General features: G+C 37.0%; 6 protein-coding genes across 13 annotated transcripts; 2 read left to right on the top strand and 4 right to left on the bottom strand.

Annotated features, from left to right (window-relative positions):
* Nucleotides 1-11,867: 11,867 nt before the first annotated feature.
* LOC149410782 (uncharacterized) lies at nucleotides 11,868-26,717 on the top strand. 3 transcript variants are annotated; one of them, XM_089647895.1, is made up of 7 exons: nucleotides 11,868-12,062; nucleotides 15,162-15,297; nucleotides 18,574-18,789; nucleotides 20,096-20,510; nucleotides 22,671-22,762; nucleotides 25,001-25,086; nucleotides 25,847-26,717. In XM_089647895.1, the coding sequence occupies exons 1-7, from the start codon at nucleotides 11,928-11,930 to the stop codon at nucleotides 26,153-26,155; spliced, it is 1,389 nt and encodes a 462-aa protein (XP_089504021.1). In that variant the 5' UTR covers nucleotides 11,868-11,927; the 3' UTR covers nucleotides 26,156-26,717. The 3 variants fall into 3 exon arrangements, with proteins under 3 accessions (XP_089504021.1, XP_089504020.1, XP_089504022.1); XM_089647894.1 differs by having other exon boundaries at nucleotides 24,998-25,086; XM_089647896.1 differs by lacking the exon at nucleotides 18,574-18,789 and having other exon boundaries at nucleotides 24,998-25,086.
* Nucleotides 26,718-27,656: 939 nt separating this feature from the next.
* LOC149410781 (tsukushi-like) lies at nucleotides 27,657-50,936 on the bottom strand. Of its 2 annotated transcripts, none has more exons than XM_089647864.1 (10): nucleotides 50,720-50,936; nucleotides 46,435-46,555; nucleotides 45,387-45,545; nucleotides 42,413-42,630; nucleotides 39,671-39,868; nucleotides 39,310-39,509; nucleotides 30,889-31,096; nucleotides 30,471-30,652; nucleotides 30,038-30,171; nucleotides 27,657-29,221 (listed from the first exon to the last, which is right to left on the bottom strand). In XM_089647864.1, exons 2-10 carry the CDS (start codon nucleotides 46,532-46,534, stop codon nucleotides 29,085-29,087), a joined length of 1,536 nt encoding a protein of 511 aa, XP_089503990.1. In that variant the 5' UTR covers nucleotides 46,535-46,555; nucleotides 50,720-50,936; the 3' UTR covers nucleotides 27,657-29,084. The 2 variants fall into 2 exon arrangements, with proteins under 2 accessions (XP_089503990.1, XP_089503992.1); XM_089647866.1 differs by lacking the exon at nucleotides 50,720-50,936 and adding an exon at nucleotides 48,583-48,711.
* A 7,554-nt stretch (nucleotides 50,937-58,490) lies between these two features.
* Nucleotides 58,491-171,399, bottom strand: LOC149410780 (uncharacterized). 5 transcript variants are annotated; one of them, XM_089648124.1, is made up of 34 exons: nucleotides 171,260-171,399; nucleotides 125,067-126,049; nucleotides 120,927-121,067; nucleotides 119,140-119,762; nucleotides 117,952-118,070; nucleotides 115,848-115,968; nucleotides 114,827-114,966; nucleotides 113,283-114,672; nucleotides 111,993-112,297; nucleotides 111,195-111,328; nucleotides 110,875-111,099; nucleotides 109,964-110,124; nucleotides 109,373-109,536; nucleotides 103,855-104,022; nucleotides 102,701-102,904; nucleotides 99,645-99,715; nucleotides 94,432-94,613; nucleotides 93,669-93,828; nucleotides 92,528-92,718; nucleotides 90,949-91,047; nucleotides 88,410-88,518; nucleotides 86,496-86,570; nucleotides 85,352-85,535; nucleotides 83,546-83,615; nucleotides 83,280-83,444; nucleotides 81,948-82,031; nucleotides 80,610-80,732; nucleotides 80,423-80,530; nucleotides 78,299-78,468; nucleotides 72,376-72,520; nucleotides 71,589-71,763; nucleotides 65,166-65,288; nucleotides 64,421-64,500; nucleotides 58,491-62,623 (listed from the first exon to the last, which is right to left on the bottom strand). In XM_089648124.1, the coding sequence occupies exons 2-34, from the start codon at nucleotides 125,363-125,365 to the stop codon at nucleotides 62,508-62,510; spliced, it is 6,624 nt and encodes a 2,207-aa protein (XP_089504250.1). In that variant the 5' UTR covers nucleotides 125,366-126,049; nucleotides 171,260-171,399; the 3' UTR covers nucleotides 58,491-62,507. The 5 variants fall into 5 exon arrangements, with proteins under 5 accessions (XP_089504250.1, XP_089504252.1, XP_089504251.1 ...); XM_089648126.1 differs by having other exon boundaries at nucleotides 80,423-80,506; XM_089648125.1 differs by having other exon boundaries at nucleotides 83,280-83,426.
* A 1,466-nt stretch (nucleotides 171,400-172,865) lies between these two features.
* On the top strand, nucleotides 172,866-186,480 carry LOC149410779 (uncharacterized). Its single transcript, XM_089648377.1, has 3 exons — nucleotides 172,866-173,200; nucleotides 175,241-175,496; nucleotides 180,512-186,480. Exons 1-3 carry the CDS (start codon nucleotides 173,126-173,128, stop codon nucleotides 182,392-182,394), a joined length of 2,214 nt encoding a protein of 737 aa, XP_089504503.1. The 5' UTR covers nucleotides 172,866-173,125; the 3' UTR covers nucleotides 182,395-186,480.
* A 4,581-nt stretch (nucleotides 186,481-191,061) lies between these two features.
* Nucleotides 191,062-195,342, bottom strand: LOC149410778 (uncharacterized). The gene has a single exon (XM_089648337.1). The coding sequence runs from the start codon at nucleotides 195,340-195,342 to the stop codon at nucleotides 191,062-191,064; it is 4,281 nt and encodes a 1,426-aa protein (XP_089504463.1).
* Nucleotides 195,343-202,667: 7,325 nt separating this feature from the next.
* Nucleotides 202,668-243,042, bottom strand: LOC149410777 (uncharacterized). Its single transcript, XM_089647830.1, has 10 exons — nucleotides 242,779-243,042; nucleotides 213,754-213,923; nucleotides 212,878-213,032; nucleotides 212,226-212,358; nucleotides 209,893-210,075; nucleotides 209,003-209,108; nucleotides 208,663-208,803; nucleotides 207,158-207,249; nucleotides 205,770-205,925; nucleotides 202,668-205,498 (listed from the first exon to the last, which is right to left on the bottom strand). Exons 2-10 carry the CDS (start codon nucleotides 213,862-213,864, stop codon nucleotides 205,178-205,180), a joined length of 1,398 nt encoding a protein of 465 aa, XP_089503956.1. The 5' UTR covers nucleotides 213,865-213,923; nucleotides 242,779-243,042; the 3' UTR covers nucleotides 202,668-205,177.
* Nucleotides 243,043-255,378: the final 12,336 nt, after the last annotated feature.

Genomic DNA, 255,378 nt, shown 5'->3' with positions numbered 1-255,378 from the left:
TTAAATAAATTAAACTATTTTCTCCTATACTTTTGGCAGCTACTTTTTTAAATGATTACAAAGTGTCTAATGAAATTGGTCACCTAGATAAATGGTACATGTCTAAAAATTTAAATATTTTATTTTATTTTTAATATGTTTATCTGAGATACCTACTATTTGAAATTTTGTAATCATTTAAAAAAGGTAGTTGCCAAAAATATGTGAAAAATTAGTTGCAAGATAATATTATCAATTCTGATTTTGATATATGATATCGACAAATATGATTTTTTTATGTTAAACTAATGTTTATAAGACAAGGTTTTATGCAAAGCACAAAGGATAACAAATTATTATAAGCAATAATTAGTCGCCTGAAATATCCATACAAATTGAAAATATCTCCCGAGTAAAAATAAATGCCGCCGAAGGGAATTGAACCCGCAGCTTCTGATGTCCGCTCAGGTGCTCTGGACCACTGAGCCACGCCGGTTTATTTCCAAAACGCCAAATAATTCAATATGTACTAGTACATCAATCAACAATTACTGCTGATTATATTTTTTTTATTAGAAATGAGCTGTCGTGGCTTAGAAAATATTTTCAATTTGTATTAATATTTCAGGCGACTAATTAATGCCTATAATAATTTGACAAATATGACGTTTAATAAATAGGTTTCAATGGCAGAGTGGTTAAGACAAGAGATCCAGGGTTCGGTTCTTAGTTATTAGTATTATTACTGGATCACACTGATGAATGGGTCGGCCTACTCACTGCGGGGCGGGCCGGGCTGGGAGAGGCCGGTTGAGGGAGATCCAGTAAACCGGTTATCGCTGTCCGGGCCGCTGGATAGTACAGGGGCCCGACCCTTGGGCTCACGACCAAGGGTGGGCTGCCCCATCAGCCAGCGAAAAAACCCTGCCGCTGATGTTGTGCCGGTTCGTGACCGGTGAGGACCCAGCATCTAGCGTTTGGGGCGCACTGGGCGACCTCCACAGCCGGACTCTCCTGCCCATTGCCTAGAACCGCAGTCAGAAGAACGTACCTTACATTTGGTGTATCCAGTTGCTCCACTCTCCAACTCCCCACCCAACCTTTTTAACCTAATCCTTCCCAACCCATCCTAAATCCCACAAACAAATAAAACAAACTTAAAAACTATGAACTCACAACAAATTAATATAAACTCAGCGACAGCGAACAGTAGGAGTCCTCAGTGTGGACCGAGGATGAAGGTGAATTTCGCTAACATTCGCGGTCTGCACACCAACCTAACTCCCATCCACCACCACCTTCTCTCACAAAATCCCCATCTCCTCTTCCTTACGGAAACACAGATTGCCGAGCCCCCAGATACCTCCTATCTGAACTGCCCAGGATATCATCTGGAAAGCCTTTTCAGGCCCAAAGGAGGTGTCTGCCTTTACAGCCGTGCTGACATCAGCTGCGCTCGTCTCGCAAATATCGAGAGCGCAAAACACGAAGTGTTATGGGTACGTGTGGATCTCACCGGTATGATGAGAATTTATGCGTGCCTATATCGCTCACCAAACCTTGCCGAATCAGACACTGTTGAGTTGTTTAAATACTTGAGTGACACTGTAGATATTCTCTTGCCCCGTTACCCATCGGCCGAGTTTGTAATCCTGGGGGACTTCAATGTTCATAATGAACAATGGCTGAAGTTCTCGGGCCCAACAAACTCTGCCGGTAGATCAGCGGAATCCTTTGCCCTTATCCATGGACTAAGCCAACTCGTAGAATCTCCGACCAGAATACCAGACATCCCATCACATCGAGCCAACCTACTCGATTTGTTTCTCACTAGTGAGCCACTCGGGTACAGAGTGGAGGTGACAGCGCCCTTAGGATCCTCTGACCACTGCCTGATTACCACCTCTGTCCCATCCTCCATGAACCGTCAACCCGACAAACATGTAAAGAGGAAGGTATGGCACTACAGGGCAGCAAAATGGGACGGCATGAGGTCTTTCTTCGGCGCCTTTCCTTGGAGTACTGTATGCTTTAGCTCCGAGGACCCATCAATTTGTGCACGCGAGGTAGAAGAAGTAATCACATCAGCAATGGATTGCTACATTCCCTTCTCCGTCAAATCCTCTGGAGCGGGCACAAAACCGTGGTTTGACCATCGCTGTGCTGAAGCTGTCAGACTCAAAAATACGGCTTTTAATGCACTCCGGAAGATTAGCTCCATGAATAACCTTTCGGAATACCGAAAACGGGCAAGGGATTGTAAGAGAGTTCTAAATAGAGCTAAAAGCGATCACGACCAGAGAATTGCGAAAAAGCTGGCTGACTGCCCCACTGGTAGCCGTGCTTTCTGGTCACTCGCTGGCTCGATCGGAAGAAATTTCTGCAGAACCACTTTCCCACCTCTGACCAAGCCTGATGGTCGGCTGGCTAACTCGGCCCGCGAGAAAGCTGAATTATTAGGCAAAATTTTCGCGGAAAACTCAACTCTTCAAGATAACGGAGAGACTCCCCCTTCCATTCCGCACTGTGGTTTTCAAATGGAGGAACCGAAGATCCGGAACAGAGAGGTTCTCCGAGTCTTGAACGAGCTGAAAGTCGACAAAGCCAGTGGGCCGGACGGAATACCTGCCTTGGTCCTCAAGAGGTGTTCTGCAGAAATGACTCCAGTGCTCGCGAAATTATTTAGGCTCTCTCTCAAAGGTGGAAAGGTGCCAGATCTTTGGAAAAAGGCAATCGTCCACCCAATCCCAAAAAAGGGGGACCGTTCCGACCCTTCTAACTACCGCCCCATAGCCATCACTTCCATACTCTCGAAGGTATTAGAAAGGGTGGTTAACAACAAATTGCTCACATATCTCGAGAATAACAATATCCTAAGCGATCGGCAATATGGATTTCGTCGAAACCGATCGTGTGGCGATCTACTCGGATATGTAACGCATATTTGGGGGCGGTACATGGAACGTTTTGGTGAAACCCAAACCGTTGGGTTGGATATCTCCAAAGCCTTTGACAGAGTCTGGCACCGGGCGCTTATCGGGAAATTACCATCGTATGGGATCCACCCAACCCTGCATAGTTGGATTGCGGACTTTCTGAGGGGAAGAACAATTCAAACCGTGGTTGACGGCTCTTCTTCCTCACCGCACCAAATCAATGCGGGGGTGCCACAAGGATCTGTGCTGTCTCCGACGCTGTTTTTATTGCACATCAACGATCTCGTTGAATGTGCACCAATTCACTGCTACGCTGATGACAGCACCGTTCACGAGGGTTATCTTTTTGACAGGCCCCCTTCCATCTATGATGTCCGAACAGCTCGGGAAGTTTTGAAGCGAAAAATTGACCACCACCTAGAGATGGTTCGTGCCTGGGGTAAGGCCAACTTGGTCAGTTTCAACGTCTCAAAAACCCAAGCGTGTCTGATTTCGGCAAAGAGGGAGATCAATGACTGTCTGGTGCAATTTGATGGGAGCACTCTCCCCAATAAAGACTCCATTGAAATGCTTGGAGTTACTATATCAGACCAGCTCAAGTATCGGGGATCCATAGAAGCCCGAGTAAATCAGGCCTCCAAAAAGTTGGGCGTCTTGTACAGGGCTAGGAGATTCTTCAACCAGCTGCTGACCCTGTACAAGTCTCAAGTCCGCCCAACTATTGAATTTGGGAGCCACCTTTGGGCTGGTGCCCCAAAATACTTGATAAACCTGCTTGAGTCTGTGCAAAGGAGAGCGATCCGTCTGATTGACAATCCATTGTTAACAGACCGATTGCCTTCTCTGATGCATAGACGCAATGTAGGCATGCTGTGTCTGTTCTACAGGTATTTCAATGGAGCCTGCTCCAAGGAGCTAGCAGCATTGATTCCTGATGCACCGGTGCACGTGCGCGAAACTCGACGGACACGAACTGAACACCCGTTCACGGTTGACGTTGGCTTCATGAGAACGGGCCGTTTTTACGACTCGTTTTTGTGTAAGTCGGCTCGTATGTGGAACGAGCTACCGGCATCTGTTTTTCCTCCCTCCTATAATCCGAGCCTCTTCAAGGCCCGCATTAACAAATCTCTTCCTACAGCCCCTACCTTACTCCGCCTCACAACGCCACCCAACCGGGTGGTGACATAGTTCCCCTGTCTGTGCACTGCACAGGCAGGGACACTCTTGTGAGGTGTCACATAAAAAAAAAAAAAAAAAAAAAAAAAAAATTATCTTCTTCTTCAATAATATATTACATTAATGGGTATAAGCTTCAGAATAAGTTTAATAAAAAGTTGTTCCTTAAACTAATTTATTTACTTGCGCCTTTGGTAACCCTTGTTTTACCTTTTCTGATAATGTAGTATCTTTCTCGTGTACCATCATATTGTTTATGATGCGAGCAGTTTTCCTGGCCTAAAACAACAATAACAATACATATACTTTTAGAAATTGTGTACATTACAAAATTAATTATGTACAGGGTTTTCCAATAAGAGGTGTTATTTTAAATAGCCCGCTATTTTGGTAGATGTTACTTTTGAAGCTGTCATTTTTTGACATTTGACAAGTAGAAACTACGTCATTAATAAAAATGGAACGATACACGCTTCAACAATGCATTTAAATTATTAAAATTCACTTGAGTGAATCAAATGCAAATCATCTTGAGTGATGAGGCCCATTTCCACCTCGGTGGCTTCGTCAACAAGCAAAATTTTCGCATCTGGGGCTCGGAAAACCCAAGAGTTCTTGTTGAAAAGCCTTTCTATCCTCAACGTGTGACTGTTTGGTGCGGTTTATGGTCCGGCGGAGTCATTGGACCTTACTTTTTCGAAAATGAGGCTGGAGCAACAGTTACGGTGAATGGATTGCGCTATCGAGAGATGATTAATGATTTTTTTATGGCCGGAATTGGATGGTATTGATCTGGACAACGTTTGCTTTCAACAAAACGACGCTACGTGCCACACAAGCAACGAAACCATTGATCTTTTAAGATTGAATATCAAAATAACACCTCTTATTGGAAAACCTATATTTTAAAGATTTTGATGACAAAAAATTCCTCTAACTTACCAATTCTTCACACGCCTCGCAAGAAGATATGACTATTATTAAATCAACTGCATGGACAAGGCACCTCGAGGAAAAGTAAATTAGAATTGGAACATTCGTTGCGGTATGACGAAGCAAATGAATCAACTCAGTTAAAAAGAAAAACAGATTGAACAATGCACTCAAAAATGACAGAGCAATCGTAACCATAATTTTCCGAGAGAAATAGTGGTTAACCAGAAGAGAAGTGTGGCAAATTTTTGTATAGGCTTGCCAAAGCACCGAAATCTTCTCAGGCAATATGCTTTTGATAACATTTGTTTTAGATCCTGTTGATTTTTTCATGGTTCCAATGTTATCTGTTGTAGCGAAGTAGTGACTTAAAATAATTGGTTCATTCGCAAAGCAAATTTTTTCGAATTCTCTGTTCAGAATCAGCAAGTCGAGGGAGATCATGTAGACAAATGCAGAGAAGAAAGTAATAACTACGCTGATTATGTATGTCGGAAAATGCATCGCCATTGTCAAGGGATCGAAAGAATAATTTGCACCATCAGCTCTAAGAACCGCTCCGATATGGCTAGAAAAGTAATGAAGTAAGTAGAAAAGTACCGCTAAGATTGTAACACGAAATCTCAGATGATCATAACGTCGTTTTCGACCGACTGACTCAAAGATAACATCGACTTCAAAGAGATTATCAAAGGCCTTTGCAAGATCAAATCTATTCACAAAGGTATCTAGCAACAGAAACAAAACCGCAGCAAAGCCAGTACAGATTTCCACTTGTTCGCGAAACGCGTCGAGTCCAGAACGTTTCAATAACACAGGCGAAGAATCCTTGGTGATTATTACGATGGCTGCGCTTGTGAAATATGTTGCATGTATTAAACCCGAAAATAATAGAAAAGGGAAACTGAAGAACGTTTTGGTCGGACTTTTTTCCACGTTAAATTTGAAAGGACATGCTAAAAAGAGAGCTGGCTTTAAAACTTCTAAAATATTTTTTGATTTGAAAAATCTCGCAATGAAATTATGATAAACGTTCATTTTATGAACACGAGTTATGGACGCGTTCTTAAAATGTGTTTTGATCCAACTGGCATTTCCATTAACGGTCAAAAGCTCTTAGCAAGTAATAATTTATTCAGAGAAGAGAGGTACTTCATTAAAAGATAATTGATTTGGTCTCGCACCAATTATTATTATTGCTAGACGTACCTAATCAATATATATTTTTAAATTTGGTTATTGATAAAATACAGTAGGCGTAACTAATACGACATTTATTTTATCTATAAGTTAATATCTCCAATTAATGAAACGATAATACTTGGTTTTAATCACTTTGTTGATATATTTTCACTGTTTACCGGGTTCGGTACCTCCGTACCATCATCAGGACTGTTACAAAAATGATGCTATTAAATACAAAAGAACACATATTATCAAGAAAGAAAAGGACAGTATCCTAGAGTGGGATAGTGCGTCAGTTGTGGGAGAGAGGTGGGGCAGGGGAGTGTGGGATAAGTGAAGTAAAGGGGAACATACTTAGAATTGGACTGACAGTTGAATTTAATTGGTTATTAATGATTTCAACCTTTGAATTTACCTTTTTTTTATTTCCAAAGCTTCTAAATTGTTAAGTCTTAAACCTATTCCATTTTTGTGTAGGACTTTAACTAAAAATTCGTTATCATTTTCCAAACCAATTTTTTTGTTGGATATTGTCTCTCCCATTCTCGTCTTTGGACGTCTTTCTGGAATTTCTCCTTTTGATTTTAACATTATTCCTGGCAAATCAAAAGCAGTTGTGATAACTGTTGCAGTGTTTTCCTATAATTTCATTTATAACAGTGATGTGTTCATTTTTCGTCATTGTTAGTGCGAATATGAAATATATGGAAACTGATTATCCGGTAAGTTTTATTTGAATTGATTTGGTTCAGCATCATTGTAGTAAACATATATCTGAAACGTCATAAACCTTCAGTTTGTTTTTAGTATTTATATGACTTAGATAAGCTTTAAATAATTGAACTATAAAATAAACTACTCGACATCGAAATGGGATTTTATCGTTGTCATTATAATACACCGAATTCAATGCTTTCTTTTTTATAGAGTTCATAAAATATATAAATCCATATGTTTCAGCGTATATAGATATACGGTTTTTACTATGAAATATGTTCCTATTTACAGTGCAATAATGACGCAATTCATCCGGTCATTAATTGTAAACCTCATATATCAAGAACTCAATATTTGAAACAAAAAATCTAGATAGTCTCATTGAGGTATATAGATAGAGCCAACATTGGCGTTCGAAGTATGGACCACTTACATCGGTTCATTGTCCGCTGTGAGATACAAAGGTCCTCAGTCGGTTACAATAATGAGTCTGATGATTTAATGGACTTTGGTCCATTGTCAGACATGCACTAGACCAGAGGTTCCCAAACTTTTTTGTGTCGTAGACCCCTTGCCATGTTTTTCTGTTTTTGGTAGACCCCTACTTACCTGATATTGATTTTTTGTAAATTTCTAACTGTAGTGAAGTTTAGTGTTAAAAACTTAAAGTAAAAACACATGTTCAGTTTTATACATTTATTAATTGAATTTATATTAAAACTACTCAAAATAAAATTTTGTATCTGTTATATAAAATAAACGTAACATAAAATAAACTAAGCAATAAGTAAATGTTTTTAGTGGGAAGGATGAACCTGATGCTTTAATAATAAATTATCAACATTTGGCGTTAATTTTGTAAGGTTTAATCTTAAGTCTCCTCGGCTAATGATGTCCAGTCTATTTCTTTTTTTCGTTAGGAGATTGGTAACAGCGCTGAACCCCCTTTCCACTAGGTATGACGATGGAAAGGAAATTAAAAATTTCCTGGCTATATTCCATAATACGGGATAAGTAACGGGTATGTTTTTTTGCAGCCAGAAGTGCTGATATCCGTGCTTAAACTGAACCTTAAGTTCTTCGTTTGTACTTATTTCAGTCAGTTCCTCTTGTTTTATGACATTCGTTTCTTCAAAACATCCTCAAACCTAGTTTCAAAATCTAAATAGAGGGCATTTAAATGTTGAACGTAGGTTGAAACGTCGTCTTCCTGGCAGTTTGTCTGTGGCAAATTGGGGAACTGGGAAAATTCGCCCCGTCCAATATTTTGCTTCATTAGTTTAACTCTGGCAAGAAACGCTGATAAGATGGACTTTGTTTTAATCAAATTTAGACTGTCGCCTTGCAACTGCAAATTAACCATATATTAAATTTTGTAAACAAATCTGTTAAATAGGCGATGTCTGTTTTCCACTTCATTAAATTGTCTTTTAAAATTTTATCTTTAGTATCCAGAAATTCTAAAATAGTCTCAAAAAGTGCGAAAAATCTTGTCAAACATAAGCCTTTCGACAGCCAGTGTACTTCAGTGTGAAGGAGTAATTGATGAAAGTGTTCGTCATTTTCTTCACACAACTGCGTATTCAACGCGTTGCTTCGGATTCGGTTTACTGCATCAATGACTAATTGAAGAGATTCATGTAATCTAACACTCAAATTTTTAGCAACTAAATGTTATCGATGGATGACACAATGTATTGCTAACACCCCTGGCACATTTTGTTTTAAATAGCTTATAAATCCACGATAGCGTCCAACCATGGCAGGTGCTCCATCTGTAGCTACTGACATTATATTTGATAAAGGGATTGCTTTTTCAATGAAGTAATCCATCAAAACATGAAATATTGATTCACCTTTAGTGTCGGTTGTCAAAGTTCTTCGTAGATTTCTTGATTCATAATAAAACGAACATATGCCAATAATAATGCTTCATTACCAGGTAAAGTTGACTCGTCCAGTTGTATAGAGAAATGGGTCGTTTGCAAATAATTACACAAGAAACTTTCAATATCAGAACTCATTTCATCAATACGTCTTTCAACAGTATTGTTGCTTAAGGGAATTCTTTTAATGATATCAGATGCAGGTTTGTGTAAAACAGTTTTTAAAACCTCTTCAACGGCTGGTAAAATTAACTTCTCTCCGATAGTATGCGGTTTTCCGGATTTTGCCATTAGTAGCGAGATATTGTAAGACGCCCGCAAACCATCATCGTTTCTTTGCGACGTCGAAGCGAACATTCTGTCCAGCGTAGGTCTCTTCTGAAGTTTATCTTTGAGTGTTTGAAAGTATTTCAAATCTTTATCTGTTTTATCAGGGTGACAGCTTCTCAAATGATCCTGCAGCTTAGATGGTTTCATAGCGTCATTGCCCAAAACTTTGTTGCATAAAAGGCACATAGGCAATTGTTTGTCCGACAATGATGGAATAAAGCCAAGCTTCAAATAATCAACACTGTAGGTACTGTCTACATTTCTTTTTAGATTCGAACATGGCATAAATCATCTGTGGGCAAAATTAATCTATTTAAATAAGACATAAATTCCAGCAGCTGTATATTAAAAAATCAAAGTCAAATTTTAATTGTATGGTCTTAGATTTTATGGCAGGCATAGGCGTACAGCCATTATAAATTAATGTGAGAAGGGGAATGTTATGAATGTTACCTAAGGTTTTGGTATGATGGAACTTGAAGGAAATTTGAAAGTAACATGACAAAAAATGTTAAAATAAAATATTATACAACGAATAATAATAACAAATTTGTATGCGATTTATCTCCACGTACATTCGACTGTCATGTGTAAAAGTTCACTGGTTCCACTTTAGCAACAATACAAAATTTAAATTTTAGTATAGAGAAGTATGTACAGTGCAATATCCATAATCCGAACCTCCGTAATCCGAAATGGCCCACAGTGTAACGACCAATGGACAAAAGTACTTTTTTTTTTTACTTTTTTGTGAAGTTATTTGGTAAGATATATGTATTTATAAAAGAATAATAAATACCTAGCAAGGTCATAAACAAGTAAATATTGACACACATACGTATTTATTTATGTGACCGGCCAAAATATGTAGTTTAATTCCAAAATAATTTTTTTTAATATGTTTCCTATATATAAACATTTAAATTCTATGAAAAAAAAACAAAGAAATGAGAGTGTGCATTGGAAATTCTTCAAAAAACACGCAGCTGTACAGTTTTGGATTTCTTATTTTCTTAATTTATCTTTCAAAGTGGTAACCTGTCATATTGTGTGTTAATAATAAAATACATACGTAATATGTAAGTACAGTTGTCTTTTTTTAGATTTTTCCGAAAACATTCCATAATCCGAACTTTTCGGTAATTAGTTCAGATTACGGAGATTACACTGTAATTATAATACCGATTGCTAAAACTTTGAAAAGAAACTATTGAGGAGTACTCGTATAATTTTGCATTATTTGAACATTAAACTACTAATAACTGAAGTCTTGATCGGCGTAATTTATCTATCTTTGCTAAGTACGAGTACTAAACTAAAATTTAATAAAAAATAATGTACTTACTTTTCTCCGGCACTCTCAAACAAAATAACACTGATTCACTATAATTTGTGTGATAAACTACCAGTTTACATTTTTTAAATATTTTCTTACACTTTCCTTTTCAAGATTCAGGAAACGAATACACGTATTTGTCTCACATTCGTATTCATAGAGTGACGAATTGAACAAGTCAGTGCAAGTTCGCGAAGCTCTGAGACAAAAATTAACAAGAATTTTTAGTGCGCGTATGCCTGTAACAAGATGATACTGGTATTAAATCATTATGTGCAGGTTTTTACAAGTTCAAAATGTATTGCAACCACAAAGCGAATGCCTACATCCTACAACTTACACAATTTTATAAACATATATAATAATTTTTTTACTTCATAGGTACTTTTATAAATAATGTATATGTCTTAATATTATAAGATAGTATAATGTAAGTAAATAGGTACTATCAGTGTATGTTGCGATCCACTATCGTGGACCCCCATTTTCATTTCATGGACCCCCAATTTTTTTTCTCTGACGTAGACCCCTTGCAGATTGTCATAGACCCTTGGGGGTCAATATAGACCAACTTTAATTCCCCTGATTTTTTCAGATTCCGTTCACCATGGGAGGGGAGTTTACAGAGAGTCGAACCGCCCACACCTAGATGTTTGGTTGTTTGGTGCATTGTATAAATTTTGTCAGAATTATTTTAATAAAAATAATATAAAATTATTGAAAAAAGCTTTTTATGGGAATAACTTTAAATTACAGGTTATCAATTTACGTTGGCACACAAGTCATGTCTACAGTCGTGTATACATTAAAATTGAAATGATTTATTTGGTAGGTTGAGTAATATTTAAAATAATAATAATTACTGTATTGACTAAAAGTAATGTATTGAAAAAAATGCCAAAGTTGATACTTAAATTATGAAAAATCGACTTCTTTAATGGCCTGTATTTCATAATTTAAAACGCAAATAAATAAAATGACACACGTCCTCCATGGGTACTAGATAATATCTAGTATGGGTATGTGCATTTATATACATTTGTAAAGGACATATTATGTCTTATCCCTTACGATTAGAAAAAATATTATTCAATTTGATTCGGTATTTTAGCCTCGAACCAAATTTAAATATTGTATGAGAAAGGCCACCATGTTTTGTACGGCCGATAGATTGTATTATTTATTTTATTGAAATAGTTTTTATTTAACGCTGGAAAGTATTATTAAAAATAATTTCAGAAATCAATATATTCTCTCAACATTTCTACAGATCGAAACTTTATTTTTTCGTCGTACCATAGACTAATACAAATAATATTTTTAAAGTATTTTATGAATATTTCAGAAACCTTGTTTAATTGTTTATGGGAAACGTCACTTGCGTTTTTGAAGTTTGTTTCTTTGTTTACGTTTTCCACTGCCTCCAATTATTGAGATTTGTCAAAAATGGAAGAGGCTGCAGAAATTTGCAGGATATGTTTAGATTCAACCGCCTTCTTTTCACTTCTAGGCTATGATCCTTTCGACGAAAAGATAAAAAATAAGCTGTACCATAAATTTTTCGCCTGTACATCTGTGCATGTAAGTTCAGTAATTTATTTTGATTTTCGTAGTTAATGAAAATACAAAACAAAGATAAGTGATATGGGTAAACTTATCGAATTCCGCTGCATGCAAAGGCGCTTAACAAAAAACAAACGCCTAATTTTAACTCAAATATCTAATGGAGACAACTATTTAAGGGGGTTTAAGTAAACATGCACAAAATAGGTTTTTAGGGTGTTAGTTTGGGTTATTTTAGTAATTTATGCGCATTTACCTTCAAACTTAGCATAATTTTCATTGGCTAGCTCATGTAGTTTGGTCAAATTCTCCTAGATAGACAGACAAAACATTCACGCTGTCATCATCATGGGGTAAATTTTTTTAGATTGTGAGGCCTTTTAAGTTTGATTGAGAAAAAATGAACTTTAATGCATCTTTTACCATTTCCCACCATATAAATAGTTATTTCTTGTAGAAATTAAGTTGAAACCAAGTGCTGTGTATATATTTTTTGCATATTAAGGGGGGGCTAGGGTTAATTCGTACGAAAAAAGGCATTTTTTTGTGAATTTTTTGTGACAACACAGTTAAAATGTCTTTATTTAATCTAATAGGACAGTAAAGTATGACATTTTAAGAATGTTGTATAAAATTTTCACGGAGAAATTAAAAATTAAAAAACACGGCAATGGCAGCAATTATTCGGACGTGTCTCAAAAAAAAGTAGAATAGCGGTGCCCCTCATAACTCGGTGCTGGGTCATCTGAAATCAAAAAATTAAAGTTCATTCGTTAGATAATAGTTTTTCCCAGGTAACGCTGGGAGGGTTTTTCGAAATTTTAATTATTCACTTTTTTGGAACACTTTGAAGGGAAAAACGCTATTTTTAGTGAAAAAAGGATCGGTGCAGTAGTTTTGAAGTTATGACGGTCACCGAATTTGAAAACGTGAGTTGTGGGAAAAACGCTATAAAATTTTGAACACTAAAAAATCTAAATATTGAAGACAATATTAGAGATTTTTAAACGAAAATCTGAAACAGAAAAATCAGAAAAGGAAACGGTCACATCTGGGACTCGAACCCAGGACCCTTGTCTTTCCGGGACAATGCTCTACCAACTGCCGGTCACATCTGGGTTCGAGTCCCAGATGTGACCGTTTCCTTTTCTGATTTTTCTGTTTCAGATTTTCGTTTAAAAATCTCTAATATTGTCTTCAATATTTAAATATTACAATTTGAGGTTTTACTCAATAAAGTTATTCCGAAAAATAAATATTCATTCTAGACTTGCAGAAAAAGTCAACAGATGTCGCACATTAAAAATAAAAAATAAGATAGGTTTATCTAAAAGACGCTGTCTGGATTGCATTTAGTTCGGGTTGAATCTTGCGATCATACATAAAGATAGTTGCCAATAAAAAAGTGCGGTGAAAAAATGAAGACAATGTTGGTAGTTCTTATTCGAAGTATGATACAGTTAAAAGTGACCGAGGGGAATAGGGTCCCATTAGCGCAGTTGGTAGAGCATTGTCCCGGAAAGACAAGGGTCCTGGGTTCGAGTCCCAGATGTGACCGTTTCCTTTTCTGATTTTTCTGTTTCAGATTTTCGTTTAAAAATCTCTAATATTGTCTTCAATATTTAAATATTACAATTTGAGGTTTTACTCAATAAAGTTATTCCGAAAAAAAAAAAAAAAAAAAAAAAACTAAAAAATCTGGTATTAAACGTTTATAAGCAAATTTTATCGGCTTACCTCACACTGAATCATCAATGCCAGGTCCATAAAGGATGTTGCTATCATCCATGATGTCTAAAGCACCTTTTTGCTCCTGTCTACGACGAATCCTGCCTTCTTTAGTTTGTTTCTCAGCTTCCTGCTCTGCTCGGCTTATACGTATGGTCGGGTAGAGATTAAAATCCGACAAAAATACTCGTAATTTTCGTAAATTACGGTATAAAAATACTCGTAACTTCGTCAATTTTGCTCCAATCAACTTGAAATTTGAACACAATATTCTTAACATATTAAGCATTTATTTAAAAAAAATGCAAAAAAAATAAATTTTAAAACCCTAGCCCCCCATTAAGCGTGCAGAGGAATTCGACAGGTTTAATCTGATATGTTATAAGCGTATGTTAGATACTGTAGATTAGTAATGTCAGTTAAGTTTGTTCCGTAATTTTGAATAGTTGCTTGTGAAAACTAGGCATCAAAAGAGGCTATCAGCTGTCTACCTGCAATGTTATGACATTGAAACATCGCTCGCCAAACTGAGATCTCGAACCCGGAGAAGCTCAAAGTGGAAGGTCACCGATGAATTGGACTAATCTACTATCAGGCGTTCGGACTCTCCATGCAACACGGGATGAGGTAGTGGAGGAACCTGGTTCGTCAGAGCATTAGCAGAAGTGACAGTATTGACATGATGGTATTTGTTGATGTATTGAAATTTCAAAACACATGATAATAACTCATTTTTATTAAGTATTTAAATTTACAGAATTGGAAAATAAGTAGCTATAGTGATTTGTTTTTGTGGTATTGTGCCGTGTTGCGCTACTGTTGGCAGATGTGTAATGCCCTGATGATGGAAACTGCAATGCTGTCCGAAACATTGGCCTAAGAAGAAGGTATCGCAACACGGCATAATACCCCAAAAACAAATCACTATAATACTTTTGGCCGTGAAAATCTCAAATCATACCATTTTAATAGCTATTTCGTTAAAGAAAACATCAAATTTTTACCTATGACTACCGTTGATTTAAGTTAATGACAATAAACAACAACTTTTTGCATTTACGATTATGGAAAATAGTACTATTAATATTAATTTCGTACAGACGTGAAAATCTGCTAACTGACGCACCATTTTGGAAATGGTAGTTGTAAGTAAAAATTTACCAAGAAAACAGTTATTTGGAAGTCTTTTCTTCACTAAATGTTTTGACATAATAATATAAAAATAGTTTTTTTTTTAAAATTTTTTAATTTAATCCCAAACTAAGAAACAATTTTAGAATCATTTTTTGGATTAAAATCAGGGGAAAAAACTAACCTTAAACCTTCTCCATCAATAACAGTGGCCGCCATGTGAAAAAACGATTTTAATAAATACGGGGATGATTTCAGACATCTGCAGATGACATTTTGCCCAAGAAGATCTGCGATGGCTGTGTGTCGAAGCTCGAGGAGGCCAATCGCTTGCGGCTCCTGGCTCAGCAGAGCGACAATACACTCCGGAGGAGATACGGACTAGATCTGATAGGTTCTCTTTTCTCTAGTATATATATATACATATACTTCACATTGTTAACTTACCTTCACACTGTTTTTCTGCAGAAGCAGACCAAAAGAATGGAACGCCACACAAACCTTGTCTCAATTCACATTCAAGGGGGTGACAGATTACGCTATAAGATCAAAGCGTTTTATATAAAAATAATATAATACAATCCCATACAGACCTGTCACTCCTAAAAACATTATACGTTATAAGTGTGGGCGTGGTGACGATATGCACAGTAATCTGCTAGCCAGGCTATAATTATGTGACACAATTTACAGAGCGCCCTAATTACACGGCTGTCATCTGTCAAAGTGACAGATCCCATACAAAGAAATGATATTCCGTGGCAGTTCCCCAATTGATCTGACCCCCTCTCCTGAGGAAGATTATAGCGTAGTGTGTCACCCCAACATATAATACGTACATGCCACACTCAAATTATGCCCGCATAATATAGCTTAATGTATCTCAGGATTAATACTCTTCTGTTATGCCGACGCCTAACATGACCCGACTCAAGTAATGGAATGACTTAAGGGGGGGCTAGGGTTAATTCGTACGAAAAAAGGCATTTTTTTGTGACAACACATTTAAATTTTTTTATTTATTAAATCTAATAGGACAGTAAAGTATGACATTTTAAGAATGTTGTACAAAATTTTCACGGAGAAATATTAAAAAACACGGCAATGGCAGCAATTATTCGGACGTGTCTCAAAAAAAAGAAGAATGGCGGTGCCCCTCATAACTCGGTGCTGGGTCATCTGAAATGAAAAAATTAAAGTTCATTCGTTAGATAATAGTTTTTCCCAAGTAACGCTGGGAGGGTTTTTCGAAATTTTAATTTTTCACTTTTTTGGAACATTTTGAAGGGAAAAACGCTATTTTTAGTGAAAAAAATCGGCTAATTTGTTATTGTAAAATAATAATTATTAACAAATTTGAAAAAAACTCTCCAGCGTTACCTCGTAAATTATGTACAAAAATAGTTTTCAAAATTTCAAAAGGATCGGTGCAGTAGTTTTGAAGTTATGACGGTCACCGACTTTGAAAACGTGAGTTGTGGAGAAAACGCTATAAAGTTTTGAACACTAAAAAATCTGGTATTAAACGTTTATAAGCAAATTTTATCGGCTTAACTCACACTGAATCATCAATGCCAGGTCCATAAAGGATGTTGCTATCATCCATGATGTCTAAAGCACCTTTTTGCTCCTGTCTACGACGAATCCTGCCTTCTTTAGTTTGTCTCTCAGCTTCCTGCTCTGCTCGGCTTATACGTATGGTCGGGTAGGGATTAAAATCCGACAGGTATAAAAATACTCGTAACTTCGTCAATTTTGCTCCAATCAACTTGAAATTCGAACACAATATTCTTAACATATTAAGCATTTATTTAAAAAAATTTAAAAAAAATGCAAAAAAAAATTTTTTAAACCCTAGCCCCCCCTTAATCGTACCTTCTCTTACTGGGGTGTTCCTGACTTCTTCTGTATTACTAAGACAATAATATTATGCCAATGACTACTCCGTAAACCATATTTTGGTAAATATTTCCCTAACCGCTGCACTTTAAATAGGAATCAAAAGTGATTATGGAAATTACACATAATTTCAATTTAATTACTACAAGAAACAACTATTTACGTCAGGAGAGATGCTAAAATATGCATTAAAATTCCATTTTTATTCGATCAAAGTACAAAATTACCCTTATAAAACGATTCCTTTGCTACCATTTTGGATATTTTTAGTATGGATTTGATGTTTGCGAAAGTTTCGTTTCAGTGTAAATATGCATAGATTACTAAATTAACCCAAACTTAGAACCTAATAACCTATTTTGTGCATGTAAATAGTTGTTTCTTGTAGTAATTGTTGAAACGAAGTGTAATTTCCATAATCCGTACCTAAAAGTGTGGCCGGTTTGGGTAAATAACTAGCCTCATTTTGTTGCAAAATGATTGCATTGTTTACTAAAACTTTAAAAACATGTCTGAAAAAATAAATTGTATTTTTAGTAAATTCAAAAGGTTTGTTAAAAGTGCGGAAAGATGAATGTTAAAGAAACGATAATGTCACAGAAACGATAATGTCACAGAAATGATAATGTCACAGAAATGATAATGTCACAGAAACGATAACGTCACAGAAATGATAATGTCACAGAAACGATAACGTCACAGAAATGATAATGTCACAGAAACGATAATGTCACAGATAGTTTGAATTCTCAAGAAATCAATTCCAATTTTGAAAATAGAAAAAAGATAACATCACAGAAACGATAATGTCACAGAAACGAAAATGTCACAGATGTGTGGAGTTTTATGTTCTTCACCTTCCTTGCATATTACTTAACCTCTCAGAAAAAGACTTTTATTTACTTTGTGTTCTTAAAATAGAAAATAAAACATTTTTTAACTTATTTCCACTTTTTTACTTTGTGTTCCTTTGCGAACTGTCAAAACGTGAAAATTTTTGTGTTATTCACGAGTTTTGTTAAAAGCTTCATAACTCACGTTTTGGGAAACGTAGTCTCATTCTAAAAAATGTTTTGGAAAGATTATGAAATTCACTATCGTATTGTTTTGTTATACGTAAATATTTGCGTTTCTAAATATATATTTTCTGAAAACGTCAAAAATATGTAAAAATCGCTGACCATTATTTCAAAGCTGTGAAAAATGAACTTTTTTCTGAGTATCATAAAGAAATAACACTTTATATATTGAAGAAATATAATTAAAAACTATTAGTCACCTCAAAATATTAACCGTCCAAACTAAAATATTTTTAATAAATTATTTAGAAACGCAATAAATTATGAACGAACAAGATGACAGATTCAATCGGCTTAGATAATGCACTTCTACGTTCCATAGATATTCTTGAATACAGACGCGTAGCGTTATTCATTATCGATACTCTGTTTTTTAAATCATGGCAATCCGTATACTAGTGATGGAAATAAATCGATTTTTGTAAAATCTCGCGCGTTTACGTGAAAAGACGTTCTAATGTCTTGACCGCTATTATCAAATTTACGTCTTTTGACGTTCTAATGTTCTGAGTGGTTAATCTATATAAATAAAAATGTTTGCTCCGTATCCGAAAGATCTCCACTGATTGCTTTGAAATTTTGGACACAACATTGCATTTGAATACGCATGTATTTATATATACCCAGACAGACTGAGCCAGAGCAACAGCTAGTTAAGAATAATTATTAATCCCTTGTATTGAATGTTTTAGAATACGGCTCGGTGAAAAGTGAAGTGCCGCCAACTAATATTTATATTAAAATTGATCCTAAAATAGAGGAATGTGATAAATTAAAGGCAATCATCCCGGACTCTGACGAAAGCAATCATTTTAAAGACAACTCCGTAGAATCGGAAGAAGAAAGCGACCATTTTAATGATTTTTTCTCCGACTCTCCCGACGCTAGTGCACCTAATTCAACCGCCAGTAAGTTAAACCTAATTTTATTATAATTAAAATTACAGTAGTTGTCACTATTGGTCTACCGCTGATGTCTCCGCAGTAACCTCTCCCTCTTTCTCATAAACAACACATGTAACAGAAAGAGAATTTACAATGTATCTCACCAACATTATTCTATCTGTATTTAAAAAAATGTTAATATATTTTATATTAACACATTTTTGGCAGGTATTTTTTGCGCTGGCGCTACGCTGTCTCCGGGCGAAAATAAAGGTCCTGCGCTAATTACTGTTTTAAATCGCTATATCTTCGAAAATAATTAAATTATTTTAATAAAAATTTCTACATAGTAACTCAGCATACCCAAGCTATAAAATTACCAAATAAAAATATAATATTATTTGAAATGCAACTCAATTAACTTTGTAATATTATATTACAGTCCGCCTATCAATATTTGCCTTTGGTTTCTTTAAATACGCCCGACATCTCTTGCTCGCTTGCACATAAGAGTTGATTGGGGCGGAACAGAGATAGAGATTCGAATCGGGTTTCACAGTCATAAAAACCCTCATTCCAGTAATTGAATTATTACTGTAACAAATAATATACCATCCTTTTTTTAAATTCCGATGTAAACGAAAGACACGAAGATAAATATAAAAAGAAGACTTGGATTACGATTTGATAATTATGTACATATATAGATGGGACCTTTACAAAGAGATTGGTATATAATATTCATATAAAAACATTGAATAATTCCGTCTTTGCTGCCATTGAGATGAGGCCGGTGCAGAAGGTAGAACTACCCTTCCCGGCGTTAACCATCAATTGACCGAACGGGTAAAACTACCTTTCCCGCCCGAAGTGTGTTAACAAACTTCAAGCGGGCGAAAATAGGCCCCATTCGAGAAAATGGAATTTGCTGTAAACCGCTATATCTTTGAAAATAATACACATATTTGATTGAAGTGAAACCAACCCCAACCATAAAAGTACTGTCTGAAATTAAAGACTTCTTTGTAATACAACTCCATAACCTGAAGTTAAAGTCAGTATTGGGCCATCTACATTACAAAAAAAAAAAGTTTTTTACAGGCTTAGTATAGTTTGCTTTTGTTTAAATATTCTTCCTTTTGACTTGTAACACATTGTTTATACATCAACTTATTTATATTTGGGACTTTACAAGATTGGTATACAATATTCATATAGAATTATCGGACAGCATTGCCTTTACAGCCATTCAAGTAGGACCAGAGTAAAAGGTAGAATTACCCTTCCCATAGGGAGTGTGTTAATTAGTATTTTTTCTTCTTTTTTGTAGCATATTTCATACCTGATGCAAATTACGTTATCAAAGAGGAGCCAGGAACATATACATTATTAAAAAATCCCTCTAAAATCAAAGAAAGTCAACTAAAGAAGTCGTCGACCAAAGAAAGCAAGACAAAGAACAAAGGACGCTTAAAACGAACGGGCAAAACAATTAAAAGAAGAAGGAACGATACAAATAACAAATTGGATATAGAACTGAATGTTAAAATAGAAAATAATGGAGAGAATTGGGCGGACGAGAAAACTGTGGACGGAGGTGAGATGGTGGAGTTGGAGGGAGAGGAAAACAGTGATGGAGGGAGCAAGCAGCAGGAAAAGGGGTATGTCTGTGAGATGTGCAATGAGGCGTTTAAACACAGGCACTTGTTTTATAGACACATGAAGAAAGGGCACGGCATCGAGGGGTGAGTTTTTGAATATTTTTACATTGGAACGTACGTAATGATATTTTATGGACATACGTAATTTATTTTGTAAGAAACAAACAGCTTTTATATAATATACAATGATCGATATAAATATACGAGTTAACTGAAGTCAAGCCACAGAAGTTTCTTATGTTAAAGTGCATTAGAAATGAAGTTTTAGTATCTTAAAATTAATTTGGTGTTAAAGGAAGGGGAGAGGAAGGGGAAAATAGGAAGAGGATAGGAGATGCTGCCGATACATTCCATACTCTCATATTAATAATCGATCGTACACATTACTGTTACATTAGTAATAGGTACTACAACTATGTAATAACGAAAAATATCCTTTACTGTATCTTATTGTACTGTGTATGTCTTAATAAATAAATAAATAAAGTAACCCAATTATTAGCGCAGTAATAGAGCCGCTATTGAGTACTAATATCTCATTGAAATGTATTAAAATATTATCACGTGAGTAGCAGTGCACAGCGACCGGATTCGGTAGTTAGGGCTTTAGAGGTCAAATTGGACTAATTGGAGGTAAAAGAGTGGAACTTAAATTTATACTTCAACGGGGCAGTGGCGGCTCGTGATTTTTGTGTGTACTAGAGTGCTAATATCACAAAAGATGGCATTATTGATGTTGTTGTAGCTGAAAACGATTTTTTTTTTTTTTAAATTTGATTTTTTGTATGAAGATTTTAAGGAAATCCGTGCAGCGCACAGCCAAACTGAAATTTCTCGAAAATCTTCACACAAAAAAAATAATTTTCAGCTACAACAGCATCAATAATGCCATTTTTCATACAAAAAACGTGTCAAATTTATAGAATTTAAAAATATTTATATAAAAATATAAACGGCGAAATCTAGGTTGTCTAGGTTGGCTTTACACCACAATAAACCATTTCATATGTTTCCCTATTAATATCTTGAGGAGTGATATTTATTAAATAATATGATAAGTGCACAGACATATGAATATTAATAGACGAGAAGTTAAGGACGAGGGGTTAAAACAAGAGTTGCGGGACGCAGAGAGGAAAGCTGACTGTGATTCGTCAATAAATCAATCTGACAGTAAATAGGCATCTCGCATTATAATATCACCATTTAGTTCTTAAAAGTAAAATCTGCTTTTGAATGAATAGACATTTTTACATGGGAGCGCATATTACTCGCCACGTTATGAACAAATTTGCAAAGTCCAAATTCGGCAAAATAAATTTCTTCTATTTTCAGAGTCGAATATTTCGTTTACGTATTTAGTTAAGACACTTTTATAAATGTTCATAATTTACTTCCCAGCAACCAACCAGCTTTGTGTTCAGACGTATCTCGATGTGATAGTATATGTTTCTACAACTGATCCATATTATACAATGTGAATATGCTTAAAATAAAGTAAAATAATGCTTATATATGGAATGTAATACGACAATTGGGTTTATTCTCTTTTTCACATCTATTTTTACAAGTTTTCATAGCACAAGTCACCATTTTGCCGTGTTATTTCGTAAAATGAACCGATGATTCCTCGACCATAGTTCGCACAAGAATGATGACGTCACGTTTTCTAAATTCACTTGAGGCCATACGCGAGCACAGCCGGCTCCAATGGAACCGGTATGGGGAGTGGGGAATAATACGCTTTTAATCACTTAGGGCAGGTCTACTAATATTCATATGTCTATGGATAAGTGTAAGCCTCAAAAAGCCAAACTCCCAGCAATCTGACAGCTCTGTCAAACTTCACTAAAAGGACTAAACATTCCATTGCTGAAATATAAGAGATATAACGGGACTTATGCAAAACTGTATCTGTAATAAAATTATTCAAAATATTTATTTTGGTTGTATTTCTATCTGCAACTCCGGTTTAATAAACTCTAGAACTTTTTTTTTGTTTCATTTCAAAAGTTGGAAGCGTTTGCTTGGAGAATTCAGACAAACGATAAAGTACCTACCTATAACATCCACTCGAGCAATTGGTTGTATATATATAAAGTGAAGTTTGACATAGTTGTCAGGTTGTTAGGAGTTAAGCTTTTTGAGGCTTAAATCAGTTACAGAGCATGTTCATTACGGCTTCAATATTATAAATCCAATATTCATTCTGTTGTCTGATTTACTATATTTTGGTGTTTACAGTTACGGGCGATCAAAGGAGTTTATGTGTGACGTCTGTGGAAGTACATTCTACGACCCGTATGGCCTGCGAATGCACGCCCGCTCACATTCAGGTATAAATCTTTAGGATTGTATAAGTTTATCACTTTTTTAAAACTTCCTTAACTAGGCTTTATAACAGTCAACATGTGTTTTTAAACTAATATGCCCTGGTAAAACTAATAATAAATACCCTGGTAAAACTTGCACGGTAAATTTAAACTAATAATAAGTTGGTAAAACTTTCACTGTGAATTTAAACTAAAAATACCCTGGTAAAACTTTCACTGTAAATTTAAACTAATAATACCCTGGTAAAACTTTCATTTTGAATTCAAACTAATAATACCCTGGTAAAACTTTCACTGTGAATTTAAACTAATAATATCCTGGTAAAACTTTCACTGTGAATTTAAACTAATAATACCCCGGTAAAACTTTCATTTTGAATTCAAACCAATAATACCCTGGTAACATTTCACTGTGAATTTAAACTAATAATACACTGGTAAAACTTTCTCTGCGAATTTAAACTAATATTAAGTTGATAAACTTTCACTGTGAATTTAAACTAAAAATACCCTGGTAAAACTTTCACTGTAAATTTAAACTAATAATACCGTGGTAAAACTGTCATTTTGAATTCAAACTAATAATACCCTGGTAAAACTTTCACTGTGAATTTAAACTAATAATACCCTGGTAAAACTTTCATTTTGAATTCAAACTAATAATACCCTGGTAACATTTCACTGTGAATTTAAACTAATAATACCCTGTTAAAACTTACTCTGCGAATTTAAACTAATAATAAGTTGGTAAAACTTTCACTGTGAATTTAAACTAAAAATACCCAGGTAAAACTTTCACTGTGAATTTAAACTAATAATCTCCTGGTAAAACTTTCTCTGCGAATTTAAACTAAAAATAAGTTGATAAAACTTTCACTGTGAATTTAAACTAAAAATACCCTGGTAAAACTTTCACTGTGAATTTAAACTAATAATACCCTGGGTAAACTTTAATTTTGAATTCAAACTAATAATACCCTGGTAAAACTTTCTCTGCGAATTTAAACTAACAATAAGTTGGTAAAACTTTCACTGTGAATTTAAACAAAAAATACCCTGGTAAAACTTTCACTGTGAATTTAAACTAAAAATACCCTGGTAAAACTTTCATTTTGAATTCAAACTAATAATACCCTGGTAAAACTTTCTCTGCGAATTTAAACTAATAATACCCTGGTACAACTTTCTCTGCGAATTTAAACTATTAATACTCTGGTAAAACATTCACTGTGAATTTAAACTAAAAATACCCTTGTAAAACTTTCACTCTCAAGATCTTAGTATTTTTGTAAATCGACTCTGTGCAAAATCTATAAGATCTATGTATATCCTTCGCATAATATGGACTCCATATTTGGAAAGAATTTTTTTTTATTTTTTATTTTTTATTTTTTTTATTTATTTATTTTTTTTTTTATTATAAATTTTTAAAGATACAAGTTTTATGCAGTCCCACAAAGCTGTCACACATGACGGCTTGTCTGTAGGTTCTACAAATAATATATATAAACATTTTTAATTTTTAATATATGTATGACACAAAATTATACAATAAACAATATCACAAAATAATATATATCAAAGTACCTACCTATATACAAATTATTTCCACTATTTACCGATACAATTGTCTCAAAGGAGATATGAATCCTATTATTTGTTCACATTTTTGCGAGCAACAAGAGGAGCCTAAAATTGAGTTTCAAAACCGTCCTTATCACGACCAAAAACCATGTTAAAACTGCGAGTGAGAAACCAAATCCGCTATATCATACAGAAAGTTACTATCAAAACGCACTATATCGGATTCAACCAATCACAAGCAGTTATTTTGCCAAAATACAATATGGCCGCTGCTCTGACGCCACGCTCGTGTGTCAAAATGATCTACGCGTGTGTTTCTAAACCCGCCATGTCGGCTCAGTTGACTTTCAAAAGCCTCTATATCGCGAAGTGAGTATCAAAATCCGCTATATCCATTTTATTCATCGAAATTACTTAATTATTGCTAGACATATATAGAAAAATAAATGCTTTTCGAAATGTTATTACTCCAATTCATTATATAAAAAATTGTAATGCAATTACTTATGTACGCTAGAGATGTGACAGTTTTTTGCGGTTTTCTCCAAATCAATGAAAGTTGATATAGCGGGTATAGAAATTACACGACTCATATCTTACCACTCTTGTATATTTGAAGCCAATAGTAGTGATGTGTTTTGTCTGTTTATCAAGGAGACCGCCCCTTCACCTGCGCTGAATGCGGTCAGGGCTTCACGCAGCAGAGCAACATGGAGAGACACATCTCCGCGCGACACCGAAAAGTACCAATACATAAATATTTAAACTTTCTATTTATACTACATACCTGTAGTTATTTACTACATCATTTTGATCAACCCCGAAATTAACATTATTTTCTTTCACATTCCGAGAGGTGGGCAAAGAACTTAAACAAATCATACCTCCTATTAACTCTTTCTGGGCTACGTCTTAATATAGTTGACGGTGAAATACATGTCCCATGCAATAACGTCTCAACATGCGAGACAGCACCGTCGTACAAAATTACACGTACGGTATGTGTATTGTATGTTAATGTTTCCAACGTCATTGTCTTTTGTACTATCACTAGTGTAGGGCCTGTAAAATATCACGGGATATTATAATTCCAATTTTGAAAAATTTATTTTATGTTAAAATATTGTCTTGTAGATACGTGCTTTATCGCTTGTCTGAATTTGTTCAAACAGTTCCAATTTTAAAATAACACTTAAATTCAAAGAAAATCTGAGTTCTAGAGTTCATTGAACCGGAGAAAAATTTGTATTTTAATTAATACAACAGTTTTAGTAATTTGGTTATAATTTGTGTAAAAAAAATCTTAGTCAAGCTTGTAAAAAACTTTTGATTTTACAAAATAAACAAATGAAGTTAAACGTTTAGCACAATTTAGTCGTTTTCCTGCTGAGAGGGTTAAAATTGAATCTCTCCTCTCTCTCGCCAATTACGGGCCTTTTTCAGGTCCTACCTCTTAACCAAATTTGCGTATATAACACCTTAACACCAAGCCATCCATTTCAGGACAAACCCTTCCAGTGTGAAGAGTGCTCCAAGCGCTTTGCTTACACGTCGACCCTCCGCGAGCACATGCGCGCCCACCGCGGAGAGCAGAACCACGCCTGCGACATCTGCGCACGCCGCTTCTCGCGCCGCTTCGCGTTGGTGCGCCATCAGGTCACGCACACGCACGCGCGCCCCTACGAGTGCCGACACTGCGGCTCCACCTACACGCAGACTAACGATCTCAAGGCGCACGTCAAACGGACACACGTAGGGGCTGTCACCGACAGATTGGTGGATTATTGCATTAAACTGGGAAAACCTCGATAGAATTATTAAATTATGTTGTTATTTAAAACTTACAGATTGTTTAAACTATTGTGTACTACAGCAAACTGCAACTTGTATATGAATTTATCCGTCATTATTTTATAATTTTATTGTACTGTAATGAGATGGGTTTTTACACATGTAGAGGTGTAATAGCATCTACCCGAAAGATTTTGACCAGCGATTCCTGAACACGTTTGGAATAATGTCATTTTGCTGTCGGTTAATATTTTTTTTCAATTAATTACAAAACCAAATGTTTCTATCACACTTCGCCACTGATCACACTACAACACGCACAAAGTGATCACGCGATACGCGCTCTATCTCTTTTGTTACCGTGCTGCTGGAACCAGACGAGTACCAGAATGAAATCTACATTTCGGCTACGTGCTATTTACACCTGTAAAATATGTAAAATCTAAATATTTTTCAATGAACATAAATATATTGTACATGCATACATTTAAAGAAATTAATACATTGTTTATTTTGTTAACAAATAATTTTAAGAATCTCAGAGGTCTTATTATTAATTTTGTATATTTGATTTTAAGGTAAATGTACACATATTTCAATGATATTAATTGATAAAATAAATATATACTTTTTACAAAAGGTTTGATTTTGAATATTATCCTAATTTTTGGCAGATATCCTTATACAGGGTTTTCCAATAAGAAGTGTTATTTTGAATAGCCCGCTATTTCGGTAGATGTTACTTTTGAAGCTGTCATTTTTTGACATTTGACAAGTAGAAACTACGCCAATAATAAAATTTCACGCTTCAACAACGCATTGAAATTATTAAAATTCACTTGAGTGAATCAAATGCAAATCATCTTGAGTGATGAGGCCCATTTCCACCTCGGTGGCTTCGGTCAACAAGCAAAATTGTCGCATCTGAGGCTCGGAAAACCCAAGAGTTATTGTTGAAAAGCCTCTCTATCCTCAATGTGTGACTGTTTGGTGCGGTTTATGGTCCGGCGGACTCATTGGACCTTACTTTTTCGAAAATGAGGCTGGAGCAACAGTTACGGTGAATGGATTGCGCTATCGAGAGATGAATTATGATTTTTTAGGGCCAGAATTGGATGGTATTGATCTGGACAACGTTTACTTTCAACAAGACGGTGCTACGTGCCACACAAGCAACGAAACCATTGATTTTTTACGATTGAATATCAAAATCAAGCCTTAACTAAAATTGCCTCCCCTCCATTCAACATTTCATCTCTTTTAAGTCTGAACTCGACTCCAATTTTCATTATAATTTTGAAATTTGCCTATTTAAATAAAATTAATATTTAAATTCAACTTTCAATACACCTTTCTCAATAATTTTAAATGATGGCCAAGAACACCCTTGAAGGGTGAAAGCCAGAAATAATGGAAAAAAAAAAAAAAAAAAATATCAAAATAACACCTCTTATTGGAAAACCCTATATTTGTAAATACATAAATAATTATTGTTTATTAAAAAATGTTGTTGTTTGTAGAATTACTTTATTTTCTTCATATCAAAATTACATTTCTTAAATTTATATAGTAAAATTTCTTATTAATTAAACCTTAATACTAAAGAAAGTTTTTCCTAGTTACAGCAATGATTGGTTATATAGTATGTAACACTGTTAGTGTTTTATTTATTAAATATACTTAATTATTTACCATTAAAAAAAGTCCACCGAGAATTAGATTTATATTAAAAAATATATATATATATTACTGCAGATACCCACCTTACGTCTATATCATCTTTGGAGAAGCGCTGTGATGTCTTTTTAAGGAAAGGAAAGAGAGAAAAGTCTTGAAGAAAACCATGTTGTAGGAGAGAGAGGAAACACACAAGCTGGTAAAAATCATTCCAGTAATTGAGCACAACAACAGATTGTAAAATTACCCATCTTTGAGTGGCAACTGTGTACAAATGACATGCGTGTGGCGGTTGTGCACCAGAGCTCAAGGGATTTATGCCACCAAATTCTTTCAATGAATGTTCAACGTCTGTGTTCTAAAGACTGCTATATAGATAGGGGAATCAATAAAGCTGATTACTTAAGACTGCTATATAGATAGGGGAATCAATAAAGCTGATTACTTAAGACTGCTATATAGATAGGGGAATCAATAAAGCTGATTACTTAAGACTGCTATATAGATAGGGGAATCAATAAAGCTGATTACTTAAGACTGCTATATAGATAGGGGAATCAATAAAGCTGATTACTTAAGACTGCTATATAGATAGGGGAATCAATAAAGCTGATTACTTAAGACTGCTATATAGATAGGGGAATCAATAAAGCTGATTACTTAAGACTGCTATATAGATAGGGGAATCAATAAAGCTGATTACTTAAGACTGCTATATAGATAGGGGAATCAATAAAGCTGATTACTTAAGACTGCCATATAGACAGAGGAATCTATAAATCTGATTACTTAAGACTGCTATATAGATAGGGGAATCAATAAAGCTGATTACTTAAGACTGCTATATAGATAGGGGAATCAATAAAGCTGATTACTTAAGACTGCTATATAGATAGGGGAATCAATAAAGCTGATTACTTAAGACTGCCATATAGACAGAGGAATCTATAAATCTGATTACTTAAGACTGCTATATAGATAGGGGAATCAATAAAGCTGATTACTTAAGACTGCTATATAGATAGGAGAATCTATAAAGCTGATTTCCTCATTTATGTATAGGTAAAATTGTTACAATTTAATGGTTCATAGTTAGAATAGCTTTCCAGGAGACTTAACATTTGTTTGAACAAGCGAAGATAAGTCTTACATCAGGAAATTTGTATGTATAAAACAGGTTTTATTTCTTGATATTTGGTTCTTACAGATAACAGCGGCTCAGCGATTGAGAAAGGCACATACATATGAATGTAAAGCGATGCCAGTAGTGTTTTTACATGAACTCCTCGGTGCCGGTGCGCTTGTAGAAGGCGCGGGAGAAGGCGGCGGGCCCAGCACCGCAGATGCCGAAGTAGCCCTTCTTGTACAACAGCAGGATGCCCAGCACCGTGGGGATTGTGACCAACACACCTGCACATATTCAAACATCATTACATGTTAACTAGACGGTCCCATTACAAATATACTGACATATTATTTGTCTGATGTGCCACTCCATTCCAATACATAAACCTGACATTCCAATTTCCAACTTATTTCTTTAACCTGACTTTCCAATTACGATTTGAACATATTGCTTTAACTCCTTGGGTCTTTTTGTGCCCTTTAGTACATAGTACATTGATAGCAGTAAAGTATTCTTGTGTACTTTACGTCACAAACTGATAAGCAATCTTCTATCTCCTTTTGTATTATTGCGCTTTATATGATTTAAGCGATATTAGAAAGAAGCAACATCAGACTTTGTATTTGCATTTAAAAGATGACGATAAACACTTTCAAATAATTGTAATATATTCCATAAAGTCATTTTTTAAATTATTTTTACATGAAATTAAAAATTGAAGTGACAGTAACTTTTATGATACGTTTATGTGATTTAATACGATTTCAAGTTTTGTATAAAGTGGTATTTTTAGTTTCCAAGAAAAAAAAAAAACAAAAAAAATTACTCTATATTTTAAATCAAAATCTTCATGTTTTTAATTTTCGTTTATACAATTAAAATCAGAATAAGTATTTCATCTGCTTTCAAAAACATCATTTTAAGACAGTATTTCAGAAATGGCAAATCTTAATAATAACGTTTCAGACAATAATCATCTTACGACTGTTGGAAATATTTCGTCCACCAGACATTTCTAAAATAAAATATTGAAATAATCGAACATTCTAATAATTTGTAAGTGACATTGTTAAATTTACAAGTTGTGTGTATGTATTTACCGATGAGCGTTCCGATAAGAATGGCGGCGTCCCTCTCGGGCCTGTCCCCGTACTTGTCTGAGCAGCGCATGTGGCGGTGGATGTCCTCCAGGTGGATCAGAGACTTGCCGCGCATCTCTATGGGCTCGTGGCAACTGCAATCAAACAATCAACAGTCAATCACATGCATTAACCTTACTGTGCGCCTCACTTCTCCCTCAACGCACTCTGCACATCTGAAAAGATTATTATTCTTGACTGTTGCCTCATTGTTGAGGACTCATTGCTGTTGATTTTGGTCAGTATCCATGTTTCCCCCTTTCTATTATTGGTTGGTTGGCTAAACTCTCATGATGGTATTAATGGTCCTTCTGACCATTTCAGCCAGGGAGCTGCATTGCACAGGTAAACGCTGGTCTAGATTTCCACGTATATATGCTACAGCTAAACTCACATGATGTTGGACGTGAGGTTGTTGGTAATCTTCCTGGCCACGTCGGCTAGGGTGTCCACCATCCACTGGGTGCTGCAATCGCACAGGTAGGGGTTTTCCTGGATGTCCAGGAACTTGAGCTTGTCCCAGCGCCCCACTAGTCCGCTGTCGATGACCGACAGGTTGTTATGGTCGATGTACAGCTGAAAAAACAGATTCCTTATTCGAATTTGCGCTATATGATGACCTGGAATGGTCATTAATGACTTAATGGGCTAAAATTATCAAGAATGGCCTTTAATGACCTGGCTAAAATGACGTAGAATATGCTATGGTGACCAAAAATTGTCTAATGACTGGAATAGGCTATGATGACCAAGAATGATCTTTGATGACTTGGAATCAGCTAAAATGAAAACAAAATGAAATAAACCATTACCTCAGTTATTGGTGGCCAGTCCATCCCCTCTCCGATCTCATCCTTCCTCTCGAGCGCCGTGGGGTCGATGAAGGAGAGTGCGGGGTTATTGTTGATGTGAAGGGCTTGCAGGTTCTCCAGGCCTGCCATGGCGTGCGCCTTAATGGACTGCAGGCGAGGCATGTAGCACAGGCGCAGGTCTAACAGGGCCTTCATGCGGGGGAAGGCTCTAAGGAATTAACAGAATGATTTGTCACTTTTAAAATTATTTAAGGGAGAAAAAGAAAAAAGACAAATCAAAACCTAGTTACAAACTAGGTTGAGTGTTTCCATCTTTCTTTACTTTTTTTTTTTTTGGTTTTAGGCATTTCACCCTGAAAAGAGTGCTTTGTGCCGGTAACAGTTAAAAATAAAAATTTAATCATTGGACTCATTTAGATCGCTAAAACAAATTAAATGTTGAATTCATTCAGGTTAATAAACTTACATAAAGCTGTATGAACACGAGAATTGTTAAGAGATAAAAGGTATGAAATGTTAAGGGGGGACTGGTGTGTGATTTTAATAAGACGGCGGTATATGTTCTTGAAAGATGAATGATTTTTACAGTTAAAGAAAACGTGGTCGAGGGTTTCCTCTTCCACACCGCACTGGCAGACCGGATCATCCAAAACTCTAATTCTAGCCAAGTGGGATGCAATTGAACAGTGACCAATTCTCATTCTCGAAATACATGAAATGAATCGTTTTGACAGTTTTTTACCGTGAAACCATGGCTTAGCAGGGATATGGTTTTGAATTCCAGCATAGAAAGATCCAGTTATTATTTTGGAGACTGCCCAATTTTCTTCCCAGGCACGAGTCATGTTGGATTTAAGAATCGGGAAGACATCGGAGATAGGGATTCTAAAATTTAGTGGGATAGTTCCGGAATCTGAACCAGATTTGGCGAGAGAATCGGCCATCTCATTACCCTCTATACCCAAATGGGCAGGGACCCAGGCCAATATCGTCTCAAACCCAGATTCACTTAGAGAATTGAGGAGATTTTTAATTTTACATATAATATTGTCTTCCGGATAACATAGAATATTTGACATAATTTTAGTTAGAGCACTTAGCGAATCAGTACATAGTAAAGCTCGATGAATGTTGAGAACCTGGATTTGATTTAGCGCTTGTTCAATTGCAAAGCATTCAGCTGTAAATATGGAAACTTCTTTCGGTAATTTATAAGTGAGATTGATGTTGAATTCTGGACTATATATCGATGCTCCACATCTTTTATTTTCAAATTTGGAACCATCAGTGTAAAGGATGGAAAATCCAGGGAATTTTGAAGCCACAATGCTTTTAAAACAGTCATCCACATTATGAAATTTATTTGGGGAAGATAAAATATTCTTCCGAAAGTCTGATGTTATTGTGTTCGGCATAAAAGTGATTGCCTTAAATGGAATATTGTATATAGGAAGATTGGGAACTTCTTGAAGATATTAGAGGGAAGATGACAGAGAATTATAGAGATGAAAACTTTTAATTAGGAGAGGAAAACATTTTTTTTCACTCAATCTTTTGTTAGACTTCAAATTAACACTTAGCAGATTAATGGTGCTGCCACACGCAAAGCTCACATCAACAGATAATATAAAGCACAATAGCGCTCGCCATACAATCCCATACAGACCCGACACACGTAAAAAGATAACGCGCTATAAGTGTGGTTCTGAACTTCGCTAACCGAATTTATTTTACGTAACCGCTCCCGACGCGATATTTGAAAAGTTATGCGTCCCCCTCTCCGCCGTAAAAAGGAGAGGGGGTCATTTTAATTACGGAGCTACCGACTAAGTTCCGTGTTCCCTTTGACAGCCATGACATAGCAGCCTAATAATGCATTTCTTATTTATTATGTTAGCTCATATCGTCATGTGTGCTAGTAAATTTAGAAACATAAAAAAAAACTTTATTTGGCAAACATACTTAACATATATTTAAAATATAAATATAATCAATATTTGAATTTGAAGTAAACAAATTTTCGCCCTTTCAAAATTAATCATATTTTTAACTCAGTATGTTTATATGGTAATATCATTCGGTTTTTTGATAAAGTTGGACGGCCTGATACCTACATAGAGAAACTTCTAGTTTGTTCGTTTGTTGATTGTTTTCAATTGTTTTCCTGGGTAATCTGGTTTGCTCTCGTCAGCTCTCGTGCTCTCTTCTCGTTCCCTGCCCTGGTGTTGGTCCTTGCCGCCTTTGCCTTCGACATTTTTGGAAATCGACTTGAGCTTATTTTACAATAATTTATTATATGTCGCTTTCGTCGATCGGCGTGCGAACTGCGAATTTCCTGATTCGACGGAGAGGTTATGTCAGGTTATGTGAAAATGCGCTATTTACGCGCAGATTGTTTAAAATCTAAAAAGTTTATAAATAGCATTTATAATTATATAGTTGGCGGCATCATCATCTGAGGATGAGCTGTCCAACAGATCCAGCAATAGGCGACAAGTATCATCCATTTCGAAAACGTGCTCAAGCTGTCAGTAAGTAAAGTTGTCACTTTGACAGATGAAATTATGTTCCTCGGCCGCTCTCGAATTCAACTGACCCCCTCTACTACCATAGGAAGAAATATTTGATAGCGTCGTGTGTCGGTAGAAAAGATGATGCGCTGTACATTAAATTTTGATGTGAGCTTTGCGTGTGGCAGCAGCATAAGACTTTGTTTAATAGGATGATGTGATAACGATAAAGCCTTGAAAATATATTTATTGGCAAGGAATTGCCTTCTGAAATATAATGGAGGCTCCCCACATTCCACCTGAAGCGCATTAATTGGAGAAGACTTCATAGCTCCAATAATCATTCTGAGGGCTTTTGATTGAATTCTTTCCATTTTCTTATCTAAATATTTAGGGAGGGGGTCAAAAAGGAATGTGCCGTAATCCAAGTGGCTCCGAACTAGGGAATTATACATTAATTTAAGAGTGGTAGGATGAGATCCCCACCATACTCTGGAAACTGCTCGCATCATATTAAGTCCCTTTTCGCACTTTGTAGAAATTATCTGAATGTGTGGAAGCCAGGAAAGTTTATGGTTCAAAAGAAGACCAAGGAATTTGATTTGAGTAGCGGTTTGTAGAGGCACATTATCAAAAGAGATTGAGAAGTGGGGAATTTTTCTTTTGCGCGTGAAAGCTACGACCCTTGTTTTAGATGCCGCCAGATTCATCCCATTTATTGACAACCAGCTTTTAATATATTGTAAAGCCAAATTCATTTCCTTAGCTGCAAGAATAATATTTTTATGTAACAAATATATAAGGATATCATCCGCAAAGTAAAGTCGCTTGATAGAAAAAGGAATTACTGAGTCTAGGTCGCTAATATAAATATTAAACAACAGAGGACTGATAACAGAACCCTGGGGTAAACCTCTCCATAGTTTGCGCCTTAAGCATTTAGAGGAAGACTCAATAATAATGGACCTATCTGTGAGCAAATTAATAATAAATTGGACTAGTTTCGGGGGGATTTGTTTTTTAATTAGCTTTTCTTTCAAAACATTCAGTAAAACATCATCGTAAGCTGATGAAAGGTCAAGGAATGTGGCCAATGTATAAGAATTTAGGGATTGAGAAACTCGGATATCAGTTGTGAACAAACTTAAATTATCCATTGTAGATTTCTTTTTCCGAAAACCATACTGATTTGGTGAGATAATATCTTGACTTTCAACAAACCACTCTAGTCTGTTTTTTATCAAACGCTCCGCTACTTTCATCAAACACGATGAAAGAGCAATAGGCCGATAAGACGAAATTTCAGATGGATTTTTTCCAGGTTTTAAAATGGGAATGATTTTTTGAGTTTTCCAAACATCCGGAATTAGTCCTGTTTCAAACATATTATTAATAAGAGATAAGAAATATTCAACCGCCATATCAGAAAATGATTTAATGAAACTATAAAATATTCCATCGGGACCCGGAGCAGAGTCAGAAAGGGCTCTTATCACTCGTTTCATCTCATCAATGGAGAAAGGAGCATCTAGCCAGTTAGAGTGAGATGGATACGGCTTAATAGAAGGCATTTCTTCACATCCGGCAACTGATGGGGGGGCTATTTTATCCGCAAATCCTATAAGAATTTCTTCTGATATATGTTTGATTCTCGGCGGAGAATACGATGATCCGAATTTTTTTAAGCTAGACCAAACTGAAGACTGGGGAGTTTCCGGAGACAGGTTCTCACAGAACTTCCGCCATCCAGCGCGCTTCTTATTTTTCAAAATTCGTTTGGTTTCTGCCTGGGCTTTTTTAACTGATAAAAAATTTTCTAGTGACATACACTTACGAAAAGAGGAAATTGCTATTTTTCGAGAGTTGACGGAGCGAGTGCATTCCTCGTCCCACCACGGAGTAGAGTGTTTTATTTTAATGTTCGCCTTGCGTTTCGGGATGGATTTTTCTGCTGCATTTATAACCATAGAAGGAAACGTCTCACATTGTATTCTGATGTCTCCCGGGGACGATTTTGTTAAATTAATAAGGTTATCTAGTTCAGAAGAGAAAGTGCTCCAATTCGCATCTTTCGTTCTAAATTTGAGATTATTTTTAACTGGGGGGGAATAAGTGTTAAATTGATGGTGGAAGCGGATTATAATTGGGAAATGATCACTAGAGAGGGGATCGTTTAGGATGTCCCAAGAGCATTTAGATGCTAACGAATACGAACAAAGAGATATATCAACAGCACTTTTCCGTTGATGAGGGGGGGTGAATCTGGTTGGAGATCCGTCATTTAAAAAACATAGGTTATGGGAATCAATAAAATCTAAAAGATTGCGGCCAGAACGATTTGTTATTTCGCTACCCCAAGAAGGGGAATGTGCATTAAAATCTCCAAGGATCATATAAGGGGAACAAATCTGGCTTAAGATTGGTGCCCATTCATTTTCAATAAAAGTCGTAGAGGGAGGAATATATATTGACAATATTGTGATATCAGATAAGACAGCTGCTATTATCTGGATATCGTCGGAGGGAGTATGAATATTAATTTCTTTAAAAGGGATAGAATTTTGGATTATCAGAGCCGAGCCGCCTTTACCATCCGGTCTGTCGTGTCTGAGACAATAATAACCTGGAATTCTTAAGTGAAAGGAGGGTTTTAACCACGTTTCAGAAATGGCGGCTACTGAAACGTCGTGTTCGTCGAGTAATTGAATTAGGTCAGATTTGTTAGCGAAGCGGCTTCTACTGTTCCACTGAAGGATTTTGTTCAGTTTCGAAGCCATTGGGGAGGCAGGATAATAAAGATTTAATGTAATCGGCAGCGTTGGACGGTACAGTATTGTTGTTTGTAAGGATAGAAATTAAAAGGGTAATTAAAGTGTGTATAAAAGAATTATTATTCATTATTTCGGGGGGAGCAGGAGGGGAAGAATTACCATTAATAGCACACCCATTGGGCGTCTGGGATTTGGCATTCCCATTCGGGCTGGCCAAAATATTATTCAATTGTTTTTTATCAAGGTAAGGTGTATATTTTGGGTTGGGTTTGACTGGCTTGAGAATGGTTTCTCTGTGAGAACATGACGTTGAATTCAAAAAGGTGGTTGTTTGGAAAGGAGCTGAGGACGATGTCATCTCTGCGAATGATTTTTTCGCAGGAGAGATTAACTTTGAGGCCTGGAAGTACGAAATGTTGTCGGTAGCCATTTTATGTTTTATGTTCTTTTGTCTTGTTAATTCCGGACAGGCTAGACTGACCGCGGTATGTGCACCCGAACAGTTAATGCAAATGGGATCATTGGAAGATTTCGGACATTGATCAAATGGGTGAGCTTCTCCGCAATAGTAACAACGTGGGGGGGAGCGGCATACGGATTTCGAATGTCCGAACCGGCTGCAGTTGAAACATTGAATTGTTGGAAATTTATAAACTTCGACGGGAAGCGAGGTATAGTAAATTAACACACGAGACGGTAGGGATTGTCCCTCAAATGTAACAACAACAGACTGGGAAGGTTTCCAGATCGTGTTTCCGTCAGTAGAATCCTTGTAGTTCAGTCGACGTACTTTTAATACTTTCGGGGTTCCGTGAGAATTATTCAAAGCATCAACAATTTCAGCCTCTGGGATCTCCGCGGGAATTCCTCGCACAAGACCCATTCTCGAAAGGTTAAATGTAGGGATGAACGATTTATATTTATGATTTGAGAGTGAGTCAATTTTTTTTACAAATCCATTTGCGGAAGCGGCAGTGTTAAACTCGATAGATAATTTATATCGCCCTTCCGGTTTAATTGAACCGTTAACAATACCAAGGTTATTATTTTTTGAGTCAAATACGAATTTTCCAAAATCTAAAGGATGAATAAGTTTTCCCTGTTCAGTTCTCTGAACATTAACGGTAAATGGACCGGAAGCTGAAGCAGGATAAAGTAATTCAGTACTTTTTGCATTATCGCTAGTTAAAGTACTTGGCTGGATGTTAATATTGGTGTTAAGGTCGTTAGGGGTCGAGGTTTGTTGAACCGGCGGTATAGATTTAACTTTCGATGGAATGTGAAGGCTTTGCGATGGTCGTCGTTTACGAGATGGGAGCGTAATAGAAACCTGGCTCGTATTAGATTCCGAATCAGAAAAATCCAATATCGACCCTGGGTCGGGAGGTCTGTCTTCATCTTCCTCCATTATATAAAAAAAACTTAACTTTTAAAAATTAAACTGAAAAAATAATACGCAGTCTATTTCATTGACTGTACAAACAAAAACGGATTAGCCGTAAGCAGGAATGCAAACAAATAGGTAAACGATAAACAATATTAAATAAAATGTAACAATAATCTCTTATCTGTACGCAGCGCAGGAACGGGCGAACGGCACTCAGCAATAGTAAGGTACACACAACCACTGTTGACCGCGGCTCGAATCGGACTGTTTTCTTTACTTAATATCAACTTGGAAGTGGTTTCATTCCATTTAGCATGAATGAAAACATGGTAAACAATATCTCACTCAACCTACTAATTACCCCCTCCCAATAGAGGGGTGTTCTACCAAGGTTTTTTGGGTGGACTCAGATCTGCATTTATACTGCAAAGTTTCATGAACGCACAAATTTTGTCATTTATTTAAAACATTTTGGTGATACATATCATTCATAAATCACAATAACACTCTCATTCATAAATCACAATAACATTATAAGATTGAAAGGACCTCGTACTTTCAATCTTATACCGAAAAATATTCAAGTGATTACTAAACTTCCTCAATATTTAAAAGAGTTAAAATTATGGCTTTTCGATACAACAGTTGAAACTTTTTTTTATTTCATTTGTATCAATTTATGTTTCTCATAAAATATTCACCATATATTACACTAAACACTTCACTATACACTATTGTAAACACTTTTTATACAAACCGCTTAGACAAATTGTAATCTTGTTTTTGTTTTATATGACCACAGTTTGTTTATTTCTAGGTACAATAATATAATAACTTAAATATATTACCCACGCACAGGCTGCGCCTTAGTGGGTTCCCATTATTCGTATTGATTTATATAATATTGTATGTAATTAATGTAAAAATTGGGAAAAATAAAGGAATTAAAAAAAAAAAAAAAATTAAATAAAATAAAATCTCAAATAAAAATCTGGATACAAAAGAAAGGGAGAATAGAATGGAACATAAGCAAACTGAAATCAAAACCACTCAACTGCACTAAAAAACACTACATAATACTTGTATATGTATTCATCATTCTTGCAGAAAAAAGACTACATCATATACAGATTTATAATTGATTAGTATTATTCGCACTATTAAATTTTAATATTTATGTTTATATTATATGTCAATGTGGGCTTTTACAAACATGTGACATACATAATAATTTAGTGGAATAGTAATCATGAAGTAAAAGTTGCTATTAAAATTATATATAACCCAAGCAGAAGAATAGTATTGTGCTAACCTTAATTATTATTATTGAGGTATTTTTTTATAGCCTTCTTGTAACTATATAATAAGTAAATTAAATCAATTAAAAAATTATAAGCAATAATTAGTCACCTGAAATATTATTTGTTATTCTTTATGCTATGCATAAAACCTTGTCTCATAAACATTAGTTTATCGTTAAAAAAAATAATAACATTTATTATTATTATATAACGATGGAAGACTTTTCTAGCAGAGAATGAAACCTGCGATGCCGCAGTAGGTACCCATAGCTTTAGTTTCCGCTGCTATTTGTTTTAATTTGTAAAATATTTTAGATGAACTATTGTTGTCTTATAATTTAGGGGAGATCATTATCCCACTGACCTAATGGAACAGAATCCTCGGCTAAGGATTTTGTATTCTCTAAGGAAATGGGGTCAAAAATTTGAAAGTGAAGAAGAAAATGACTCACTTGTAGACAGTAGAATCGGTCTCGATGACCTTTATGGGGTTCTTGGAGAGGGAAAGGAAGGTGAGGGAGTTAGCGTCCTCGAGCGCGGAGGGCACCACCTGCAGCTGGTTAGAGGATAAGTCCAGCCATTCCAGCTTACGAGGCGAGTGCAGAGATGTCTCTGGCAGTTCCTTCAACTGGCAGTTGCTCAGGTCCAGAACCTGAAGTACGGAATCAACAGTTACACAACGTTAAGCTTATGTTAAAAAATCACCCTACGCAACACAAAGAATGTACAAAGCACTCATTCACAGCATTCCGCTGTTAAGTTTGTTCCATTATAAACAAGTGCAGGCGGTAGAGTTAGGTTAGGTTAAATTACCTTCAGCAGAGCCAAGCTGGAGATGGCAATGACAGTGACGTGGTCCAGCACTGTGAGCGGGTTGCCGTCCAGCCGCAGTTCCTCCAGCTCGGGCAGGTGCTCGAACAAGTCCTGGTGCAGCGAGTGCAGCTGGTTGTAGGACAGCTTCAGTTTGCGCATGGAGCGAAGAGGCTGGAACTCTTCAGGCATAAACTTTCCCTGGAATCAGACAACAGATAACGTACAGTTACATACATCCTGACAAATAGTACAAGAAAAAAATGGAGAGGGTTGCAATTGTTAAATTGCTTTTAAAGGTTGACAGGTGTAACTTAAAAAAAACACACTGGTACATGTCATAAACAGTGTTCTGAAATTAATGGTACTTGCCGAAAGTAGACAATTCTATGTAATATTTAATTATTTTTCTAAAGTGTTATTTTTAAGCACTTAATTAGTGAGATAACTGCATGGAAATGCGTTTTTTGTAAACATACATTTACATATTTATTATCAAAGAAGCTATTTATTAGATGGTAAATCAAAATAAAAACTAAGAAAAACGCATTTTTATCAAAACAATAAAAGAGTAATGCCATTTTTTTCTGTCAAATTTGGAAGCCAAGCATAACATCACCTCACATTTGAATATACTACAATTTTTTTCACAATATGTGTTTTATTCCGTGTTGCCGTAGTAATCGTTGCCTTCATTTGCAAAAAATTATTATACATAGTGTGATGTATAGTAATAAAGTTGAGTATTTAAGCGATAGATGGCGCTAGTCATAAAGATTACTCCAGAGTCCGACAGATGTCGCTAGTCATAAAGCTTACTCCAGAGTCTGACAGATGTCGCTAGAGTGTGACAATTACTTGTGAGATGAGATTGACAGGGAACAAGCTTCTCGAACCAGAGAATTACCAACCCTCGGGTAATGAACAGTGTAGCTAAATCCAGACCTATTATTCGTAACGTAAATAAACACAATTATAAGTAGAACCTTTTACTTTTTAACACAGAGTTCCCAACACTTAAATCTGCAAAGTAAGGCAGATATAACACATAGCAAGGAAGAACTTTCTTGAATCGACTACCGGAAGAAACTAGAAGCTAAATGACAAAATCAAAACATTGAACACTGAAAAAATATTTCAAGGACAGTCTGTGAAACAACTGTTTCCACATAAATTAATTTTAAAAATAACCCGTATCTCCCTCATTTTCCATAAGTGATAATTTCTTCTACAAAAATGTATAAATAATATCTTATCTTATACTTATAAATAACTACAACAATGTACTGTGAACTACTCATCCAAACACAAGCTAACGCTTCCACGGAAAAGTAGTTTTCAAACCTCATTATATTTAGAAACCCAATTTAAATACTTGTTTTATGTGACAAAATGCTTTGGCTGTTTAGCAGGCTTTTATATTGAAGAATAAAAAATAAATATCAAAAAAAGTTTCACTTTGTTAAATTTCTACATTGTTATCTTCCATAAGGTATCTCGCTTTAATGATCGTCTCAGATCGTCAGAGGCGGCTTCAAGGGTTCAGAAGTGGAAGGTCAATCATGAAAATGAATATGAAATGTTAATACATATTGCTAATGCGTAATGAATATTATAAAAACGCCAATGTATGTAATTAATTTGCCGGTACAAACCTATTCTGAAGCCGGTAGTACAATAATGTTTAAGTTAAGGTTATTTTTACACATACATATAACTAATTAATGTTTATTTTTTCTTTTAAAGATCTTTAATTTATATTTGTATTAACTCCAAAATCAGGCTATTGTTTATCAGTAGACTTAAAAAGTAAACAATGAAAGCAAAAGTACTTATACATTCATTTTATTGCACCCGTAAATGCACTGATAAAAATGATAACTTTTACTTTTAACCTCGTTATTTTTCTCTCTTGCAACATAAACTAATTGTCAGTTTATTTGAATACATTTGTCATGATTCAATGAAATGTTTGCGATTTCTTTCGATATGATATCCACAGAATTGGACATTTTAAATTATTCCATACAAATTACGTCAATAATGGATAAACAATTTTGCGAACTAATATTCAAGTTTAAGGTTATCATTTATCACACAAAAAACTTACGACTGACATTTTTCACATCTCCCTCTAATACCTTAATAATCTTAGGTCTTGGATATCTCTATCTCACCGCGGTCATGTCCGAAAATCCCTTTAAAATAAATTTTGTACAATACTAAGCATACGTTAGACATGATAGTTTTTACCTCCTTTTGTCTGTATAGTAAAGAGAAAGAAAGGATATATCTTGGGGACAAAACTTGATGTAACCCACGCTAGGTACATACAGCAGCTTCTCATTTGGACGCTAGATGGCACTGGAACTTGCTATTATTACCGTACAAATATGCACAAATATTAAAAATAAATTAATAATCGGGTAGTTCGTTAAATCCTCTTTTTATATTAATACTATTGCAGCATATTTTGGGAGGTCGTTATCCAAAAGACCTTTATGGACTAGCCGCCACTGGAGATCGTTGAGACTAGTGATGTTTTCCTTTGTTGGAATTTTCCTGAAATTCGCTATAATCTAGGTAACTGGCATCCATCAATTCATAACCCAGTGAATTCGTCACATCAGCGTATTGAGGTAACTGGCTTCTTCAACTCGGTACAGTGTCATCATTATTGTTGGAGTACTGTAGGTGTACTGGTTCTAGCTTATTGACCCCCACAAATGTTATGGTGAAACTAACCTGAAAAACATCGGGCCTGAGAGCGTCAGACGCGATGTTGTTGTGACTCAGGTCCAGCTCCGTCATCTGCTGCAGCAGCTTGAAGGCCGCCTTCTGGAAGGAGTCGATCTGGCCGTGCGACAGGTCCAGCACGGTCAGCGGCAGTTCCGCAATCACCGTCACCTCCGTAAAGTTGTTGAGGCTCATATCTACGCGAGATGGCTTCATAATTTGCACTCCTGGCAATGAGAACATTAAAAATTACATTTAATCATCAATTTACTTTTCCTTATTAACCCAATCTATTTGGTAGTTGCAAATGCGATCCATCGGTGGCTATTCCTGTATACGGATGTGGCATATGAGATCCACAATGTTTTAATAAAAGATACAAATTGTGTCAAAACTTGTTGCGTTACGGGATAGATTGCGTTGAAAAGGCCAGCATTGACAAGGTTAAGATTCTATTATGAACTAGAGCTTTGTAATATGTACGTCCATTTGAGAATGTATTTGAACAATTCCAAAAGTCTCAACCGCCTCAAGCCAGTGGAACTACGGCATCGCCAATTGCGGCATATTGTGAGGCTGATGAAAATGGGGAGTCAGGAAGGGAAGGCTATTCAGATGTGATCACTAAACACGGCTAAAGTAATTATAAGCAATGTTTCGATTCTGAACCGTGGTCTATCAGCAGGACTATACTGAGAGTATCTACTATTCTGGAAAGTGCTTCAAATATATACATAATTTTATATTAATTTTAATTATGTGAATAACACATATACAAGGTGTTACTTTAGGGACATTTTAGATGTTTTTTTTTTTTTCCAACCAAAAACATAAAGATCTGTAGGTATTATACAGTTAGGTTCGGGTGAGGGGTTTGGCGGTTATTTGACTGAGTGATCGGTGATGACAACATGTGGAAGAATTTTTTTCGATAGTCATTGGAGGCTAAAACGCTAACGCTAATTGGAGCGGAACGATGTTTAGTTTTGTGTATACAAATTTCACTAACTAATTATAAATACGACCGGTCGGTGGCCGAGTTGACATCGCGTGTGGGTCCCACCCAGGCGTAGTGTGTTGAATTCCTCGGCTGGCTAAGTCCTCCATCACAACACAAGCAACATTTTTCACTTACTGTGGTGGTAGTAGGAGATTTTAAAATATTGTCAGGTTATTCGTAACCCGGGAATGTTTGTCTTTCTTTTATAAAAATAAATTTAAAAAAATGTTAATAATACCCGTTTTAACTTGTACATCTCCTCAGCGGTAGTCAAATAAAAACTATTTGCGATATGCTACCACTGAGGAGATATTTAAAATGCCTTTTATAACGATTTCAATGTAACCATTTTTTTATCATTAATTTTACATATTTGTCTCTAAATAGGTTAGTATATTTATTTAAATAGTGTATAATTTACCATAAGCAGTTTTACCAGAATAGCTAGTAATAATCAGAGAAAGATTTTTTTTAATGCATCCAAAGATATGCTGTCAATAAGAGTGCTGTTAATATGACAAAAAAAAATATTCTGTCGTTTTAACTTCAACTAAATAGTCCCTACTATTTACTAATATTACCCACATTGCAAAATGTCCATAACTAACCAATTTCACTCTACATATAATATTTAAAAGCCACAAAATTGTAATTTTTACAGCAAAAAATATTCATAAATAATAGCGCTGTGTGACTACATTACAAACATTAATTTCTAAATGCAGTAGGTAGTTACATAAGTAAAAAAAATAAGCACATGCACCACAGTGCTTTTGTTAAAAGTTACACACTTTTTACCATTTGATATTCTTTCAAAGTATCAAGAATGTCTTCGGAACCATAACACAAATACAAGACTTACTGAGTCCTGCAGAAACCAAGTTTCCTCTTGAGACAGATGGAGCTGTTCCAGAAGTGACAAGGTTTATGTAGGTCAGAGAGAAAGTTTTCTCAAAAAGAATATCAGAACAAATTTTGAGCATGCAAACTAGCAAGCAGACAAATCGGCAATTGCCAAGCATTTAATTGAAACCAGCCATTACATAGGATTTGTTCCTGACGTCCTGGAAAGACCTAAAACGTATAGAGCAAGTCTAATTACGGAGGCAATTGAAATCCATTAATATATAATATAACATGGCATTCTCAGAATGTAAAAATATTACCATTCGTTATTTCGGCTACTGGCATTATACCTAGCTCTCTCATTAAAAACTTAGGCGTATTAGATCTATCAAAAAATTTATACATAAAGATGCAAAAGTCGGTCATTTTGAATACACGTAGGATAATAAAAGATTTTTTAAATATTTATGTTGAGGGATCAGTAGGATTTATAGGCCCTGTTAGGAGTTCTACCGAACCGAACCCTCTGATATGAAAATATCTGGAGTCGGTGAATTATTTTCCCATTTGATCTCTTGTGAGTTGACGTGTTGTTCTTGTATTGTTTTGTATTTATTTTGCTTATATAATGCACTTGCATAATGTTGATTGACTAGATGATCATTTGTGGAAATGTGTGTAAGGGTTTAGTTTTTCCTATGGGGAAGATTTAACCCGGACATAAAATCAGAAGTTTAAAAATAACAATAAACGGGATGGAGCTTAATGGTTCTTGGTATCCGGTAATTGACGGCTACACCAAAACTAAACGCAGAAAACATTTTAAATTATACTGTAAAACAAGCTCTTTGAGGATTGGAGATGGCAACGTAGTATCACATCAACATTCATAAGCTAAGCACACACTTAACCACAATCTTCGATTACACATTTACCCTGATGATGGATCCTGTAATGCTATCCGAAACGTTGGCTAAAGAAGGAAGTAACGCAACACGGCATAATAACCCAAAAACAAATCACTTTAATATTCTCGTTGTTGTTATAAAGCAATTTAAACAATTGGTTCATCTTCGATATTGATCTTTTTTTTTTGTCAAAGTGTTATGAATGAAATAGAAATCAATATATTATTACCAATCCAGTCGGCAACGGTAAAGAACTCGTCAATGTTCTTGTTCCGGCAGTCGATGACTTTCTTGTTGCAGTCGCACTCATGGCAGATCATGTCCGTGCCCGCTTCAGCAGGCTCTGTCACCGGGGCGGGGGCCTTTGTGGGGGCCACATTTGCTGGAGCTAAAATGTCAAACACAATGGTAATGTTGTTATGCCTTTCAGCTGATCTCAAATTGATATAGAGGGTGGAGAATTGGCGTTTCTCCCAGTGTGAAGGAGTATATTGCTCTTGAACCAATTCTGTTCCGATATGGAAATATTTTGGGTCAGCGAGAAGAGATTCAAAAAGAAAATCCTTTTGATTCTTGAAAGAGTCTCTCCTCATTTAAGCGATCTTCACCACTGTTTGAAATTATGTAAATCATTTTAAAATTCAAACATTACATGGAATTTATTGTGGGCATGTATTAAATTTAAAGTTTGTAATCTTTAACCCGTTGTGTGCCTTAAGCGCGTTTACGCGCTCTAGGTAGCCGTGCTCACAAGGCCGGCCATACAAAATGAGCGCGTTAACACGTTGTTCTATTTGACGATTTTGCTTGTCAAACTCAAGTAATTTGAAAAATCTAAAATATGGAACCCACGGTGACATCTATTAGGATGATGAAGAAATAATTATAATATAACAGTTGACAGATTATATCGACTTTAGAGTGATCTAAATGAAGCTTCAAGGTATCGGTGTAAAAAATTCACGGCCTGTCGGTACATCCAAGCAAAATACCTTCCGGCATTTAAAGGGTTAAATGAAATTTATTATTATTATGTATTATTAACGGGACTCATACAAATGTTGAAAATTCATAATGGCGGTGATCAATGGAGTGATTGATGGAGTTTCGAACACCCTAATTGAATAAACTTTGTTGCGCTTCCTTCTTTGTTTTGAGCTAGCATTTATGCAATCTGCATTGATGATGGACATTGGGAGGCTGTCTGAAACTTTGACTCACAGATAACAAAGAGAGCAAAATAAAAATAAACAATTATAACAAAAATATTTATTTACCTGTTGTACTATTACCAACGTCTTTAGGTACATCTTCACATTGTGATTGAAATATACACAGAACCAGTAACACGAGAAAACTTTGATATTTATTGGCCATTTTGTATTCTATAGGGGATACCTGGAAAAAGATAAACGTGAAAGGAATTAGGTGGGTTTTATTAGACCATTTCACTGGCATAAACTTATAAACTTAATTGTAATATCTAATCAATGAAGATAATATTAATAAATCTCAATGAAAATTGAACAGACGAAGACACAGAGAAATAAAAAGATTACAGCTGCAACTGAGAAGGATCTTCTGGTGTTACCGGGGCCAACACTCTACCATTTGTGCTATTGAGATTATTGAGCTATTGAGCTAATTATATTGGGTCATTTTTATCGAAACACTATCTAGGTTGCAAATATATTTTGGTAAGAACTTAGCAATCATTCCAATAAAAATATGTACTAATAAAAATGTTTCAAATTTTACACAATTTGGTGATTGGTTGTATGAGGATGTGTTATGGAGACGAATGAAAGATGTGTGTGAATTGAATCCTATAATTTCTATACCCGCTATATCCGATTTTTTGACAAAATGATCTGAGTATGACATCTTGTTCACATTTTTGCGAGCAACAAGAGGAGCCTAAAATTGAGTTTCAAAACCCTCCTTATCACGACCAAAAACCATGTTAAAACTGCGAGTGAGAAACCAAATCCGCTATATCATACAGAAAGTTACTATCAAAACCTGCTATATCGGATTCAACCAATCACAAGCAGTTTTTTTCCAAAATACAATATGGCCGCCGCTCTGACGCTACGCTCGTGTGTCATAATGATCTACGCGTGTGTTTCTAAACCCGCCATGTCGGCTCAGTTGACTTTCAAAAGCCTCTATATCACGAAGTGAGTATCAAAATCCGTTTTATCCATTTTATTTATCGAAATTACTTAATTATTGCTAGACATATATAGAAAATTAAATGCTTTTCGAAATTTTATTACTCCAATTCATTATATAAAAAATTGTAATGCAATTACTTATGTACGCTGTGAGTTTTTTTCGGTTTTCTCCAAATCAATGAAAGTTGACATAGCGGGTATAGAAATTACACGACTCAATTCTAGCAGCGGCTTTATTGAGGTCGTCGATTTACAGAGTCCAAACGGAGTAGTCAGAATAGTTGTTGCGGATGATAAATGACGATGTCGTCATGGTAGTTGATGTGCATCTTGATGTCAGTGAAGTTGATGTTGCGATGACTCCAAACCGTTGCTCGACGCTGAAGTGGATGTGATCGGTGGCGAATTCCACATGCCGAGATCGACACTACGTCGGTGAATGTAGTCGACGGTGAATCCTCCAGGTCGATCACCGCATTATATATAGGGCGCATTTGTCCATTAACCGGCGATCGCGAGTAGGTAAGTTGGTGGCTTTGCTATTATTCTAGATAAGTTAGGTGCAGCGTACTTTCGCCGTCTTACTTGTAGGTTCCAATGTGATGCACGTTGCATGTATTGAATTTCTATAACCTACTAGTAGCTATATAGTTGTATATCAGTTGTGTAAAATTTAAAATACGTTGATACTTAAGACCCAAAATCTGCTAAGACGGCACAATTTACAAAATCATCATTCTGCAAAGAACAAGTTACTAAGAAAACAGTATCAGCCGGCGCATGGCGGGAAGCTCGGCATTTTAGCTGGCATACCAAGGGTTAACACGCATGCTTCTCAGGAATCTTATTTCAATAGCATTCAATCAATGTTCAACTTTCCTCTACCACTTCTATTCTACATACCTTAACCTGTTGAAGTCCAGAGCATAAAACAGAAAAAACATTAGTGGAACCTAACATTTTACTAGCCCAAACGATGCTGATTTTGTTTTCATACATTTTTCGAAGCATTTAGGTTAAAATCGCATCGCAAATTATTCTAATAAGAATCATATTAGAATACTCTAATGTTCTCCAGACACCCATCGGCTTTCTACGGGTTTATGCCATACTTAATATTAATACTAGATTAATATAAAATTTGCATCAATGTAATGGTGGAGTGACATATTTTTCTTTAATGCCAGCTAAACTCTTTTGTTTTGTGGAATGGAATTTGAATATTAATTGAAACATTAAAGTACCTACCTAGAAACACTATTATCAATTTATCCAGTATTTGTAAAATATAAAGATCCACGTTAACATATTATTATGACTTTAAATAAACTTAAGCTGTTTCACTTGTGTTTATTCTTACACGTTTATGAGATTCAGACCAATAACTACAGAGTATTCAAGATCTAATAAAACTGTGATTAAATAAGTTTTCTGTAACAGGAAATGATTTTGATGTGTGATTCACAGCAATTTATAAATAGCGTTGTTCATTTGCCCGAAATCAATTAATTTAGCAGTTATCGGGGCTTTATCTCTATTAGTATCTGTAATAATCTTCCAACGTATGAATCAGGGTGTGGATTCCAAGTTTTCAGTTCGTAATAACTCACCTTTTAATGATTAGGATTATATTGCAAAGGATCAATAATGTTTCTCAAAATTTAACATTTAATTTAATGATAATAAAATTACGTGAGAGAAGATAAGATTAGTTAATAATTATAGTGGTGTTCGTCTAAGGTGAAAAACAGAATTAGCACTAGCGTCACTGAAAAAAAATCCCTAGAAATGACATCTATACTGATTCGAAAGAAAACTGATGATGCCTAAAATTGACATAATGTAAATCTTCCGACTCCTAGGCCCCAGACAAGGCAATGAAATTAGTTTATCAGTTCAACGTTGATATTCAACGAATAATCAACTTCAAGAGAATAAGCAAAAATTTGTTTACTTCTAGGCACACTGGGTAACTCATAATATACTTCTATTGGCTCGTCTCTTCAGTGCATCAAAGTGTTGCATCTCCAAGGTTTTCTAACGAACTCACTGGTTCAATAAAACTCCAGCTCCAATAAAATACTTGGAATTTTATTGTGATAGATTGGAAATGGCTATGATATCTTATTTAGCAGGAGGTTGGATTATGTGGCCCACGACCTCAGGTTCTCACCTTATTTACAATCCTATTATTTTCGACAGCTAACGACATCTATGGGTAACCTAATAAACTAATCTAGTGCCATCTATGGTTGAGCTCGTATACTAATATAGAGGATATTATAAAAAGGAAAACATTTCATTGACTGACAAACTGGATCAGTTTTCGACACGACCGGTAATTTTTAATTCGTAGATGGCGCATAAAGAATAACTTTTGATTGTTCGTCGAGAATAGAGACCTTGTTCTAGTGTAAGGAACAATTAAAATTAAAACAAAAACAAAACTAGGGTAGATCTCAGCATGCTATCAAAAGTCTGCATAGATTCTTTCAGCAAACTTTAGTATCATAAACCATATTGTTGTTTTGAAAGAAGTTGCAACTGGGATGATGATAAAATAATTTACATGCCTGTCTGCTGACATGAATGTTTTACTCTTACCGTGGCAATATATATCACGAGGAAAGATAAATGCAAGATTAATAAATTGATAATCCATGGGTGAAAAACGAAACAGAGGAAAATGCCGCACTTAATAACTTGTTAATCTGTGACTGGAAGTGCAGTTCCACAGAGTTGTTCCGGGCTGCAGCTTGCGGGGTGAAGATTATCCTGATGATAGCCACCTGCGATAGGAGAGGGCATCAGAAGAAGAAAAAATCTACAGAGTGCGTAATTTCATATATTTATCGCACAGTTCAAAACTACAATCCTCATTTCACAGCTGCAAATTTGCTCTAATTCTGAGATGACAGAAATTATCGACAAAAATATTAGAAGCATAAGGTTAACATTTTTTCAGCGTTCTGATTAAAAGAAGAAAAAAAAAACTTATTTAGACCGCAGGCTGAACCAATGAGAATATTATTTTACATATGCCCTTATCTTTCATTTATATAAAGAAAAATATCTGGGGACGGCGTGGATTTGATTATTATACATATCTACAGTTTTATTCCGAGATTGATCAAATTTTACACACTTGACCTTCAAAACAGGAGGAAGGTTTTATTCCTGAATTTGATTTCAAAAAACTCTGCCCGGGCAACGCCGGGGATTTCAGCAAGTCAAAAATAAAATGAATATCTCACAACAAAGGTTATAAAACTGACACTTCTCTCCTTGTTTAGATTTTGCAAATATGTTACACATACTTCATTACAATATGTATATAATTAATAATTTGAACACAAAATAATCATTACAATAATATGAGACTTACCTCCCTCCGTGAATCCACAAAAAAACTTTTAATCGTCAACGATAATTATTATTCGTCAGTCACCATAATCCAACTGTATTCACAATTTAAAACCACCAATATCACAGTATTTCCGATTAAAACACATCTGCAATACTTTTTAAACGTTTTTGTGTTTGAATGTCACTTGGTATTGATTTTAAAAGGCGCAAATTGCAGAGAAACTCACAAATATAATCTAGAGAGTGACTGTATTTCCACATTAGTAACTTTATCTTATCTTGGTTTATATGTTGTTTATCTGAAATCTGCTATCAGCTCAGAAATACAGTATAGAGGTGTTTGTACTTGTGAGGTACCGATGCTATTTACCTTATGGCTAATAGATAAGCAGCGTTTACACAGGCTCAAGTACTGATATCATTGTACCATCGTAATAAATTCTACTTTTTAACGGTTGTATAAAGAGGGGATAAAACATTGAACGGATAATCCCAAGAAGTGTGATTCATACCAATTTGAAAGAAAACTGATGTCACCATTTTGCGTACTACATTTCGACTCCTAGGCACCAGTCAGGTTAATGTAATTTATTATCTGCTCGTGACAGAATATTGTCACTTCTATCAGTTGATCTCTTCAGTGGGGTAGAAAAGCTGTGACTACCCTAAGAAAAACGTCAAACCATGACGAGAAATTAAAAGAAAAAAAATATATATACACTTGTAAGTTCACTAATTCAGTTGCCAACAACCAAAAAAGATGATGGCAATAAAATAATATTGCCAAATATTCAATGCACAATTCATACCTGTAGTGTGTGTAATATATATTATGTAGTTTCAATATCTCTGAACAGATGTCGTTAGGATGTAAATAGTTTTAAGGTGTCTCCATAGGTGTCATATCTTCGTTTTGCAATTCCCACGCTTCAGAATAACTTAGGGCATCCCATAGAGCGGACAGGATTCCAGTTAGATATTCATTGTAAATACGACATGATAATAAACAGACCCATAATCTCAAAACGAACCGAAGTGTGGTTGAAATTTCATAATCATCCAAGTGTATTGCTAATCAGAGGAATACAATACCTGAATTTTAAAAACTACCTTCGGTCGTAGAGCAACGCATGTCACTGCTTGTGAGACTGAGGATTTAGGGAGGGAAGGAGGCAGGTTCTATTCATTAAACATGGCTAAAGCCATTTCAAGCAACTATGATCATAAATTTGGCTTTACATTAGTCGCAGAGAACTTGAAAAAATATTTTTTTTTTATCGTGGAATATTCACTACAATCTCAAATTGTAATATGTTATCATTGAAGACAATATTAACCACTATCAAATGAAACATTTAAGACTCAAATCTGAAATCTTAGGAAGGGTTGTTTCGGAGAATTGGAACAGTTCATCAACTTTCAACGTTCATTTTCGTGCTCTGTGAAAGTCCTATTCAAGTTCTGTTACTATATCATTATAGGCTAGTTGCTTGACAGAACTAAAATAAAAACAGAACTTGAAAAAAATCTTTCATAGAACCTGAAAATTAACGAATTGTTTAAATTTTCCGAAACAACCCGTCGTTCGTGATCAGAATCGAGTTTCAGCTCGATCGGATGTCGGGAAGTGGGTTAATTTTCGCTTTCAAAATGCATTAATTCATTCTAATGATGTGTTTGAAAATGACGGAAGTTGATATGGTTGAATTAGCTCAGAGGCCAGAGCAATGCCCCGGCAAGGTCCTGAGTTCAATTCCTAATATTTTCTGTTTCACATTTATTCATTTGAGAGTGGTTATCATCGTCTTCAGAGATTTAATAAAATTTAAAGTAATAAAAACAGGAGTTTTTAAAGCTAGACGAGGACGGAATAAACTATATTTATGAAATAAAACACTTGAATATGGTTAAATACATTTTTATTTATTTCAAGTCTTGTAGATTGACACTCAGTGCGTACATGTTACAGCCAAAGCTACTGAGAAAAGCATTGAACAAATTTCACCCACACGATTATAGATTACATTTTTAAATAGTTTTGGTTATGATTTTTTGACTTCAAATGGAAAATAAATGTTTAAGAAAGTTGCCGAAAATAACACAACAAATACTAAAAGTTTTAAATCCAATTACGTTAGTTTACAATTAATGGGTGCTTCCAGAAAATTATTTGATGCCTTTTGTCCGGTTTGATTTTGGCTATAACAAGTACACATTATAATATAGTCATCAATTATAATATATTATCAGATATCATTATCTGCAGGTAACTAAAACGCAACACAGTATTAGGTATAGTATATATCTTCATTGCAAGTTGTTAGAAAGGGGAACAATTTCTGAGATAGTCCAACAAAAAGTCAATATTATTTTTAATGCTATCGTAAGCAGCGGAAGAGATGTGTTCATTTTGTCTTCAATAAACCAAGTTTATTATTAGGAGTAAGTAAGCAGGGAAAAGATAAATGATTGCTGCTAATTTAAATAGATTTGAATAAAACAGATCTGACAAGATTAGAGGCCATTTTGATTGTGCTTTAGTTTCCTTTGTGTAAACATAGATGGCGTTAGGAATTTAAATTAATTTTTATCGAAGTTTTGGAAGAAAGCTTAGTTTTCTGTATACAAATTAAAGATACGTTTCCTACTTTTATTATATATTTATTTTGAGCTAGTAGTGTATCATATTATAATATAACTTTTATAGTTTATTTAATTTAGGCCAAAAATTACGTATGCATGCAGTATTTCAAAATACTTAAAAAAAACGAGGAATTTTAACGGATACAGAAATTTCAACTTTTATTCACATTTTGAATAAAAAAGCATTATTAAGCTGCAAATCAGAACATCCAAAAACATTCTACAAAAATAACAATTCTAATACAGTTTTAAGAATATTATATTAAATCAGTTATTCTTACAAATTGCAAGATATCATTGCTTCGTCTTCTTCTGGTGCCCTCTCCTTTATCATCATTGCAAATTTGTTTTTTTTTAATACGACAAAATTCTTGAGCCTTGTGTAAGTGCGCTACATATATATATGATAATAAGTAAGATTGCATTGCTGTTAAATAGAATTGACATCTCTTAAATGTATCGTAGCTAAAAAAACTATATATTATTATTTACATTATATATTTTCCATTTATTGATTCAAAATACACTTTGATAGAGTCATTGCTTAAAAAATTACATTTGTGTGTTTAGTAGATTTTTTTCAATATTAGGGTAGGCACTCGGTAACCATTCTAGTTTTGTAATTGTCTATGGAAATTCAAACTATTATTTTCACGCGTCCGTATGGCAAACTGAAAAATTTAAATAATTTTCCATGGAAAAAAGCTATGATAAAAGCAACAGTTTAAAATGTCTTCTAGAGCAAAATATTTATATCTGATGAACACGCTTATCTTTCAAGTCTGAAGATATAGCGGATACAGTGAAGGAAAAAAAGTGTTATTGTTCAGTTTATTTTTCTAAAATTTACGCTGCGATCATTAAATCCATGTATCACTGGAGTGTTTTGGGGCACATTTTGGCCAATTTGCAAACACGTGCAAGCGTCCGCTGGCCAAAATGTGGCCAATTTGAAGAGATATTTTAAAACAATTATTGGAATAATTTCCCGAGCGTTGGAATATTCGATTAATCACAAAGCTATCATAGTATTTCACACTAATGAATACAAAACCAAACGTTCGGTAATTTCCAGCGCTCAAGGCATTTTTCGTGTAAATGTCTCGTCGCTCCAGTGGACAAAATAATATATGAGATTGGCGTAATTTAATTTTGTTGTAGTTGGGTTAATGTATTTTTGTAGTATTATGGCAACATTGTTGAGTTTTTAAGATAATAATTTTTTAAGAGTCGAGTTTTGGAATGTTTACAACAGCTGCACTATTATTTACTTACATAAGAATGTTATTTATAAGTTTCAGCAGGCTTCAAGGAAATTTTTATTTTTTTTTCAAAATGAAATTGTCTCACAGATTTACAATACATACGGCCTTTTATTTTCAATTCACAAATAAACATTCTAACATCTCCTTACCTATACCGTTTCTAAATCAGATGCATCGGGTGCAGTAAAAAATAGTAGATACACTTAAAATTAGTATTTGGTAAAAAAAGCATTTAAAAAAATACAATACACTCAATCATATAAATAGTACGGACGGGACGTTTAAAAGAATTTGAACAATTCATTAAATTTCAAAGTTGATTTTCAAGTTCCGTGAAGGTTCAATTCATCTGTTCAGTTTTGCGAAACAATTAACCAATAGTGGCATAATAACAGAACTTGAAAATCAACTTTAAAATTTAGTGAATTGTTCAAATTCTGTGAAACAACCCATCCTTAGTGTTCCTTACATTAGACAAATAAATAAATAATATTTTGTTTCTAAACATATTTACAAATTATAAAAATAGTTTTTAAAACTGCACAAATCGATTGATTGCTTTTAATCAACACCTTCTATTTCAAAATGCCAAAACACTGACAGCCTCTAAAGGCTGACATCTTGTCTGAAAAATTCATAAAGACTTATCTTTAATTTTGTTAAAATAAAATAAATTAAACTAAAATATTCTTAAGGTCATCGCACACATCAGCTCGGCGTTGCTTCGCCTCATAACTCTAGCTTGTCCGAGGCGAGGCGATACCATTAAGATGCTGATTAGTGTGCGTCGCAGTATGGAGTTTCATACAAATAATTCTGAATGGCTCGAGCTGAGGCGTTGCTTATGCCATATTTTGGCAAATTATTGTCTCGTCATAATGTGCCAAATGTATGTAACCTAAAAATATAGGATAAACGTTTAAATCTAGGTGAATTCATTGGCTTTAAACCGCAGTAAGCAGTTCATATGTTTCTTTATTCATATTTCGAGTGAATTATGTGATATGGCAAATGTTTATATATATATATAGGGTTTTCCAATAAGAGGTGTTATTTTGAATAGCCCGCTATTTCGGTAGATGTTACTTTTGAAGCTGTCATTTTTTGACATTTGACAAGTAGAAACTACGCCATTAATAAAAATGGAACGATACACGCTTCAACAACGCATTGAAATTATTAAAATTCACTTGAGTGAATCAAATGCAAATCATCTTGAGTGATGAGGCCCATTTCCACCTCGGTGGCTTCGTCAACAAGCAAAATTGTCGCATCTAGGGCTCGGAAAACCTAAGATTTATTATTGAAAAGCCTCTCTATCCTCAACGTGTGACTGTTTGGTGCGGTTTATGGTCCGGTGGAGTCATCGGACCTTACTTTTTCGAAAATGAGGCTGGAGCAACAGTTACGGTGAATGGATTGCGCTATCGAGAGATGATTAATGATTTTTTATGGCCGGAATTGGATGTTATTGATTTGGACAACGTTTACTTTCAACAAGACAGCGCTACGTGCCACACAAGAAACGAAACCATTGATCTTTTACGGGAAAAGTTTCTTTGAATATCAAAATAACACCACTTATTGGAAAACCCTGTATATATAACAACCAATCACTCGAGTGGTTATTATTGTATTTTAATTATCATATTGGTTGCTCTAAGATAACATGTATTATCATTACCATGTAAATTACATGTTATTAAGTTTGAACAAGTTTGGCGGCCATCCTTATTGTCAGTGTCGAGGCCTTTATGTAGAAAGGTGTTGACTGAATTATTGAACCGTGTATAGCAACTCAAGTTAATCAAAAGATGTTTAAAGAGAGCAAGTATTTTTGGGTATTTGGTATAAAACAACAAATTTGAAGTATATTTTTAACATAATTTTGGTTAAAATGAGTTGGGCTAGTTCAATTCGGAGCAATGAAAACATTTGTGAATGCTGTTTGATTCGTAACATAAAAAAAGTGTATTTTTATAGTCAAGTATTTGTCAGAATCAACAAAAAAAATAATAATATACATACTCATGTAAAAAAGTGCTAATGAATTAAATTTCAATTAGCAATTAAGGAAAATAGGTTTGTTTAAACTTTTTGGCACTTTTTACTATATAAAAAATACTATTTTATATATTATACAGGCATACCTCACCATACGGCACTTTACTTTCAAAATGTACAAAAAATTTATGATTTTCGGAGCTAACAAAATTAGATTTGACAACAAAGAAGCGAAATGATGGTTACTTTGTGAGAAAATGAATATATTATATATACAGTAGAACCTCGATAATTCTATATCCACAGGACATAAATAATCAAATTACGAATGAACAAATTCGCACATAATTCAAAATTTTAAGAAAACAAATCGCGTTCCTCGGCCGCCCCTCTAAATTTGGATAGTATCTTCGGAGTAAATTCTTAATAACCACTGGAGCGAACATGTCGAATAATTCGACGTTTTTTTTTCTTCTAATATTGAGCATGTCGAATTATTCGACGTTTATTACGTACCACTCGTAAAAATTAAATATAATATTATTTCAACCAGTCCCTGGCCAATAATTTATTCCGTTGTAAAGCTGGTAAAATTGGCTTCATCTATGGCAACACCGATTATCCATAGATGCTTCTGGAATAAATATTTGGCGGTTTAAATGTGACGTTTATTCCAAAAATTTTACCTTCGAAGCGAAACTGTTTTGAGAAATCGGTCATATTTACACATCTTTTAAAATGCCGTAAGTGGTTGTGTTTTTTGCGTTTTAACGCCATAATATATATTAGTTTAATCGTGATTCAATTATTAATGTGTTTTCAACTCCTTTGATTAAAAAAACGGGTTTTTTTTAGCATATTTTCGATACAAAAAACTAGCTGTCATCTCGTATTTTCCCAAACAAAATGGCAGAATTCCACAGGATTTTATCAAATTACAAAGTATATCCTGAAAGATTGGCAAAGCTTATTGCTATGATATGGGCTTTTTTTAAATCTTTGTTTCTTGTTCTATCACGAAACCCAAAAACATGGATAAAAATCTCCAGTTCTCAGTCACAATTATTTAAAAAGCAGATCAAATGACTTAAATAAAGCAAGTAGGGCAGTTATTCTTATTGGTAATTGTAAACAGTTAATGTATCTTCCTAATGTAGTACCACTTCTTTGTGGTAAATGTATAAAATATCATAATTTAGTTCATTCAAATTTAACAGGTTCACGTACCAAATAACACAAAATAAGTTTCACGCATTATTTTTATCTTGATGTCAGCATATAAAAAAATGATTTTCTAGTATATATTTGGATCTGTGGTTGTAGAACAGGTCATAGAGAACATAAAACGTAGAAAATATTCAATGTGAATATTCAAAATATCCACTGGCGGCAATTTCAAATATACTCACGCACAAAATTCGCGCATTTACAAAGTTTACGATTTTTTTATAATTTTTCTATCAATTATACAAATACAAAATAATTAATAAAATATAGGTGAGTTTATTGGCTACATAGCAGTATATTTTTTTATATGTTTACATATACAAATATGGAGTAATGATTTTTTTAATGTGGTCGGAAATTTTTCCAAATTAACTTTCAAAGGTGGCGAGCAAGTGAAGCTATTTTTCATTATTCTCTCTGTCGCTCCAGTGGTTATGACGAATAATTTCCACATAAATCGAATTTTCTCGGCAGATACGCCTCTGGCCGATTTCGATTAGGCCGGCACTTCAAACTCAAAGTATTCGAAAAAATACAATATTCTAGTGCAAATCGATTCAGATTCAGGAACAAATTTTCATGTGTGGATGAAAAAAAAATAGAATTTCGAATTAAAAAACCATTTTTATGAAAAAAAAAAAATCTGGATTTTTTTTTGCATAAATTTCGAATTACGCATTTTTTCTTCAAATTATGGGGGTTTGGATTAACGGGGTTCTACTGCATTCTAAAATAATTAATAAATTGTAATACCTAGCAGTATTACTATTCTGAAATTAGGATTTCACTGCTACAAAACTGAACCTATGTATAAAAACCACAGACTGGTGTTATGGTTAGAATTTATTGCTTCTTTTGGTGTTAAATTTTGACATCAAAATATTACACAATCTTTCACAATTTAAACATTCTTACTAATGTAAACCAGGGAGCAATAAATTACAGTGAATCCAGGATTACGTAACCGTACAAAGTAACGCGCCGTACAACTGAGGCAGAACTGCAAACCATAATATCTAAAAAATAACATACAAAATTGGTCAAATAATTATTTTAAAATAAATGCAATCATAATTCAAGTAATTACACAACATAAATTCGTTGGATATAGTTTTCAAAATTGAAAAATATTACTAAATAATATTTTTATTTTGGACTATACGGCCTCATAAATAGGTTAGTCATATTAGACGGGTGGTTCCAATAATATCAGGAATATTCTTTCGACGGGGCTTGGAAAAAACACGATTTATGTAGGAGTAGGTATAGTTTTTTCCGTTAGAAAAATTGCAGCTAAATGAATTAATAAAATATTCCTGAAATAATAGTGAATCCCCGTTTCAAGTATTTTTAAAGGATTCTTACAAACTAAAGAAATGCAATAAATAATATTAAACTATAAGAGACAATAGAAAAGTACAAAAAATATACATACAGAGATCATTAATACATTGAAATCACAAAATATAATGTGAATAAACATTGATAAAGAATAATAATGAATTATTTTTACTGATAAACTAAGGTTTTTATGCGTAGCACAAAGGATAACTGTTTTGAAAAAATGTTGAAAAAATCTTCTGAGAAAAAATACATGCCGCCTGTTTAAAATTGAATAATGCAGTTTTTATCTAGGACTCACACCTCTCCAAGTAGATAAAATTGAATTGTATGTAACCAAGATAATTAGTTGTAAAAATTATGCATAGATGTCGGTAGGTGCAAACTCCCAAGTAGACTATAAAAGATTTGATTTTCACTGTACCGCCCTCTTTTTTCGCTAACGCTTTTAATAGTAAAGACAACCTCCTTGGTCTGTCTTGGGTAGTTTGGATCTCCTGATATTCACAATGTAATTGGGAATAGAGCAAATAAAAGTCAAGAGTCCTTTTAAAGTTTCTGATGTGTTATCATTTACAAGTTCCTTCCAATCAAAACTTAACACCGCTGGCGGGAATTAAACCCAATTAAAAAAACTCTAATAAGCAATAATTGTTGAATGAAAAATACCAGTAATATTAAATAATTTGGCGGGTTTTGAATAAGCCGACGTAGCGCAATTGATAGAGAACCTGACCGGCCCGTCGGCGGCATGTATTTTTTCTCGGAATCTTTTTTTCAATTTATATAGGTGTTACAGGCTAATAATTATTGTCATAAAATAATTAAGTTTGAACGTAAGTCATTCACTTTGTCTGCGTGGGTTTGTTACGTTCACATCTACCAGACCAAAGGGCGCTGAAATAAATAAATTCAGTCGAAAAACAAGCACGCATCTGCTTGATCCTGAGTCGGTGATATCACCAAGAAGCCACAGAGGTAGGCATATTATTAAAATAAGACCATTCGTGTTTTAGGCAGTTGCCGCTAACGCGTAAATAAAAAGATATTTTCATTAAGGCAAACATGTAGACAATACGATACTTGATAAAGTAACATTTTGATTTTTGTCTTTAACTAAGGTCAACTTTTCAAATTGCAGTGCTTCGTACAGTGCATGGGCACGACTGCAACACTGCAAATGCAGGAGTCCGACTCCCAGGGGTTAACTAACTGTGACATGGAGACCTTTCTGAACAATTTATTCTGCAATAGATTACCAATAAAAAAATTGATACATAAAAATGAAACATAATAAGGTTAATGCTACCATTTTATTATATTTTCATCTGAGTGTGATGCACAACAACAATAATAATAATAAAAATATTAAATTACTGTGATTTATTTGTTTTCCCAATTAAGTGATGATTATTTTTGCATTTTTACAGCCGTTTGTTTACAAGTCTACTTATAGAATAGATTCTATGCTTACGCTAATGTTTTGTATGTATCATTACAATGTAATGCCGCATGTATCAGGCATAGTGTATTTTAATATATTTATTTCCATATATTTTTAAAATAACATTACCTTACCCACATACACAGTGAATTCAGAAATAATATCAAAAACTTTTAAAAGTAAACCAAATAAATTTTTCTCAATACCATCATCAGCTACAGTAGTTTTACTATCTGATAGTATTATTATCTTAATGACTGTACAGTTTAGGATTGTTGTAAACAGAAGTGGCGCCATCTGTTATTTTCAAAAAGAACCGAAGTTGAAGAAACTTGACATGCAAGTTTTTAGCACGGAAGAGTACTATAAAAAAAAATCTATTGTTTTCTTAAAATAATTAAGAAATCAAAGAACTTTTAATTCTCTAAGTTTACCCAAGCTTAGAGAAGTAGTACCTACTGAATTCAATCGTTGCCATTTTTGTAGATTATATAATTATAATATCTAACAATGTACTGATTTTTTAAATTTAAGCAAAATCCATACTTTAAAAATGGCAAACAATTGCGCTTGCCATTTTTAAATACAATCAGAGCACGAGTTCTAAATACTAAAATAGTCCAGCTGAGAAAACAATCCACATTGTGGACTTTTCCGTTTCACTTCTTCCAATACTTCCAGTACAATAAATATATATTGTTTTGTAATTTGTATTTATTCATCAAAAACGTCAAAAACATGCCGGTAGACGATATCGGTTTTAGCCATGTACACCTAATGTCCGATTTCATACAAACATACACCAAATCAGCTTTTCTACAGATACAAACGGTCATTAGATGTCATCATTATCATGAGAATGGGCTGTATTCTCAGACTTGTTCTTTTGTAACGCAAAACGCATGTAAAACATGCTACCAGCTTGCGTCCTTCCTCCCTCATTTAATCCGGGCCTCTTAACCCTCCTTGACAAGGGATATAGCCCCTGATTATATATAATACCGAAAAGAAGACTCTTGTGCGATAAAAAAAAAAAATAACAGCGTCTTCACAACGCATTTTTGACATTGCGTGTATGCAAACCTATAAGTCATTGAAATAGTGATTAATTTACATTTTCTGATGTTGTAAGCCTCATTAACTTCAACAGAATGGATTTTTAAATCAAATACATCAAACAATCGTTTTCTCACTGAAATAACGACAATAATCATATTCAATCACAACACGATTCTCTAGGACAACCCATAACTAAAACTGCACGCCTATGTCACTAATCGTCACCAAATAGTTCCGCCTTTATAGTATTTATTATCCGATGGAATCTATTCATCTGCTTATAAATTTGTCGACACTAAATACTTTATTTTTATTACGTGATACTACTGGTAATTGCTGTTGCCTTCCTGAATGGAACCATCTCTCTCGCCCATTGAAAACGCAAAACTAAAACTGCACGTCTAATTTCACTTGCAGCCACATAAAAGTGTCAGTGAAACTTTCTCTCCCACTGAGTGAATCGTTGACCTTTTTTAAGTTTTGATTGTACATAGTTATTAGTCAATGAAACCTCCTTATCCACTCAAAGTGTATATAGATACATAGTTATTAATCAATGGAACCTCCTCAACCGCTGAGTAAACTCCCTGTGTAAACTTTTTAAATAGTATATAGTTATATGTCGATGGAACTTCCTCTGCCGCCTCCAGCCGAGTGAACTTGTCGGCACAAAGTGTCACCTTTACGAACTTTTAACTGTACATAGGAATTATTATAAGTCAATGGAACCTCCTCTCCCGCTGTGTGAACTCGTCGACACTGCGCTCGTCCTCGTCCATGTCACGCCACTTGAGGCCGAGGTTGAGGCTGGGGACGGACGGATGTTACAAGGGGGTCTCGCGGCGCCACTGGAAGGCGTTGGTCTTCACGGCCGGGTTGTTGGAGCTGGCCGAGGCCGCTAGCGCCACGCCCGTGCGCCGCAGGTTGGCCGCTGCTGAATCTTAAAGGTTAACACATACAATTAAAATACATTTTATGGTAAATCAAAACAAAACACGTTATTTCATGTAGCGTCTTGTAGGAATAAAGCTGCGCAGATAGCAGTGAAGGTCACTTTGGAGGGGAGATTCTTACAAGAATCAAAATGATTTCCTTTTTGAATCAATCTCTAATCATTTAAAATAATATATCAATGTCAGAAGTGTAAGGAACGTACGACTGAAGTCTTGTACAAAAGAGACTGCACAGAAAGCGAGACAACTGTAGAAAAAAAAGAGTTACCACCGGAGACCAATATTTAATTTACATGTTTTACTCCAAATAAAGTCAGCAATCACAATTGCCAGCCATTAGTTTTGATTTGTCCCTGAAGTCCTGGGAAGACACAAAACACATAGAGCACGCCTGATTACGGAGGCAATTGAAATTCATAAAAATCCCATTAATATTAATAAAGACTACGGGGATAAGCTCAATAGCTCTTGGTAATAATTGACGGCTACACCAAAACTAAACGCAGAAATCATGATACTGTAATACCAGCTCTTAGAGGATTGGAGTTGGCAACGCGGTATCACATCTAAATACCATATTTACAGATCTGCTTTGAAGATAGACACTATAATACTGTACGAAACATTGTCTAAAGAAGGAGGTAGCGCAACATGGCATAATACCCCAAAAATAATTCATTATAATACTTTTGGCCGTGAAAATCTTATAATACAAGTTTGTCTTATTTTCTTAACTTGACACACTTCGGCTGGGAAAGGTAGTTCTACCCGTTTGGTCGATTGACGCTTAAGGCAGGTAAGGCTAGTTCTACGCTAGTTTGCGCTGGCCTCATTTCAATGGCAGAAAAGACGGAATTATTCAATGTTTTTATATTATTATTATATACCAATCTCTTTATAAAGATCCCAACTAGATGTACATAATTATCGAATCGTAATGCAAGTCTGTTTGTTATATTTATTTTCATGCCTTTCGTTTACATCGGTATTTCAACAAAAGGATAGTATATTATTTGTTATTGAAATATGTAATTCAATTCCTGGAATGAGGGTTTTTATGACCGTGAAACCCGATTGGAATCTTTCTCTGTTCCGCACCCACTCAACTCTTATGTGCAAGAGAGCGAGAGATGTCGGGCGTATTTAAAGAAAGCAGGTATGGGCAAATACCGATAGGCGGACCATAATAAACATATTACAAGGTAAGTTTTTAGATTTTCACGGCCAAAAGCATTTTTGTTGTTTGTTTTTGGGGTGTTATGCCGTGTTGCACTAACTCCTTCTTTAGCCGACGTTTCGGACAGCGTTGCAGTGTCCATCATCAGGGCAGATCCGGTAGATCCGAAGATGTGATGGATCTGCCCTGATGACGGACACTGCAACGCTGTCCGAAACGTCGGCTAAAGAAGGAGTTAGCGCAACACGGCATAACACCCCAAAAACAAACAACAAAAACATATTACAAGGTTAATTGAGTTGCATTTCAAATAATATTCGATTTTAGTTTAGTACTTTTATAGTTTGGGTATGCGAATTACTACGTAGAAATTTTTGTTAAAATATTTTAATTATTTTCGAAGATATAGCGATTTAAAAGAAATTTGTGCCGACCTTTACTTTCGCCCTGAGACAGCGTAGCGCCAGTGCAAAAAATATCCAGCCGAAATGTGTTTAAAGAAAATATTCACTGGTTGCATATTAAACTTGCGAAGCTCAAGGAAGTGAGGACGGGAAGGAGATGGGAAGGGGAAGGTTGGGTCAAGTTATACAAAACACAAACTTACCTAGTCCATTTCTGACATTAGCCACGAGCCTCATGGCCGGGTTGGTGACAATACCGTTCCTCTTTGACTTGCTGTTGCCGCTGCAACAAACATTAATATTGAATGCATTACTGTGATATTACATTATCACAATTGTAATATATGTATATAGGTTTTGTAACAGTAGTGAAAGACAAAATTCAAACAATTAACCCCTTGACTGGTTAATTGTAAACTTTATTTATGATATATTTTTTAATGTAATATAAAACATATTATTATTATCGCCAACCAAACTAAGTATACATATTATTATATTTGAACACTGCAAAAACGAAAATAATAAATAAACATTTAGATTTTTTTAACATTTGAATAGTCCTCATTAAAAGCCGATTCTCTCCCCATTTCAACTTTTGATCAAATTGGGATCAGTTGGCATAACAGTATGATGAGTATAATTATAAGATTTCATCACATCAAATTGCGATGTGCCAATTTTTTGTGTTTATTCCACGTAAGTCCATAATCCCAACAACCAACTTCAATACATTAGTAAAACTACTGATTTTTAAGCAAGGCGCAATGAATAAAGCATGAAAAATGACATAAACCACACAAAATGCGTATAAACAAAAAATTACACCAAGCGACAGAAGGAAATAATAGAATAAGAAAACTGAGCGAATGTGACAGAAGCTGGAAACGAAAAAAAAAAATTTACAACTCGCGATTGTCGTCGCGATTTTTTTTGTGTGTTACTCACGCGATGATCGGCGAACTCGATTTTTTTCTTCTTGCGATCTTTCCTATGGAGCCAACGATCTTTCTGCACGTGATGCGCGAGGATTGGATAGCGCCGTTTGCCGACGCGCCCGCTCGTCCCGTGCTGGAGTTGCGCAAATATATATATTGAGCAATATATATATAGGGTATGTATCATTATGTACGCGCGATTTTACGAGCGTACGAGAGCATTGCAAGGTTTGTCGGTCGGTCGGTTGGTTGATTGGTTGGTTGGTCGATCGATGGGTAGGGAAGATTTTGTTGTTGGAAAAGACAGAAAACACAAAATGCGTGATTAAAAACAACTGGGAACGGGTAAATACGTAAAAGCAAAATAAACGCAAGTGCAAAAGGAAGAGAGAATGAGAATTTGATAAAACAGAAGATTCCGGTTAATCGGGCATTTTTTGCGAGAATCAAACACTGAAGAATTTTTTGAAATTTAGAATTTAGGTCGCTGCGATCATTTGAAATTACATCACCAAGATGGTTCATAGGAATATGAATGTAAGTTTAAAATGGTCCACAATGGTCCGAGTGCATTCTTTTTACTTTGACCAAACGGTGTTCATAAATTAGTGGTAAGTTCCGAAAAGAAGATGATTTTATTTATTTAGTTGTGTTGGTTTACAATGAACTGTCAAACTCCAATTTATGTATGTTATGTAATTTTCCCTCTGGATGTTGACGTCTGTTTACAATGAACTGTCAAACTCGAATTTATATATGTTATGTAATTTTCCCTCTGGACGTTGATGTTTGTTTACAAGGAACTGTCAAACTCGAATTTATGTATGTTATATAATTTTCCCCCTGGACGTTGATGTTTGTGAACAATGAACTGTCAAACTCAAATGTGAAGAACAAATTTAAAGACAAATTGAGTAGCTTGGCGCTGCCTAAGTGATAAATTTTTTTCGTACTACATATTTCGATAAATTTCTAGATTATAGTTCAACACTACAATGTGAAGCCAGTTTAATTTTGACACATGTAAAGGACATGAAGTGAGTTTATTGTGAAGTCACGTGTTGGAAGTGATTTGCAGAATATTTTACTTGTGAACCATACAGATGCGTACGACCGAAGGACATTAATATTACCAGATAAATCAGTTTGGGTTACTCTTCATATTATCAGAACCCTGTCCAAGAATATCATAAGCTTGTTGAAGACCCCGGCGTTGCCCGGGCTTTGCACAGAGTTATTCGAAATCTAATTGAATCGACAGTGACTCTCGACATAACTATATGCTTCACCCTTTAGTACATGTTTCTGCATTTCTCCATCCAATTCCTTGTCACCCAATTACCTGTCCCTCTCTGACAGTGTAGAGTACCTAAATACCTACATCAGTGACATTGCAATAATTTATTATTCATCACCAGTATGTTAAGAAAACCGGTGCAGTGAATGTGTTCTTTTAGTGCGTTTAATTTGAGTCTATTACGGAAGCTTGTGCAGTGATAACCAGCATTGACTCTAAAGGCCATAAAATCGATCGAAAAGACCGAGGGTAAGTCAAAATCCTTTTCCAATTCTAACTGTTAACCACAGCGCCGCAATAGTTGTGTCAACTATTGATTACAGTCCACAATAAAACCACAAACTGATTTGCATACAATATTTGCGACTCCAGTGACCTTCCTCTTGTTTTGAAGGTCAAGTGTGCAAATTTTCATCATTCTCTTTATATATTAGATAAGCAGAAAACGCTAATTTAATTTTTATAGTACATACAAGCCTTTTCACTAAGCATAACTGGTGTTGAAAAATAAAAAAATCCAATCTCCGTCCACTGAAAGGGTAGATGTTTTCAAATGAAAAATCTGGCTAATCCCATACTTCTAAATGCATTAAAGCCCCTCAGGCCTCTGGCATATTGACCGTTATATTTCTTAAAGACACTGTTAGAAGATTGGAGAATTTGTGAGTATTTCCACTATGCAATAATATCCGAATAAAATCCAACGTATCAGCAAACTAAAAACTGTTTTTGAAATACGTTTTAATAATTTTATTGTAGCGTCGAGAAAAATCTAGATTAACTAATTAATAATAAACCGCTCGACCTACTTAGTATCTACTCCCGAATTATGTACCTGCAGTCCAAGTCGCATCGTAAACAAAGCACCTACTTGTCTAACGACAACAATAATATCGCAAGTCGGTCTTACACATTACGAGAACTCGCCAGAAGGTTCGAGTCTACGGCCTAGGCATAATTGCCACGCCGTCGAAAGTTCGCGAAAGGTCCAGATCGAGCGAGTGGCCTCGATTTAGTTGCCATTTAACTACCTGCTGTCGCCACCGGCCGAACAATATAAATAGGCCCGACGCAGCGAGCATATTATTAGTGTTCAGTATTTACTATCGTCGGCTGCACCTACTTACGAGTACTACGACCTAGTTTCGCGAGCATTCATAGTATTTGTGCATAATAAACGTGAAATACTTTGATTGTAAAATCAGCTTTCAACTTATCAATAAACGCTATACCTGAGTGAGAGATCTTTTCATTTATACACCACGATAACCACATTATTATTAGAAAAAACACATAATTTTGTTAAAATTTGAAGGCAAACACGAAAGAGTATAAAAAACGGCTCACCTTGCGTTTTTTCATCTAAACACTAAACAAAAAAAATACTCATTTTTTTTAGACATTATTGTCACCTCACTTTTTTTTGTCATTTCATATAAAAAAAATTAATAAAAAAAATCGCAAAGTTTCACAATACTTTTCTCAAATTAGGTTCAGAACCTTTGGTTTAATGGACGTGTACATTTTAATTCATCCGTGGTAAACTTCTAGATTTGAATATAAAGCTTGGTGTTTTCTCTTTCTAACACCGTTTGGTTCATATTTCTAACTGAGAGTAAGGGAGAAGCAAGGATTTCTACGAGACCATACGAGCTGTTCCCAAAACCGAAAAAATTAGCCAGAGGGTTAATACTGTACAAATACAATATTTTAGCATTTTTCACATTATTAGGACCGTCGTTTAATTGAGACAATGTTACCTAGCCCCGATGTATCCCAATTAACCGGAATCCAAGGAATGTTATCGTGTAAATATATTTTCAACATTTAAATCAAAATATTGTACATAATATTATCGGTTAGTAGGAATAGTAATTGAGTAGACTTCTACTAACACCGAAAGCTTGCCGACAGTGAAATTAGCAAAAATATAACAGCTCATAAAAAATTGTAAAAAAGTGTAGTTCTTGATTTCACCACCGGCAGCTTTCGATAGTTGGAGTATACATAGTAATAATGTTAAGCACACTAAAAATAAACAACTGAAGTAGAAAAAACAAAATGAATGAGGCATCAACTAAAATACACAATAATTTTTGATTAAGAAAATAATTAAATGTACATTTTTAGCAAGCATAGTAATTTGACAGCATCTAGATGGAAACTGTTTTATATATTTTTTGTGAATACTGCGCAGGACCCCAACTGTTCTCTACCGTCTGGAGCCAGTGAGACTATGGCATTCCCAATTGAGCTATGTTATGGAGATATTGGGAAAGCGAAGGAGATGGGAAAGAGGAAGGTGTTCAGATCTGGTCACTTAAAGCCATTTCAATTCTGATTGGTTGTCTTTCACCAGTGCTATTCTGAGAGTATATTCCACTATGGTACGTGCCGCAAAATACTATTTTAAACTAGTAGTTCTGTAAACAATAGACCTTGCTTCCAAAAAAGTATATTTCTAATATTCTCTTATTTAATAAATCAAAATTAATACAAATACACATATATTTTTTATAAAAGTAGTACTTTTTGCTACTGGCATTATACCTAGCTCTCTCATTAAAAATTTAGGCGTATTAGATCTATCAGAAAATTTATATATAAAAATGCAAAAATCAGTCATATTAAATACATGTAGGATAACGAAAGATTTTTAAAATATTTATGTTGAGGGATCAGTAGGATTTATAGGCCCTGTTAGGAGTTCTGCCGAGCCGAACCCTCTGATATGAAAATATCTGGAGTCGGTGAATTATTTTCCCATTTGATCTCTGGTGAGTTGACGTGTTGTTCTTGTATTGTTTTGTATTTATTTTGCATATATAATGCACTTGCATAATGTTGATTGACTAGATGATCATTTGTGGAAAAGTGTGTGGAAGGGTTTAGTTTTTCCTATGGGGAAGATTTAACCCGGACATAAAATCGGAATAGAAGTATTTTTCCCCAGAATAGCGACATATGTGCAGAAAAATATTTTTTTGATCATGCCTATTGGCTACTGCGGCACCAGACAGGTTAAAACGGCCACAATCTTTAACCGAAACGTAACAAAAATTTCTACAGAAAGACGAAATGCAAAATGCTCGAGCATTTTGAGTTAAAACAGGACTTCGCTACGCTCAAGTCAAGTATAAATTAATTGTGGAACAAAACAAACTAAACAAAATTTGGTAGCGCACTCCGTGATTTGAATCCTTAGAGCGGGAGCACACAGAGAGCGGTCAGGAGTTCCGAGTTCCACGTTCAGCGTTCATTAGAATGTACTGATACTATAACAACAACGCACACAGCGGGCAGTCAGACCGCGGCGGTCAAAACGGAACGTCGCGTTCTAAGAGTTCTTTTCCCGCCGAGGCAGAGAATGCCAGAACGCCGCGATGTCTCTTACAAACACGGAAAAGTTAATTGAATTGGTTAGGGAAAGGAGTTTATTATACGATTAAAGTGAAGTAAATTATTTATTCGTATATTTTGTTATTATTTCTAAATATGCTAATGTCTTTTCTTATCCTTAATAAATAAATACATACCTTAAAAATACAGCCAGCCTTTCTTTTGATGAAACACAGTTCCTCCAGTTAGTAATTTGTTTTTCGATATCGGGTTGTATGAAGTTATACAATTCATTAAAACTATTAATCGACATTCGAAAATAAATATAGAATCGTTGTTCATCTTTAAGTAAATCCTGAAAAATACTAGTAAATTCGCCTTGTTCTTCTCGCGTTGTGTTTATTGGGTGCACCCAATACTTCCCTTTCTTTTTAGAAGCTGCTAAGCTCCAAAAGAGCAATAATTCTTCATCGGATGATGAACTTTCTAGTGACATGTTGCATGTGCAAAGACCCAAACGAAACTAGAACGCGAGAATTTGAACGCCGTTTGTGTGCTTTGGAACTCTTGAGCGGTCAACGGTCACTAGAACGCAGAACTCTGACCGCTCTCTGTGTGCTCCCGCTCTAAATCTTTGGATTCATTGTCGAGAGCCTTACCCCTCGATCACGGAGGCCGTCCTAGTTATATAAAAGTTTTCTAATGGGAATGTTCACCTGCAGAATGTTCTTCCTTTATCATTCGTGTAACGGATTGTTTTCAATTGAAAATATTATTGATATCAATTATACACATGTTAAAATGCTTTTGCGCTGGCGGTCATGCGATTGCCCGCCCGTCTAGCGTTCGTAAGGCACTCGGTAGCATTCGGGTATCTCCATAGTGACTAGCGCCACAGTGTAAAATGTCCGAATACTACATATTTTAATTACCTACTTCTACGCAATACTAGACATCCAGTCAAAAAAATTGTAGGTTGCAAAATATATTGAATTTTCCATTCACAGTATTCACAAAAACAGAATGTGCTAGAACTTATAAAGTTACGACGACATCCGCATGCCGGAGATTCTGGTACAAAAAGACGTGCCAAAATTCACCCATGTAAATATCTTAATAACTCTTGTGAATCTGCGTTATGTACATCACTGCTGTGCTTGTAAAACTTTTTTTAAATTTCACCCATAAAGTCAAGAGATCATGTAAACAAAACAACTATTTCATTAACGAACTCTAAGCAGAATTCTTGCCTGAACAGAGTATGCAATAATTACAATAGCGTATTATCCAAGGTGGATATTTTCAGTTGTGAACTTACCAAATACAAAAAGTCCATAAAAGAATGTTTCTCTGATGGTTAGTGAATAATGTGATGTCTCTATTGTTTATATTTCTATTATGATTTGATTTATATCTACAACCTCTCTCCATGGCTATAAATGTATTGATAAATGTTTTGTGTTCAAAATTTTTCGTTTTATATAATCTTTTGTTCTGTATAAATTTTTGATTTCATATTCCTTTCTTAAAAATTTAATTTACTCATTCACTACTATGCTGTCTCAGTAGAGGTAAAGTCACAAGAAGGAAATCCATAATTGGTTTTCTTTTGGCTATATAATACTTACGTATAAACTAAAATAAATGTAAACTGTCGATTTCCCGAAAATTAATAAATAAATTAATTTGTCTACCAAATACTAAACCTGCAAGTAGCTTAACTCGGATAGTATACATACTGCATTAATCTACCGTTACCTCTGTGTATTATGTATTTGTGGTGTTGGTGGGACTGACCTGTCTCGCTGTTCGCCGGCGGTGGGCGGCGAGTGCTTGTTCTCACGGCCGAGGATGATGCGCATATGCGTGTCGCGGCAGAAGTGGCGGTCCGTGGCGTTGGCGCTGTTGTTGGAGGCGGCGGGCGGGCCGCTCGGCGTCGAAGAGAACTGCTGGGCTATCGAAGATAGGATGCCTGAACAGTGGAATGTTAGTTATGGATCAAAAAAGTATGGTATTCATATCAGATTCAGTTTCCATCACCTCACTAGACAATGTCTGTTCTGAAATGGGTATTATTGGTTTATTTTTGAGGCTTTTACATATGAATAGTAAAAATTATGGTAGAACCTTGTTAATTCGAAATCCACGGGTCATCAGAAATCAAATTTTGGAAATAACAAATTCACAGGTAAAAAAGACGCCGAAAATTGAGTTCCTTGGCCGCCCCTTTAAATTCGGGTAATATCTTTGGAGAAAAAATCGTAATAATACTAATCATTCCCATGGAAATCAAAATTTTCGCAGGCGATTAACGTCACAGCCGGCCTATGAAATTCTGATATTCGACATAAATTCGTAAAAATACTATATATTGGCAGGTTCTGATAGGCAGAAGTCCTCTTCGCTTTCAGAGGATAGAAAAGTTTACAGGATCTCCCACAGGTGTGCTTGTTAGGCACATATAAGCTAACCTCGTTCGAAATAGAAAACATGGTGTCCGGAAACTAGATTCAGCAGTTTTCCGCTTATACCACTAGTAGGTGTAAGATTAATGCAGTAGTGTAATTAATAGCAGTAGACTCACCCAGCTGTGGCTGTGTGGGACTGCAGACGTCGCTGAGGGGGCTGTGCGGGGGGGTGGCGTACAGAGGGGACTGGGGGGCCCCGCCTCCGCGCCTCCCGCAGCGCGCCACCTGCTGCACAAACGTCAGTCCCAGACCTGCGCGATTCTGAAACACACAAGAGAAAGGATATTAGTATTATTATTGATAAGGCGGCTGTCTGCATAGAACTACCTTAATCACTCAGGTCATATACCCATTCTACCATTCCAGTTTTTTTTTTTAATTTTTATAAGACAAACATTCCCGGGTTACGAATAACCTGACAATATTTGAAAATCTCCTACTACCACTACAGTAAGCTGAAAATGTTGCTTGTGTTGTGATGGAGGACTTAGCCAGCCGAGGAATTGAACACACTACGCCTGGGTGGGACCCATACGCGATGTCAACTCGGCCACCGACCGGTCGGTCATATTCTCCTTCTTACTTTATTTGGGATACTAAAGTTGCCAGTTTGACTTCTGCAGTGTTAAGCAGGGTACTCACCTAACGGTGTAACCTGTATCTGATACTGTATCAAGTGAGTACGTAGGCACGAGTCTACTGCGAGCCGCTCGCGGGTGGAGCGCAGTGTGCTCGCAGTGACCCGCCGACGGCGGTCTTACTGCGAGCACCATAGCGAGCACTAAAGGCGGATCCGGGAGGTCGTAGCTGGATACGCGGTTACCGTGAACGAGCCGTACCCACTTGCAGATTGATACAGTATCAGATACATTACATGATACACTCTAGGTGAGTACACTGCTTTAGAGTGTGACGGCAACACTCAATGGTTTATACAGTAAAGCATGCTTGCTCTGCCTCTTTCGAACCCAGAACTCCACTGCAAACATTGCACTCTTGCGATATCGATTGATACTTGTACATTTTCTGTCGTTTAGACTATTCAATATTCCTCCAAATTAAGTTTGTGTAAATTTTACTTTCTTACGAGACAATTTTATTGATTTATTGTGAAAAACAGTATATTCCATTTACATTTCACAAATAACAGTTTATAAATTACAGTTTATAAGAAGTCAGTACATACATTTATTTGCATGGGTAAATACATCAATACTATCTGATTAACCAGATTTGTTAAATAGTATGCTTATTGCCGTCTTAAATTCTCTTTGGTTCAAATTGAAAATGTCAATCACAGAAGAAATGTGATTTAACAAAGTAGTTATTCTTCCCAAAGGCATGATCATTGGTAGGTTGGTCCTGCCCCTTGGAAAAATAAATAATCTGTGCTGTCTAGCTCTGATGAAATTATCAGGGACATAAAAAGAAATTCGTTCCAGAATATCTGGATTGCAAATGTGCCCATTTAGCAGCTTGTGCGCCACTAACACCATTGCAATATTTCTCCTAACGTCTAGACGTTCTATCCCCAGCATTCCGGCAAGAAAATCAGAGGGATACAATAAAGGGTAATATCCGAACTCTCGCATGTAGAGGTATCGCATAAACTTTTTTTGCACCTTTTCTACATCATTTGAGTAAAGGGCATCTTCGGGTCCCCATATTATCGATCCACTCTCAAGAATGCTGCGAACCAGAGTAAAATAAAGCATTTTTATGACTGCCGTATTCGTAAAAGATTTCGAATTACATATAACAAAACCCAGCATTCGCATTGCAGAGTTGCACACCGAATCGATATGAGTTCGAAAAGTCAGACGCGTGTCAAAAGTGATTCCTAAATCCTTCGTTATCGAAATATGTTTTAGAGAGGTACCAGACATTTTATAGTTAAAATATAAAGTACGCTTTGCCCTTGTAATGCACATAATTGAACACTTACTACTGTTAAAATGAAGTTTATTTTGATGACTCCACTCTACTATACCGTCGATATCGATTTGTAGACGAATGGAGTCTTCATTTGTCGTTATACAGGTGTATAGTTTAATGCCATCCGCAAATAATAAAAATTTTACAAATCTTATAAACATTCCTATGTCATTAATAAACAATAAAAATAATAGTGGTCCTAAATTAGACCCTTGAGGGACCCCAGAATTTGTGGCGTAGAGTTTCGATGTGAACTGCCCGTAAACAACGTATTGTTTTCTGTTAGACAAATAATTATGAAAGAACAAAAGCAGCATGTATGAGAAGCCGAAGCTTTCAAGTTTATTCAGTAATATGAGGTGATCCACTTTGTCAAAAGCTTTCGCAAAATCATTATATGAGACATCTACTTGTTCGTTATTGTCCAATATATTTGAGACGTAATCCGTAAATACCATTAAGTTGGTCGTTGTAGACCTGCCATCTCTAAACCCATGCTGCTGGTTTATGAGAAATGGTTCTACTTTATAGTATATACGTTTTTGTATTACGAGTTCAAATAATTTGGCCGGTGCCGAAAGAATTGCCACAGGTCTGTAATTAGATACACATGATTTATCGCCGTTTTTGTGTAAGGGCGTGACTTTTGAGATTTTCCAGCGGTCGGGGAACTTACCGGAGTTAAGTGAAATATTAAAGATATGTAAAAGCGGTACCATTAACGGATCTGCATATCCCTTCAGGACAATTGTGTTAATAAAATCTGGTCCAACAGATTTTTTTGGTTTTAGTTTTTTAATTGCAGCTAGGTAATCATTTTTATTTACACTTAAAATTTCAACATTTTGAGCTAGTGAAGAGTAACCGCCTGGGGTGTATGAGTCAAATTCTACACTATGTTCGCTATAGACTGACTTAAAGTAATTCGCAAATGCTTCCGGAATATCGGGCCCAGTATGAGTACTTCCGTTCCATGACACTGAGTTTAGAAATCCACCGTCTTTCCTCTTTTCGGATACAAATTTCCAGAAGGATTTCGGATCACTCTTGACGTTTTTTTCGATATTATTTATGTAATCCTTATACGCAATATTTATACTACGTTTGATTTTAGATCGTAGAATACAAAACTTTTCCCGATATCTTATCAATCCGGTGCGCCTCCAGTTTCTGTGAAGTTTGCATTTCTTTTTCAGGTCACTAATAATTTCACCATTAAACCATTTAGGGTATCTTCTTTCAAAACAAGGTACACGCTTTCTCTCAAAACACATGTCAAAAAGGTCATAAATTACATTATAAAAATATTCTACTGCTAAATCTACATCTTTAAGTTTTAATAAGGGTTTCCAGTCGTGAGAATTCAAGTAAACATAAAAATATTCGAAGTTACCACGTTCTAGATTCCATCCTCGCTTAACACAATTTCCATTGTCGTCATTTAATAAATTCCGACAATAGGCTTTGCTTACATTGAGCGCGAATTCTATATATAAAGATGGGTGGTATGAATCTTCACTAACAAGTGAGTATACGGATTTGAACACTTTTAAGTCAAAATTACTGATAATAACGTCCAAGGTCCTGTTCGTTATATTAGTGATTAAGTTTTTCTGTTCCAATTGAAATAGTTCCATAAAATATAACAAATCTGTTTGAGTTGCTTTGTGACTCACACAGGAGTGTAAGTTAAAATCGCCAACAATAATAATTTTTTTATCTACTAAAAAGTTAAAATTAGCTATGATTTTATCGAAAAAATCAGAGTAAGTAGTTCTCTGTGAAGCCGGTGGAATGTACACTATACATATATAAATACTAATTTCATTTATTTTAGCCTTAATCCATAAGTTTTCGCCATCATTTTCTAGAAACGTGAGTCTCTGGCATTGTTTGACGCGATCACGTCTCGCGGCTAGTAGCACTCCTCCTCCTCTTGATTGGCCTGAAGTTCTGTCCTTTCTGAAGACGTCATATCGTTGATCGAACAGTTGACAATTATAAATACTGTCGTTGAGCCAGGTCTCTGACAATAATATAAAGTCATTGTCTTGTATAATAACACTATGTAAGAAGTCATCGGTCTTGGATCTCAATCCCCGCACATTTTGATAATACATTGTGCAGGGGAGAGAATTTACTTTAACGCTGCTCTCTAGTCATTTAGTGGCCGCAGAATCGTTTTGTTTGCCTCGGTTTTGGTTAAGATCAACCGGATTTTGTCTCGGTTTTAAGTAACGGTAGTTTCTTACCGGTACTCCTCGGGGCCACAAATCTTCCTGCAAAAGTTTATCGTATAACTCATCTGTTACTCCTATACGGAACGCTGCGTATTCCTGAGAATTAGCGATGAATTTCTCTATCTCACAGTTTGTTATATTATTTTTCTCTAGATGCGCTCGGATATCATCTACTGTGGTGTCCTTTGAAATCCTAGATACTATGATATTCCTTATCCTTGGACATACCTTGATACTAGAGGATTTATCGCCATTTCCGACTATCAGATTCTTGCTTGTCCGTTGTCTGCGTTTGACGTTCATCCATTCTTCCTTATTTGGCGCGGTTTTCGCTTCAGATTCGGAAGTTAGAATGCGTGGTTCCGTCGTCTGTATTTTGGGGATCGCGCCGCTGGTAGTGGGGACTTCAAGATGACTTGCGTTATTTTTGGCCTTGGTGGCCGCCCTAGTGCGCATACGTTCTTTGGTTAGTGTAACAGCGTGCGGGTTGGCGGAGGGGGCGGCGGGCGGTGCGGCGACGTCAGCCCAGCTGGCGGTAGCGGGAGGTGTAGGTAGACCATTAGTGTTTACACTGTTTGTCGGCTGTCGATTTAATATTTCTTCCACGGACTTTACACGGATTAATAATTCGTTTATTGTTTTGTTTTGTTCGAGAATGATGTTTCTCAATTCAAAGAGTACGGTATCACTCATTATTTCGTGCGAGAGTGAATAAAAACTCACGAAAAAATGTTTTTAATTAATGTGTTTATATATATAATATATGTTTATATTTATATATAATCTAACATGTAGTTTCCTCAGAATAGCTCAGAGAAATGATGTTTTTGATTGTGCCTATTGGATACGGCGACACTAAGGTTAATGAAGTTCAGCAGGGTTGTTTCCTGGTTCTTTAACATGAAATTCATCTCCCCAGGTTAGTATACCTCGTCTTCTTCTCATCAACCACTCACAGTTCCGACAGCCATTAGTGATTTCTACTCCCAACACTTGCGTGTGTCTCCTAAGATGGCAGTGTCCTTATAATAGTCCTAACAACAAGCAAAGTGAGGTTTTAAAACATTTAACCCGTCATATCCCGGGACCGCATATGTGAGTGCGTCACATTATCTACGAATTATAAGGAATTTGTATGAAGAACAAGGTCACAATCGCTTGGGCTATTCTCGTTCTTTACGCAGCAAATACCGGAATGAGTCCTAGCTTTTCAGATTTTACAAAGAATTTTTCTGTGGAATGCCAACGAAATATTTGCCGCGTTTTACAACCATCAAAGTGTCAAAGCGTCTTCTTTCATTATTTTTGATATAAATTGATTGTGGAAATAATAGATTTGAGGTATCATCAGAAAGATTATTTTATCTACATTATTTTGATGTAATTTTTATAATATTTCACCCAAGAAAAGTGATGAAAATTAACTTCGTAAGAAATGTCAAAATTTTTACGTCATAATGAATAATTATATTTTTAGCATTATTTATTTACAGGTTTCTTGTACAAAATAATATTATTAGTAACAACAGTTGTATAAACTACCGAAATCTGGAAGAATTGTTATACTTATAAAATGCGACACAAAAAAAATTTAAGTGGACACTTGACGTTTGATTTCGGAATTTGAGCCTTTGGAAATTGAGCTTGGAATTTCCTGGGACACCACAGGTTAAAGGTTAACCAATAAACTGAAAATATGTATTTGAATTCTCCCTTGAATTGAGGACTTGTCGAGAATTGAAAAACACAATACTTTAGAACGGATCCGCCACAAACCATAGGCGTACAACCAATAGCTCAGTTGTGATTTCCCTTTATTTCTCATAAATGATTCATGCATGTAGAGGCAGATGGCAGAACTTACAGGCGCGGGCTCCCTGGTGGTGAGGTCTGCGGGCACAAGGCCCCGGGAATGCGGGGGTGGAGGGGGGGCGGCCTCCTGGTGCGAAGAGCTGACGGTGGAAGAGGTCAGGTTGGAGCTGGACTTGGTGGAGTTGGAGCTGTGCACGCTGCGTCTCTTCGAATCCGGAGAACCTGCTCAACAGTCAATGTTTATGAAAACAATAACAGATCTTGCAGGCAAATACATTTGACAGAGTGTTTTCAGCGGATATTAGAAAATTATGATGACCAGATAATGGTTCTTATTATTCATATATATTTACAGCCTTACTAACCACTGGACCTTATTCGGCCACACTTTTGCCAATTTGCGAACGCCTGCGAGTTCACGCTATCCAAAATGTAGGCAATTTGAAGAGCTATTTTAAAATATTTATTGGAATTATTTCGTAAGCTCCAGCGCATTGGAATCTTCGACTAATCATAAAGCTAACTTAATAGTTTCACACTCTAACAAAAGATGTCTCGAATCTCTTTGAACTTATTTGTTATTGACATTCCATGAACTGAAATGATTGAAATATTTTTTCTACAAATCATTGATAATGTGTTTACATATTAAAAAAAGAATGTTAGAATTTAAATTTATAGCAGTGCTTATCAACTAAGCCATAGACAATACACAGAAGTTATAATATTTAATATTGCCCCATGTAGGTACCACAAACCCCCATTTTAAAGTAAATAATAAGCAGAATTCACGCATTATAAATTTTACGATTTTTTAATGTATTTTTCATGAATTCTACAAATATGCGATAAACGATCAAATGTAGGTGCATTGAATGACTCTCTAGCACTATAAGCATTTTATATGTCTCCATATTAAAATTCAGAGATATAATTTTTTGAAAAAGGGCGGGATATTTGCAAACACTTCAAAATTTTGAAACATTGCTTGAAATGGCTTTAGCCGTGTTTGGTGACCAGAACTGAATAGCCAGGTACTTCTCCACCTTCCTCTTCCCCTCCCCACTACCTTCAGTCTCACAACATACCCCAATTGGGGATGCCAGTCTCACTGGCTCCAGATGGTTGTGAGCAGTTGGTACATAATCATATTCACATAAAAAAATTAAAAAGTCGCACACATGTGCCGAAAAATGGTTGACTTGTTAAAATGCTCAAAATTCAATTGGCAGCCAGGCGTACAAATCTATCCAATTAGGGAGAGCTAGGCATCCACAATGGGCTATCAACTGTCTGTATTTTTGTTTTATTCCACGCTGGTACGGGCTTTTACAAATGTTTGATAAACATAACAGTTTAGTGCAACAGTAATTAAGAAATAAGAGTTTTCATTTTTCATCTTTCATTCCAGTGCTTACGTACGCAGCCGAGACGTGGGTTCTAACTAAGAAGAATGAGCGAGCACTGGACGTTTTTGAAAGGAAAATTTTGAGGCGCATCTTCGGACCGGTTCTAGAAAATGGATTTTGGCGCAGACGTTATAACAATGAGCTCTATACTCTGTTTAAGGAGCTAAACGTCACAAAGTTCATAAAACTGGGAAGACTTCGGTGGCTAGGTCATGTGGAGAGAATGACCGAGCATCAAGAACCAAAGTCCCTGCTGAGCTCAAGACCGATAGGGAGAAGGAGCCTGGGAAGGCCAAGGTTAAGATGGAGCGACAACGTCTTCAAAGATTTGTCTGCCTTGGAGCTTCGAAACTGGAGAGAGCTGGCGCGGGACCGAGATGAGTGGAGGAAGACTCTTGAGGAGGCCAAGACCCACCAGGGGTTGTAGAGCCAAAAGTGATGATGATGAGTTTGCTATTAGTTATATAGAAATTCTATGCAGAAGAATAGTATTAAACTTAGCTTAGTTATTAATATTATTGAAGTATGTTACTATAGCCTTCTTGTAACTATACTCCATGTACTTGAACTCATCTACAATTTTGGACGTGAAGCTACAGAAAATTTTGGCCACTGGCCAAGTGGAAGGCACGAGAAGCAGAGAAAGATTAAATATCATAGGCATCCAAGTTTCCGTGGTTCTTCTTGAATCACAGGACAGGGAGAAGTGGGCAATAGGAGACGGAGGCAACGCTCCTCCAATCTAACAACTAAAATATGACAAATACCTTGGTTATGACCAGACATTGGGATGGGAGAGAGCCTGGCGTTGCTGAGGGAGGCCGTGCAAGCCTTGATCTCCGCTGTGGATCCTGTAACACCAACACAGATTACATCTTCATTAAACATAGACATAAAACTTCGGTACATACCGCAAGAATAGATGGTTTGCCTAGAGAAATGTGGGAATATTACCACTTGTGTTGGTTCCAGTGGGCTCCGGCTGCAGGGCGACTGCGGGAGTGGCTCCCCAGCGCTCCAGGAGACGGCACACGTGGAGGTGACCGGCTCGGAGGGCCACCTTGGCCGGGGTGCGGCCTGCAAAAGGACACAAGTGTTACCATATTATATAATAGAAACGATATGAGACATTTATACAGATACTACTCCGAAAAACAATTCATTTTATGGTACAATTAATTATCTTCTTTTTCAAGATAGAATAGACACAAGAGAGATAGGCCATGTGCCATTAACCACTCGGAACATTAGAACGTCAAAAGACGTAAATATGATAATAGCGGTCAAGACATTAGTACGTCTTTTCACGTAAACGCGCGAGATTTTACAAAAATCGATTTATTTCCATCACTAATATACGGATTGCCATGATTTAAAAAACAGAGTATCGATAATGAATAACGCTACGCGTCTGCATTCAAGAATATCTATGGAATGTAGAGGTGCATTATTTGAGTCGATTGAATCTGTCATCTTGTTCGTTCATAATTTATTGCGTTTTTAAATAATTTATTAAAAATATTTTAGTTTGGACGGTTAATATTTTGAGGTGACTAATAGTTTTTAATTATATTTCTTCAATATATAAAGTGTTATTTCTTTATGATACTCAGAAAAAAGTACATTTTTCACAGCTTTGAAATAATGGTCAGCGATTTTTACATATTTTTGACGTTTTCAGAAAATGTATATTTAGACACGCAAATATTTACGTATAACAAAACAATACGATAGTGAATTTTATAATCTTTCCAAAACATTTTTTAGAATGAGGCTACGTTTCCCAAAACGTGAGTTATGAAGCTTTTAACAAAACTCGTGAATAACACAAAAATTTTCGCGTTTTGACAGTTCGCAAAGGAACACAAAGTAAATAAAAGTCCTTTTCTGAGAGGTTAATGACATAAAGTATGAAACCGCATGCACAGTGCGTTTTGGCAACACCGTTCCACCTATAGTATTGGAAATTACAACTACGCACAGCGGCGCCCTGCCTTTGTTTCAACTGCACGCCAAGCTCATACCGTTCATTGGCTGTGCAGCTCTGATAGTCCGTGCAGTTTAGTTGTAGCTCGACAACAGTCGGCACACCTCCATGCCGTATCTACCTTTGTTTCTATTATCCACGAGCGTTACTTTAATAATAAATTACAGAGATAAATAATCGACTAGCAAATTATGTTACAGGGACACAAGTGTTACTTCTCAAGTTATGCGAGAAAAATAAGCGGTCAGTGAATGATGTCCGTATTTGTCAAAAATGATGAGATTAGTGAGGAGACAATTGCTCACCGCAGTGGTCGGAATGTTTAGGATTGGCTCCGTGCTGAAGTAGCCATAGGACACACTCCTCGTGCCCTTCTTGAGATGCAATTCCTGGAAAATATAATGAAAAAAAATTAACAATGACATACAAATTGGTAGAAAATAGGTTACTTGCAATCAGTGGCAATCTATAATATAATCTTTTCATGTAAAACAGGTCTAATTAATAGTACCAGTGATATTTTGATATGTTAAGAATACCAATTCACTCTTTCACTTAACCACTCGAGCGATTTTCAACATTTTATGCCAAGTTTGCAAAACGTCAATATCTCTGAGCCGGAATGCGATACGGAGTCGAATTAAAGCAGATGTAATGTAGTTTTGAGACGCCCGAGAAAAACATTATCAATAGCGAAGCATTGCGGGGTCGAATAGTAACTTATTTATTTATTCATTTTCGGGAAATCGACAGTTTAAATTCAATCAGTTTGTACATAAGTATTATATAGTAAAATCAAAGCAATTATGGATTTCCTCCTTGTGACTTTAACTGAGACAGCATAATATGGAATAAGTTATTTAAATAAATTATAGAAAACAGTGATTATATAAAACGAAAAATTTACAAAACAATACATTTATAGCCATGAAGAGAGGTTGTAGGTATAAATCAAATCCTAATAGAGATATAAACAATAGAGACATAAACATTATTCACAAACCATCAGAGAAATATCCATTTATGGACTTCTTGTTTTTGGTAAGTTTGCAACTGAAAATATCAACCTTGGATAATACGATATTGTAATTATTGCATGGTCTGTTCAGGCAAGAATTCTGCTTAGAGTTCGTTTTGCTTTGATCGACCCTGAACAGGACACAAGAGCGTGTTGAACGCGCAGGTACATTGAATGGAATCTTGTTTAGCAACTCTGGGCATTGAATATTATTGTTAACTACTTTATACAGGAATAGTGCATCCTTATGATGCCTCCGTACACTCAGTGAATCAATTTTAAAGTATGAAGCTGCCTCTGCATAATTATTAAATCTTATAAATGACATGTAACATGGATAACATGGAATAGTATGAATATTGGACATTGGAAAAGACCGATTTTGTAAAAAATAATTAATGAATAACCAATAGTAGTTAAAAATCATCAAATATTTCAAGTTTTAATTTAGGTCTAAAAGGCACAATTCGAGTAATTAATTACAGTTATCTTCTTTCTCCTTTCTCAGTAGGCTCCACAAGGGAAAGGAGCGGAGGGAAGGAGATGGCAATATTGAGGAAAGGAACGAGCAGGAAACAATAACCCGCCAAGCTGTTTCAATATTAAACAGCGTTGTTACCTAGTGGGGTTGCTCCCTGATCGCACTGCGCATTGGGGTCGGCCCCCCGAGACAGCAGCAGGCGCACCACGGCGGCCTGTCCCCGCCAGGAGGCGGAGTGCAGCGGGGTCCTTCGTTCGCCGTCCCGCGCGTCCATGTTGCAGCCACCTGGAAATTTACCCTCACCTTTCATCCAAGTTAAATCAATGCCGGGAAATTAATTCATAATTGTAACGTATTGTTTAAGGGTAGCAAGATTAACTTGAGGGATTTAAGTGTTCACTCACCAACTGTAATTAGTAAATTAACCATCTCATAGTGTCCCTGCCAGGCTGAAACGTGGAGAGGAGTACGGCCCTGGAAGAGTTTTAAATAAATATTAATTTATTTAATTATTATCTACTAACTACAAGCACATAATACTTAGGAAATTGGGTTGACAAATTCATTTGATATTTTCCTTCATATTTTTCCATTTAGGAAGACTACTTAACCACTCAGAACATTAGAACGTCAAAAGACGTAAATATGATAATAGCGGTCAAGACATTAGAACGTCTTTTCACGTAAACGCGCGAGATTTTACAAAAATCGATTTATTTCCATCACTAGTATACGGATTGCCATGATTTAAAAACAGAGTATCGATAATGAATAACGCTACGCGTCTGTATTCAAGAATATCTATGGAACGTAGAGGTGCATTATCTAAGCCGATTGGATCTGTCATCTTGTTCATTCATAATTTATTGCGTTTCTAAATAATTTATTAAAAATATTTTAGTTTGGACGGTTAATATTTTGAGGTGACTAATAGTTTTTAATTATATTTCTTCAATATATAAAGTGTTATTTCTTTATGATACTCAGAAAAAAGTACATTTTTCACGGCTTTGAAATAATGGTCAGCGATTTTTACATATTTTGGACGTTTTCATAAAATGTATATTTAGAAACGCAAATATTTACGTATAACAACACAATACGATAGTGGATTTCATAATCTTTCCAAAACATTTTTTAGAATGAGGCTACATTTCCCAAAACGTGAGTTATGAAGCTTTTAGCAAAACTCGTAAATAACACAAACATTTTCACATTTTGACAGTTCTCAAAGGAACACACAGTAAATAAAAGTCTTTGTCTGAGAGGATAACAAAAGCAAGGAAGTTGGTTTTAACGGTTTAGGAGAGACCACAGATTAGTGAAGGGGGGTTGGAGTAATTTATGTATTTATTAATTTTCGGGAAATCTACAGTTTACATTTATTTCAGTTTGTACATAAGTATTATATAGCCAAAATAAATCCAATTATGGATTTCCTCCTTGTGACTTTACCTCTACTGACACAGTATAATAAGGAATAAGTAAATTAAATTTGTAAGAAAGGAATATGAATTCAAAAATTTATACAAAACAGATTATATAAAACGGAAAATTTACAAAACAATACATTTATCAATTCATTTATAGCCATGGAGAGAGGTTGTAGATATAAATCAAATCATAATAGAAATATAACATTATTCACAAACCATCAGAGAAATATTCTTTTATGGACCTCTTGTATTTGGTAAGTTTGTAACTGAGAATATCAACCTTGGATAATACGCAATTGTAGTCTGTTCAGGCAAGAATTCTGCTTAGAGTTCGTTTTGCATTGATCCACCCTGAACATGACAGAAGAGCGTGTTACGAGCAGGTACATTGAATGTAATGTGGTATAGAATGAATATTTTACTTCAATTCGGTGATGTACAACCCTTTAATCCCTTAGGCCTCTGGCATATTATGTCAGAAGGCCCAATATTTCCACTTTGCAATAAAATTAAAATAATTGTGCATATTTCTGAATGTACCCGAAAACTAGAAACTGTTTTTGAAAGGTGATGAAATAGGCATTCAAATTTTATTATTAGAAATAAACGTATAATATCGACAAGTTTTGCTCGACGTTTAGTGTTTGCCGAACAGTTTGAGCCTCAGCACAATACGTAAGAAACAGTGGCTTTGTTTAGATTCTCTTAAGGTATGACAAGCTTTCGGGTAAAACTAATACTAACACACATTCAGGATGTTAAGTTGGTCGGTACCTCGCTATCCCTGGTCTCTACGTCTGCGCCGGCCCTCTGGATGAGGTACCTGGCCATAGAGATCCTGTTGTCCAATGCCAGGATGTAGAGCGTGCTACGCTGGTCCGCGTCCAGAGCGTCGATGGCTGCCCCTCGCTCCACCAGGATTCTAACAGCCTCGTAGTGCCCCTCCAGTGAGGCCACCCTACAAATAATGGTTTTTTTAGTCACTAAACACTTTTCATGTTAACATTTAATTCTTAAGGTGAAATCACAAAATCAAGCTATATAGTCTGCCACTTGCCTAGACTCGAGCGTCAACCTTCGTGCACCAACGGGTTGGGTTAACTTACTCTTACACACTCAGTTACTCTACCGCCGTCTGGTTTACCAGTCACCAGGGTTAGTTATCATTGTTTTAGGACATTCTGGTTAGTCCTTTGTGTATTCTAGCAACGGTCGCATGTGTTTCTGTTCGTTTCGTTCTGCCACATTTTTTGTTTGATCAAGTTTACAAAATGCAGTCTCTGCCTCTGGAAAACTGTTGTTGTTGGCGCGGTTCACTCCAATCCTTGGGAAGGAAGGTACAATCATATTTTTTTCCGTAGATATGTAAAGTTGTGCCTATATTAAAAAAAGGAGACAAACACAATGTAAAAATGTAAAAGCTTATTTAATGGGCATAAATAAATTTATATTTTTATCATGTAACCCCCACCCTCCCTTGTCCCTTCAGTGATAAGAATTATTTCTCGCCAACAAGCCGTTCATGCACTGCTGGCATTGGAATTTCACCCTAACTGGAATTTTTTGATATGCGATTTAAACCTGTATGCTAAGAGAAAGTGTATCAAATTTTAGAACAGAATCGCTTGCACGTGAAACACTTTAGAGTTAATTTTTGATTTCCCTCAAAAAGGGTCTGGTGTTCCAAAGGTTAAAGCAAGACTCACTTAAACATGACACTTTAACATTAAACCAGAAATTGTAAATTTTAAGTGGAATTTGTTTTTATTTACAAAATAACGGTTTTAATTTTTAGTATATTTTTACATGCTCATTTAATCCAACGCATCCACTAATTGGACACTTAGCGAGGGGGGTACTGTATGCGTTTTTCGAATTATCAAGGTTTGAATTAACGGGGTTTTGATGTAGTTCTTACCTCAAAGCAGTTTTTCCATCATGAGCATGTTGGTCTACAGGAGCTCCCCACTCGTCTATCAGAAGTTCCATCAATCTAAAAACAAAATTCATCAATGAACAATCTGCTCAATCATAATAATATAAATTCAATCGAAAAAATCATCACTAAATTTAAAAAATTGCAGATTTATTTATTTATACTATACACCCATTCGGGCTTTCATGAATAGTATTATGCTAACCTTAATTTATTTATTTATTTATTTCACATATACGGCGCAACATGTGCCATTCACATACTAATTTACAGAGAATAGTACAGCAGCATAAGGAATGCAACAATATAAATGTAAGTATAATGGTTTAATCAGTAAATAGTAAGTAAGGTTAAAAGTTTGAAAAAACAAAGAGATATAAATGTAAAGAAAAATATGATTTTCTTTAATTCAAGGCAATGCCGAGCTTGTCTCGTCATTGTGGCTGTGTGTGTCATGGACTGGCTGGATGTGCGCCACAGTACCTACACAGTCGACTCGATATTTCGTAATCTATGATGACATAGTAAAAATAATCTATGGGTTGTGACAAGGCAGATTGATGGGAATAATTTAAATAATTTGTAATTGCTATTGTGATTGTGATAAAGGAATTGACATAACAATTAATAACATTAAATGTCGTTTCTTTCATTACAGGTAATGTTTTGTCACTGAATGCTTTCTTTATGTAAATCTTGTGAGATTAACTGAATAAACCTCTTCTTTCATTACAGAGAAACTCAATTGTGTTTTAATTGACTGTCATTCAAATCACAAGGAAAATATCATTATATATATATAATATAAGTAGCAATCTGTAGTATAGTAATAAGTCAAAGTAAGAAATTATATGTAATAATATACAATACAGTAGTACAGGGTGCGGCAGAGAGGACGGACGTTTTTGAGATGGGTAGTACTCTCCCCCTCCGTCTACGAGAGAGGTGGGAGGGTGCCGCTTGATTCGTTAGTTCCTAACATTGTTTTACCAGTTGTCGTCATGGAGCCGTGGACGGTGGAGCACCGCGTTTTCGCCTATGATTGTTTCGTCCAAAATAATGAGTCAGTCACCGACGTACAGCGTGAGTTTCGTCGCCACTTCAACATTCATCGGAATAGAGCTGTTCCCTCTCGAAACACCATCCTTCGTTGGGTTGAATCACTTTGCAGGCGTGGTGAACTGATCAATAGAAGACCAAGAGAAGCTCCGCGAACAGTTTGAACTCCTGAAAATGTTGAACGCGTTCGACAAGTCTTTCTTCGCAGTCCGACTCGATCTGCCCGGAAACATGCTGCTGCACTTCGCCTCAGTGATCGTTCGGTAAGGCGAATTTTGCATATGGATCTCCGCTTTCACCCCTATGATATAGAGCGATGTTGGAGAGAGTCTACGCGAACTTCCAAGAACGCCTCCAGCACTGCATCAACGATTTCAGCCACCACATGCCTGATGTGATTTTCCACACTTGACTGTCTCAAATGCTATTTCCTCGCAAACCTGATTCCATCAATAAATTTGTTTTTGAGTAAAAATTAACTATTTTATGATTTTTTTAAAACCGTCCGTCCTCTCTGCCGCACCCTGTATAAGGAAGAATGAAGTGCTTATAAAATGTCTAAAAGGCATTAAGAGTTTGTAAAAAATAAAATAAAAGATATTAGAAAGGTATATACTATTAGAAAATGAAAGGAATAAAATATATACTATTATAATATGAAAAGGAAACAAAAGTAATATTATAGCCTTCTTGTAACTATATTCCGTGCACTTGAACATATCTACAATTTCTGCAAAGGTATTGCCAATGCATGCAATCTAGGTACAAGCGAGTATCTAAATGACTCAGTCCTGCAATTAAAAAGAATTTTCAATCGAGCATCAGCTTATGCATTACCTGCAGTGTCCTTCCTGAGCCGCCAGCATCAGGGGTCCCTTCCCATCATTGTCCTTCTCGTCCACCTTTGCACCGGCCTCCAGTAGAACGTCACATACTTCCAGATGACCTAACAATCAAAACAGTTAACAGTTAATATATTGACCCATATCAGAGATCAGAGTATTAGTGCGCCAGCTGATTCACCACTACTGGTGACAAAGTAAATGTGGCAACTATAGACAATCGGTAACATACCAACGACTATATAACCAAATGATAATCTAGTCTCCTTCAACGGAAGCAATCTTCCGAACAGGCCTTCCATTGATATGCTTGGTGTAACTATAAGTGACCAGCTCAGGTACGGGGGCTCCATCGAAGCTAGAGTAAAGTTGGCCTCTCAGAAGCTGGGCGTACTGTACAGGGCCCGCAGATACTTTAATAGTACACAACTGCTCACCCTGTACAAATCGCAAGTGCGCCCTACTGTCGAATTTGGCAGCCATCTCTGGTCTGGAGCCCCAAAATACCTGAAAAAAACCCTTGACTCTGTGCAGAAACGGGCGGTCCGTTTGATAGATTCCCCAATCTTAACAAACGGACTGCAATCTTTAGAGCACAGGCGTCAGGTAGGTATGCTGTCCTTGTTCTATCGGTATTACAATGGAAGATGCTCTGAGGAACTAGCGTCATTGATCCCTTCGGCACCGGTGCGTAGTCGGGATACACGCCAAACGCGCGCCCAACATTCGTACACAGTTGACACTTGTCACATGAGAACGGGTCGCTTCTACGATTCGTTCTTAAGTTCAACAGCTCGGCTGTGGAACGAACTGCCGGCCTCTGTGTTTCCTCCCTCCTACAACATGGGACTCTTCAAGACCCATGTTCACTCCTTCCTCTCCACAAAAAGACCCTCCACACAGCATCCCCAAAGATGACATAGGCCCTGAGGGAAATTATTTTCTTCAGGGCCTCCTGTGTGGAGTAAATATAAAAAAAAAATAACGCATTCAGTCCTTCAAGGAACACTCTAATAAATGTTGTTTCAAGATAAATTGTGTATCTCTGTACAAAATTATTAGTTTGATGTCCACAAAGCCCAGACCACAACTTTAGATTTGAGTGTTTCGAGAGACAACAATAATATTTTTATAGCGCCGTTTTGGTGAAAATGCGTGCTGTACAAATATATTAAGTATTTCTACAATGCTACATCTTATTACTAACTATAGACTACACAAACCATTATGAAATTATGGTTAACAGATTGGATCCACCGGTTCGTCGATCACTAATAAAAAACTAAACTAACTAACTAGGTTCGAGGTGGGTCAAATCCCAACACTGGAAGGAATGGAAGAAGGCACCCGGAATGAGGCAATCTAAAGTACTCATAAACGGACCGGACCCTAACCGAACCAGGCAACTACTCGATATGGACAGAAACTCACTGAGGGAACTGGTAGGACTATTAACGGGACACTGCCATCTCAGGAGACACATGCAACTGTTGGGAGTGGAAAACACCAACATCTGTAGGAAATGTGAAGAGGAGGAAGAGACTCCAATTAACCTATGGTGCCAATGTCCCGCTCTGCTGGGAATAAGGCTCAGATACCTGGGAAGACACAGTGTGGAACCAGAAGACATCGCCACATATCCAATGACAGCCCTGGTGAACTTCATAAAAGGGACCGGGTTACTGGCAAGGGAATGAGGTAAAATGGGAGATAGTACAATGGGCCTATGGCCTAAGTGCTCGCGGGGAACGTAAGTAAACCGCCTCCGACTCGGTCTTGGCACACACTCCTTGCCTCATTCATGTTCATACATACTCTTCTGTTATTCTGACTGTTGACATGGCCCGACTCTGCCTTCCTCGGGCGTCCCCGACTTCATCAACCATCCACATTTGCATCAAATACAAAACTATAATAATATTGTAAATGTTTGCATATGTAAATATATATGCCATTAGGACAGTAGTTATAGGCCATAGTCGTAAGTCACTAGATATAAGTTACTAGTACTTATATGTAAGTCACTAGTTATTATGAATCCTAGTTGTAAGCCAGGTGTATTTATTATTTAATAAATATATTTGTAACACGTACATTTGTATACACCCTTGAGGTGATTTTTAACGAAAACGGTGCCATATAAATTAGCCAAATAATATTATTATGTACAATGAATTTGACTAATGGGCGTGATGCTGCGGTAGATTGAACATATATTATTATTTATTTATAAATGGCACAGGCAGATAAATGTTTTTGTGTTCACAAAATCTACTCCAGCGACTGCAAAGATAAGTATGTCAATCTGTATTTCTTTAGATAGGTAGGTAGATGAATTTTTCTGTAGAATTTTAAAGGTTCGAAAGATTACTGCTACTGTAGGAAATTTTGTATATATTAATGGATTATTATTTTTAGAAATTAAATTAATAATCAACAAGCCAATATATCGAGACTTTCCGGGTATAATATCTATCGCAAACGTAAAAATTGCATTTTACAGGAGGTTTTTTTCTAAATAATTAATTGATTACCTTCAAAAGCAGCGTAGTGCAGTGGAGTCCATCCAGCATTGTCTCTGTGATGTTCATCCAAACCTCTGTCCACCAATTGTCTGACAACTTCCACATTACCTGGGGAAATAAACATTACTGTTATTGTCAAATGGATTAAGAAAATCATCATGACGATTAGTCTTCATGTCGAAACTCCACTATGTAAATACCACACAAGAGTTTTTTTTAATTTAATTTTTTTTATTATAGCGTCTATATAAACATTGTACATAAAAAATATGATGTTAAATATATGTATGGTATGTTGTATTTCTTAGTACTCCTCACTAGGGTGACCTGTGCTGAGGCGGACTAAAGTTATTCATATCTGTTTTATTAGTTTCCTATGTCGTTTTTAATGTTTTGTTCAGAGTTTTTTCATTAACTATTTCAGCCGTACTTTTATTTTTGATTTGTAATCATTCAAATTTTCTATTCGCTTTATATCAGGGGGAAGGATGTTGTGGAGTTATGATGCAAAATAAATATAATTTCTTTGCCCGAATGTGTTATAAATATGTCATTGTGATTTGACCTTGTTTGATGAATACGCGGTATTGTAGAGGATTCAGTATTTTTGAATAGTTTCAATAATATATTTTTAGCATATATTTGTTGTACATTTCGTACATCAAAACTATTGAACATTTCAATCAAAGGCGTTCTTATGGGTACTTTCAGTATGGTCTCTACGACTACACGGGAGTGGAAATATGGCGTGAAGAAGATGGTGAAGGGGAAATTTGTGAAATATCTGACTGTTCAGATCTGATCGCTAAACATGGCTAAGGACATTTCGTGTCTTTCACCAGGGTGATAACAAGAAAAACTGAGGAGCGTTTTTTTTCAAAAATCGATAAATCCAGTTTCAAATATTCTGTATTTTTAATATTTTTTTGCCATAAACTGCAGGTGAAAATTTAATATGCTTCTTGTATTTATGTTTAATAAACATTTTTTTAAGAATAGTATTTGACTTTATTACCTTTACTCATTTAAATACAAAACAATTGAACAAAAAACAAATGGTCAGTGATGAATTTGATGTTGAATATTGTCGAATTTTGAAATAAACACTCCTAAATTACAGAACTAAAGCCCAGTTGTATCGCAGAACTTCACATGTGACAAAGTCATCAAATACCATTCAGCACCATTTCATTTTTTTGACAAATGAAAGGTCCCGTTAAATGGTGCGTTTCGTTTTTCTATCAAATTATATAAGCTGACAAGCATAACAACATGATAGTTGTCCTCTTCTGATGATCACAATTTGTTAAAAGCTGAAACAAACTTAGAATTGCCATTTAACGGGGAAAAAAACAAAATGGAGTTGAATGGCCATTTGATGAGAATGTTACTTTCGAATTTGCGCGAAACAACTGGGCCTAAATGTGTTTTGGAGAAAATAGCTACCGACCTACATCCGCAAGGTGAAGATTGACCTGATGATAGTAGAGTCGGATAGAAGAAATAAGAGAAAATAGAGCTGCTGCAATAAAACAAGAATCTGAATGTAGTTAAATGGCAGTTTAAGAAATAGGTCATATGTGAGTACCCTGTGCAGCGGCCACGCTGAGAACGGTGCGGCCGTCCCGGTCGATGGTGTCCACGCAGCAGCCCCAGAAGAGCAGCGCCCGGACGGCGGGGGCGTGTCCAGCGGCGGCCGCGGCCCACAGCGGTGTCCGGCCGGCGCGGTCGGCTGCTTCGGGGTCGGCTTCCGCCTCCAGGAGGAGCTCTATAACCTCTCTGAAAGAAACAAATATTCAAATCAACATTACAATGAAATAAACAGGAAGATTTATGTTTGGTAGTCGACTACTTTAGTGATTTGATGACTGAAGGTTTTTATTATTATTATTTAATGAGCAGGCAGCAAACTGCTAAAACTTTCATATTGGATTTCACGACCCAGGCTCATCTGTTCGCTTTTGGGAATACCTCGTATAGGTCTCATACAAATCATTGCATCTCTGTTACTGTCAAGGTGAGAAATATGATCGTAACAGTGTTAGAAAGAGAAAACACCACGCTTTATATTCAAATCTAAAAGTTAACCACAGATGAATTAAAATGTACACCTCTACGAATCAAAGGTTTCCGAACACAAAAAAAAAATAATAAAACTTTTTTTATTAATTATTTTTATATGAAATGACAAAAAAGTGAGGTGATTGTAATGTTTATAATACATTTGTCTAATAAAAAAATTATGTGTTATCAGTAATTTTAGTTAGAAAAAACGTAAGGTGAGCCATGTTTAAAACTTTTTATTCTTTGCATTAAATTTTTTTTATATTTCTTATAGTAAAATTTGAAAGCATATCGCGTCACTTCTCAAAAATAGTTTTCAGTTTTTGGATAAGTTCAGGAACAATCCATTTATTTGGATTTTGTTGCAAATCGGAAATACTAATAGACTTTCTGAGGGAATATGCCAGAGGCCTGAGGGTTAACAGTAATTGAGTTGTTTTTAATTATAAAATAAGTTAATCCTTTCTTCTCTCCAAGTAAGAATTCAATTAATCTTTAGATTGGTTTATATTAGTAGCATTGATGACATGTTGTCGAAGTTTGTTCCAAGCTTCCACTACTCTGCAAGGAAATGTTTCCTAGGATTGGATGCAAAAGGTGTTTTGTTCATGGACATTTTTGTGGTGTGTGATCATCTAGTATTCATTAACATGTGGTGTACTGACTTGTGTCCCTCGAAGGCGGCCACCAGCAGTGGGGTCATGCCATCCTTGTCTGGTCTGGCGGGCGCCGCTCCTCTCTCCAGCAGCAGTTGGGCGCACCCCCCTCCTCCGCCACCACCGCCTCCCGCGGAGCACAGGGCCGCCACGGCTAGTGCTGTCCTGCCTGTGATTCAAATAGTGCACTTGGTAAAGTATTATAAAAATGACAACATTGGTAGATAACGTAAAGGTATAAAATATCCAATGATTCTGTACTTAGTGCTAAAAGCAATAAAAAGTCGATTTAAGTCAGTAAAATTTATTCGTAAAAGAACCTTCGATCTAAGCCGGCATCCAAGCGCAGACAAGTTCCTTGCCTCTTGCCCCAACTATAATAAATTGCCACTTCTGGGTCTGGTATCTCAAGGTACATGAAACAAACACTTAAATCTGTGCAGAAACGGGCGGTCCATTTCATAGATTCCTCTCAATAAATGGAGCGCAATCTTTAGACCACAGGCGTCAGTTGGGAGTACTGTCTTTGTTCTACTGGTATTTCATTGGAAGATGCTCTGTGCAGTCAAGAAACAGGCCAAACATGCGCCCTGTATTTGTACACGGTTGACATCTATCTCTTCAAGACTCATGTTCACTCCTCGCATTCTTCAAAAAGACCCCTTATACACCAAACCCAAAGAGGACAAAGGCCTTGAGGGAAATTATTACTACTCCTTACTCCTTATTACTCCTAGTATATGCGTGATATTATAAATCTGTGCGTGTTTACCATCGGCGTCGGCATGATCAATGTCGGCTCCGTGATCCAGCAAGTGCGTGACAATGTCCGTGTGGCCCATGTACGCGGCGGCTATGAGAGCTGTGCGTCCCTCCAGGTCGGTCTTATTCACGTCTGCGCCATCGGCTATCAGCAGCCGGACAATCTCCTCGTGGCCTGACCAGGCCGCCGCTCTGGAAATAGACATAGCTAGGATAATTTTTTTTTTATTTTTGGATATAACTTAATGAGTAAAACCTCAAATTGTAATATTTAATCATTGAAGAAACATCAGAAAGAGATTCAGTCGCATCTAGGAATTGAACCCAAGGACCTTAGCCCGGGGCTTTGCTTTACCACTGATCTAATCCAAGCCTATCCCTTCGGGCATTTTTAATTGTATCATACTTCGGCTAAGAACTACTAACATCTTTATCGGCAGCTATCTTTATGTATGATTGCAAGATCCTTACCTGACTAAATGCAATCTAGATTTGTCTTGGACAAATATATTTTATTTTTATGTGTGACATCTATTGACTTTTCTGGATGTCCAGGATGAATAATTTTTAGCGCTAATCCCCAGCAAGGCTGAGGTCCTTGGGTTCGATTCCTAGATGCCACAAAAAAATTTCTGATTTATGCGTTTCAAATTTTCATTCGAGAGTTGCTAAATATTGTCTTCAATGATTAAACAGGATAAATTTACTGTGCTACATAAGACTGAATAACAAATATCAGAGGGCCGGTGTCGAGTTGTCATAAATGAAAAACTGTAGCCCATTAATAAGGGAACTATTACCTGAGTGCAGTACGGTGGCCACTATCTACACAGTCTACTTCACAGTCATGTTTAAGGGAACTATTACCTGAGTGCAGTACGGTGGCCACTATCTGTAGATATTCTCTTGGCCAACGGGTAACGACCCATCGGCCGAGTTTGTAATCCTGGGGGACTTCAATGTTCACAATGAACAATGGCTGAAGTTCTCGGGCCCAACAAACTCTGCCGGTAGATCAGCGGAATCCTTTGCTCTTATCCATGGACTAAGCCAACTCGTAGAATCTCCGACTAGAATACCAGACATCCCATCACATCGAGCCAACCTACTCGATTTGTTTCTCACTAGTGAGCCACTCGGGAACAGAGTGGAGGTGACAGCGCCCTTAGGATCCTCTGACCACTGCCTGATTACCACCTCTGTCCCATCCTCCATGAACCGTCAACCCGAAAAACATGTAAAGAGGAAGGTATGGCACTACAGGGCAGCAAAATGTCTTTCTTCGGCGCCTTTCCTTGGAGTACTGTATGCTTTAGCTCCGAGGACCCATCAACTTGTGCACGCGAGGTAGGAGAAGTAATCACATTAGCAATGGATTGCTACATTCCCTTCTCCGTCAAATCCTCTGGAGCGGGCACAAAACCGTGGTTTGACCATCGCTGTGCTGAAGCTGTCAGACTCAAAAATACGGCTTTTAATGCACTCCGGAAGATTAGCTCCATGAATAACCTTTCGGAATACCGAAAACAGGCAAGGGATTGTAAGAGAGTTCTAAATAGAGCTAAGAGCGATCACGACCAGAGAATTGCGAAAAAGCTGGCTGACTGCCCCACTGACAGCTGTGCTTTCTGGTCACTCGCTAGCTCGATCGGAAGAAATTTCTGCAGAACCACTTTCCCACCTCTGACCAAGCCTGATGGTCGGCTGGCTAACTCGGCCCGCGAGAAAGCTGAATTATTAGGCAAAATTTTCGCAGAAAACTCAACTCTTCAAGATAACGGAGAGACTCCCCCTTCCATTCCGCACTGCGGTTTTCAAATGGAGGAACCGAAGATCCGGAACAGAGAGGTTCTCCGAGTCTTGAACGAGCTAAAAGTCGACAAAGCCAGTGGGCCGGACGGAATACCTGCCTTGGTCCTCAAGAGGTGTTCTGCAGAAATGACTCCAGTGCTCGCGAAATTATTTAGGCTCTCTCTCAAAGGTGGAAAGGTGCCAGATCTTTGGAAAAAGGCAATCGTCCACCCAATCCCAAAAAAGGGGGACCGTTCCGACCCTTCTAACTACCGCTCCATAGCCATCACTTCCATACTCTCGAAGGTATTAGAAAGGGTGGTTAACAACAAATTGCTCACATATCTCGAGAATAACAATATCCTAAGCGATCGACAATATGGATTTCGTCGAAACCGATCGTGTGGCGATCTACTCGGATATGTGACCCATATTTGGGGGCGGTACATGGAACGTTTTGGTGAAACTCAAACCGTTGGGTTGGATATCTCCAAAGCCTTTGACAGAGTCTGGCACCGGGCGCTTATAGGGAAGTTACCATCGTATGGGATCCACCCAACCCTGCATAGTTGGATTGCAGACTTTCTGAGGGGAAGAACAATTCAAACCGTGGTTGACGGCTCTTCTTCCTCACCGCACCAAATCAATGCGGGGGTGCCACAAGGATCTGTGCTGTCTCCGACGCTGTTTTTATTGCACATCAACGATCTCGTTGAATGTGCACCAATTCACTGCTACGCTGATGACAGCACCGTTCACGAGGGTTATCTTTTTGACAGGCCCCCTTCCACCTATGATGTCCGAACAGCTCGGGAAGTTTTGAAGCAAAAAATTGACCACCACCTCGAGATGGTTCGTGCCTGGGGTAAGGCCAACTTGGTCAGTTTCAACGTCTCAAAAACCCAAGCGTGTCTGATTTCGGCAAAGAGGGAGATCAATGACTGTCTGGTGCAATTTGATGGGAGCACTCTCCCCAATAAAGACTCCATTGAAATGCTTGGAGTTACTATATCAGACCAGCTCAAGTATCGGGGATCCATAGAAGCACGAGTAAATCAGGCCTCCAAAAAGTTGGGCGTCTTGTACAGGGCTAGGAGATTCTTCAACAGTGACCAGCTGCTGACCCTGTACAAGTCTCAAGTCCGCCCAACTATTGAATTTGGGAGCCACCTTTGGGCTGGTGCCCCAAAATACTTGATAAACCTGCTTGAATCTGTGCAAAGGAGAGCGATCCGTCTGATTGACAACCCGTTGTTAACAGACCGATTGCCTTCTCTAATGCATAGACGCAATGTAGGCATGCTGTGTCTGTTCTACAGGTATTTCAATGGAGCCTGCTCCAAGGAGCTAGCAGCATTGATTCCTGATGCACCGGTGCAAGTGCGCGAAACTCGACGGACACGAACTGAACACCCGTTCACGGTTGACGTTGGCTTCATGAGAACGGGCCGTTTTTACGACTCGTTTTTGTGTAAGTCGGCTCGTATGTGGAACGAGCTACCGGCATCTGTTTTTCCTCCCTCCTATAATCCGAGCCTCTTCAAGGCCCGCATTAACAAATCCCTTCCTACAGCCCCTACCTTATTCCGCCTCACAACGCCGCCCAACCGGGTGGTGACATAGTTCCCCTGTCTGTACACTGCATAGGCAGGGAAACTCTTGTGAGGTGTCACATAAAAAAAATAAAAAATAAAAATAAAAAACAAAAAAAAATAAAATAAAAAAATAAAACTATCTACACAGTCTACTTCACAGTCATGTTTAAGGGAACTATTACCTGAGTGCAGTACGGTGGTCACTATCTACACAGTTCACTTCACAGCCATGTTTAAGGGAACAATTACCTGAGTGCACTACGGCGGTCACTATCTACACAGTCTACTTCACAGCCATGTTTAAGGGAACAATTACCTGAGTGCAGTACGGTGGTCACTATCTACACAGTCTACTTCACAGCCATGTTTAGGGGAACTATTACCTCGTATGTGGAACGAGCTACCGGCATCTGTTTTTCCTCCCTCCTATAATCCGAGCCTCTTCAAGGCCCGCATTAACAAATCCCTTCCTACAGCCCCTACCTTATTCCGCCTCACAATGCCGCCCAACCGGGTGGTGACATAGTTCCCCTGTCTGTACACTGCACAGGCAGGGAAACTCTTGTGAGGTGTCACATAAAAAAAATAAAAAATAAAAATAAAAAACAAAAAAAAATAAAATAAAAAAATAAAACTATCTACACAGTCTACTTCACAGTCATGTTTAAGGGAACTATTACCTGAGTGCAGTACGGTGGTCACTATCTACACAGTCTACTTCACAGCCATGTTTAAGGGAACTATTACCTTCGGATTCGGATGACAGTACAGTTCATGATAGCTTTTTGTTTGATAAGCCCCCAAAGGGCACACAAACTCCAACGGCTCGGAGGGCTTTGAAGCAGAGAATGGACGGTTATCTCGAGAGTATTTCCTCCTGGGGTAAAAATAATCTCGTCGAATTTAATGTTTCAAAGACCCAATCCTGTCTGATTACGTCTAAAAGGGATCCAAATGATAATCTAGTCTCCTTCAACGGAAGCAATCTTCCGAACAGGCCTTCCATTGATATGCTTGGTGTAACTATAAGTGACCAGCTCAGGTACGGGGGCTCCATCGAAGCCAGAGTAAAGTTGGCCTCTCAGAAGCTGGGCGTACTGTACAGGGCCCGCAGATACTTTAATAGTACACAACTGCTCACCCTGTACAAATCGCAAGTGCGCCCTACGGTCGAATTTGGCAGCCATCTCTGGTCTGGAGCCCCTAAATACCTGAAAAAAACCCTTGACTCTGTGCAGAAACGGGCGGTCCGTTTGATAGATTCCCCAATCTTAACAAACGGACTGCAATCTTTAGAGCACAGGCGTCAGGTAGGTATGCTGTCCTTGTTCTATCGGTATTACAATGGAAGATGCTCTGAGGAACTAGCGTCATTGATCCCTTCGGCACCGGTGCGTAGTCGGGATACACGCCAAACGCGCGCCCAACATTTGTACACAGTTGACACTTGTCACATGAGAACGGGTCGCTTCTACGATTCGTTCTTAAGTTCAACAGCTCGGCTGTGGAACGAACTGCCGGCCTCTGTGTTTCCTCCCTCCTACAACATGGGACTCTTCAAGACCCATGTTCACTCCTTCCTCTCCACAAAAAGACCCTCCACACAGCATCCCCAAAGATGACATAGGCCCTGAGGGAAATTATTTTCTTCAGGGCCTCCTGTGTGGAGTAAATATAAAAAAAAAAAAAATAAAAAAAATTACCTGAGTGCAGTACGGTGGTCACTATATACACAGTTCACTTCACAGCCATGTTTAAAGGAACTATTACATGAATGCAGTACGGTGGTCACTATCTACACAGTCTACTTCACAGCCATGTTTAAGGGAACAATTACCTGAGTGCAGTACGGTGGTCACTATCTACACAGTCCACTTCACAGCCATGTTTAAGCAGCAATTCCACAACCTGGAATTAGAAAAATTACATGAAATATTATTGTAAAATACCTAAACCTTATTTATTTCACATAGGGAACCGGAGGAAAACAGCAGCAGCGGGGAACTCTGCAAGGGCTGTGTACGTGCTCAGCTAAAATAGGTTTTTGAGTTCTCTTTGTGATGTAGATTCACCAGTTCCCTCTTGTACTACGAGTTTATCATAGGCTCCGTCTCACCCTGTCTCCACCCTGCGACCGCCAATTTGGGTTCATCCCCGGTAAGTCCACTGAGCACGCCATTAAGTATGCGCTTGAATGGGTGAGGGTTTGTACCAAGAAGTATGTAATTGGAATATTTTTGGACATCTCGGGTGCCTTCGATCATGCGTGGTGGCCGATGATTTTAACTAAGTTGAAAAGTCGTAATTGCCCGCCTTTACTGTTCAATATTATTAGTGATTATTTACGTAACAGAAAGGTTATTGTGATGTATGGTGATTTTTTCATCATACGTGACGTTAACATGGGCTGTCCACAAGGGTCAGTCCTCGGGCCTGACCTGTGGAACATCCTTTTTGACGACTCCTCTAGGTTACCCTTGCCTGAAGGATGCATATCGGTGGACTACGCAGATGATAAGTTTCTTTTGGTCTCAGGGGACAGCAGAAAGGAAGTGGAGAGTAAAGCAGAAGAGGGTCTGCGTGAAATTCTTGAATGGGGTAAGAGAAACAGGCTGAACTTCGCTCCCCATAAGACCGTGGGACTCTTGATGAAGGGTATGCTCAGTCGTGCCAGAAACCCTACCATCAGAATGGGAGGCTCCACTATTCGTTTCGTTGAAAGCACCAGGTATTTAGGCGTCACTTTAGATAGATCTTCTTCGTTCCTAGCGCACGTCAAGAGCGTTTCTAGCAGGGCCCAGGCCCTATTCTTGAAATTGAGAAGGCTCTCAACGGCTGAGTGGGGATTGCGGACTCCGGCACTTCGCCTCATATATAGGGGTGTTTACGTGACGCATGTCTCGTATGCAGCTTCTGTGTGGGAGCACCGGCTGGATAATGCATTGATCCACTTGGCCCTCAAGCGGGGCCAACGGACTCCCCTGTTGGCTCTTTCGGGCGCATATAGGACTGTGGCTAATGATGCATTACCGGTTCTGGCTGGTACACTGCCGATTGACTTGGAAATAAGGGAAGTTTTGACAAAAAAGGCATTGACAAGAGGTAAGGCCGCTGTCCACCTGGGAGTCGAACTGACACCCGGTGGAGCGGTGTCCCTTCCTGGCTTATTGAAAGCCATGCGAGATAGAACGCTGAGTGTATGGCAAGAGCGATGGGATAGGTCGACGAAGGGTAGATTGACTTTCTCTTTCTTCCCTTCAGTTAAAAGCAGAATGGAAGGGGCGCACATAAAACTGGATCACTATATGACGCAATTGGTGTCCGGTCATGGGGAGCTCAGGGGGCGGCTACATAGTCTCGCCTTGTCTCCTCATCCGAACTGTTCATGTGGTGACACTAACCAGACAGCCGAGCACATTCTGTGGCACTGCGAGTTGATGAAGGATGCCCGAGAGGAAATGTTGGATGGCTTGAGAGGGATTACAAGACCGGCATGGAATGCCGATCTCGTGTTGAACAGAGAAAATTTTGAATGCTTCAAAAAGTTTGTAAAGTCCTGGGTAGAGAGATGGCCTGTGCTTAGAGTTGCTGATTTAGATTAAAATCATCTTTGTTTCAGGTGCCAAGCGTATTGTTCCTGTCACTCCACGGTTACTCCTCTTATAACAAATTTAATATTGTTTATGCGCGATTGCTTTATGTTTTATTTTTATTTTTATATACTCATTGGTTTTACTTTCTTTGTCTTATGGCATGATCGCAATGCATTTATTATTTTATTTGTTTGTTTTATTATTTCTTATTCATTTATTGTGTATACTGGCTTTTTACACCGTTTTTGCCAATTCTTTACACTGTTTTTTTTTATGCACATTCTTTCTTTTACTTTTGAATTTGGGCCTTATTTATTTATTAGGAACGCGTTGATAATGATAATACTGTTTCTTTTTGTGTTTTAGCTCTTTAATACTATGTTAATCTTTTTTTCCCTTCTTTTTTTTTCTATTATGAACGGTCAATTTGTTGTTGATCACAACTTATTTTCTACGTTTGTTATTTGCCTTTTTATTTGTTACTAACAAATTGGTTTATGAATAGGTTGTCGAACTGAACTCTATCGTACTGTATTGTTCATTTCCCCACCACGGGGGCGGATAGACCCTGTTCCTGCATCCAGTAAGGTGACATTAATCCGGGGCGGCTGTCCCACGAACCACGGGTGCCTCCCCCGGCATCATGAGCGGGCCTGGGGAATGTTTGCGCGAGCCCGGTCCCCTTCCGTCCTGCCTCCGGTGACCTGAGGCTCACTTCATTCCCTAGGGTCTTTGGGAGTATCTCCCCCCCCCCTCCCCCCATTTACATTTCTTCGAGGGTACTCTCGGAAAACTGGCTAAGGGACGCGGGTGCTTGGGATCGTTGTGGCCAGGCCGCTTGCCACGCTCATTCTTGCCGGGACCGCCCCGTGATAGTGGGGTAAACTGCCCTCGATACGCGGCTTGTATATTTTTATGTTTCAATCATACTTCCACTTATAAAATTTGTGCTCCTTATTTATTATTTAATTTTAGATGCCAAACCACCAGGCGAACACATTTCATATGTGTTCTTATTTTGTGTTACTATTAATGTAAGTATGCATACATTATTTCGTACTAACAATCATGCATGCAGGGACATTGGAGGGTCTAGATTCGTTTTAAAATAAATGTAGCTTCTTTTTACAAAAAAAAAAATTAGAGTCCTGACGTGTGCGGCTAAGGAGGTTAAACAATCAGTTTCCTCACACAGCCGTCGGGAAAGGGTGGGTCCCCTCCAATGTACTACGAGTTTCCAGACACCGTCTATGAATGTGTATTTAAAATGTAGACCCGATGATGATGAATATGACAGTACCTGAGTGTGGCCGGCCCAGGCGGCGGCCCGGAGTGGCGTCCATCCCTCAGGGTCGGGCAGTGAGGCTGCAGCACCAGCGTCCAGCAGCGCAGCTGCCGCAACGGCGCGCCCGGCACGAGCCGCCAGCTGCAGTGCCGTGTGGCCGGCGCGGTCTGGCGTGTCCAGCAGCGGGGTAGTCAGGGTGCCACCCGCAGAGATATATGACTGGAATTATTCAAAAGGTTAATTTCCATTTCAATATTGAAACGAAGAACAATTTTGGGAGGTATTTCTCCCAGACGTCAAACACCCGTACAGTCTTTTTTGAGATATTTCTATCAGATGTCAAACATCCATAGTCTTTTTGGGAGATATTTCTACCAGATGTCAAACACCCGGTAGAGTCTTTTTACTTGTCTTCCTGCCTGATACAGACTATTCATGCCAACTCATTTTGTATTAAAGTGAGATACATGATTTTGTATTAGAAAGAGAAAAACTACAAGGTGAAAAGTTTTTTAAAACATTTTTATAAGTGTCAATAATTTTTATAATACCTTTGGCTAATTAAATATGTTTTATAGTTTCGTGTAAAGCAGTAATTACAGGTTTACACAATAAAAGACAATTGGTAAGTGACATTAAAAACTTTATCAAATTTTTTATATTTTTAACCACATATGATGATTTAAAAAAAATAATCATAAAAAGAAAGACAAATATTCCCGGATTATGATTAATCTGACAATATTTGAAAATCTCCTATTACCACCACAGTAAGCGGAAAATGTTGCTTGTGTTGTGATGGAGGACTTAGCCAGCCGAGGAACGCCTGGGTGGGACCCAAATGCGATGCCAACTTAACCACTGACCGGTCAATTTTATCTATGTTAAGTTTATGTTGTATATTCTACACCTATTTGCTGTAAGTTTGTCTATTTCATGTAACTGTAGTTTTTTTTTTTTAAATGTTAAATTTGTATTCACCTTCAATAAAAAGGGTAAAAGCGAAAATAAATAATAATTTTTATTAAATTATACTAAAAATCTGAAAAGAGTCTTCCAACTGCTTTCAAAACCAATACTATATTTTGAAATACATTTGTAAACACTGCATTTATCTTGAATCGAATGTCAATGTTATTTATGGTATTGACTCGGTACTTTTGCCATACCTGCAAGGCCTGCGCCATGGCATCGGGCTCGCCGTGCTGCGCCAGGGTGTGCACCGGAGCCCGGCCCAGCGCGGCGTCCACTTCAAACAGCTCCAGGCACTGCAGCGCATCCAAGTCTTCTTCCTGTTCTTCCTCAGCCTCCAGCATCAGCAGCTGCTCCAGGGATATCTGCAATTATAGCATCCTTTCAGCAACATCCATCCATTGAGACCTTATTATAAATACATTATTATCCCATTTTGTATGTTTGACCCAATGTTTGGGTAATTCTGGACTGCGGCCTGCAGAGTGAAGATTGCCCTGATGATAGCTAACCTCCGATAAGAAAGGGCACCACATTTTTTATGAAATTTGTGTAAAGTTTTAGAAAATATGTTGAAAACAAAATGCCAAACGGAAAAAAAATATATTTAAAAGTTATAGCAAACTAGCGCAGACCCGTGACAAATCACAGAATAGTCTGAATTCGTGACCAATAGGTTCCAATTTTGAAAATGTCAAATTTCAAAACATTATTATAGGTAGGTACTTTATCACTTATCAAATCACAGAATAGTCTGAATTCGTGACCAATAGGTTCCAATTTTGAAAATGTCGAATTTCAAAACATTATTATAGGTAGGTACTTTATCACTTATCAAATCACAGAATAGTCTGAATTCGTGACCAATAGGTTCCAATTTTGAAAATGTCGAATTTCAAAACATTATTATAGGTAGGTACTTTATCACTTGTCAAATCACAGAATAGTCTGAATTCGTGACCAATAGATTCCAATTTTGAAAATGTTGAATTTCAAAACATTATTATAGGTAGGTATTTATCACTTGTCAAATCACAGAATAGTCTGAATTCGTGACCAATAGATTCCAATTTTGAAAATGTTGAATTTCAAAACATTATTATAGGTAGGTATTTATCACTTGTCAAATCACAGAATAGTCTGAATTCGTGACCAATAGATTCCAATTTTGAAAATGTTGAATTTCAAAACATTATTATAGGTACCATAATATGTAGGTACCATAATAGGTAGGTATCATAATATGTAGGTACTTTATCACTTTTCTGAATTTTTCACAAAATTATCTCCAATTTTGAAAATGACACTTGGAAAGCAAATCTAAGTTCATCGAACCTTGTATCTTCAAAATAGTAACCGACATTTAGATCGTAAGAAAAAAAAATTGTATGCAAAAGATTGTATGTAAAAAGATCATATTATCATTTGATCGTAAATTACCATTCGATCGTAATTACCATTTAACTCTGTAAAATCAGGATTTAATATGATATAACGACAAGTATTAAAATTTATTGTTCAGTATGGAAGTATTGTATATTATCTCATCATATAAAATTGATTACATGTAAATTATATCAAATCTTTTGATTTTAGCACGGCGCACAGACACTATTATATGCTTACGATCATTTGATTACAATCAGTTTTTTGACAACATCTTTTGCAACTGCCCATTTCCAATCCAAACTGTCACAACAAAACTTTTATTTACAATATCCCTTAAAAAGCACAATGCTCAAATCAACAATGTTATTTTAATATCTAAAAGAGGATTATTAATTGAACTCACAAACTGTACAGACATTGTTGTCTTTAGTAAACTTTATCTGTCTTTAAATAGTAACTGTAGAGCTGTTGAAGAAGCCATAACTTTCTAGAGCAAAGTACCATCTCATTAATCTAATGTTTACATGATAATAGAATGTATTTAACCTCAAAAAGGGCACAAGCACTGAAGAGATAATTTGATAGAAGTGTATTGTGGGAGAGTGTGCGCATTTGAAGTTTTATTTACCTTGGGTGAAATTGATAACACATTTTCTAATATTGAAATTTACATCTATCATAAACAAATAATCAGAAATGACAAAGGGGTAGATTCTCTCAGTATCGCTCTGGCAAAACACTACCACTGAGAATCGAAACGTTGCTTGAAATGGCTTTAGCCGTGTTTGATAACCAGATCTGAATAGTCAGGTACTTCTCAACCTTCCTCTTTCACATCTCCTCTCCTTCCCTACCCCTTCAGTCAAAACTTAAATTTTTTTATCAATTTTTTTTTTAATGTGAAAACGCACAAGAGCCTCAACTGCTCTCAACCATCTGGAGCCAGTGAGACTATGGCATCCCCAATTGTGATATTTTGTGAGGCTGAAGGTAGTGAGGAGGGGAAGGAGATGGGCAAGAGGAAAGTGGGGAAGTACGTAATAAGTGGTAATTCAGATCTGGTCACTAAACACGGCCAAAGCCATTTCAAGCGACGTTTCAATTCTGAATGGTGGTCTTACACCAGGGCGATACTGAGAGAATCTTCCACTCTGGAATGTGCCGCAAATATGCTATATGTATAATATTAAATGAGTAATTTGTGAAATATCACAAATCAAATACAATTTACTTGCGCATGCCGAGATTTGAACTCACGACTTCCAGCTTGCGAGTCCATTGTAATGCAAGAAATTATTTTTTGCAACCAATGTTTACAAAATTGTAAAAATTTCAATTTTTCAATTTTCAATTTGCAATGCAAAATCCCAACTAACTAATTAACCATCACGCCGTTTCCTCCGCAGGGGTAGGCAGAGAGGACGGACCGCCAAACAACTTGACCGACAGTCTTGGCACACACTCCTTGCCTCATTTACATTCATACATCGTCTTCTATTATTCTGACTCTTGACCAGTGGCGGCCGCTGCCCTAAAAAGGTGGTGGTTCACTGACAATCCAAAATAAAAACAATATGACAAAAAGATTATGGGTAAAAATAATTATTCCGCCTACCTGATTTGTAGATAAGGTCTATTCTACGTTGTTTGTGAAGAGCAAAAACTTCTATCACTTTTGAAGTGAAATTTGGGATTGTTTGCAAAAATTTTTTTTCAATACTAAGTACAGATAAAGCATTCAAACGATCTTAACTCATCGTGTTTCGCAAGAATGATTTAATTCGTTTTAGGGTAGAAAAACACCTTTCGCTTTCCACAGATGTCATAGGTATTGTACATATTATTTTTAAAAGCTTCACACACTCCGAAAACGACTTGACTAAATTATTTTTATAAAAAAGTTGCAATATTGCCACTGCACCATCGGCGTTAGAGAAATGAGTCGTGTAATTTCTATACCCGCTATATCAACTTTCATTGATTTGGAGAAAACCGCAAAAAACTGTCACATCTCTAGCGTACATAAGTAAATGCATTACAATTTTTTATATAATGAATTGGAGTAATACAATTTCGAAAAGCATTTATTTTTCTATATATGTCTAGCAATAATTAAGTAATTTCGATAAATAAAATGGATATAGCGGATTTTGATACTCACTTCGTGATTTTGAAAGTCAACTGAGCCGACATGGCGGGTTTAGAAACTCACGCGTAGATCATTTTGACACACGAGCGTGGCGTCAGAGCGGCGGCCATATTGTATTTGGGCAAAATAACTGCTTGTGATTCGTTGAATCCGATATAGCGGGTTTTGATAGTAACTTTCTGTATGATATAGCGGATTTGTTTCTCACTCGCAGTTTAAACATGGTTTTTGGTCGCGAAAAGGAGGGTTTTGAAACTCAATTTTAGGCTCCTCTTGTTGCTCGCAAAAATGTGAACAAGATGTCATACTCAGATCATTTTGTCAAAAAATCGGATATAGCGGGTATAGAAATTATAGGATTCAAATCATCTCTCCCGTATATAGCACATAGTTCATTTTTCAATTTAAATTTATCTAAAAAGATGTACGTGTTCACTGTTTCATTGAAATTACTTTGAGGAAAGTTTTCTTTATATTGAGTAAAGTGTTCACAATCAAATAATTTTGATGCTAATAAATGGTTAGGAAACTCGAATCTGTCTTTGATCTGTTGTAAGATAATATCACATACTTCGATGCAAGTTGCATAATTCACCGTTTTATTTCTTTTTGCTGTTCGGTCTATGGAATCACAAACTGTCTTAATGCATTTTTCAATTAATATTATAATTAATAATTTATTTTCAAACAAACTGTTATTATTTCTTATATATTCGACACTGATTACACTCATTTTTATTTCTTATAAAGTTACAAATTAAAAGGATTAAGTTCAGTATTTAGCTTGATCAAATTACTCGATAAATCAATACCAAAACAATGACAATAATTACGTAACGGCTCGCGATAACGACGCTAGCTGATCTGTGATCTATTGTCCACTATCGATGAAGTTCGAAGTTCGACGAACTTCGGATGTATTCGCGTAACCTCAGGTCAAGGTTTTTTTTTGTTGTTTGTTTTTGGGGTGTTATGCCGTGTTGCGCTAACTCCTTCTTTAGCTGACGTTTCGGACAGCGTTGCAGTGTCCATCATCAGGGCAGATCCGGTAGATCCGAAGATGTGTAAATTTTGGTTGTCGAGTTTGTGCTTATTTATTTGTGGCCTGAAAATTTACACATCTTCGGATCTACCGGATCTGCCCTGATGATGGACACTGCAACGCTGTCCGAAACGTCGGCTAAAGAAGGAGTTAGCGCAACACGGCATAACACCCCAAAAACAAACAGCAAAAATGCTTTTGGCCGTGAGAATCTAAAAACTTATCGGGTCAAGGTTCATCGATCGGTAATCTTCGGCAATGATCGGGTTATGTCGGCGGCGTGTCACAAGAGAATCAGCTAATTCCTGGTACAAATGGCTAGATTGACGCGCTCCCGATTCGAGCGCCGCGCAGCAGCCATACTTTATACTTGGAGAGATTAAAATCGCTCTCCCTGATAATATTCATTGCATTGTATTGGTAAGTAATATTTTTAAATGATTTTTTTTATAGATTTTATAGTCTTCAGTAAGATATTATAAATTAATTTTAGCCATTACAATTTAGATAGTGCTGCACACGAACGTACTATGCGACCAGCCACTGCTCTTGACATGGCCCAACTCAAGTATCTGATTCACTTGGTCGTGCCATGTCTTTCTCGGGCGTCCCCGACTTCTGCTACCATTCACATTTGCATCGTATATTCTCCTTACACTCCTTTCTTCGCTGATTCGCTCTACACGCCCAAACCATCTAAGCATCCCTTTCTTGATCTTACTCATTACATCAGCCTTGCATTCTTTGCGGATCTCCATATTTCTCACACGATCATACATGGTTTTACCACACATACGCTTCAGGGATCTCATTTCTCCAGCATTCAGTCTACTTTCATCCTTTCTCTGCAAGTTCCATGCCTCACTTCCGTTCATCAGGGTGGGTACCAGCACTCCATTGTGGACTGCTAAAAATTTCAATATATGCAACGCAAAATCCCCATGGGTGTATAAAAATAGTAAATAAATCAATACTAGTCCCAATGGCTCCCAGCAGTTGGGACTATGGTGCGGTAATCACATAAAAATTAAAATTGATTTCATTGTCCTGTCTGGGACCTGGGAATTAGCTGTCGGGTGGACACGAGATGTCAGTGAGGTAAGAAAGCGACATTATTTGAAGAAGCATTAATTACCTGGCTCTCTCCGATGATGTTGGGCTGCGGCGGGGCAGTTTCCAACTGGGCCCCCATCTCCAGCAGGGCTCGTAGCACACGGCCGTCGCGGGGCAGCGTGGGGCACTCCAGCCCCGACAGGAATTCGGGGACCGAAGAGGCGGGAACCACAGATTCCTCGGGAACTGGAAAACAATAACAAGAATGCTAATTAGAAAAGGTTTAAACCAACGATAAGATGATCAATTAACTCCAAATGATGAGTTAGTCAAATTCAATATTTACTAAGTAGTAAATAACTCCTAAAGTCTGCCTAACTGCCATATTTTAACAGAAGGTCTTTTTCCAAAATAGTAAATAACTCCTCAGGTCTGCCTAACTGCCATATTTTAACAGAAGGTCAAATTAACAGGTATTTTATTTCTACTGTATTTGGACAATTCAAGTCACTGATCCTGGTATTGCTATGAAAAGTCTAACAAACAAACTTAGAAACTTTTACCTGTCTAACTGTTAAATTGATGACTTTTTTAAATAAAAAAATTACAGTTCCACTTTAATAAATATCTTGTCAAATTATATTATCAAACAGCTGGCTGTTGTTTGTCTCACCTATGAGGTGCCTCTGCTGCTGTATCTTGAGCGATGCCTTCACATCGCAGCCGGAGTCCAGCAGCCAGAGCAGGATGATGGTGTGCAGGTCCAGGCCCGGCAGCAGGATGGACCTCTCCATCTGTGGGCCCAGGCTCGACTCCATCGTGGACTTGGAGTCCCTGGAACACAAACAACAAATATACTATACATTGATATGAATGTTCAGGATATGACCAATTTTGGAATAACAGGTTGTCAACTAGCGATGAGTTGTTCATGAACGAATCGCACTGTTTCTGGGTGATTATTTTGAGTGTTCATTCTATTTAAATATTTTCCTTTAAAATATGTTAAATTACAATACCTTACGCTAGATTAATCTCAAAATCAGAAATCAGTAAAGAGATTATGAGAAATCATCTTTTCATCAACAAATCTTAGATCAATGCTAGGAACAAAGCAGTCAACAAAAAAAACAGCTACAGTAGTTGTGAGAGTAAGCAACGTGGGAATCGTGATTTCAGTAGCGGCGTGTACGAACTGTAGGCGACAAGTTGTTTGGGTAGTGAATACAAAATATCAGTATTAGATACTTACTTGCGTATTCTTGCGAAATACTATGAACATCTTGCTTACCAATGTGATCAGTGGACCCTAAAGAAACTCTTGGTCACTTACAAAGTAGAAGACAAAAGAAGCAGAGGAAAATCACCAATGTGAAGAACTGACCAAGAATCAGACAGGTATCTGGAATGTCAATGTCCGAGACCCTTCATGCTGTGCAGGACCGTGTCGAGTGGAGTGAACGGCGCAGTCAAGCTAAAATTTATCTGGGAAGTAATCTTAATTTGGGATTGCACACTCAAAGTTGCAGTGGTTCAAACCCTGTTGGGTAGACAGGAAACATTCTGAATTTACATGTGTGTTACCTGTTGAGGTGGTGCTCCAGTCGCGTGGCGTGTAGCACCATGCGGTGCACATCTCCGGCGCTGAGCTGTCGCGCCCGCAGCGTGTAGTACATGGCGAGCGCAGCGTGGCCCAGCGCCTCCGAGCAGAGAAAGCGCCGCGTGCAGTGCTTCACGTCCAACAGCCACTCTGAGAACGAGTGGTGGAAAATGGACAGTACACCAGTGCGAGGATCCAACGTAAGGATTCTGAAAATATCAAGATGGATATTAGAATGGTAAGGATTTTTAAAAATGTATTCCAAGGTACGTCTTAATTTACCAAAAATTTGAACAATCTGTACCTTCGCAACAAATGAAGTCTCTTATTGAAGTCCTCCCTAGGTATTGTGTAGTTGGTGGTCAGCAAGCAGTGGTAAAGCATCTCAGAGTCAACTCCACATTTCGCGACCAAGAGAACATTCAGCAATGGTTGGACCTGAAATACACAAATGAGAGATGTTTATTCAATAGTTGTTAATTTTCCATTAAAACTGGTATTAGTTGGACATCTTATGGCCAACCTCGATTTTATAGTGGAAGCAGTTTCAGACAGTAAATTGAATAACCTAAACATTGCAAACCTTCTGTGAAAAAAGACACCACATACAGCCTGTTTAATGTTCCAGAAATTACTTTGGGCGATCCATATTACATAGCAAAAGCTAACCTAATCACAACACGTACCAAATGGAGGCCATTTTATATATGAAAACTGTCCCCTCTGCTTCCAACTATTTTGAGCCAGTGGAGCTATGGCAACCTCAATTGGGGTATGTTGGTGGCAATCCTCATTTCAGAGAATAAAATAAATAATCTGGCTTTTACAAAGTTCCTGGTATGGTCTGCTGGCAAAATCACCAACATATAGTGTGTTCAACTTTTCTGCAATTTCACTGATTTTCCATTAAAACGGGTACCAATTTACAGGAGGCCTTTCATGCAACAATCTACCCTTGGCAAACTTCCAGCCATGAAATAGTATCTGGCAGTTATATGTACAGCCCGCTCCACGTTTCAGCCATCTCATAGATTTCTCATTAAAACAGGTACTAAATGAGGGCCTTGTGGCAATCCAAATTAAAAAAATGAAATAATCTAACCTTTGCAAACTTCCTGCCGTGAAACAGTCGCTGGCAGAGCCACATGTAAAGGCCATTGAGGGTGCCAGGGATCTCGCGGATCTCCCGGAGGGCCACGGAGCCGTCGGCAAGGCCGTCCAGAACGCGCTCCAGGTAGAGGAAGCAGCCGTTGGACTTGATGCGCAGGTGGTCAAGAGCCTGCGCCGCGTCCCTCGACACGTGCTGGCCGAGACGCGGCTCAGAGTCCAGGCGGCCCAGGATGTAGCGCTGCACATCCAGGGTCACGTGGCCCCGGCGGAGGTCGTCCAGAGAGATCTTTCGGAAACCTGAAAATATCAATAGAAGCATTTTAATTTACAAGAGACAGTTTACACAACACATAAATTAGTGATAAAAGGACAAACTACAGGACTACAGGACTACAGGACTACAGGACTACATCATCAATTAGAGGATTTTTCAATCAAAAAGCTTGACGAGCATGACAAAAGTGGCAACATGCTCTCAATAAAAACATAAATAATTCTTCCAGATGGATTAACCTCAGGCAGTTACACCCCCCATTAGCAACAATTATTTTAACCTCTGAAACACTGGATCAGAAAATCCTCAGATACCCTTGAACACTGGCCAAAAATTTGCAGAATGGCGCAATAATTATCTGGGATGAGTTTTGTTTTTGTTTTTTTTTTTTTTTTTTTCTGATTGTTTTCTGTTTACCTAATGTATCTTATTATTGATATATATTTCATGTTTATGTCGTAAGACGTTTTCCCAGAAAAGCTTACATTATCTAAAAAAAAAATTAAAAATCTCCTGTTTGGGAAACAATTGTAAAAAAAAATATATTTTTATGAACACTGGTTTTGTTATTTCTGACTAAACCTGAATAACTTACACGAAAAAAATAATCAAAAGAAATAAAGACCAACACCTTTTAAAATATTCTAATATTTTATTTTTTGTAAGTTAAATAATTTATTTTGTGAACTTTTCGGGGGGCTAGATGCGTGAAATCAAAAATGAATTTTAAAGTGTTTGATATATTTTTTAATACAATTTCTCACGGTATAGAGGTTCAAATCGCGTATCATAAAATTCCAGTTAAGGCGAAATTCCAATGTCGCCAGTGCACCATCGGTTTGTGGCAGGAAAAAATTCTTGTCGATCGGTGTTCCAGAGTCAAAACATAAGAATAAATAAATCTGGTTCCAGTGAAAGGAATATATATGGGGGATAGTTTTGTGTACATATATCATAACGGAAAGAATTACTTTTGAATATTTTCAGTAATAATTTAAAACATTTTACCTGTGAACATCTTGGTGAGATATTTGGACTGCTTCCTGGCCGTGCAAACCAGCAGCAACCACTGAGGGAACAGGTGATGGTGGTTAGCTAGAAGCTCGGCAATGGTCTTTGAACTGTTTGTGCTCCTAATTGCCAAATTACCAGAATCCGAACCAGTCTTCTCCCTGTCTTTAGTCAGAGTCGAACTGGTCATCGAAGACCCTGTAAGAGGAGTCTCGTCGATTGAATCCACAAGTAAAAATAGGCATTGCTTCGGCGGGTCAATTTCTAAAAGTGGAAATAGGATTGCTTTCTTAAAACAATCGTCTGGGTTCTTTTCCAAATTCTGCGGCAGTAATGCCTGCTGGATCTCAGGCTCAGAAAGCAGCTTTTCATAGTAACAATTCGCTATCAAGGTCCTAGGATTAATCGGGAGACTAGGAATCGGAGGAGGCACGTCGTCCGATTGATTGAGATTCTTCATAGGACTAGAAGCGGTTAGAATCTTATCGCCGAAGCTTAATTTTTGCATGCCGAAAGTAGGATCGAAATCAGGACTGTTTAGGATTGTTTCGCCAATGTTTCTATAGTCAGTCATGCTGAAATCTTCGATTCGACCAATCTTTGGACTCAATTCTTTTGGACAACTCGGCGGTTTCAACACATTCTGATACTCCGGGAGTTCGTCTTCAATTGTGACTCTTTGGTCATCACTATCTTCTTTCTTTACGAGTTCGATAGCGTGCACCTTGTTGCTGCTGCCTTTTGACGATTCTTTATTATCAGAATTATCGCTGGCAGAGTTTCTTTCGGATTCTCTATAAACGCGACTTTTAGAAGGGGAATTCTCAGCTGAGCTCAGAACGGACATGTTGGGATATTTGAAGCTGGCCACTGGAATCCGGGATATTTTAGCGGCAGTGCCTGGGGTGTTATTCCCTCCCGGGCTAAGTGGAGTATTTTTGATATCGATCCCGTCACTATTTTTCCTTTCCCCCTCTTTTCTCTTATCTTCGTCAGCCTCTAAGATTTCTTTGAACAGTGATTTACTTGCAGAACTTAATTTTGCATCTTCCAAACCTCGGAAAGCGTCGAAATTTTTATGATCCATGTCCATTTCGGAGGAATTTCTTCGTGGTCGTGTTTCCGGAGCATTCTTAGAGTCTGTAGATAAGCTCTTTTGTAGTACGGCAGATTTCTTGTCTTGAAGAGGGGGTTCGCTCTGTTGTCTGAAGAGTCTAGAGTTCCTGGCATCTTTGGGTTGTTGAGAGAGATTTCTGAGGAAGAGGTTTTCGTGGTTCTCGTAAAGTTTCTGCTCCCTTTCATTGGGGCTTTGGAAATTGGGTAGGAATGGGTTGGTGTTGTTAACTCGCGCCGGCAACTCTTGCTTGTCTTCGATGGATAGAGACACCTGTAAGAAAAAATGAAAATGATTGAAACCACAAACAAAATCTTAATTTGGAAAAGTCAACATCTGTCCAACTGGTGTTGGTTTGGTTCATGTGAGATAGCAACGTTCGGAGACTTGACATCTTTCTATCCTAGTTTCTAGCAGTAGAGCCTACCTTGAGTCGTTCCTCTACAATGTCTGCCAGCATGTCATCGTACTGCTCCCGCTCGTGTATCCTCTCCATGGTGCCACGGGGCCTCCTCCCTCGGTCCTCCCCTCCCTCCAAGGGGGGCGCAGACGGCAATGACGCATCACCTGGGGATAAAGTAAGGTACACATTAGTAGAATTTCTATTGCTTTGTGTTGCAAAGTGCTTTATTACATCTCTTGTATTGGTCTTTAACTGTCGAAAGGAACAGTGATCATCATGAAAAGGTGCCCAAGGTTATTCTGTTGAATATAATATCAACTTGATGTAATGTTGGACTATATACAAGACATCCAAATTAGTAGACTTGCCCTAAGATGAAATCTGGGTATCTTTTCAATGAGCTGGAGGCAAACCAAGCGACCATATTTTCGGCACCAGGAGTCGTACATTGACCACTAAAGAGCGCACATTGAAATAACCAGACCATATGCAGAAAAGTAAAGTTCGCTAAAGTACGGCAACGGTTTGCAGAGCTGTCCATTGTGGGACTTTTCTGCGCAGGGTCTGAATGATTTTTCTCAAACGAATCGCCTGGCACAGAGACACAAATATTGATTGAGGTGACTAAATTATTGCACATTTGTAAAAATGTCTAACTAAATAGTGTAAAAAAATATAAAATTTTGGAAAGTAGAACTTTTGTTTACCCGATTTAGTATTTATGTAGTTAAGTTTGTTACGCAGCCAGCAATCTGCGCGCCGTTGTAAAAAGGTCTAGTAATTCGTAAGCAGATTTTATATTTGAGGACTGAATGATGATATTTACAATGCGAGTTGCCTGTATACTGTCAGATTCATTTATTGAAAAATCACCGAAAGTGGGATAGTCACGCCTACGCGCAAGTAAGTTTGTTCCCCTTTCACTGTTTGTCTAATTTAATTTAAATGTCTAAGTTGGACTAGCATTTGTTTGTAAGTTGGTTTAGTCTTGCCAGCAAAAAAATAACTACATATATTAGGTATTGCAATTGGCAAGCGTCCTTACCTTTGTCTTCTTCAGGTATGGTGGCCTGCATGCTCTTGCGGTGCTCCGAGGAGTTGTTGAGGATCTGCATTACCAGGGTCCGGATGAATTCTCCCATCGCCAGACTGGTCTCATTCTGACCCTGGGGACATTTAACAAACATTTATTTCGGTCACAGAGATTTAATAGTTTCCAACAAATAATCATTATAAATAATAATAAACGAATTTAGAAAACGTCCAATTTTTTTATAATTAACACATTTCTTTAAATTGCTATGCCTTTGAAAATAATTAAAATATTTTAATAAAAATTTCTACATAGTAACTCAGCATACCGAATCAGAAAACCATACAGAAAATCGAATATTATTTGATCGAACTAGACACGTACGTTACCAGTAATCTATGCAGAATAGAAACTTCGAGACATAAGTCAAAAACACGCCGGCCTTCCACAATTTTCAGAACTGTCGGGACCGCTCTATATGAAGGTGCCTATATAAACGCTGCGTCCGCTATCTCCAACCTGTACTAAGCCTGCGACGATCGTGTCGCAGGCCTACTTCGCGTCAGCCGACTTAAGACTGACGTCGGAATTTAAATCTTCCATACAATTTTTAAATTTGCTAATTTAAACAAAATTAATATATAAATTCAACTTCCCTCTCTCCATAATATATAGAACACCCTCAAAGGGTGAAAGCCAGATACATTTGAAAAAATAAACCATATATCTATCATAGGTATAGAAAGGATAAGTCAAAAAAAAAAAATTTTAGATTTTTTTCAATCTCTGGAACAATATCTTCACATGGTATCAAAATAAAAATCTCAAAAAATACATTTCAATTAAAAATAGGCAATGCAATCATCCAATACAAGTTATCACACAGTTCATAAATTTGAAATCGCTCCCTTGAAAAATAATTGTTTTTGACTTATAAATACCCTTTATGCATGGCTTGACTTGCAAGTCAATATAAACAAATGTCAAATAATGAAGTTTTACCGAATAAGGATTCCTATAATTTCTGATTATTCTATTATAGTTTCCGTCTCGGAAATCAATGACTTGGGTATACGGTTCGACATGAAACTCAATTTTATAAAGCATATAGAAATCATATCCAACAAAGCTTTGAAAATGTTAGGTTTTATTTTAAGATTATCTAATGATTTTCACAGTATCTACACTATCAAAATATTGTATATGTATAAGGAGTCATATCGAGTATAATTCCACAGTTTGGTCTCCAAATTATGAAGTTCAATCACACACCATTGAAAGAATCCAGAATAAATTCTCAACTAACTAACCATCACGCAGTGATAGGCAGAGAGGATGGACCGCCAAACAACTCGGTCTTGGCACACACTTCTTGCCTCATTCACATTCATACATACTCTTCTATTATTCTCTTGACATGGCCCAACTCAAGTATCTGATCACTTGGTCATGCCATGTCTTCCTCAGGCATCCCCGACTTCTGCTACCATTCACATTTGCATAAATTTTAGAATAGGTATTCCTAGAGAATGCCTAGATTACGGCTACCTTCTTTATTAATTAATTAAAATTATCCGAACGAAGAATTATTTGCGATTTAATGTGTTTGTTTAAAATTATTAATTTTTTATTAAATACCCCGGGGTTGCTATATTTAATTTCGTTCCATGTTCCTTGCAGGACAGTTACTATTGTAGCAATTCTGCTACAACTTTGCAGTATTACCTATGAGACAAATCCAAAATTTGGGAAACATACTCAGACGTTGTAGATATATTTAGCTCAACAATACTCCAATATAAGTTCGCTTTAATACATTTTATGACTTCAAATTGAACTGTTTCATTTGGTGAAATGTAAACCATTGTAAACCAAGCAGAGTTAAGACTCTGGATGCGCAAAATGTAGTTGATCAATTTATTGTATCTATTGATCAAATTATATTTATTTTATGTCCTTAGGTATTATAGGTAAAAGCCATACGGCGTTCAATAAATAAATAAAATGATAGTTATAATATATCGTAATTATAATGTCTAGTATTATTTAAAAAGTACCTAGTCTTAAATGAAAGAGAAATATGAGTTAGGTTGGACAAACAATATAATGTTTTAACCTGTAAGAAATGCCTGGCGATCATTCTCCTCTGCAGCGCCCTCTGCTGTCGAGCCGAGGGTCCGGATCCCGGAGTGGACAGCTCCTTGCAGAGGGCCGTCTTCCCGCTGCCCGCATCGCCTGCCAGTTCAAAATACACATTAAAACTGCATCATATATATGCTAACTTAAATAGTGAAACCCACTTAACTAGTTTGAATGATTAAGAAGTTTTGTTTATCGGTCCCTTGGAAAACATTATAAGAGAGTTTCAGTTTAACTGTACAGGTTTTCTCTATTCTCTGTAAAGTATAAAAAAAACTCGATATTAAACAAGGCATTAACATGGAAGACAGAAACCTTTTAAATGTTGATATATAGATGAATTCTCAAATTAACCAGGACAAGACAATAGGTACACAAAAAAATAAGTTGTTTTTTTAAACCAATGATGATAATATTAGTGACTCTCAAACGAAAATTTGAAACAGAAAAATTAGAGAAAGATTCGGTTGCATCTAGGAAATGAATCCAGGATCTCGGTCTTGCCGAGGGTTTGCTCTACCACTGATCTACCGGCTAATTCGAACCTATCCCCATAGGTCATATTTAACTGAATCATACTTCGACTTACCAACATTTTCTTAACGCATATTTTTATAGGCTGCTATCTTTATGTATTTCTCTAGATGCGAGTGAATCTTTTTCTGTTTCAAATTTTCATTTGAGAGTCGCTAACATTGTCTTCCATGATTAAATATTCCAATTTGAGGTTATACTCATTAAGTTATTCCAAAAATAAAAGAAGTTTTTGAATGACTAAGGATGGGTTGTTTCAGAGAATTTGAACGATTCTTTAAATTCATAGTTAATTTTCAAGTTCTGTTTTTATTTCAGTTCTGTGAAGCAACTGGCCCATGATGATAGAAAAACAGAATTTCACAGAACTTGAAAACTAATGTTTAAATTTGATGAATTGTTAAAATTCTATGAAACAACCTGTATTGAGAATTATTTTGAAACTGTATGTACAGGGTGTCTGGGTGATTCTACATAATAAAGACCTTTTTCATGATAAAGAGATTTCGAAACCTCAGAACCCATTCTAATTTTCACATAATACTATTTGTCGTTATAAGATAATGGGGGGAAAGATTAACACAGGATGGACACTTGGATGGACGTTGAAATAAAAAGTAAATATACTAACCGAGAATCAAAGCGCCGCAAGTCTTACTGACTGGCCTCTGCTCCAGACAATGGGCCAACTTCTGAAAAGCCCACTCCCGACAGTAGAACTTCCGCTTCTCCCCGGAGGCTGCCGACCCGATCTTATTGGCCGAGTTGGACTTCTTCATAGAGTGCACACGATTCCCTGCGTCGGGGACAAACACCTCGGCCGGCATACTCCCCCTGAGACCTCCTTCATTCTCGTAGATTGCGTCTCGTCCGGCGCCAAAATCACGCACATTCTCACGTGTCAGTTTGGATGCCTCTCTCGATGACGATTTAGAAGTCTGCTCCCTCAACGAATGACTGCTTATCTCTCTGCTGGTCATGCGTCTTTCTTCCTTATTCGATATCTTTACGTCTTTTGGTTCGTGGCAAGTCGATAAGGAATTCTTGGAGTTTTCTTTGTGGAGGTGTTCGCGGATGGATTCGAAGGCCTCGCGGTTGATGGTGTCGCGTTCGCGGTACGGTGGGGGGGCGTCCTTTGGGATATAGTCCCGCTGCTGGGCCTCGCGGTACGGGTTGATGAGGCCTATGAACTCCGTGGGGGTGCGGTCAAAAGTGTTGGAGCGAGCGGCAGCAGCCTCATTCAGGGAGAGAGATCTGGAATGAGAAAATAATAACTTCAGTCAGTAACTTTTTACTCAATGTCAGTTACACTCTCGAGTGAGTGTGTAATTTATTTTAAACATTAGAATTTTAACCTTTGCAAAATTTTAATACTGACAGACATATGTCATATTTTATTTATTTATTTAGTACAGGATAATATACATATTATAGATTTGTAAAAGGTTTTGTCTGTCCAACTACATGGGAGTTATTCCCGTTTTAGAACAATCAAAATTTGGATGAATTGTGTATGATAGGTACATATATGTACTTAATAATAAAGGACTGAATTCCATAAGTCTATACTTAAGTTATAGGGCGCACAGTTTACAACCGCAGTGTGCAAGCAGGAACAACGACAAAGATACAGGACTTACTGAGGTCTGCAAAGACTAAGTTTCCTCTGGAAACAGATGGAGTGTATAAACTCAGCTGTTCCGGATGTGACAAGGTCTATGTAGGCCAGACAGAGCGGACTATCTCCAAAAGGATTTCAGAACACTTCAGAGCTTGTAAACTCGGCCACCCTGACAAATCGGCAATTGCCGAGCATTTGATTGACACCGGGCATTACTTTGGAATTGTTCCTGAAGTCCTGGGGAGACCCAAAACTTATAGAGCACGGCTGATTACGGAGGCCATTGAAATTCATAAAAATCCTGTAAACATTAATAGAGACGATGGAGCTAAGCTCAATAGTTCCTGGTATCCGGTAATTGACGGCTACACCAGAGCTAAACGAAGAAAACTACTTTAAATTTAAAAAAAAAAAAAAAAAATGATACGTTAATGTAAGCTCAGAGGGTTGGAGCAGGCAACCCAGGTATCACAACCTCATACATAAGCTCACATTTCACCACAACCTCAAATAACACATCTGCCCTGATGATGGACACTGCAATGCTGTCCGAAACGTTGGCTAAAGAAGGAGTTAGCGCAACACGGCATAACACCCCAAAAACAAATAACAAAAATACTTTTGGCCGTGAAAATCTTAAATCATATTTGAAGATTCATATGGTTGCGCCAACATACTTATTAAATTTTAAATTTGTAATGTTTAAGAAATTTTATTAAAAACATATTATGTAGTAATTATTAGTTTATCCGACTCTTTAGATGTTGCAAGGCTATCGCCGGGTGGGCAGTGTTTACCTCAGGTTGATCCTGTGCTCGGCCTGCCTGACGTGGGTGGCCTGACGCTCCCTCCGCGCCTGTCGGGTGCCCTGCTCCGTGCGCCCCGACCCCAGTTCTCTGGCACTGCGTCTCGCCGACTCGCGGGCAAACTTCTCCACCCTAAAAACATCACAAAATAAATACTAATACATCTATCAATATCAAGAGTGTTTGGAGGCCTAAGCTAAGATGCTGATAGGGGAAACGTTGCAGTTTTACATATAAGCACTCGAGCAATGTAGCTACCCAAATTTAGGTAGAACCGCTAATGCCCTTGAGCGAAAGCCACCCAAATTTAGGTAGAACCCCTAATGTCCTTGAGTAAAAACTACTCAAATTCTGATTCAACCGCTTATGCCCTTGAGCACTATCGTACGTGTATTATTGGATATTACAGTGTAGTCTAAATTGCCTTTATGAATTGTGTTCTATAATTTGAACGGTGACCGGGTATGTCATCAAAATGACAATTCAACACACCTCCAAAAAGTGATATAAAGTCATGAAAAGTGATGAAACAAAAACTAGGTTAAATAGGTTACATAGGTTACTATTAAACCTAGTTTTTGTTTCATGACTTTTAATGACTATATCACTTTTTCATTTTGATGAAATATCATGGAACCACATTGAACATCTGTTTACCGTTGGCGGTCTGTGACTTTTCAGTGAGCTAGGGTAGTAAGATTGAAAAATATAACATTGATATTGTAGCTTTTGGTTCAAAAATTTCATTTTTTGTATAAAGATTTTCAGGATGCAACAAAATTGAATTTTTGAAAAAAAACAACAACAAAAAATTAGCTACAACATCATTAATAATTAATTTACACATCTTATCACTCTAGCTCACTGAAAAGCCACAGACGCTACTGCTATTTACATGTTAAAAATAGGATTTTTTCATGTCGGTTACTATAGACTCTTCCAGTGGACCACAGCTTACAGAAATAATAGTATTTTATTGTCACAAGTAAGTACAGCATTCACAAATTTATTGAATTAACGATTTAATTTTTTTTTTTTATAAAATAAGTTTATGTAAGTTTAATCAGTAAGCAGTTTATGTTATTAATATTCTGAGGTATGATTTCTAGAATGAGCGCGGCCGAATCCAAAATCGAAAGCCCGGAAATCGCTCAAAGCATTTTTTTTAAATGTACAGCGGGAAACCAATAAAAGCGGAGGTATTTATTTTTATTTATACACCTAAAGGTGGCCATAACTCTTGCAAGGGTTTTCACCTGCTTTCCCATCGCTTTCATAAGGTATCACAATCATAGGGCAATTAATTCAACCCCTCAGGCATCGAGCATATTCTGTCAGAAGGTAGGATATTTCCGCTTTGCAATGAAATCCAAATAAATGGAATAATTTTGAATGTATCCGAAAACTAACACATTGTTTTTGAAAAGTGATGAAATACACTTTCATATAGTTTTTAAAATATTAAAAATTTTATATAAACAAAAAAAAAAACACTCACGTTTTTTCGTCTAAACACTGAATCTTTGGTTTCATAGAGGTGTACATTTTAATTCTTCTGTGGTTAATTTCTAGATTTGAATATAAAGCGTGGTGTTTTCTTTTTCTAACAGCATTTAGATTATTTTTCTAATCATGAGAGTAAGAGAGACACAACCATAGGAGCTGTTACAAAAGCGAATTCCATTACTGTAATAATAACGCATGGCAAGCACATTTTTTAGACTTTCTTGCAAGTTTGCGGTATCTCTTTGTTGTGTGACTCTTTTTTGACATATTATTCAATTTATAGTTTTCTCAGTTAGTTTACTGAACTTCAAATAATTTATCCTAGAATTGGAGAAAAAGTCAATAGATATTGCATATTAATAATTAAAATAAGATATATTTATCTAAGACACTGTCCAGATTGCATTTAGTTCGAGTTGAATCTTGCGATCATACATAAAGATAGCAGCCAATAAAAATGTGCGGTGAGAAAATGAAGACAATGTTGGTAGTTCATATTCGAAGTATGGATACAGTTAAGATATGACCGAAGGAGATAGGGTCCCATTAGCTCAGTTGGTAGAGCGGTCAAAAAGAATTCTGACTGGTCACCCAGGTGGAAAGAGAAAAGTGGGGAGACCCAGACTGAGGTGGGAAGTTGAGGTAAGAGGGGATGCAGCACAGCTTCTCCAGGTGACAAACTGGAAGTCAGCCGCTGAGGACAGGAGGAGTTGGAGGCGACTGTTGCAGGAGGCCAAAGCTCGATATGGGCTGTAGCGCCATCGAAGAAGAAGAAGGTAAAGCGGTGCCCCGGCAAGAGTTCAAGTCCTAGATGTGACCGTATCTTTTTCTGTTTCAAATTTTCGTTTAGGAATCGCTAATATTGTCTTCAATAATTAAATAATATTTTATAATGCGGGGATTCTGGCCATTTCTTGATTATCCAACCATATCGAAAAATAATATTTACAATAATTGTAAGAATACACTAAATTTAGTTTTGATTCGTAGCAAGTTTAAAAAAAAAACTATTTTTAAAGCCTGAAGGAAAGAGAATATCCGAAAATGACTAGATAATAATAAATAAATGCTAATTTCAAAAGAATTTTGTTTCAAAAACTTGTGAGGAATTTGAAAATCTCTTTATCTCTTGTGGTTTTTAGAATATTATGCATTGACAACTCTGGTTCACATTCACATTTGAACCAATGAAAATATTTCGATGCAGGTTTTTAAATACGGATGCATTTTTGCACTTTGGTTCAATACAATAACATTAGTAACTAGATGTTAACATTTTAGCTAGAGTTCGTGGAAGTTAAAAATGGGATATCTAAAGGATGAAAAATGTTGACTCCTACACAAAATAAAGCACTGGTTAAAAAACAAAGGCTTTATGAGACTAGTCATGGGTGACGTACGTAGATTCAATGTTTTTCAGGGAGAAATTAAAGCATTGAAAAATATTTTGACTAAATATAAAAATAAAAATATATGCAGGTATAAGTTCGAAGGTTATTATGGACTGCAGTTCCTCATTTTTGCTCGAAGTTCGACAGAAAATACAATTTGACTGAGCATTTTGGTTGTATATGTATGGTGCCTTTTGTCAAGCTGTTCGAGAGCGTGTGGAAGCAACAACGAGAATGGTTCTTTGGGGATGGTAGCGAAGAGACGAATGAAAGAGGTTATAGCACTGTGGCTTTATTGAAGTAGTCAGACTACACAGAGTCCTAATAAAGTAGCCAATGTGGTAGTAGTTTGTTGCTGACGATGAATTACTCAGGACCGATGCTCGGCGCAGTTGGTGGACGTGATCGGTGGCGAATTCCCCAGGCCGAAGCGCGACACCCTGGCGGTGGAGATAGTCGACGGCGAATCCTCCAGGCCGATGGCCGATGTCGCAAGGCCTAGGCACAGGCCGGCAAATATGTCGCAGGGCCAAGACGCAGGCCGGCGAAGTGGTCGCTAGGCCTAAGCACAATTCCGAGTTCCCACAGTGTACACTGACTGAACGACTAAACAAACACTGCCCGGTAGAGTTGCATGAATCTGCTTATATAGAACCGCATGCATCTCGTAAAGACGGGAATGTTCCAGACTTGTAACTTGAACCTGTCGCCGGGCTGTCTAGAAATATTAATGCTGCGTACGTGTTTCCTTATCAACTGCTAAAAGGTTCCAGATGCAAGAGTATGTGATGGCGTTAGCTCCTGGATAAAGTGCAGTGACTGTACGTGTAAGTGCAGTGACAGTCAACATGTTCGATTGAGCCAGACTGTTGTGCATGAATATACATGTGTACATAGCTTAAAATGCCGTTAGTTTACGTAATACTTTATTGTGATAACTTTTAAGTCAATTAAGTTAAGCGTGACACGGTTAAAATTGCAGTTGGTGACATGGCTACTGTATATTGTGAGGATGAGGAAAAATTAATGGAATTAAATTTTAAAAGTTTATACATATTAGTTTCGCCTTTGACCGCCTGCAAAGTTATCCTTGTCAAGGTGTAACTAAAAGTGGAATCTTATCATAATGCCAAATTGATAAAAGTATACCTTTCTCCAAAAATGAATAAAAATAAATCATTCCTTAATCATAAAAGCCGTATATAAAATGACAAATATAAACATTGTTTCTTACCTGGAATAGGCTTCATTCTGGTTAGCAGTCCCACCAAAGTTGCCCCCGTGATTGTGATTCAACGGGTCAAAGTTGGGATCGGTGACTCCGGGCTGCGGGGTGCGGGGATCGTAGCGCAGACTGGAGAAGACGCGGGGCGAGTGCGGGGACACGACGGCAGTGGCCCCTGCCCCCGCTACCTGCTGCAGGCCCCCCCCCGGCTGCGGGGCGGCAGTGGACCGGGCCCCCCGCGAGTGCCCGTCCTTCTTGGGGAGCACCTGGCTGTAGATGGGCACTTGCGGCTGATTCGCGGACATCATCGGAGATATCTTAGCATTCTACCAAAGCGACGGAAAAACACATTCTAACGGAGAATAAGTAAGATTTTTAGCTCAGTTTAGATGGCCGAAACAAGCAGTAAATCTCTTTTTCAAAACTCTCTCTAATACCACTTTTCACATTAAATCCTTCAAAGTATTATTGCGTTAATTTCTTTGAAATAATATTACATATGAGTATTACTTTTATTAATCTCAAGAAAAAGATTTATTTTTATAAGACAGCAATCAGAATCGACACACAAAGGACATTATTTTAAAAGTAAAAACACAGTCTACAAACTTTGGAATATGGTTTAGAAAAATCATTTAAACAAAATACAAAAAAGAATGAATTATTATTACAATACCTTTTATTATTAGGTTATATTAATATTATTATTTAAATATTTTGACTTTCGATTGATTATTATTTAATCAGTAACATTAGGCTCTGAGTTAAATTATTATAAGTCCGTTGAGTTTGTGTAGGCAGTTATTGTCAGGTGAGTGTGGAGATGCGAACGTTTCAACGTTAGTACGGAGCGAGTTGTGGCCTCCTATGGATTCAGCTTCCTCCATTACTCGGGCTAATCTTCAGTGCCCCGGGATGATGTGAGACGAGGAGTTTGAGGAGTTTCATCCGTCAGGTGATTGAAATCAATAAACGACTGCATCTTCAGAGATCTGGAACAAAAAACCAATTATAAATTTTATATAAGGAACACTTAGATGGTTTGGGCATGTTGAACGTACGCACAAAGATAGGAATGTAAGGTGGATATAACATATTTGTGTACATGGTGTCTGGAAATTCGCATCATCACATTTGGAGTTGATTCTGTAGTATGTATAACTTTTTTGGTTTAACCTTTCATTTTAGAATTTTTTGAGTCAAATTTGAATAAAATGAGCCGCCAGAGGGTTAATATTAGCTGTTGAGATGGGAAGGCTGACAGAGATATTGAAAGAAGGGTAAATGCAGGTAATTCCGTTAATGGAGGACTGAACGCAGTTGGCGCTAACAAAAAATTGTCCAAAGAAGCGAAGTTAGCAGTCCACAACGGAGTGCTGGTACCTACCTTGATGTATGGAAGTGAGGCATGGAACTGGCAAAGAAAGGATGAAAGTAGATTAAATTCTGTTGAAATGAGATCCCTGAGGCGTATGTGTGGTAAAACCATGTTTGATCGTGTGAGGAATGTGGAGATCCGCAAAGAGTGCAAGGCTGATGTAAGCGTAATGAGTAAGATTAAGAAAGGGACGCTTAGATGGTTTGGGCATGTAGAGCGAATGAGCGAAGATAGGAGTGTAAGGAGGATATATGATGCAAATGCGAATTGTAGCAGAAGTCGGGGACGCCCGAGGAAGACATGGCACGATCAAGTAAATCAGATACTCGAGTCGGGCCATGTCAAGAGTCAGAATAATAGAAGAGTATGTATGAATGTGAATGAGGCAAGAAGTGTGTGCCAAGACCGAGTTGTTTGGCGGTCCATCCTCTCTGCCTACCCCTGCGAGGAAACAGCGTGATGGTTAGTTAGTTAGTTAGTCTTTTAAAATCCGTCAAAGCATAGATCTTGGCTCCAAAAGTTTTTTTAACCTTTTAGTTGCCAAAAAAAATATTAAATTTTTTTGTAAAAATTTAAATGCACGGATCAAAAAATAGGAGGTTTTATTGAGTTTTCTATGTTATGCAGATTTACGAGATTCACTATATAAAATATTGAACATAAAAAACATTATGGCGAATTTAAGTATAGTAATGGTATTTCTTAGTAAGATATCCTATGCTGAGGCTAAAGAATTAAATAAATTTATTTGTCTTTTCATTGACCTCTTTCAGTGAATAATAAAAGAAGTCGGGGAGGCCCAAGGAAAACACGACACGATCGAGTGAATCAAATACTTGAGTCGGGCCATTTCTAGAGTCAGAATGACAGAAGACTATGTATGAATGTGAATGAAGCAAGAATTGTGTGCAAGACAGATCTGTGTGGCGGTCCATCCTTTCTGACTACCCCTGCGGAGAAATGGTCGATGGTTAGTTAGGTTAGAAATTTTATACAGCCTTTTAAATACTGTTAACACGACACCCCCACAAATGCGGGTATGAGGGGTGACCCTCAAACCGCTGGGTCAGTAGCCAAGGAACTTACCACTCGGCTATGAAGTCCTCACATCACCCTAATTAACACATATTTGCCTCTCCAGGGATATTGTTCACTTAGCGGTTTACGAGTCATAAAAATGGAGTGCATTTTTTTTTAAACAATATTTAACATGTGCTCAAGCTCCAAGCAACAAAGACTAAGAATACACATGTGCTAATTTCAGTGATGACTCACCGCTATTAATTGATTGGGTTTTCTTATCTTCACTTCGAGCTAAGATAAGAAAATCCAATCAATGAACTAAGCTTCGAAATATAGATACTGACAAAAAAAAAAGCCATCATATTTTTTTACACATTCTTCAATAGGGAAAGACGAAAATTTCTAGTAAAAGTATTGAAACCGGGCAGGAAAACTAGTACCGATGTACTACACCAGTATTGTAATATGTATAATCTTTTTGGATGTTGATAAAATTCATAATTTCAGTTGGATATTAAAATTCAGTAAGTTTAAGAGGAACAACTCTTTCATAGAAAACTTAAATTTGGATTAGAGGCAAAAATACCCAACCAAACTGAATAATTATTCTTTTAATCAAAAGGTATAGAAAACATCTAATACGGATTACGTGCTACTTTTTTTATTCATGTTTTAAATTATAACATATAGGTAGAGATGGCAAAATTTCGTTTTAACTAAAAACGCGAAAAAATATTTGTGTTTCGAAAATGGGGCATTTATAAGTTTTCTTTGCGTTTCAAGGCATTTGAAAGTGTTTCCAGTGATTTCTATTTCGCGAATTAACGCGAAAAACGTGATTTTGGCCGTATTTCAGCTAAATTATTCTATTTAGCGAAATAGGCGCGAATTTCTCGAAAATACCGGGTATTAAAATAATATGTGAGAATTTCAAAAAATCGATATTTACATTACGATTTTTTATAATTTTGTTACTATTTTATGTGTAAATATTTAATATTTTTGTACTGTAGGCTAAAATTGCTTTTTGACATTACACAAATTGTGCGAAATAAATGACGCCTATTGATGTTAATCGCAATCTGCATTTGTTGTGTTTGTGTTCGACCCGTACTTAGAGTTTCCTTCCTTATTCATTTAATATTAAAATTAATTATTTATAATCTTTCAGATGGATGGAATACTTGCAAATGAAGGTTAAACATATATTTTAACAAAAATACTTAAAATATGCGCTTAAAGCATTCAGGAAATATATTTTTTTCTATTTTGCTACAAAAAAGCTAAATTATGCCTCAAAATGCTATAAAACGCTAAATTCCCAATTGTTAATGCTAAAAAATCTGAAAATTAATGCTAAATTTTGCCATCTCTACATATAGGCCATTAAAAAATAAATTTTCAAGATTTTAGAGGCAAATTTGGCAATTCTTTGCAAGTTAATTATTTTAAAAATATAATTTGCTATATTTACTACGAAAATGTGATGAAATATAAAATAAATATATTTTTTTAAAACAGTTTTAAGGTCGTAAATTCAAATTGAAAACGATCGATTTATGTTCGAACACAAATTTGTACCCAAAAATAAATTGTTTTTACAAATTTTTATTTATTTGTCATTATATTAACACAGTAAGTAGAGCAAAATTATTTTTTTATTACAATTAACTCATAAAAAATGCCAAATTGGATATAAAATCACGAAAAATTGAATTATTTAATGGCCTGGATATCGTAATTTTAAAAACAGATAAAATATAACACATAAATAAAATAGCACATTTCCGCACTAGATATTCGCAATACATTTTGATTAAAATAATAATTATGCAGTTTGGTTGGGTATTTTGGCTTTAAATCACAAATTTAAGTTTAATATGAAAAGACCGCAAATGGAGAAAAATTACTGATGAAAAATATTGCTAATTTATTGAGAATCTCTTCAAATTATTCGTAGTCCGGTTAAAAACGGGACTGCAGGCTCTTAACGAATGAATATTAAAATCATAATATTTTCGCATTTTGTCATTATATATTATCAAGGCATGGAACATGTGTTCCAATATATTAGGAATAATAATAATAATATTTGGATGATTTTTATAGCGCCGTTTTTGTGCAAAATCACCTCAAGGGCGCTGTACAAGTATATAATACATTTCTACAATGATCTATGTTATAAATAAGTACTTATGGAGATAATATACAGTACCATATTTATCTGGTAGGTCACTTGAGATTAACACTTAAATAAAATTAACTAATTATTTATTAGCGAAATTTAGATACAGGATTTAGGACATAATTGGATATAACTGGACTTCCTCTCAGGAATGGTATTATTTAATTTAAGGGTATGACAGCTTGAAAAGGTAAGTTTTTAGTTGAGACGTACTATAAGTTTAACAGGAAATGGCCTACAATCCCATTTTTAATAAGATTACGAATAATTTTGAAGAGATTTTTAATAAATCATTAATACTCATTTTTCTCCGAGCACAGCCGTTCCTCTTAAGTGACCGGCAGAACGTGTAAACAATGCCATGTGTCAGCATGCAGTGAGGGGCTGTCAACTACAGTATGCCAAAAATACTGCCACGACATGTAAATAGCGACCGTTGCACAGTGGGCTGAAAATCGCCTTTCATAGACATAGAGACTTGACTTTTCAAGGGTATTTTTTATGGCTAGAAATGGATTCTGCTGAACATTACTATGCTATAAAATTTCGTATGAAGCAATTGCGTGTACAAATGAAGGAGTTATCATTTTTTTAAGAAAAAATGTATGGCAAAAATACAAATTAATAGTAGAATATCTGTGTGTAAGGATATAATGGCCAACCTTATGATTCCAGAGATAGCCTCATTTTTAATGTCAGTGCCATACAAATTTTTCTTAAAAAAATGATAACTCCTTCATTTGTACACGCAATTGCTTCATACGAAATTTTATAGCATAGTAATGATCAGCAGAATCCATTTGTAGCCAAAAAAAATACCCTTGAAAATTCAAGTCTCTATGTCTATGAAAGGCGATTTTCAGCCCACTGTGCGTTGGGTGAATACCGCTTACTGCTAGCGGCTACCTAATCAAACGGTGGCTCTGTTACCAATAAAATAAACAACCAGGCCTGGGAACAACACACACATGTCCGCAGTTAGAAGACGGTTCAAGAAAAGTGTAATTCTGTCATAATTATTTGTCGCATTGAATTATGACGAGAAAAGAAAAAAAATAATAGTAAAAAATTCGACAATATGTAACGAAAAAAAGCCTCATTTACTGCAAGAAGAGTTTTTAGCGCGAGGTAATTTTCGGCGCCGTAATTAGGTGATTTTATAAGATAAACGTATCTACGGATGTACAATATTACTATGTGATATCACGGGGTTAATGTTCGCAATAAAATCAGATTTAAATCTGATAATGCTATGACTTTTCAAGTAATCTTAAAGATGATCTGTTAATTACCGGATTTTCGTCAATTTTTATAAGTTGGGTAATTGAAAAAACTGGATTTTTACGTAATATCCAGACAAGAAAATTAGGAGCCGAAAAATGGACTTGTAAACTTCTTCCAAACTTTAGACATTCGTGTAGACAAACATCGACAAGCACATTTACCTGGAGCAGTGCTTCCCAATTAGTAGTACTCTTATGCTACGTATACATATGCGAGCCGAACTGCCGTTTCGCGCCATTTGCGGTTGCTTCGTTCCTTTCCCATAAGTTGAGGTTCAGGGCCTTGATTCTCGAAGACGTCATTCCACTCGAACAACGAGTGGTTCGAACCACTCGATCGAGTGGAATGACTTGACTTTTGGCGTAAGCATGTCCCTTCGACGAGACTCGAGAATAAGAACTTCGACCAATGTATGTACATTCGACGGCGATTGCGAGCGGCCTGGATTGGAGAATCGGTACACAGCTCGGCAGTTCGGCTGGCGTATGTATACGTAGCATTATATATTACACAACGTCAGTTTAACTTTGAAACTTGGCAACCTGCTCCACACAATTGGTTAAAAGGAAATTTTGTAGAATGTTCAATTTCATCGAAAATAGAAAAGATCGAATATTCCAGAAAACTTAGTTGAAATTTATCGATTCTAGTAGTTCTTTATTTTTTTCTATATATTTTCGATTCTAGTATTTTTTACATTAAATTTAACCACACACAGGAGGCCCTGTGGAAAATAATTTCCCTCGGAGCCTACGTCAACTTTTGGGATGCTGTGAGGAGGGTATTTTTTAAGGAAAGAAAGGAGAAGTTCTGGAAAGGTAAAAGGTATGAGGGTTGGGTAAGAATCTAATGATCAGTGTGCCCAGGAGTGACCGACATATGAATATATCCCTCCCACTGCGGCTGAAGGCGATGGATCGAAAGCCCAGTTGGAGAGCTCAAAGGGTCTCCCCAAACCAGCCTCTCCCGATCCGGCACGCCACGCAGCTGGTGGTTCGGTTGTGTCGGCACATTTAAAAATAAAAATGCGTGGGAAATATAAAAAATTATAATTAGCAGACTAATCGCAAATACATCGACACGTGCCAATATGTCAATATTCCCACTGAACACGTAAACCCTAGAAGTGTGATCTATAATACCCATTTGAAATAAAATTAATGCTTATTTACAAAAGCCATGTAGACACAAATCAATAATCCATCAAAATTTAAAATTCAAGTTCTATTGAAAATTCCATTCAAGTTCTGTTATTATTTAATCACGGGTCGATTTCATTGATAAGTCGGGATTTATTTCAGTGCAGAAATTCCGGTACTAACTACCACATGTATTCCTCATTGCCCAGAATACTTATACAGGGAAATAATTATACCGAGTCAGTGGAAACTAACTAACTAACCATCACGCCGTTCCCGCGCAGGGGTAGGCAGAGAGGACGGACCGCCAAACAACTCGGTCTTGGCACACTCTCCTTGCCTCATTCACATTCATACATACACTTATATTATTCTGACTCTTGACATTGCCCGACTCGAGTATCTGATTCACTTGGTCGTGCCACGTCTTCCTCGGGCGTCCCCGACTGCTACCATTCGCATTTGCATCATATATCCTCCATATGTCAGTGGACATCTCTATTTTATCACTCAACAAATACAAAAGATTGTTACTGAGGCAGTTTGGTTATATATGTACTGTATTAATGTACATATAATTTTTACTATTCGTATGTAAAAGGGCGTCAATAAATAAATTAATAACATAACGTCATCAGAGCTTCCACAGAACTTGAATATTAAATTTGATGAATGGGGTGTTGATGCAACTATATGCATCTCTCTTTAGCATGTTCCCGCATTCCCCCACCCAACCTGTTCCTGTCTGAAGTATGGAGTATCTACATTAGTGACAATTGCAACAATTTATTTATACCTGACCAGTCTGTTCAGAAAAGACCAGATGTAAGTCAAAATCCCTTACCAATTCTAAATTACTGTTATCCAGCAAAACCCAAGTAGTTGTGTCAATTTGAAAAGATATAATATTGCAGTCCACCACAAACTGATTCGCATACTACGAATACAGTGATTTGTTTTGGGGGTATTATGCCGTGTTGCGCTACCTCCTTCTTTAGCCGACGTTTCGGACAGCATTGCAGTGTCCATCATCAGGGCAGATGTGTAAACTTGATTACACATACAATAATACTTTTGGCCGTGAGAATCTCAAATAATACCAGCTATGAAAATAAAATAAACCTTAGAGTTACGGGCACCTAGAAATACCCCCAACACGACTCTATCGGCTTATCTCTCCAGTGAACAATTTACATAAGACCTTTGACTCCTAGGCCCCAGAGAGATCAATCAAATTGATTAAGTTTTTATTTTATTGAAATAACTTATTTTAATAACTGTAATACATCATTGAAGAAGAAGATGATACTTATTAATCTAAGCAAAACATGAAACAGAACAAGACATAGAAATTTTTTTTTAAAAGATGAAGTTCTCAACTGGGAATCTAACTCAGGATCTCTGTCTTACCGGGATAACGTCTTTAATCACTCGACCACTGGGACCTAATTATTAAAAATCGGATATGTTTATCTGAGACATTATCTAAGTAACAAATCAATAGTTTATAATTTTGTAATTATTAAAAAATATTGGAAAAAGTAGAAAAATATGAGATCGACAATAATGACGTTTAATAATTGGGTCCCAATGGTCGAATGGTTATGGACATTGTCCCGGCAAGACGAAGAGTTTTTCGACCAATTTCAGCAGAAGTAAGGAAAATTTGAGCTCAATTCAAGCGCAGGGACGCGCTTCTCCAATTCTACAATGATTATTCCAAACGATTCCGGCATTTCCATTTGCTTAATATGTCACGTGTGTCCGAAATAGAAACATGTATATACACGATTCATTACATGGGACGACGCGAGGAAATTTGGATATTTCAAGTGGAAACGATACTAAATTATATTATGACGTATAGGTTATAGCGAGTGGTCGATATTACATACACTGGTTTTGAGTGCGCGCCGAAATAGAAGATGAATGGTGGCGAAAACCCAATTTAAATAGGCTGATATTCTGCCTCTAGTATAGCAAGGACAAAATAATTTACTGACTGAATTATTCTCAGCAAAACAATCGTTTTATTTGTTGTTGAAATCTTGTAATATTAATATAAAACAATCTAACAATGACCGTGAACAATATGTGCATAAAGGTAAACACACACTGGGCCTGCGTACGCAACGTATGCTATGCTACGTTCCCACGTTCAATGAAAATGTTTTGGGCTGTAAGCACCTTAACCTCTCAGGCTAATTTGTTCGCTTTTGGGAACAGCTAACACAATCTCACAGAAATCGTTGCATCTACCTTACTGTAATGGTGAGAAATATGATCTAAACAGTATTAGAAAGAGAAAACACTACGTTTTATATTCAAATCTAGAAGTTAACCACAGCAGAAATAAAATGTACGCCTACAAGAAATTCACAATATCATAAAAACATTAAACTTCGCGAATTATTACTCGTTATTTTTATATGAAACGACAAAAAAATAAGGTGATAATAACGTTTGTAATACATCTGTCTAATAAAATATTCATGTTTTTATTTATGTCGTTATCAGTAATTTTAGTTACAAAAAAATCTAATATGAGCCATTTAAAAAATATATCTTTGCGTTATCAAATCAAATCATTTATTATTAAAAATCTTTATATTATCGCCTATTTTAGCCCTCTGACCCAAATGTGTCGACTGTATAATAAGATTGAGTGTGCTGAAGTAGATATTTTTGTTGATAATTTATATGGAGTCAGAAAAAAAATTGCTATTGTTAAATAATATGTTGCACTGATTATATTATGTATTACTTGCGTCTCTTACTTTTCTGTAATATTTATTTTTATTTGTTTTATATTTTAATCTTTATTTAGGTATGTGAAAAATAATGTGTTTCTTTGTATGTGTATTTGTATGTGTATTTGTATGTTAACTGAGTTTTTATAACTGGATTGTTCTCACGTTAGTGAGATCGTCTGTAAAAACCCAGTATACATAAATAAATAAATCTTTTTTAATATTTCAAAAATTTGATGTTGATTTCTTAAGTGTATTTAAATACAGAAGTATTTAATTTATTAGGATTTTATTGCAAAGTGGTAATACTCCGACCCTCTGATAGAATATGTCTGTCAGAGGCCTGGGGGGTTAAGTGTCTTTCGTACGACGTGAAATTCATCATAATTATTAATTTATATTACATCCCTAAATAGTATAAAATAAAGTCGCTATCCGCATCTGTTCGTTTGTACGCTCAGTTCTTCTCAACTACGGAAGAGATTTTGATTGGGTTGTAACTATCATTTAGAGAATTTATTTCGGAAGGTTTACATATACAAGGTTTTCCAATAAGAGGTGTTATTTTGAATAGCCCGCTATTTCGGTAGATGTTACTTTTGAAGCTGTCATTTTTTGACATTTGACAAATAGAAACTACGCCATTAATAAAATGGAACGATACAAGCTTCAACAACGCATTTAAATTATTAAAATTCACTTGAGTGAATCAAATGCAAATCATCTTTAGTGATGAGGCCCATTTCCACCTCGGTGGCTTCGTCAACAAGCAAAATTGTCGCATCTGGGGCTCGGAAAACCCAAGAGTTATTGTTGAAAAGCCTCTCTATCCTCAACGTGTAACTGTTTGGTGCGGTTTATGGTCCGGCGGACTCATTGGACCTTACTTTTTCGAAAATGAGGCTGGAGCAACAGTTACGGTGAACGGATTGCGCTATCGAGAGATGATTAATGATTTTTTATGGCCGGAATTGGATGGTATTGATCTGGACAACGTTTACTTTCAACGAGACGGCGCTACGTGCCACACAAGCAACGAAACCATTGATCATTTACGATTGAACATCAAAATAACACCTCTTATTGGAAAACCCTGTAGTATAAAATGTGTCTATTTGTGCGCTTAGTTCTAATGAACTACGAAACGGATTTTGATAGGGTTGTAACTATCATTTAGAGAATTTATTCCGGAAGGTTTACATCATAGACATATGAATATTAGTAGACCTGCCCTAAGTGATTAAAAGCGTATTATCCCCACTCCCCATACCGGTTCCATTGGAGCCGGTTGGGCTCGCGTATGGCCTCAAGTGAAATTTGAAAACGTGACGTCATCATTCTTGTGCGAACTATGGTCGAGGCATCATCGGTTCATTTTACGAAATAACACGGCAAAATGTTGACTTGTACTATGAAAACTTGTAAAAATAGATGTGAAAAAGAGAATAAACCCAATTGTCGTATTACATTCCATAAGTAAGCATTATTTTACTTTATTTTAAGCTTATTCACACCGTATTATATGGATCAGTTTTAGAAACATATACTATCACATCACAATGTAGCGATTCTCAAGTGTGCTCATCGTTGTTTACTGGGGTAAGTAAATTATGAAACATTTGTAAAAGTGTCTTAACTAAATACTCTGAAACTAACTACGACTCTGCAAACAGAAGAAATTTACTTTGCCGAATTTGGACTTCGCAAATTAGTTCATAACGTGGCGAGTAATTTGCGCTCCCATGTAAAAATGTCTATTCATTCAAAAGCAGATTTTACTTTTAAGAACTAAATGGTGATATTATAATGCGAGATGTCTATTTACTGTCAGATTGATTTATTGACGAATCACAGTCAGCTTAACCCCCTTCGTTCTTCAACAGTTGATTTTACCCCTCGCCATTATCTTCTCGGCTATTAATTCCTATGTCTGTGGTTTACATATATTTAATACATGCGTATTATATTTGAAGAAAGTAGAGAAAAGTCGAGGTTTTGTAATCAAGTCGTAAAAAATATTTTTTCGGTCACTTACATTGTTAACGCTGGCTAAACCTTATGAGATACATCAAAATAATGTACTACGGAATTGTATATCTTAAAAAGGCCTACAGATAAGTCCGCGATGGTTTATGTTTATCTCCTAAAGATAACCCCCAGCAACGCTGGGTACACGTCAGCTAGTAATAAATAAATGCAAATATGATATATTACGAAACATTAATTTACTGGTTAAATAGTCTCGAGATGCATTACAAGTGAGATTATCATTTTATTTAAATAAAATTGCACACAACGGAATTATGTCCTGTTCTTATAAGGAGTGAAAACTTCCGGAATATTTCTATAGTCACTTAATATAGCAGCTGTAGATCAACAACGGTGACAATTTTTTGAGGCATTGGCCAAGAAAAGAGATTCTTGAGGCGTATATGAGGTCAAAATGACTATGAATGAAATGTGGAGAACCGGCAAAGGGGAATCTTTAATGTTTTTATCACGCAGAGAGGAAAGACTGGGGAAAAGGAGTCGGTAGAATATAAACATCGCCCCGGGAAAACATGGCACGATCGAGTGAATCAAATACATGAATCGAGTCGTGGATGGTGCGTTAAAAATATTGCCAGCCTATCCCCTACACCTCTAATTTTGAAATCGACATCTGTGAACGCAAGTGGCGCCATCTCGGCGCGACAAATAAATGTATTGAATTTCTAGGCATTGGTGAGCGCCGTTCATGTTTCGGAGAAATTTTAATACTATGGTCAACATTTACGCTCTCCACAAATAGATAATTGATGTTCCCAGGTGACGTTTCCTGATGAGCGATATGGAATCCGCTCGCACCACGTGAATTAAGGCGAAGCTTAATGCCAAATCTCTATTTTGATTAATCTTTATAACGAATTGGTGTACATTATAAATACCAAAAAATATGCTTTAGATAAATTGAAGGTTTTCCTATCGCTTCGCTTGAGTAGAATACAAATAAAAAAATATAAATGCAAACTACTAAAAAAAATATTTTTTCAATAGAAATGTATGAACGCATAAAGGAAACAACTTTTAAAAAATACAGTATTATAGCTAAGATTGTCTGTGACAGTTTCACTTGATTAACTTTTTTGCTTTCTTATAAAATTATTTACAAAATAAATAAAAATAAGTTTTTTGGTTGAAATCGAACGTTTCTAAACTCCGTTTGTCAAGCGATTTTAATGCCTATTACCTACGATATAAGGTATACCAAAAATATACACATTTTTGGCTTTTAGCTTCCTCATAACAAAAGACCAAAAATTCGAGTGGGTGAATTTAATTCAATACGTTCATAGCATTACATTAATTACTGTTATTTGCTTTGATTTTTAGTGTTTTTTGGATTGTACGATATTTTGAAAATGCGTTGCTCCAACGCTCCTTAGCGCTAGCCGCACTGGCAAGGGACAGTATGAATGTAAAAGAAGCAAGGAGTACGTTTCAAGAGAGACTTGTGTGTAAAGACAAGTACGACCAAGTAAATCAAATGTCTAAATGAGTAGGTTTATAAATCGAGTCGGAATAAAAGAAGAGTATTATTTATGAAAGAAAGTATGAATGCGAATGAAGCAAGACAGTTATCTCGTTATCTCTAACTAACTAACTAACTTTGACGGTCTCCGTGGTTGAAGGGTAAGGCCCTCGACTAGCAAGCGAGGTCGCGGGTTCGAATCCCGGCATGTCCAAGTAGCTTTAATTTGATTCATTTGTGTTATTTCACAATTTACAATAATATACAGGGTGTATCGGCACGTACCCGACAAACTTTAACCAGCTATTCCTTAGCACATTTGGAGTAAAAAATGTTATGGGCACTTTGCTGTCCGGTAACATTTTTTTTTAATAAAAAATTTATTATTCATATTTTCACCACATGTCACCAATGTTTTATCCTTTGTCGAAGTTTGAAAACCCATCTGGCAATATTTTGTTCGAGTTTCGTTGAATAATGTACGTACGTACCTACGTTGGCGCGCTTTTACAATCACAACGAAATGACACGGCACCATTCGTCTCATTTTTAACTATTATTATTTAGTGTGTACGAAAGAGCGAGGACACTTTTTGACGCACTTGCTAATAACAGCTGTTGAACGCGAGAAACAATGCAAATGACAGTGACGGAGTGTGGATTTTTTATTTATTTTTTGTTTTTAATGGAAAAAAATGTTACCGGACACCAAAGCGCCCATAACATTTTTTACTCCAAATGTGCTGAGGAATAGCTGGTTAAAGTTTGTCGGGTACTTGCCGATACACCCTGTATAGAATATTTGCGGGACGTTCCAGATTGGAAGAAACTCTCAGTATCGCCCTGTTGTAAGACATCGTTCAGAATTGAAACGTTACTTGAAATAGCTTTGGCCGAGTTAAGTGATTAGATCTAAATAACGAGGTATTACTTCCCAACCTTTCTCTTCCCCTCCCCACTACCTCCAGCCTCACAACATACCCCATAAGAGATGCCATAGTCTCACTGGCTCCGGACGGTAGGGAGCAGTTGGAACAAAAAAATTGCGTATAAATGGCGCGATGGTTTTATAAGTTAGTTAGTGATCGGGTAGAAAAAATGGTGGGAGGTTTAATTTACTCCCAATGTAAATCAGGACATTACAGATTGTAGGCTGCCCCCGTAAATTGGCCATAAGTGGGGCCGTAACCAGCTATAACCCAATGAGCACGGAATTAATTCACTTATGGTGAAAAGCTACCCGAGTGCTTTGATTTATAAGGTAATAAACACACTTAGTTACTATACTAAAAGATCGAATCGGAAGTATTATTATTGTAAATGGGACATACTATAATAAAAATTATGATGCCTATTTCCGTACAACATCTGAAGTGGGCAAATTAAGGCGATGCACTACGTAGTAATCTAAAATCATGTTTGAAAATTTGGTCGCCTAGAAATGTTTTAGATGCTTTATTTAAATACTGCGAGTAGAATACATCTTGGCCTTTGAAATAATCCAGTATTTTTTAGATAAATCTTTTTATAAACCCAGAAAAAATAGTGTATAGGCCTATGAAAACTGCTTTAAAGTTTAAAATCTCCTACTTACGAATCAATTTTCGGTTATGGTTTTATTGTATAATGTGGAAAATTAAGTTATTTATAAAATGATCGAAAAACATTTAAATATTTATGCCTGAACATCAACAAAATAAAATAAAAGGCACTTTTTGGCCATGTTTTTTTCTTGCATAAATCAAAACAGGTGTACGGTGTGAAGCGGGAATTTAAGCCTTATCGCCATCTATGTAAGGTGTGTTATTGATAGCGGCTCGATTCAAAATATTACACGACGTAGTGCATCGCCTTAAAGTGATTTTGTGTTTTTGTGTGTGGTTTTGTGTGTGTTTTGTGTATAACTGTTTTAACGTTATACGATTTTAACTTGAAAAAAAAATATAGCTCACCCATAGATGGAACTAGATTAGAATATTAGGTCGTATGTTCAAAATATTAAATCTCCTAAAGTTCTTCATCGATTACTTTGAAATTTTGACACAAAGTTGCATTCGAATAAGCGTGTATTTTTATATACCTGTATCATATAGATGTCTCCTGTGACATTTAACACATCAAGGGTGCTATACAAATATATAATAAATTTCTATGTTTGCATCCTTTCTGCCAGTTCCATGCCTCACTGCTACACATCAGGGTAGGTACCAGCACTCCATTGTGGACTGCTAATGTCGTTCGAATTTATAATATATAATTGCAATGGTATTAGTAGCACAAAAGCTGCTAAACGGGCAGATTTTCAATCCTGATGTTCTGAAAAAATTGTCACTTTATGTCCCCGAAAACTTCACCAGAGCGAGGCAACACAGGCTGTTTATTTTTCCTAGAGGCAGGACCAACCTACCAATGATCATGCGTCTTGGGAGAATGACCCCACTATTACACCTTTCTTCCGAAATTGACATTATTCAATCGAATTTCAATCATTTCAAGAGCGAAATAATAGTATTCTTTAGCACCTTTCATTATTAATGTACCCATTATATTATATAATTAATGTTATAATTAAGCTATTAACTTCAAATTGTGAAATGTAATTGGTTATACATATATGTAAACTGTTTTTCACAATAAAAATAAAAATAAAATAATATTATCTGATTACTGTGATTACGCTCGAAGTTTGACACGAATGTATACGTGCTGTTCCACCACCGAGAGAGTGCCAGCGATGAAATTAGTAACTACAAAAATAATCGTGTAATAATTGTCCTACGACTGAGAACAACACTTATCTAATCTATCTATCTATCTATTATATAAAGAGTAGTGTGCGTGGCGGGCGGGTTCTACAGTTTTAATCCAAAATTAACGGTCAAAGGTACTAAGGTTACTGTCTACATGAGATTTTGAAAAACTACCTCCATCCCATTTTCTCACCCCCTCAAAGCAGAATACAGCTCGGTCAATGCCGGGTGATTCAGCTAGTCTTAATAATAGTCAAGTCTTAGCTAGGCAGAAATCTGCGTGTCTAAAACCGTGAACATGAAATTGGTACGTTTTTTTAGCACATTGGAACATCCTTCTAGAATTTCTGGGTCAACTATTTTCAGCTAGCAACTTCATTTTCATAATGTGCTATGGAGATTTTAAATGTGAAAAATACATTATTAATTTTTTCATAGTGTTTCAATGAAAAAAAATTCACAGTACAGTATTTTTACATTAGGGCCCATGTCATATTTGGGGATGCTGTGTGGAGGATATTTTTGAGGAAAGGAAGGAGTAACCATGGGTCTTGAAGAGACCCATGTTGTAGGATGGAGGAAACAGAGGCCGGAAAATCGTTCCAGAGCCGACCTGTATAACTCAACGAGTCGTATAAACGACCCGTTCTCGTATAGCAAATGTCAACCGTGTACATATACAGGGTGTATCGGCACGTACCCGACAAACTTTAACCAGCTATTTCTTAGCACATTTGGAGTAAAACATGTTATGTCCGGTAACAATTTTTTAAATAAAAAAATTACTATTCATATTTTCACCACATGTCACCACTGTTTTATCCTTTGTCAAAGTTTGAAAACCCATCTGGCAATATTTTATATAGAGTTTCGTTGAATAATGTAAGTAAGTACCTACATTGGGGCGCTTTTACAATCACAACGAAATGGCATGGCACCATTCGTCTCATTTTTAACTATTATTATTTAGTGTGTATGCAAGAGCGAAGACGCTTTTTGACACACTTGCAAATAACAGCTGTTGAACACGAGAAACAATGCCAATGACAGTGACGGAGTGTGGTTTTTTTTTAAAGAAGAAAAATGTTACCTGTCAGCAAAGTGCCAATAACATTTTTTACTCCAAATGTGCTAAGGAATAGCTGGTTAAAGTTTGTCGGGTACGTGCCGATACACCCTGTATATTAGTTGAGGTACACCACTGATATCCCCGTGCATTCTGTCCCCTTTCTTTATAAATAACGCATGTAGAGAGAGGTAACAACGGAGCTCTTAGCAGCAGGAAAACAGTAAAAGAAATAAGCCTCAGTTCCTGATTTCGCCACGGGCATTCTCTCAATGGTCGTAATCTACAAGAAACAACGGAAAAAGTGATTTGAGAACAACATAAAGCGGAAGTCTGCTGACAGAGATAAAATTATAATATTGTTAAAGTTTATAATACCTAATGAACTTCCAAGGGAGTTGAATTGAGTATCATTATCTGGTTGTGAGTCACTTCTGGAGATTAGTACGCTGCCCAGTGGAGGCATTTGACCTCAGAGTATCTACGAGTATTGTCTTCACGGACAGACAATTAAATATCACCATATTATTCTATATCTATTTCGTAATTTACGTATTTTTAAATTCAACAAATTTATTTATTTTTAATTAGTGAAGTTGATAACAAAACAACGATACTACAGAATAGTATCATCCTGGTGAAAAAAAAATACTTTCAAGCCCTGCTGGGCTTTTACATGTTTATTACTAGTGTACCCTGCTGGGCTTTTACATGTTTATTACTAGTGAACCCTGCTGGGCTTTTACATGTTTATTACTAGTGAACCCTGCTGGGCTTTTACATGTTTATTACTAGTGGACCCTGCTGGGCTTTTACATGTTTATTACTAGTGAACCCTGCTGGGCTTTTACATGTTTATTACTAGTGGACCCTGCTGGGCTTTTACATGTTTATTACTAGTGGAACCTGCTGCGCTTTTACATGTTTATTACTAGTGAACCCTGCTGGGCTTTTACATGTTTATTACTAGTGGACCCTGCTGGGCTTTTACATGTTTATTACTAGTGGAACCTGCTGCGCTTTTACATGTTTATTACTAGTGAACCCTGCTGGGCTTTTAATGAAATAATAATAATAATACTTGGATGATTTGTACAGCGCCGTTTTTTGTGAAAAATCACCTCAAAGGCGCTGTACAAATATACAGGGTGTATCGGCACGTACCCGACAAACTTTAACCAGCTATTCCTTAGCATATTTGGAGTAAAAAATCTTATGTGCACTTTGCTGTCCGGTAACGTTTTTTTTTAATAAAAAAATTATTATTCATATTTTCACCACATGTCACCACTGTTTTATCCTTTGTCAAAGTTTGAAAACCCATCTGGCAAATATTTTATTCGAATTCCGTTGAATAATGCACGTGTGTACCTATATTGGCGCTCTTTTACAATCACAACGAAATGGCACGGCACCATTCGTCTCATTTTTAACTATTATTATTTAGTGTGTGCGAAAGAGCGAAGACGCTTTTTGACATACTTGCTTATAACAGCTGTTGAACACGAAACGCAATGCCAATGACAGTGATGTAGTGTGGAAATTTTAAATTTTTTTGTTTTTAATCGAAAAAAAATGCTACCGGACAGCAAAGTGCCCATAACATTTTTTACTCCAAATGTGCTAAGGAATAGCTGGTTAAAGTTTGTCGGGTTAGTGCCGATACACCCTGTATATTAAATTTCTAGAATGATCTATCTTATTAATAACTACAGATTAATCAAATTATTATCAACACATGGCTAACAGATTGCTTCCACCGGTTCGTCGATCACTAATACAAAACTATATGTACAATGCATACTCTACACTACTTGCTTTCTTTTATATTGTATACTTTCTACATTTATTTTAATTTCTTCTATATTTCATATCTCAAACTTGATATATTTTTTTAATATACTTTAAATATATTCAACACCCACAACACGGGCATGTGCCTAGTTGGTGGTCTAAACATTCTTAATAACTGTAATAAACAATGCACTGAATAAAGGAAAATATGAAAAAAAAATATATATATGAAGTGATGTTGCGATTCAATGTATAGTGTTTTTTATTTATATTTTGTACAGGCAGATAAAATACTGCCATTCAGAAACAAAAAGAGGCTTGAAATGGCTTTAGCCGTGTTCAGCACAAAGGATTCCACAAATTGGGGATGCCACAGTAACTGCCTCCGCGCTATCATCATTTAACTTCATATTTTGTAAGCTAATTCAGAGCTAGTGTAAGCAGCAAGTTACTAAGAATCCTTTTACAAAGTTTGACCGCGCAAAAAGGAAATTGATTTTAGTCCAAAAGTTTTTTTGACTCACTGATAAACCTTTTTTTACCTGATATTATGGAAGACTTAATTGTTTTTATATTCCAACAAAATGTCAATTTAATGGTTTACGAGAGTTAAATTTTAATTGAATAAAAAGTAGCAAACATATTCCCAGTCTCGGTCCAATTGGCATCGGGCAGATAATAAAATAAAAAAAGGAAAATTAATCTAAATTTTGGTAGTCACTTTGTGGTTTGACATATTAATTGAAATAAAACAATAACTTTGTTCGTAACCACGAATATGTAAAAAAATTAATACCTAAGGTATTAAAAAAAATTAAAATAAATAACTAAATTTATTTATTAATTAGCTAAAGTCCCGGGTGTTGTACGAGCCTCTTACACAGAGCATTTAGATATCTCATAGACAGTGACCTTCCTCTTATTTTGAAGGTCAAGTGTTCGAAATTTCATTAATCCCGTAATAAAACTGTAGATTTGTATAAAAATCAAATCAACGCCGCCCGCCCTACGCACCACACTTTTCTTAATATAAATGTTCCGGTGACCAGATATGTCATCAAAATGACAACTCAACACACCTCCGAAAAATGATATGAAGTCATGAAAAGTTATGAAACAAAAACTAGGTTAAAAAGGTTACATAGGTATCACTTTTTAAAGTGATATAGAGGTGTTGAATTTTCATTTTAATGAAATATCATGGAACCTTTCTGAATGTATCCGAAAACTAAAAACCGTTTTTGAAAGATGATGAAATACACTTTCAAATTTTACTGTCAGAAATAAGCACAAAATTTTGTAAATTTAAATAGGTTACATAGGTAACTATTAAACCTAATATTTGTTTAATCACTTTTAATGACTCTATATCACTTTGTAAAGGTGAGTTTAATTTTCATTTTGACGAAATATCATGGAACCAAATGTTCCTTAACTCAGTTAAATTGGTGTACATCTTGGAAAGGAACATCAGTATATTTTTGGCTAGGCTAGAATCGAATCGAAAACCTCCTATCTTAGAGTCAAATTTACCTTTTAGATATTTTTTGTTTTTGATGATCAGATCTAAATAGCCAGGCACTTCCCAACTTTCCTCTTCCACGTCTCCTTTTTATCCAAACCCCAGCATCAAAACATACCCCAATCGGGGATACCATAGACTCACTGGCTCCATACGGTTGGGAGCAGTTGGAATTTTTGTGCGGTAAGTAAAAAAAACTACGCACTTCATAATTTTGACAATGCGACACTAATAATTCTATCCTTTTAAGCCGAACCAAGGAGAACCCGACCAAAGGACATGGTAAAACCCTCTACAGACGATTCAATTTGGTTGGCTCTACTATTATGTGTCAACCGTTCAGTGTTCCTTACAGGCAATGTGAGATGTTTGGTTGAATTATGTACGTCAGTTATTACTATGGGGAACACATGCAGCATGCAAAATCGCTCTCACGCGGGCAAAAAATGGTTCACGGAACGAAAACAAATCAGTCATATGATGCAGGAATCTTAGTTGGAAGCCAGTAATATTTATTATGCAATGTATATATTTGTACAGCCCCCTTATGGTGATTTTTAAGAAATCAGCCAAATATTATTAATATTATGCCTGGCAATTTATTTATAAACTACAATTTGGGAGGTACAGCCGCCCCGGGAACCATTTATTCGATAACCAACACCTCTGCCTTAGATCACCCCGAGTGGTTTGCTACGTTTGGTGACTTATCAGGGGACTTGCTCGGATGCGTTTTCCCACCTACTGTGTGGCTTGCCGTATTTGGAGATACCGGTTGAGGGAGGTCTATTTACCTCTTCAGCAGGACTCTCTCGACCCATAGCCTTGCACCGCAGCGGGAGGGTTGAACTCAAATGTCCCACCCACGTCTCATACCTTTTTCCTTCTCAGATATTCCTCTCCTTCCTTTCCTTAAAAATACCCTCCACACAGCATCCCCAGAGATGACATTGGCCGTGAAGGAAATTATTTAACTCGGGAATTTCTATTTGGAGACAATGCAAAAAAAACAAGGCACGACGGATCCCTAGTAAGAGTAAATAGAGTTGATTCATCCGCGCTACAGACGATTCAACTTGGTTGGACGGTTGTATGATCTGGTCATAAAACCATTCAACTTGATATGCACGCCCCCTTATTTATTTATTTATTTCACGCTTATTAAGGCTTTAACATACATATATATAAAAAATATTTACGAAATTATACACGAAAATAGTGCAGGAAACGACTATTTAAAACAATTGCAGAAAAATAAATATAAAGTCAAAATATCACTGAACTTGATCTACACAGCATGCAGGCACAAAACATAAAAAATCGAAAATATTGTTTTTCTGTTTCAGTTGACAAAATTATTATGTGTTAGTCAAATTAAATACTTAACGCAAATACAACATATCCACATGGTTCAACTCAACCAGATTGTTACAACCACTCAACCAAATTGAGTCGTGTGTAGGGCCCATTAGTTGAGTTGGTCGGTCGCAAGAGATCGTGACACATTGCTCACAGCGTGACTTGACCCTGTGCCGACCATGTCCATGGTGCCAAGTCATTGTGCAACAGTGCGATGTGTACCTACCCGCACATGTGCAACTTGTGCATGTGTGTGTGTGTGTGTGTGGAACAAGATCATTAGCACTGCCTGACCTTACAGATACATTCTATAAGAATAGATATTATTTGAATATAATATCGTGCATTCTTTGCTATATTGTGTTAGCTACTAAAGCAGAGGCCATCGTGCAGAAACATTAAATACATAATTTTATATTCAACTAGCTGTACCTATTCTCTATCTGTCTCTGCAGATAGAGAATCAATAGTGCGTTTTGCTTTGACGTCCAAAAGATGACGCAGTTTTTTTCAAAAAAACATGTTTTTACCTGTCACAAGTGACATCTATATAATACTTCTTTCTCGAGTGCCTCCGACTTCTTCCACCATTCACTACTGTATAAAACTACATTACATCGACCTTAAGAGGAAGCTACAAGCCAAAAATGTGTATATTCTTGGTATACCTTATATCGTAGGCAATAGGCCATAAATTCGCTTGATAAACGGAGTCTAGAAACGTTCGATTTCAATCACAAAACTTGTTTTTATTTATTTTGTAAATAATTTTATCAGAAAGCAAAAAAAGTTAATCATGTGAAACTGTCACAGATAATCTTAGCTATAATACTGTTTTTTTTTAAGTTGTTTCCTTTACGCGTTCATATATTTCTATTGCGAAAATATATTTTTTAGTAGTTTACATATATATTTTTTATTGAGTAATTTATTTTTTTATTCGTATTCTACTCAAGCGAAACGATAGGAAAACCTTCAATTTATCTAAAGCATATTTTTTGGTATTCATAATGTTCACCAATTCGTTATAAAGATCAATCAAAATAGTGATTTGGCATTAAGCTTCGCCTTAATCCAACTCCGTACCTCATTATGGTACAGAGATATCGCGATAAGCATTATATTATGGTACAGAGATATCGCGATAAGCATTATATGGTACAGAGATATCGCGATACCATTTAAACACTCCTGGCACTAATAACAACATTTGAAATTTTCAGTGATATCGTTTGACTACTTTTCGAGTTTTGCGAGCATAAAAATATGCAGGCTGAACTGTTATGCATTTTTTTATACAGGGTTTTCCAATAAGAGGTGTTATTTTGAATAGCCCGCTATTTCGGTAGATGTTACTTTTGAAGCTGTCATTTTTTGACATTTGACAAGTAGAAACTACGTTACATTAATAAAAATGGAACGATACACGCTTCAACAACGCATTGAAATTATTAAAATTCACTTGAGTGAATCAAATGCAAAAACATTTTGAGTGATGAGGCCCATTTCCACCTCGGTGGCTTCGTCAACAAGCAAAATTGTCGCATCTGGGGCTCGGAAAACCCAAGAGTTATTGTTGAAAAGCCTCTCTATCCTCAACGTGTGACTGTTTGGTGCGGTTTATGGTCCGGCGGAGTCATTAGACCTTACTTTTTCGAATATGAGGCTGGAGCAACAGTTACGGTGAATGAATCAAGAGATGATTAATGCTTTTTATGGCCGGAATTAGATGGTATTGATCTGGACAACGTTTACTTTCAACAAGACGGCGCTACGTGCCACACAAGCAACGAAACCATAGATATGTTACGATTGAATATCAAAATAACACCTCTTATTGGAAAATCCTGTATAAGACTTTGTCTTGCCACGGACCGCCTTCGCTGTGAAACGTTGTGTCAAAATATCAAAGTAATTCGTGAAGAACTTTCGGAGATTTAAGATTTTGAACAAACATTTTTATTTATTTAGATAGAGATTAAACATAAAATAGATACACGTCTAAACAGTCTCACACACTCATCTTTCCAGGCTGCCAAAAGAGGTATTAACGAACTAAATAGTTTGAAATCTATATTTTTTGTGTCGAAGTGATTCAAAGTTAAGTATGACGATCTGTAGTGTCAGATTAAAACTAGAGTTCTGTGAACAGAAGACTTCGCGTCAAAAAAAATATGTTCCTATTTTCTCTTTATTTAATAAATCAAAATGAAAATTGCATCTGAAATCAATTTCATTGTAAGTAGGTACTACATTGCAATACCTACTTTAAATTATAAACCATATACTTTGTAACAAATTATTATAAGCATTACTCGCCTGAAAAATTTATACAAATTGAAAATATCTCCGAAGTAAAAATAATGCCGCCGACGGGAATTGAACCCGCACCTTCTGATGTCCGGTCAGGTGCTCTGGACCACTGAGCTGCGTCGGTTTATTCCCAACCCGCCAAATAATTCAATATGTACAAGTACTTCAATCGACAATAATTACTACTTATTATATTTTTTTCACCTGTTTACAACCAAATTTATTTTTGTAGGAAAGGTGCCGGGTTGAATTCCCGTCGGCGGCATTTATTTTTACTTGGGAGATATTTTCAATTTGTATAAATATTTCAGGCGAGTAATTTATGCTTATAATAATCTGTTATCCTTTGTGCTATACATAAAAACTTTGTCTTAAATAAACATTAGTTTATCATTAAAAAAGTAACATATATTTTGTGAAACATTTTTTATCATTTATACAATTTGTCCAAATAGACATATTTTTAGTCTAACTTTCTTCAAATAAACATGAAGATTTCACACAAAAAATAATCTTTACTGAACTATTAAAATGGTCGCCGTCTTCAAACGGAAACGGACCGCACAAAACAACAATTACAGGCAGACGAAATCTGAACATTGTCAATGCAATTACTTACGAGTCAGTGACGCATCGCGAACTTTTTTGAACCATTTTTTATCAAAATAAAACGTTTTTGTTTTGTAGATATTTTAGCAGAGGTTTGTTTGTTTGAAGCAATCAAAACAACCTAACTTCTAGGTCGACACAAATGCATTCAGCTCAATAACTCAATTCCACCATGACCTATAGAGCTTTGAAATACATACTCATTTAAGGTTTTTTTTAAATAAGACAAGACGCTAAATTGTTTGTGGAAAAAAGCAGTTATATTATATTACTGAGCAAAGTCAATATTTGAGCCGCGGCGGTAATCGAACTCGCAACATCCTGACTTAAACGCCTGCAGCACTATGTTACGGAGGCCGACAGGCGTATGTAATAGGCATTACACAACTTCTATTAGTAGCAAATTGGAATTTCAGAAATCCAACGTTGTCAACTAGTTGGAGAATAATATGACGTTCGATATATCAATTCGTTTCGATGATTATTGAATATTTAATATTTTTTCAGTAGAAATGTATGAACGCGTAAAGGAAACAACCTTTAAAAAATACAGTATTATAGCTAAGATTATCTGTGACAGTTTCACTTGACTAAATATTTTGCTTTCTTATAAAATTATTTTAAAAAAATTTAAAAAAAAAACACAGTTTTGTGCTTTATATCGAACGTTTCTAGACTCCGTTTGTCAAGCAATTTTAAGGTGATGCACTACGTCGTGTACTATTTTAAATTGAGCCGCTATCAATAACAACCCTTACGTAGATGGCGATAAGGTTTAAATTCCCGCTTAACACCATCCGCCTGTTTTGATTTATGCAAGAAAAAAACATGGCCAAAAAGTGCCTTTGGTTTTATTTTGTGGATGTTCAGGCATAAATATTTAATTTTTTTTCGATCATTTTATAAATAACTTAATTTGCCACATTATACAATAAAATCATATCCGAAAATGGGTTCGTAAGTAGGAGATTTCGAACTTTAAAGCAGTTTTCATAGGCCTTATACATGTTTTTTTCTGGGTTTATATAAGACTATCTAAAAAATACTCGATTATTTCAAAGGTCAAGATGTATTCTACTCGCAGTATTTAATTAAAGCATCTGAAACATTTCTATGCGACCAAATTTTCAAACCAAAAACACATGATTTTGCATTACTACGTAGTGCATCGCCTTAATACGTTTCTAATTTAATGATAAATAATAACATTATGTTATAAATAAGATGAGCCTAAAAATTATAAAACAATGCGTACAAAAATATTAATAAACTTTAAAAAACAATGGTTACACGCTATAAAGGGATATTGAATGGCTTGGAATAAAGTGCAAATAAATAATCTGGTTGCATTTTTAAGGCGAAGCAACTACGAAGTGACGCAAAATCATGTTTTTGGTTTGAAAATTCGATCGCTCAAAACTATTTTAGATGCTTAAATTAAATACTTTGCCTTTGAAATAATCGAGTATTTTTTGATAAAGCTTTAATATAAGCCCAAAAAAAATTATCAAGCGTAAAAAATTGCTGTTCAAAATCTCCTATTTATGAACCTCTTTTCGGTTATGGTTTATTTGTATAATGTGGCAAATTAAGTTCTTTAGATAATGATCGTAAAATATTTAAATACTTTTGCCTGAACTTCGTAATAAAACACACTATTTACGATTTTTTTTCACTTTTGTCGTGCATTTTATCAATAAATTTCACTAAAATTCAATAAAATTCGATGTGATGTTAATCGATCTGTTTGGCATAATCAATAACGAACGACCACGTTAAGTCAAGTCAAGTTTGTAGGTACTTAAACGCATAATATGGAAGTGTGTTCGTGTACTGCCCTGCAAAAAAGTCCACCATCATGTGTCAACCCTCGGAGGGTGCCATACCACTATGCACCCGAAACGCCCCCGGTGGCGGATCAGGGTTGCCGATGCATACTTTCTAAAATACCCACAATAGGTTCTCAAAATTCCCGCATTGGGGAGAGCAAAATAACACATTCAACACAAGTTCCATGTGTAATTTTGCCTCCTAAATAAAACAAAATTCTAAAAGTTCAGTTTAATAATTTTTGAAATTTCACTTTCGTTCAGGCTTACAAAAATAAACTGGTTTTGAAAATTTCTGCGAAAATCTCTTTAAGTTCCTTCTCCAAAACGAAACAAAATTCTAATGAAATAAACATTTATTTTTTATTATTTACTCATTTTCGGATTTTCCCTTTCGTTCAGGCTTTCAAACATGAAATTTATTCGAAAATTGTAGTACACTAGCAGGTGTGTGTACTCAGCGTAGCTTGACTTTTCTCTACATTCAATAAATATAATATCCATGTATTATATATATTAACCTTCCTGAAGAAATTCTCTACATGATAGTGAAAACCAGTTTATTTATTTATTTATTAACGCCCTTTTTCGGGGCTTTTACATGAGAATATTAAGAAATATACATTATTTATTGTACTTAACTGAATTGCTTCAAATATAAATTGAAGATGTTTACTGACTTGGTATAATTGTTTCCCTCCATTAGTATTCTGGGCAAAGAAGAATACATATGGTAGTTAGTCCCAGAATTTCTGCACTGAAATAAATCCCGACTTCTAGTATTACGTTGTGGAATCCGAAAGCTTATCAATTCTAGCAATACCGGACTATCAACTAAATCATTTGGAATTTTATATAGAAATACCAAGTCAGTGAAAATTCTTATATCTGACAATTTGAACATATTCATATAATTTAACAGAGTGTTGTAGTTGAACATAATTGCTGGAATACCCATTTTAAAATTTATAAAACGTAAGAATTTGTTTTGTATTCTTGATAGAACTTGTACATGTATATTATAATGTGGGTTCCAGACTTAAGAAGAATTAGAAGAACTAAGCGCACAAACAGACTCGGATAGTGACTTTGTTTTATACTATTTAGAGATTCTCACAATTATTGAGAATATTTTTTCAATATGATAGGATAATCAAGAAATGACCAGAATCCCCGCTTTTTCCGCACAAAAAGGTTCTCCCCGCAAAATACCCAATTCAACGAAAATCTTCGAAAATCCCCACGAATTGGCAACCCTGTAGAGCAGTGCTCCGCAATCGGTGTGCCGTGGCACAGTGGTGTGCCGTGAGCTGGTCACAGGTGTGCCGCGGTCAAATTCAATGTATTTGACATTTTACAATATTTCATTATGTATTTAATACACAATGACAAAATATTTTTCATAATATCGTCTATTTTTCATTGTATGCAGATACTGTTAAAAGACGTATTCACAATAATATTAGAAACACTGATTAGAAAACTGCTATTGGCTGAAAAATTTGCGCTTCAGATCAACGAAACAACCGATATTAAAAATAAAGCACAGTTGATAGCTATTGTATTTTTCGTTGACGAGGACTTAAAGAACATTATTTATTTTGTAAGGAGGTTCCAGAGCGAACTACCGGTGAAGAATTTTTTCAAGTAACCGATGATTTCTTCAAAATATATAATATTAAATGGATCAATTGCATTGCTGTTTGCACGGATGGCGCTGCGGCAATGACGGGTAGTAAAAAGGGTTTTGTCTTTTATGTAAAACAAAAAAATCCAACGTTACAATTTACACACTGCTGCATACATCGAGAAGCATTGATGGTCAAAAATTTACCGGAGGAACTTTTGAACACGATGAATGAATGCATTAAAATCGTAAACATAATTAAATCGAGAGCCCTAAACTCGTGAATCTTTGGAATACTCTGTGCAGAAATGGGAGCCGAATATGAATTTTTATTGTTTTATACTGAAATTCGTTGGCTATTCCGAGGCAAAGTTTTGGCTAGATTGTTTGAGCTTCGTTACGAGGTGTGTGAGTTTCGATTAAATCAAAATATGCCCAAACTATATCAGTACCTCGATGATAATTACTGATTAGCCAAACTTGCATACATGGCTGATATATTCGAGCATTTGAATAAACTTAATAACGAACTTCGGCAGAAAGTGTTGCAAAAAGGATGTTTGGAAATGTACCAAAGGATCAACCATAGTACAATTAAAAACAAACAATTAACTGTGGATCTGGCCCAACAACATTTAAGTATGCTTCAGCAGAAATTTGGTCGATATTTTTATTCCATTAATACGGAACAATACGATTGGATTCGAAATTCTTTTGCAACCAATGCAATAAATTCTACGGAAGCACTGCCTCTGCAAATTCGAGTGGAATTTACAGATTTAAATAATGATATGACATTAAAACTTCACTTCTCCGAAGATCAATTAGATGTTTTCTGGATTTACGTTAAAAAAGAATATCCTCACATTTCCGTCAAAGCATTCTTAACACTACTTCCATTTTCAACGACATATTTATGTGAGCAAAGTTTTTCAACGCCTGTATTAATTAAAAATGATAAGCTGTCATGCTTCCAAAAACTTCGGGTTGCGCTGTCAAAAATCGAGCCGAATATAAAACTTTATTGTTCATTGAAACAAGGGCAGGTTAATTTAACAATTAATCGCTCATTAATTTATTATTATTTTCTAATAATTATGAAGATTGCGTAAAAATAAAAATGTTATATTTATATGTATGTATGTATACTTTTCAAATAAAAAACAAGGAATTATTGTAAAATTTGTGCATCAAATTAATATCTATATATTTTAGCTTTTGGTGTGCCGCGGAATTCTAGGAAGAAATTTGGTGTGTCGTAGGTGAGAAAAGGTTGCGGAGCACTGCTGTAGAGGATGGTGGGTGACGTGTGCTACCGCTGACAAATCGGGTGACAAATCTGTCTTCCATTTGATTCACTTTCACTCAGAATCGCATTACCGCCTATATTCAGGGCAGATTTTTAATTTTAATTTTATTTATTACACTTAAAATAGAATCATTTCATGTGTCCTAGTATAAACATAGGTACATTTTAGTAAAACACACATCATTTTTACATTTTTCTTGAATTTGTTTAATCTAGGTACATTTTTAATTTAACTAGGAACTAAGCTATACATTTGGATCTTTTATACAGTGCTTGGACGCGTAGTAAGCGTACAAAGATGGCTTGAAAGGGAGATATGTGAATACGAATGTTAGAGGGAGCGCGCTAATACTAAAAAAACAATTTTGCCAAAATATTTAATAAAACACGACTGGTTTGAAATAGAGCAAAAAATCTGACAAAAAAATGCTTTAGTTGCATTTAAAGATATAATGTAATTTTTTTCATACATGTAACATATTAAATAACAGAACAAAACGTGTTTTTAATAATTTTGGGAGCTTACTTTGCGATTTTTTCTATCAAGGGAATTTCATATAATTACAATTTTGGCATAACAAATGTATAGATATTATCTTCAAAAATAACCTGGAACTTACAAAGTTTGATAGAAATATATTATAAATCGGTAGAAATTGGGAATGCGGGGGGCTTAGACGATTCAAAGTCAGAGTCAAGAGATGGCCTCGCAAAAACCGGGTGTACTGTAACAGGGACCGCAGAAACATAAATAGTAAACAACTGTTGAATTTGGTAGCCACCTCTGGTCATAAAGCAATAAAGCACTCAATGCGAGGAAACTAGCGGTCAGCTTGATAGATTCCCCTATATTACCAAACGGATTGCAATCTCAGGAATGCTGTCCTTGTTCTACCGGTATTACAATGGAAGATGCTCCGAGGATCTAGCTAGATCCCTTCGGCACCAGTGCATAGTAGGGAAACGCGCACCCAACATATGTATGAACATGGTTGACATTATTTATCACATGAGAACGAGTCGCTTCTACGACTCGTTTTTAGTTCAACAGCGTGGAACGATTTGCCGGCATCTGTGTTTCCTCCACCTTGTTCAGGTTCACTCTTTCCTCTCCCCAAAAAGACCCTCCACACAGCATCCCCAAAGATGACACAGGCCCTGAGGGAGATAATTTTCTTCAGGGAATTTCCACTCCTATGTGGAGTGTTAATGTAAAAAATAATTTTAAAATCTGCGTTTTTATTTTGTTCGTTTATTTAATCTTATGTTTTATTTCTGTTTTGTATGGCGTGTGTGAAAGTCTTCATTGTAATGTAGTTTGTCTGACGTAGGGAAAACGGATATACTGGCAATATTTTTAGCGAACCACCCATTTTTGAAGCCGCAACTAGTCCCCATACCAGGGGGGTATAATTCCGATCGAAACCGATTGGAACCGAAATATTGTGACGTCATATGATTGCCTAACTATATCCACCAATGAAAAACTCTGAAAGTCTATGGAATAAACATTCAGAGTTTTTCATTGGTGTATTGTATAATAAGTAGCCTCCGAATAAGAATTGTCTAAACCATATCTATGGTATTTTAGGACCAATTAGTAATCATACAAAAAGACCGAAGATATCAATCTAGTGAGTGGCTTATTTATGTCCATACCAATACACCTCATAATACAGGGTTTTCCAATAAGAGGTGTTATTTTGAATAGCCCGCTATTTCGGTAGATGTTACTTTTGAAGCTGTCATTTTTTGACATTGACACTACGCCATTAATAAAAATGGAACGATACACGCTTCAACAACGCATTGAAATTATTAAAATTCAATTGAGTGAATAAAATGCAAATCATGAGGCCCATTTCCACTTCGATGACTTCGTCAACAAGCAAAATTGTCTCATTTGGGGCTCGGAAAACCCAAGAGTTATTGTTGAAAAGCCTCTCTATCCTCAACGTGTGACTGTTTGGTGCGGTTTATGGTCCGGCGGAGTCATTGGACCTTACTTTTTCGAAAATGAGGCTGGAGCAACAGTTACGGTGAATGGATTGCGCTATCGATAGATGATTAATGATTTTTTGTGGCCGGAATTGGATGGTATTGATCTGGACAACGTTTACTTTCAACAAGACGGCGCTACGTGCCACACAAGCAACGAAACCATTGATCTTTTACAATTGAATATCAAAATAACACCTCTTATTGGAAAACCCTGTATAACTCTATCGGGGATGTCAGATGTGACTGTCCCACTGGTTCCAGTGAGCAGGGAGCAGTTAGCAGCAGGGTTGAAAGCATTTATAGCTTCGATAATGAATTCCTTATGTGTATCCAATGTGTCACTTCCAGGCAACAAATACATATGGTAAGCAAATTGTTGCACCTTGAGCGCTGTCGCATTATTTTCTGTGAAATCGCGTATTTTGGAAGTTACCGAAAACATGAAGTTCTAGATGCAGCTTCATACTTTAAAATTGATTCACCGAGTGTACGGAGGCATCATAAGGATGCACTATTCCTGTATAAAGTAGTTAACAATAATATTCAATGCCCAGAGTTGCTAAACAAGATTCCATTCAATGTACCTGCGCGTTCAACACGCTCTTCTGTCCTGTTCAGGGTGGATCAATGCAAAACGAACTCTAAGCAAAATTCTTGCCTGAACAGACTATGCAATAATTACAATAGCTTATTATCCAAGGTGGATATTTTCAGTTGCAAACTTACCAAATACAAAATGTCCATAAAAGAATATTTCTGTGATGGTTTGTGAATAATATTATGTCTATATTGTTTATATTTCTATTATGATTTGATTTGTATCTACAACCTATCTCCATGGCTATAAATGTATTGATAAATGTTTTGTTTTGTATATTTTTCGTTTTATATAATCTTTTGTATCTCAGTAGAGGTAAAGTCACAAGAAGGAAATCCATAATTGGTTTTATTTTGGTTATATAATACTTATGTACAAACTGAAATAAACGTAAACTGTCGATTTCCCGAAAATTGATAAAAAATAACATCAGTCGAACATAACATTGTAGCGAATTAATATCATAAAATAATGATTATTAATTTTTATTTCGGTATCTTTTACTCTGAATTGTTACTACGGAAGTTATAAAATGAGTATCATGCATTTAGTAATAATATTACAAGAGCATAACGCAATGATGTTATTAACAACGAATTCTAGGATATTGTTAAAGATAAGATAAGTTTAGAGGAAATTTTAAATGATAATAAAAGCTTTGAGAACAAGATAATTAGAAAGATAAGGTACCGACTCATTGCGCATTACTGTACATCATTTTACTCAAGGGTTTTCTTTAGCCGAATGTACGTTTATTGAATAAAATTAATTATATGGGAAAAAAACTATTAATGGAGTAGTCACAAATAAAAAGTAGTGGGTGTTCTGGGTATTTAGCATAATCCATCGATAAAGGATTTATCGATAATGTCGATAACTTGTCGACGTTTCCGAGCACCACTGCATACCGCTAACGTACACTTGTTCGTTGACGATCACAGTCGTGCTCGGGAACGAAGACAAGTTACCGAACTATCGATAAAAACTGTATCAATCGACCGTACTAGAAACGCTGATAAAAACCCTAAGTATGGCAATGAGGCATAAAAATGGCAAAAAAAGCAAAAATAGACTAAATGAATGTAGGTATGTATGTATTTATACAATAATTTTCATGCGATTGCCGCGCAAGAGTCCCAACTGTTCGGAGCCAGGGCTACGACATCCCCAATTGGCTGGGCCGACCCTATGAACGACCCTAAAAAACGGCGCTACACAAAAATACAAAACATCCGAATATTATTGATTACAGTGATCACCTGCCTAGATGTTTACTGGTTTTGTCAAGGGGATCAAAATTTTACTCGCGCCAGGCACGATTTGGCTCAGTGAGTATGTTGGCTCAGTGGTAATGGGAGGAGATGGGAAGGGCAAGGTTTTAAAACGCCAAACACGGCAAAAAGCTAGTTCAAGCAATCGGGGCGATGCTGAATGACAATCGATAAGCGTGATGTACTGTTATATTCCTCTGATTATGATCGGGAGTTTTCAATAACACTTCGGTTCGTTCTGAGATTACAGAGGCCTGTTTATTATCGTGTCTTATTTACAATGAATATCTAACTGGACTCACGTCCGACCTATATGTGCTCTATAAGTTAACTCTGAACTTCTCCGAAGCGATGAATCTCACACTGAAGATGCTTGCCTGTAGATCGGCTATCTTCGTAAGCATTCGGGTATGAGACCCAAACGTTCCTATAATGGCATTACTGACACCTATGGAGACACCTTTTTTTCTCTCATTTCTGGCTTTCACCCTTCAGGGGTGTTCTTGGCCATCATTTAAAATTATGGAGAAATTAAAGGTGGAAAATTTCAAAATTATAATGAAAATTGGAGTCGAGTTCAGACTTAGAAGAGATGAGATGTTGAATGGAGGGGAGGCAATTTTAGATAAGGCTTGATAGAAGAGAGAATATTTGTTTAGAGAGGGACAACCAAAAAAACATGTGATCTTAAGTTCCCACTTCTAGACCATAGAATGTACAATCTGGGGAGTCAAGGACGTGAATTTTAAAAAGGTGGTAAGGAACGGAACAATGTCCGATCCTCATTCGAATAAGTGAAGAAATTTATTTTTTGGAAAAATGGGGGAATTGTTAAAACCACGGTTGGAGACACCTTAAAACTACAAAGTATATATCTTGATGACATCTGTTGAGGGGCATTGAAACAACATATACTGGGTGTATCGGCACGTACCCGACAAACTTTAACCAGCTTTTCCTTAGCACATTTGGAGTAAAAAATGTTATGGGCACTTTGCTGTCCGGTTAAATTTTTTTTTCAATTAAAAACAAAAAATTATAAAAAAAATCCACACTCCGTCACTGTCATTGGCATTGTTTCTCGTGTTCAACAGCTGTTATTAGCAAGTGTGTCAAAAAGCGTCTTCGCTCTTTCATACGCACTAAATAATAATAGTTAAAAATGAGACGAATGGTGCCGTGCACAGACATAGGAATTAATAGACGAGAAGATAATGGCGAGGGGTAAAATCAACTGTTGAAGAACGAAGGGAGTGAAGCTGACTGTGATTCGTCAATAAATCAATCTGACAGTAAATAGGCATCTCGCATTATAATATCACCATTTACTTCTTAAAAGTAAAATCTGCTTTTGAATGAATAGACATTTTTACATGGGAGCGCAAATTACTCGCCACGTTATGAACAAATTTGCGAAGTCCAAATTCGGCAAAAAAATTCGGTTCCATTTTCAGAGTCGAATATTTCGTTTAAGTATTTAGTTAAGACACTTTTATAAATGTTCATAATTTACTTCCCAGCAACCAACCAGCTTTGTGTTTCGCGTCCAGACGTTTCTCGATGTGATAGTAACAACTGATTCATATTATACGATGTGAATATGCTTAAAATAAAGTAAAATAATGCTTATATATGGAATGTAATACGACAATTGGGTTTATTCTCTTTTTCACATCTATTTTTACAAGTTTTCATAGTACAAGTCAACATTTTGCCGTGTTATTTCGTAAAATGAACCGATGATGCCTCGACCATAGTTCGCACAAGAATGATGACGTCACGTTTTCAAATTTCACTTGAGGCCATACGCGAGCACAGCCGGCTCCAATGGAACCGGTATGGGGAGTGGGGATAATACGCTTTTAATCACTTAGGGCAGGTCTACTAATATTCATATGTCTATGGTGCCGTGCCATTTCGTTGTAAAAGCGCGCCAATGTATATTATTCAACGAAACTCGAATAAAATATTGCCAGATGGGTTTTCAAACTGTGACAAAGGATAAAACAGTGGTGACAAGTGGTGAAAATATGAATGGTAAATTTTTTATTAAAAAAAATGTTACCGGACAGCAAAGTGCCGATAACATTTTTTACTCCAAATGTGCTAAGGAATAGCTGGTTAAAGTTTGTCGGGTACGTGCCGATACACCCTGTATATTTACAAACAATACAATAATAATCGAGTTCCCTGAGGCGTACGTGTGGTAATACCAATTACCAACTGTATTACAAGTGGCGAGATCCGAAAAGAATGCATGGTCGACGTGAGCAAAAGAGGTGCATTGATTGGACAGGTATTACAGCGGATATGACACTCGCGGTGTAAGTGAGAGACATCCCCGGAAAGCATGTCGCGATCGAGTGAATCAAATACTTGAATCGGGTCATTTCACGAGTCGAAATAACAGGAGACTATGAACGAAAGCGGATGAAACAAGGAATGCATGACTAGACAATATTATTTATGGTAAATATTTCTCTAACCGCCGCACTTTTATAGGCACATATTATTGTAGTTACACATCGTTTCAACTTAATTACTACAAGAATTAAAGATTTACGTCGGGATATATGGTAATGGATACATTACAGAGTGTCCGGGGGTAAAGTGCGCTAACTTCGGGGGGTGATTCTACATGATAGTACAAGTAAAAATATTTTTTGTTTTTGTTTAATATTTGTATATTTTTACAATAAATATACAATGTTTACAAGTCATACTGTTTTAATTTATACTACACTTCCATTAAAAGCATTTGCTTGTGGATGGAAGAGGGGTGTACATTTGCAAAAAAAAAAATATATTTTTATTTTTTATTGAATAAATAGTTTATACCTACATATAAACAAACAAGTCCTGCTAAGCTAATTGAATTGGCTTGTCAACAGGTGCTTAAAGTTTAGTTACATATACATTTTTACAAGTTATAATTTACATCTTATATCTACAGAATCAACAATTTTTTTATACAATGTTTCATACATATTAAAGTAAATAGCCAATTTTTCACCATATATTTAACCTTATTCATAGATTTACATTGCTTTATAGTGTCAGGTAATAAATTAAATATCTTCGGTATGTTGTATTCAAACGTTCTCTGTCCGTATTTATTATTAAATTTCGGAACTATTAACCCGTCATTGCGCGTGAATCTAGTACTGTATTTATGTTCTAATTTTTCTTTATGCTGCGGGGTAAATATATACTGAAGTATGATTTTTTGCCATAGAATAGCCTTAACAGTTAAAATTTTGGCACTCTGAAACAGCAACGGTGTATTATGTCTGTTTGAAAATAATATGACTGGGTTACAAAGTAAAAAGAATTACAAAATTAAAATCCATACAGATTATTGTATTTGGAAGGAAGAAAAATGTATATTATGGAGGATAAGTAGAGTATACTAGGATAATTTGTGAGATTATAGGATTTTCAAGTGAAACTAGGGGAATCAGTTTTTTTGCTAATGTAATATTTTTTTATTTAGTTCAATATTTGTTTTTTATCATTTTTTTCCATTATTTCTGGCTTTCACCCTTCAAGGGTGTTCTTGGCCATCATTTAAAATTATTGAGAAATGAAAGGTGAATTTAAATATTAATTTTATTTAAATTGGCAAATTTCAAAATTATAATGAAAATTGGAGTCGAGTTCAGACTTAGAAGAGATGAGATGTTGAATGGAGGGGAGGCAATTTTAGATAAGGCTTGATAGTCCAGTCAAGATGTACATTCGTGCTTGCAAAAGGTCCAGTCATTCTGAATTTTTTATATGTTGTTAGGACCTAAACCAGTATTAAAAAAAAAAATTTGCAACTTCGAAAGTGCTGTGCGAGCGGCGGTGGACCTAAAAAACCAGGAAATTTTCGGATTTTTTTCAGTTTTTGCTCAATATCTCAGTAAAGGAAGGGTCTGACCGGTGTAGTCGGTATACAGACTTTAAAAGTAGACTAAATTTTCTACAATTTGAGATCAAAACAAGCTTTATAAAGCCATTGGTTTTCAAGATACAGTTCTTCAAAAATAGGCGATTTTTTCCAAAACGTGAAATTTTTTCGAAATGGTCACTTATTTTGTAAAATAATTTCTAAAATACGCATCTCATGTCAAATATTGTATGAAATAAAGTTGTTGTAAATTTAATAAGCTTTTATTTGAGACTAGATTGATATCTGTAGACTAAACTGTTCTCTCAAAAATGGCAGATAACCAAAAACAGTCATAAGTGGGTTTTGGGTGAAATGCAAATAAACTGTTCTCGCGTCTTTTTATGGTTTTATTGTGCTGTAAAGTAAATCCATTAATCATCGTGGGTTTATCCTAGGGTTATAATATAATTACGACTATTTCAAATTTCAAGTTCCCATTAGTACCTATACCCATGGGTACCCATATGAATGGGCACGCATATTCACGAGCTGTTCGAGCCCACATTTTGGCAAACCTCACACTGGCCAGCATTGTTTTTTATGAGGTTGACATAACTCCTGAGGAGCGAGACGAGACTGAAAAATTGCTGCGAGACACTGAAAGGTCTCTCACTATATCAGCAGAAGAAATTGATACCTACCAAATACTAAAGGCAAAATTTAAAAGTGCCTTGGAGAAAATTAAAGCAAATGGTCCAACATCACAGTTGTGGGTCCAATACTTTCGTATGACCACTTTGATAAAACTATTCATCCAGGCAGAGCGTGCTGATGATTGGAACCTTCATTTGTACACTGTCCATAAGATGCTCCCTTTTTTCCATGCAGCTGGACATTTTTTGTATGCTAAGAGCGCGCACCTCTATCTTTAGGATATGATGGCTCTATAAGATCGGATGGATAAAAGTGAATACGACATGTTCACAAAAGGATCCTTCACCATTTTCCGGTCTGACAAGTTTTGGTCTGGGTTGTGGTCAGACCTAACAATTGAGCTGAAGCTGATGCGATCCATGAAAACCTACGGTGGGTTGACCCAAGGAAGAGGAATCTCCGAAAGTGTTCTGGCAAGGTGGACAGCAGGAATGGTGTTTATGTTGAACATTTGTGAAGAACTGGAAAGTTTTTGCAGCTTATCATGTCATACTGGAGAGCAGCATGCAGACATGAGACCTTTTCGAATCATCCGAGATAATAGTGATGTGGAAAAACTAAAAAACTGGTTTGCTCTCCACCCTCCATTTCCCAAAACTGACAGTTTAATTTCTATCAGTAGTGGTTTACTGGCAGGTCCTGAAATTAATTGCCACACAGCCCAGAGAGTTGGAACGGAAGTAGTAATGAAAATTGTGGGGAAAATGTACGACAAGGTAGTAATAAAACGGAAAAATAAAGTTACCACGCTGGCATCGATCACCTCAACCGTTAAACTGCCGGACAAAAACAGAAGAGTGGCTGTGGATCCGCTAACAAATTTTCAGCGAGTGTGTATTGCAAAGAAATCTGAACAGGATTTACAGGATGACTTCAAGTATGAGTTGGCCCCGTTCCCGATGTCTCTGTTCAATGAACAAGGGATGCGCAAGGGCACAAAATCTACTCTGTACTCTGCCTTCACTCCTCTTTCCAGCCACACGCCGATAGATGCCAGCACTCACGTCATTTTGGATGTTGGCTACCTCTTGCACAAGGTCGTGTGGCAGCGGAAAAGCACGGTTCGAGCACTTTTGGCGCGTAGTACCACCTACGTCCGAAACCACTTCGGGAAGAACGTCTCCATCGTTTTTGACGGCTACCCCGAAGATGCTACTAAAAAAACACCAAAACAGCGGAACGACTCCGGCGCTACGCAGCTCATTCCAGCTACGAATTGACTTTCAATAAAGTCACAGTAATTCAAATTGCTCAAGAGAATGTTTTGGGCAATGAAAACAATAAGAGACGCCTTTTAACTCTTCTCTGTGACGCCTTTCAGAAGGAGGGAGTAGAAGTGGCTGTTGCCGAAGAAGATGCTGATCGAGAGATCGTCATGATGGCGTTATCAAAAAAAGCAGATGCCGATCGGGTCGTCATAGTGGGAGAAGATGTCGACCTGCTCGTTCTTCTCAATGGTTTAGGCGCTTAAGAGAAAAACGTCTATCTTCAGAAGAACACGAAGGGTGAAACTGGTTGCTGTCACTACTCTACGACCTCCTACAACAACCAGGACTCCTTACAATTACCAGGAACGGTACTATTTACCCATGCGTTTGCCGGGTGCGATACCACCTCAGCACCGTTTGGCCAAGGAAAGACCAAAATCAGCACACTTCTGAGCAAGAGTGAACCACTTGCTGAGCAAGTGAAGGCCTTCCTTTGGCCAGACTCTACCCCACAAGCCGTGAGTGAAGCAGGCATCAAGTGCTTCGTGGCTCTATATGGGGGTGACATCGCGAGGGATACTTTGGATTTCCTGAGGTATAAGACGTTTGTCACTTCAACAAACATAAACCTCGCCCGTTTGCCACCGATGGAAGATGCTGCAGGCCACCATGCAGCAAGGTGCTACCTCCAAGTGCAGAAGTGGCGGGGAGTCAACTTGAATCCCACTGAATGGGGTGGAAGCTGTCTTCTCAAGGACTCACCCCCATCTCCACAACGATGGATCCCGCACCTCCTGCCCTTTTGCGAAAAATTTCGTGTAAATGCAATAAAGGATGCTCTGGGAGCTGCTGGTGTAGAAAGGCTGGGCTCCACTGCTCAGTCCTCTGTCAGTCATGCGGTGGCAAATTTTGCATTAACGTCCCGGATGTGGAGCTGAAATGCTCGGACGATGAAGATAACCCGACTACAGACTGGGCGCCTCTCCCAGCTAAGATAAAAAGAACGACATGATTTGGCAACCAAGACACAATACCTACATGATTTATATTAGTTTTATTTTTTGTGTACATGTAATTTGTCCTTATAGTAGGTACCATGATGTTTGTACAAGCATTTTGGTATGTAGGTATATAAAACAATGTTTGAAGATGACGTAATTCCCGATAGATGTAATATCTTTTCTTTTTTTCATCAAAAATCTGTTAACTGTTTGATAAATAAAACCATAAAAAGACGTGAGAACAGTTTATTTGCATTTCACCCAAAACCCACTTATGACTGTTTTTGGTTATCTGCCATTTTTGAGAGAACCGTTTAGTCTACAGATATCAATTTAGTCTCAAATAAAAGCTTATTAAATTTACAACAACTTTATTTCATACAATATTTGACGTGAGATGCGTATTTTAGAAATTATTTTACAAAATAAGTGACCATTTCGAAAAAAATTCACTTTTTGGAAAAAATTGCCTATTTTTGAAGAACTGTATCTTGAAAACCAATTGCTTTATATAGCTTGCTTTGGTTTCAAATTATAGAAAATTTAATCTACTTTTAAAGTGTGTATACGGACTACACCGGTCAGACCCTTCCTTTACTGAGATATTGAGCAAAAACTGAAAAAAATCCGAAAATTTCCTGGTTTTTTAGGTCCACCGCCGCTCGCACAGCACTTTCGAAGTTGCAAATTTTTTTTTTTAATACTGGTTTAGGTCCTAACAACATATAAAAAATTCAGAATGACTGGACCTTTTGCAAGCACAACCCCCTTTTCATGTTTAACTTGACTGGACTATGATAGAAGAGAGGATATTTGTTTAGAGAGGGACAACCAAAAAATATGTGATCTAAAGTTCCCACTTCTAGACCACAGAATGTACAATCTGGGGAGTCAACGACGTGAATTTTAAAAAGATGGGAAGGAACGGAACAATGTCCGATCCTTATTCGAATGAGTGAAGAAATTTCTTTTTTGGAAAAATGAGGGAATTGCTGAAACCACGGTTTTGATGGAATAGTCCTATTGAGGCATAGCAGGCTCCCTTGGATTGACTAGCAATGTGCCAATACTCCGACCAAACATTGCGGGATCTATCTTTGATGATGGAAAAAATGTCAGATAGGGGAATGTGGTTTACGAGGGTAATAACAGGGTTGGACGCTCCTTGTTTTGCTAAGGCATCCGCAATATCATTACCCATGATACCAACATGTCCAGGAATCCAAATGAGAGTTACAGTTTTACCAGAGCTTTGAATGGAGGCTATCATCTCTCGAATAAGGCATACAAAGTGATCATCAGGATGAAGAAGAGGACTGGATTTAAGTTTTTGGAGGGAACTGAGAGAGTCAGAGAGAACGAGGAAATGTTCAAAATTATTTTTGAGTATATATTTGAGAGATTCTATTATTGTAATGCACTCGGCTGAAAATATTGAAAATTGATTTGAAATTGAATGAAATATTCTGTCATTAGAATTATTGTGGTAAACGTTATGCTTCTAATTTCTTCTGGTAATTTATTAAAGAAATGTTTTCCTTGGTGGGTCATTATACCCACCAAGGAAAACATTTCACCATTATGTGCTGGGCAAATGAAGTGTGTAGTTTAGGGCATGCAAATATATATTTGAGTCTGGTTCGATTTTCAGTTATGAATGAGTATTTATCTTTTTCTTTAATAATTTGAATAATTGAATTTTTCATAAAAAAGTGTTTAATTGTAGGAACTTTGAATTCTTCCAATAAGCATTCAGTGGGGAAGTCTGGAGGTTTTTTTAGAATTATTTTTATTATGACTTTTTGAACAATTTCTATAAGGGTCAGGATAGTTGAATAAATAACATTTCGATGTTTTAAGGTAAAAAGGGTGAATTGTTTGTATGGAAAAAAACCATACTCTTATCATCACCTCCCGAAGTTAGCGCAATTTATACCCGGACAGCTTGCATAATTCCATTTATATTCAATTAAAAGTTTAAAATTTGCCTTATAGAACGATCCCTTTATCGCCATTTTGGACTGTTTTGCATACAAAAAAGTGTGTATGAACGTTTCATTTTAGTATAAATACGCATAAATTACTTAATTAACCGTAAACTAATAACCTATTTTGAGTATGTAAATACTTGTGTCTTGTAATTATTGTCCAAACAATGTGTAATTTCTATAATCTATGTTTTAAAGTATGACGGTTAATGAAATAATAAATAAATCAATAATTACCTTATTTGTAAGAAACAAACAGCTTACCAATAGAATACAAATTTACATAAACAGGGTAAGGCAGTCGACTAGCAAGCCAGAGGTCACGGGTTCCATTCCCGGCGTGCGCACATAAATCTTATTCGATTAATTTGTGTTATTTCAAAATTCACTAATTTAAAATAATATACAGTATATTTGCGGCACGTTCCAGAGTGGAAGATACTCTCAGTATCGCCCTGGTGCAAAACCACCATTCAGAATTGAAAGTTTGTTTGAAATGGCCGTGTTTGGTGACCAGATCTGAATAGCCAGGTACTTCTCCACCTTCCACTTTACCACCTTCCTCTTCCCTTCAGCCTCACAGCATACCCCAATTGAGGATGCCATAGTCTCACTGGCTCCACACGATTAAGAGCAGTTGGGACTCTTTTGCGGTTTCACATAAAAACATAAGTTAAGTCTCAAATTTTCTTATGCCAAAGTTGCTTAAAGATGGAGTTTGATCTATCTTAAAACTATTTTCAGGTAAGGAGGAGAGAAATAGAAATTAAGAAGAAGGATAGGAGGTGCTCACGATACTTTTCATACTCACGTATTAATTTACAATCGCACGTGTTTCTGAAGGGCACAACGAATTTAGAAGGAATTAAACGTACTAATTACGGTTGTCGGTGGGTGAGTGCGTGATGTGTAATTGTGTTCCTGCGTAATGCGTAAAATTATTAAAGTTCAATTAACTTTTAATTTTCAAATTCGGAACCGATATCTTAATCATACATATCAATATCAGACAAGCAGGTATCAAAATTTATTTTAAATAATAATTCTTTATTTTAAATTTGTATTTATTTTGTTTAAAAATGTTTAACAGATGCTTAGATGAATTAATAGAGCGATTTTTAGACAAACATTCATTTGAAAATCTCCTACTGCCGCCCACAGTAAGAAGAAAAGATGTTTGTGCCGTGATGCAGGACTTAACCGGCGAGGAATTGAACTTACGACGCCTGGGTGATTTTCGGATAAATAGTTTTTTGGATGTAAATTGTTCGTACCGAAGTTACCGAACAACTACCGCCAGGGTCGACATCACTTGCTCTATATTGCCCAGCATAGCATGACAAGAGGTATGGTGCTGCTAAATGAAATCTCTAGGTCTTATGAGATGTTTTACGAAATAGCAACCTTATTTATTTAGGTTGACAATTTTGTTACTGACATTATTTCATAGAATTAATATAGTGCGAAAGTAATTGAGAGAACGCTCTTTGCGTTTTTATTTATTTATTTATTTATTGACGCCCTATTGGGGTTTTAAGTACATAAAAATTACAAATTTCATTTTTAGCAACAGTATAAAACAAACAATAGAAGATCGAAATAAAATATAATGATTTCTTATACATTATTTACATTTAAAAAGTGGTGGACTAATTTGGCTTTAAATGTATTGAAGTTTAAATTAAATATGTCAGCGACATCACTTAGTTCATTGCCCAACCTATGTATTCTTTCTAACACAGAATTCGTAGCGAAGTTATTGTTGTAGAATAAAATATTCCGTCTAGTATATTTTGGAGGTATATGTAGATAGCAAGTTTATAGTGTCAGGGCAGTCTAACCTTGAATGAACAATTTTATATAATAAAAGAAGATCAAATATTTTTCGCCTTTCAGATAATTTCGATAAGTTAAGTTTACTGCGTAAATTGACATAATTGATTTCAATAATAGGAATACCAATTTTTAAATTAATAAAACGTAAAAATTTATTTTGAATTTTTTCAATTTGTAAACAATGAGAGTTGAAATGAGGACACCAAATGGTTGCATTGTATTCAACCTGACTTCTAACCAGAGACGTGTACAGTAATTTTATAGTTTTTTATGTTATTAAAGTCTTTAGCGATTCTGAGAATAAATCCAAGCATTTGTAATCCCTTACTGGTAATGCTATTAATGTGATTCAAGAAGCGTAATTTGGAGTCAAAGATAACTCCAAGGTCATTGAATTCAAAAACTCTTTTTAGATTGGCATTGTTAATTGAGTAGTCGAATAATAAAGGGGTTTTAGATCTATGGAAACTGATCGTTTGACATTTGTTGATATTAAGATGTAATTTGTTTACGATGCACCATTCATAAAGTTTATTTAAGTTCATTTGTAGAGTTAAACAATCAGAAGAATTACCGATCGATTTAAACATCTTTAGATCATCGGCGAATAGAAGAAAGTGAATATTATCGAAAATTAGTGAAATGTCATTAATAAATAGTAGGAAAAGAATTGGTCCTAGGTGGGAAACTTGGGGGACCCCACTTAAGGCAAAAAAAAGTGTAAGAAGTTGTGGAGGTAATTTTTACAGATAATTTTCTGTATGATAAGTAACTTCTAAGCCATTCGAGAAAGTTGCCGCTTATTCCCAAGTGTTCTAATTTTTCCATTAAAATGCGATGAGAAACAGTATCAAAGGCTTTGCTAAAGTCAGTATAAATTGTATCAACTTGAAGACCCTTGGACAGTGCATTAGAAATAAAATTTTCGTAAAGCAATAAGTTAGATGACGTAGATCTGTCTGGCATAAAACCATGTTGAAATGTTGATATAATTGGTTTAATTTGATGCATGATTTTACTTAATATAATCTTTTCAAAAAGTTTAGGTAGTGATGACATAATACATATGGGTCTATAATTTTCAATTTGACATTTATCTCCGTGTTATTGTACGTGTTATTTCATATCAAAGAAGCTAAAATTCTGAATCAATACAAGGCGTTCTAATCTCTATCGCTACCAGCACACGACCCTGAATTATCGATGGCTTGACATGAACTTGGTGTAAAATATCGGCATGGATAATTACAAATATAGAAGTATGTTGATCTATCTCATCAGCCACTTCGGCGACCCTGCATTTACATTGGGATATCTTCTGACAATGAAACTAATTCATTCCACTGACAAATTACATTGTTAAAATAACAAGCATGTTTTCTGTCAAGAGTCAAGATATATTGTCTTATTCTGGTGCCCTTTCGTATCGAAGGTTTGGCTATCATCGTGTCAATGTTCACCCGATGTGAACACGTCTTCCATCTATCTTCTATTCTGGTGTTACATTAATATTTGCAGAGCCCTTCATGTCAGAAAGCGTACACATTCAAGGCATGTCGATAGACATTATTAATTGTTAGAAGTTATAACTCGTTTTTAGGACACACTAATTTGAAGGATATCGAATATTCGATCGCAAATTTTGATAATGTCAAATTTTAACGAAAGTTAATTAAGATTTATGATGTTTTATTCGTTCTTTCAAAAACCGACCCTTTTTTATTTCATCCTTTTTTGTTTTTTATGTGTTTTACGACCTCGTGTGAAAAGGCCGAGCTGAAAAGGGCTGCTAGATTATGTATGAGTCATTACGGCCGCCTCTTGTATTTTATGGCAACCGTTCATCTCCACAGAATTCTGAATCAAAACACTGAAAGCGCACACGAATCTCACAGCGGAAGTCATTAATTGAATGTTATCATTTACCGAAACGACAATTTACAAACAACTCCAAATTTATAAACACGACTGCATAAAAAAATAACACTGCCGCGAAATGTATCACGCTACTGACACTTCGCGAAAAAAGATAAGAAAATGAGATATCCGAATGGTTTGTTTACGTAAATGGGAAGCTAATACTTTCAATGTTATCATTTTGTTGCTTTTATATTTAACTTACTGAGTTTATTATGCTTATACAAGTGTATCAACGCCTCCGCAGTGAATTAACACACACAAACCCTCCCACGAAACTGAGCCACAAAAACATGAATTTAACACGACTCCCGTCAAGTTTATATTTTAAATGGGGGATATTTACCTCGGGGGTGATCTTGGGGGTTTTGCCGTGCCAGAGTTAATCCATTGAACACGTTTTTGCACACACAATTCACGAAAAGAAGAGTTTCCACGACGAATTGGAAGATACGGCGAACGCCAAACGACCGGCCGAATTGCACAACAAAAGTTACTGATGGCCGCGGATGGCTACTGACTAGTTCTGAAAGCGGCCGCTGCTCTAATCTCTCATAGCGCTAATTTAATATAAACAGTTCTTACCCGGACAATAAGACACGGGAAGGTTGTTTATATTATTAATTTAATAATACAATGCCAGATATTTTCACTTACTTTACTATTTTGTATAGAATTCACGCAGAAAAGTCTGAGGAGAATTTTTTTTGGGGCATCTTTGGGGACGGATGGATGGATGGAAGGATAAAATTTAATTCCACACGTGCATTAATAAAATATTTACACAATGTACAGTAATAAAATTACGATATTTTTAAAATAGATGCTTCTATTATTCATAAGAACAATGGTTTTTTATTGGGGTCAATAATTTAATCATTTTTTCACCCTCCCTGAGTCAACGTTCTGAACAGCCATTATTTTTTGTCCATTATCTAGCCTGATGATGGACAAAAGGGTACAAACTGTCCAAAAGCTTGGGAAGAAGTGTGAAACAATATTTTATTACGGATTATGGATTATTAGGATTGTGGATTGTTGGAACGCTGTAGAACAGCATAGAAACATTTAAAAATATTTTTTTCAATCTTTACAAATTTATGTGCATATCTAAATGCCATGTTTTCGTTCCAGAATATTTATATGAATAGAAATATTTTTTCCGGATTTTTATAATGTTTGAAATTTGATTCTGATACGAGTGAAGTTCCCTGGCTGCAACTGCCTGATCGTCCTGATGATATCTAACCTTACGATATGGTAGGTCGTATGGCAAGGTTCGTAGAAAACGTATTAATGCATTTTGAGCATAAATAAAACACTCACTTGAGTCACTTTTGAGTCGCTTAAAGCCACTTGTATTGCAGTAAATTAAAATCTCCCAGTGAAAAATGCGCTTCTGCTACATTACAACTTTCAAGCCAATCACCGCTCTACTCCCTGGATGAGTTAACCTTGTTATATATTTGTAATATTATACTAACTATTATATTAAAGCTAATGTGCGAATGTAAAGGGAAATTTTCCAGGAATATTTGCAGTGTTACTTATGCATTGATGATGTAGAATCAAAGTAATTTATAAGCCTCTTGTATTGATTGTAGTTGATTCGCAGTTGAAAAATAATAATCAAGTTTTTTATAATATTAAGAAAAATTCTTAATATTATAAAAAACTTATTATTATTTTTCAACTGCAAATCAACTACAATCAATACAAGAGGCTAATAAATTACTTTGATTCTACATCATCATTTGATTTATGAAATAACAACAGAATATTTATAATATTGATTTTAAGAAAGTAATACCCAGAAGAATACAATTATTTCAATGCCAATATTTTTTCTGAAGCATTCTTCACTTCTAATATTTAAAAATTCGCACATTGAAATTTCTATTGGAAATTAAGAAAATAATCATTGATTTTGTGTCGCTTGAATTGTCTATGAATCCTGAATTTTAATGACAACCAGATCTGTCATTTTGACGAAATAATTACTTAATTACCAAATCGTATTGATTTCTTCCATACTCGTGTAATAAGTGGCAAAAAAACTTTAAATTGACTACCTCAATCCGCGTAAAAAAGTAAAAATTTATATTGTAAATGAACGAATTTTTGAGGTTATGTCACCATGAAATAATTGCCCTCTCGGAGGTATAATTAAAAATACATTCCGCATTTGATTGAGAGAATATGTTCGTAGAACATGGCATTTGTAAAACGCGAGTATCCGTCCAGCTTTAACTTAGACGAAGACATTTACGAATCATTCGACAATACAGTAAGCATTTCATCTTAAAACTTTTCTCCGATTACTTTAGTGACGTTTCTTTTTTATCATCAGTGTGCTTAGTTTAGGTGTCATTGGTTGTTTATTGTGACTTCAGTGGACTGTGATATTTTATAAACAATATTGGTTATAACAGGCTGATGTTTTGTGTTTTGAAAATCACCTTTTTTCAAATGTCAAAACTCAAAACTCTTGCCATTTTGTATCAACAAAGCGGTAGGAAAATGGGAGGTCACTTTAATGTGGCTACAAAGGCATTACATTTGAATTAAATTAGATAAGATGTGTAATATCTTTCTACATTTAATTTTATTTTTTCTCAACTGCCTTATGGTTACAATGAAAAGCAAATTGAATGCCATGTTAGTTGTTGTGTGAGGTTATGTTGCAAAAAGTTTGGTTGGGTGAGGCTATGTTGATTAGGAATGTAATGATTAGATTCAGTGAAGCAGCATGGCAAACTCCCGGCTCCACATGCAGCTATCTGCATACTTATTCTATAATGTGAATACTTATTTATAATATTATTATAGTTATCACCACTGAAGATCTGAAAATTAACAACTGCGGACAAATGTTAAGATATTAAACCAGGCTTGGTTAGGGTAGTTTGCTAGTTTTGTTAGGTATCACCACGCCCACAATTTATCAACTACAACAATTGTTATTATAATAAATCTAGCGGTATCATTATGTTTGAATGCCTGCCTCGTTTTTTGGTATGAAAACTCGGTTCCATGGCATCTCAGGACAGTGGCAATTCAACACACTTTTGAAAAGTGATATAATAACAAGTGATGAAAATAAAGGCCCATAAACCTAACCTAACATAACCTAGGTTTTTTTTCATCACTTTTTATGACTTTAAATCACTTTCGTCCTGAGTTCCCGGTTACTGAAAACCCTGATGTCCTGTTTTACAATATTTTATGTTTGATCACATGGCCCGAGTTTGAGGGACATCAAATTAATTAGTGCCCCTAATGCCCTTCATTTATACTTTTTCTTATGGTGATATTTCTTAGGCTAGCATTACACTTGTAAGTTTTTTCGTAAATTTACGACTTCTAGCCAATGGGCATCTTGCATTTTGAAAATCCAATGCGCCCATTGGCTAGAAGTCGTAAATTTACGAAAAAACTTACAAGTGTAATGCTAGCCCTAGCAGAGCTTGGTGACAACCATTACAATATGGTCATTACTGAAGATGATGAAAGAAGGTCATGCATACCCAATGGGGGTACGTTGGGAGGCTAAAGGGAGTGAGTAGGAGAAAGGGAAGAGTATCTGGCTATCCAGATCTGACCATCAAACATGGCTAATGCCTCTTGGAAGGTGGTTTTTCACCAGGGCGATGCTGAACAAAAGCCAGAGTGTATATGATATTATCTATCACTCTTAGATTTACCTCTCTGGCTTTTGTAACTCGCATGCTATTGATCTCATTAAAATACATCCTGAGTGACATAGTTATTAGAACACTGGAAAAAATAACAAAAATAAAAGTGATGTGTGTTGAAGTAAGCGTATTGCATAACCATAAACAATGCTGGGTGAATGCAGCCTTAGTTCCAGAAGGGATGTTGCATTACTCCTCATGGCGTATAAGCTTCTAAACGGTTTAGTATCAATACCAGACATTCTGGCTCAAATAGGATTTTATGTCCCGGATAATTTTGCACGAGGCCGCCAACACAGGCTTTTGATTCTTCCTAGGTGCAGAACTAACTTACTAATGGTGATGCCCTTGGGAAGAATCACTAGGTTAATTAACTGCCTCGCAGGAAATGTGGATATTTTCCACACGTCCTACAACGTATTTAAACGTGAAATATTATCATTCAATACTTAAAATTGTAAATCTAAATTTGAAACTTTTTTCTTTGTCCCACTTGTAAATGTACCTATTTGTTATTCACTTTTTTGTAAATGTTAATTATCGATATTGCAATGTTCTGGTTCATACTGTTTTTGCAAATAAACAATAAATAAATAAATAAAAATAACTATAAAGTGGTTATTTATTTTCAGAACATGAGAAACCAGCAGCCCGGCAACACCCAGAATGATGCCATAGTTGAAAATGGAATACAGCCGTCTAATAGTTTTACTGGCGACTCTGCCATGGTGGAAAACCTGACCAATCGGCACAGCGGTGCAAGCAGCGGAAACCTGAACAAGGATCGGGAACCTCTGGAAGACCGGATGTTCTGTCTTCCGTTCCAAATCAAAACAGAGGAGGATGAGGAAGTGGACTGGACTAGGAGAGAGAACCCTGACCTCAATGGTAAATAATATATTAACATTTCTTTTGATCTGAAGGACTTTCGACGTTCTCTTCAAACTCTCAGTTCTTACTTCCTTTTCTATACATGCTCAATAACAAAATAGCATTAATATAATGTCCTCTGTACTAAGAATTCATAAATTTTGCAGTGAGGACATAGTATGCATTATAATTGAACGTAGTTATGCAGAATTTTGTTAATTTCAGAATTTGATGGCAAAAATAAGAAAATATTGTTGTCATCCAACTGAGTAAGGTCAATTCTATGTTCCACTAAAACCAGCTAGTTCGCTTTCATACAAAAATTCATAGTAATCGCCTTTCGAAATATCTTAGAGGTTACGAAAAATAATGTTTAAAAATGTGCAGAAAGCGACTACGACACTCAAAACCCTTTTAATAATAATAATATTTTATTCCAGAATGTGGGGAGGTTAGTGCAATCCCACACGTCCCATATAGATATACATTTTTTTTTTTTGTATAATAGATATAATAAATTATCAAATAAGGACAACTATGCAGGGTGTGGTCTTGAGTGCGCTTGGGCCCAGCGCTCACTCAGGAGTGGCGCTTGGTGCTGGTAGGCTGCGGTCACCAACGTGTTGGCGGAGGCCATTAGCCGCATCCTGGCTCCAGTGACCCGGTGTCTCATCAGGCCGGCAAATCCATTCAGTCCTAGTTCCGTGAACATTGTCGATGCGCTGCTGTATCTTCGGTATCCAAATATTATTCTACAGGCGTCATTATATTGAATTCGTAGTCGTTCCATCGAGCAAGTTCGGTAGTGACACCATGTCTCACACGTATACAGGCCAGTACAGAATGCGTTGAACAGTATTTTTTTTAACGGTATTGCTGCATTTGCAAAATCTGCGGGCAATCATATTAGACACTATGCTTAGGCTTCTCCTTTGAATGTGTGGCTATTTTTCAAAACATGTTTACCAGAGTCAACTGGTCGATTTCAGCAATATACCTAACATTCGAAGCATGTCATTTAGCAAATTAGCAGAAAACTTTCACAGTATTTGTAATTATGTATATATCTATATTTAGTGTTGTTTTGGTAGCTCTAGCTGCAGAATGCATATTTCACATTAAGATCAGACAGTTGATTGCATAGCTTACAGTAATTTACATGTACATATTCTATAGAAAACGGTCAGACTTGAAAAACGACGATATCTCTAAAAATCTACACTTTGAATCCACTTTGATTTCTCAGGCTAATTTGTTCGGTTTTGGGAACAAATAGCTACTACGTGTAGAGTTAATTTGTTAGATTTTTTAAACAACTCTCTCGTGTAGTCTCATAGAAATCGTTGCATCTCCCTTACTCTCAGTTAGAAATACGAACTGGACGGTTTTAAAAAGAGAAAACACCAAGCTTTATGTTCAAATGTACACCTCTATCAAACCAAAGAAAAATTATGAAATTTTGTAATTTTTTTTTAAAATTATCTTTCTATGTAATGACAAAAAATTGATGTGACTGTCATGTAATTATTCTATTTTATTTTATTATTTGTTAATTTTCGAGAAATCGACAGTTTACATTTATTTCAGTTTGTACATAAGTATTATAAAGCCAAAAAAAAACCAATTATAGATTTCCTTCTTGTTACTTTACCTCTACTGAGCATAATAAGGAATAAGAAAATTAAATTTGTAATAAAGGAATATGAAATCAAAAGTTTATACAAAACAAAAGATTATATAAAACGAAAAATTTACAAAACAATACATTTATAGCCATGGAGAGAGGTTGTAGGTATAAATCAAATCATAATAGAAATATAAACAAAAGAGACATAACATTATTCACAAACCATCAGAGAAATATTATTTTATGGACCTCTTGTATTTGGTAAGTTCACAACTGAAAATATCCACCTTGGATAATACACTATTGTAATTATTGCATAGTCTGTTCAGGCAAGAATTCTGTTTAGAGTTATATTTCTAATACATTTTTATATTAAAATATGTGTTTCTTTTTTGTTATCAGTAATTTTAGTCAGTGTGTAGATGAAAAAATGTTTTTACACACACACGCCTCAGAAATCTCATTTCTGCAGCATTCAGTCTATTTTCTTCCTTCCTCTGCCGGTTCCATGCCTCATATACTCCTCAGATACGCCTCAGGTAGATGTACCAGCAATCCATTGTGGACTGCTAGCTTCGCTTCTTCGCACAATTTTTTGTTTAGGCCAACTGCGTTCAGTCTTTCATAAAGGCTATGGTATACCTTCCAATTAGGGATGTCATAATCTCACTGGCTTCAGACGGTTGGCAGCAGTTGGGACTCTTGTGTGGTTTCACATTTTTGGGTTAACTCTTTGCACGCGGCCGTATCAACTGTTGTTACGGCAAAAAGTCTATACTCACACGCGGCTTTATCAACAGTTGATACGGAAACTTTGACGGCCGATATTTCAGCGTTCTTTCGTCATAAATGTATTACTTGCTCACTTGGACATTCGTAGAACTATCACGATGCTGACATCTACAAGAATTTCTCAAAAATAAAATTGTATTTCATAAAAAAAGATCGATAATCAAGTGCGCCTCTTCGCACCTTTTAGTCCTTTAGTTTACATTTTTGTCAACGGATGGCGTTAGTACTAGTATGTCATTCACAACTTTTCATAACTAAAAATGATAAGTGATCATGGTGTCCCACTTGTGTCTATCAACGCATTGGCCTAAGTACACACACACCGAGAGTGGTTTATTTATGACGCCGAGTGAATGGCGGGACCACATTAAAAAGATAAGGTACGTCTTTGTATGAAATTTTATAATTTTGTTTTTATAAACATCTAAGAGTGTTGACACACGAGGATTTGTTTTCATATTGTGGAGAATAATCTGTTCTGTCTATATAGTACAATAAATCATGCCAGAATGCTATAATTTGAAATTAAATTTCGTGCATAGGTATTTGAAAGTACCGCGTACGGGTATAGATAAAACGGAGCAAATTAACGCGTTCAAAAGGTTAAATGAGGAGAAGAAAAAAAACTAAAACTAAAATAAACTTTCACATTAATAACAATAACAACATGATATAAATTTTAATTATTATTTAACATTTAAAAAAAAACTGAAATAATTCTAACTATTATCTAACTGATATAATTGTTTTTTTTTTAATACCATGTCCCAGAGTTCCATATATTTATCAAAAAAATGTTTATGGATTTCTAGAAATTGAACACAATAACAGCAAATAAATGGATTACATATTCCCTTGAAATATGCTCTAAAAAGTGTAAAATTTGCATTAAAACATGCATGAAAATAAAAACAAGAATGATCAATTTCAGTTCTAGTTTGTTTTCATTTTGGATTTTATTTATTGTCATATTTATTGTGCAGAGTAAACAGCAATCAGTTTTTTTAATGTTTTCTCCCAGTCGAGTCGCAATCTGTGTAAAAAAATAATGACATATTGTTGAATCACGCTCTGTTACTGTTTTGTTATTCTCTTTTTGTTACTGTGTTCACTTATTTTTAATTATATCATTGATTGATTACTGCACCATCCATCCAGTCCCGCTGGAATAAGAACTAATAAATAAATTTAAAAATTGCCCGTGGTTCGCAAGAGTTATGATGCTGTTACAAATAATGTGACTGCATGATCATTTTCCAATAAAATATTAGCAATTCAGAATATACCTGAACACATGTTCACGCAGGTGCCCTCATCAGAATAAACACAATGGTCGAGATGCGAAACTATTATCATTTTGAAGAACACGTGTTTTGAATTCCTCATAACATATTTGTGCTTTACTGATAGTTTCTTATGAAATTGGTCAAATCTCTCGTTATAGGCCTCCAGTCCCATTTTGAACAGGAAAACGAATAATTTGACCGGATTTTTAATAAGTTAAAAATATTTCATATTAAGTTATGTATCTCATAAGTATGGGGCGTTTTTTGATAATGGGGTTTGTTACAACAATTTGTTTCTAAAGTCGATTTGTTTTTGGCGTATTATGCCGTGTTGCGCTACCTCCTTCTTTAGCCAACGTTTCGGACAGCATTGCAGTGTCCATCATCAGGGCAGATGAGTGATAGTGCAAAGATATGTATTATGCCATGTGTCGCAAACGTTGTCTAAAGAAGGAGGTAGCGCAGCATGGCATAATACCCCAAAAACAAATCACTGTAATACTTTTGACCGTGAAAATCTCAAATCATACCGGATATATGCAGTTTTAAAATTCTGATTTTATTATTATTATTATGTGCAGAGCAGGCAGCATTCTGCTGATGCGCTCATATCTGATTTCACAACAAGTTTGACAGTAATTGAGTTGTTTTAAGTTTGAACTAAGTCCTTTCTTCTCTCCAAATGTGAATCCAATAGAGCTTTGAATTGATTTATATTTGTTGCATCGATGACATGTTGTGGGAGTTTGTTCCAAGCATCCACTACTCTATTTGCAAGGAAGTGTTTTCTAGGATTAGATGCAAAAGGGGTTTTGGTAATTTAAAAAATATAGGAATTTTTTTGTCGCTTGCCAATTATTTTTTCTTGTAAACTGTGGAAATACCACTTTATAGGAAACTAAAAAAAAACATATTTAATTACACAGACGTATTATAAAGGTTATTGTTTCTTCACTTTTTTTCGTTTCATGTAAAAATAATTAATAAAAAATATACATTTTTTTCGCAAACATTTAAAATTTTTATGGTCAATGACTTTTGGAATATGTTACAATTATTTTGAAGTGTATGGTTAGCTTTTAGATGCAAATACAAAGCGTGGTGTTATCTCATTCTAACACTGCTTAAATCATATCTCACTGTAATAAAAAGGAAATAGTACGACTATATTATATATTACTTTATTAATAAAAAAAATGGACTGGAGTTCCTTATTATAACACCATGAATACAGTCATATGAAACCAGGAAACGCATTCCCTTTCTTTATCCTTATCTAAGTATAAAGAACGATCTCCATAGTTTTAATCTACCCTTTCTTTTTCCAGCTCAAATTGGCAGAAACATCCCGACACCCTCCCAAAATGCTTCACCACAAATGCTGAATGCCTACAATAACCAATTCGTCTATCAAAACCTCCAAAACTCATCGTCTTACCAGCAGATGTTCCCTCTGGACCTGTACGAGAGGCATCACCAGGTGTTTGCCAATAGCTTCCTCAACGCTTACTCTCACGCCAACTCTTCAAACATGCCCAACATGTCTTACTTCAGGCCTCACAACCTACCCGAACAACCTAACCTACTGCAGAAGGACTTGAGCCAAATCGATGCCATCAATAACGCCAATAGAAAACGGGATATCGATAGTCAATTCATCAAAAATTTATCACCGCAAAGTGCAGATTTGAATGGGAGGTTGCAAGGCAATGCCACTCTGCCAAATCACGATACTTTGTTCGATGCAACGAACAAGCTTCGCAAAGAAAACGACAATGGCGACTTAATACCGAAAGAAGAAATCTTACCATTAAGATATAACCACGCTAAATCAAAGTTTTTGAATGGGATCGTTTCCAGTTTGCAGCAGCCTACAACCTCGCAACTGTCTGGCAACGATTATTATTCCAATCCTGATGAAACTAATGGAATTGTCGGCAATAGTGTATTAGAGTCCAAGAAGATTACTGATGCAGATTTGGCTTTCTTAACCAACGATTCAGACCGAAATAAGCATCACCAACATTGTGTGAAAGGTGAGATCGTAGCGAATGATGGGGAAATCGCCGGTAAAGGAAAGTTCTTATGCGACGATTGTCCTTATTCCTGCCAATCGTCTGCTATTTTGAAGATTCACGAACGGACGCATTCCGGCGTCAAACCGTTCAGCTGCAACTTTTGTCATTACAAATCGGGACAGAAGAACAACGTGGCGAAACACATTTTAGTTCACATGAAAGAGAAACCGTTTCGCTGTCAATACTGCGATTATAAATGCGCGCAGAAGAACAATCTCGTTGTCCACGAACGTACGCACACCGGCGAGAAGCCGTTCATTTGTACATTTTGCGAATACAAAACCGTGCAGAAACCGAACTTAGTGAAGCACATGTATCTCCACACCAACGAGAAACCATACTCCTGCGACGTGTGCGAATACCGATGCGTACAGAAAACGAATCTGATGAAGCACAAGCAAAAACACTCGACAGAAAAACCCTTTGAATGCAGCGAGTGCGACTACAAAAGCACTCAGAAGGCGAACTTGAACAAGCATCAGATTCTACACATGAAGAATAAACCCTTCCAATGTGAAATATGCGCTTTTCAATGCGCTCAGAAGTGCAATCTGGCCAAACATCGATTGAGTAAGCACGGTTTGAATTCTTTCCACGAATTGACGGCTAAATCACCTGAAAAGATTGAACCGTTTAATCTACCGGAACCACTGAATGTTAGTTATATGAATAGCAATATTCATACTAATCTTAATAGCAATTTGAATGGGAATATTAACATTAATGTTAGTGCTATTAATGGGAACATTAACGGTACTCTTAGTGGAAATATGAATGGAAATATTGACAGTGGAAATATTAATGGTAATATCAACAGTCCTGTTAATGGAAACATCCATGGTAATATTAACAGTCCCGTTAGTGGAAATATGCACGATAATATTAGCACTGCTGTTAGTGAGAACATGCGTGCTAACGTTAACAGTGCTGTCAGAGGAATTATGAATGGTAATATTAGCAATGGTGTTAGTGGAAATATGCTTGGTAATGTTAACAGTGCTGTTAGTGATAATATAAACGGTATTATTAACAGTAATGTCAGCGGTAATATTGGCGGTGTTAATATTAACGGTAGTGGAAATATTATTAACGGCGTTGAAAGAACAACTGCGGAAGATTCCGACCTGTCCTAAGTTGTAGAAATAGTTGTTATATTATTATCATCAATAATTCCGAATCAAACTATTTTATTTTACTTAGTTTATCTTTGGCATATGTTTTTTTTTATATATCGTATTTTTAAGTAAACATTGTTGCCCAGTTAAGGATAGATTATTGTATTGCTTTGAAGTGCTATTCGTCAATAATATTCTGATAAAAATATTTATGGATACAATTTTTAAAATAATTATTGCGTTTTGTGATTTTGTTGTATTATTCTCGGCCAATCAGTGCTTGATGAGCCGTCAAACGTCATGTATAACGGTCATCAATGTTTAACCGAACATTGACGGCGAAAAGAAGTGATGATCACACATGTGATAGCAGCGTGGTTGAGGTTAACATAAAAATATGCTTCAAAGTTTTCAATTTCATAGCTGGGCCAACTTGTATTGTTAAAATTGTTATAATATTCTATCAATATGATGACAATTTATTGAGGAAAAGCTGTTTTAGAGAGAAGAAATCAATAAGTTTATTGTTAGTAAAGCATTTTTATACTATTTGTTTAATAATAGGGTATTTTCACCGTTTTTTTTTTATTCTTGAAAAAAATTATGATAATGACGATGTTTTTATGTTGACAAATAAATTTTCTGTAACGATTTAAAATGTGTCATTTTCGTTTTTTTTTTGAGAATTCGGTGGCGATCACATCGACAGCGGGCAACGTTGATGACAGACGTCTCACCAGCCAGTGGCCGTTTCCATTTTATGATGACGTTGTAGCCAGTTGGAACCGTTCCGGAATGTGCGATCAAATCAATATTTACGAATTAATATATTAAAATTGCACATTTTTAGTAGATGATCAGAATCGGAAAAATAGACTACATATTCATCATAATGGGATTCATTGTTAGTGAAAATACCCCATTATACTTTAACATGTCAATCAATGTGAGTTTATTCATATAATCTAATTGCAATTTGTAATTTAACTGACTTTTCTATTTTGTATTTATTTTTGTATTTATGTTCTGTGATTGTGTAAATATGTATCTATCACGATTTTGGATTTTGGAAATAGTTATTCAAATTATTGCGAATATAATACAGCATTTAAATAAAACTAGCCAATCATAATATAGGCATCTCAACCAGAGCTGAGCCGAACGCAGTACTCACACAGATGCATTGCTTGCATATAGCATGTTTAAAAACTTTGAAAGTTTTTTTTTTTTAAATAAGAAAATAACACACCGTAAAACTTTTCCAATAATCAAATTCGAAGATTGCATACACTTGTATTGTATACGCTAATAATAGGTGGGTGTAAGCAAGACAAAAGGGTGTCGGAAACGTATACAAATGCTCCAATACACACAATTCCTAAGTACATATATGTTGTTCGTCACAACTCTAATTGCACGACCGTCTATGGTCATAGCCAAATATAATTTTATCTTTTTTTGCAAGTTAATAATTGACCTATATTCATATGACCGGATTATACACGGGTCCGGTAACTAGTCTCGATTTACAAAAAAATTGTAAAACGAAAGCTCAAATCAAAAAAGTTAAACTGTTAAATCGACTTCTAATGTGTTGTAGATTCGAAAGTTTTCCGCTTGTACCACTTGTTTCCGGACACCATGTATAATCATAGTCAATTTGTAATGCTGCGTATACACTTGTAAGCCGAACCACGAATTATGCTTGCAGTTGTTTCGTTCCTTTCCCATGATTCGTTGTTGTGCATGCTCTTCGGCTTGGAAGTTTATTCGCATCATAAAATGTTACTTTTTTCATAAATTATTATTGAACATTGGGCATTCTATAGGTTTTTTTTTTATACATACTATGTACACTTATGGAGTAATTTCCTAAGCTTAAGGTTTTTCAAACTTACCTCATTAAACTTACCACTTTTGACCCACTGTCCTTGTGTAAACAGTAGTTTGGAAGAAAGAACAATGAACCAAGACACTCTCCCGGAGATGCACGGGAAAACTATCTCTTAAGCGCCCGGCCGCGTTGTCCATGTGTAAACTCGTTTTGACAAAACAGTAGGACAATAGCCAGTCAAATGGAACACTACAGTACATCTTGGTATAAAAGATCGGTAGAAAGATAATATTTTTCCTAAAATCGCTCGTAATGCGCATCATCGTGTATTCGTTTGAACTACGGTAGAATTGTTGTATTGTCCCATTGTTCTGCCCTGCTCGGTCGAGACTTTTCACGCAGCAGGGACAGTACACTATTGTATTGTCTTCTGTGTTGTCCTCGTGTGATCCCGGCATTAGTTTCATTATTATTATTCATTGTACTAAACCACAATTTAAAAAATATATATTTATATTTTAACCTTTCTTTAACCGTTTGAGTGCCAATCGTCGATTTTCGTCGATTCGTGTTTTAACGAAGATTGCCGATCGTCGATTTCCGTCGATTGCGTCAGTCGTGTTCTGATTCGCGCGTACGTCTGTACGTAAAATTCTCATTTTTTCGAAACGCCTGGACTTCGGGATCCTCCTCAGCGTGATTCTAAACCAATATTCTTTAATAAAACACGGAAAAAATCATCGAAATCCTTGAAAATTCAAAGAATTTATGGGCTTTTAAAAAAATATATAGTTTCATAAAAAATAATAGTTTTTTGGTGGCAATTTACAAGCAACTGTATGAATTTTTTTGGCACTCAAACGGTTAAGGGCTCTTCAGCAAGTAAATTGATCATTAACCCTTATAGTGCGGTAAGTTTTACATGTTTCATTACAACATCAATGAAAATTTCAAAGTAAAAAAGTTGTATTGTAGAAGCGTGTCTATTATTTCAATTATTATTTTCAATTTTAAATTTGGCTTTGAGATATTTAGTATATATAACCCCCGAAGTTAGAGCACTTTACCCTCGGACACCTTGTATATTGAGAATCAGTGTTTGTTGATTTATATGAATTGTTTTTTTTAAATGATAACATTTTTCACTCAAGTTCAAGTGTAGGGAAAACAGGTTAGCACACCCCGTGCAAATAAAAAAAAAAAAAAACTTTTTTTTAAATTTACAACACGCTGTAACTTTTTGACAAAAATTCTAATACAAATCATTTAATATTCTATTGTTTATAAAAACTTAGTTTCATTTGTATGGTGGATTGGTTCCAGTTTGTGGTACCTTGGTGTAATACTTCTGTTAGAGACTTTGTGGATGATCGAGTAATATTCAGGATGGGTAGACTTAATAATAACAGAGTGCAAGTTACTTGAAGGAAGGTTACTGGTAAAAAGACAATACGAAAGCAGACATACCCTTTTACACGTCTGCATAATCATTTCTTTCTTACTCGTATGTCTCTTTCATTCATGCGTTCATTACAGTTTGAATAATAATAGTAAGAAATAAACAATGTAGAGGTTGATCCAAGGATGTTGAGGTTTTATTTTTGATATATTTTAACTACTTTTATAGAATTATATGTACATTTTTAAATATGTATGTACGTAATCTTTCACCGCATTCCCAATGTATATAGAATAACGGGAGTTTGTGACTACTTTAAAACTAATATGTATGTATATGCATACATGTTTATGTGCATAGCCCTGGAGGCATGGGTTATTTGCGCATCATAGCATGCACTTGACAGTGAATGGGTTATATATATGGAATGCCCGAAAAATGACTTAATTGGACAAACTTTGGGCCACATGAGGGTAGCATATAGTTGGATCTTTAATATTTTTTGTAAATATAAATTTATATTGTATAAGAAATATTATATTATAAACATAATTTTAATAAAGAAAATTATTACGCATAAATTCACTTTATTATTGGTAGTTGGATTTTGATGCCTATCGCAATCTTAATTTACTGTCATTGCGGTATTTAATGCCGGTCTCCTGCGACGTTTGTTCCCACAAACAATACCTCAAACATTACCACAAACATTAGCTGTTTTCATCCACATTCCGTCTCGTCCCTTTGTTGAAACATTGGGGCGCGGTGGGTGTGGCTACACACATTTAATTTATTGGTCCTGTGGTGGAGACATATGTACTCACCGCAGTTCTGATGAGGAACAGATGCTTACGGTTTTAGCAATAAGATTGTAGAAGTTATTATATCGGGGATTATTAAAAATAAAAGACTGTTGACTCAGACCTAAGACGTTTATTGACACTCCGCACACTCGTTATGATCTCCCACGTGACGCATCAGGACTGCCAACATGGCCATACATAACATCCTTTTCTCCTTTATTTTTTTTTTATTTTCAAACAATTTACAATACCAAATAAAACTTAAACATAATCACTAAATCTGACAGGAGGTTTCACCAATCTGCCAGCCCTAGTTACTACATCAGTTTTCCCACTAGTGCTGGGTAAAGGCTCACTATCATTTTTATTTTCTTGACTTCCCAAGTCATACCATTTATCGGGATTTTCATAATTTGATTTTAACTTAATGCAAATTTTTTTTATTTGGTTAACATGGACCTTTTTTACCTCTCCTCCGATTAAAAGAATTAAATACACCCATGAACTTAATTTTAACTTAATAGTTCCCTGAACCCATTTCATAGGACCTTTCAAATGTCTTAAGTATACCAATACATTATCATTTTCCTCATACTCTGTCAATGCATTTTTACTTGATTGCTTACTTTTATTTACATTATTTTCTTCTGTCAAAACATGAAGAGGTGTACGTGGCTCATACGAAAATATTTTAGCCATAGGAGACAAACCCGTGACAGAAGTAGGGGTGGAACGATAAGTATACAAACAATCTATTAGACGTTGAGCTGGTGACAAAAATTTAGAATTTTTTGAAAACATAAATTTAATTAAAATCTTTTTGAATATTTGAACAGATCGTTCTGCTAATCCATTTGACTCGGGATTATATGGTGGAGAAAATAATAATTTAATAGATTTTTCTTTACAAAAAATAGAAAATTCTTTACATGAAAATGGAGGACCGTTATCACAAACAATAGTTTTCGGAAACGCAAATCTGGAAAAAACTTCACTTAATTTTGATAACAAATCCGAATATTTAGTATTTTTTATATAAAAACATTCTATCCACTTTGAATATGAATCACAAACTAACAAGTATTTGGAACCTTTTAAGTCAAAAAAATCCAAATGGACTCTTTCCCATGGACTTTCAGCAATAGGCCAATTATGACGCACATTTTTGTTAGCTTTTTGTACCGACTGACACATTTCACATCTAGAAATAATATCTTCAATATCTTGATTCATACCTAACCACCAAACATAAGAATGAGCAAGAATTTTTGATCTGACTATACCAGGATGACCATAATGTATTAAATTTAAGACTTTAGACTTAAGAGATTCTGGTATTACAATTCTGTCACCAAATAAAAGACATTTTCCCTTGACCGACAGTAAATTTCTGAACTTGAAATATTTTTTAATTTCTGGACTTGACAAGTTTTCAATCCAACCGATTGAAACATACTTAATGACTTTAGATAACATTTCATCTTTTTCAGAATGACTTTCAACTTCTGAAAATGGAATTAAGGGTGTTGACATGTATACAAAATTACATTCCTCTACATTAAATTGTTGTTCACTTGGCAAACGTGACATCACATCAGCTTGAGGAATTTTCAGTCCATTTTTAAAAACTAATTTATAATTGTACGCGGACAATATTATAGACCATCTTATGAGACGTGATGCAGCTAAAACGGGGACTTTTTTATCTTCGGCAAATAAAGACAACAATGGAGCATGATCAGTATATATAGTAAAATGACGACCAATTAAATATTTATGAAATTTCTTGATTCCAAAAATAACAGCAAGGGCTTCCTTGTGCAATTGGCTATAATTTCTTTGAGCTGAATTTAACGTTGCAGACTCAAAAGCTATAGGAAATTCTTGATTCTTTACGACATGACTTAAGACACATCCGACACCGTATGCACTGGAGTCGACTGTAAGACACAATGGTTTTGACGGATCAAATAAAACTAACATAGTTTTATCTGACAAGAGAGACTTACTATTTATAAATGCTTTTTCGCATTCATCAGACCAACACCATTCTACATTCTTTCTTAATAAATTATGGAGTGGTTCTAGTACAGTAGGACACATAGGAATAAAATTCCTATAAAAATTCAACATTGACAAATACGATTTTAGTTGAGTAACATTTTCTGGACACCCAGTAGACTTAATTTTCTCAACTTTCGACAAAGACGGACTTTTGCCTTGACCTGACAAAGTAAAACCTAAAAATTCAAAAGAAGATACAAAAAATTCACTTTTTGACACATTAATTTTTATATTAAACTCATTTAACTTTGACAAAACTTTTTCGATTATCCTCGTCGGCAATTATTATATCGGGGATTATTAAAAATAAAAGACTGTTGACTCAGACCTAAGACGTTTATTGACACTCCGCACACTCGTTATGATCTCCCACGTGACGCATCAGGACTGCCAACATGGCCATACATAACAGAAGTTACATCATGGAGAAAACAAAGATTTCGACCGTACATACTACTTCGAAATTTTAATATGCTTAAGGACCTCACCTATTGTGAATTCACCTTTATTTAAAGGTGAATTCACAATATAAACAATCATCCATTATGACACTATTTATTTACAATTTCTTAAACTCATAATTATTAAAGCAGTGCAATAAATTCATAAGATATGCTACTATTGCTACCAGTGGTGTCCCCCAGGGTTCGCACCTGGGATGTTTATTATTACTTATCACTGGAAATGTAATTGAAGCAACCATTTTGAATGGAAAGTTTAAGGGAGATATCGTTCTGTTGTCACGTATCCCAACGATACCGTTGGAGACTACAATCCTATTCAAACGGCTTCAATTACTGATTTGTTTGGCATTCGCAATGACAATCAACAAATCACAAGAGCAGATAATATTGTGACCTGGACTTATCCCATGGCCCCATGGGGGATGGGTGTTCATTGATGAAGATGTTATGGTTGCCGTGTATATTTATGTCCTCCGCCATGATGCCCTTCCTCTTGCGGATTGCTGTCGTCACTTTGTTGCCTCCGCTCCAGCTTTACGATGACGTTCCTCGGCCTTCCCTTGATTTTCTCCCTGCATACGATTTGGCAACTCTACGATAAGTTTTGCGTAAATTTTTTTTATGACATCCGTTAAGTTATCTTATTTTCTTTCCGGGATCCCAATAATCTCTTATATCATTAGCTCGAGCATACTGTTAGAAGAAGTTGGGGACGCCCGAGGAAGACATGGCAGGATCAAGTGAATCAGATACTTGAGTCGGGCCATTTCTAGAGTACGAATAATAGAAGAGTATGTATGAATGTGAATGAGGCAAGGAGTGTGTGCCATGACCGAGGTGTTTGGCAGTTTGTTTGTGTTTTATAGTAAGGATTTCCAACAATTTCAAAAATATTCTCGCATTAAAAAATCTGTACACATCTCACATGTTAGAAGCATTCTAGAATATAACTCTTCAATTTGGTTAACTTGGTCCAACCAAAATTTTTGAGATGTATTAATTTCAGACTTTGAATCAAAAATTGAGTTTTATTCATAGACATATGAATATTAGTATTCATATGTCTATGGTTTTATTACATTCATTGGGATTGTTGAAGTTGACAGGAGAAAATTGAGTTTTATTACATTCGATTTCGAGATTGTTGAAGTTGACAGGAGAATTGGTGTCAATAAACTCAAAAATTGGGTTTTATTACATTTGTGCCAGACAGAAGTGTATGACACACAAGACTGTAAATAGGGCCGGTGATCCCAATCCGTGGAGGCAGAAGGCGTCTTCCTTCAGTGGCGTCGGGGCGTCGAGCGGGGCGTCTCTGTAGCCGTTGTAGCTGGTCCGATGCTAGTACTCGTCCTTGCTGTAGGGTCCGGGTCTTGTCGTAGGGGCAGAGAGGTCCGGGGTGAGGCGAGGGTCAGAAGAAGAAGAGAAGGCGAGTAGAGTCAGAAGTCGGAGCGAGGTAGAAGGCAGAGCAGAGAGAAGTGTAGAGCTGGTGGAGGTTGCTGGCTATCTAACTTTTCAAGGGACTGTTGCCCGTTTTATAGGACCCCGGCGGCCTTCGCTGGCCGAGCGACGCTCACACGGGCCTGCTTTCTCTTTGATTCCTGGAATCGAGGCCCGTGTTTTGTGACGCGCCCGCGGCCCGCCGCCGGGCTAGCTACCGCCTCTCGGCCGGTAATTTCGGGCCCTGTGGTCGAACGTGACCACGGCCTCTCTTTGTTCAGACACGATCCTCAGAATCGCGCTTGGGGAACGTTCTGACGGCGAAGCACCTCGCACGCCACGACGGCGCACGGCCCCTTGCTTCGGGCCGGGGCCGAACGTTCCCTCTCGTATAAGCACGACTCTAATAATCGTGCCCGAATTAAATGCTCTCATGATTGTACCAGCTCTAACAATACTTCTCTGCCCGTATACCTCTATCCAAGCTCCGACGTTTCATTTATTGATAACTTTTTACATTTTCATACATAGTTACATTTACATTACATACATTTAATACATTTAGGATTTATTTTATTCTATAATTCTATATTTATCTTATAATCCTAACGTGGGGACTGCGGCCGAGCCCGGAGCAGTACGTCCGTCACACTCCCCCCGTGGAGCTCGGCTACACCCATTTTAGCGGGAGGCGTGCTGCGACTTGGTGCGGCGTGGTCCCCGGCGTCCGGTCCCCCTGAGGTGGTGAGTTCGTTGGGGCGGCGTCTGGACAGGTCCTTTGTGTGTGCCCTTAGGGGCGGGATCAGAGGCCGGCAGGAGGACCGCGATCTTAACTGCCGGTCTGACGTAGGTCCCCGTGCTGGTTTTGACCTTCACGGTCCTGACCTGTCCGTCCGGGGCTGGAGTGGCCTCGAGGATCCGTCCCCGTGGCCAGCTGTTGCGGGGCAGTGCCGGGTCCACAATCAGCACCAGGTCGTCCTTTTGTAGGGGCTGCACGGGCTGCTGCCACTGCTTCCTGGCGGCGAGAGTAGGCAGATACTCGCGGACCCAACGCCGCCAAAACATGTCCGCGAGCTGTTGGCCGATCCTCCACTGCTTCCTGAGGCAGACCTCTTCCTCGGCCGCCCCGTACATGGCCAGGTGGGGCCGCCTCCCCGTTGAGCCCATGAGGAAGTGATTGGGCGTCAGCGGTTCCTCGTCTCTGGGGTCGACCGATAGGTGGGTGAGCGGTCGGGAGTTTACGGTGTACTCCGCTTCAGCCAGCGCCGTTAGGAGGGTCTCCTCTCTTGGCGCTCTCGCCTTGAGCGTAGCTGAGAGCGCCCGCTTAACAGAGCGTACGAGCCGCTCCCAAGCTCCCCCCATGTGGGGACTGCGGGGCGGGATGAAGCTCCACTCCATCCCTTGGGTGGTCGCATAGTTTTGGACCCTTGGGTCCCGACAGATGTCTTCCACGGCGTCCCTCAGTTCCTTGTCTGCGCCGTGGAAGTTGGTTCCGTTGTCGGACATCAGGGTCGCCGGCTGGCCTCGCCTTGCCGACATTCTTTGAATTGCCATTATGGCAGAGTCGGCACTTAGTGTGGTGGCCAACTCCAGATGCACCGCCCTCGTCGATAGGCACGTGAAGAGGGCGACGTATCGCTTTTCCTTCCGGCGCCCGATGGTTACCTCCAGGGGCCCAAAGTAGTCCACCCCACAGTTGGTGAAGGGCCGCACATGCCGTGCAAGCCGGGATGCTGGTAGGGGTGCCATCATCGGGGGAGACGGCTTGCCCCGCCGCATTTTACAAGCGGGGCACATGTGTTTTATGTGGCGGAGAACTGAGCGCAGCTTTAAGATGTGGAAGCTGGTGCGCAGTTCGGCCATCGTCGTCTCCACACTCGCATGATCGGCTCGGGTGTGGTATTGTTGCACAAGCAGCCGGGTGTAGCTGTCACCACCGTCCAGGATTATGGGTGACTCGGGTACTCCCTTCACTCCCTTGACTCTCGAGCCCATTCTGAGCACCCCATTGTGGATGTGGGGTGCGAGGGAGACGAGGCGACTGCTGCTGGGCACGGCCTGCCCCGAGTGGAGCTGGCGTAGCTCTGCTCCAAAGGTTGCTCCCTGGGAGTGCCTTATCCACCGCCATTCTGCGGCCCGGAGCTCCTGCAGGACTAGGGGGCCCTCGGCTGGCCTAGCGGGTCCCTGGTGGCATCGCCGAATGAACCGCAGCATCCATGCTGTGGCCCGGATCAATCGGTTCCAGGACGAGAACCGCAGGATGGAGGGCAGCCCGTCCTCCACGGCGAGAGTAAGGCCCACAAAATTTGGCCGCCTTTCCAAAATCTCGTCACCCGGCTGTTGGCTCTGCCGTTCCTGGGGCCATTGGTTACTCGGCGCTGTCAGGAAGGAAGGGCCGGTGAACCACCTTCCACTCTGGGTGAGGTCCGGTTCCTCCAGGTCCCGGGTTCCGATGTCGGCTGGGTTCAGCTTGGTCGGGACCCAGCGCCAGCTGGCGATGTCGCACAGCTCGTCAATCTCCCCCAACCTGTTTGCCACAAAGGTTGAGTAGCTGCGGGGGTCCGTACGGAGCCAGCACAGCACCGTGGTGGAGTCAGTCCAGTATGAGGTGGAGGTGATAGGAGCCTGGCATTCCTTGCGAAGAGTGTCAGCCAGGCGGGCAGCCATGAGCGCAGCCTGCAGCTCGAGGCGGGGAATGGAGAGCGGTTTCAGCGGTGCCACCTTGCACTTGCTGGACAAAAATGTGGCGGTGCTGCTTCCCTCTCCCGTAGTCTCCACTAGATAGGCCACGGTACAGCAGGCTGCCTCAGACGCATCGCAGAAGAGGTGTAGAGCGAAGCAGTGGGCCTTGCTCAGCAGGCAACGCCGCGGTATGCGGATGCTCAGGCCTTGGAGCATTTTGATCCACTCGGCCCACCTTGCTGCGTGCGCCTCGTGGATGCGCTCATCCCAGCCGACGCTGGACCTCCAGACATCCTGCAGGAGAATTTTTGACCGCACCGTGAGGCAGGCCACGAAGCCCACGGGGTCAAACACCCTCATGACCGTGCTCAGCAGCTGCCTCTTGGTTGGGTGCCGGATGAGCTCGGCCTTCTCCGTCTCCTTGAACTCATACATGAATGTATCGTTGACGGGATCCCACGACAGGCCGAGCACCTTCTCGGTTTCACAGGCGCCGCTGCTGATGGCTATGGCCGCCTTGGCCCTCTTCTCTGCCGGCACGCTTTGGATTGCAGCGGGTGCGTTGGAGGCCCAGCTTGCCAGGTGGAAGCCTCCCCGGGATAGGAGGGTGCTGACGCCTCGTACCAGCGCCGCAGCCTCGCTCACGGAATCGGCGGCGTCCAGATAGTCGTCCATGTAGAATTTAGAACGCACTGCTGCGGCGGCGGCGGGGAATTCTGCGGCGCCTTGGTCGGCCACCCTGTTGCGGACATATTGCGCGCTGCTGGGAGAGCAAGTGGCCCCAAACATCATTGAGGACAGCTTGTATGTGGTCGCTGCCTCTAGTGGACCGGCTCGCCATAAGAAGTATTGCGCTATTTGGTCCTCCGCTTTTATTTTGATGCGGAGGAACATCTCCTCTATGTCGGCGGCTATGGCGATCTTGCCCTCCCGGAACCTCAACAGGTTGCCCAACAGGGATGACAGCAGGTCGGGCCCGGTTAACAGCCGGTCGTTCAAGGAGGTTCCCCGGCAGCGGCTGGCGGCGTCAAAAACAACTCGCAATTTCCCGGGGCTGTTCGGGTTGGTGACCGCGAAGTGGGGCAGGTACCACCTCCGTCGTGACGGTACGCTAGCCTCGGCGTCGGGTACCTTTACTGCGTACCCGCGCTCTATCAGATGCGAAATTTTGGCCGCGTACGCTGCCGCCAGTTCGGGGTCGCTTTTCAAGCGCTTCTCGAGGGCGTTGAGGCGGTTTACGGCGCACTGTCGGTTGTCGGGCAGCCACACGTCGTCCTCTCTCCACAGCAGCCCGGTCTCCCATCGACCCGAGTCCAGCGGGCGTGTTGTTTGTTCCATGATGCGCTCGGCGCGGCGTATGTCGGCGGACACCCGGCTCACTGCGGTCACGCCCAGCGAGTCAACGGAAAAGTGCCTTCGTATGAGCTCGCTGATTTCGCCCATTTCAGCCGTCTCGCCGATCATGTTTAGCGTGGTACCGCTATCCACGTCCCGCCGGGTGCCCCCATGTTGAATCCAGCCGAGCGCCGTCCGTGACGTCATGCGGCCGCCATCCTCTTCTTGGACCTCCCGTGACACGATCAAATGAACATTGTCCTGGCCGATTAATAGCCGTGGTTTCACTTGCCGGCGGCCGGCCACTGTTTGTCGCGGGAGGTCTAGGTCGGACACTGTGTGAGCCACCATCGCGTATTCACAGCCGTCACCGCGCACTGACAACTTGACCCGCTGCGACTTGGCATCCGACGAACACATGCCGTTGGCGCCGTGAATGCGCAGGCCGCGGATCGGCCCCGCAGCCCCAACAATGTCTGCCACTTCGGCGTCAACGAGGGTCACCGTCGAGCCCTCGTCGAGCAGCGCGTGCACGGTCACTTGGCCCCCGGGGCCGCACAATGTCACAGGTAACACTTTAAGCAGCACCTTTCCCGATTGGTCCCAGGTGTTTGTCACTGTCTGCGCCTCGGGGCCGCGAGCGTAAGCGGCGTCGTGCAGTAGGCGATGGTGGGGAACCCGACACGTTCCCACCCCACAGTTGACACGGTATTTACACGCTTTAGTTTGGTGCACACCGTCCAAGCACTTAAAACATATCCGGGCCCCTTTCACCAACTCCCATCGCGCACCCACTGTTTCACTCGCGAATTTGGGGCACCGGAATAACTTGTGCGTAGCGTCTTTGCACAGTGTGCACTTCACTTCACTGCGGGGTTCCGGCCGCTCGTCGGTAACGAAGACATTGTCGCGGTGCGGGCGGGCGGCCCGCGGATGCTCGGCCATGCTCGGACGCGCTGCTCGGCCGCTATCGGTGAGGCCCGACCGCGGCACCGCGTTGGTCAGCCGCTTCAGGAACCCGGCGAGCTGCACCACGGTGCAGCTCGCCACAGTTCAGTTCAGTTCTTCTCTACCTATTGTTGACATTTTGTAAATGTGTTTTTATTATATTAACCAAGTAGAATAGAACTTACTAAAATTATTAAAACACAGCACTTGCATACTGCGAATAACATCGTATGCATGGACATTTTGGAGGTCTTGTTTTGAAATTTTAAATGTAGATTCGTTTTTTTAAAAATTAGCGTCCTTGCGAGAGCTCTGAAGGGGTACCATCAGTACCTAAAACAGGGCGGGGAAGTGGTGGGCCTCCTCCAAAAGTTCAGTTCTTGCCTCCAAGGTAACAACTCACACAAATTTTGCTCCGCAATTATCTTTCCATATTTCTGTTAAATCCCATAATCCTACAACCTTTTAAGCGCCACCAGGCGCAGTTTTTTACGGGCTTTCCGCCCGTATCAATATTTTTTCTGTGCTAGTGAATTTTTTTATACTTTTATAGTGATTAAGTGTTTTGTTTTTTTTTTTTAAATCGCCATCGAGGCGGTCTCAACTATTTCTCCCTGTATCCATAGCCGATACAGGGTGCAAAGTTTGATCCTGCATCTTTGCTGAAAATTTTAGTGCATTTGACACCTTTTTGTGCGATCCACTGTGATTTTAATGTTTTTTGCTCGCGGTGTTCCTCAAGTCGCAGTTTAATCCCTACTAGTTTAAGTGCATCTATTTGTGAACGTTAACGTCACCTACTGCATCAGACGCGGAATTTTTTTCCGCGTCGAGTGACAGTTCAGTTTTTTTCCTGTGCCAAATACTTTAAAAATTATACGTGTTTTAGTGTTCACCACGTGTTCAAAAATTCTACGAATTGTGCCTGGCAAGTGATGAAAGAACTTCTCAGAGGACGCATCTCTTGCGTCACAACATTGCCAATTTTGGACAATATTTTTTCTTTTTATATCGTTAAGAGCAATTATTTAAAAGTGACAGTGACATTTCTTTTTTTTTTAAATTTTCCATAATCATTTTGGTGTGGAGGATTAGTAAAGAGCGGACATTTGGACATTAATAATAAATTTCATTTTCACCTTCGGAGAGGGCTACTAAATTTTTACTTTTTCAACTAAATTTTGCTAAGTCCCAAAAAAATATTTTGTACCCCTAAAATTAATATTTTTTCACTTTTAAGGGCACTTTGAACAAAAATTTTCCCGACTTTTTTTCCCCATTTTTGGGGAAAATTTTGAAATTTGGGGTAAATTTCTGATTTACCCCACTTTTCGGAAAAAATGGATTCCGGTCCAGTTTCGCCTGGCGAGTCCGATGATTCCACCGGAAATCCGGTCAGACGCTCCGACGACCGAGAAAACATTCTAAAACAGATAGAGCAGATTCTGAGCACAGGCTCTCCCACAGCTAGGCCCTTCAAGACTATAAAGCGGACCAAAAACAGGCCACAGAAGGAGCTTCATACAGTGGATTCGGAAAGTGAGGCCGTCTCGGAGCTGGAAACAACTCGTTGCACCACTGCCGTGCCCCCCTCTCAGGAAATGCCCTCCATCGCTCCAGCAACTACACCCAACGCTGAGAATAAGAAGCGTGTACGCTACAGCGACTCTCCGGGGAACCAGGAGTTCAAGGCTATTCCAGCCCTGGAGAAGTGCCAGAAAATCAGATTGATTCTCATGGACGGCCCTAATAAGCTAAATAAAACTGACAAAAGTCTGCTCAACACCACCCTTGACGACTTGATGTCAGACATCACAAGATTGATGCTCGAGCTTAATACACTTGCAACGAGAAGCACCACCATAGAGGAAATGCTCAGTGCGCAATCGGCTCTATCGTCTAAATTGGACCTGGCTATTAAAACTCGCCCAGCCTATTCGACGCATCCCATTGCCAAGGAGACATTGTCTTATGCAAATGCCGCGGCAGGCATGCCAGCGTCAAAAAAAATAGTCATCAACGGTTTTGAGCGACCGATTCCAAAAAAGCCACTTACTTTCTTGGTGTATCCAGAGGCTCCAGAAGGCAAAACCTCGGAACAAACTCAGAAAGTCCTGGAGAAGATCCTTAACCCCAAGAAGGACGAGTTCCAAATTGTCCGATCTAGGAAAATTAAAGGAGCGGGAATGGCCTTTCAAGCCAAGGACTCTAAGGATCTTGAGAACATAAAAAAAGCTGAAGCGAAACTTACTGCAAACGGCCTGAAGATGATCAATCCCTTGGGCCGTCTTCCTAAAATAGTTATTTACAATGTGCCAAAAGGCGAACAATCCGCGGATCAGGATTTATTTAATGAGATCTTCTCCAATAATCTATCCGGCCAGACCACATTGTCTTTGGAAGATCACCTTCGGACTATGCGGCGAGTATCGCTTTTTGGCAAGCGCGACACTCCTACCATGAACATGGTTGTGACATGTCATCCAGCTGCCCGTAAGGTCTTACTAGACAGCGGAATGTGCTTCCTTGGGTGGAATGCCTGTCGGACTCGGGACTACACTGGTGCCACCAGATGTTTCAAATGTCAGCAATATGGCCATATTTCCAAGTCATGCTCTCAGGAAAATGAAACTTGTCGCCACTGCGCCGCTGTGGGGCACACTCATGAGGATTGCCCCAAGAAGGCACTTCCCGCTGTCTGTGCTACCTGCACTCGCTTTAGGAAGCCTGCCAATCATCCTACGGGGGACAGGGATTGTCCTGCTCACCTGGCTGCCATTAATGCTCAAGTCCGCATGACCGATTATGGCTCCTCATAATTTACTCTCCCTAGGTCAGATTAACTTGCAGCGATCCCGGTTGGCCACCCTGGACGCGCAGCGGGTCATGTCTGACCTCAACATTGACATTTTGCTTATTCAGGAGCAGTACACCTGGGAAGGTAAGACTCCAATTGAATTTCCGGGAGCGGTACTCGAAGTCGGCTCATCTCCAGGGGCGGGTGTTCTGGTCAATACATCATTGATCAGCCCCCTCCTTCTGGCTGGGCTGTCTAATGAGTACCAAACCTGTGTATGTATTAAATTTGCTGATACTGAGATCTATCTGATCTCAGTCTATTTTAAATGGGGGAACCCGGTAGAACCACATATCCTGAGTCTGACGCGCGCCCTAAACGCGCTTAAAGGTCGTAACGTAGTTATCGGAGGGGACTTTAACGCTCGCTCTCCTCTTTGGTTTGACAATACTAAAACCCATTCAGTACGATCACGGACTGACGCCGTTGAAGACCTGATTGCTGCGCAAGGCCTTTGTATCATTAACGAACAGAGTTCGTTCTTTACCTTTTCAAACACACTAGGAGAGAGCAACATTGATCTAACTCTTTGCTCTGGATCAGTTGCGGCCAGGATATCTAAATGGAGGGTCCATGAATGCGCAATAGTTTCGGATCATAGATTAATCACATTTACAATAGGTGTTAAGAAAACTGAAACTCCGAGATCCTCCTGGAATTTCAACACCTCAAGGGCGAATTGGGATAACTTTGGGGAGGCGCTACGAGATACATTAAGGGATTTTCATCACGTAGCAGCTAATGATCCGGACAATTTGGGGAACTTTTTCAATTCAGCCGTTGTATCTGCGGCTAATTCTTCTCTGGGCAGATCAAACCCAAAGACGAAAATTAGAACGCCGTGGTGGTCACCTGAGCTGACTTCGCTAAAGGGGGCCTATAAAGGAGCCTATAGGGCCTTGGGACTGTCCAGGAGGGGATGCTGTACGGAGGAGGAGACAGCTACCCTCCAGGCCGCTCTCAGGAGATCCAGGGCAACTTTCAAACATGCGGTTCTCCTTGCGAAACGAGCTGCCTGGCATAATTGGGTTAAAGATGTGGGCAACGCCAACCCGTGGGAAATCCACAGCGCAATTGAAAAATCCGTCAAGGGTTCGGATCGGTTTTTGTCTAGTCTAATTGGGAAGATTGATGGGAGGGACGCTGAGACTGTGGACGTGGCCTCTACTCTCAACACACTTTTGGGCAAGTTAGTCCCTGTAGAGTCAGTAATTGGGGAAAGTGACCACCAAAAACAGATTAGAAATCTGGCACGGCTTCCACCCAGAGACCTCGCCCAAGAGGATAGAATCACTCCTGTCACTAGAGCTGAAATTGGTGCTATAATTAAGGGTTTGGGTCCAAAGAAGGCACCAGGGCATGACAGACTTAATGGCGAGATAGTGAAGCATGTCTGGGTCCACGCTAAAGAGGAGCTCTTTCAAGTGATGGAATCGTGCCTGAGAAGAGGAATTTTCCCTTCTGAATGGAAGAGGGGCGTGCTCAGGATTATACCTAAAGGGAACGGCAAACCACTCACCGACGTAAAGGCTTATCGCCCGATAACCTTGCTCCCAATCCTCGGCAAGATCCTGGAAATACTAATTCGGCAGCGACTTCGCAGTACACTTTCACCGTCCAGTGAACTACAATTTGGTTTCGTCCCGGGTAAATCCACCGTGCACGCCATTTCGTTTGCGCTTAACTGGGTGAAGGTCTGCACAAAGAGGTACGTTGTAGCAATCTTCTTAGATATAACTGGTGCCTTCGACTTCGCGTGGTGGGACATGATACGCACAAAGGTTAAAAGTAGGAATTGTCCAAAACGCCTGTTTAAATCGGTTGACAACTACCTATCGGGACGAACTGTCTCGATATCCCATGGTGATTTTACTATAGAACGCGAAGTAAATATGGGTTGTCCCCAGGGCTCCGTTCTGGGACCTGAATTTTGGAATATTGACTTTGACGACTCCTCTAGGTTACCCTTGCCTGAAGGATGTATCATGATCGACTACGCGGATGATAAGATGTATCTTGTCTCGGGGAACAGCAGAAAGGAAATTGAAGAAAAGGCTGGTGATGGTTTGAACACCCTCCTTAAATGGGGGGAGAGGAATAAGATGACCTTCGCTCCCCACAAGACAAAGGGTCTCCTGATGAAGGGCTCTCTCAGTAGAAAAAGAAACCCTACCATCCGGATGGGAGACACCAACATCAAATTTGCAGACACGGTCAAGTATCTAGGTGTAACACTCGATCGATCGTCCTCATTTCTGGCTCATGTTAAAGATGTTTCAAGCAAGGCTCAGGCGCTGTTCCTAAAGCTGAGGAGACTCTCCACCGCTGAATGGGGACTACGCAATCCGGCACTACGTGCTCTGTACAGGGGCGTATACGTTGCCCAAGTTTCGTATGCTGCCTCTGTTTGGGAGCACCGCCTGGATAACTGCCTTATACTCCTCGCTCTTACTAGGGGCCAGCGAACTTCTTTGCTGGCACTATCTGGCGCATACCGTACTGTTGCTTCGGAAGCTTTGCCAGTTTTGGCCGGCATTTTGCCAATCGATCTGGAGATTAGGGAAGTCTTAACCAAGCAGAGACTTTCCAGAGGATCCCCGGCAACCCATCTTGGTGTCGTTCTGACACCAGGTGGACCGGGAACTCTCCCTGGACTGCTTCGGACGATGAGGGACCTTTCGCTCAAAGAGTGGCAGGTCCGTTGGGATAGGTCGAGCATGGGAAGATGGACCTTTTCCTTCTTCCCATCAGTTAAACTCAGAATGGAAGGGGCCTTCCTCAAACTGGACCATCACATGACGCAGCTCCTCTCAGGACATGGGGAATTCAGGGGGAGGCTTCACAGCCTTGCCCTGTCTACCCATCCCAATTGCGCTTGTGGCAATACTTACCAGTCGGCCGAGCACATTCTGTGGCACTGTAAGATCTTGAAGGATGCCAGAGACGAAATGATAGACGGTCTGAATGTCCCCATTAGACCGGTGTGGAACACCGATCTTGTTTCTAACAGAGTTAATTTCGAATGTCTGAGGAAGTTTACTAGGATCTGGGTTGAGAGATGGTCTGTGCTTAGAGTCGCTGACTAGTGTGATAACTGAGAACCCCTGGTGTATTGCTCCTGCTCCATGACTAATTCTTTTACAATTCTCCGATTATTGTTTATGCATTCTGTTCTTCTTATTTTTATTATTTTTCTTTCCTTACTGTACCAGCTGCTTCAGATGATTTTCTTTCGTTTACATTTCTTTTAAACAACTTGTATCCTATTTTCTTCTAATTTTCAGTTTTCTTTTCTTATGTTTTGTGTCTAAGGTAGACACACTGTCCTTTTTACAGACATTGCAGACACTCTTTATATATCTTTGCTTAGCTAATTATCTCTTTTACTTTGTCTTTTATCTTATACTTCACATACTGTCCTCTTTACAGACCATGCAAATGTTATTTTTATGCTTTCTACTTTTGTTTTACTTATTCTACCGATGTTCTTAAGTGGCACTTTTGGATTGTTTATTGTTTTTCTTTTTTTCTTTTCTTTTCTCGTTTTTTTTTATATGTATTTTTTTTTTGGTTTTCTTTCTTTTTTTCAGTAACGGCAACGAGTTTACAGGCTAGAACTGAACTCCGTTGTTTGTTTTGTATTGTTTACTTTTCCCCAATAGACCACGGCCTCTCTTTGTTCAGACACGATCCTCAGAATCGCGCTTGGGGAACGTTCTGACGGCGAAGCACCTCGCACGCCACGACGGCGCACGGCCCCTTGCTTCGGGCCGGGGCCGAACGTTCCCTCTCGTATAAGCACGACTCTAATAATCGTGCCCGAATTAAATGCTCTCATGATTGTACCAGCTCTAACAATACTTCTCTGCCCGTATACCTCTATCCAAGCTCCGACGTTTCATTTATTGATAACTTTTTACATTTTCATACATAGTTACATTTACATTACATACATTTAATACATTTAGGATTTATTTTATTCTATAATTCTATATTTATCTTATAATCCTAACGTGGGGACTGCGGCCGAGCCCGGAGCAGTACGTCCGTCACAACATTCGTTGAGATTGTTGAAGTTGACAGGAGGAAATTGATTTTTATTACATTCAATTTTGAGATTGTTGAAGTTGACAGGAGAAAATTTTGGTGTCAATAAACTCAAAAATTGAGTTTTATTCCATTCGTTGAGATTGTTGAAGTTGACAAGAGAAAATTTTGGGTTCTTATATTTTTATATAAAATTGTAAATTATCATATAATGTTGATTCACTTTCATGTTCCTACCATTAGATCAAGGTTCCCTAGTATGTATATATTACTGTAACAGTCATACTACGGTTAATAGGTTGCACACCACTGGTAACTCGTATGCTATGTTAGCTGATGTTTTTAATATGCCTCGTATGATCGAAATATAAGTCGGTACTAGTTAAACATTTTAGCAGTGCATATAGGAAGGGAGGTTTTATTACATGAAATGTAGTAAAACATCATACTTTAATTTAATACAATGTTTATTGACACCAAGTTCATAGTTTATACATTCAAATATTCATCACAAACATTAACAAAAAAAATCACAGTCATCATTAAGCGTAATACACAAACATTTGAGATTATAATACAATGAAAGAAAGAAAATATTGGCCTCTAACATTCGTTGACAATTTGAAGCCTTTTTAACAAATGGTAGTTCCCATCCTTCACCACTCCTATCTCCTTCCCCTCCCTGCTTCCTCCAGCATCACAACAAACCCAGTTGGGAATGTCATAGTCCCACTTGTTCCAGACAGTTGGGATTTTACATAATAAAAACAGACTGACTTACATAATCCATTAATAAAAAACTTAACTGGTGCAAATTATTTTCACTGTCAACATTTATTTTTTTAATTAATTATAATATAAAACTTTTTTTTTAATATCTTTTCACATGTCTTAATGATTTTATTATTATAATATTATCTCTCTTTTAATATCTTAGAGAGAGTTTATTTTTCTTTGTTTGATAGGTATAAAAAATATATCAGTACAATGAGGTAATAACCTAAAATTAATGTTTTTAACATCTATAAAAATATACAGTCTACAAAAGCAGATATATAGGTTTCAACTTAAACAAAAATGAATATGATATATATTTTTTATTTATGGGCAGGTTTTAAATTTTATTATTAGTTTGAGATAATGCTGTGGTGTTTAACATCATCAGTCATTTTTCTCTGCAATATACAAGTATGATTTAAAAAAATGATTTCAATAACACACTGACCCAATCATTTATTTGAGTTTGCAAGCATATAGAGAATCTATGATTCAAATACTAATCAAAAAATTATATTTATTTGGGTATTATAATATGGCTTATAACCAAGGTTCGTAGAAAATGTATTTAACAGGGTTTGCTAATTCATGCACTTATCGGAAAAAAACGCATCTTGCCGCTCGAAAGCTCGTGCCGTAGCTCGAAGTCCAGTTGGAGTCCGAAAGAAATGATATCATTCACCTTTCACAATGGTATATAATATTAAATAAGTAAAAAAGTCGTGGACGCCCCAACTTAACGCATTGCGCTGAAATGATATATGAAGTCGAATGAAAGATGATATAATGTTGTTTTTAACAGAACCCTCAAGGGTGACATAGGCCCTGAGGAATTTATTTTCGGTGAAGGAAATGGGGAAGAGGAAGGTGGGGAAGTACCTGGCTATTCACATATGGTCACCAAATACGGCTAAAGCCATTTCAAGCAACGCTTCGATTTCGAATGGTGGTCTTTCACGACTTTCACCAAGGCGATGCTGAGAGTACCTACCACCATGTGCGACGCTTTGAATACATACAATTATTCTCAACACTTTCCCTGTCATGATAGTTTGCTAAATGAGACATTCAATTTGTAAATTTATGTACAAGGCGTTACTAAATAACCTCGGTTCTACATCATCAATGCATAAGTGACGCTGCAAATATTCCTGGAAATTTTCCCTTTTATGTCGAACATTAGAATTAGTATAATATTACCAACGGATTATAAAGAAATCATTACAAATGCATTCTAAGTTGCAGTATATTAAAATCTCCCAGTGGAAAATGGGATTCTTGCTACGTCACAACTTTCTAGCCAATCACCGCTCTACAACCTGGATGAACTAACATTGTTAAGGCGATGCACTACGTCGTGTAATATTTTGAATCCAGCCACTATCAATAACACACCTTACGTAGATGGCGATAAGGCTTAAATTCCCGCTTAACACCATCCATCTGCTTTGATTTATGCAAGAAAAAAACATGGCCAAAAAGTGCCTTTTATTTTATTTTGTGGATGTTCAGGCACATATATTTAAATGTTTTTCGATCATTTTGTAAATAACTTAAATCGCCACATTATACAATAAAACCATAACCGAAAATGGGTTTGTAAGTAGGAGATTTTGAACTTTAAAGCAGTTTTCATAGGGTTTATACATTATTCTTTTCTGGGCTTATAAAAATACTTATCTAAAAATTACTCGATTATTTCAAAGGCCAAGATGTATTCTACTCGCAATATGTAATTAAAGCATCTGAAACATTTCTAGGCGACAAAATTTTCAAACCAAAAACACATGATTTTGCATTACTACGTATTGCATTGCCTTAAATACGTTTTCTACGAACCTTGGCTTATAACACAAATTAATTCAATAGCCAATTATTAAGCCAAAATAATATTGAAACAACTAATTGCAATCTTATTTCAAAATTCAAATCAACAAACAATGTTGAAAGAAACATGAAACTCCAACATTTTCAAAATAGAATTCCATAGACAAAGTTGCCAGGTCTAAAAAATTCCCCGACCAAAGACAACGATAATAATTGACACCTGACCCACTATGAATGAATAATTCATGATAGGGACCTACTTTCATTAAAACCTTCCAAAACAGTATAAAAAATACCGTTTGGATTCAATTTTAAATGCTTCATTTAGCTGGTATCAAACAGCAGATACTCGCCGAGGCTTTTTGGGAGTTCGAGTTCATCGATGATCTCCGGTAGGATCATTCCGAGAAGATTCCTCAGGTAAAGACGCAGTTGCATCTTGAGGGAGAGGGGTTTGGATGCCTTGGCAATCAGTGCTGCTTTCTGCTCGGGGGTAATGGTGTTGTTGCGTTTAATCATGCAGAGGTCGAAGGATTGCGCGGCATCCAGAAGGTCGTAGAAGATGTGCTCTCTCTCGGGGGATACAATGTTCTGGAGGTGGTTGAGGATACCGTCAGGGTCTCTGAACTGAGTCTTCATGATCACCTGCAGAGGGAAATAAGTGGTTAATATTGTACATATTATGGGTGCTAAACGGTAAGCTAATTTATCCATTCTGGAAGAGCTATCATAGTCTCACTGGCTCCAGACAGTTGAAAACGGTTGGAACCTTGTCATTGGCAAAGAGTTTGGCAAGAGAAGCATAGGAAAATCACCCATGCGTTAGACTTATAAAGTATCACAGGCCCTGCTTAAGCCCATTCATCAACTTTCTGGCTGTGAAAACAATTAAATAGAAAAGTTACTGTAAACTCACCCTAGCTCCATGTTTCAGCAGAAGCGTGACCACCTCACTGCTAGGGTCAGAGTTGCTCGCCAAATATTCAGCCAGGACGGGACGTAGCTGCGATCCCGTATCTCCAATGTCGCTGTAGACACGCTGATTCGGGTCTGCTCCATGGTTCAAAAGCAACTGTGAATACAATAAGTATAGTATTAGTTTCATAAAATGCATCCTTCACTGATTTTACACCCATTTGGGTTTGGATTGTTCCATTGAATAGTGTTTCTTCATTCTCTGTACATTTCCAACAGCTTTCCACTTTCAACAGCTGCATGCGTCTCCTAAGATGACAGTGTCCTGTTAATAGCCTTACTAGCTCCCTCAGTGAGTTTCTATCTATATTAAATAGTTTCTAAGCCTGGCTCTTTTGGGGTTTGACCGTTTAGCTTCAACCGTCTTATCTCCCGACCTGACGGACTAACTTACCAAAGGTCATGCCCGTAGGGAGAGCTATCTCGTTAAATAAAATCACTTTGGATATACATATATGTAAAGGGTGTTTTTTAAGAGGTTTGTTTTTCAAATTGACAACACTGACTTTTGCTCCCCAATTGAATGGCATTAATGTGGAAGAGCTCGCCGCAGTCAATTTATTGAAGGACACATTCGAAGAACGCATAATTTCGTGTTATGGACCTGTGAATTGGACTCCAGGATCATGTGAATCATGGATCTTCTTTAAATTATTTTCTGTGGGGATATGTAAAGTCGCTAGTCTATGTGTCAATAAACCAGAGACAATGGACGACTTGGAAGCTAACATTCGCCATGTTATTGCCGATATACGGATCCAGCTGCTCGAAAATTAGACTTCAGATTGTGCTTTATTCGGGCCAGCCGCAGTGCTTGTATCCTCGAAATCATATTTAAACACTAATGGCATATAATTATCAATCCAATAAAGCCAATACTATGGCCATTGTTTTATTTAATTTTAAAGTTCTATACCACTAAAAAAAACCCCCCTACGAAGCAGAATTTCGATGGCAAGCTATATTGCTGCTAGTATAAAATCTACTTTTGTATATTTACCCCCTTGATGATGGGCGTATTTTGGATCCTGCACGGCTGATAAAAAACCATTTACAATACATTAATGATTGTTTGTTGGATGGCTAAGTTTTAAAATACATTTATTAGTAAGGCCCTTGTTATTTTCCTTATGTATCTTTTAGCAAAGAATTGAAATTTTATTTTGTAATGCTCTTAAAGTGATTGAATTGAATTTATGAGCACTTTGGATAGTGCCATCCAATTGTGGCAGTGTTCTAGTCCTACCAGTCAGTTATACTAGCTCCTAACTAGTAGATAGTTGGCCATTTTTGATTATTTTTTATGATTGTAAGTTGATTGATACTTACTTTAAGTATTTCCATGCGGTTGGCAATACTGTCAGAGCAGGCCACGTGCAGCGAGGAACCGATGATGTTACTGGCATAGTTGACGTCTGCACCTAAAGTCGTAGAACCATTATTATTTAAGAAAATCCCTGCATTCAAGCATCAAAGTTGTAAGCCCTCTACGTGACATACCAACGTAGAGTCTTGTGTTAGGATCACACGAAGGATGATTGTCGTATAGACTTTGTGATTTTATTTACATGTGAAGTTATTGGGGAACATCTTTAAGCCAGGAGTAGTAGTTGAAAGAAAACATTGTTTATGCTCTGGGAAATGCACAAAATCTTTGGACAGGTATTTTTAGAAGGGTAAAAACAATTCAGCATTAAAATATCAGCGCATTAATGATCGTAAATATTATAGTTCTTTTCAAAAATGTTGTATGTACTTATATACACACAGTATATTGAAGGACTCTGTAGGATACATACACAAAATCATATTGTGTTAGTTACTTATTGTATTTCAACATTTTTTTTAGATTTAAAGCTTTTAAATGGACTTTGTTGCAGTGCGTATGTAAAAAAGTAAAAACCTTGTGAATGAATTACTTTAATTCAATTTATTGGAATAACTCGGAATAAAGAATATATTCAGGTAGAACTTTGTAATCATACAAATATAGCAGCCAAAATAAATATGGGAATTATATTTTTATAATGATAAACTAATGTTTATAAGACAAGGTTTTTTATGCATAGCACAAAGGATAACATTATTATAAGCAATAATTAGTCTCCTGAAATATCTATACAGATTGAAAATATCTCCCCAGTAAAAATAAATGCTGCCGATGGGAATTGAACCCGCACCATCTGGTGTCCGGTCAGGTGCTCTGGACCACTGAGCTATGTCGACTTTTTTCCAACACGCCAAATAATTCAATATGTACTAATACTTCAATCAACAATTATTGGTTATTGTATTTTTTTCACCTGTAAAAAACCAACTTTATTTTTGTAGGAAAGGCTTTGTTAGTGCTAAATTTCCCACTAGATGGCGTCGAGACATATTATATCTACATTTGTTGGTGAAATATTTTGACTTGTCAAATATTATAATTTTTTTATAATGATAAACTAATGTTTAAAGACAAGGTGTTTTATGCATAGCACAAAGGATAACAAATTATTATAAGCAATAATTAGTCGCCTGAAATATCCATATAAATTTAATTAGTGAATGATTGGAAATATTTACAGCTTGTCACCCAAAACATCATAAAACCACTGACAGCATAAATTCTTTAGACACTTTGTATTCTCATATTATCAACAAAAAATGCGGCACACCAAATTTACATTTGTGCATAACGGGAAAGTCAAAGTTTTTATTAAAATCTAGGACAGTTTAATGTGCCTTTGTTTTCTCTTATAGAGTGCCACAACGTGTCTAAAGTAGGTATACTATAATGGCATTGCATAAAACTGTTATTGAAGCGTGGCGGTTCTTCACAGACTACTTACCACTCTCCAGAAGCAGTCGGATGATGGGGATATCTCCCTTGAGGATGGCGAGATCCAAAGGGCTCGGCTTGCCAAGGTCTTCTGATTCATAGTTCAGCTTGGCCCCCTGCTTTATGAGCAGGTTCACAATTGGCAGGCTTCCTGGAAACGAATAATGCCTATCATTATAAAAATTGATTTTCGTGCTAATAATTATAATTCCTCATCCTTTAGCCAAAGTTTGGCCACAGCTCTGCAGTCATCAGCGCAGTGGTGAAACTAATGTTTATTTGTGCATAAAGGGATATTGCAGGATACTAAAGATGACTAACTTTGATTTAAATGAAGTAAATATAATTACCTGACAGTACGGCGTAATGCAAAACGGTTCTGAAGTCATGGCGGGCATCCGTCATGGCGTTGACATCCGCCCCATGGCTCAGCAGTAGGAGAACTGAGTCCATTCCCTTGAAGGAAAATTGATCCTGTTCAATAATGTAAACAAATGGACATGTTGTATATGATTATGAATGACAAAATAAATCCTCTGTCCTCATTTTAAATGTACAGCAGTAGGAGAACCGAGTCCATTCCCATGAAGGAAAATTGATCCTGTTCAATAATGTAAACAAATGGACATGTTGTATATGATTATGAACGACAAAATAAATCCTCTGTCCTCATTTTAAATTTACCTGCTTAATTATGTTGGCAGGATTTATTTTGCATAGAAAAGAACTGTACTTATATAAATATACAATTATTTTTTTTTTAAAGAAAGACAAACATTCCTGAGTTGCGAATAACCTGACAATATTTGAATATCTCCTACTACCGCTACAGTAAGCGGAAAATGTTGCTTGTGTTGTGATGGAGGACTTAGCCAGCCGAGGAATTGAGCGCACTACGCCTGGGTGGGACCCAAACGTTATGCCAACTCAGCCACTGACTGGTCTAATGATAATGTAAAATAACTGGAGGCAGTTCCAGAGGAAAAAAATTCTGTGAGCCGCTCCAGATAAAGTCATGGAAAGTGAGTTCGAAGGCTGTGCCAGTACGGACTGAGCCTGCAGTGGACAGAGGCCGCCGACGTAGCGCATGTCGTCTATGATGCAATGCAATGGAAGTAGCCCAGGAAAGGGAGAAAATAATTATTAAAGGTAACAATATGTACACATATTTGATATAAGAGTTTCACTGTGACTGTATTTACATAAAATTGCAATTAACTCCAAAAAGAAATCCACCTACCTGGCTGAACCTTGCTGCCTTCATCAACGGCGTCATTCCGGAGCGATCTCTGGAGTCAGGGTTGGCTCCGAAGGTCAGCAGTAGCTCCAGGTACTCGGGGTCGCTGACCAGGTTGATCTCGGAGCCGAAGAAATAGCGCTTGTTGGGGTCTGCACCGTGTTCCAAGAGAGAGCGAGCTATTTCCTGAAAACATTAATCAATAATATTATAGTATAGGACTTTATTTGTGGTACAACATAAAATTGCCAACTGGGGTAATCTCAAAGATATTGGAGCTTTTTTCAATCAATGTCCAGTACAATTGTTCACTTTTTGGCCATTTACTGAAAACTCTAAAGTCATGGTGTTTGAAAGAGAGAACACGAAAACAGTGTGCAATATAGTTGCGAAGGATGAATACTTGGAGCAGGTGGATGAGTTTGTGTATTCGAGAAGTATGTTTACGAGAGATGGGAAGGCTGATAAAGACATTGAAAGAAGGGTAAATGAAGGTAACGAAGAACTGAATATTGTGATGCTAAAAAAAAATTGTCCAAAGAAGCGAAGCTAGCAGGCAACAATGGATTGCTGGTATGTACCTTGATGTAAGACAGTGAGGCATGAAACTGGCAGAGGAAGGATGAAAGTAGACTGAATGCTGTACAAATGAGATCGAGGCGAAGCGTAGGTGTGGTAAAACCATGTATGATCGTGTAAGAAATGTGGAGATCCACAAAGAATACAAGGGTGATGTAAGATTAACAAAGGTACGCTCAGATGGTTTGGGCATGTAGAGCGAATGAGCGAAGAAAGGAGTGTAAGGAGAAAATATGACGCTAATGTGAATGGTAGAAGAATAGAAAAGTCGGGGATGCCCGAAGAAGACGTGACACAATCAAGTGAACCAGATATTCGAGTGAGGCCATATCCAAGAGTCAGAATAATAGACGAGTATGTATGAGTCAATGTATGAATGTGAAAGAGGCAAGGAGTGTGGGCTAAGACCTAGTTGTTTGGCGGTCCGTCCTCTCTGCCTACCCCTAGGGGGAAACGGCGTGATGGTTGGTTATTTGGTTTAGTTTTTTAGTTACTAAAAAAAATTTTTCACGTTGGTATTTAAATACAATAAATGTAGTTCAATTGATATTTGGCTAATTTATATAGCGCCGTTTTAGTGAGAAATCACCTCAAATCATTGTAAAAGAATTAAAAACATGTACATTTCCCTAGTTCAAACGATAGTTTGATGTTACACACATAATAAAAACACTGACCTTTTCCAAATAACCTAAAAACTTCAAAATAAATAAATGTACTAGAAATTACATGCATAAAAACTAAAATTCACAAATTATAGTGAAATTAGATTATTCAAATGTATGTTTATTTAATCTGTGAGTTTGTAGGAATGTAACACATTCAAACTTTTAATAAACGATTTACAAAAGTTATTGAAAGTTCGACTTGGTTGGACTATTTTCAGCACAGAGCATAAATGAACCACTCACAGAGTCTAATAATACAATTCCAATTTTAAACTAAGAATTTTGAATGTGTTCTTTCGGAGAGTTTGAGTTTTTAGATTATTGTCTATGACTATGATTGCCAAAGAGAAATTACCTACTTGTACATTTTATAGAGTTTGTAGGGACCAAAAAAGCCATGGACAAAACATTAGTACTATTTTGTATGAATGACATTGAAGCCAAATCCAGTATGAGGGGAAATTGCCTCTTGTATTGCAAACTTTTGAATGATTTGCATGCAAAGTGGTGCATATTGAACTATAATAATTTTTTTTTTGTTATTTGTTTTTGGGGTATTATGCCGTGTTGCGCTAACTTCTTCTTTAGCCAACGTTTCGGACAGCATTGCAGTGTCCATCATCAGGGCAGATGTCTTATTTAAATAAGACATTTGCCCTGATGATGGACACTGCAAAATAAGACATCTGCCCTGATGATGGACACTGCAATGCTGTCCGAAACGTTGGCTAAAGAAGAAGTTAGCGCAACACGGCATAATACCCCAAAAACAAATAACAAAAATACTTTTGGCCGTGAAAATCTTAAATTATAATAATTTTATCTATATGTTTTTAATGCAGTTATAATGGATTATGATTTTTTTTTGGGTATTTGATGAGAGGAATATGTCATTTAAAAAGTTTAAGAAGGTTTTGGCAATTTTCATACATCTTCCCCATCACCCTGCTTCTTCAAATTGTTCTCAAATAGTTCTGTCCTAGACTTTTTAGGTTTTTGCTAGTGATGTGCAACATACATATATATTTTTTGTCATTACAATGGAAGAGTTTATTATTATTGTAGTTTGTAATGAGTGTTGTTATTTACCATGTGTTTGTTTCTGATGGCCAGTCGAAGGGGTTCATCACAGAGTGTGGTTCTGGGGAATTCCTCATCTGTCTCGGGGCGATAGTCCACTGCAGCTCCACTCTTCAGGAGTATGTCAACCAGCTCGTTGTACCTACAGTCAAATTTTATATTATAGAAACAGACGGTACAGGGACTTTTTGGGACTACTATATTGACAGTGTCCTGTTAATATAGTCAAAAAGAGGTTGTATGTGAAGTCATCATTCTAGTATCACCTGTTATTTTCGTTTTCATACAAGAAGTGTGAGAAGGAAGATTTTTCTTCGATCACCTCCGTGTAACCTCTCTATGGGATCAGGGCCGGCCCCGAGCGAAACAGCGCCTGGCGCTGTACTAGGTGTTGGTTATTATAAGCGCCTTGACATCTTCGCTCTTTGGCGCCTTGGCAAGTCGGTGTCCGAAGTGGATTGCTCCAATTGCGCCCGCACAGGGCCACTTTATGGGACCACCATATTCCTACTAGGTCCCTCAGCGAGTTTGCACCATTTTTCAAGTTTCATGGCTTGTATAGAGATTGGAGCACTCATGAATAATTCTGACTGTTCCATCTTTTACCCATTAATTTTGTTAATTTGTGATCAAATAAATAGTAAAAATATATTCCACTGACCCGTGTTCAGCTGACAGATGCAGTGCGCTGTATCCGCAGTCGTCCCTAGCGTTGACATCGCACCCTCTCACCAGCAGCAGGCGCGTCGCCTCCACGTACCGCTGCCAGATGGCGTAGTGGAGCGGCCGCAGACCCTGGGTCACGGGCTCATTCACCTGCAACAACAACAACACACAAAAGTTAGGTTATGTTTCTAACCTTAGGTTAGAATAGTCTTTTTAGGCAAAGGAAGGAGAGAAAGTTCTGAGAATGAAAAGATATACGAGGGGTAGGTAGGAATCTGGGGGGTCAATGTGTCCACGAGTGACGGATGTTTGAATCCATCCCTCTCACTGGGGTGGAAGGCGATGAGTCTATCGTCTCAACCAGTCTCTCCCGATCAAACATGAACCCGGGCACCCCTGCTAAGTAACCAAACGTAGCAAACTATCTGGGGTAACTTATGTCAGGGGATTGGTAATATTACACTAATAATTGATTATCTTGTTCAAATTTTTTAGCTGATTTTCAGTCTGCAGCACTGTCGGCCAATTAATAATCATGATTGATCTAAATACATTCCTACAACGCGCCTTGTTGATACGCAAACTGCATAGCACAAATGCTAAAAATATCTTGCTAAAATTGTTAGGGAGTATTACAGACTTTTAATACTCTTTTTGTGGTCACTAGTTTTGGGCCCTGGGACGGGCCTCACGAGCCTAGGCGGAAGTCCATCCCTGACGGAGACGACGTGTTATGTCCCGGGGCACTGGGCTTGTGCCTTACGTGCACCCTGTCAGCATTCTGCCTTGCCTTCCTTACAACTTATATTTATGTTCTTGAATGATAGTTTGTGTATAGTATCTATTTAGTAAGCAAACAAACGTGGCTAACCTTGGCTCCACAAGCCAGCAGAATCCTGATCTCATCCAATGGCACCATCCTGATGATGGAGTCCGCCAACTCTCGCTGGAGCGGATTGGTGGAGATGCACTCGGTCGGCATTCTGTTACCTTCTTGTTTTGTCTTCTCCGCAACTTGTAGACTAGAGATGTGTTTGTTATCTGTAACAATAAAGATACAAAATAAATGAAATGCAATTTATTTGAAATTCTCGCCGTAAAAGTCAAACATCAATAGAGCATTTATTCAGTCAAATTATATTGAAAATATTATAGATTAACAAAGTAATCAGTGAAAGTTGTCAAACTTGGGAGTTTCAATTTGGGAGGGACCGCCCCGGGAATCCTTCATTGGATAACCAATACCTCTGCCGTTGGTCACCCCAAGTGGTTTGTTACTTTCTATGACTTAGCAGGGGTGCCCGGGTTCATGGGATGAGGGTTGTCTAGGTCTTAACCACCTATTGTGTGGTTGGCCGGATTTGGAGAGACTTGTTGAAGGAGATATTTTTACTTCTCCAGTGGTACTCTCTCAACTCAATGCCTTGCACCGCAGTGGGAGAGATGGTTCATGCGTTCGTCACTCCTGGACACACTGACCCCAGATTCATACCTTTTTCTATCCCAGATATTCTTCTCATTAAAAAACCCTCCAAACAGCATCCCCAAAAATGATATAAGCTCTAAGAGAAATTATTTTCCCCACGGTCTCCTGAGTGAGCTAATGTGAAAAAAACAGTGTTTTTTTTTTGCAGTTTTCATTTTTTATAATATTAGGATTCCTCCTACTTGCGGACATTTGCGAAAAATGTTGCTTGTACAATGATGAAAGACTAGCAGAAGATTGAACCCGTCATGCCTGGGTTAAAACCCGATGTTTTTCAAAATCAGTCGCTCACTCGGCCACTAGCAAGTCTCTAAATACACAGATAAGTCAATGAATAGATGGATATTTAAATTCTTAACCCATCAGGCCTCTGGCATATTGACCGTTATATTTCTTAACTATCCCGCAGCCAAGTGGGGGAGTAGGTACATAGTACGCAATATTACTATCCTCCTTATACAGGGTTTTCCAGTAAGAGGTGTTATTTTGAATAGCCCGCTATTTTGGTAGATGTTATTTTTGAAGCCGTCATTTTTTAACATTTGACAAGTAGAGACTACACCATTATTAAAAATGGAACGATACACCCTTCAACAACGCATTGAAATTATTAAAATTCACTTGAGTGAATCAAATGCAAATCATCTTGAGTGATGAGGCCCATTTCCACCTCGGTGGCTTCGTCAACAAGCAAAATTGTCGCATCTGGGGCTCGGAAAACCCAAGAATTATCGTTGAAAAGCCTCTCTATCCTCAACGTGTGACTGTTTGGTGCAGTTTATGGTCGGGCGGAGTCATTGGACCTTACTTTTTAGAAAATGAGGCTGGAGCAACAGTTACAGTGAATGGATCGCTATCTAGAGATGATCAATGATTTTTTTATGGCCGGAATTGGGTGGTATTGATCTGGAAAACGTTTACTTTCAACAAGACGGCGCTACGTACCACACAAGCAACGAAACCATTGATATTTTACGATTGAATATCAAAATAACACCTCTTATTGGAAAATCCTGTATTAGCTTAAGTACTTGACATTTCATTTAGTATTACGTATTCCTGCGCAAATACATAAGTTACCATTAATAATTGACTGAATAATTTGGATTTCTATGGTTTAAAAACCCATTGAACAGAAAAATGCATGGGGTCGTCGGAAGACCCACTTGGTTACAGACGCTTTGTTTGACATCTTGGCCTGTTAAGAAAAGACGCTGTCAGAAAATCAAAGAATTTGTGTGCTTTTCCGCTTTTCGTTTTTGAAAGGTGATGAAATACGCGTTTACAGTTAATACTTACACTGAACTAAAATAACTGATAACGTGAAAAGAAATGCAAAATTTATTAGATAAATAAACATTATTGTCATAATAGTAAAAAATCACAATATTTAATTATGTTTTTAAATTGCGATTTGAACCTTTAGTTTCATTTGTAAATTTTAATTCTTCTGTAGTTAACTTCGTGATTTGAATATAAAGCGTGGTGTTTTCTCTTTCTTACGCCGTTCAGATTATATTTCTCACCATGAGAATAAGGGAGATACAACGATTTCTACGAGACAGTATGAGTTGTTCCCAAAAGCGAACCAATTGACTCTACGGGTAATGGTTGTTTGTTATCAAATTAATAATGGCAAGGATTTGCGAAGAGTTTCAAAACAATAGAAAAGATTGGCGTTTGATTAAATTCTTGAAATGTTATACATGTCATGGAAGCTGAGTGTGACAATTAACATTCACCACTAAAATTGTTCCACCACGTGACAAAAGATTTAATTCAATGAAAAGCGTTGGTTCCGTTATGTAGAAAGTGCTGTGTAGAAGCATTGACCCATCAATAACCCGAGTTGGCAGATGGCAGATGGCTGGGCTATTCGGATTGTTGAAACGGTGTCAAGGTTTTGTTTTGGCACTGTTCGATTGATTAATAAATTGATAGCGACTATCGTAAAGATATCGGCTGTGTAAACAAATGTTAAAGTGACACTCTTATTTATTATTCTGTCTTGAATAAATTATTATAAGTACTTAGAAAGCATTGGTGTGTTTTCAATAATATGTTTGTTTATACTTCAGATTGCGTTAGGTAAGGAAGAAAAACAAGTAAAGGAAAAGGGTGGACAGGAATCTGGAGTCAGTATGTCCAGGAGTGACTCCAGTAGTCAGTCACACATCAAACATAGCGAACCACTCGGGGTGATCTACGGCAGAGGTGTCGGTTATATCGCGGTAACCATACCCGCCGACCAAATTGACTCTTGTAGAAGGACTGCTTTAATTTGACAATATTTTATACCACTGGTATCACTGCTAGACCAGTAGCGGATAACCGTGACTAGCATAATTCATTCTGTATCTAGAGTCCTAACCGAATACTCCCCACTGTCGTTACACCGCGAGTTCCGTTGTAAAAATCCTCTGTAAAAATTATTCATGCAATAAATTTACCGTCAGCAAATTCTAGAGTTTTAATCAACATCTCCACAGCAACATCTGAACACCGATTTACAGATTATGAAGTTCTGTAAATCGCGAGGATATATTCCAACCTCTCTGATGACAATGCCTTTCTACACCCTTAACCCAAGAAACAATCAGAGAATCACTCTGGCCGACGGATGTTATTATGGTTTTTAAATATCACCTACACTTCAAATCAAGACTCCTCCATAGACAAGACAAATCATTTAGTCTCCATGAAACAGTCATCAGACCAGTGCTATGGCTAAGTCGTTGGACCCTCACAAAGAATGGTGAAAGATTTTAGACGTTTTTGACAGAAAGACCAATATTTGAAGCCATACAGGATACTGTGTCTGGCGGACTAGGTACACATGTGCTAAGTATATCAATTGTTTGAAGATCATCAATAACAAGATTTATAAAATTGGCAGGATACGCTGCAAGAATGGAAGAAGGAACAGTATCGACGAAGAGGCTTTCTGAAATAATCGTGCAGCATGAAGGACACTTAGCATAAGGTCTAGCCTTATGAATAAAGACCTGGAAGTAAATAGCAGGAGTGCGGCAGGAATTGAGACGTTTTCTGGAGGTGGCCAAGACGTTCCTATAGGATTGTAGGGCCAACGCTATGCGTTATTAATCTTGTTATTAAAAATATTTTCGTGAAATTGTTAATGGTTATAACCTAAAATAACTTTCCTCGCTACTTTACTGATACGATGTGCACGTGCTTGGCAGCGGCTTTCTTCACATCAATGCTTCTATATTTAGTTGTCACACGTCGCAGGTGTTATACAATTCTCACATGTGATATTCCTACTCTAATAGAAGTGACAACAACCAAGCAACATACCTTATACCTGTGCAATGTTTAGCGCAATTTTGCAAGGGGCGAAGTGCAAATGTATTGATATGGGCACGAACAGAGCACACGAGGTGACAGCTATTGCGAAATCTGACGAGTCAATGCGTCTGAGACAAGGCGTGTCGTAACAATAACTTTGCAAGACTGATGGCTTTTTTAGGTAGTGCTACACCGACCCTAGAATAAGGGGTCAAATCAGAGTCGGATTAGCAATTTGAGCTTAACACTTAAAAGATATTGGTGATAAGGGAAGGTACCTATATAATTTTTAATGGAATAACTTTTGAAGGTTTTAGGTACCCATCAATGTAATATATCATTGAAGAAGAAGATAATACTAATACATCTAAATGAAACATGCAACAGAACAAGACAAAAATAAATAAAAAAGTAACGGTCTCAACTGGGAATCGAACCCAGGTTCTCTGTCTTATCGGGAAAACGCTTCAAACCACTCAATAGCCCAATGGACCTAATTATTTTATGTAAAAAATTACAAAATACATATCTAAGTCTATTTAACTAGTCTAGTAAGAAGATAAATAAATACATATGTTAGTCTATTTAACTAGTCTGGTAAAAAGATAAATGAATACATAATATGTATTCAACATATTCTAACATATTATGTTAGTTTATTTAACTAGTCTAGTAAGAAGATAAATAAATACATATGTTAGTCTATTTAACTAGTCTAGTAAGAAGATAAATAAATACAATTGTTAGTATATTTAACTAGTCTAGTAAGAAGATAAATAAATATATTTTTTTACTTCTCTATGCAAATTATAGGATAGTGTAAGTACAAAGTACCATTCGCTACTGTATACCACAATGTTACTGTTAAAAAACTACATTACATCCACTCCGTATTTCATTCCGGTGAGTGGGAGATATTGCGTCTAGTATTCCTCTGGTGTCCCCCACTTCTTTTACCATTCAAACCACTTCTGGCATTAATAAGACGAAACTTTGAAATTTTTAGCGATATCGTTTGACTACTTTTCGAGTTTTGCGAGGAGAAACATAAGCAGGCTGAATTTTAAAATATCAAGATTAAATTATGTTAAATTTCGACTTGTATTATGTCTCTAAAAGCCATACGGGCTTTCAATAAATAAATAAATTATGACGTTGTAGCCAGTTGGAACCATTTTCGAATATGCGGCTTAAGATCGTTTTTAAATCATCCACACATTTTTAACAATTCTTGGATCCTTGGCTAATTGGCGATTTGGCAAGTTGACGCCCAGAGCAGACCGCTCCAATAAAATTAATATTGCTGATTTATTAAAATCCCGTTATAAACGTGATGGCAGGTCATTTCTTAATAAAATATTAGTTCATTTAGTATATATCGGAACACGTGTTTATGCAGCTGCACTTATCCTGATAGATATAATGACGAAATGTGAAACTATTAGAATTTTTATGAACACGTATTCCGACATCGTCATAACACATTCGTGTTTTATTAAAAGTTTATTGGGAAATCTATCAATTCATTCGTTAAAGGCCTGCAATCCCGTTTTTAACAGGAATACAGAACCGGCCTTGGCCATGATCCTCACATCCGATTAGATGTACAAATCTAAAACTAATTAACCATCACGCCGTTTCCCCGCAGGGGTAGGCAGAGAGGACGGACCGCCAAACAACTCGGTCATACATACTCTTCTATTATTCTGACTCTTGACATGGTCTTAATCGAGTATCTGATTCACTTGATCGTGCCATGTCTCCCTCGGGCGTCCCCGACTTCTGCTACCATTCGCATTTGGATCACATATCCTCCTTACACTCCTTTCTTCGCTCATTTGCTCTACATGCCCAAAAGATCTAAGCGTCCCTTTCTTAATCTTACTCAATAGACTTGCACTCTTTGCGGATCTCTACATTCCTCACACGATCATACAAGGTTTTACCACACATCATCCTCAGAGATTTCATTTCAACAGTATTTAATCTACTTTCATCCTTTCTTTGTCAGTTCCATGGCTCACTTCCATACTTTATTTATATATATATATAATTTGTACATTTATTTATAACAATTACAGGTAATAAAGCCTAAGACGTTATAATTGTACCATTTATGCAGTGTATATGCAATGCCAAAAATCTCGTAAATGCGCTATAGGACACAAAAAATAAATCTAATTTCTTATCTACCGCATTCAAAAAGCACGTAGCTCTCCCCACAGGTGAGTTCATTAATAAATTAGTGCGGCTTGCTCTACTATATAGAAGATTGTGATGACGTCCTCGAGAGTGAGACTCTGGTACAAAAAAATTTAATTGGGCCAGTATCTCATTATTAGATAAGTGACCGTTTATTAGTTGGAAAAAATATTTAAGCAAAGCAATACCTCTACGTGTCTCTAGGGAGTGGTAATTGGTCATGCCTAATATATAAATCGATGGGTAAAGCCAAGGGTAACGTCCATAGAGCCGCGAGAATAAAAACCTTAAAAAATTTTTATGGACTCTTTCAATGCGTAAAGTGTATGTTAATTCATGTGGAGCCCAGATGATCGAGTTTGATTCAAGTACACTTAGGACTAGTGTGTTATATAATAACGTCAGTGTTTTTGTGTTACGAAACGGATATGAGTTTCTAATTACGAAGCCGAGAAGCCTGTATCCTCTGCTTATTAAATCATCGATGTGTTGGTGAAAGGTTAGTTTGCTGTCGTAAATAACTCCTAGATCTTTGATTTGATTTAGGTGTTGGAGAATAATTTCATTGATTGTATATTCAAATAAATGCGGTTTCTTTGATCTTGTATACGAGACGATATTGCACTTGGGTGTACTGAAGTTCAAGCCATTTATTTTGGCCCAGTTTGAGACGCAGTCAATGTCACGTTGAAGGAGAATACAGTCAAGATGGTTTTTTATTGAACGATATAGTTTCAAGTCATCTGCAAATAGTAAATACAGCGAATGTGTGATGACTGAACCAATATCGTTGATAAAAATCAGAAACAGAAGTGGTCCAAGGATAGACCCCTGAGGAACTCCAGAAAAAACTGTGAATTCCAAAAAACTGGAACCCTTATAATAAACAAACTGTCTACGATTTCGAAAATATGAAGCAAAAAAACAGAGTAGTCTTTTGGAAAAACCAAATGAAGCTAGCTTATTTAGAAGAATGTCGATGTCAACCTTGTCGAATGCTTTTTCCAGGTCGAAATAAGCAACATCCACCTGTCCCCGATTGTCGAGAGTTTGTGATAAGAAATCTGAGATGCATAAGAGGTTTGATGTTACTGACATCTGGGGTCTAAAACCATATTGACGGTCATCAAGAATTGGATTAACGTGATTAAGTATATATTTATGTAGAATTTTCTCGAATATTTTATCAAGGTAGGTACTAACACTCCATTGTGGACTGCTAACTTCGCTTCTTTGGACAATTTTTTGTTAGCGCTAAAATAATAAATATAAAATCTAATCTAAGTTTTTTCCTTTTTGGAAGTTTAAAAATACGACTAGTAATAGTTTTAATAGTTTTTTTGTTTACGAGTCTGACCCAATAACAAAGATTTATCTTGAATAATATTCGCGCAATTTTATTTGTCTGTATTAATGAAGATTTTCGTTAAAAAGATTAATGAATTTGACACAAATAAACACTCTCTGTTGCGCCTCAGAATATCGGTAAAAAACGACGATAACAAATAAAATAATGGGTCTAAAAATAATACTCACATTTCTCCGTACTTGGCAGAAGAAGGAAGTTTTTTGCGCGTTTCTGGAAAGTGTGAAATTTTTTTGGATTCATTTCCCGAAGGTGGATAAATGAGGCAGAAAGCAGAAATTTAGCATTTGTGTGTGCTACATAAATAAGAAAATCTTTCGAAAGTGGATGGAAGAAACGTTCGGTGATGGTACCCCGATGAAGATCAATTGAATAGCATGATAGAATGAGTAGGCATAACCAAATAGTATGTTTGTAGCATTGTACACGGAGAAAACCACCTAATTTATTAAAAATCTGGTCAAATTTTTCGTTTTCTTGTTAACAACGGGATTGCAGGCATTTAACGAATAAATTAACAGAGTTCCTAACATAGTATCAGTTAAAAGCGAATGTTTTATGAGGATGGCGGAACACGTGATACTTATTAGAAAAAGAACACGTGCGTGAACACGTGTTTCGATATATTTTGTGTGATTAATATTTCATCAGGAAATTGGCATGCTTTTAACCGGATTATTTTTCTCCGTGGATGAAGCAAGCAGTGTATGCCAAAACAGATTTGTGGAGTTCAATCCTCTCTGCCTAACCCGGCTGTGAAAGGGCATAAGGTTAACCTAACTCCTACCGGCTGCGCCACTGTTATATTATTAGTATAAGGTTCTAGATTACTCATATAAATGATACTCCGAGATTGATTATTTATTGTTAACTGAATACAAATATTACGGATACGCGATTACTAGTTGCGACCTGAGATGTGAGAGGGAGATCAAACTAAAACATAGGCTTTTATATAACACAAGAAATATGTCGCGAATGTGAATTGTAGAAGAAGTAAGCCACGCCCCAGCATGACATGACACAATCAAGTGAACCAGACACTTGAGTCGGGCCACATCAAGAGTCAGAATAACAGAAGAGTATGTGTAAAACGATGTATGAATGTGAACGTAGCAAGTAGTGTATGCCAAGACCGACTTGTTGGGAAAAAGCGTGATTAGTCAGTTAATTAGTTATATTCATTTGAAGATTTTAAATGCGAAATATCTGAGGAAAGCTTACATGGGTACTACTGTACACCACAAATACGTGTTGCAAAATAAAACCCCATGATAATTCTGCATTCCATTTTATTCAAGACGTCAACCTTTTTCATCTCACAGGATTGAATTTATTTCCGTCCACGAGAGGCGCAGTAAATAATAAAAAAGCTCCAAGTTCGAGTTTACTAAAGCCCGATGTCATTGTCTCACGCACAAAGGATACATCCAGACAAAGCAACTTAGTCCTTTATTGTCTGTGATCGTCAAATCAATGACCTGTCTGCGTTTAAAATAAATAATAATAATAAATAGAAAATATCAATTAATATCAGTCAAGCAATTTTAAACTGATATTTTCTTAGATAGCAAACTAACGTTTTGTGGGTTGTTATCTATATAAATAAAAATGTAAATGTTCGTTTATTCAAAATCTTAAATCTCAGAAAGTTTTTCACCGATTGCTTTGAAATTTTGACACAATGTTGTATTCTAATACGCGTGTGTTTTTATATACTTGTATTATATAAAACTCACCGGTCATAGGTAAAAACATGTTTTTTTAAACAGCGCCATCTGTCGGACGCAAAAGAAACACGCGCTATTGTTTTTCTATCTGCACAGACATACTGAGCTACAGCAATGCGTTGCGGAGTACAGCTAGTTAAAAATAAGATAAAACCATAGACATATGAATATTAGTAGACCTGCCCTAAGTGATTAAAAGCGTATTATCCCCACTCCCCATACCGGTTCCATTGGAGCCGGCTGTGCTCGCGTATGGCCTCAAGTGAAATTTGAAAACATGACGTCATCATTCTTGTGCGAACTATGGTCGAGGCATCATCGGTTCATTTTACGAAATAACACGGCAAAATGTTGACTTGTGCTATGAAAACTTGTAAAAATAGATGTGAAAAAGAGAATAAACCCAATTGTCGTATTACATTCCATATATAAGCATTATTTTACTTTATTTTAAGCATATTCACATCGTATAATATGAATCAGTTGTTACTATCACATCGAGAAACGTCTGGACGCGAAACACAAAGCTGGTTGGTTGCTGGGAAGTAAATTATGAACATTTATAAAAGTGTCTTAACTAAATACTTAAACGAAATATTCGACTCTGAAAATAGAACCGAATTTTTTTGCCGAATTTGGACTTCGCAAATTTGTTCATAACGTGGCGAGTAATTTGCGCTCCCATGTAAAAATGTCTATTCATTCAAAAGCAGATTTTACTTTTAAGAAGTAAATGGTGATATTATAATGCGAGATGCCTATTTACTGTCAGATTGATTTATTGACGAATCACAGTCAGCTTCACCCCCTTCGTTCTTCAACAGTTGATTTTACCCCTCGCCATTATCTTCTCGTCTATTAATTCCTATGTCTGTGGATAAAACACAATATCTTTGCTTTAAATGCTACATAAAAAATATGATCTCCATATTTTTCAAAAAGGTATCTTGAATCTATAGGTAAAAGTCTTGAGATTTGAAGTGTAATTGGGTACAATGACACCGAAATGATTTTCTCAGAAGTCCAACTTTGTTATTTTAGCAAAATTGGCATTCGTTCAAAATCATTTTGAAAAAATTGGACAAAATGTTGGTAGGTACCTGGAAAAATGAGTGACATGACGATTATTATTACCAGGAAATAACTGGCAAACGCGTGCCCAACATTTGTACACGGTTGATTTTTATGCACGACAACAGTTCGGCTATCTAATGCTTTGTTTGTTTGTTTGTTTCCCCCCTCCCACATCATGCATCTCTTTGAAATCCAGGTTCAGTACTTCCATTCCTTAAATAGTGCCTCTATATAAACTATAGACCAAACTCATAAGATGACATGGTTATATGCCATAAAACTGAGGACCTCCTCTGTGTGGAGTTAATATGAACAAAAACTATTCCACAAGAGGTTAAAACTAAAAAGACCTAGAAACTAGCGAAAACAGATGCGATAATACGAAAAAAAACAACCAGTAAAAAAAGAAGTTATTTTACTAGTTATATTTTGGTATAGTACATAAATTTTTCTTTTTTCAACCCAGTTGTGCCAACTTCAAAGATTTTGTTTTTGTTTTTGTTTGAATGAGGATTGAACCTTGCTCCCCAGGGGCTAAAGTCAACACCACTAACACCTAAGCCAAATCCTAATTGGATAGTTCCGACGTTTATTAAGTGTTGTAAATTTTCAGATATGATGTCATCCTATTTCAGAAAAATGAATGTGTGAGTATGAGTGCCACCAACAGTTTATAGAATTCATTGTCATCGACGACGAGTGTATCTGCAGAGTTTCAGTTCGATCGGATGTCGGGAAGTGTGTTCCCATTTCAACTTCCTATATACCATTTCATTCATTCATTTAATCAACCAATCAGGAAAACAAAATTCAAATTCAAATTGATGCATTTAAAAAGAGGTTTATTGAATCTAAATAATTTCTAAAAAAAGACAAGTAGGTAGGTGTCCATTTTAACCTGTCGCTCCGAATGTTTTTAGGTAATAAAGATATTATATTATATTCTTGATATAATTGTAAAACAAGGCGACATCGTGTCTGACACTTGGGCATTTCCGCGTTTGGAAGAAAGACACATGTGCCAGAATATTTTACGCACGTCATGTTGTAGCATGAAAATTATCCATCATCAGCTCACGACAAAGACAACAGTTGGTATCTCGTGACAGCTGTTAATCTGCGAAACTCAAGAGAGAGAAAGAGATTTTCCATTTGCTGACCTCTTGACGGAATGCAGAACACAGAGCACAGAACACAGAGCACAGAACACAGCAGTAAACGAAATACTGTTTAAAAAGGTTTAATATATGTACCTACCTACGAGTATTCCACGAAAGGGAATAGATGATCAATCCCAGAGAAGGTCAACCTCTGATCAAAACTTCCACGAAAGGGAATGGATGATCAATCCCAGAGAAGGTAAACCTCTGATCAAAACTTCCACGAAAGGGAATGGATGATCAATCCCAGAGAAGGTAAACCACTGATCAAAACTTCCACGAAAGGGAATGGATGATCAATCCCAGAGAAGGTAAACCTCTGATCAAAACTTCCACGAAAGGGAATGGATGATCAATCCCAGAGAAGGTAAACCACTGATCAAAACTTACTATTTGTTCATATTCATTACACGAAGACGATCTACAAAGGACCCATAAGAATAACCAAACTGAATAATAGCAAATATCTAGAAAGGAAATATACTATTTTATTTTTTTGTTTTTTAAATTATAAAATATTGGCTGTAGAATAAAATATTTTCATTATTTTAAGAGCATTTTTTGTGAGTTAATTGTAGTTAAAAAAAAGTAATCTCGCCCTACTAAATATATATAAAAATTAATGTTTTTTGTTTGTCCCGTACGCGTTTCTACACCATTCATCCGATTTAGCTGAAAGTTTCAAAGTTTGTTCTTATTAGTGCCAGGAGTGTTTAGAGAGTGGTTTGAATGTTAGAAGAAGTCGGGGACGTCCGAGAAAGACTTAACGCATTATCTCTGCACTGGAATGAGACACGGAGTCGAATTAAAGTCAACATAAGGTAGTTTTTAACAGCAGCAATGTAGATTTCACGATAATATATGAAGTGAATGGTAAAAACAGTCGGGGATGCCTGAGGAAGACATGAATCAAATTATTATTTGTGGTAAAATGAAACGTTTGTTATGAGCGAAGAGAGTGGTGAAAGGATAACGTATGACTTGGAAGTGAATGTGTACCGTGTTCTGTTACACGGAATGGACTGTAAACCAAATCAAAAAGGATTCGAAAATATAAAGCACATTAAATTGGGTTTGAAAATCACGGGAAATGTGGAATGATGAAAACAGCCTACCTTGAATTCCCATGAATCCCTGCAGTATGGCTCTCGACAAACTGGCACTGTACACAGGGCGAAAATTTCCTCCAAAACGAGATGATATTTTGCAAGCATGTGGATATACGACTCCAATTCACGACGACACAACCATTGCAACTGCTTGCCACGACGACACGAATGCGAATATGCACTGACTTGCGACAATTTACAGTGAAACAAAAAATCATCTTCTTCTTTCCAATGTGGGTAAGGCTGTTTTTTAAGGAAGGAAATGGATAGTAGATATGATAGTATATTATGGGAAAAAATAAACTGTCAATACTAAACAGAATGATTGAAGAGGTCGAGGACTTATTACAATACAATAATATTATTATCACGTTAATAATGCCCCCAATTGTCAGTTACCTACTCTAGAACTCATAACCTCAAAACTTTTCCCCAAACCATTTATTAGTTCCCGAGCAATGCCGGGTACACGTTATTAATATAAAGTAAAAATTAAGACGCTTTTTTAAAATTTAAATTTAATTTTAAAATTCGTCATATTTACAAATCGCCTAGGATTTATAATCTTGGGTGCGCCACTGGACGACACGGTGTTTTATTGCAACGCTTCATCAGTATCAGGTCCTTTTCCAGAAAACATAATTTGACAGTAAGCAATAAACATTTCACAGGCAAACCAATTTAGATAATAATGATGCATGAAAATTTTCGTACCAAGTTTCCGTAAATTTGAAATTTCTAACAAAGGATTTCCTGAAATTCTTGAAAATCCTCTGGGTGACAGCAGCCTAACTCAAGAACAAGAAAAAAGTCATTTGTTGTTCTGTTCTCATGTGATAGTCCATTAATAGAGAATTAATTGTCCAGACTTGGCTAAATATAGTTTTGTTTAGTATCTCATTTGGCCATCGGAACGAGTTGGTCGGCCAGGAATAGCCCGAACGTCTACCAAAGATTTAGGGAATAATATTCTCAGCTGTTTTGCACTTCACACTTTTACTGGTCTGTTGGCTAATGCTGTGGTTTCGCCAATTTCACCAAAACAGACGCACGCTTTGACGCCAAAACAGAGTGGATTTTTATATAGCACTCTGATTTTTATAGATAATAACAGAATATGATCGCAGAATGGAGGCGCCAGTTTTTGAAGCCATCACCTCACGAAATGATCTTAAAAACCATTATTATTGAATTGGTTTATTTATGTTTCTTCATTGCTTGCTTTAAAGTAGGCACCTACCTAATAGATTTATTTATAAAATTTGTAATTACTTCCCTAACCGCCGCACTTTTAGACATTAAGACATTATGAAAATTACACTTTGTTTGAACAATTATTACAAGAAACAACTATCAACATAACAAATTATCATGGGCAATAAATAGTCGCCTGAAATATCTATACAAGATGGTCCAGAGTATCTGACCGGATGGGTCGGTTCGGTTAAGGTGCGGGTTCAATTCCCATCGGCGGCATTTATTTTTACTAGGGAGATATTTTCAATTTGTATGGATATTTCAGGCGACTAATTATTGCTTACAATAATTTGCTATCCTTTGTGCTTTGAATAAAAAACCTTGCCTTATAAACATTAGTTTATCATAAAAAAATAAAACTATTTACATGCACAAAATAGGTTCTTAGATTCAGTTAATTAAGTAATTTATGCATATTTAAATTGAAATGAAACTTTCCAAACTATTGAAGTGTAACTTCATACAAAAAGTCCAAAATGGTGACAAAGGAATCGTTTTAGAAAGTAAATTATGAACTTTGATTAAAAATGAAATTAAGTGCGACTTTTACCATCTATCCCGACGTAAATCGTTGCTTCTTGTAGTACTTAATTAAGATGAAACCAAGTGAAATTTCCATAATCTGTGCCTATTAAAAGTGCAGCGATTTAAGGATATATTTACCATAAGATGTTATTACGCCAGTTCTTGCTTCGTTTCTTTGCTTATTTTACTATTCTAGGTCTTGACATTAACTGGCTCAAGTAATTGTTTCACTTGGTAATATTGCTAGGTCTTCCTGTTGTGACTCTAACTTTTTTAATCATTTATTTACGCATTGTATATTCTTCTGGTACTTCAATTCAGCTGTTGAAGAAATGGACAACGTAAAATTGTTTCTTAAATATCATTGTTATAATATGGTCCTATCTTACCGACTGAGCTACTGTTATTTTATGGTTATAGGCTGTACCAGTTTTTATTGGGATTATTCACACAGTACTCTGGGATTCATTATTAATTACGGATGCATGTTAACTAGTTACGAGCGGGGATATGTGAGTGAGATCAAACTATTACACGGGCTTTTATACTACTTTAATATATCTGTTTCGCTCTACACTGACGGAGTCAAAAATCTGACTTAATTGTCCCACAAGTATCTTCATAACTAGATATCTCTTGCAATAAATAATCCACCACGCCAGCAATGTCGTATGAACCGACGAAAGCTCTAAACGATTTGGTTATTATTTCCAGGCAATTAGTATTTAATCAACTTCCGCATACATCATCCAATAATTTAAGTCGTTTAGATTCTACGAATTTGCAATAGCACTAAAAGATTATCTACGTTAAGCAGCTACCTACGTCAATTAATTTATCAGCCAAGCAGATGTCCAAGAGACGAATCTTTTGTCCAACAGATTTGATTAATAGCTACTTGGAAGAGGTATAGATAACGCTGGCATTGCCTCCGTTCTAAGTTGGTGTGCTCCCTCTCTCGATGCTCGCAGGGGAATCCCAAAGCTCGAAGTTTGTTTTGTTTTTATGTCTGTAAGACGCAGTCTAGTACGAGTTGCATGTGGAGTTGGTAAGCTCTATTGGGAGGCAGCCAAGAGCAAACGAGTGGGTAGCTACTGGCTAGAAGTAGGGCTGGCAAAAAAAACGTTAAATATGCGTTAATTAACGATATCTATTACGAAGGGGTGTATCTGAGTTAATGATGTCATTCTTTCTAGTTTTATTGGTTAACTTGTTGTTGCTTTGCTGTTGCTGTTATTAAGAACCTACAAATCATATAAAGGCTTAAATGAGTTATTATCAGAACTAGGAAAATTGAAGGAAAGTGTAGAATAAAGAAGGGTGCAGGGATGAAGAAAACAGAAGAATTAAGAAAATCAGGAGAACGTATAATGAGCGACTAGATAGATAGATGAAGATTTGAAAATTGATTGTTTGATGGTTTAGAACTGTAGGATATATGGATGGAAAAATAAGGGTGTCAGGAGAATAAACAACTCGCAAGCAGATTGAGGAAGAGGATGTCTCAGGAATGCATGAATGCAATGCGATCTAGAGAATCAAATGCTCGAGCAAGTCATGTCAAAAGTCGGAAAAACAGGATGTACTATACCATGTGTGAACCTACCGAAATTAACAATATTATTTAGTAAGATATGCAAACAAATTTACTGCTATAGTACAGTTTAATTTTAGATGGTAAATATATTGCTTTCTGGGTTTAGTAACAAATAATATGTCTATGAAGGCATCGGCGGATATTTTTCTTAATTTCATTGATTGCTGTTACACAATATAGGTAAAACCAAGATGAATTAAAATAGATATTATTTTTTTAATAATAACAAAAGGAGCAGTAGTTACTAAGACATCGCGTGTGGTTTCACTGAACTAGGTCCAGTGGACACACTTGAGGTACACAAATCATTCTTGAGCAAAAACCATATCTGGTATCCGTCTATATATTCCGTCCGTATATACTAAAAAATCACTTATTATTTCAATAAATGCAATTATTAACCAGGCTTCTTGCTACCACAGTGGACCGCTTAATCTTGCGTTCATAATAATATAGCTGTTTCACCCGTATACACGCATTCTTTGTATGGCTATCCTTTTCTAATGCGTTCCGTTCCATGCTAGGCAGCTGATATACGTAGCTATTTAATCTATCACATCGTTATTGGCTATTCTTTTCTTATGCGTTTCGTTATTTGCTTTGCATCTAGAAACTGTAACATGTTTTTTTTGTTCGATTATTAAGAACATAACGCGTCCTAGTATTTATATCAATGGGTAAAACTGACCAAGTGAGCTATTTGGGTAACCCTATTTAATCTATTTCTGTTGATCATCTCAGGTAAGTTGTGTAAATACTGCACTTATTATATAGATACCCACCAAAACTTATAGAGTCAGGGAAAGCCGGAAAAGCGCAAGATTTTGGCACACGCATTTAAACAGCAATCCTAAAATAGTAAACTAATTTTATTTACTAATACAAATAATTGTATCGTTCAAAGTAAAAACATTGGTGATCAATTTATATTTCTGGCACATGGCGCCTAGTTGCGTCGTGGCACACGGAGAAAAATGAGTATGGCTGATTTATTCAAATCTGGACGTTAAAAACGTGATGGCATACGATTTCCTTACAAAATATTAGTATATTCAGAATATATCCGAACACGTGTTCATGCAGCTGCGAATATCATGAAGAAATGCAAAAATATTATAATTTTTACGAACACGTGTTCCGACATACCTAGACATTAATTTGAATGTCTATTGTCCCTACTAACCTTAAAGATTTGCCTCTCTATTTTAAATTTATTGTTAACGGGCCAAAAACTCACATTTGAATTGTGTTTTTTCCCCTATGTCACGACTATTCTTTAAATTTTGGAAATTACAATTCGTCAGCTACCCACACACGATTTGTATGTCAAGAGATGAATGGATGGGGACGAAAAACAGAGTGATTCTCTCCCTTTCGATAACTCAGCAGTGTATAACACAATACGGAGAACGTAATTTTTTAAAATTCTGTTTTAATTAATATTCTGGCGTGATCCAGTGGAACTAATGCACTTTAAGGTAAGAAATATTGAGAAACAGAACAAGAAAATAAAGAGTGGATAAGAAGATATCTTTGGGCTTTTTGTATGAAACAAATTGGTCCTAAAAAACCATAAGTATGCCAATATATAGACAGTAAAATTCTCATTCGGAGCCTACTTATTATACTACACACCAATGAAAAGCTCTGAAAGTTTATTCCATAGACTTTCAGAGTTTTTCATTGGTGGATATACAGGGTTTTCCAATAAGAGGTATTATTTTAGGTGCTATTTCGGTAGATGTAACTTTTAAAGATGTCATTTTTTGACATTTGACAAGTAGAAACTACGCCATTTATAAAAATGGAACGATAAACGCTTCAACAACGCATTGAAATTATTAAAATTCACTTGAGTGAATCAAATGCAAATCATCTTGAGTGATGAGGTCCATTTGCACCTCGGTGGCTTCGTCAACAAGCAAATTTAGTTATTGTTGAAAAGCCTCTCTATCCTCAACGTGTGACTGTTTGGTGCGGCTTATGGTCCGGCAGAGTCATTGGACCTTACTTTTTCGAAAATGAGGCTGGAGCAACAGTTACGGTGAATGGATTGCGCTATCGAGAGATGATTAATGATTTTTTATGGCCGGAATTGGATGGTATTGATCTGGACAACGTTTACTTTCAACAAGACGGCGCTAAGTGCCACAAAAGCAACGAAACCATTGATCTTTTACGATTGAATATCAAAATAACACCTCTTACTGGAAAACCCTGTAGTTAGGTAATTGCATGACGTCACAATGTTTCGGTTCCAATTTTCGATCGGAATTATACCCCCTTAATCTTAGCTATTTAGGTTTGGCTAGGAGAATGCAGCCATTTGATTCTGAACGTATTCTGGTGTTCCATCATAGGAATATATAATATAGGAACGTATGTATGCAAAGCTCATAGTATTTGTTCTTCTGGATAAAACGCCTTTCATTTACGTAGGTACTCTAGATATTATTATAATTTTTCACTCCAGTGATCGTTTAAAATTCAAAACAGCCAAAAATAATGATTTCACCGAAACGATAAAGTTTTATTTGATTAAGTTCCTAATTTATTTACGACCGAGGAAAGCTCATAAACACGTACTGCAGCATTTAAAATAACAGTATTTTTATACAAAATCACGCCTCAGTAGGTCAACGAACGTCGCAACGTCTGTGAAAACTTTTATAATTATCTGTAAGTAATTGTTTTGAAATTATTTATGTAGTTTTAGTATATAATGGAGAGATTAATGAATATCCTGTTCAATAATGCAGTTTGCTGTAAATTTTAAAATGTTAAGTTTGACGATCTCTGTGGAAGGGCGGTTAGTGTATTGGCACTGAGCCCAGAGGTCGCGGGTTCAAGATACGGCGGAATATGGTAGAATTTGTTTAATGTGAAATGAAAAAATGTAAGTTTAGGATTCGTAAATCATCCACACGTGCAATAAAAATCCCACTTTTCCCAGAGCAGGAAATGAGTGATGTTGATTCAGAACCAAAATGTTCCGGACAGAACGACTTGACGAAATGAATAGTTATATACTGCCAGGTATTTCTTAACCTCACTCTTTCAATGCCTTAAGCCTACTGGCTCCGGGTAGTAAACACTAGTGCGTCACATAAAATATGTCGAAATGCATGCCACCTCCAATTTATGTTACCTATAAGAAGATGTGAAAAAAATAGCAACAAAAATCACAGAAATACGGATGACGGAGGTATAAATAATGATTTCCACAGGGATTTGTCATGAGGCCTGTTTTAAATAAAATTCTTACAATTACATAAAGTCTCCTATAATTGGAGTGTCATTGTCTCTACCCACCCTTAAGCAATACATACAAATTTTAAAGTACACTCTACTTACGATAATCATTAACTTCGGAATATAAAATACGTAAATACAAAAATACTGCGTCGTATTTTTAACGAAATTTACGTGTAAATTACTGCCTTGTTTACAAAATTATCGAACTGACCTTTCTCCGCTGCGTACCAGTACAGTGACACGTTTAATCGTACAGAAGAACTATAATAATAATAATGTGTTTTATTCTCTTTTGTTATTGTTGTAACAAATAGATATATCTTAGATATATGATATTAATAACTAGAACATTGCACTGTAAATATTTTTCACCTTTTATCCTTTCTTGTCAGGATATTTTGGTATATTTTACGTGCGAAGTAAGGTGATGTTTATTGATGTTAATTATCGGAGAACGTTCTCTAGCACTAGACCAGAGGCGTAGAAACGGAGATTTCTGTCATTTTACATTCAATTCTCTCTAAACATTTTTTCTAGTGTTATTCGCGTCATAATTATAGCTTTTCTATTATTATTACCGTCATAGTGGTATGCGCCATAATGAAATATTTCACGAATAGCACGTGCGAGCCTCGAAGTGTCTAGTAAGTCACAGTCGATTCATGCAATTTTTCTGTAAAATGCTTTCTCACTAGCTACTATTCCACTATTCTAATTTTATATTGAAACAAAAACCATTTTTAAAGGCAAGTTCAATTTTTCATTAGAATTTATTTTGGTTTCAAGTTTACGTTTGTATTATTTAAATACTAGCTAACGTGTACCCGGCGTTACTGGGGACTTAGACATATTCCATATCGAAATTTTCTGTAGGCATTTTTAATATATACAATTCCGTAGTACATTATTTTGATGTATCTCACAAGGTTTAGCCAGCGTTAGCAATTAAAGCGTACAAAAATATTAATTTTTTCGACTTTATTACAAAACATCGACTTTTCTCTACTTTCTATACGTACCATATGCATGTATTAATATATAAACCTTCCGGAAGAAATTCTCTAAATGATTGTGAAAATTTTATCAAAATCGGTTACGTGGTTTAGAAGAAATAAGCGCACAAACAGACAGACGCAGATAGCTTTGTTTTATACTATTTATTTAGAGATTTCAAGTTATGTGCGCAGTCATTATTGCCCTACAAGAGATTTTCACTCTGCAGGAAACGAATATAATGCTTGAAATCTCATAGCTTTGCAAAGAGACTCTTTCTTTCTCGAAAACTTGGAACTTATAACCTGCGGAATCTTAGGTTCTCGTTTCTTTAAAAAATTCTCAATGCATAGGTCTAATCATTTCCTTGTTGGCTGTCACATGGAAATTCTCGCCAGCCCCTGAGGAAGTACCATCAAAGTAGGTATCATCGATATACTCTTATTATAAACTACTCGTACAAGATTTGGTCGATGCTAAGTAAGTATAAATAGTAAAGAGTGTTGGAGAAAGGGGATATTTTGGTGCTGTGCAGGCGCGGATAAGAAGCACGTGACGGCACGTTAAAGTCAACACGTGGCACTATTTTGGCGGCGTTGTTTACGTGTTTAGATAGTGCGACTGTTTACAAGTCCGATTGCACGTAATAACAAGACAAGCGCGTGTCGCGTGCCCGCAGAACGCGAGGCGTAATTGATAATTGATTGCTTCTTTGTTGTCATGTTTCAAATGATATTTATTTCACACTTAACTTTATTATTTAATTTATCTGCTTGCAAACAACATTTTTGTGTTGGAAAAAGGGAGAAAATCGTCTTATTGTAATAATAATCTCTAAATAGTAAAAAATAAAGATTATAAGACTTTTGGTGGCTTAAAACACAGTTTATTGTTTAGGTTACACAGATTACAATAGCAAAATAGTCACAGTTTACAATTTACACGAATACACTTTGAAAATAACATTTATCGACTAGGCAAGGATTTATATAGGGTCCTTGCGGGATAGTAATTGGGAACAACAAAATAGAATCGAGTCGCGGCACAACTGTTCGGGACTAGCCTAGGTTTGCTTGGGGCGGATTACTGTCTCTCAAGGGCTGTGCGCAGCACAGGTAGCCAAGAAGAGGAGCGCGCCTTTAGCGAGTCTAGTAGTCTTCAAGTCGGTTGCTTAGCAATGGTAGTAGATAGCTGTCCTCAGAGGGCCGTGCGGGGCACGGGTAGCCAGCTGAGGGAGGGTACTAGCCAAGGCAAGCAGACAGGAGAACTGTACTGTGTAAGGGTGAGTTGCTGCTTTTAAGGGCTTCATTCTGTGTCAGCAGCGTAGGGGATGGTCGGCCGCGTGGGGGGGGGATGCGTAGAGAGCGTTCTGCGCATCTCGTCGCCTGCGTGCAGCAAGACAGGGACAATGCCATATGGGGAGAGAGAGATGGTGTATTGGCAGTAATATTCCGCGCGCTACATCCTCCCCCTCTGGATCGAGGAGCGTCTCGCTGAAGATCCAGATTTGTAGTAAGCGAGATTTCTTATTTATTCTTCTTAGGACGGCCCCGTTTGCGCAGGGGAATCACTGGAGCTGGTAGTGGTCTGACAAACCCTTGGTATGGAGTCAGCGCCGATGTATGGTAAGTGCCAAGCGAAACATCCGGGGCTGTCATGGCAGCTATTTCGTAGCTTGTTGGTCCATGTTTTTGTAGTACTAGGTATGGGCCATCTCGCCGTGGTCCTAATTTGGCACTAAACCCCCTTGCAGCCTTGCTAAGAGCGTGTGATTGGACAAGGACATGATCCCCGGGCTGGTACTGAGGATCCTCTCTTCTTTTATTATCCATGTATTCCTTTTGTTTATCTTGTTTGTGGTCATTGTGATTTCTGACCAGACGTAATGTGTCAGCAAGGTGTAGCAGGTGAGGTGTTATTTCCGGAATGAAGTTTTCTGATTGAATGATGCCTCTTAAGTCTCTACCCACATCATCGGCCGATCTAAGCTCACGTCCAAACGTTAGGTAGGAAGCGGAGTAACCGGTACTTTGGCAGAAAGCGGTGTTCATGGCGAAACGTATCGAAGGCAGGCTTTCGGCCCATGTTCTATGCTCTGTGCCTACCAAGATGGCCAGTTGTGGTTTTAGATCTCGGTTTTTTTCTTTCGACAGGGTTTGCTTCTGGATGATATGATGGCGTGAAGGTGTGTTTGATGTCCAGGCAGTAAGTCAGCTGTTGCATCACTGCAGACACAAATTGTGTGCCGTTATCGCTGATAAGTCGGCGGGGAGTTCCATAACGCAGGCAAATTTCGTCAATCAGAATACGGGCGCAGGTTTCTGCAGTAGCTTCTTGAATAGGAAATAGCTCTACCCAGCGCGTGGCAACGTCTTCGATGATGAAAATCCAGTTTTTGCCGTCTTTGGATGTTGGGAGTGGTCCAAAAAGGTCAAAGGCTACTGTTTCAAATCGCTGGTTCATGACCGACGTCTGCAAAAGGCCAGCGGGTTTTAAATTTGATGGTTTGTACCTTTGGCACTCAATACAGTTTTTTATGTATTTTGTTATATAGATTCGCATGTTCTTCCAGAAGTATCGCCTTGCGATCCTTCGAATCGTGCGTTCTACTCCATAATGTCCGGCAGTTGGGGCATCATGATAAGCCGCTAGTATTTTGTGTTGTTCTTGCTCGGGGACAACTAGTTGGGCATCTTCTTCTTCTATGTCTGGTGCGTAGCGATACAATACACCTTGTAGCATTAGGTATCCCTTAGTTGTCCAGTAACTAAGGTTCTCGTTCGGAGTCTGGTCTTCAAAACACTCAATGATTTTTTTTAAATCAGCATCTTTTAGTTGTTCTTCTCGGATGTCAACAGCGTTTCGTACGGGAACGTCGATGGTTACGGTGCAAACTGCACAAATGGATGGGAGCTCCTCAGGTAAAGGTGGGCGTGATAGTGTATCTGCCACGAGGTTTGTACGTCCTGGGGTATACTGGATATTCAAATTGTATGGTTGAAGCTGCAGAGCCCATCTCGCAAGGCGCCCTGTGGGAGATTTTAAGGACATTAACCACTTTAACGCTTGGTGGTCGGTGACAACCGTGACTTCTGTTCCTTCGATGTATCCTCTGAACTTTGTGACTGCCCATACCACTGCTAGGGCTTCTCTTTCTGTCGTGGAATAATTTCTTTCTGCGGGTAAGAGTAGGCGGCTTGCATACTCTACCGGATGCTCATCGAGGCCCTCCCCCTGGACCAGAACTGCTCCCAATGCGTAGTTACTTGCATCTGTTTTTATGGTAAATGCTTTAGTTCCGTCGGCTTGGCGTAAGATAGGGGCACTAGTAAGTAACCTTTTCAGGGTGTCGAAGGCGTTCTGCTGCGGGGGGTTCCATTCCCATCTGACATCTCTCTTTGTTAAGTCGCTTAGTGGTTTTGCAATCTTCGCAAACTCAGGTACAAATCGTCGATACCAGGAGCAGGTTTGAAGAAAGGTCTGTAGTTGCTTGACGTTCTTCGGTTCCTTCATTTGAGAAATGGCAGCAATTTTCTCCGGGTTGGTGCTGATCCCTCCTGGAGATATCAAATGTCCCAGGTAATTTATACTCGAGCAGCAGAAGTGACATTTATCTCGGTTGGCAGTGAGATTAAATTCACCTAGCTTATAGAACACCTGTCTCAAATCAGCAAGATGTGTTTCGAAGGAAGATGATAGAATAATTATGTCGTCTAGATATGCTAGGATGTTGATGTGGTCTAACTCGATCCTCAATCGGTCTATAAGGCGTTGGAAGGTTCCTGGGGCGTTTCGAAGACCGAATGGCATTTTCAGAAAGCGATATAAACCAAACGGTGTTATGAATGCCGTCTTATCGCGATCCTTCTCCAGCACTTTAATTTGCCAGTAGCCTGACCGAAGGTCTATGGTTGACATGTAGTTGGATTGCTTTGCCGAGTGTAGCAGGTCATCCATCCTCGGTAAGGGGTACGCGTCTGGTACTGTAATGGCGTTGAGCAATCGAAAATCGATGCATATTCGTCTACTTCCGTCTTTTTTGGGAACCATAACCACTGGTGCGGCCCAAGGGGAATCGGCTTCTTCTATAATGCCTTGCGCTAGCATATTGTCTACTTCTGAGCGTAGCTCCATTTGACGGGCTGGAGAGAGCCTGTAGGGTGCCACAGAGATAGGTGAGTGGTCGAGTGTCTCGATCCTATGCTCGATTTTCGTAGTGGATGAGAGGATCGCCGAGAAAATGGAGGCATTCTCATGCAGAAGAAGGTCTAGCTGGTCTCTCTCATCGTGTGTTAGGTGGGTGGCTTCATCTGACCGGAGGCCCAGTACTTCGGCGTCCAGAGAGCAAATTTCCATCCAGGAGTCCGTCTTCTTTTTCGGAGAGTCGTCGAACAGCCTGTACGAATCTGTCATGACTTCCATAAGATCTCCCTCCTCCAGGGCGTCCTCGTGGAACAGCTCGTTAAGGGCTATCATTTTTGCCCAAAGATCAGCGCGGGGCGGTGTCCTTTTAAGGGGACTTAAAAGAGGCGGTGCGTAGATCTCATAGCCATGATCCTTTGGTGGTGAGGAGGGCGAAGGACATAAACGAAGAGGTTCATCTAGTTTAACCTCTCCTATTGCACAATTTTCTTGCAGTTGTATTAAAGTATCATCTTCCATGTTTAAGAGATAGTGTTTCTCAGGGCTGTCAGAAAATGCCCATGCACGTTGGGGAATATTTATTTCAATCCCCGAGTCTTCAATAAAGTCCACTCCCAAGAGGGTGCGATTTTCGTGGCACCCAGGGAGGACAATGAAACTAGAGGGTATTTTCCTTCCTCTGAGAGTCACGGTGGCGTTTATGATCTCCACCTCTTGACGTTTCGGAATTCCATCCGCTAGAACAATATCCATGGTCCTTTTAGATGGTTTAAATTTTTGGGTAATCAGGCGCCTGTGTAGCTCGGCCGATGCCACACTTAGCCTAGCCCCGGTGTCAATGTGAGCGGTTCCTATGTGTGACCCGACCTTAATTCGCAGAGTGGGCCTTGCTCTAGGGAGCCCTACTTCGTTTACTGAACAAAAGTCCGCTCTTGTGTAAGGCACGTTCACTTTTCCCCGGTTGCACTGCGGGCATTTGCTCCTAACAATACCAGGCTTGCCGCAACCATAACAGGCGAATTTGGCGTCGCTGGTCGTCTCCGGTGCACTTCTGCTCTGCCGTGGAATGGGTCTGGTAGGTGCCCCAACCTCTTGGCTCCGGCGGGTACGACACTCCTCAATAAGGTGGCCGAATCTGTGGCAGTGCGCGCAACGCAAACGGCCTTCAAACTTATTTTCCGCTGTACGTGCTGTGCCAGGTTTAGTAAGTTCGTGTAAGTTTTCTTCAATTAGTCTCGCTTTTACAAGCAGTTCAGCGAAAGAGCTAATTGATTCACGGGGAATTCTATCCCGAATGCGGATATTCAGCTGTCCGAATACAAGGTCGATCTGGACCTTTTCTAGGTGGATGGGCGGAGGCAATTCCGCAAGCAGCATCCGTTGTTTTGAGATAAAGACATCAGTTGATACGGAGGTGTCTTGTTTGAAACTAAATATTTCATTGTATACTTTGTACGCCGGTTTCTGAGGGGCGAAAGCATGTCTTAAGAGATTCATTGCATCTTCCCAAGTACGTACTTCCCCTTTTACTCCGAGCCACCAGGCAGCTGCATCTTTTGTTAATAGGAGAGGAAGTCCTACCAGTGCGCTCTCGTCTCCGATCTTTTCGGCTCATTTGAATATGGTTGCCGCGGCTATGAAGCTCTCAACTGCGCTTCTTTCTCTCGTGCCATCGTACCGAGCCGTACAAGTGGTGAACATACCCGTACGCTGTGGCTCTGTTTGCGTTCGCTTTATTGAATTCAGGAATTCTGCGAATTGCTCCTGAGTAAAGCTGATGATAGCGCCTTCCCCATTGGCTTGCATCTTGAAGCGAGGGCTGCGGCGCGGACGCGAAATTTTCACTGATTTTAACACTTTTGCACAATGTATCTGGCCACTTAGTTGGGCGCCAGTTTATAAGACTTTTGGTGGCTTAAAACACAGTTTATTGTTTAGGTTACACAGATTACAATAGCAAAATAGTCACAGTTTACAATTTACACGAATACACTTTGAAAATAACATTTATCGACTAGGCAAGGATTTATATAGGGTCCTTGCGGGATAGTAATTGGGAACAACAAAATAGAATCGAGTCGCGGCACAACTGTTCGGGACTAGCCTAGGTTTGCTTGGGGCGGATTACTGTCTCTCAAGGGCTGTGCGCAGCACAGGTAGCCAAGAAGAGGAGCGCGCCTTTAGCGAGTCTAGTAGTCTTCAAGTCGGTTGCTTAGCAATGGTAGTAGATAGCTGTCCTCAGAGGGCCGTGCGGGGCACGGGTAGCCAGCTGAGGGAGGGTACTAGCCAAGGCAAGCAGACAGGAGAACTGTACTGTGTAAGGGTGAGTTGCTGCTTTTAAGGGCTTCATTCTGTGTCAGCAGCGTAGGGGATGGTCGGCCGCGTGGGGGGGGATGCGTAGAGAGCGTTCTGCGCATCTCGTCGCCTGCGTGCAGCAAGACAGGGACAATGCCATATGGGGAGAGAGAGATGGTGTATTGGCAGTAATATTCCGCGCGCTACAAGATCTTTTAAACTACGCAACGGATTTTGATAGGGTTTTCACTATCATTTAGAGAATTTCTTCCGGAAGGTTTATATATTTATTACATATTATATTTGTAGAAAGTAGAGAAAAGTCTATGTTTTGTAATCAAGTCGTAAAAATATATATTTTCGGACGCTTACATTGTTAATGCTGTCTAAACCTTATGAGATACATCAACATAATGTACTACTGAATTGTATATCTTTAAAAGGTTTAGAGAAAAGTCCGTGATGGTATACGTCTATCTCCTAAGGTTAACCAACAGCAGCGCCGGTTGCAAGTCAACTAGTTGTAATATAATATTATAGTAGACTGTGGATAAAAGTTACTTTAGTGTTTCCCTGTTTATATTTCATTTCTTGATCAGGGTATTATTAAAAAAAAAATTTTTCAACTGATATTTCTTCAGATAGTAAAAATGTCAAGTAGTAACTGTAACTTTCGTCTTGGTTAACTAATTGTTACATTTAAAAAAAATTATTTATATAAACATTACATTACATTAGCACTGGATGCTCTGAAGACAAACACGGAAAACAATTTCTGATTTGTAATACTGCTAATTTATTAAGAATCTCTTCAAATTATCCAAATCCGGTTAAAAGTGGGATTGCAGGCCCTTAACGATGATAGGTTTCCTAATAATCGAACTGTTTAGTAAAATTCGAATGTATTATCATATGAACACGTGTTCATAAAAATCATAATATATCCGTATTATGAAGGCAAATAAATGAAGGTGCATTAACACGTGTTCAGATATTTTAGGAATTTACAAAATTTGTCAGGGAACGGCCCGCAAATCCCGTTTTTAACCGGATTACTAATAATTTGAAGATTTTTAATAAATTAGCAATACTAATTTTTATCTGTGTAATTTCCTTCAGGGCACATTTCACTTTTGAGGATTTGGGGTCTTTTGAGGCAAGGAAGGAATATGGTTCTTGAAGTGACCCATGTTGGATGTCTAATTGAAGATTGCCCTGATGATAGCCAAGAAGAAGCCACAAGTATAAATCTGAAGAATAAAGCCCTAGATTGTCTTCTGACCATGCCTTTAAGTGCAGATGAAGATTGCTACGATGATGGCTAACTTCCGATAGGAGAGAAAATGAAGACTTAAGAACTAAACGTAAGTGATAATATCCCTTTACCGGTGGGATTTCAACTTCCAAATTAAGAGGATTCCAGAAGAATAAAGAATATTACTGTTCAATCATTGGCTATCATGACCACTAACCTCCGATAAGACGGGATACCAGAAAAATACAAAGCTATAACATTGAAAAAGCGTTACATTGTTTTGATTGCTGTTCAAAAGCGCCTACATTAGAAATTACGCATGTATTATTTGATATTTGTTTTCCTGATTTTCCTCTGCCAAAGAATGTTGCGCCGGGGAAATCCCAAACCACGCTCCAGGAAAATGTTGATCTTATAACACATGTGATTAGATTTTAAGTACGTGAGAATTATTTTTATAATCAATGAATGGCTATTGCTAATTTCTTCAAAGTATTGGAAATTCCGGTTAAAAACTGGATTGCAAGCCTTACGAATGAATTAACAGGTTTCCTGATACACTTTTAGTAAATTATGAATATATTATCTGGACGAAAATTCTTTGTGTCGTCATGATCAGGGCAAATCGATAAAACACTATTAAATCGATATTTTATTAATAAGGCCTTAACTAATATTGAGTTAATAATATTTGAGTTGATAGTACACAAAGACAAAGCGCCGGACTGCAAGAATTATAAAATAAATTGCACTTTCAAAATTGGCATTTTGAAACTGTTAAACAAATAACTTACTAGTTTCCGGACAAGCAATATATAACGTCCCTGAATAACTTTTATTTTGATAAGAGGTATGGTAAGTAGACCTTAATAAAGAGTTACAGTTAGATATAAATTCTTTGTTGTTTATTAATATGATTCTGAACAAGAGACCCAATTGTCGAGAGCTAGTAGGACTATGGTACCCCCACATATGGAATGTTGTGAGCTGTAACTATTACAGATCAAGTCACGAAACATAGCTTAAGCCATTTCTCCACCCAACCCAATGCAAATCTGGAAATATGTTTTTGTTTGACATTGTTCAGTTTACATATTTCTAATGATAATACAACAAAATAACATAAACAAAAACACTCACCTGCCCAAAAATTAAGCTCGAAAATCACCAACTCAAACTTCTGCAGCAAATTCCTCGAAAAAAGACTGAAAATTTGTCGAAAAATCAAAAATTCCCGCCACAAAAACAGTTTTACAATCGAATTCCCGCGGAAATAAACGTCAAATGGAACAATAGACCGATTTGTTTGTACGTCTTTTCGTCGCGGTTCCTTTGTTTTTGTTTGCGTTCTCCTATTGGTCCAGGAATATCTATCAGACTTCTGTATTCTCGCAAAGCTTGGAACAGACTGAATCGGTAAAGATTTTGTCCGTGGGAGATGAGCCGATTTTGGAAATAATCCATATGGCGCGCTGCCAAATACGAAGTCAAATTGCCCGTCGTGAAGCGCGAATACCTTCCAATTTTCATCGCAAATTCAACGTGATTTAGCAAGATGCGAATGGGACCATTGTTATGAACGGCAAACATACGTTACACAAAGAGTGGTAGATGATATCAGTATCACCCTGCTGAAAGACTACCACCATTCAGAATCAAAACTTTGAAACGGTAAACAAAAACTGTATTTAGTGTCCAGAACTGTGCCACATGAAGAACTTACTGATGTAAAAAAATTGCTAATTTCTTAAATATTTGGTCAATTTTTTCGGATTCCTGTTAAAAGCCGGACTGCGGGCCTTTAACAAATGAATTGACAGATTTCTTAACAAACTATCAGTAAAACACGGATGTGTTTTGAAGATGTCGGAAAACGTAGGTATTGTTAAAAATTCAAATATTTTCGCATTTCTTCATTAGGTATATTTATCAGGATAAGCGCAGCTGCATTAACACGTGTGCCGATATATTCTGAATGTACTAATAATTTATTAGGTAATGGCATGATATCACATTTTTAACAAGATTTTAATAAATCAGCAATACTTATTTTTCTTCGTGCAGGTACTTCCACACCTTCATATTTTCCATCTCATCCCATTCATTTCAGCCTCACAAAATATCCCATTTGGGGAAGCCATCCATTTCCTTGGAATAATAAGTTTTTTGTTTGCCATATACACAATATATGGAATTATAGACAGCCCTGATTTATTGAGTCTAATCACTTTCAACATGCCAACTAGAACTAACTACTCGATCGAAAATTGTCTTGTCAATTAAATATGTTATTTTCAACTGTATGGAATATATAGTCACAAGAAGGCTATAATAACATAACTTAGTAATAATAATCATTATGGTAAATTCTTTTCTCATTTAAATACTCGGTTGTACCTTACAGTTGACAATACTTTCGCAGAAATTGTAGATGTGTTCAACGGCATGAATATATAGTTAAAGAAGGCTATAATAACATAACTTAGTAATAATAATGAGAATGCCTGTGCCCAAGGTTATGGTTTCTTCAAAGTTCACTGAAAAACACGCTTGCGGTGAATTGACCTGTTTTTTTTGTTAGTAATAATGGAAGTTTTTGAGTAACTTTCATGCCTGATTTGAAATTTTCACTAGGGCATATTTGACCTGCCAATCAACATCTGCCCTGATGATGGACTCTATAACGTTGTCCAAAATATTGTCTAACAAATTAGGAACGCAACACGGCATAATAACCCAAAAAATAGACACGATAAATTTATATGCGATCTTAATAACAAAACATAGAAAACTGCACATTACTTTTCAATTTCACGAAATTCGTCGAAACTTGATAGTCAACACAAAGAATACCAGATTTTGATAAGATTCTGAAAAAATCTGTATAATCAAAAATTATACACTTTTCCCAACTTCAAACCTTCAACCCTACAATATTAAACGTTCCTTAAAATTGAGGTGTAATCTTTCTACAGGCTCTGGACAATTGCAACTTTTGTGAAGTGTGACATAAAATAGGCAAATCTGTTTTATAAAAATAAAGTATTTTCCAATAAGAGGTGTTATTTTGATATTCAATCGTAAAAGATCAATGGTTTCGTTGTTTGTGTGGCATGTAGCCGTCTTGTTGAAAGTAAACGTTGTCCAGATCAATAACATCCAATTCCGGCCATAAAAAATCATTAATCATCTCTCGATAGTGCAATCCATTCACCGTAACTGTTGCTCCAGCCTCATTTTCGAAAAAGTAAGGTCCAATGACTCCGCCGGACCATAAACCGCACTAAACAGTCACACGTTTAGGATAGAGAGGCTTTTCAACAATAACTCTTGGATGTTCCGAGCCCCAGATGCGACAATTTTGCTGGTTGACGAAGCCACCGAGGTGGAAATGGGCCTCATCACTCAAAATGATTTGCATTTGATTCACTCAAGTGAATTTTAATAATTTCAATGCATTGTTGAAGCGTGTATTGTTCCATTTTTATTAATGGCGTAGTTTCTACTTGTCAAATGTTAAAAAATGACAGCTTCAAAAGTAACATCTACCGAAATAGCGGGCTATTCAAAATAACACCTCTTATTGGAAAACCCTGATTATAATAAATGGATATTATATAAATTGAAAGTAGAGAAAAGTCGAGTCAACGCTGGGTACAAGTCAGGTAGTTTTTATATATGTAAGAAGATTTTAAGTTGATATATTTTGAAAGTAATTGGTGTAAATTTCGTTGAATTCTGTCGCCGTTTGGTCGTGCAAAGTCCCCGATGTCATCGGCTTTATTACCTGTTGGACCCGTCCTTCCTCAACGAAACACAATGAACGCACCCGTGTACATTGGACACTTTGTGGACGAATTGGACATGATGGACTTGTTGGACTTTTGGATGCATTGGACTACTGATATTGGACGTATTAGTACAAAAGAGCAGTGGACTTGTCCAAGGAACTGCGTACAAAGACATTAACATCTCGCGGGCGTTTAGATACTAAAAAATTCAAGGGGACAATAAATTGTTACGTTCGCACGTTTTTGTATTTGTTTTGGATGGTTATTAGATTAACATGTTTTTTCTGTTGTGTTTTTGTTGGTTTCTGTTATTGTCAGTTGGTTATTGGAATCTATAAATAGTTTAATATATAGTCCAAGAAACTGCGTACAAAGACATTAACATCTCGCGGGAGCGATATAATATACAAAAAGGTTCAAGGGAACAATAAATTATTACGTTTGCACGTTTTTGTCTTCGTTTTATTAGATATGTTTTACTGTTGTGTTTTTGTTGGTTTCTGTTATCGTCAGTTGGTTATTGGAATCTATAAATAGTTAAATATATCGTTATTTGTTAGATATTCACGTTTTGGACAAGAGACCCAAATTCTAACAACTGACTGATGCCAGTGTACGAAGAGAGAGAGAGAGAAGAGAAAAAATATCAGATTATCCAAGTAAGCAAGACAAAAGAAAAAAATAATATACATTAGAACAAAGTTAAATAATGAAATGAAGAAGAAACTTTTTTGTGTGAAACCGCGTAGGAGTCCCAATTGGTCCCAACCGTCTGGAGCCAGAAGACTATGGCATCCAAAATTGGTATGTTATGAGGCTGAAGGTAGTGGGGAGAGGACGGTGATGGGGAGGAGAAAGGTGAGGAAGTACCTGGCAGCTTAGATGTGGTCACCAAACAAGGCCAAAGCCATTTAAAGCAACGTTTTTAAAAAAACAAATTTAAAAAAAAGACAAACATTCCTGTGTTATGAATATTTGAAAATCTCCTATTACCACCACAGTAAGCGAAAAATTTTGTTTCGTCGTGATGGAGAGCTTCGCTAGCCGAGGAATTGAAAAGGAATCCACTACGCCTGGGTGGGACCAAAACGCGATGCCAACTTAGCCACTGACTGGTTTATTATTAATGTGTTTTATTATCTTTGTACTTTTTTTATGTGAATCATCTTTTGTGGGGGGTAAAACCGACTCTAGTGTAGCAAGCGTGGCAAGACGCTTGACTCGTCGATTCTTTCCACACGGCCGCCAAGACCCTGTGCGAGGAAGGCCCGTTGAAGAGTAAACTTTAAACTCGAAGCTAATCTCAAATATGTTTCTTCATTCCTAAGTAAAGTTTGATGTTGCGCAGTGAGGCTTTCTTCAAATTATTACTAAAATTTCAATATTTTCTTGAGTAATCTGTGTAATTTTTTTTACACTGAAAATTGATTCGTTTACGATAAAATTTAACCGCGTCGTGTAAATGTACCTATACATGTTTAATTTGTAATATATTTCTTCGTATGTATTATGAGAATATTAAAAGAATTATTGAAGAAAAAAATAGGGTCACAACTAGGAACCGAACCCAGGATTTCTTGTCTTATCGGAACAGGCCACTATATTCCTTTCTTGTTAAGGCGAAGCTTAAAGCCAAATCACTAATTTGATTAATCTTTATAACGAATTGGTGTGCATTATGAATACTAAAAAATATGCTTTAGATAAATTGAAGGTTTTCCCATCGGTTCGCTTGAGTAGAATACAAATAAAAAATAAATTACTCAATAAAAAATATAAATGTAAAGTAATAATTTTTTTTTTTTTCAATAGAAATGTATGAATGCGTAAAGGAAACAACTTTTAAAATACAGTATTATAGCTAAGATTATCTGTAACAGTTTCACTTGATTAACTTTTTTGCTTTCTTATAAAATTATTTACAAAATAAATAAAAACCAGTTTTGTGCTTGAAATCGAACGCCTATTACCTACAATATGAGGTATACCAAGAATATACACATTTTTGGCTTGTAGCTTCCTCTTAAGACGCCTATCGGGGTAAGACCTGTTTAAATGAAGTGATTTTCTATTATTGTAGCATTCTATGCTTTAAGAAAATTTCAGCTGTATCACATTCAATGTCATTTTGTATACATATTGTTGTGTTCTTAAATGTAATACTAACATTCGCCTATGTACCACTGTGTACTTATAATTATGTATCACATTATTGTAAAAGCCTTTAATGGCGTTTAATAAATAAATAAAGACAAGAGATCCTGGGTTCGATTCCTAGTTGTGTACGCTTTTCGTTGTGAAGTTTGTCATTTTTCTGGCATTATCAGCTTTGTTCTGCTCCCACCAACCACAGAGCAGGAATTTAAACACTACGCTTGATCTTGTACATGGAACGGCACGCACTTTGGATAAAGTGTGGCAAGTAACAATTCTACCATCGACTAAATACCGGAGAGAAAACCGCCGTTAAATATCATTTTTCGTAGCACATGCTAGCCGATTGTGTGCATTAGTTTATGTGAAAAAAAGTGACTTGTGATTCATCTAACGTTTATTCTCTTTTTCACATCTATTTTTACAAGTTTTCATAGCACAAGCCACCATTTTGCCGTGTTATTTCGTAAAATGAACCGATGAAGCTCGATCATAGCTCGACGCTAGTTCGCACAAGAATGATGACGTCACATTTTCTAGATTCACGGGAGGCCATACGCGAGCCCAGCCGGCTCCAATGGAACCGGTATGGTGAGTGGGGAATAATACGCTTTTATCACTTAGGGCAGGACTACTAATATTCATATGTCTATGGTTCTTTCCAAGTGCAGGCCCCGCTGGAGATCAAACCAAAGAATCACCAAACCTGGTAAGTGCAAAAATCTGGCTATTACTTTGTGTGTTGGTTGGGGTAATGCAATTTGCTGTCGAATTCCAAATCTCCTGAAACAGAGAAAGGGTAAAACGCCTTTCTCTGCCCCAAATTACGGTGACGCAATTACAGCGTCATCGCACAACAGTTATCTTTTTTTAAATTTTTCTATGTCTTGTTCTGTTTCATGCTTAGTTTAGATTTATTAGTATTATCTTCTTCTTCAAAGATATATTACATTGATGAGTATAACCTTCAAAATAAGTGTTATATATCTGCCTTACTTTGCCGATTTAAGTGTTGGGAACTCTTTGTTAAAAGTAATAGGTTCTACTTATAATTGTGTTTATTTAAGTTACAAATAATAGGTCTGGATTTAGCTACACTGTTCATTACCCGAGGGTTGGTAATTCTCTGGTTCGAGAAGCTTGTTCCCTATCAATCTCATCTCACAAGTAATTGTTACACTCTAGCGACATCTGACGGACTCTGGAGTAAGCTTTATGACTAGCGCCATCTATCGCTTAAATACTCAACTTATTACCATACATCACAATAAGTTAAAAAGAAAAAGTATTTCCTGAATAAAAAAAATTGTTTTATTATAAAAAATATAAAGACTTGTTTATTTTCGTTTTTACGTTCTTTAATAAGAATCAATTTCGTTTCGTTTCGAATCAATTAATGTTTCACATCTGCCAATTTTTTTTGTCTTTGTTGATTTCGTGTTACATTATGATATGTATCGAATGATTAAGTCAAGCTATTGTAGAAACATACTGTTGTTTGTTTGTTGTTGTTTTCTTAATTACTTTCGGTAAATATACAGAACACAGACTCGCTTAATATGTGCATCTCTAAACAGTATAAAACAAATTCGATATCCGCGTCTTCACATCGGATTTCGATAGGGTTTTTGCTATCATTTAGAGATTTTCTTACTGAAGGTTTATATATTTAATACATGCATATTATACTTATAGAAAGTAGAGAAAATATGTTTTGTAATCAAGTCGCAAAAAAAATATTTTCGGCCAATTCCATTGCCAACGTTGGCTAAACCTTATGAGATACATAAAAAAAATGTAATACAAAATTGTATATATTAAAAAGGCCTACAGAAAAGTACGCAGTGGCATACGTCTATCTCCTAAGGATAACCCCCATAAAACCACTTTGTAATCAGTTAAATAATAATGAGAAGTAAGTATTTCAGTTTCTGCAAATAGAATGAGACAAAATATTCAATAACACAATTCAGACAAAAAATTATATCGGGAGGTAGCTCTCATCATACTTAACACGTTGTAACTAATTTTACAACTAAAACAAACACTTCGCGATACTTATGAGTTTCGGTACCGAGAGCTAATGCCAGCCTCGGCGGACCTAATGACAACAATAATATGATCCAACAATCTATTTTATGAAATGAATATGGAAACTAAGAACCTATTTTATGAAATGAATATCGAAACTAGGAACCTATTTTATGAAATGAATATGTTTTATGTTATATATTTTATATTATTATGCCTTTACTTGCAGATTTAGTGTGTTGGGAACTCTTGATAAAGTAAAAGGTTCTTTACAATAATTGCGTTTATTTACGTACAATAATTAAGTCTGGATTTAGCTACACTGTTCATTACCCGAGGGTTGGTAATTCTCTGTTTCTAGAAGCTTGTCTGACAAGGATATTCCACAGGCAATTGCTACACTCTAGCGACATCTGTCGGACTCTGGAGTAAGCTTTCTGAAAAGTGCCATCTATCGCTTGAATACCCAACTTATTACCATACATTACAGAAATATAGTACATTACCCATCTGGTAACACATCTAATACTTATTTTTTCTTTAATTTTGAAATATTTTGTGTAAAATTACTCTATGTTTGTGATTAATCTTATGTTTACTTCACTCAAATGTAAATTGTTAACTTCGATACAGGTGAGGATGATTTTTATGTGAAAAGAAACGTGTTTTATGTATAGACGCAATAAATAAACTAAGAACATATTTCATGAAATGAATATTGAAACTGAGAACCTATTTTATGAAATGAATATGGTTAAGGTCCTTTTTTATCAATCTTAAATATAAATAACTTACATACGCAGAGATCCCTCTACAAACATTTGAGATTTTAGTAATACGTTCATCAGAAATAAATAAAATGCGAGCATCGAGCAAACCCCCTTTATTAGAGACTAATGTCACCTTAACGTATTCTTCAGTCGGTTATTTGATTGAATCACAGATACGAACTACTACTTTCGCCTGAATTTCAGTACCTACGACTTCTTTATTTTTTTTCATCAAACATTAAACAAATAATATTACTAATTATATCACTTACTTGTATTATGTTTTCAGTAAAACGAAATGTCATTTTTTTTTTTTAACCAGATGTACCCCGCCACGCGTCGCTGTGGCTCAGTCTGTCTGTGCAGATAGAAAAACAATAGTGCGTGTTGCTTTTACGTCCAACAGATGGCGCTGTTTTTTTATTTATAAAAAAAACATGTTTTACCACAGATGACGTATATATTTTATAATATAGGTATATAAAAACACACGCGTATTCGAATGCAACGTTATGTCAAAATTTCAAAGCAATCGGTGAAGATCTTTGGGAGATTTAAGATTTTGAACAAACGAACATTTACATTTTTATTTATTTATACAGGGTGTATCGGCACGTACCCGACAAACTTTAACCAGCTATTCCTTAGCATATTTGGAGTAAAAAATCTTATGTGCACTTTGCTGTCCAAAGTACCTGTTTGGTAACGTTTTTTCTTAATAAAAAAATTATTATTCATATTTTCACCACATGTCACCACTGTTTTATCCTTTTTCAAAGTTTGAAAACCCATCTGGTAATATTTTATTCGAGTTCCGTTGAATAGTGTACGTGTGTACCGTACCTATTGGCGCGCTTTTACAATCACAACGAAATGGCACGGCACCATTCGTCTCATTTTTAACTATTATTATTTAGTGTATGCGAAAGAGCGAAGACGCTTTTCGAGATACTTGCTTATAACAGCTGTTGAACACGAAAAGCAATGCCAATAACAGTGATGTAGTGCGGAAATTTTTAATTTTTTTGTTTTTAATTGAAAAAAAATGCTATCGGACAGCAAAGTGCCCATAACATTTTTTACTCCAAATGTGCTAAGGAAAAGCTGGTTAAAGTTTGTCGGGTTAGTGCCGATACACCCTGTATATAGATAAATGTGAGTAATGCAACTGCTTCCAACCAATGTGACTATAGCATCCCCAATTGTGGTATGCTGTGAGGCTGAAGGTAGTGGGGAGGGAAAAGAGATGGGGAAGAGAAAGGTGGATAAGTTACTGGCTATTCATATCTAGTCATCAAACACGGGTAAAGCCATTTCAATCAACGTGGTATTTTATCAGGGAGTAATAAAATCAGATTTCATAGAAACAACAGTAAAATTAAACCTCGCCGACATATAGATGTATATAAAATATAGATTTATTTTAGGTAGGTAGGTAATTTACAAAATATTGCATAACTATATAATATATAACTTAATTATTTACACATCCAAACGAAATCGGCACACGACAGTACCTAGTACTAAGTTATTACCTATTTATTACATTCACATTATTAATTAAGCATATATTAAGGCACCATGGTAATTATACTAATAAAATACGTAATTAAAAAAATAAATGATATCAGATCTTTAACAAACTAAAAAAGTTTTCCAATAGGCTGGGTATTGGTAAAGGAATCAATTAACGTTTATTAGATAGTTGTATATATATTGTCAGAATAGGGTAATGGTTAAGGCGATGGCATACGTAGTAATGCAAAATTATGTGTTTTTGGTTTGAAAATTTGGTCGCCTAGAAATGTTTCAGATGTCTTAATTAAATACTGCGAGTAGAATACATCTTGGCCTTTGAAATAATCGAGTATTTTTAGATAAGTCTTTTTATAAGCCCAGAAAAAAAATGTATAGGCCTATGAAAACTGCTTTAGTTCAAAATCTCCTACTTACGAACCCATTTTCGGTTATGATTTTATTGTATAATGTGGGAAATTAAGTTATTTATAAAATGATCGGAAAAAATACTTATGCCTCAACATCCACAAAATAAAATAAAAGGCACTTTTTGGCCATTTTTTTTTTCTTGCATAAATCAAAACAGGCGGATGGGAATTTAAACCTTATCGCCATCTACGTAAGGGTTGTTATTGATAGCTGCTCAATTTAAAATATTACACGACGTAGTGCATCGCCTTTGGAATCAATTAACATTTATTAGATAGTTGTATATATATTATCAGAATAGGGTAATGGTTACAGAGATGTGCAAAATGGGTACCCAAAACCATTTGAAATGCAAAATGGAAGTCGGTCAAAACATTTCCATTTGAAAATGCAAAATGCAAAATGGTTTTCAGAAAAGCATTTCAAATGCAAAATGCAAAATACCTACATTCAAAATGCATTGAAAATGCAAAATGGTTTCTCAGGTCAAACAATTAAAATATTTATAGAATTTTTAAACAATTTTGTCATTTAATAATTGACATCAATGTAGAACAAACATATTACATGATGGCAAATCCAAAAACACCACGACTACAGATTATGAAACCACAAAAAATTTGCGCGGGACTAATGTTGCCAACGTAAAAACATAGAAACTGCTATCTGACATTAAATATTACAGCGTCATGGCCTCATGTTCAGTATTTTTTGTAATGGTATCACTCAATTGCCAGGGCTCCTACCAGGGAGCAACTTGACAAATGTAAATTATCTCTCATAGCGAGGTTGAGGACCGACTGATATTTGGGGCTTATGAAAAAAAGATGAGTGGAGATAGTAGGAAGAATGTTTCAAAAAAGCATTTAAAATGGAAAATGCATTGAGAAAAGCATTTAAAATGCAAAATGCAAAATGGTTTTTAGAAAAGCATTTAAAATGCAAAATGGAAAATACCCATTTTGCATTTTGCATTTCCATTTGAAATGGATTTATTTGAAATAAAGCACATCTCTGAATGGTTAATGGAATCAATTAACGTTTATTAAATAGTTGTATATATATTGTCAGAATACAAAATCAAAAATGAAACTTTATCTGTAGTTACACCACAATAAAGATGTGAAATGATCATTTTATCACATTTCAGATTTTTTTTTTATGAAATATTATTTATATTATAAACATCATAAAGTAATTCTACGATTACACGTCAATTTAAATACGTGAATTTCAATTTCGATTTTGTTTCCATGAATAAACCCACTTCCCGATCCGAATCGGATCGAGCTGAAACTCAGCAGATACACTCGTTGTCATGCATTCTATCAACGTGGTGGGGTTCATTTATCTGAAATTAGATGACATTATTCTTTGAAATTGGTTACTAGCCAACCCAAGAGATGGCGCAAATGGGTCAAAAATTGTAAAAATATGTATCATAGTAAAAAAACATTGTTTTAAAAAAATGATCGTTTAAACTATCAATTTTTTATATTCACCGCCATAATTATTCTAGTTGAGCTTTGATATATGTTATTACTAAGCTTTTTGAATTTTTATATATATGCAGAAAGTGCGTAGCATCTAATATTAGCGCTAGCACTCATCATAATGTAATGATGGAAGAAAGATTATACATCTAATATAAGCGCTAGCCCTTATCTTAATGCAATGATGGAAGAAAGATTATACATCTAATATACGCGCTAGCCCTTATCTTAATGCAATCATGGAAGAAAGATTATACATCTAATATAAGCGCTAGCCCTTATCTTAATGCAATGATAGAAGAAAGATTATACATCTAATATACGCGCTAGCCCTTATCTTAATGCAATCATGGAAGAAAGATTATACATCTAATATGAGCGCTAGCCCTTATCAAAATGCAATGATGGAAGAAATATTATACATCTAATATAAGCGCTAGCCCTTATCTTAATACATTGATGGAAGAAAGATTACACATCTAATATAAGCGCTAGCCCTTATCTTAATGCAATGATGGAAGAAAGATTATACGTCTAATATAACCGCTAGCCCTTATCATATTGCAATGATGGAAGAAAGATTATACATCTAATGTATAATAATAAATGTAATATATAAGCGCTAGCCCTTATCATAATGCAATGATGGAAGAAAGATTATACATCTAATATAAGCGCTAACCCTTATTATAATACAATGATGGAAGAATGATTACACATCTAATATAAGTGCACCTGACCGTCAATCAGAAGGTGCGGGTTCAATTCCCGTCGGCGACATTTATTTTATCTCGGAAGATTTTTTTCAATTTATGTTTGTGTTTCAGTCCAATAATTGCTTATAATATTTTTTTATCCTTTGTGCTTTGGATAAAAACCTTGTCATTAAAAACATAATTATACCTATTAAAAAATAATGATCATGATGTTGTTGAGTTGACTGTTGTGAACATACTTAAAACCACTTATTTAAGATAGAGCGAACATCTCTCGACATCTGAGTTAAGTAGCATTTTAAGAAACACTGAATTTTTACAAAGTGAATTGAAACAACTTAACTATGTGCGTTTTTTATAATTTTCGGAGCATACTTTGAAATTTTTTTAGATATTTGGAATTCGGAGTTTTAAGTTAATGGCTTCTTACTCCAAGGTAAAAAAAGTGAAAGATACTTATTATATTTTATTTTATATAGGTATATTATTTTTCATAGTTCTACATATCGAACCATTTTTCTAACAATAATTTTAAGAATTGCTAAAAACGTAGTTAAAAGAAAATTAGGATGGGATTTTCACAGAATTTGAACAATCCATCAAATTTCAAAGTTGATATTCAAGTTCTGTGAAAGTCCTATTGGAGTGCTGTTATTAACCAAGATTCAAGTATTGAGAAACACCGGTCCATGATGAAATGATAACAGAAGTGCTTTTCACCTTTAAAGTCCATAAAACGTTCTTTCTTGGAAAACTGTCCAATTAATATGAATTCAATGACAATGACTTTTTTGTGCAGAGGATTCGCAACGCATTCCTTTTTTAGGCGATGAACTAC

Source organism: Hesperophylax consimilis, chromosome 27 (genome assembly GCF_061612785.1).
Source record: "Hesperophylax consimilis isolate HC1 chromosome 27, BYU_Hcon_1.0, whole genome shotgun sequence".
Taxonomy (NCBI): Eukaryota; Metazoa; Arthropoda; class Insecta; order Trichoptera; family Limnephilidae; genus Hesperophylax; species Hesperophylax consimilis.
This window is presented reverse-complemented; position numbering and strand designations above follow the sequence as displayed.

Excerpts from the sequence above, each read along its gene's own strand:
- LOC149410782 (XM_089647894.1), top strand. The coding sequence starts at position 11,928 with ATGGAAGAGGCTGCAGAAATTTGCAGGATATGTTTAGATTCAACCGCC. Across the intron at positions 12,063-15,161 it reads TCGCCTGTACATCTGTGCAT|ACATCTGCAGATGACATTTT; the intron begins GTAAGTTCAGTA and ends GGATGATTTCAG. Across the intron at positions 15,298-18,573 it reads ATACGGACTAGATCTGATAG|AATACGGCTCGGTGAAAAGT; the intron begins GTTCTCTTTTCT and ends TGAATGTTTTAG.
- LOC149410781 (XM_089647864.1), bottom strand. The coding sequence starts at position 46,534 with ATGGCCAATAAATATCAAAGTTTTCTCGTGTTACTGGTTCTGTGTATA. Across the intron at positions 31,097-39,309 it reads ACCGATTCTACTGTCTACAA|AGCCTTCCCCCGCATGAAGG; the intron begins GTGAGTCATTTT and ends TTAATTCCTTAG. Across the intron at positions 30,653-30,888 it reads ACTGGCCACCAATAACTGAG|CTGTACATCGACCATAACAA; the intron begins GTAATGGTTTAT and ends CTGTTTTTTCAG.
- LOC149410780 (XM_089648124.1), bottom strand. The coding sequence starts at position 125,365 with ATGATGTCCGCGAATCAGCCGCAAGTGCCCATCTACAGCCAGGTGCTC. Across the intron at positions 93,829-94,431 it reads TGATCATGCCGACGCCGATG|GCAGGACAGCACTAGCCGTG; the intron begins GTAAACACGCAC and ends TTTGAATCACAG. Across the intron at positions 78,469-80,422 it reads AATGTCTGGTCATAACCAAG|GTTCTCCGGATTCGAAGAGA; the intron begins GTATTTGTCATA and ends ACTGTTGAGCAG.
- LOC149410779 (XM_089648377.1), top strand. The coding sequence starts at position 173,126 with ATGGCATTTGTAAAACGCGAGTATCCGTCCAGCTTTAACTTAGACGAA. Across the intron at positions 173,201-175,240 it reads ACGAATCATTCGACAATACA|AACATGAGAAACCAGCAGCC; the intron begins GTAAGCATTTCA and ends ATTTATTTTCAG. Across the intron at positions 175,497-180,511 it reads AGAGAACCCTGACCTCAATG|CTCAAATTGGCAGAAACATC; the intron begins GTAAATAATATA and ends TTCTTTTTCCAG.
- LOC149410778 (XM_089648337.1), bottom strand. The coding sequence starts at position 195,342 with ATGGCCGAGCATCCGCGGGCCGCCCGCCCGCACCGCGACAATGTCTTC.
- LOC149410777 (XM_089647830.1), bottom strand. The coding sequence starts at position 213,864 with ATGCCGACCGAGTGCATCTCCACCAATCCGCTCCAGCGAGAGTTGGCG. Across the intron at positions 212,359-212,877 it reads CATCTGTCAGCTGAACACGG|GTACAACGAGCTGGTTGACA; the intron begins GTCAGTGGAATA and ends ATTTGACTGTAG. Across the intron at positions 209,109-209,892 it reads AGGCAGCAAGGTTCAGCCAG|GGAATGGACTCAGTTCTCCT; the intron begins GTAGGTGGATTT and ends TTTTCCTTCAAG.